General features: G+C 39.6%; 2 protein-coding genes across 5 annotated transcripts; both read left to right on the top strand.

The window, feature by feature from the left end:
- Positions 1-111,997: 111,997 nt before the first annotated feature.
- On the top strand, positions 111,998-288,037 carry LOC126457485 (mitochondrial ribosome-associated GTPase 2). Of its 3 annotated transcripts, none has more exons than XM_050093783.1 (8): positions 112,183-112,319; positions 223,939-224,095; positions 229,195-229,341; positions 231,822-231,938; positions 253,271-253,492; positions 268,718-268,856; positions 287,499-287,728; positions 287,841-288,036. In XM_050093783.1, the coding sequence occupies exons 2-8, from the start codon at positions 223,970-223,972 to the stop codon at positions 287,973-287,975; spliced, it is 1,116 nt and encodes a 371-aa protein (XP_049949740.1). In that variant the 5' UTR covers positions 112,183-112,319; positions 223,939-223,969; the 3' UTR covers positions 287,976-288,036. The 3 variants fall into 3 exon arrangements, with proteins under 3 accessions (XP_049949738.1, XP_049949740.1, XP_049949739.1); XM_050093782.1 differs by lacking the exon at positions 112,183-112,319 and adding an exon at positions 221,029-221,119 and having other exon boundaries at positions 287,841-288,037; XM_050093781.1 differs by lacking the exons at positions 223,939-224,095; positions 229,195-229,341; positions 231,822-231,938; ... (2 more) ...; positions 287,499-287,728; positions 287,841-288,036 and adding an exon at positions 141,933-146,988 and having other exon boundaries at positions 111,998-112,319.
- Positions 116,299-156,058, top strand: LOC126457484 (semaphorin-2A). Of its 2 annotated transcripts, none has more exons than XM_050093780.1 (2): positions 116,299-116,399; positions 152,832-156,058. In XM_050093780.1, exon 2 carries the CDS (start codon positions 152,869-152,871, stop codon positions 154,960-154,962), a length of 2,094 nt encoding a protein of 697 aa, XP_049949737.1. In that variant the 5' UTR covers positions 116,299-116,399; positions 152,832-152,868; the 3' UTR covers positions 154,963-156,058. The 2 variants fall into 2 exon arrangements, with proteins under 2 accessions (XP_049949737.1, XP_049949736.1); XM_050093779.1 differs by lacking the exon at positions 116,299-116,399 and adding an exon at positions 138,814-138,912.
- Positions 288,038-288,358: the final 321 nt, after the last annotated feature.

Raw genomic sequence — 288,358 nt, 5'->3', positions numbered from 1 at the left:
CCGGTCACCGGCCAGACGCCACACGCCGCCTTAAACCCGACGCCGCCCATGTGGAGGCGGTACCACGCTGGCAGTGCATGTATCAATGCCATTTTCGAATTTGAAGTTCTAGTTATCATCTTGCAGTTAAGCATTGGATTTTGCATACTTGAAAATCATGAACTACAGTTAAGCATTGTAAAATTGAGTCACAAGTGGAAAAAGGTGTAACATATGCAACACAACGTTTACTTTTGGTATAACACAGCGGTGAATGTAGAGGAGGCAGCTAGAAAGATTTGAACTGTGTTTGGAGCGAGTGCTTTTGGGAAAAATACGCCAGAAAAAGATATTCTTGTTTCAACAAAGATCGTTCTGGCATGAATGATTTTCCACATTAATAAAGTCTCGACCACTGATATATTTGACAGATTACCATTTTTCCATCATGCGACATTTGCACTCAACAGGCAAAGTTCAGAAGTCTGGTGTAGGAGTACTGCATGCTCTAATTCTAAACAACAAAAATCAACAGAGTGACTGTTATTGAACGTCATCAGGTCGCTCATTGAGCATTCCTATGCAGTACTGTTACTGGCGACGTGTTATGATGCCTTTATCGTTAACTTCCTAAGAAGAAATGAAAGACTGAACCCCACCAAAAGACGTGGACTAGAGCAAAGAGTAGTGTGAACATAATATTTTACATCTAATAGCTCCAAAAGTGTGTTTTGGACTACGAATTCTGCCCCAAGGGGTGTGTGCAACACAGCTGGAATTTGTTGTCAACAACTGAGACACCTTTCGGTCGCAGTGTAAGAAAGTCGAGCAACAAAACTACATCACCTGTGCTACTGCATGATAACTCACTCTGTTGATTTGAGAAAGAAAACTATCCAGGAGATTGATAGGAAAGTCGTCTCTCAGACACTTGTATTGATAGGGAAGTCCTCTCTAAACAACTTGTCCCTCTCGTCATATATTCGTAAAATATTACCTTTCCCGCTCTTGATCGATCAACCGTCAAGGCAATTCATTTCTAGACGAAAATACTCTTAAGACTACGACGGTTTAATGACATCGTTAAAACAAGTAGGTTTCTACGGGCGTAGAATTTGTAAACAACTGTAGCATTGTCAGATTATTCTAGATATCGTGAAAGAAAATTTAGCTGCTGATTAATTTCTCTTTGATGATTACTGTTGCGTTTAGTAAACTAATGGAAAATGCAAATAAAATATTCACTGTACTAATACAAATTACATTCAGCTTACTACAGAAACATCACGACGGCAGTCTATCTTAATAAAGCATTAAGTGTCTGTAAGACGATTGAGCCTATTTTAACACGAATTAGTAGGATATTACCGACTTTTGACTTCGAAAAGATCTGTATTTACTTCATTTCCTGTATCATTCTCAAGTATTATGAAAATGTGGCATTTCATAGATAAAATTATGTATTCACAACAACAAAAAATATGTCGGCAGAAAACAAAAGTGGCATTATGAAATTGGCAGTACCGTAAGGTTTTCGCTCTGACACTAAGGGTTACTGTAAGTAGCAAGATGAATTTTGCTCGAGCGTTGTCTTACGATTCCCTTATTTAGTTTGCGTGTGCCTGCTTGTAGCTCAGTTACAAAAGAATTACAAATCTGGCTTTCAGCAAGTCTCGAAAGGCGAACGAAAGCAGCTTGCACCTGGTAGTCAAGAATATTACCTGGGAACTGGTTTTTTCCTAAAGTGGGAAGCCGTCCTTTTGTGGTTGAATTGTTGGCAAAAGTCAGTCAGACGTGTGCCGTTGGTCTAAGCGTTTCGGTATGTTGAATTTGTACCAATGGTTTTTCTACAGGTTTTTTCTGTTCCAAATAGAGAGTTGAACTCTCCCATTAGTATTTTCACGTCATCTTGGTGAAGTTTGCGTATAGTATTTTCGAGTGTGTTCCAGAATTTTTCGACATTTGTGGTGTTTATCTTATTTTCGATGTTGGTGGGAGCATGTGCATTGATGCGTGTATATTTTTTACTGGGGCTCTGAATGAGCGTAGTCATAAGTCGATTGTTGAAGGGTGTGATTTCTTTGACAGAGTTGATGATAGATCTGTGTTCGAGAAAAGCAATGCCGAAGATAGGTACGCCTTTCGCTACCTTTTGTTGTATTTTGCTCTTGAAGATGCAATGGTTTCCGTAATGCAAGGTTTCACTGACAGTTAGTCGTGGTTCGTGAAGAGCAAGGATAAGAATTTTTTGTTGGTCGATTTCTTTTGTGACATTATTTAGTTTTCGTGCTTGGATCAATGTATCGATGTTTAGTTATAAAAAAAAAAAAAGGATCTTATGTGTGTGAAATCTTATGGTACTTAACTGCTAAGGTCATCAGTCCCTAAGCTTACACACTACTTAACCTAAATTATCCTAAGGACAAACACACACACACACACACCCATGCCCGAGGGAGGACACGAATCTCCGCCGAGACCAGCCGAACAGTCCATGACTGCTGCCCTTCAGACCGCTCGGCTAATCCCGCGCAGCGTGTAGTTTTCAAGTGCATGTTTTCTGCTTGTAGGGAAATTTACAAGAGATCTTCAATATTCCCTGCCGTGCTAACCTGGACTCTCCAGAATCCGATTTCCAACTGCCACCTGTCGACAGCCGGGTTGTGTACTCCCTGGGGTAAAGTTGACTTTGTTTGCACAGTTTAAGTTTGATTGTGTTTCATTGGTTTGGCTGGGTGGTTCCAGGACCGGACAGGACCAGCGGGTGTTGAAGCATTTGGAAGCAAATATTTTCAGCCGAGCTCATTGAGCTAACAGACGGTGACCAGAGTAGCGGTAGTTTTCTCTCAGACGTGTCTGGATTTTGAGTTCAACGGATTGAGTAGCCGTTCAGGATTGTGTTAGTATTTGGTCACCCCAAGTATTTGATTTCCTCGGTAACACCCATATGGGGGAGGGTTTCCCCTATCCGCCACACTGGATTATTATTATTATTATTGTCATTATGTCATCAGCAAATCCGATATGGTGCATCTTCCCACCACTGAAATAGATGTGCACTGTTCGATTCAGTATTTCCATCACATAAATATGGGTTATAATTACGTTACATTGCTGCTAGTAGACACATTTCTTACTTTTTCTTAGGCAGTTGCTACCTTTTACTCCATCATAGGAATTTATGTGCGCAGCATTGTTGCAATACAGACGTTCAAATTATCCGATTTCTGTAATTTCATTTCTATACCAGATCGTTCTAATCAGATTAAGTAAGTCATGCTTAATGTGGATATACGAATACGACTCTCATCATTTGATAGACTGGGTAAACCACATTCTTAATCGGACGGTTGAATCTAGATCACTTATTTATGACAGGGCCTGAATTCTTAAACACTGTGGAAAATAATAATACAATGTGCTTATTACTAATATGTTATTTAAATATAAATATATGAACGAACGAGATTACAGTTTATTTACAGGACCTACAAATGCAAGCGACCTTTGGACGAATATAGAAAATGTATGGTGGGAAGTAAACCATCACGCTACACTGTCGACGACTTAATGAAATCAATGCCCCTACGCCTTCGAGAAATCTTATGTAATGATCGTGGGTGGGTTGGTTACTAAAAGTATAGTCGTCCACAAAACCCATGTGGACAATTATCTGATAGTCGGTCAAGCTTTGCTTTGTCGCAGCTCTTTAGATAAAAGTCCATTTACTGTCAGTCTCCTCCTTACAATTCTTGCAATGCAAGGTAATTGAAAAATCTCATCCACTCAACGCCAAATGAGGAATTGACTGGTGCATGTGTTGTTCAACACACAGTAGTTGTCACCCTCACTGGAATCAATGACTGTTTGTGTGTGTGTGTGTTTGTTTGTGTTCACGCACAATCTGAATCAATACTATTAACATTAGAGAGACAACCGACAATAAATATTGCATCAAATATGACTGTAAAGTATTTTAATGCGATGGGAAGTTACAAACTGAATTTTTACCCAACCCACGTCCAGTATATCACGTTGAGTAAGTAAGATGTATTAACTCCATAGTATCGTTAGCAGAGACAGTGCGCTCTTGTTGTCGAGGCTCGCGACAAGTGCAGCGATTAACAGTGCCCAATGCCGCCGCGATTTGTTTATGTTGGCTGAGCGTGGACACTGCAGCAGACGCTTCGCCATAAACAGAAAGAAATCACCTTGGCTCTGACTGCAGTGAGCGGATATCACTGCCTGCGTGTTCTTACAGTAACTAACGTGAGACTCTACTCACAGGTGACATGGAGCAATTGCGACGGGTATCATGCCATTAGTCATCAGAATATTAACCAGTGATGAAATGTTCACTCTATTTAAATCCCAAGAAAATAGGAACCATCTGACAAAGGAATGTGAGGTGATATCTAAATTTATCCAACATACAAAAATTAACTACAGGGCTTTCATGTATGCGGTAGTAGCACACAAGCAAATATTATGTCTTGGAAGCGTATATTTCATTTCCTCTTCTCATATTAACGCCCTTGTTTTAGTATGAAGTGAGAAAATAAACACGAAAAACTAAAGTTCCTGAGAAGCATATCAGTCATTTCCTCTTCTCATATTGTGGTGTCACCCACTGTGTTGGACCTTCCATCGACCTACGGACCCCCTTGGAGATGTCTCCCGCAGTCGGAGACGAAACTTTGGGAATTGAGACAAAATTCATCAACCGACCACGGCATAACAGCCCGGATAATTATAATGGACATGATATTTTGTTTCCACACATACCAAGAGGCTACAGCTAATATTTTATGTGCAGTGACCTGCAGTATCAGTAAGACTGCTCCGACATGATATATTTTGCTAAGTATGTTTGTATTTATAAAGTGAACTTTCTGCAGTCGGTCTAACAATCGCATGTCATGGTCCTTCAACAAGGTTCCGATGACATTAAGTTTCCACTCCCAATTGTTCGTGGCCATACGCTTGGGTTTCGCCCTTAACCTCAAGCCGACTTGGAGTCTCTCTTCAGTTACATCTAACCAGTGCGCACCTGTTGCACTATTGTAAGAACCGAGATGCAGGTTCATTTGGCTACAAGAATGCGTAGGTTCCTACAGCATGAACGGGCTCCAGCACATTCTAGTCGTCAGGTGACACATTATCCAAACCTAACATTTCCCGGAAGGTGGATCATTAGATATGGGCACTTTTCTTGGCCTTCAAGGTCCTCGGAACTTATCTCTTTGGATTTTTGGCTGCGGGGATGGTTAAAGGCGAAGTCTACAAGTAAAAAGTAAACCCAAGAGCCGATTTGATCGTTCGGGTTATGAATAGTGCAGCCCTCATAAAAGAACGCAAAGACGGCCTCAGTAGAGCTAGACGTGGTGTTATCAAGAGAAGTCAAATGTGCATTGAAGATGGTTGGAGAATTTTTGAAAATCAACTTTGAATGTCCTCATTTGCCTTTGCTCTGAGTTTGTTAGCGTTACGTACTAACAGTTGTATCTCTGTACTCAATAAAAAGTGGACGCATTTATATGGAATTTTTTTCGTCTGTACTACCACCTGCTAAAATAGCTACTATTTCTCTTGAAACACCCTGTATATGGATAGGGGAAACCCTCCCCCATATGGATGTTACCGAGGAAATCAAATACTTGGGGTGACCAAATACTAACACAATCCTGAACGGCTACTCAATCCGTTGAACTCAAAATCCAGACACGTCTGAGAGAAAACTACCGCTACTCTGGTCACCGTCTGTTAGCTCAATGAGCTCGGCTGAAAATATTTGCTTCCAAATGCTTCAACACCCTCTGGTCCTGTCCGGTCCTGGAACCACCCAGCCAAACCAATGAAACACAATCAAACTTAAACTGTGCAAACAAAGTCAACTTTACCCCAGGGAGTACACAACCCGGCTGTCGACAGGTGGCAGTTGGAAATCGGATTCTGGGGAGTCAAGGTTAGCACGGCAGGGAATATTGAAGATCTCTTGTAAATTTCCCTACAAGCAGAAAACATGCACTTGAAAACTACACGCTGCGCGGGATTAGCCGAGCGGTCTGAAGGGCAGCAGTCATGGACTGTTCGGCTGGTCTCGGCGGAGATTCGTGTCCTCCCTCGGGCATGGGTGTGTGTGTGTGTGTGTTTGTCCTTAGGATAATTTAGGTTAAGTAGTGTGTAAGCTTAGGGACTGATGACCTTAGCAGTTAAGTACCATAAGATTTCACACACATAAGATCCTTTTTTTTTTTTATAACTAAACATCGATACATTGATCCAAGCACGAAAACTAAATAATGTCACAAAAGAAATCGACCAACAAAAAATTCTTATCCTTGCTCTTCACGAACCACGACTAACTGTCAGTGAAACCTTGCATTACGGAAACCATTGCATCTTCAAGAGCAAAATACAACAAAAGGTAGCGAAAGGCGTACCTATCTTCGGCATTGCTTTTCTCGAACACAGATCTATCATCAACTCTGTCAAAGAAATCACACCCTTCAACAATCGACTTATGACTACGCTCATTCAGAGCCCCAGTAAAAAATATACACGCATCAATGCACATGCTCCCACCAACATCGAAAATAAGATAAACACCACAAATGTCGAAAAATTCTGGAACACACTCGAAAATACTATACGCAAACTTCACCAAGATGACGTGAAAATACTAATGGGAGAGTTCAACTCTCTATTTGGAACAGAAAAAACCTGTAGAAAAACCATTGGTACAAATTCAACATACCGAAACGCTTAGACCAACGGCACACGTCTGACTGACTTTTGCCAACAATTCAACCACAAAAGGACGGCTTCCCACTTTAGGAAAAAACCAGTTCCCAGGTAATATTCTTGACTACCAGGTGCAAGCTGCTTTCGTTCGCCTTTCGAGACTTGCTGAAAGCCAGATTTGTAATTCTTTTGTAACTGAGCTACAAGCAGGCACACGCAAACTAAATAAGGGAATCGTAAGACAACGCTCGAGCAAAATTCATCTTGCTACTTACAGTAACCCTTAGTGTCAGAGCGAAAACCTTACGGTACTGCCAATTTCATAATGCCACTTTTGTTTTCTGCCGACATATTTTTTGTTGTTGTGAATACATAATTTTATCTATGAAATGCCACATTTTCATAATACTTGAGAATGATACAGGAAATGAAGTAAATACAGATCTTTTCGAAGTCAAAAGTCGGTAATATCCTACTAATTCGTGTTAAAATAGGCTCAATCGTCTTACAGACACTTAATGCTTTATTAAGATAGACTGCCGTCGTGATGTTTCTGTAGTAAGCTGAATGTAATTTGTATTAGTACAGTGAATATTTTATTTGCATTTTCCATTAGTTTACTAAACGCAACAGTAATCATCAAAGAGAAATTAATCAGCAGCTAAATTTTCTTTCACGATATCTAGAATAATCTGACAATGCTACAGTTGTTTACAAATTCTACGCCCGTAGAAACCTACTTGTTTTAACGATGTCATTAAACCGTCGTAGTCTTAAGAGTATTTTCGTCTAGAAATGAATTGCCTTGACGGTTGATCGATCAAGAGCGGGAAAGGTAATATTTTACGAATATATGACGAGAGGGACAAGTTGTTTAGAGAGGACTTCCCTATCAATACAAGTGTCTGAGAGACGACTTTCCTATCAATCTCCTGGATAGTTTTCTTTCTCAAATCAACAGAGTGAGTTATCATGCAGTAGCACAGGTGATGTAGTTTTGTTGCTCGACTTTCTTACACTGCGACCGAAAGGTGTCTCAGTTGTTGACAACAAATTCCAGCTGTGTTGCACACACCCCTTGGGGCAGAATTCGTAGTCCAAAACACACTTTTGGAGCTATTAGATGTAAAATATTATGTTCACACTACTCTTTGCTCTAGTCCACGTCTTTTGGTGGGGTTCAGTCTTTCATTTCTTCTTAGGAAGTTAACGATAAAGGCATCATAACACGTCGCCAGTAACAGTACTGCATAGGAATGCTCAATGAGCGACCTGATGACGTTCAATAACAGTCACTCTGTTGATTTTTGTTGTTTAGAATTAGAGCATGCAGTACTCCTACACCAGACTTCTGAACTTTGCCTGTTGAATGCAAATGTCGCATGATGGAAAAATGGTAATCTGTCAAATATATCAGTGGTCGAGACTTTATTAATGTGGAAAATCATTCATGCCAGAACGATCTTTGTTGAAACAAGAATATCTTTTTCTGGCGTATTTTTCCCAAAAGCACTCGCTCCAAACACAGTTCAAATCTTTCTAGCTGCCTCCTCTACATTCACCGCTGTGTTATACCAAAAGTAAACGTTGTGTTGCATATGTTACACCTTTTTCCACTTGTGACTCAATTTTACAATGCTTAACTGTAGTTCATGATTTTCAAGTATGCAAAATCCAATGCTTAACTGCAAGATGATAACTAGAACTTCAAATTCGAAAATGGCATTGATACATGCACTGCCAGCGTGGTACCGCCTCCACATGGGCGGCGTCGGGTTTAAGGCGGCGTGTGGCGTCTGGCCGGTGACCGGTAACCGCTGCAGCGCGTGGAAACGCCCGAGCGTAAGCTGTTATGATCGCGACGCAGCCACGAGCTTTCCTGCGGAATTGTTTCTTGAATACTTATTGCGGGTGGGTAGAATGTTAAGCGAATTGTCTTCGATGTTCAATCAGACTCATAACTTTAGACCGAAATGAGGTAAAAAAACAAAAAAAAGTTGTTGGACGCGAACATGCGACTCTAAGTTTAGACTGCACCACGATTACCGCAAGACCACGTGCTCATTTCATCCATATCATCTAGGAAGTGGGCAACACTTCCTCCTAACACTTCCGCATCTTACAGTGTTGCCAGATTGTGCAGATGGCCGGACTTGGAGTTGTCAGGGGCGGTCAGTTTTATTGGCCACCTTAAGTGAACGACTCGGACTTAGTCTCTGTGGCGGCCGGCCGGCGTTCAGTTTTTATGTCTAAGACTGTACTTCTCACTAAAAAGCGATTCTGGTAGTTTTTGTTAGTCATACCTATTGCGTTCGTGTGGTAATATTCCCATAGAAAGTTTCATCCCTTCACACATCACTTTATATCTAACCGAGAAGTGAAATACCAATTCTCATAGTTTTAAATTTTTTTTTTTAAATGTAACGAAATATTTTCTTAAAAATTTTCATCCCGAATTCAAGTCTCTTATAGCGGTGAATCCCCAATAACATTGAAACATGCATTTTTTGTGTCTAACCACGAAGTCAAATGCCAATTTTCATAGATGCAGCTGTAAAAATACTTTAGCAGTTCCTTTTCAAAACAACTTTCATTCGCTATTTTATCCCCTTAGCAAATAAATTTCCAAAAATGCTGAAATATGTATTTTTTATTTCTAACTGAAAAACCAAATACTAATTTTCGTAGTTCTAGCTTCAAAATTGCCTTACTGGCGACATATCCTTAAAAACCCTTTCATGATGAGTCAGTGAATCAGTCTGCCCTATTCCACCCCCCCTAAGCGTTGAATTTCCAAAAACAGTGAAACACAAACATTTTTTCGTTTATAACTGAGAAGCCAAACACCAATTTTCGATGATTTAACTTCAAAAATGTTTTCACTTTGAAATATTTTCATAAAATATTTCGCCCCCTATTTCAACCTCTTAGGGGAAGAATGTGAAAAAATAGTGAGATTCGTATTTCCCGTTTGTAACAAAGAAGACAAAGAGAAATTTCCATCGAATTTTCTTCAAAAAAGCGTGCGTAATAAAATATTTCCGTAGAAATTTTCATCCCCTAGTTCACACTCATAGGGGCTGAATTTCCAAAAATAGTGAAATACGAATTTTTTTATTTCCTGCCGAGAAACCATATCCAAATCTTCACAGATTTAGCTTTAAAATGCTTTCATAATGAAATATTTTCAGGAAACATTTTATCAACTTTTGCTCATCCATAGGGGTTCAATTTCTAAAAACACTAAAACACGTATTTTGTCCGAGAAGACAAATACTAAGTTTCATAGATGTAGTTTTAAAAATACTTCAGAAGTTCTTTTATAATGGTTTATATTTAAAAAATATTTCAGTCACTATTTCACTCCCTTAGAGATTAAATTTCCAAAAATTCTGAAACCCATACTTCTTTACTTACTTTAATTCTGATCGAGAAATCACATATTAGGCTCAAAATAGCCATAATAGCAACTAATTTTCAAGAAAACCCTTCTTAAACAACGACTACAGTATACGATCAACACCCTCCTCAAATTTCAAGTTTCTATCCCTAGAGGTTTGGGTTGGGAGATGATGAGCTAGTGAGTGAATGTAAGCTAGGACATTGTCTTTTACATATGGAGATGAACTTTTCTTTACCTTGTTTTGGAGGGTAAATCAAAACCCCCCTATGCCACTCCCCTCAACCCGCTCCCCTTCATTTCACGCCCTGATTGCACAGTCCTTAAAGAGGGAAATTTTTGCTAGTCTCGCTACACTTGAATCGGCAACCTGTATGCTTTGTATGTCAAGCGCAGAGGTTCGATTACATATCAAGTTGCAACAACTTATTTCTTTTTCTCGCTGCCTGTACGTGATGCATACTATATGAAAACATCCCTTTATTCCTATGTCGTGCAGTTAATTTCCACAGCAGATGTGACAGTTTGAAACTGTGTATCAACAAGGTTCGCTGCAAGGTCTACTTCATGCAACAAGCTCGCTGGCGAGTATGATAAAAGTGACGGCAACATTTGCTATCATCCCACCCATATGGGACGGCTCTAACTTCTCCAAACAACAACGACCGTAATAATTATAATAATAATAATAATAATAATAAATTAATTCCATCATTCTCCAGCAGAAGAAAGTAGAATATCAAAACCTGATTATTCAGTTTACACAACAGCAGTAGCACAAACACTGGTTCTCGTACGATTATTTTATGGAATTTTGCAAAGGGGAGGCCACAACTGATAATCCATTCATTGCGATGTGCTTCAAGATATTGACTGGTGACCATTGCAGTGACAATGTCATATAAGCACAAAACATATAAATCTTCTACAGTACACATATCGAATAAAGGAACTCTGGCTCATGCACGTCTCTTTTGCCCAATAGTCACTAGAAAATAATCTGGAATTACATCCAACATAATTCTTTTTAAAAAGGTTAAATGCTTTGTGAAATGATTTGTCTACAAGTAAGAAACAAAATAGACTAGGGAGGGGCGCTTTTCTTTAATAGAACAATGATGACGACGGCAATTGCGAGGGAGGCATTACTTCTTGTGCCACACGCATTTTATTTCCTGATATTTGAAGCACTCTCTGTTAGAACGTTTTCAAGGTTGAAAAATTGTTGCCTTTTCTACACCTTCGAGCATAGATGACAGAAATGTGTCAAGTCCACACAACAGCAGACTGCACGGTCTACTTAATGCACCAGACGAATACCGCCCAGTACTCTTTAAAAGTCTAAAATCACATGTTAAAAATGTCAAATCAAATGTGTGTGGAATCTTATGAGATATAACTGCTAAGGTCATCAGTCCCTAAGCTTACACACTATTTAATCTAAATTATCCTAAGGATAAACACACATACCCATGCCCGAGGGAGGACTCGAACCTCCGCCGGGACCAGCTGCACAATCCATGACTGCTAATCCCGCGCGGCTCAAATGTTAAATACTGAACTTTAAATTCTCAATCAGCGCGTCATTTGCTACATCCCGAGTACATGATTTTCAATATCATTCAGACATGTCAAATGTTTCTTTCAACTATTTTATTTCTTACTTTTAGACAAATGATCTCATGAAACATTTCACCAGTTTTTAATTTTTTTAGTTTGAAGTTTTGTTCAGAAACCATGGATTACAATATATTTAAAAATCTATCGGTTTTCTCACTGTTGTTTCAGGTAAATCCGCACTGCTGGACAATCTTTGCCATTCCCAGTCCTTCTCACACGCTTCTCTGCCTTCAGTGTTGTGGAAGATCTTCCCTCATTAACCAGGCGTCTTTGGTGGTCGGCCGCAATTGCACCCCTCAGATGATGGTTGAGACATTTAGTCGAGTCAGCGTAAGCAGATCCCTGACAGCTAGCAGCGCTGTTGCTAGCTTTCAACTGTGAAGCGCTGTACTCTGATTGAAATTACTTTTTGATTGACGTTTCAGCGAGTGGAGTGGCCGGGGTCAACCGCCATCCAACCGTCGTTACTTCTCGAGCGTCACCTTCACGCTGTGTTGCCTGTTTTGTACGTAGGCTGTGTGCCGTGTCATGTGAAGCGAGACAGGCTGCGCGCCGGCAACACTGTCCCCTGCATTGCAGGCTGTCAGTCACAAAGTAATTTTAATCAGAGTATAATGGCTGCAGGAGAAACAGTAGTCATCTACACAGCTGCGACTCCACGTAAGTGTTACTATACAGATGTTTTCAAAATTGCTTCTGTTCTCAAAACATCCTTAATTTAGTACTCGCTTCGAAGAAAGCCACTGAGACAGTTTAATATTAGACAAAAGCAACTTTTTGACGCCCGGAGCAACTAGGTCTTGAAGAGATGAGCTTCTTGATATTTCATTTGCCTTCCTAACGACGTCTGTTCTCGAAATGTCCTAAATTTAGTAACTGATTCGAAGGAAGCGTTTCTGGCTGTTAAATATCACACGAATGCAACGTTTCATGCGAAGAATGACTATGCCTTGAAGAGCAAAACTTCTTCACTCTTCATTTACATAGGTTCTTGAAATATTTCATTGTTTAATTTATAGGGAGTCGTGCTGCTGACTGCGTGACGGTTCTGTGTAACGTCCCAGCTTATTTCAAATCTGGGCAACCAGAACCACTGGAGGGGGGACCACTAGATGGCCCGACCTGCTCCGACAGTGACCACTCTCCATTCGACAGTAGTTATTCTCGCTGCAAGTATCGGTTGAGAAGTCAGGCTACACACAAAAACATGATCAGAAAATGCAGGAATAATGCAAGCTTATGTTAGGCTACACATAAAACATGATTAGAAAATGCAGGAATAATTCAAGCTTACGTTAGGCTACACACAAAAACATAATTAGGAAATGCAGGAATAATCCAAGCTTTCAATCTGCACGGTCTAAGACAGTTAGGTCTGCCTTTTGAGGTTTTGAGTGAGTGGGAATCACGTTTGCGTTACAGTTAAACGTTTGATCAAAATGCGTCTAGCATTAATTAATGCTAAGAGGCTGCCTGACTGGTAATATAAAACTATGGCTGTTACAATTATCTATAGCAGCATACTGTATCAGTCGTACGTATTATATTATTCTGTAATTACTGTAAAAAGTAAAATTAATGTTCATTTTTATTAAATATTTTTAATTACGTGAAAAATAAAAAAGTGCCTAGATGTGGGGATCTGAAACCTCAATGTCGTGGTTGTTAATGACTGTATTCCCTGCACCAACTATGCAGTTTAAAGCAGTAAACCGCTCAAGCGTGACGACTGTTGTCCTCTCAGATTTTTTCGAAAAGTATGGCCTAAGGACCTAAATCCAGTGTGGACACATTAAGAGAGATTAAACTGCATAAATTCCTTTTGGAACCGCCTTACCCAAAGGGGAACAACGTTCTGGAATAATTTATCGTGTTACACGCTATCCCGCATGGGGTGACAGTATCCTACTGTAGGCCTATTGACTAAACAGTCTACCGTAGCGTGTTATGTCTTCTATAGTATCATTCGTTCTACGAGTATAATAGCTAATCATAGCACATCGTTCAAGACTAGATACCTGAACAACCTCGTTTTGAGTCCTCCACTTGGGTTCAAATGGCTCTGAGCACTATGCGACTTATCTTCTGAGGTCATCAGTCCCCTAGAACTTAGAACTAATTAAACCTAACTAACCTAAGGACATGAACACATCCATGCCCGAGGCTGGATTCGAATCTGCGACGTAGCGGTCGCTCGGTTCCAGACTGTAGCGCCTAGAACCGCACGGCCACTCCGACCGGCTCCTCCACTTTGTGAGCCATGTCATTGCTCCTGTGGAGAAAGACAGTTGGCGGCGTCGGAGGCTTTGACACAGTAAGGCATTCCGTGCGCACTGCCCAATGGCGGATTAAAACATATCGTGATATTGGGGAATCCATTAGACGTATGGAAACTGGATTTCCAAGCCCTTTGTGAAATACAGACTACTTATTTCTCAATTAATTAATTAACGCATTTTCAGAAACTAATCATATTTGTTGTGGCAGCCTTCATTCCGATGACTGGTTTAATGCAGCGCTTCACCGCTAGTGTTTCTTGTGCAAGCCTCTTCATCTCCTTATAACCACTGCAACCTACATCCAATTGAAACTGCTTACTTTAGTCAAGCCTGTTTCCTTCCACAATTTTTAATGCCCACTTTCAATATCACACACACACACTCGCCTCTGTTACCAAAATGGGTATTCCTTGATACCTCAGGATATGTTCTATCAACTAATGTCTTCTTTAAGTCGTGTCACACATTTCTTTTTTCTTCAGATACATTTAGTACCTCTTCATTACTTATCCAATCTACCCATCTGATCTTTAGCACTGCTCTGTAACCCCACATTTCAAAACCTATTTGTTTCTTCTGGGCCATACTACTGTATTTAACATCCACAGTTTATTTTCATATAAAGCTGCCCTCTGCACAAATACTTTCATAAAAGACTTCCTAACACTTAATTTTATATTAGATGTCAAAATACTTTTTCCGAAAATGATTGTATTGCTATCACTGGTCTGCGTTTTATATCCTCTCTACTTCGCCGTAATTAGGTATTTTACTGCCCAAATAGGTGCCTCGTTTCCTAATTTAATTTCCTCTTCATCACCTGAGTTAATCTGACAATTCTCCATTAAACTGGTTTTCTTTCAGTTGATATTCACCTGAAAGCCTCTTTCGTAGACATCCATTCTGTCCAGCCGATCCTTCGTGTTTTTTGCCATCGCTTACAGAATTACAATGTTACTGACAAACCTCAAAGCATTTGTTTCCTGCAATATTTCCCATTAAAAACATGTAGTCAGAATAATGACGAAATGCTAGATTACGTTGTGCCTCAGAATACTAATTGTTCTGGGGTGGGAAAATCACAAAGGCTGCAGCGGGACTGACAATGACTTTGTTTAGTTTTCAGTTAAGATTTTGTTTTGAACAAAATTCCACTGTAGCTGATTCTGCTCGTTTTACTATTATTTTTCCCTTTGCCATGGAACCAGACGCAGAAGTCGCTGTAGGAGAGTGATCAGTTGTCAAAATGAAGCACAATGCGCAGTGCACAACAAAATTAATCGGACTTCGAATGACAAACAATTTAGACTTAAGGTTCTAATGGAAAAGACGTAGATATGCATGTGATAGCGCGCTGATTGTGCATAATCATCGCAACACCGGACTTTCGCTTCCCAGAGGAATTAAGCTGCTGAACCATACAACAAACTTGTACATATAAATGTCGAATTACTCTCGTATTTTTAGATTTTCAGAAAGCTTTCGACAGCGTTCCTCACAAGCGTCTTCTATTCAAATTGCGTGCCTATGGAGTATCGCCTCAGTGATGTGTCTGTATTTCTTATTTTCTGTCAGAAAGATCACAATTCGCAGTAACCGAGAAAAGTCATCGAGTAAAGCAGAAGTAAGATCCGGCATCCCCCAAGAAGTGTTACAGGCCCTCTGCTGCTCCTCTTAGCAGCTCTAGCAGACACTCTTAGCAGCGCTCCTAGATTGTTTGCAGATGATGCAGTCATTTATCATCTAGATGATCAAAATCAATTACAAAATGATTTACACAAGATATCTGTATGGTGCCAAAGTGACAATTGACTCCATATAATGGAAAGTGTGAAGTCATCCCATGTGTACTAAAAGAAATGAGATAAATTTCGGTTACACGACACATCACACAAATCTAAAGGCTGTGAATTCAAGTAAAAATATTACAAATAACTTAAATTGGAACGATCACATAGATAATATTGTGGGCAAAGAAAACAAAAGACTACGATTTATTGGCAGAACACTTACAAAGTACAATAGGTCTACTAAAGAGACTGCTTACACCATACTTGTCCGCCCTCTTCTGGAGTACTGCTGTGTGGTGTGGGATCCGCATCACATGAGACTGACGGAGGACATCGAAAAAGTTCAACGAAGGGCAGCTCGTTTTGTATTATTGCGAAATACGGAAGAAAGTGTACGGACATCTCAATCACTAAAACAAAGGCGTTTTTCGTTGCAAATGATCTCGTGAAATTTCAATCACCAACTTTCTTCTCCGATTGCAAAAATATTTTGTTGACGCCCACCTACAAGCGATAAACGATCATCATGATGAAATAAGAGAAATCAGAGCTCGCACAGAAAGATTTGAGTTCTCGTTTTTCCCACGCGCCCTTCGAGAGTGGGACGGTAGATAAACAGCTCAAAGATTTCTATATTTATTTACACGTCAAGTTCCGTAGGACTAAATTGAGGAGCAAATCTCCAAGATCATGGAACGTCTCAGTACATGTAATTACAACACAAAAGTAATAACAGATAAAAATAAAATGTTTATGAACCCAAAAAAGGTCAAGTCATAAGTTTAAGTAAACGCAATCAACAATACAACATAAGAATCAGCTTAATTTTCCAAGGAACTCCACAACAGAATAGGAGTGACCCATGAGGAAACTCTTCAGTTTCGATTTGAAAGCGCGTGGATTACTGCTAAGATTTTTGAATTGTTGTGGTAGCTTATTGAAAATGGATACGGCAGTATACTGCACACCTTTCTGCACAAGAGTGAAGGAAATCCGATCGAAACGCGGGTTGGATTTCTGCCGAGTATTAACTGAGTGAAAACTGCTTATTTTTGGGAACAAGCTGATATCGTTAACAAGAAACAAGAGAGACCAATGTCAAAATACCCAGACTAGTGAAGAGGGGTCGTCAAGAGGTTCGCGAATTTACATCATTTATTGCCCGAACAGCCCGTTTCTGAGCCAAAAATATCCTTTTCGAATGGGAAGAGTTACCCCAAAATATAATACCATACGACATAAGCGAATGAAAAAAGCAATGTAGACTAATTCTGCCAGACACCTAGTTATGAATTGCAGAATAATCATGTAGATGTGGTAATATTTAAGGTACATATTCGATAAATAGTAAGTCATTTTAACTCAATATCAAGATTATTTTTTGCAGTTAACTTAAAGACTTAAATATGGCGTTGTTACATGATCTAGAGAGAAGAAGCGGTTAGGAAGTAAGTAGGATTCTAAGGGACTTAGTTTGTTTCACATAAAAGAAGAATCAAATTAATCCATTTACCCTAATACATCGAGATCAAGGATATACATATATCTCTACTGAGTAATTAAACGACAAAAATTAATTTATTATCCTGCTCCCACGAGTGGCTGTAACAAGGGTTTAACAAGTTGGAACAGTCATTCAGATACTCTCTCAGGGGGTCATTTCATGAGACATCGAAAGATTACGTACAATCAGCTATGGTAGTCATATTGCTCAACAAATATTGGTTAATGGTTGGTTATTGCGGTTCCACTTCTGTATTACCAATTCAAATAATTGCGGCGCACAACGTTACTTTCTACTATAGTTAGTTAGATAAAACACTCATCACATTTTGCTTTAAACGTCTTTCAGACAAAGCTTTTGCAAACAGTGAATATGGAAAAAACAGTCTGAAAACATTTAATGATCAAAGACGTAGCATAACCCACTGCACTTTGTAGCTTAAAATGCAGTTTTTGTCGATTACAAATGCTTTAAATATTTGGTAATCACTTTTAATGTCCTTCTGTTTTAAAGTTGTAGTGACTTAATACAAAATGATTACTATCCATATCTAATTAATGCTCTCTTGTGGTACCGACAATAAGTGTTCCAGTGCGTAAGGCGTCGGACTGCAGGATCAGACATATGTTGCAGCAAACAATGACCGGAACTGTTGGAACGAAAGAAGAGGCACAGGCGATGTCACTCGACTGTGCTAGGACCAATTCTGGTACTCAGCCTCTTGACGAAAGTCATGGGCCAGAGTAATAGGCAGGAAACATCCGTTCACTTTGCCCAGCATCCCAAAGTAGCCTCAGTCAGGTCAGCGGTTTCTATGTGCATGAAACAACTGTATCGCATAATTACTAATGAGTAGTGCACGACCCAAGCAGGACATACTAAGACAGAGCCACTGCTGGTGCGCAAATCGCATTTTACATAGAAAAACAAATACATATTAACATTTATTATATCGAATGGGTGTGTGTTTTTGTGTGGGAAATATCTGGAACTTCTACTATTAGAGCATAACTTCTTTGTTTTGTGTTCTCACAACTGGTTCTAGACAATTTAGTGGGGACATTCGTCCTAGACCGACCAATCATCTTTGGCATGAGCAATGTGGAAGCTCCTTGGTACAGCGCAATGCCACTTCAGTGCGAGCTGGACATTGTGCTTTGTTTAATAAACTGTATTCCCATGATACTGGTGTGTCGTCCCTATCGCTGCAGTATCCCACTTCCTACATTGGAGACCCCGTGTCACCCGCGAATACGAGCAAATTCATTTCCGATCTCAATCGTGATTACCACGTAGTGACAAAATGGTCGTTGTACACCACATCACTGGGCACCGTACCTACAGCAACGGACGCCACTCACACGAAGGCAGAGCAGGGTCAGTGTGGACTGCGTGTGAATCCGACTGTGAAAACTGAGTGCGCTAATAATCTGTTTCTGTTAAAGCTAGCCAACAGTGGCACGACACTGCATTAACAGTGGCGGCATACGATGAACCCGTTAACTGACTTAAATCTGGTGAATTATACATACTGCTTCGAGTGCCTGCTCCATTCTAATTATCGCTGCAACACCACGTTCGCGCCACCTGCACTTCCCGCACTGCGCAATGTATTTCAACATTCGCTTTTCGCCATGCAACAACCAATTACTCGTGAACAATCTGCAGCCATCTTACCTTACACACTACACGGGCATAGTTCGACCACCGCTAATTGATATGTTTGGCCGGTGCCCATGTCAAACTATCACATTTCGACGTCAATAATCCGATCTTTCGGTTTACTATCATCGAGTGCACTTTCCAGACAACTGGCATTTTCGATGACCTGTCGAAGTACATGCATCTGTCAGCCACCTGGCAGACCACTTGAACTTCTTTCCGACATCATCAGTTGCCTCTGGCAGAGAACAGATACGAGATAGTCAAGACAATGCTGTTACAGAGGCAATCCCGCACGCTGGAACAGCAGCTTCAAGATATCATGTACGAGATCAAACTGGGTGATGGTACACGGTAACATTTCTGGCGCCACCTTTGCACCTCAGCCGATACAGCTCTTATATCAGAGGCCGTTCTGTGGGCTTTGTGGTTGATTAAGCTGCCGACAGACCTATAGCTCGCCATGATTGTGAATGAGACAAGTTGGATGGCACTTGGCTATGGTTGACAAAATGTTCAGTCATTCACCATAGTCAAAAAGTATCAGTGTCACAAAGTTCAGCTCAGTGACACACGAAGCAGACACCGCCCCTTGCCCAGCGCGAACACTGCCAAACGGTCATGAATGTCCACGATCATGAAAAACCCCAGCAGTCCTCGCCACGTTTGCGGCAATGCACAGCAGCGCCTGAGGCTACACATAGCGACAGTGTTACGCAATCCACAGAGATTCCAGGCCCTGCTCCCTGCTGGTATCACAGGCAATTCAGCAATGCTGCACACAGATGTCGAGACCCTTGCAGGTACCCATACTCTATGAGCAGGTCACAACAGTTGCTCTAGCAACAGCACAGGAAGCCACCTCCAACCTAGCAGAATATCTAACACACACACGCCCACCTCAGATGTTGCTCATGGATGTCTCTTTGTCTTGTACAAAGTATCAAATCAACATCTACTTATCGACACAGGCTCTGACATTAGTTTACTTACACACTTCTCTGCTCTGATTTTTGAGCCTTCAACTGCCCTGACGCTCCACGCTGCCAGTGACTCCAACATTAGTGTATATAGCACAGTCACATATTCTGTGCACCTGCTGGACACACTCCAGTGTCCATGGACCTTCCCTGTTACCGATTTTGTAGAACTAGTCATCAGAATCGACTTTTTACATCAACACCAGCTCTTGCCCGATATCTATGTCCATTCACCACATTTCAGGCAAACGAGTGCAAGCTATTTCTGCCTCTTCTGTGCCTCCACAACCAGCTCCATTTGCACTCCCCTGACTGAAATGTCCATGACGTTCTCTGCAAATCTGCCAAATTTTGAATGGACGTTCTGCACACACATCGACACTACACTGTTTGCAATGCACAGACGCAATCACTCCATACAGAAAACGAAAAGCTTCGATGTTGTATCACTGCTGCCATCATGGTCCTAGCAACAGCACATGAGCAACTCAACTAAGCAGACACCAAACAGCCGTACACAGCCCCAACTTCTTTTTATGTGCATGTCCACCTTCCAGCACTCACCACGCCTACACAGGTGCCAATGGCCGCCGACAGCCTCCCCAAGGTCAGTAAACCTCAGCGTGCAGTGTCTGTTAGTAGTGCTGCTAACCCTGCCAACTGATGCATATGTACATGTCCCTGTGCTGTTTGTGGCGGACACATTCATCACATAATCACCACAGACAGACTCCAAGTTTGGCATGAACCATGACAGTTAGCACCAGCAGATGTACAACTTGCCAAAGCCACAGTTAATGAAATCTTTCAAGCAGGAATTGTTCGCTCTTCACATAGTCCTTGGGCCCCCAGAATCAAGCTCACTCTTAAGAAAGACAGCTCTACCAGATTGTGCTGTGATTACAGAGTCCACAATCCTTGAACAGCACATGACAGCTACTCCACTACCAACATACAGGACTTTACTCACGCTTTCGCAGGCGCTACAATTTTGCAGTTGCAAGATTGCCTACCTACAAATATTGATGCACCCCAACGACGTCCAGAAGTCTGCCATTACACATCTGTCTACACTATCTGAGTATCTCTTTATGCAATATGGGCTTAAAATAGTTCACAGACTTGGTAGTGGTTCATTGATGGTCTCCTGTTCTGCTTCCACTTTTACCATATCTATATCTCGATGACATACTCATCTTCTCGCGTTCCGCAGACAAGGACTCTTGGCACCGAGAACATTAGTACATCCACAGTCAGATGCGCAATTAACACTTACAATGGATGTGAGCAACATCAAAATTGGAGCAGTTCTTCAATAGATTGTTGATGGTGTGCCCCAACCACTTCGATTTTTCTCCGAGGCGCTCTCAGCCACATAATCGAAAAGGTTAACATTCGACTGCAAGCTACTCGCAGTTTACTCCGCTGTGCTTTATTTCAATGAAGACATCGAGGAATGCCTTGCAACAATATTTACAAATCATAAGCCTTAGCCAACGCCATTCACAATTCATCCACAGACGCCACCCCCTGATATTTCCACCACATGGATCTTATCGGCCAATACACGATCAACGTTCGGCTTGTGCACAGAGCTGATAATACCATTGCCAAATATTTCTCTCACCTTTCTGCAATCTCGCAACAATACAACTATAAATGCAAGGTCCATGAACAAACAAATGATCCTGCCATCACTCAACTATTCACTAATGGAAATACGAGCCTTCTGATTAAACAATGCACTTTGCTTTCGGCAATCACCACATAACTCTGTGATGTCTCTCTGGGGAAACCATGGCCACTTTATCCCCGTAAAACGTGATGCAAAGTATTTTACAGACTTCACATCCTCAGCCACCCTGGCACCAAAGCAACGACATAGCTTATTACAGACTGTAATGGCACGATACATTCTACATTGCAAACTCCTAATTTGTGCCCCTAAAAAATGCTCAAATGTGGAACACATATCTTTGACATTTTGATTAATGAGACACCTACCACTGTCTCCCATAACTGTCTCAAACCAGCATTGATACTGCAAGACAGACCTCTTCCATCATCACTGAATGACGATGATGTCCACGTTGACAATCATAACACCGACACATGCATTGTAGCACTTCAGCCACCACAAGAGCTACACAACACTGCAACGTCTCCACACAAGCAAACTCACCTGAGCACACCTCCGATGTCATGGAGCAGTCACATCAGACGACTGCCGCACCACCTCGCGCCGTGCCACCTTTACAGCATCTGCACTACTTCTTCCTGTGTGAAAAATGTCCAAATCACACAAAAATATGACGCTCCATGAGAAATGGTCTAGTCATACCCTCTGCATACATTACATATGGCCTGGTTAGTTACATGTACCTGCACCACCGCATACAGCAATGCTGCCTGGCAGTCTCGCACCTGTTGATGCAAACTGGTAGTCATAACCCACAGTGCTACATACTCCCAGTGATGTTGGGGGTGAGGGGGAAAGGGCTCTTTGGAGACATACGTCTTAAAGCAACTGCCCGTCTTTGGCATAAGCAGTGTGGATGCTATTTGGTACAACACAACGCAATTTCAGTGCGAGATGGACACTGTGATTGAGTAGAAGGTCTGTACCAGTGCTCTGTTTAATACATAGTATTCTCGTGATCCAGATGTGTCGCCCTATCAGTGGCTTATCATTACCACAGTCTTCCACTTTCTACAAGTTCATTTAGTCAAGATATTTTTTATTAATGCCTTAGCATGCACATTGTGAGAGTTTTTCCCAAATAACCTAATAAGGTTTTATCTATAATTCAGGTCAATAATGACAGCGCACCAAGTTTAGAAACCAACAATCAGAAATGATGTCACACCATGCAGAGCAATTAGCTCTGGCCAGTATACTGTTGCCTCTTGGTCGACAGCTGTGTGGGATTCCTAAGTGAGTGCTTGTGATATACTTGAAAAGCAGCCACAACTCACACAGAGTCCAGCTTCCATTATTCTGAATGATACTAGACGTGGTTAGTGTGTTGCTAAGTCCATCAGTACCCAGAACAACCAACCACCTCTGGCTGTAATAACAGCCTTGATACGCCTGGGCACTGAGTCAAACAGAGCTTGGATGGCGTATACAGGTACAGCTGCCCATACAGCTTCAACACGGTACCACAGTTCATCCAGAAAGGCCCGTACAGGACCTGCAACAAACGGTCGTGCATTATCCTGCTGGAATGTAGGGTTTCACATCGATCAAATGGAGGGTAGAGCCACAGGTCGTAACACATCTCAAATGTAATGTCCACTGTTCAAAGTGCCGTCAATGCAAACAAGAGGTGACCGAGACGTGTAACCAATGTCACCCCATAAGTAGTAGAGCAACCTTCGTGTCAGCTCACTCTACATTTTGCCAAATTTATTCAATATGGCAGCGGTGACGTCATCCAAGATGGCGGCATGTAGACTTGGCAACAGCCTATGAAGTCATTCAAGATGGCCGATTTTGGCGGGAAGATAGGCCAGTTGTGCTATGACCGCTAACCTAACCCCAGAAAAAATGGCGGGAATTTTGAATTTTTGCACGAAAATAGGCCAATTGGGCTACGTCCATTAAGCTAACCCTCCAGAAGAAATTGGCGCCAATTTCAAATTGCAACAAGATAATGCTTGCAAAACCATACTTGTCTTTATTATTATTCATTATTATTGATTATCATTTATTAATATTCATTATCGTTCATTATTATTTATATCTTTCACGTGTGTCTGCAGTCCAACTGTGTTAGTTCATTGAATTTTCGTAGTCACTTACGCTTCCGCCGCTAAATTATTAAAATCTCTTCACTTGTACTACGCTAAGTCACAAGGTGGGAAAAGGACTCCCTATTTCAGGCATTATGGTCATGCAGGTGTGTCCCAACTCACTTAGTAAACATCCTCACACCAGGAACTGCAGAGCACAGCTGACGTACGCGCGGCCTTCTGAGGCGCTCCGCTTTCTTCTAGCCCCCCCCCCCCCACGGCACCAGGTAGGCGGCGACCAGCCCCCGGCTACCGGCCTCGCAGTGACCGCCACACCACTCACCTGAAGTATACATGTCTTTGGCGAGCACTTAATGTTGGACAGGATGGAACCTGTCCATGGCTACATCACAATGGTCGGCCCTTCGATCCAGCACGTGGTGGACAGAGAACGCATTCTCGCAGTTTTGGCGGCAAAGTTGTTTTTCTGGACAGGTTCGAACAGGTTTATATTCACGTCAGACAGCTGCCGATCTGTCCGCATTCCACCACGTGTCTGAGTACCGGACAAAAGAACACTTTTCACGCCAAAGTTGTTTTTCGGGACACTCCAATCTTCCCTCACGTCACACAACGGTCCAAGATGTTTGCACCAAAGTTCTATCACGTGACCCGCTAAAAGCCATTTTTGCCCTAAAGTTTGGAATTTCCCCACCGACACGAACCAACACGCTCGAAAGGAGTGTTTGCTATCTAGTTGTAAACTATCTTGACAACACAACAAGTGATCGACCACGTGGCTCTGTGGCACAAAGAATGCTCTCACTAAGTTAACTGATCACTCAAGTCTCATTATTCAACCCACATGGTCCGATTACGTAATCCAATATCTTCGCGAAAATACGCACGTACACGTGAACCGTCGCTCGCGCCAAGATACATACCTTCGCAAGTCAATCTAACACAAAGCTTGCAACTCAAATCAAAAATAACAACTCAATATTACGCGGACATGCGGTAGCTATCGCACACTCCTAGCAAACTTCTCAACTCACATACCTATCAACTCACTCAAATTCTATATTGTCCCACAAATACTTAACCTTCCCTTTATTCATTCAGAATAAATTCGCTCCCTTCCATAAGCTCCTTGCCAATAAAAATAGCTAACAATGTTCATCTCCAAAAACATTTGCTTCAGCGCCATTCTTAATACCATCAACCTCGAATTACGCCTATATAACATACTTTTAAATAATAATACTAATAATAATAATAATAATCATTCATCCTAACACACACACATAATGATCTCACTATCAACCTACCTCTAATCTAAATAAGACCTTCACTGAAACTATGAATTATTTGTGTATAGTTTTATAAATTATAAAATGCTCAGTCTCCACCATGCCCAGGAGCCATCTGACTAGTTCAGCTTTCAGCTACTAGGGGCGCTAGTGAACTCATTCACCACCCCCACAGAATTCTCAACACCCATCCGTTCATCCTAAGATCACGTGATACTACGTCATTACACTTATATAAGGAGTCATCTCCCTGGTCATCTGTCTCACTCTTCACTTGCCTGCCGTATTGTGCATCTGTGTGTATTAAAATGAAGAGATTCAACAGGAGTCTGCTATGCTGCTGCTGCTGCTGCTGCTGCTAAGAGACTTAGACTCCATGATTCACCATTACCGAGTAAGTAAATAATTTCTATTTTTCATTATCAATTTTCCTGTATATCTTATATATATATATATATATATATATATATATATATATATATATATATATATCATTGTTATAGTGGACCTCACGGACTTCATTTTAGAATCTGAGGAGTGGACTGGAGTCCAACAGGCTCCTTTGCTCGACTCACAGCTGGAATTGCCCTATGAGTATAATATTTACTGTGCTACTCATTTACACTCCTGGAAATGGAAAAAAGAACACATTGACACCGGTGTGTCAGACCCACCATACTTGCTCCGGACACTGCGAGAGGGCTGTACAAGCAATGATCACACGCACGGCACAGCGGACACACCAGGAACCGCGGTGTTGGCCGTCGAATGGCGCTAACTGCGCAGCATTTGTGCACCGCCGCCGTCAGTGTCAGCCAGTTTGCCGTGGCATACGGAGCTCCATCGCAGTCTTTAACACTGGTAGCATGCCGCGACAGCGTGGACGTGAACCGTATGTGCAGTTGACGGACTTTGAGCGAGGGCGTATAGTGGGCACGCGGGAGGCCGGGTGGTCGTACCGCCGAATTGCTCAACACGTGGGGCGTGAGATCTCCACAGTACATCGATGTTGTCGCCAGTGGTCGGCGGAAGGTGCACGTGCCCGTCGACCTGGGACCGGACCGCAGCGACGCACGGATGCACGCCAAGACCGTAGGATCCTACGCAGTGCCGTAGGGGACCGCACCGCCACTTCCCAGCAAATTAGGGTCACTGTTGCTCCTGGGGTATCGGCGAGGACCATTCGCAACCGTCTCCATGAAGCTGGGCTACGGTCCCGCACACCGTTAGGCCGTCTTCCGCTCACGCCCCAACATCGTGCAGCCCGCCTCCAGTGGTGTCGCGACAGGCGTGAATGGAGGGACGAAGGGACGAATGGAGACGTGTCGTCTTCAGCGATGAGAGTCGCTTCTGCCTTGGTGTCAATGATGGTCGTATGCGTGTTTGGCGCCGTGCAGGTGAGCGCCACAATCAGCACTGCATACGACCGAGGCACACAGGGCCAACACCCGGCATCATGGTGTGGGGAGCGATCTCCTACACTGGCCGTACACCACTGGTGATCGTCGAGGGGACACTGAATAGTGCACGGTACATCCAAACCGTCATCGAACCCATCCTTCTACCATTCCTAGACCGGCAAGGGAACTTGCTGTTCCAACAGGACAATGCACGTCCGCATGTATCCCGTGCCACCCAACGTGCTCTAGAAGGTGTAAGTCAACTACCCTGGCCAGCAAGATCTCCGGATCTGTCCCCCATTGAGCATGTTTGGGACTGGATGATGCGTCGTCTCACGCGGTCTGCACGTCCAGCACGAACGCTGGTCCAACTGAGGCGCCAGGTGGAAATGGCATGGCAAGCCGTTCCACAGGACTACATCCAGCATCTCTACGATCGTCTCCATGGGAGAATAGCAGCCTGCATTGCTGTGAAAGGTGGATATACACTGTACTAGTGCCGACATTGTGCATGCTCTGTTGCCTGTGTCTATGTGCCTGTGGTTCTGTCAGTGTGATCATGTGATGTATCTGACCCCAGGAATGTGTCAATAAAGTTTCCCCTTCCTGGGACAATGAATTCACGGTGTTCTTATTTCAATTTCCAGGAGTGTATATTAACCATTTAAAAAAATTATTTTCTTATTTTATATCTCTTTTTTTTCTAGATCACTTAAGGCAATTCCAGCTCGAGTTAGAAGCAGAGCTCGGGGCTGTCCCACGTAGCCCCCTAGATAATTGGATTCAGCCCCCAGCTCCAGAACATCGCAACTCACATGAATATACTGAAAAATAAATCTTCTTTCACTCTAGCTATCCTTTTTTTCAAAATAACTAAAATTTTTATCTCGTTCTGTTACAGGAAATGCGATTGATAATCTTATGGCCATTGATCGAGAGATTGAGGCTATTCAACGGCAATTAGAGCAACAACAACAACAGCCCACTCGTAAGTTTTTTTTAATACCTATCTCTAATAATATTAATATACTTATTTATTTTTCTCTAACAAATCTATTTATAAAATATCTTGTTTGTTCTAGATGATTATATGAACTTAATGGACGATGGCTTTGATAAGTTTTTTGAGGGGGCGGTAGACTGCCCCGATGAACTGTTCATGCTGTGGAGGCAGAGCCAGAAAGGTAATTAACCCCTCTCCTTATAACCCTGTTTGTGATCGTTAGAATTCACTTACGTTTACAATGTACATTTTTTTTTTAAATTCTTTATTCAACATTCATTAATATTTATACAATAGAACCCACTACCTTAGTGATTAGTGGGCCTTAACTGATCTACATACATGATGTTCAGCAGCTATTTCTATTTATTATTATTATTATATTATGCTATGGTAATTATTGTAAGCTACAGACAGACTACTAGAAGATAATAGGCAGACTACAGCTAAAATCTACTTACTAATTGTTAATATCTTCCTACTAGTTAATTCCTAACTGCCTGCAGCGTTACATTTGTGTCAGCATAGATATAAACCTACTGCTTTAGGCCCTGCTCATCGAGCTAATCCCGATGAGCGTGCCCCTGACACTGGGCTGGCCAAGACTGTTTGTCGCTGCAGGTTCCTAACTTAATATCTATATCTAGAGCTACAACTACTACTAACCTACGTCAATTCCGGTGCTTTTTAGTCTTCATTGGTGTACCCTGATCCTCCTAGTCCTGCACGTGGCGGATTGCAACTAGAAGTCGACCTGTCCACGCGCAGGCGGTATAGGATGAGGGTAATCGGACACATTCGGTAAATGTCACTAATCGTGAACGACCCTCATGTATCTCGTAATGGGACACATTTGGTATATGTCTTAATCATGAAAGTCAGTCAGGTATGCCGTCAATACTTTTCGTGACACCTCGTCTGCCAATTTGTTTAAAGTGTCGAAAGTTCCTTTGTGTCTTAATAAGTCATATGTGTTATTGTGTGGAAGTTGTTGTCTTAGTGTCATTGCTACATCATCGAAAAGGGGGCACTCATAAACCACATGGTCGGGAGTGTCCTCCGAAGCACCACAGTCACACTCGGGTGTAGCCTTTTTCCCAAACCGACACAAGTATGTCGGGTAGGGCCCATGACCAGTGAGAAAGTGTATTAGACCCCGCGTTGGCTCAAAGTACTTCATCCCTAGCCTTTCTTTCACGTCTGGCAAGAACTCAAAGGTTCTTCTGCCAGTTTCTTCCATTTCCCAAGACTGTTGCCACAGGTCCTCGCCCCTTCTACGTATTTCTCTCTTATCTATTACCAGTATTCCCATGATGTTCTCTGTTTTCGCGTTGTTCCCTTTCTTTACCCAGTACCAAGCTGCTTGTTCCCGAATTTTGATGTCTAAAGGACAAAGCCCCATTATTATTAAGAGTGCATTTCCTGGAGAAGTTCTATACGCCCCTATGGATCTTAGAAGCATGTTTCTTTGTACTCTTCTCACTGCCATGGCCGGCACCACCCTTGTGAGCCTATGTGCCCAGACTCCCGATCCGTAACCCACTACTGATGTTAATATGCTATTGTGATACAACTTGATTAGATGTGGTGGAAGATGAAATCGTTTGTGACCTATTGAGGTAAGATTGTTTAACAATTGCAATGCTTTTTGGGATACGTACTCAATGTGCTTTCCAAAGTTCCACCTTTCATCGATGATGACGCCCAGGTAGCGAGTCTCTTGTCGTCTTATTACTGGTGAGCCTCCGATTCTAACTGTAGGGTTCCTCGCCAGCTGTCCCTTCAGTAATAAGTACGTCGATTTGGTCGGTGAGATCGTCATCTTAGTATTTGTGCACCATAGTTGTAGTTTGGTCATCGCTCTGTTTATTTTTGGTTCGATGTCCTCGCGGCTTCGGCCGCCGACCAGCAAGAGGAGGTCATCCGCGTAGGCTATCACCTCTAGCACTCTTCACTCTGTTCCAAACTGTCTAAAAGCGGTTCCATGTGGATGTCCCAGAACAGGGGACCTAGTACGGAGCCCTGGGGACATCCCTTAGTTATGGATTTTCCTACTCTGCCGCTAGGGGATGATAGCCAGACCTCCCGCCCTTCACAATAGCTCGTCAGATAACCATATAGCGACCCTGGACACTCCTTCTCCCGCAAGCAGGAGAAGAGCGAAGGCCACCACAGGTTGTCAAAGGCGCCACTGATGTCAACCATGATGCCAACCACGTACTTGTATGGGGTAGAGTCGCAGACCTCAGCCGCCAGAGCGATCGCATCAGTTGCCGATCGCCCCGGCCTGAAGCCGAACTGCCTGCCACTCATCCCACACAGCACTCGGTGTGCAGTCAGTCTGTCAGCTAGCAGTTTTTCGAATAATTTCCCAAGGATATTCAATAGGCAAAACGGCCTATAAGACTTAACATCCGCTGGGTCCTTGTTGGGTCCCTTTTTGATTATGACAACGTTTGCCTCTTTCCAGTTTTTCGGGAATTTTTTGTGTCTTAGGCATTCATTATACAACTGGGTTAGTGGTGCCACCAGTTGAGGTGCCAGGAACTGCACCACCTCCGCCACAATGCCGTCTGGGCCGGGGGCTTTTCCTGTTTTCAGTGCTTTAATGTGGCCAGCCACCTCCTCTTCAGAGAAGGGGTAGACTGCCCTGTTGTTAGCAACTCTATCCAGATCTCGATTTCGTAACTGGGACTGTCCCTCCGTGTCGCTGGCCTCATCGTCGTCAGGGAGCAGGGACCGGAGAAGAACCTCGGCAGTCTCCTGCCAAGACTCTGTCATCCCATCCCCGCACCTGACCGTTGATAGCATCATTGTGGACCGGATCTTTTCCCTCACTAGTTTGTAGGGTATTCCCCATGGATCCAGGGCCAGCTGGTCCAGCACAAATCTTTCCCAACTACGTAGTCTGACTTCTTTTAGTTCTTTTTGGAATTTGTCTTTTGCCTCCCGGTATAGCTGTAACCATCGTTGTTTTTCCCACCAGACGACACTGCGCTGGTAGTGCCTCCTCAGCCTTCTGACAGACTGACGCATCTCCTGAAATTCAGCTGACCATGGTGACGGGGAGGCCGCCATGGCTCTCCTCCTGGTTGGAACAGCTGCCTTGACCGCTCTGGTTACTGCGCCTACCAGTTCTTCGGCTCGCTTGTCTATGTCCAAGTCCTGTTGTGCATCGCCTTCTGGCAATGGAGGAATGTCGCACTCTCTCGCTAGTCTCTCCCAGTCGGCTCTCTTGAAATTCAGTTGCAACTCCCACCCTGCGGTCCAGTGACAACCTCCATTTCCTAAGCTGAACATTATAAGATTATGGTCGCTTGTTGTCGCGTTTTCCTTGACTTCCCAATTCTGAATGATGTTGACAGAATTTGGTGTGACTAGCGTTACATCTATATTGGTGCCGCGCCCCCCTCCCGCTGCGTAAGTGGGAGGGTTACCAGGTCTATTTGCAACCACAAGTTGTAGAGCCATAATCATTTCCTCTACTTTTTCACCGTTTTCATCTCTTGTGCCACTGTACCACAGGGGGGATTTTGCATTTATATCTGCTGTTATAACCAGTTTGCGACCTCGCAACGCCGTGGCTACTCTGGTCAGGTGATCCAGATGTTGTTCGATGTGTTCCCCATATTGAAAGTACATGTTTATAAAGGTTATAATTCCCATGGGGGCCTGTACCTCCACGACGTTGCAGTGACTGGTAGAAAACTGTGCAAGTGTTGTTGCTCGTAGAGATTGGTTTGTGATGACAATTGCCGCTTTGGGGGCTTCCCCACTACTCGTTATCTGCCATGTAGCGGCTGCAAATGAGAGTTTTCCAGCTTGAGAGTACGGCTCCTGCAAGCAGAGTACATCAAGCCTCTTCTCCTCCACCTCTCTTCGGAGCTCCTGCATCACTAGTCTGCTGTTATGCGTGTTCAACTGTCCAACAGTTAATTTTGTCATTATGGGAAATAAGTGTGCATTCTATAGTCAGGCCAAGTCTTGCTCCAATCAAAAGCAATCCGACCATGAGCTAGGACTGATTGAGTGTAGATGTCATTTAAGTCAAACTTCTCCCCACGTCTGTCAAACACTTTCTTAAGTAAGTCTCACAGGGCCCCGAAGTCGGTGGGAAGATTCACTGACTTTAATTGTATTCTATCCACAGCCTCCATTACTGAGAAGGTGACCTTTCTTCCGTCCTCGTGTCCTACCCGGACCACATGTCTTAAGGCAGTGGTCAGGATAGCTGGCTGCTCCAATCTTGCCAGTTGCATTGTGAATGCTATATTGGGATACACCCTAATCGGATCTACAGGCGGTAGCCTGATTACTGTGGTATCTGCCTCAGTTGGGTTGGTGCTGGTGCCAGTGACTGTACTTTCTTGGAGAGGTTGTTTGGTTTGTACAGCTTCGTGTGTAGGGGCCAGGGAGGCCGCCACCACTACAGGATGCTTCTGCCGTTGTAGGTTGTTGTTCGGCCTTTCTCCCCGGTTTAGGGAAGGGGGAGCTGTGTTTTTGTCCGGAGAATCGGTTTGTATACATCTGTCCACCATAAAGGGATCTGTTTGAATTTCCCTCTCAACTGTCATGATGTTTGAGGTGCCCGAAAGCGAACTTAGAAATTCCTTAAATTTATTAGCCCTCACAGCATCCCTCCTTCTTTTACTCGGGGACTTGTGTTTGAGCATCCTGTTAGCTGCGCTCTGCTCAGCCATAGTCAATTCTTGAGATCAGGCGTTGTTCAAGCATCCGGTAAGTGGGGCAGTTCCGTCCCGTGGCACCACAGGATTTCTTTCCCCGATTTTTACATGGAATGCAGACCCCTGCTGTTTTACATTCCTTGCAGTTGTGACCACTCTCACCGCACCTGGAGCAAGCCGACCCCCTGGTGCAGTGCCTCAGAATGTGGTCCAGGTCGCCACAGTTATGGCAGCGAGGTACCACTATATAGTCCCTAGTGTTAATGGCATGAAAGCCTACATAAAGTCTGCCCATTGTTCTTATCCTTTTCCATAATTGCGCAGAGACCTCGGGCATGTGATGTACCACATCGCGATCTCGAGGTCCTGTTTTAAATTTCAGCTTAAAAGAGTTTTTGAATTCTTGCTCATTGATGTCATCGAAATTTTGTGATCTGACTGTCTCATGTAGCTCCTCATTGGTCATAACCGTGGGTACATCGTATAATATTATTAGAGGGTTTCTTTTTCTAGGTGGTTCACACTTAACGACTGCATTTAATTTTTGATTATTTAAAAGTTTCTATTTGTCCTCCTCACTAGCAACTTCCACAATAACCGAATTCCTACTGGGTTTGACCTTTTTGATTTTGATTTTATCCTTCACTGGGTCTATTGTTGTTGTTAGCAGCTCTTGGATTCTCTTAACGCTGGTATCTTGGCCAGGCAGAGTCCTCAAGAAGACTGCTGTGTCTGACCGTTTGGCAACTTTTTCTATGGTGTCCTTTGTTGAAGTCTGTTTAGTTGGCGCCTGTGCAGCAGTCTTACTAGGTTGCTTTCTTAGCCTTTCGTTTTCCTTTGTTAACTCCATTACGCGGCCTTCCAATCTTGCATGAGCTATGGCCCAGGCCAATAGCTCATTTTTAATTGTATTAAGAGCCGCTTGACGTATCTTACCGTTTTTAACATTTTGCTCTAAGAGCATGGTTATTCTTGTGTGTCTCTGTACTACGCTCTCATCGTCTGCCTGTCCCATCCCGTCCTGTGGTGAGGGAGCAGACATCATAGAAGCCCGTAAAGGCGCACTCGTATCACTCGCTTCGGTTTCAGCCATCATAGGTAACGAGTGATAAAAGATGTGGGAGCCCGTCTCTTGCCCCGGACCGGCTCCTCTGGCATGGGGGGGGGGGGGACTTCTGCAGCTCGCCCACCGACCTCGCCCCTAGGTCAAGGGCACTTCTGAGCTGCCGGGTTCAGCGCGCCGTCGCCAGCGCACTGGTCCCCATCGATGGCCTCGTCGTCGACGATTTCACACGATGCTCCTCGGCAACTGCACCCCGCACTCCGGAGAGGCGGATGCACCCCTCGCCCTTCGCCGCCTACTTGCCCGAGCTTCCACCTGAAGGCCAAGGACCCACTCCTACTCAGGTGGTGGGTCGGTCCCCCAGTCGTTCGGCGGTCTGGGCCCATCTAACCTAGCCCAGGCGATGTCACCACCTCCTGGGTTTGGCAGAACACGCCCCGGTTAACCAGGGGCGCGGCGAAGCACCCTTGCCGACTCGCGCCGTGATCCCACGCCGACAAACGAGGTCGCCGGCATGCAGAGCACCTGCTGGTCTGTGCCCTGCGAACAGAAAGGGACTGGTGTTCGGTCCCTTGACACAGCTCCCCCTGTGCCACGCACCCTTCGCTTTCGCATCGGGTTGGGTCGCAGCTCTCCCTTTTGTCACAAGGCAGAATGCCAAGCTTAACATCTGGCACCACGGGAAGGCGGAAAGAGCCACTTGGGAAGGCGAGGCTATGAGAGATGCTTCACTTCCCCTGTGAGGACTGCCGCGGCACACCCGACTGGAAAGCGATACGCCCCAGTGCGAGCTTCCGTGCCCTACGGCGCGCCGGCAACGGGCGGGCCCGCCCCGAAACGCGCCGTCAAACGACTGACCTCACGCCAGACGTACTTATTTACTTTATCTCTACAGAGATCCGCCGCTCGTGGTCTCGCGGTTGCGTTCTCGCTTCCCGAGCACGGGGTCCCGGGTTCGATTCCCGGCGGGGTCAGGAATTTTCACCTGCCTCGAGATGACTGGGTGTTTGTGTTGTCCTCATCATTTCATCATCATCCAGGAAAGTGGCGAAATTGGGCTGAGCAAAGGTTGGGAAATTGTACGGGCGCTGATAACCGCGCCGTTGAGCGCCCTACAAACCAAACATCAACATCTACAGAGATCTACTCTCAGCACTTGGTTGTGCACGTGCCTGTCGCGGCAGCTAAACCGGTCGGTCAGCAGCACCCGCGGAGACTTGCCTCGCCGGTGGAAGCGCCCTTGGTCGCTGTGCGTGAAGCTGCCGCCAAGGTCACGGAGCCAACCCCCGGCTGCTCGCACTGGGGGAAGCCCCGGCTGCCACGTGCGTCCCCTCCACCTCCACCCACTGCAGCTACCAAGACCACGGGCACCACCCCCGGCTACTCACACTGGGGGACGCCAGCTGGGCCCTCACAGTGGCCACTGCGTGCGTCACCTCCAGCATGCGAGGTACAGCACACCTCACCTAGTTATAGCAGTAGTATTAGTGATCGTGTGGCTAGTGGCAGTTCTCTCACCCACCCTTTTAGTCAAGTAGATCAGGTCAGTGACACTATACCTGAGTTGCAGTACTCGGCGATTGTGGACGCCTTTGAGGAGCGAATCTCGATCACTAGGATTGAAAACCCAGCTGGGGGGTGCCGCGATCCTGATGGATTGCTGAACGTGTGCCTCCCTGTCCTGGAAACCGAGCTCCTCAAGGTTGTCCATAATCCGCGTTATCACGCCGTTAAATGTGGTACAGTTCTCTGTATCGAATTATCGCATCCCCCCGAAGTTCAGTCTGGTGATGGAGAGACCAGCATCCATTATCTTTGGGGGGGGGGGGGGGGGCAGATAATGGCGTGATGACGCGGAGCACATCTATCGCCGAGTGGTTTCGTAAATCCACCTTGAGTGTCATATTGGGCCAGTTTTCCGAGATGGAAGTCAACGGCTCAGCTAAGGCACTCAGCCGAATTCTACACCTGGACATCCATATACATGTCCAAGATCCGTTAAATGGAGGGTCCAGCTATATTAATCTCCCTTAAGATATAGCTAACAAGAGGGCGTGCATTAATGTCCAAAATAGAAAACATAAGGCTTGTTTTGCATGGTCAAACCTGGCTTGAGAAAGAAACTATAATTATAGAGATCGCCCTTATCGTCCAGGTACATACAAAGTCAGTGGTATTAACACATATTATAACTTTGATGGTATTGAGTTCCCCGTCAAGATCCAGGACATACCTAAATTTGAGGCACAAAATACCATAATATCAGTCCACGTTTATGGCCTGGAGAAGAAAAGCAAGTCAGACGAGCAAGACAAGCATATCGTAGTCAGCCCTCTCCATTTGCCGGTGAGCGTGAGCTGCATGTAAATATGCTTCTCTTTTCTGAAGGTGACAATTATCACTATGTCTGGATCAAGGACATGTCCCGACTTCTTTCCTCCCAACTATCAGCTGATCATAATGTAAAACATATTTGTTTTAGGTGCCTCAATTATTCCTCATCTGAACTGTTATTAGCTATGCATCTAGTAGACTGTACCTCCAAGGATACGGTACGTGGTATCATACTAACCCAGGAAAACAAATTCATAAAGTTTAGCAATGCTCACCACCAGGTGCAGTGTCTGTTTGTAGCATACGCCGACTTGGAATGCCTCCTCGCTCCTGTGACCCGCTGTGAAGGCGATCCTACGACCTCACACACTACCTTTACAGAGAAACACGTACCATATGCGGCAGCGTACCAAATTGTATTGTCATATGATGCCAACCTTAACCGATACAAATCTTATGTCGGGGCTAATCCATCGATTTGGTTGCTCTCTGAGCTTGAAAAATTTTTACATGAAGTTGATACGCTGTACAGCGCCAATGTTCCCATGACCAAATCGAAGGAGAATGAAGATTTGTATAATAACGCCACCGAGTGTCATATTTGTGGGCGCTGCCGTTAGACAGAAAAGCGGAAACTCCTCGTAGGGATCACTGTCATCTTACAGGGAAATTCCGCGGCACAGCTCACAATGCATGCAATTTGAGGTACCAATTACCTAGGCACATACCAGTTTTCTTCCATAATTTAAGTGGGTATGACGCTCACTTTCTAGTTGAGCACTTGGCCGATTTCGGTTGGGAGAGAAATCAGTTGAGTGTCCTACCTGAGAGCGTTGAGAAGTATATTTAATTCTCCAAACGAATGACGCCAAGAATTACGCTGCGCTTCCTCGATACATTACGTTTTATGCGGACACCACTACAGAAACTTGTTGAGACTCTACCTCGTGGGGAAATGCATATCACTCGAGCTGCATTTCCCGACGAGGAAAAGTTTCAACTTGACTAGGAAAGGGGTTTTCCCATACGAGTATATGGATAGTATGGCCAAACTCGATGAAACCAGGCTACCCGACATAATTGCATTCTCCAGCAACCTCACAGGCGACACCATAACGAATGCAGAGTATGAGCATGCCATGAATGTCTGGCGGGCATTCAATATTTCTAATTTCGGAGAGTATGCACGTCTTTGCATGGACACAGACGTGTGCTTGCTTGCGGACGTTTTCGAGAAGTTCCAGAGTCTATGTATGACCACATATTCTCTGGACCTCGCCTTTTATTACACAGCACCTGGGTTGTCTTGGGACGTGATGCTCAAGAAAACGAAGTGCGGTATCGAATTATTGACCGATCCTGACATGCTTCTTTTCTTCGAGCGTGGGATTCGTGAGGGGCTTTGCCAATGTATTCATAGAGACGGGAAAGCAAATAACCCACGGATGGGTGACAGGTTCAAAGCATCCCTTGATTCAAGTTACATAATGTATCTAGACATCAATAATTTAAACGGGCACGGTATGATGTAATCGCTACCGATTGGCGAGTTTAAGTGGCTGTCCGAAGATGAATGCAAGGGATTAGGTGGAAAAATCAGCGGGGGTATGGCCGCCGATTCTGATGTACGGTATGTTGTGGAGGCAGAACTCACATACCCTATTAATTTGCGTGACACGCATACCGGTTTGCCGCTGTGTCCAGAGCAACTAGTTCCACGAGGAGGCTCCACACCGAAACTGATGACAACGCTGGGGGACAAGCAGAGGCATATTATTCATTATCGTAACCTCCAGCAATGCCTTAGCTTGGGTACGGAGCTGGTTAAAATCACCCAGGCCATCTCCTTCAAGCAGTCCCCCTGGTTGAAGGAATATATTAATCTGAATACGAGACAGAGAACTTCTGCGTCGTGTGACTTTGAGAAAGATTTTTATAAATTAATGAAAAATTCAATTTTCGGTAAAACTATGGAGAATTTGAGGGAACGACGTGAAATTTTTATTAGAACTCAATGGGATGGGCGTTATGGCGTAAGAAAATGCAATGCGAGACCAAATTTTAAATGCGTCACCATTGTCAATAAGAACTTTGTTGCTGTGGAGATGGCTAAAACTGCAGTAGAGTTTACTAAACCTATCTATGAGGGGATGCGCATACTAGACCTAACCAAACTCCACATGTACCGCTTTCATTATGAGTTTGCGAAAACTCATTTCGCAGATCCTAAATTACTTAATATGGGTACAGATAGTTTCATGTATTGGGTGGAGAACTGCGGTCCATATGACGTAATTAGGTACCATGCTACCGAATTCGACACGTCTTCTTAATGGGCCGATAATCCATATGGTAGTGTTCCACAAAACAAGAAGGTTATCGCTCTCATGAAAGGCGAGTCAAATGGATTGCCGACTGTGGAGTTTGAAGGTCTTTGGTCAAAAATGTATGCATATCGCACATTGGAAGGTCCCACTCAGGGATGGGCTAAGGGGGTACGGCGGATGGCCTTGAGAGCCCTATCTATCGAAAACTATTTGCAGTGCCTACGTGGTGATGTTCGCGGTGCTGAGCTGCAGCCGCCGCATATGGTACGGCAAACAAGCATTCGATCGATAGCTCATGAGGTCTACACTGTGCTGCAGTTTAAAATCAGTCTGTCGCCTCATGACGATTAAAGGGTTATCTGTGATGACGGCATTGAAACTCGCCCGTACTCACACTACTCACTTGTAGCGAGAGAAGGGGTGGGGGACTCTGATTGAGAGGGAGAGAGAGAGATAGTGAGTGAGAGAGAGAGAGAGAGAGAGAGAGAGAGGGGGGGGGGAGAGAGAGATAGCGGGAGTGTCTGCAGAGTAGTAAGCATGACCCTTTTATCATAGTGTAAGTATTGGATGAGAGTGTTTTGTACAGCTTGCGTGCTTCCGTGTATGTCTGAGTGTGTGAATGTGTGACAGCCTGTGTTAAGTGTTTCTGTGTTTAAACATAAATATTATTTATTCTACAAAAAGAATCATAAAAAACAAAGAAAAATTTTAAAAACCAGAAAACTAAAAATAAAATTGTTAAAAAAGTCTTTATATATACAGGGTGTTACAAAAAGCCGGCCGGAGTAGCCGAGCGGATCTAAGCACTTCAGTTTGGAACCGCGCAACCGCTACGGTCGCAGGTTCGAATCCTGCCTCGGGCATGGATGTGTGTGATGTCCTTAGGTTAGTTAGGTTTAAGTAGTTCTAAGTTCTAGGGGACTGCTGACCTCAGATGTTAAGTCCCATAGTGCTCGAGCCATTTGCACCATTTTTTTTTTTTTTTTTGTTACAAAAAGGTACGACCAAACTTTCAGGAAACATTCCTCACACACAAATAAAGAAAAGATGTTATGTGGACATGTGTCCGGAAACGCTTAATTTCCATGTTAGAGCTCATTTTAGTTTCGTCAGTATGTACTGTACTTCCTCGATTCACCGCCAGTTGGCCCAATTGAAGGAACGTAATGTTGACTTCGGTGCTTGTGTTGAAATGCGACTCATTGCTCTACAGTACTAGCATCAAGCACATCAGTACGTAGCATCAACAGGTTAGTGTTCATCACGAAAGTGGTTTTGCAGTCAGTGCAATGTTTACAAATGCGAAGTTGGCAGATGCCCATTTGATGTATGGATTAGCACGGGGCAATAGCCGTGGCGCGGTACGTTTGTATCGAGACAGATTTCCAGAACGAAGGTGTCCCGACAGGAAGACCTTCGAAGCAATTGATCGGAACATTCCAGCCTATGACTCGCGACTGGGGAAGACCTAGAACGACGAGGACACCTGCAATGGACGAGGCAATTCTTCGTGCAGTTGACGACAACCCTAATGTCAGCGTCAGAGAAGTTGCTGCTGTATAAGGTAACGTTGACCACGTCACTGTATGGAGAGTGCTACGGGAGAACCAGTTGTTTCCGTACCATGTAGAGCGTGTGTAGCCACTATCAGCAGCTGATTGGCCTCCACGGGTACATTTCTGCGAATGGTTCATCCAACAATGTGTCAATCCTCATTTCAGTGCAAATGTTCTCTTTACGGATGAGGCTTCATTCCAACGTGATCAAATTGTAAATTTTCGCAATCAACATGTGTGGGCTGACGAGAATCCGCACGCAGTTGTGCAATCACGTCATCAACACAGATTTTCTGTGAACGTTTGGGCAGGCATTGTTGGTGATGTCTTGATTGGGCCCCACGTTCTTCCACCTACACTCAATGGAGCACGTTATCATGATTTCATACGGCATACACTACCTGTGCTGCTAGAACATGTGCCTTTACAAGTACGACACAACATGTGGTTCATGCACGATGGAGCTTCTGCACATTTCAGTCGAAGTGTTCGTATGCTTCTCAACAACAGATTCGGTGACCGATGGATTGGTAGAGGCGAAACCATTCCATGGCCTCCACGCTCTCCTGAGCTCAACCCTCTTGACTTTCATGTATGGGGGCATTTGAAAGCTGTTGTCTACGTAACCCCGGTACCAAATGTAGAGACTCTTCGTGCTCTTATTGTGGACGGCTGTGATACAATACGCCATTCTCCAGGGCTGCATCAGCGCATCAGGGATTCCATGTGATGGAGAGTGGATGCATGTATCCTCTCTAACGGAGGACATTTTGAACATTTCCTGTAGCAAAGTGTTTGAAGTCACACTGGTACGTTCTGTTGCTGTGTGTTTCCATTCCATGATTAATGTGATTTGAAGAGAAGTAATAAAATGAGCGCTAACATGGAAAGTAAGCGTTTCCAGACACATGTCCACATAACATATTTTCTTTCTTTGTGTGTGAGGAATGTTTCCTGAAAGTTTGGTCGTACCTTTTTGTAACACCCTGTATATATTTGTATATATTTCTTGATGAGTATTACTAGTTAATATATATATGAGCAAAAAGATAAAATTTTAGACCTTCAATTCCTCCTTTTATGATGAAGAAGAAGAAAATACAATTTTGCGCAGTTCATATCTGTTTCGATTTGAGTAGTTGATATAGATTTTAGTTTGTAATTTTCACCTGCCACTAGCCACCCAGTAAGAACTAGTTTTAAGAATGTGAGTTCCACAAATTAAATTCATTATACACACACACAGATATATATATATATATATATATATATATATATATATATATATATATATATATATATATATATATATATATATATATGTGTGTGTGTGTGTGTGTGTGTGTGTGTGTGTGTGTGTGTGTGTGTGTGTGTGTGTGTGTGTAATGAATTTAATTTGTGGAACTCACACATATATATATATGTATATATATATATATATATATATGTATATGTGTGTGTGTGTGTGTGTGTGTGTGTGTGTGTGTGTGTGTGTGTGTGGATCAAATGTCTATAACAACACATATATCTTCACCTGGTTGTTGTAGTGAAAAAAAAAAGTTTAGACCAACTTACTTGAATGAAATGTATTTTCAATTGGTCTTTGTAGTCGAAAATTTTTAGAGTCACTAGCTTGAACTAAAAATACATTTGCCATTATTTAAAAAAAAGTCTTTCCCATGGAACTTCACTAGCGATACGACACATATATGTTCACCTGGTTGTTGTTATAGTGGAAAAAAAATGTTTAGACCAACTTGTAATGCCGGAAATGCATATCCTGCTATTTCCATCTATTGTACTATAATTTTTTTCCTTATTTTGTTACCTGAAGATATGACGTTTCTGTGTCTTTGTATATTGTAATTGTTTTACTATTTGTATATACATGCATTTATGTCGATGTATAATTGGTTTGTTTTGTAAATACTATTTGTATTTACGCTGGGTCTTGCCTAGGGAAAACTATGCTATCGAACGAATACATCGATAGGTCGTTTGAGAACCAAAGTGTTTAGGATCTTTGGTAGTGTTAACCCTTCCGTGCGGAGCGCGGGCAGAGCAGAGAGAGTCTGGTTGGAGTAGTGCAGTGGAGCAGGAGTGTTGTCTGACGCTCCTGTGAGTTGCCACGCTTCCGGGTTTTGGCAGCATGTAATTGCGCTCGAATTGCTATGATAGTTTCTGACACAGTGTCGCGGACGGGAAGCATTAGCTGGCGCACATCAATAGCCCGTTTCACCTGGTGACCATGACGAGAAGAAGGCGCGCCAACATCCAGCTTCTGCAACAGTGACAGCCGACAATGAGTGACTGTCGTCACCTGCTCGACCGACGACTGCAAACCTTCAATCAACCAACAAGGAAGACTGGAAGCACGTAAAGTTTTAGAACTGTAAGGCAGACCTCAGCTTTTAAAATTGTTGCATCACAAAATTACAGCAACTTAGCATGAACCTTTGTTGCTCATTGTCCCAATTGCATTACCAAGCAGGGTCCCTTCCTTTTCCGCAATGAACCCGAGTGTCATTGAAATTCAAACGCCAGCATTGAAGTAATATTATTCCATTTCACTGCTTTAATTTCAAAGTTCAGTTAAAGTATTCATAGCTGGCTACAATATTTAGACTACACAAGCACAAATTAAGAGTGCGAGTTTTGTTACCGTATTTTAACTTACCTGTGACTGCAGCTCAGCTTGGTACGTACTAAATTTTACTATTGTTAATTGTTCAGAATCATTTAATTCAAGTTCAAAGTTAAATCTCTTATTTCTAAATTGCGTAGATTCAAGTAGCTTTTGAAATTATTGTTGAGGTAGCCCAAGACTAACCATATTTTACTGAATTTCGATGTGCATCAGAAATAAAGCTCACTATTAATTTCAGTCACTAAATTAACTTTCAATTTTCCGGTTTTATTATTTCGTTTACTAAATTAAGTCAGAGTGTAGCGAAATTTATTACTTCTGACCAACTTTCAGTTTTTACACTACATGTGTCAACCTTCAGTTTCCACGCTTCTAGTGCTAATTATATGTGTAATAACCTTTCTTTTTCAGTTACTATAGTAATTGTCCATAGGACTGACGACCGTAATTTCCCCCAAATCACAAATAGCTAATTACCACTAGTTAATTGTTAACGTAACGGCCTCAAATTTACTTTCTTTATTAACTTTACCCCTTTTCAAAATTAATTTCCACCAGTTTCATTTGCATTTTTCCTTTCATTTAGATGTAACCCTTTCCTCCCTCTTTACCGACAGATTAACTTCGGTGACGATTGCTTTTCCCAAATTTCCATTAGGTACACGCGGTTTAATTTTTCACTATCATTAAGGTCGATAAGTGAGGGGGAGGTTCCACGTGGCGACCTGGTGACAGGACATTCTTCAGATCTGAGGTTGTTCTGGACACGAATTTTGTATTGTGCAAATTTCGTAACAAAGTACTGGTTACGAACAGGCCGTTACGTCAGCGAGAATAAGTAGTGGGAGTAATCCTAATTACATTTGAGATTTGGTATTTATATTGAAAATTATTAAAATGAGTGAAGGCAACAATTACTAAAATTTGGTGGACTTGGATACGGAACAATCGGTCGAACAGTGGTAAACGCGCACCGCAGTACCCATTGTTCAGGGGCAGGCGGCTAGCATGAAAGACGCGACCGCCGAAACGCAACAAAGAGCAGAAATGGAAGCCCAAACTTAAGAAAATGTTTCGGAATCGGAAGTGAAAATCAAATCTGCACCCCTTGATGACGAATACGGGGGGACAATTAAAGAGGAAGCCGCTACGGAAGTAAAACCGGTAGTTTCCGGGAATTTAACTGATTTATTGAATGTTTTGATTAACGAAATCAAGAGTCAATCGGCATAAATTAAAGCTCAGGCTGCCAAGCAAGAAGCTCAGTCTGCCAAGCAAGAAGCTCAGTCTGAAAAAATTGAACGGAAGCTAGTCAATCAGAACAAAGCTATTAACATTGTTAACACGAAAGTTGATAAAATCAAAGAAGATATTGTTGTGATTAATACCGAAATCGGTAAACTTAAACAGGAAATGATAGGCGTTCAGGCGGAAATTGCGAGCATAAATACTCGTTTTTATTCCGAAATTAGCAGAATCGAGAATAGTGTAGGAGAAGCAGTAGCTCCGATCATCGAGAATAAGGAGACGGAACAAATTCAATTAGTGAAAAAAGAGGATCAAAAGAAGGTGGAAATTTTAAAGGCTTTACTATCCGAAGTAGATACCAAAGTAAGGAAGCAGGCTAATACCTGCGAAGAGAAAAAGAGGGAAGTGGAAACGCTTGTGACAACCACTTGCCAAGTAATTACGAGAGTTCCGGAATTAGAAAAGAAACTTGACGAGAAACAGAGCTATGTGCCAATCTGTGCACACAGTTCGGAATTGTTGACGAAAGAGGAGCGGTTCGACTCCTTGAAAAAAGGCGGTTACACGCGACGGATTTCATTAAAAATTGTGAAAGAGTTTTACCCAGATCATGGACTAATGAGAGAAAAATTAATGCGGTTATTGACGTGTTGGCTGGTGATGCCAAGCGTTGGGGCTTAAACCTCAACATTACGAACCTGACTTTTGACAAGTTTAAAAATTTGTTTCCGGCTGAATACTGGTCAGAGCAAAAACAACAAAGTGTCTGGCGCGAATTTGTCGTATCGAGGCCTTTCGATGCGAATTCGCGCGGCTCGATGAAGGAGTTTTGTGAGGGCTGGATCCGCGAGTTGGAATATTTGCGTGATCGCCGCACGGAATCCGAAATAGTCTGGGAACTCTACCAGAAGCTTCCAAATGATACAAAACGCTACGTAGGAAGCAATTACAGGACAATCAATGATTTCCTGGAAAGAGTTGAGGACGAGGACAATTGGCGCAATAATTGCGAAAGTGGTAGAGGCCGTGGTAACAACAACGGGTACCACAGCAACCACAACAACGATAACTATGGGAATAATGCATACCGCAGTCTTGGCAGTAATAACAATAGTGGTTCGGGCCGTAATGACAATCGGTACAATGCAAATAATAACAGGAATGACGGAAACCAGTATCATACTAGTGTGATACGGGCTTCGCAGAATAGTAACAACGCCAGAGGGTGTCATCAGCCGCCTCAGCAGCATCCGGGGAGCGTATCTGCTGGGACGAGACAGGGAAACCATTAGCCGCGCCGGTGAGGGGCCGACCGGGCGTGGAGAAATTTTGGCGGCCCAATAACAGTAGAAAACCGAGGTGTCGTCGTTATGAAAATTCCGTATGGAATAATCAACGGCGGGAGAGTGTGCCAGTGTTTAGGAGAAAGGAATGCGCTCACGAGTAGTAGATTAGCTGTAGACACGGCAGTAGAAAATACATTCACTGTCAGTGAGAACAATTTAAGCAGTGTTCCGGAAATCGATTATAAAGTGGCAGCTGTAACACCCACAGCGGAACTGGAGATTGAGTTTAAGAATGATTCGCAATTGTTGAGAGAAGATCAGATGTCGGATAACACGTCCGTCATCGAGCGTGGGGATGCAGAGAGGGATGAGGTCTGGTTAAGGCAGTTCGGTCGCTTATACGACGAACTAAGAGATTATAGGGGCCTGTACGGGAGAAGTGTTTATGGGGAGCGCGGGCAGGATTTGCCGCGTCTCGTCCCACAGGAAGATAGTATTTGTGAAGTGATAGAAAGTTCTGGCCCTAACCGGCAGACTTTACCAGAAATAGTTGATGTTCATAGGTAGCACGAACAAGATTCGTCGTGTTTCGTCCCGCAGAAGTTGGATGTTGAAGTAGTAACGGAAAGTTCTGGCCCTAACCGGCAGACCTTACCGAAAGTTGTAGAAGTAGCCGACCCATCCGACGCAAACCTCCAGTTTAAACATTGCGAGAGTGTTAAGGAGAAAGATTACGAAAATTTTAGTGATAGCCGGACACGATTGGTAGAAAAGCACGTAGATTACAGCGTGTATGAGGTTAGAGCTGACGTTATTCGGTCAGAGGGTAGCAGTGTGGGTTGCGCAGATCGAGAGGAAGTAATTGCAGATACTACTGGGCACATTCCTCCAGGTAGATTGGCAAATGAGATCAATCTGACCAAAGAGGAATCAACGAAGGTGACAATTAGTGAATTGATAGCAAAGCAGCACTCACTAGTTGACGAGTTACAGGAAGGGGTTTCGGTATTGGAGGCGAAGCTACAGACTAAGCATCAGGACAAACGTGTTGAAATTAAAACTGTATGTGAACAGAGGCTGAAAAAGCCGCCAGATAAGCCGGATTTAGGATCAAAGCCGGATGGTTTTTTCTGGAATGACCTGGATATAGACGAGTATTTACTGTGGGAAAATAAAGAAATAGTCGAGGACAAGTGTGGACATATAGTAGTGTCTGTTAATATGCACGACCTACAACTAAACGTGTTGATTGACACCGGTGCAGAATTGAGTGCTGTATCTAGAAAAATATTTCAGTTACTGGAGGACAGACTTGGCATCGTAGTTATGCCAGTAACAGGAGTGAAAATTATCGGTGCTACTGGGAAGGCCGGTAAACCGGTCGCAAAACAGATTTTTGTCCACTTCGAGATATGTGGGGCACGATTTGAACAAGAGTTTGTCGTCGTGCCAGACTTAACTACGGAAGTCATTATCGGGTTAGATTGGCTATTAAAGTACCGTGCAGTGATTAATAGCGAAAGCATAACTTTGAAATGTACGTCACAAGATAATACAATAGTATTTAGTTTTGACGAGGCAGGAGATGGTGTGCATAGGCTATACCAGCCTATACACATTGTTAACAGGCCGGATGCTATTGACGTAGACATGAATTTGAACTACTGTAACGTGAGGAATCTCGGCATTGACAATATTGTAGAAAGTGAATTGGAAAGTATTGTAGACGGTGTGTCAAACGTAACACACGAACAAAGACGAGGCCTGTATGAAGTAATAATGAGGAATAAGGAGTGTGTTTTCAGACAAACCGGTACTTGTGGAAGGATATAAATGCAAGTTGCATGTAATCCCGCACGAACCATTCTTCGTGCGACCGTATGCTATACCGCTGTCCAAAAAGTAAGCAGTGTAACGGGAGATAGATAAGATGATCGAATGGGGAGTGATTGAAAGAAGTACAAGTCCATACAATAACGGTTTGGTCGTTGTAGCAAAACGGGATGGTAGTGTGCGTATTGTGATTGACGCACGCACGCTGAATGGGGTCGCTCAACGCAAAACAGACAGACCAGAGAGTATGGAGGAGATTTTGCAACGTTTTCATGACGTTAAGTTCATGACTAGCCTCGATCTGACAGCTAGTTACTGGCAAATAGAACTCGACGAAGAATCTAGGCCATACACCGCTTTCTTGTTTGCGGGCAGCTGTTATCACTATAGAGTACTGCCGTTTGGACTTAATATATCTGTGTCCGTATTCATCAGGGCCCTAGATGAAGTACTAGGGCCGGCTTTGAGTTCAAGATTAACTGTATATGTTGACGACCTATTGTTGGCCAATGCCACTTGGCATGACCATTGTGACCTGTTAGATGAAGTTTTTAGAGCATTGCGCCGTGGCGGAATGACTCTAAAGCTAAAGAAATGGGAATTTATGAAGCTGGAATTGAAATTTTTAGGGCATGTAATTACCACTGCTGGTATTACGAAAGACCCAGAGAAACTAGAGGCAATAAGGAATTGTCCTCCACCCAAGTCTAGGAAACAGTTAAAAAGTTTTCTAGGGCTCATAGGATTTTACCGTAAATTTGTAAAAGGACAAGTGTTTAATGATGAAAATTTGAATAACCTCTTACGCAAAAATGTTCCGTTTGTGTGGACTGACGGATGTCAGGCCGCTTTCGAGAAATTAAAAGACGAGTTGTTAAGATCTAACATACTATTTCATCCTGATTTATTGCTACACTTCTATCTGGCAACGGATTCGTCGAATTACGGGGTGGGGGTAGAACTGTTCCAAGAAGTTGGTAAAGGAGAGGATAAGGAACACCGGACGATAGCGTTCGCGAGTCGAACTTTATCAAAAAGTGAGCGAAACTACACGATTTATGAGAAAGAGTGTCTCGCTATCGTGTGGGGATTCAAGAAGTTCAAGGGTTACCTATGGGACCGTAAGGTGATTATTCATACGGACCATAAGGCGCTCACTTATCTGAAGGATTGTAAACTACTTCACGAAAGACTGACTAAGTGGTCGCTGCATTTACAGCAATTTAACTGTGACATCTGTTACGTAAAAGGGACCGACAATTGCGTAGCGGATGCGCTGTTGCGGTTGTCCGAGTCTAATCAAGATGTATTGAAAGATGAGTCAGATGGAGTGGTCAAATTATACTATTTTAAAGAAGTTGAGGGACGCAGATTAATAGTGAACATCTGTAAGAATCTACGTCGTCATCAGAACGAGGATGGTTGTTTAAATATGGTGAAAACCCGATATGACGAAGGGAGTCCAGAAGGAGAGAAATTAAGGAAGTATTACAAGATATACGATCATATCTTGTACATACGTAAGGGTGAAGATAGTAATATTTGGCGGGTATGCTGGCCCACCAAATACGTCACGGAAATAATAGACTACTACCATTTGGCGTATGGTCACTGTGGACCAAAGAAATGTACGGAAAAGCTGAGTGAAGTAGTGCATTTTAACAACATGTTAAAACGCGTAACTGACAGAGTGAAAACTTGCGATTTATGTCAGAAGGTGAAGGTTACCAACTGTACGAGTCGTGGTCCTATGCAAAGTATAAGGCCTAACGACACCTTTGAATTACTGTGCGTGGACTTGTACGGACCTTTGCCCAAGTCATCAGGGAACTTTTCCTACATTTTAGTAGTGCTAGAAGCTTTTTCCAAGTTCATCAAACTATACCCGATTAGGAAAGCTACAGCCAAAGCAGTCTATAGCAAGCTTGTGAACGATTATTTTGTTCATATTGGTAAGCCCAAGGCGATTCTATCAGACAATGGGCCACAATTTACTTCTAAGTTGTGGAATGAAGGCATGGAAAGTAATGGGGTCGAGGTGATTCATATTTCAGCTTATTGTCCGGCTGGGAATCCCGCTGAGAGGTATATGCGCGAGCTAGGCCGACTTTGCCGTACCTATTGCCATCACAACCATAGGGCATGGGGCAAATATGTAGCAGTATTTGAGAGAATTATGAACACCTTGAGACATGAATCTACGGGATTTTCTCCAGAGGAAATCCTGTTGGATGACAGAAGTAAAAGTTTAGTGGAAGAGATAATCAAATTCCCTCCACGGATTGACATTGGTATTGGTGTGAAAAAAGATCGTTTGAAGAAAGAATGAAGCTAAAAGCCGATGCTCGCATATGTCGTCATGACGCTAAAGCGCGTTTTGCTAAGTTTGCAATCGGAGACTTAGTACTTGTAAAAGCTCATGAGAAATCGAGCGAGATAGACAATGAAATCTCTAAATTTAAGTTTGTTTATAATGGACCATATAAAGTCATTCGTATACCTCACACAAATGCTTATTGCTTAGAGTATCCAAGCTCTGGGAAACTATTAGGTATACAGAACATTGTTGACTTGAAATTGTACCAACCTAGGATTGATTGATACCACAGAATGGGTAATTTGTACAGTATGTAAATATAGAGTGTAAGATTTAAACGATTTGCTGGATTGCCATGCTTTTGCCTGACCAAGAGGACATTAAAGAAGTTGTAATTAAAAAGTAATTAATTTTTACTAAATGATTTAAGAGAGAGTGATTATTTATCAATTGAAAAATCCAAGCTGCTAGTTTAAGTTTTCAGCTGAGTCACTGTAAGTTAAGGAATGTAAATATGATTTTGTAACTAGCTGTAATATTTCATAAATATGTGATTTACTAGTCATTGCCGATGTACTTAGACGCTGTTTTAAGTTTCAGGCTAGTACACGCGTATGATGATGGACAGTGTTGAGTTATCCACTGTGATAGAGTTAATGGACTCCTTGAGATTACTCGGGAGTGAGTTTGTCCGAAAGAATTCAGTGAAACGGACGTTCTGCAAATGCCAATACACAGGCGAGTGAGATCAAGCGTGCCGCACAGGCGGGCGCAACAATACTGGCGAGGCGGAGCCGCTGTCGGCTCTTGTGCCGCTCTCGGCAGCCTTTGTACTTGCGGGTACGGAAGGCGGAGTTTTTTTTCTTCCCGGACAGCTGATGTGAAAGAATTCTGCTGTCAATATTTATGTTTTTTTCGATCTGCTGTATATTATTTTCTTGTTTAGCGTTAAGTGGACTCTCATGACGAGAATATTAATTATGAGAAGGTTATATAAAAATGTGTTTTCTATGTCATTACTTATTAATTTGCGTATTTTGATATACCTGTTTTTTATGACCATGTGCTCTGGTTAATTTTGTAAATAGAATTCCATTTCTTGATACTGTTAGGAATGTTGATGATTTTAGAGTAGCTAAAACATTTTCTATGTCTTCTATGAATTTTAATATGTTGTCAACCTGTTTTCTTTTGTGTAAGATGACAGAGTGGAATAAGATTAGGAGTGTTTCCACTCAATTATTTTAGTCTAAAAATTCGTTTATGGTTAATCAGCCTAATGTTAAAATTTCTTGATGTTTTGAGCATATGCATTTCTGCTGTTTTTTTTTCTTTTGGGGACATTTTCTGGGTCTGTTTAGGTTACACAAACATCCTCAGACAATGTGGGGCACGTGTAACGCCGGAAATGCATATCCTCCTATTTCCATCTATTGTACTATTAATTTTTTTCCTTATTTTGTTACCTGAGGATATGACGTTTCTGTGTCTTTGTGTATTGTAATTGTTTTACTATTTGTATATACATGCATTTATGTCGATGTATAATTGGTTTGTTTTGTAAATACTATTTTTATTTTTACGCTGGGTCTTGCCTAGGGAAAACTATGCTATCGAACGAATACATCGATAGGTCGTTTGAGAACCAAAGTGTTTAGGTTCTTTGGTAGAGTTAACTCTGCCGCGTGGAGTGCAGGCAGAGCAGAGAGAGTCTGGCTGGAGTAGTGCAGTGGAGCAGGTGTGTTGTGTGACGCTCCCGCGAGTTACCACGCTTTCGGAGTTTGGCAGCATGTAATTGCGCTCGAATTGCTATGATAGTTTGTGACACGGTGTCACGGATGGGAAACATTAGCTGGCGCACATCAAGAGCCCGTTTCGCCTGGTGACCATGACGAGAAGAAGGCGCGCCAACATCCAGCTTCTGTATCAGCGACAGCCGACAATGAGTGACTGAACCCGAGTGTCGTTGAAATTCAAACGCCAGCATTAAAGTAATATTATTCCATTTCACTGCTTTAATTTCATAGTTCAGTTAAAGTATTCATAGCTGGCTACAATATTTAGATTACACAAGCACAAATTAAGAGTGCGAGTTTTGTTACCGTATTTTAGCTTACCTGTGACTGCAGCTCAGCTTGGTACGTACTAAATTTTACTATTGTTAATTGTTCAGAATCATTTAATTCAAGTTCAAAGTTAAATCTCTTATTTCTAAATTGCGTAGATTCAAGTAGCTTTTGAAATTATTGTTGAGGTAGCCCAAGACTAATCATATTTTACTGAATTTCGATGTGCATCAGAAACAAAGCTCACTATTAATTTCAGTCACTAAAATAACTTTCAATTTTCCGGTTTTATTAATTCTTTTGCTAAATTAAGTCAGAGTGTAGCGAAATTTATTACTTCTGACCAACTTTCAGTGTTCACGCTACACGTGTCAACCCTCAGTTGCCACGCTTCTAGTGCTAATTATATGTGTAATAACCTTTCTTTTTCAGTTACTATAGTAATTGTCCATAGGACTGGCGACCGTAATTTCCCCCAAATCTCAAATATCTAATTACCACTAGTTAACTGTTAACGTAACGGCCGCACATTTACTTTCTTTATTAACTTTACCCCATTTCAAAATTAATTTCTACCAGTTTCATTTGCATTTTTCCTTTCATTTAGATGTAACCCTTTCCTCCCTCGTTACTGAAAGATTAACTTTGGTGACAATTGCTTTTCCCAAATTTCCATTAGGTACACGCAGTTTAATTTTTCACTGTTATTAAGGCTGATAAGTGAGGGGGAGGTTACAAACTTACTTGAATGAAATGTATTTTCAGTTGGTCTTTGCTGTCGAAAATGTTTTAGAGTCACTAACTTGAAGTAAAAATACATTTGCCATTATTTAAAAAAAGTCTTTCCCATGGAACTTCACTAGCGATATGACACATATATGTTCACCTGGCTGTTGTAGTGGAAAAAAATGTTTAGACCAACTTACTTGACTGAAATGTATTTTCAATTGGACTTTGTAGTCGAAAATGTTTTAGAGTCACTAACTTGAATTAAAAATACATTTGGCATTATTTGAAAAAAGTCTTTCCCATGGAACTTCACTAGCGATACTATTATTGATTTTGTAAGATACTGTAATTAGCTTGTGATACCTGTGCTTTAGTTGTAATAAATACATATAGTTACCTCAGCACACTGTTTATGAATAATGTAAAACATGTATCTGCAAAAGAGCAGAAATTTCATATTTAACGTGAACAGAAATAATCTATCTGTAAACTCATATAACGTGAAAAAAAATCAATGATTATACTGATATTTCGCAAACACTGTAAAAAAAGCTCTGAATTCAATAATAAACTAACTTATTTATCGTAAAAAAATTTCTAATGTTCTTATTATTCCACCCTCAATCATGATCATTTTTTTTATTAAAAAAATGATAAATATATACAAAACGCAGATAGAGCCACAGTGCAATGCAGAGAGAGGTATAATGTTTTTACTGCTTTAAAGGCAGAAATGAATTCTGAATGACAAGTCCTGGACTTCGTCCGCCGGTCGCAAACAGACAACAGCACTATCTTTCAGGTTCTCTCACTTTAAACGGCAGACATCTGACGAAGTGGACCCTACCACTGTCCCTCTTTCAGGTCCTGTCACTTTCATCGCCGATCAGACGAGATGGAAGCAGGTACATTGGCTCTGACAGCTCCAGTGGAATGCGCTTCACACTCAGTATCACCAATAAACTTACTTCTATGCATGTAGGTGTCACTGAAAGAAAACAACAAGATTTCTTATGGAGGAAAAAAAATATGTATTTATTTGTGAGCCATTTTAAAAGTAATTTTACATTTTCACACTCAGAGACAACACTATTTTCTTTTTCTTCTTCACACATTAGCTGTCTAAGTTGATGAAGAGGTGGACAATCGTAGTATTCCATGTTCTGAATAGCTGCATACTTGAAGATTGGACGCAGCCAGGTGATCTCATCGCCTTTATCGTAGATGATTATCTCCTTGTGATCAAATACTCGCAGCAATTGCACGAAATCTTTATAAGAGATGCCAGGGTCATCCCAGTGAATTCCATGATACAATCTTGTTAACCACATCGCACTTCTAACCGTCTTATTGCACTTGACATCTCTGAATGGTTTCGGCGATTCAACTCTTGATTCAAATGTTCCTATTACTCCATCACTTTGCGAGAATGCTATTAACGCACAGTCTTTAATTATGAATCGCCTGTGCTCATGGTACAAAAATCCCTGAATATCAGCTATCATCCTCATACCTTGAGGTAACATCGTGATCTGTCTTAGAGCTAGCAGAGTGTCTATTAATTTATACAACTCGTTGCACTACTTCCGTGAGCGGGCAGTAGTTAACAAGACGATCATGCAGAACGAGAGCATACGCCGAGATCTGATCAGGTAAGTTTGCCGAAGATTCAAGTTCAATCTGTACATCTACAGGCCCTGATTTAATTATCTCATTCTGTTTTGAACAGTCAATCACAATTATTGGTGCTAGCTTCTTGAAACTCTGTGGACTGAGTAGGCATCCTTCATTTTCAACGCTTTCATAGTAAGATGCCCGGAATCTCACATACATATCAAATGCCAGACTGTATACATTGCTGTCCCACTGTAGATGTAGATTCTCGTATGGGTAGTATTCTGAATTCAAGCAGACTCTGGCGTTAGTTGCCTTGCAGTGGTCAAATTCAGTTGAGTCCTTCGATATATTACAACGCCTTTGAGTTTGAAATGCGAGTATGACGAATCGAGGTGCTTCCAACTGCACTGATATTTATGTTCCAAGTATGTTTCTATGCTGTAGGTAGGACTGGGTATTCAAAAAGCTCCCATGATCGGAAGGTTAGTGGTAGGTAGGTGCCAGCATTCAAAACTTTTAAGACCTTCAAGCAATCCTCGTCAGCAGCGGTGATATGAGGCATTTTCCATGCTATGTTATTAATCTTGATTTGAACATTCTCTGCAGCTGTTTGAGAGAATGAATTTGCGTCACTTGCACTCCAAACCAAAATAAGCTCCTGTTTAGCATTGATAATTATTCGCTGCATATCCTCAAAATAACCCATAAGCATTTTTAGTAGTATGCACGCGGTAAATCGGCTGTGTGAAGCTGAAACGTACGTCTTAAGGGTTGACATAATACCGACATTGCGTGTCTGGACGAGTTCAATTCCGTTAAGTTCATAACGTATCTCTTGAAACAGAAATCCTACAGCATTTCGACTGATCTTCGAGAGCTCTACCGCAGCCGCGTCAGCTTTCTTAAATGTGCAGTCCAGAAACAGGAAGCTCTTGCGGGGCAGTGTTACTGCATCCTGATGCTTGATAACAATCCTAATTTCATCATTTTTGTTAAATGTGCTTGAGGCATAGGGTTTGTGTGAGTGGTATTCATGACGTATAATTCGGTCATCATACTCTACTGACTGAGTTACGTTGAGCGACGTCATTCAGCGGTTTTAATCCTGCTGAAATGAGGAATTCGTAATTAAGGCGTGTTACCACCTTGCCCTTCCGCGATGCACTGACGGGTTGTGAGCTTGGTGTGCTAGCTTTATACTTTATCCCCATCTCGCTTTAGATGCAAGCGTACAATGATCTCTTCTCCTGGTGGTGATGGTTTGATAACGACAGCTCAGCAAAGACTGAATGTGCAGGAGAACGGTAATGGTAGTTCAGTGGAGGTAGCACAATTGGCTTTCTTCCTGCCAAAATCAACCATCTTGAATGACGTCATGACGGCGCTCTCTGGTGGCAGGGGTATGAACTAACACAGTTGGACTGAATACACATGTGCATGATATAAATAATAATAAATGATAATGAATGTTAATAAATGATAATCAATAATAATGACTAATAATAAAGACAAGTACGGTTTTGCATGCATTATCTTGTTGGAATTTGAATTTGGCGCCAATTTCTTCTGGGGGGGGGGGGGGGTTAGGTTAGTGGACATAGCCCAATTGACCTATTTTCGCACCATAATTCAAAAATCCCACCATTTTTTCTGGTGTTAGGTTAGTGATCATAGCACAATTGGCCTATCTTCCCGTCGAAATCGGCCATCTTGGATGACGTCATGCGCTGTTGCCAAGTCTATATGCCGCCATCTTGGATGACGTCATCGCCGCCATATTGAATAAATTTGGCAACAATGCAGAGTGAGCTGACATGAAGGTTTCTCTACTACTCTCATACCATCACGCCGGATGATACGCCAGTATAGCGATGATGAATACACACATCCAATTTGCGTTCACCGCGATGTCACCAAACATGGATGCGACCATCATGATGCTGTAAACAGAACCTGGATTCATCCGAAAAACTGACGTTTTGCCATTCATGTACCCAGGTTCGTCGTTGAGTACACCATCGCAGGTGCTCCTGACTGTGATGCAGCGTCAAAGGTAACCGCAGTCATGGTCTCTGAGCTGATAGTCCATGGTGCTGCAAACGTCGTCGAACTGTTCGTTCAGATGGTTGTTGTCTTGCAAACGTCCCCATCTGTTGACTCAGGGATCGAGACGTGGCTGCACGATCCGTCACAGCCATGTGGATAAGATGCCTGTCATTTCGATTGCTAGTGATCTGAGGCCATTGGGATCCAGCACGGCATTCCGTATTACTCTCCTGAACCCACCGATTCCATATTCTGCTAACAGTCATTGGATCTCGACCAACGCGAGCAAAAATGTCGCGATACGATAAACCGCAATCGCGATAGGCTACAATCCGACCTTTATCAAAGTCGGAAACGTGGTGGTACGCATTCCTCCTCCTTACAGGAGGCATCACAACAACGTTTCACCAGGCAACGCCGGTCAACTGCTGTTTGTGTATGAGAAATTGTTTGGAAACTTTCCTCATGTCAGCACGTTGTAGGTGTCGCCACCAGCGCCAACCTTGTGTGAATGTTCTGAAAAGCTAATCATTTGCACATCACGGCATCTTCTGCCTGTTGGTTAAATTTCGCGTCTGTAGCACGTCATCTTTGTGGTGTAACAATTATATATATATATAATACATACACACACACACACACACACACACACACACACACACACACACACACACACACACACACACACATATATATATATATATATATATATATATATATATATATATATATAATATTAAGGGAAACATAAGGAAAACTTACAGCAGATTAAATGCTTTTGTTGGTAATACTAAAACCAAAAACTAGGAAAAAGTAAGGCTTTAGACTGGAGCACAAGATTAAAGAACAAAAATCACAGCAACACAAACATACTGACACTATTCAATTTTTTACACAGTATTAAGTAAGACAATAAATTAGTACACTTACATGGATTATTAAAAGGAAATTGGACTGGTATACATTTGTGACAGAAAATAAGAAGCAAAGAAATGTACTTGTATAAGCCATGTGACGGTTCAGCTCATTTGATTTACCCACTAGATTATTCACTTGTTTTCGCCGTAGCGATAGGGGGAGTGATCGCTGAGCGCTGTTGGCGCTGTTGCGCGAAGCACAGTTTTGGAGGACAGTCGGTCGGGAGATGGCGAGAGGGTCAGTCAGTCAGTCTCGGCGAGTCTGTTCAATTGGTTAGTCGCTCAGTCTGGGAATCGGTGCAGTGAGGCGACAGAGTCAGTCAGAAGGCAGACACTCGCACGTTAGTTGGTCGGCTCTAAGTACCAGTTGCTGTTGGGTTGTGCACTGAGTCGGGTTCGTCGTTACTCCGCCGTTGGATGAGTTGGCAGTCAGCAGCAGGCAGGTCGGCACTGTGCAAGTACGGCCTGAGGCTGTCGTCGACGCAGACAGAAGGCCGTTGGTCGATCGGTCGGCTGGTCGTCGGATGGCGAGAAGATGGAAGCGGCTGGGAGTCAATTGGTGCCTGCCGTTTAAGGACTGCAATAAGATGGCTGTTTGCGAGCATCTTGGGAGGACGGAATGCTCGCTTGCTTAGCATGGTTCTCCATGACCAGCTTTTGTTTGTTGGGCCTAGCACTCAAGTGTAACAGGAAACTGCATTGGTGTGGATCTCATCACCTGGCTAAGGCCGAAATTTTCATATACTTTTATTATATTACATGATCATTACTTATTATGGGGTTGGTACTTGTAGCCAACATTTTGTGATTTGGAATGACTTAATGTGTTTAAATTTCAAATTTCCTAATTTTACTAATATTGCTTGGGATATAGATTTTGAGCTGTGTTGTGTATGCACCTAAAATGACTGTTGTGAGTGAGAAGCACACTTGAGTGTGTAATGCTTTTCAGTTCCATTGTTATTTATATTGCGTGATTTGGTGGATTTTGTAGTGAGTGGAACTTTAATTTGTGTGATTCTGTTTTGTAGAATGTTTTTCGTGGCAGCATTTGAGAATCAGTTGTTACAAGAAGTTGCTAGCTCTGAATTGCCACCTCGTTAATCAATAATTTATTGACAAATGTGTTTGTCTGTCTGTACCAAGTAAGAGGCAGCAACTGTAGCTTGTTAGTATAAAAAACTGTTATGCAGAAATTTGAATGGAAAAAAAGCAGTCATCTTTATTATAAAGTTGTTTTATAGTATGTTGGAAGATCATTCTTTTGAGCTGTGTTTATTCTGTAGCAATCAAATTTAGGCATCACACAGCTGGCAGAAATGACTGTTGAGCTCGTAATAGACTGTATGTGTGAAATAATTCGTATGGTTTTGTAAGTGATGTGTTAAATTATTTATTTGTAAGTTGTTTTGAAGATCTGCATTTTAATGTTTTCACCTTATGTTGAACCAAAACATTATTCTTGAGGTCTTGATGACTGCACATGATATATGATATACCTTTTACTAACAGTGCCTTTATGTAATGTTTCAGAGTGGGGCTGCATGTTCTTCTGGAGAATGTTTTAAAAAAAAGAAAAGAAATTTTTTTGGGCTCATATTTCCTTTCAACGGTTAATTGTATAAATTTGGATGTATTGTTAAATAATAAATTTGTGGCAACAAGGCTTGGACCAACTAAATGTGCCTACACCTTCCACATCCTGGCTCTGCTACCACCTGTACACCTCATTGTAATTATCAGGTAAAATAGTATATTAATCACTGTAGATTAGGTTAAGTAATAGAGGAGCCCAAAGTCTATGGGCACAGGCCTCGCAAAGTATTTTACCACAGCTTGATCAAGATGAGTGGACAAAGGATGGGACAAAAAATTTACCTCTGTAGAGGAATGGAATGGAGGAATGAATACAAGTAGATCTTTCTTTGTATTTGCATAAATAAACGTAATCCATGAGAGTTTCAATGCAAATATTACTCTTGATGCCAATAAGGACTAACTGTTCGGTACATATACAAAAGTATGGCTACTGTTAAGCACATTATTTTAATTTCACCTTTATTTTTAAGAGAAATATGTGAGGGCTCAAGTCTAATTTTGTAACTGGAAGGAAAAACCACTTCTACCTTTCAGAACAGTAGAAGTACAAACCACTTGAGAAAAACCAGCAAAGAACTTTGTTTTGTAGTGAGGGGGAGGACCCAAACGTTTATACATTTTTAACATTCATTGGTGCTCTGACAGAAGCACAGAAACGAATGAAGAAACATAAATATATGTAGCATGACAAGAGCTCAGCTTTAGCACACACTATTTTTATTTAATAGGTTGATCTACGCAGCAAACTGTGGGAGATGATTTATCATTAAGGTAAGTAAATGACACAATGAAATGGACATGAACCACAAACATAGCTGACACAACAAGATCGGTGGATGCAGTGAATAACAAACTGTACACACTTAAATGTAAAGCTCTCTATGTGAAGATGTCACTAACTGCAAAGGAAAAAGGAAAGAATAGCTAATTAATCTTCTCTATTCTAGATTTGTCTAGTGTATATTTTGTAATATTATTATTGTCTGTATTAAGGTATGAAACTATCAATTAGTAATTACCGCGAGATTACATTCTGGGTCTCGTGGAAATAAAATTGTCCCTCGCTGCCCCTCCCCCCCCCCCCCACCCCCTCAGTAGACTTGCAGTAAAAATTGCTCTCATTACGCGCCAGCATTTTTGCCGCCCATCGGACATAGGGACAATGTGAATTTTAAAATACGAAGGGAGCTTCACAAAGGCACTTATGCAAGTGCATATTCAAGGAATTTGTAGAGAAAGGAATAAATGTATCCTCACTAAAACCTCATATGTTAACACAAAGGTAGAAATCTCGAGACACCCCAGACCTAAGATTACCAAGAATAAAATGGTGATGTAATAAAGGAGAACATAGTATTTTTACGTATATGTATACAATATATTATTTAATTTGTGGTAAAATATGTGTTTCATTTGAACTATCATTTAAGAAAGAGGTGGACATTCCTCAAAAGCATCGTGTACCATGGTGAGTCCTGGGTACCAGAAAACTGAGCTTTGAAGGCCTTTTCACAGGTGAATCAAAGGGTAGCACAGGTACCCAACCTATTCCTGATCCAGCCTATGATTGTAACCGCCAATACGTCATCCGAAGAGAACATATATCTGTATAGTAATCTCATACTTTTTTCCTTGTTTCTGTTTCAGGCATGAGAACTATAACTGTTTTACTGAAACACGTTTGTTTGATTGTATTGTTGAAATATGAATATATAAAATATGTACAAAGGAAAAAATCAGTTTGTATGAAGTTAATGTCATAAGAGACAAGTTATGCAATATAATTAAATAAATCAAAATAATTTTTTGTGTGTGAAGACAATATTGTGTGTTACTACAGTTGAAAGACCATTTCATATTACTGTAAAAACTGGCACGTGAAAGAAGCACATACCAGGTCATCAAACATCGAAGCAACTTGGACAATAATAAACTGAAATACTAAGCAAACTGGTCTAGGCATGTGTATTCAAATATAGACGCGTGTAAGCAGGCAGAATATGGCGCTGCGGTCGGCATCGCCTATATAAAACAACAAGTGTCCGCCGCAGTTGTTAGATCCATTACTTCTGCTACAATGACAAGCTGTCAAGATTTAAGTGAGTTTTAACGTTGTGTTATAGTTGTCGCTCTAGGGGTGGGAAACAGCGTCTCCTAGGTAGCGATAAAGTGGGGATTTTCCCATATGACTATTTCACAGTGTATAAGTGAATATCAGGAATCTGGTAAAACATCAAATGTCCGACATCGTGCGGCCAGAAAAAGATCTTGCAAAAACGGGACCAACGACGGCTGAAGAGGCCTTTGCAGTCTGGTCCCTTCAACCCCCACAAAGCAACCAACCAACGACTGAAAAGAATCGTTCAACATGACGAAAGTGCAACCCTTCTTCAAATTGCTGCAGATTTCGATGCTGGGCCATCAACAAGTGTCGCATGCCAAACATTCAACGAAATATCATCGACATATGCTTTCAGAGTCGAAAGCTCACTTGTGTACCCTTGATGACTGCACGACACAAAGCTTTACGCCTTGCCTGGGCCCGTCAACACTGACATTGGACTGTTGATGACTGGAAACATGTTGCCTGATCGAGCTGATGGACGTCTACGATTATGGAAACAGCCTCATGAACCCATGGTCCCTTCATGTCAGCAGAGAACTGTTCAAGATATGGGTCCCCTAATACATCTAGATACATCTCTGACAGGTGACAAGTATGTAAGCATCCTGTCTGATCACCTGTGTCCATTCATGTCTATTGTGCATTTCGACAGACTTGAGAAATTCCAACAAGACAATGCGACACCCCACATGTCCAGAATTGCTACATAGTGGCTCCAGGAACGCTCGTCTGAGTTTGAACACTTCTGCTGGCCACCATACTCCCCATATATGAACATTATTGAGCATGTCTGGGATGTCTTGCAACGTGCTGTTCAGAAGAGATCTCCACCCCCTTGTACTCTTACGGATTTACGGACAGCCCTGCAGGATTCGTGGTGTCAGTTCCCTCCAGCACTACTTTGGACATTATTCAAGTCCATGCCATGTCATGTTGCGTCACTTTTGCGTGCTTGCGGGGGTCCTACACCATATTAGGCAGGTTTACTAGTTTCTTTGGTTCTTCAGTGCGTAACTACATGATCTGCCCATCAGCAATTTTTGTCAAATTAATAGATCATATCTTCATTACCCCACATTCGCCAATGGAATTTAGAAAGTATTCACTAAATAATTTATCTTGACTAGGAATAATGGGTACACCTATGACTTTTTAACAGTGTGAGTATATTTTAGATATTACCTTTATTAATTGTAATATAATAACAGAAAGCTGACAACTGTATATCACTCTTTATTATGTAGGCTGCACCTGATACGTGGCTTTAGGCCATGAAACCGGTTTTGTGTCAATAAAACAACAATTTCACCATCTGTTAGTGGAATTCTTCTGATCAAAGTTTAAGAGAATCTATTACCATAAATTATGATTTCTTGGTATATGTAACATTCTTGGCATTTTCTGCTCCATAAATGAGCACTGCCATGTCGTTTTTATGTGTTATAGAAAAAACACAATATTGATTCTTTTACTTTACCGATAAGCCATTTTTTATCCTTTTTTTACATGTTTACAAAATGTGCTGTTTGTAATACAAACTTTATGAACATAGCTGGACCAGCTATGCACACAGTACTGAAGTCAGAAAACAGTAGAAAAGTTATATTATTTCAGGATCATCAGCCTGTTTTGTTTCTTTTCACAAATTGCTAAATACAAGTATCTGGGGGCTGAGCATCTAAAACACTCACTGATTCAGAAGTGTATTTCAGACACAGCCCTATGAACTGCCTCACTCAGTCATAATGACTTGTAAGTTAATGTAGACTCCAAAGCATTGTGCAGATCATGAAACTAGATCCAGTCATGACTTATAGCTAAACATGAAAAACAAGTAAAAAACAAAGAGCAGTATGCTATGATGCTATGTAATGACCAAAAACTGTACAACAGGCTGCCACAGAAAATTAATGGTGTAAATGAACTTAACATCTTTATCCAAAAGTTAAAAACATCTTTAATATGTAAAAGCTGTTACATTGTAAATGAATGTTTAGAATGATTATATGTAGCCAGTTAATATTCATGAATACCCCACACCTTAAAAAATATTGCGTGAAAATATTATAAACATGGTAAGAAAGCTTATAATCATAGAACTTCAGGGAATCTATGTATGATTATTTAATAAGAAAAATTGTACCAAGAATTGACAACATTCATAGAATTTGTATTGTTCTAAGATGGATAAATATATCTATCAATTAATCAATCAGTTAATCAGCTTCTAATTTCGACTCATATTATTGTTTTCCTGAGGTAAAAATGAAGTTAGGTATGGATATATCATCAATCCACGCTAGTGAACATTTGTGGCAGTTCGCTCTTCTTCTGAGTGTCAAATTTATAAATGTTGGTTGTAGGGAATAAGATAAGCAAAAGGTAGAAAGAGTGATTATATTGATGATGGAAGCAATCAAAATTGGCAAAGTCTGTACTGGTGCCCAACTTTAACATATTGATGTGTGACTGTCAAAAGAGTATTAAGAATTTCTATGTTACAAGGACTTTGTGGAAGAATGACTCTTCAGAATAATATTGGACTTCATGGGGATAATATCTAAGTGATTGAAGGTTCTAACTTTGCTTCTGCAATTTGCACTTTAAGCTGCAACACTAATGCTCCATCACTTGCATCGTCATATTAAGACAAATGACACAGAACAATCAATTTTCTGAAACATATTTAAAAAGGACATATTACGACAAGAAATGAATCAGATCAAAAAATACTGAAGTAGACATTTGTAATATTGTAATTTAATTCAAATTTTACATCATAAAATTACACAACATTCCAGTCCATCTGTTCAGGAGGAATGTGACCAACCAAGAAAGAAAACATGATGCTGAGGCATCAGCAATTGTGATCAAAACAAGCCACTAATGAAAATATACTGAGAGAACATAAATAAGATTCATGCTAGCTTTTAAATCAGCAAACAGTGATGATGATAAAATGTGAGATTACACAGCCCCCTTGAATCCCTTTGGCACAGTTTTCCACCACTAACTTGACAACACCATTCAACAAGTCGCTATTTAACATGTGGCCATTACATCATATTCATAGTTTTTCAAAAATCATCTGACTTTTAACATTCTTTGTCTTTGAATTCACACAATGCATTACATCACATACATGAATTAAAAATGCACTAATTTCATTGACAGAAATAAAGTATGATTGTATAAAGAGGAAATGTTGTCTTTCTTTGATTTAAGTAAATAGCCTCATTTATCACTGTTCTTTGAAAGGTAAGGCAAATGCCCATGGATGTCAGTTGTTGTGATATGTCATTGGTCTTTGCATCGTTTACATTGAGCTTACGTTGGGTGTTCATTTTGTTCACATCATTTGAATTTTGGCACCATGTATGTAACAGCCTGTCCTGACAATTAAATCTGTATTGTATACCAGAGATTGTTGAGGAAATTACTGGTGTGCAGACACAACAAACAGTCAGTCAATGCAACTGCTGTGTAAACAATGTGTATGTGTGCTCACACCAATAGCGAATGCCTTGTAGTCCCTTCCAAGTACATCCCTCTTCCACACATTGAACTGCAGTCATCCAGGTGTTTATGGGATCAGTCCAGGTTAGCACAGTGTTAGCCCTCTTTTTATGTACCTGTTGTGGCAAAGTAAAGCACACAAAACACGCAACTTCACTAACACATATGTCTTTAAAAAATTTCTTATCTCAGTTATGTACATTTAAAAATGAAAAATCAAGGATGGAATCATAACAATATTACAAAAATGATAGATTGCTACTCAAAATATAGTGAAGATTGTAACATTCCCAAGGCCAATGTACCACTTTTTTAACATCTCCTCTGCATAATGACAAACCCTAACTCATAAGGTACTAAACCCCTTGGACTGTCTGGTATGGTAAGCAGTAGATTTACAGGGATGCATGGCAGGTCCTCTTTGTGACTTACCTGCACAGTGGCAGCATAGTCAGCCTCCGCACTTTCTCCACCTGCAATCTTACCTGCTCTTACCTGCAGTTCAGCCGCTCATACATTATTCGGCACCCTGTGGATTTTGGACTTAGCAAAATGTAGAACTAAGGTTTTGGAGAGAAATTCCGGTGCTACTAAATAATGCAACGCAGTTCTGACGAAAGCAATTACATTCTAGAGACAGATTGGCCTCAAAATCCTTTGATACAACTAATTACAAACAAGTTGCAAAATCATAGTTTGCACACCAAAATCCTACCAGATAGCGGTCAGACAGATATGCCTCACTAAGTGGGTTTAAGGCCACTGTCGGATGCCAACTGCATTTGGTTGTTGTCTCAATCAAGCTAATGTCAATTGTGATCGTATTAATATATTCACTCAGATGCCATGCGGGTTCTTTTAGAGCACAAGGCCAGGATGGGGGTGGTGGTTAGTGTTTAACGTCCCGTCGACAACGAGGTCATTAGAGACGGAGCGGAAGCTCGGGTTAGGGAAGGATTGGGAAGGAAATCGGTCGTGCCCTTTCAAAGGAACCATCCCGGCATTTGCCTGAAACGATTTAGGGAAATCACGGAAAACCTAAATCAGGATGGCTGGAGACGGGATTGAACCGTCGTCCTCCCGAATGCGAGTCCAGTGTGCTAACCACTGCGCCACCTCGCTCGGTACAAGGCCAGGATCTTGTATTATTGGATGCCATGGAACTCAGTTTTTACATACGCTTGATGCCTCAGATAAAAATAAGCATGATCATAACCAATTGGTCACAATGATCATTGGCAGAAAACAAAAACAGAATTGCAACAGCAGGAGCGAGCACAGCAGCTGACTTACCGTGTTCAATGACTGTCGTGTTGTTGCATGCACTAAGCTTTGCTCAATTAACTATTTGCATCCATACCTCAATAATTGTCACATATTAAGATAAACATTCAATCACAGTCAAAATAACTTCATGACCTATGCAAGTGTTACTTTGTCACGGTCTTATGCAGATTTAGCCAAAAAGCTAAGCTTAGTTGGTAAGCTTGCAGAGCACAATGGCCAGCCATCTATAATGCTCTCCAGGCTAACCTCTAGTCATCAACAATGGTGAGCTGTGCACCCCTTCTTCCCCACTAAACCGCTTGTGATGTCAGCCGCCATCTCTTCCCTTAAACCACACACATTTTACCTTATGCTTTCCCTGTTGCTTTCTGCGCAAATACACTTTTTATTTACACTCTTCTGCAAATTTTACTTTGGCCCTCAGCTCTAATTTAAAGTTTTTTCAAACGAACTACTTTTTTAGCCTTCGACAGCCCCCGGTTGGACCAGTCTACCCTCTCCATCCCCAAGGGGTGTCTGCCTGTGGATGCTGCATCGTATTTCTAAGCTACCCCTGGCTTTTCTGTGTGCTTCCGCCTTCACGTTCTTGCAAGTCACTGTGCTGGCCTACCGCGCCCGACTCGGCTTGTGCTCTGGCTGGCTATCTGTACGCCATCCCACTGCATTCTAATCAGCGCTCGCTTAATAAAACAATGGCTAGAACTTTAGTTTTATTGCCTGTACAACAACCGAGTTCCTTTCAGAAGCCATCTCATATTCTCAGGTATCACATGATGTTCTTAAAACTATTGCTTGCCTGAAGCGTGGTCATTTGTGCACAGCACATTGCCACGTTTCAAGATACTGAGTCGCAGACATGCATTACAGAAAACTACTAAATATGTAAGCATTTAGTTAGAAGGTTCTCTTCTGAAATAGCATACACACACAAACATTCACACAAACGCAGCTCACACACACGACCACTGTCTCTGGCTGCCAACGCCAGACTGCGAGCAATTGCACACGATAGGAGAAGCAACCTGGGAAGTGGGGGGAAGGAGAAGATTGGGAGGGGGAGAGATAAGAGAGTAGAGTTTGGAGGCAGTAAATTACTGCTTATGGGAGCATAGAGGGATGAGGTAGAGAGAGGGTAGCACAGCTAGCTGCAGTTGGAAGGTTGTACAGAGGGTGAGGGGAGGGGGGGGGGGATGAAAAGGAGAAAAGTAAAAAGACTGTGGGTTCGCTTCTGGAATGGAAGGCTGTGTAGTGCTGGACTGGGAAGAGGGAAGGGGATAGGTGGGTGAAGGACAATTGCTAAGTAAAGCTGAGGCCAGGAGGATTGTGGGAACATAGGATGTATTGCAGGGAGAGTTGCCATCTGCACAGTTCAGAAAAGCTGGTGTTGGTAGGAAAAGTCCAGAAGACACATGCTGTGAAGCAGTCGTTAAAACGATAAATTTATTGGAAAGCGCACTGAGCAGTTAGGTGATCCAGCTGTTTCTTGTCCACAGTTTGTTGGTGACCATTTATATGGTCAGGCAGCTTGTTGGTTGTCATGTCCACATACAATAAAACACAGTGGTTGCAGCTCACCTTGTAGCTCACATGATTGGTTTCAAATATAGCCTTACCTTTGATGGGATAGGCGATGCTTGTGATGGGACTAGAGTAGGTGGTGGTGGGAGAATTTATGGGACCAGTCTTACATCCAGATCTATGAAGGGATATGAGCCATGAGGCAATGAGTTGGGAGCAGGGGTTGTGTAGAGATGGACAGGGACATTGTGTAGGTTCAGTGGGCAGCAGAATACAAATGTGGGATGGGTGGGGAGGATAGTAGGTGGAACATTCCTCATTTCAGTCCATGACGAGTGTTAGTCGAAATCCTGGCAGAGAAAGTGATTCAGTTGCTCCAGTCCTGGATGATGAATGAAATGAGCGTATGGAGTCAGTGGCTGGGCGTTCCCAGGTGGGAAGTTCGGCCACCAAGTGCAAGTCTTATTGAGTGCGACGCCACGTTGGGTGAACTGTGCGTCAACAATGGGGATGAAACGATGATGAGGACAGCACAATACCCAGTACCTGAGGGGAGAAAATCTCCCACCCCAGCCAGGAATCCAACCCAGGCCCCTGTGTGTGGCATTCCAATGCGCTGACCATTCAGCTGGGGCAGACAGTCCTGGGTGGTACTGAGTCATGACGAGAATGCTCCTCTGTGCCTGTACGGTTGGACTTTGGGAGGTGGTGGGTGACTTGAAGATAAGACATTGGAGATCTGTTTCTGTACAAGGTTGGGGAGGTAACTATGGTCTGTAAAGGCCTCAGTGAGACCCATGGTATATTTCGAGAGGGACTGCTCCTCACTACAGATGCGACAGCCATGGGTGTATAGTATGTATCGAAGGGACTTCTTGGTATGGAATGGGTGGCAACTGTCGATGTAGAGCTATTGCTAGTGGTTGGTATGTCTGATATGGACAGGGGTAATGATATAGCCATCTTTGAGGTGGACATCAACATCGAGGAAGGTGACTTTTTGGGTTGAGTAAGACCAGGTGAAGTGAATGGGGCAGAAGGTGTTGAGATTCTGGAGGAATGTGGATAGGGTGTCCTCACCCTCAGTCCAGATCATGAAGACGTCATCCGTGACTGTGTGCTTAGGAAGGATTCCTGTAGAAGGCCCATGAACAGGTTAGAACGGGATGGTACCCATCGCCATACCAAGTATTTATTTGTAGGCGAAGCCTTCAAAGTAGAGTAACTGTGGGTGAGGATGTAGTTGGTCATGGGGACCAGGAAGGAGGTTGTATATTTTGAATCTGCCATGCATTGCGATAGGTAGTGTTCAATAGCAGCTAGATCATGTGCATTAGGAATATTAGTGTAAACTGAGGACTGGTAGAGGTGACGAGAGAGATAGACTCTGGGAGGAGGTTCTGGGATAGGTTTAAGGATCTGTGGAGAGATTGGAGATGCTGCTGGATTTCTGAAATGGGATCGCTGTGGCAGGGTCTGCAGGTGGATGAATCTGACAGATGGCAGAATCCTTCTGCCAGGCCATGCTTGTGGCTCAAAACAACAGTGGTGGAGCCTTGGTATTTTCACGTGAATTTCAGTTCGTTTTCGCCTTTCCCTATCGGCCTACTACTTGAGATTTCATCTTGTTTTCCCATACTTCATCCATTCCATCCTTTTTGTGATTTTCTCGCGTATTTTCGTGTATTTTTGCAATTTTTCTCGCATGTATTTCTACGTTATTTATGTATTTTACGCGTTTTCATCGTCCACCATGGATCATCAAGCCTTCCACCTGCGTCAACACAGAAAAGTTTCCTTATCCCTGGTCAGAACCCAGTCTCACATACTATTCCTGCATTGTCGCTTGGCTCAAGGAGTCCCCCTAAATGGCCTTACCATCAGATTACCCATCTCCAGCTGCAACCCCTCCTTCCACAACGACCTCCATCTGTTCAGATTCCGCCACTCCTTAACCGTCACCAACACAGTCTTGCAGAACCATGTCAGTCAGGCCCAAACATCCTTTCAGTATCTCCTCTCCATCTGTAAAGTTCTCCTGCTGTGCAATCCCAAATTCTAGGATCCCATTTCACACATTGAAACTCTTGCCCTCCAGGAACTAGAGCGGTATGCACAATGCCGCCTCAAAATCTCTTCAACCTGTTCACTTCCTACTCGCTCCTTGTTTTACATATCGTATAATAACTGACAGGACAACACATATCGTTCTTACAGCTTTATTTGCGTTGCTAGTCAGCGATATATGACACAAAAGTTAATACACCACTAACAGAATATTTATTTAACCCTCAACATTCTCCCCACTCTAGTCGGTCTCCAGTGGCATGACCAGATACACTGGCCGAGTAATATTTCTTCCATCCAGGGTTCGAAGAATTAAGGTCCACATTATTCCATCTCTCCTAGCTCTTGTTTCAATAATACAGGCTCTCTTCCGCGGCTACTTAGCCTCTTATAATAGCACAATGTCTACCACTCTACATTTAAGTGGTTTCTTGTTATGACGCTGCCCTTCGTGAAATTGTATTAATTCTAACAAATATTCTTTCTTCCATCTTTCCATAAAATCATTTTGCAATTTTTTCGTAGCTTTGCTTCTCTTCGCTGATCCCTGTGTATATTCGATTCAGGACCTGTGGGTATTGTAGTTAACTGCTCCCCCCTTAACTGTTCTCCCATTGAGAAATGGCTTGGTGTCAGTGCATCTGATTCCCCACATGCGACTAGTTGTGAGTTGATGGCGGCTTTTATTCTACTGCATAAAGTCCCACGTGTTTCTTCGCCTACCAGTGATTTTCTCAGAATCTTCGAGAGGCAGCGTTTGATAGTTCCTTCCATGCTTTCTCACCAGCCTCCCCACCAAACCACCCATGGCACGATAAACTTCCAAGAGACATCTTACTGAGAGAATTGCAGGCTGATCCTTGCGTCGTCGAAGAAATAAGCCATGTCTATCAATTATGCGTTTGCTGCTTGAAACACTTTAGCGTTATCCGAGTAACTAGTACTTGGTACTCTTCTTGCAGTAAATCTTCTGAATGTCATCAAGAACTTATCTGTGATCATAACTGATGCGAGTTCGAGGTGGAGAGCTCCTGTAGTATTACATGTAAATAGTGACGTGTAACATTTTCGTAACAAGTTGCCGAGTTCGACAAAGAGCAGTCCTCCGAAATCTAAGCCTGTTACTGCAAATGGCTTACAGAATTTAGTGTGGTCAGGTGGTACAGGAGGTCGTCCCTCTCATCTTAGAGCACTTTTCGCTGTCTTACAAGGGAGACACGTTTGTATGACTCCTTTTAGTGTTTGTCTTCCCCATTAAAATCCAATATTCATTCCGTAATTCAGCTAATACACAGCATTTCCTGGGGGTTGTAAGCGTATTTATGTTTGTCGAATAAGTAACTTTGTAAATGGATGAGAACCTTGTTAGAGTAGTGGATACTTTTCCAGTATATTCAACTCCGCAAAATGAAGTTGTCCTCCAAGTCGCATGAGTCCATCCTGAAGAAACGGGTTGTAACGTTCTATCATTGATTTTTCTGGAAACTCGGTCATGTTTTTAAGCGCATTGTAGTCCGCTGGAAAGCTTTCCTGCTGTGTCACCCGTATCCAGCTTAGTTTTGCTGATTTACTTCCTGGACTGTGAATTTACCCTTTATCTTTTCTGGGCATGTAACATAATGAATTAAACGAAGACTCCATACAATAATGTGCAACAATTTCTAATAACAACTGTATTTTGATGCTTCAGTGGGACACACCCATGCGTTAACTCTTTGATGCACAGATTTTATGTTTAATTAATTTTTTAATAAAACATGCATTTTCTATGTCTGGTGGGGTTGCTAATAAAGGAAAACATGAATTAAAATTTTTTATTGTATTGATTTTGGTTTTAGATGGTGGTATATATAATATACCACCATGCCACTTAGGGCCGTACCTAAAGTTTTTGAGATATCTTGGTTTGTGCTTGTAACTCACCTTTAAATTCTACTCTAAGCAGTAATAATTAGTATAATTAATGTAAAATAATTTTATTTCTGGCAATTGGTCATTTACAATACAAAATCAAATTACAAACCTTACAAATAAAATATGTTTCTTATTCCTTTTTGTGAAAATCTTGAAAGCACCTTTTTGTTTTGCTAAGGCACAAAGGCACTTTGCATTCAGCGCACATCCAGAAAGTGCGCACTTGCTTCTTTTTTGTACTGCATTTCGCACAACGTCTGGCGGTAGTACGCTCTGGCTGGTGGGATGAATTGTCGAGACGCTGGCGTGAGGAAACATATGGCTTGTTTTTCTTTACGTGGACTTGACTCTCATGAAGTCTAGATGGCCTCAATGGTGTTTTCTGGGTTACTAAGCTTTGCAGGATACTCATCCTGAAGACTTTGGCAGTCATTTTTTCTCTATCGCCTAGTTCCTTCCAAATTATATAGCTGTTGACGATACTGACATCAAGCAGGTGAAAGAATATTCGGTGCCACCACTTTTTACTTCTCCGGCTTATTTCATATGATTTTTTCAGTTGGTCGAACTTGTCGACATTGTTCATGTGTGCATTGTAATCCATCACTGCTTGAGGACAAGGTAGCTCTATGCGTGAACCATCTCTTTCACGGCGAGTCACTGTAGTAACTTCAGGACTGTGAAAATTTGAAAGGAGATGAACAGCTCTCTTATCTTTCCACTTCAAGTAGAGGATGCCACAGTTGCTGACCCTCCAGTCAAATTCACCTCTGCTTAATTCTTTGTCTGTTTTTAATTTGGGTAAATGTTTCCTTGTTGGTTGAACTGTCCCACAGGCATATATGTTTCTCTGCTGTAAACCAGCCAACAAGTTATAGCTATTGAAATAGTTGTCGAAATAAAGATAATGGCCTTTATTTACGAGTTCAGAGGACAAACTCAGCACTACATGCTCCCCAAGGCCTGTTTGCACTGTGTCACCTACTTTTCCGGTGTAAATATCAAATTTCAAGTTGTAAGAGGTCTTGTCACACAGCATCCACACTTTGTAACCACGCTTTATGGGTTTATCTCTCATGTATTGTTTCATACTGTTGCGGCCTTTGAATTTGATCATTGACTCATCAATTGCTAGGTGTTTGCTGGGTTGGTAACACTTGGAAAAAGATTCAGATAGTATCTTGATCACTGGTCGCAGCTTGTACAGTTTGTCATAACCTGGGTGTCCTTTTTCTGGATGCAATGTGTTATCATTCAGATGAATGTTCCTCAGTAACCATCCAAACCGATTTACTGCCATCAGAGATGCAATATAACGATCATGAAGTTCTGGGGCACTAGACCAGTAGTCTCTGTATGCTGGCATACGCTTTATACCCATCAAAATGTTGATTCCCAGGAAAGTTCGTATTTCATTGTCAGTTGTTGGAGTGAAAGACTTGCCAGATTGCGTCGCATATAAATTTGTTTGGAAAACGATTAGCTCAACTAGCTCTTTTGGAAATATTTTTTCGAATATATCGATAGGTTCTGGATCATCAATGTCCCTAATAAAAGCACTTGGTCCTGATTCACTGTCGAACTGCATTCCTGAGGTAGCATTGAATTGTTGTCCCCAAGTTGGCGCTGTGTCAGCAGCGCGTTTTGGCGGAGTGGACTCACTTTCTTCCTCGCTCTCTGAAACTTCGCCTTCAGACGACACAATAGCCTCCGCAACAATGCTTGCTTCATAATCAGATTCGTCATCTGTGGTGTCAACAGTGGAATCCTCGTCTGATGGAATTTCACACAATAATCGTTCGATTTCTTCATCTCGTAAGCCTCTTCTTGACATTTTCATTTTCAAACAACAGCCTGAATCCAAGTAAAGAATACGTAAGCAAAACAAAATGGAGAAAGAGCTAAAATAAGTCACAACACAATTAAAAACTAAACTTTGTAGCGGAGGATTTCGAATTTTATACTAGGAAACGAAATGCAATAGAATACTGCTACATGCACGGTGGTACAAATAATATACCACCAAAATAAATTGTATATAAATAACGGAAGATTGTGCATATGAATGTATACATGGGTTCATACCGTAGCTGTGACGTCCAAGATATGGAAAAAACACAGGCGCAACAAGAAATTCGTTATAAACCACTATTCACACGCAAAAACCATGCACAACTCAGCACGCAGCTTTCACAGTTGTAATCTATGCAATTCTTGGCGGGAACTGATTCCTTATAGGCAGTGAGTGCCATCTGTCTGATAAGTAGAGAACTAGGTGAGCATATTAGAGTGGTGGTCGTGCAGTTAAACCACTGTGCAAAGAGCCAAGAAAATTTTCAAAAGGTGGTATACTATGTATACCACCGTGCTCCAAAGAGTTAATAGCTGAAGTTTGTTTGTACATCTTTCGTGTCTCTGCTAATGGGTCACAAGAGTTGTTGAGGCCAAGTTTCAGGTTTCTGAATTAGCCATGAAGGCCTGTACCACCACAGAATGAAAAGTTGTAATCTCTCTAGAAACATTCCACGTTATATCAAATCTGCCAGGCTGCTTGTGGTAGGGCAGTGTCTCCACAGCGACGGCGTTAAAATTTCATTTCCATACAATAATGTGCAACAGTTTCCAATAACAACTGTATTTTGATGCTTCACTGGGACACACCCATGCGTTAATAGCTAAAGCTTGTTTGTATATGTTTCGTGTCTCTGGTAATGGGTCACAAGAGTTTTGTTGTTGAGGCCAAGTTTCAGATTTCTGAATTAGCCATGAAGGCCTATGCCACCACAGAATGAAAAATTATAATCTCTCTAGAAAAATTCCGTGTTACAGCAAATCTGCCAGGTTGTTTGTGGTAGGGCAGTGTCTCCACAGCGACAGTGTTAAAATTTCATAGACTTTAGTTACTCTGTCAGCAACGAAAATATTCCAGCTATGTGGATCGCTTCATATGCAGCCAAGTGCCACCGTGGAATAGCTCCACATTACTGTGTTTGCGATGTCAGATTAGATTAGATTAGATTAGATTAATACTAGTTCCATGGATCATGAATACGATATTTCGTAATGATGTGGAACGAGTCGAACTTTCCAATACATGACATAATTAGGTTAATTTAACAACATACTTAAGTTAATATAACAACTTCATTTTTTTGTGTTTCTTCGTTTTTCATTTATTTTTTTTATTTTTTTTTAATTTTTTTTTCTTTTTTTTTCTTAATTTATATCTAAAAATTCCTCTATGGAGTAGAAGGAGTTGTCATTCAGAAATTCTTTTAATTTCTTCTTAAATGCTTGTTGATTATCTGTCAGACTTTTGATACTATTTGGTAAGTGACCAAAGACTTTAGTGCCAGTATAATTCACCCCTTTCTGTGCCAAAGTTAGATTTAATCTTGAATAGTGAAGATCATCCTTTCTCCTAGTATTGTAGTTATGCACACTGCTATTACTTTTGAATTGGGTTTGGTTGTTAATAACAAATTCCATAAGAGAGTATATATACTGAGAAGCTACTGTGAATATCCCTAGATCCTTAAATAAATGTCTGCAGGATGATCTTGGGTGGACTCCAGCTATTATTCTGATTACACGCTTTTGTGCAATAAATACTTTATTCCTCAGTGATGAATTACCCCAAAATATGATGCCATATGAAAGCAATGAGTGAAAATAGGCGTAGTAAGCTAATTTACTAAGATGTTTATCACCAAAATTTGCAATGACCCTTATTGCATAAGTAGCTGAGCTCAACCGTTTCAGCAGATCATCAATGTGTTTCTTCCAATTTAATCTCTCATCAATGGACACACCTAAAAAGTTGGAATATTCTACCTTAGCTATATGCTTCTGATTAAGGTCTATATTTATTAATGGCGTCATACCATTCACTGTACGGAACTGTATGTACTGTGTCTTATCAAAATTCAGTGAGAGTTCATTTACAAGGAACCACTTAGTAATTTTCTGAAAGACAGTATTGACAATTTCATCAGTTAATTCTTGTTTGTCAGGTGTGATTACTATACTTGTATCATCAGCAAAGAGAACTAACTTTGCCTCTTCATGAATATAGAATGGCAAGTCATTAATATATAATAAGAACAACAAAGGACCCAAGATTGACCCTTTTGGAACCCCATTCTTGATAGTTCCCCAGTTTGAGGAATGTGCTGATCTTTGCATGTTATGAGAACTACTTATTTCAACTTTCTGCACTCTTCCAGTTAGGTACGAATTAAACCATTTGTGCACTGTCCCACTCATGCCACAATACTGGAGCTTGTCTAGTAGAATTTCATGATTTACACAATCAAAAGCCTTTGAGAGATCACAAAAAATCCCAATAGGTGGTGTTCGGTTATTCAGATCATTCAAAATTTGACTGGTGAAAGCATATATGGCATTTTCTGTTGAAAAACCTCTCTGGAAACCAAACTGACATTTTGTTAGTACTTCATTTTTACAGATATGTGAAGCTACTCTTGAATACATTACTTTCTCAAAAATTTAGGATAAAGCTGTTAGAAGGGAGATTGGACGGTAATTGTTGACATCAGATCTATCCCCCTTTTTATGCAAAGGTATAACAATAGCATATTTCAGTCTATCAGGAAAAATGCCCTGTTCCAGAGAGCTATTACACAGGTGGCTGAGAATCTTACTTATCTGTTGAGAACAAGCTTTTAGTATTTTGCTGGAAATGTCATCAATTCCATGTGAGTTTTTGCTTTGAAGCAAGTTTATTATTTTCCTAATTTCAGAGGGAGAAGTGGGTGAGATTTCAATTGTATCAAATTGCACAGGTATGGCCTCTTCCATTAACAGCCTAGCATCTTCTAATGAACACCTGGATCCTACTATATCCACAACATTTAGAAAATGATTATTAAAAATATTTTCAACTTCTGACTTTTTGTACGTAAAGTTTTCATTCAATTTGATGGTAATACTGTCTTCCTCTGCTCTTGGTTGACTTGTTTCTATTTTAATAATATTCCAAATTGTTTTAATTTTATTATCAGAGTTGCTGATTTCAGACATGATACACATACTCCTGGATTTTTTAATAAGTTTTCTTAATATAACACAGTAGTTTTTATAATGTTTGATAGTTTCTGGGTCACTACTCTTTCTTGCTGTCAGATACATTTCCCTTTTCCGGTTACAAGATATTTTTATACCCTTAGTAAGCCATGGTTTGTTACAAGGTTTCTTACGAGTATATTTAACTATTTTCTTGGGGAAGCAGTTTTCAAATGCATTTACAAAAATGTCATGAAATAAATTATATTTTAAATTGGCATCAGGTTCACGGTACACCTCATCCCAGTCTAACTGCTGTAGGCTTTCCCTGAAATTTGCAATTGTTAAATCGTTGACTGAACGTACTACTTTGGAGGACTGTTTAGTACTGCTGAATGGAGATGTGTCATATATTGTAACTAGCTGTGCACCATGATCAGAAAGACCATTCTCAACAGGCTGAGCATTTATGTGGTTATACTTATCTTGGTCTACAAAGAAGTTATCTATCAGTGAGCTGCTATCCTTTACCACCCGAGTAGGAAAATCAATAATGGGTGTCAAATTGAAGGAACCGAGTAATACTTCAAGGTCATTTTTCCTATTACCCTCTTTCAGAGAATCTACATTGAAGTCCCCACAAATAATAATTTGCTTTCCTCTGTCTGACAGATAGCACAACAAGGAGTCCAAATTTTTCAGAAATAGATGAAAATTTCCTGATGGGGACCTATATACAGTTACAATTATAAATGTGCCTTTATTTAATTTAAGCTCACAGGCACATGCTTCTATATGTTTCTCTACACAAAACTTTTTTGTTTCTATACTTTTTGCACAATGATAACTTTTGACATATATGGCAACTCCTCCTTTCTCCATATTTTCTCTCATTACATGTGCAGAGAGCTTATATCCACTTACATTTACCTTACCCATATCAGTAACAATGTGATGCTCAGACAGGCATAGTATATCTATTTCATTCTCAGCTTCTAAATCTTCTAAACAAACCAGAAGCTCATTTACTTTATTCTTTAAACTCCCAATATTTTGATGAAATATACTTACATTATTTTTAATTTTGCTTTTATGAGAACCTTCCCTTATTCTAACATTTGCAGTACTCTCCTGTCTGAGTTTCTCATTGTGCTTAGGCCTAGTTCCTATACCAGTGGTCACATGGTGTTCAGAGAGGCAGATTATGTCAACTGGGTTGGGTGACTTTAATTCATCAATGCAATTACCTAGGACTGAGATACAACTTGGTGGAGATAAAATTTCTGGTGATTGGTGAAAATTTATAATTGACAGCTGTGATTGGTGATCCAATGTGCTAGAATTGTGCTGTTTAATTTCTTTCCTAAACTGAAGATTTGTTTCAATCCTGATCTCTCGTAGAACTTGACATCTTTCTGTCTTACCTATCCTAAAAAAGGTGCTGCTCCAACACCTATAACCACTGGTATTTTACCATTCATGGCAGTGCCTCTCCCCCTTAAATTTCCTGCTGTTACCCCAGCCAGTTTCCCCTTCCCTTTCCTGTTGAGATGTAGGCCGTGCCTGGTATAGTCCCACCTACTGAGATAATCAACAGGAACCACACCAATATGAGCCCCCGCACCCAACCCAAGCAGCCGTTCCAACTCCAAATTAACTCTCCCAACAGAAGAGTTCCAATGAGGCCGGTCATGGCGACTCAGTACAGATACAAATTCAACATTGGTGTGTCTTGATGCCGACGCAATCTTTACCAGGTCACACTCTATACTGTACCCAGGATCTCTGTCGATGCTGTTCCCTGGCCCTCCCACAATAACCACGGTGTCTTCCCTGGTAAATCCTTTACAGAGTGAACCTAAATCCTCTGTCACCTGATCCAGACTAGCACTTGGTTTGAAAAAATTTGTGACCTGGTATTCTGGTCCTAATTCCTCCTGCAGAAGTTGGCCTACACCTCTGGCATGAGAACTGCCTAACAACGAAACTTTCTTCCTTTTCGATGACTTTCCTACATTCTTTTTCAATTTCCTATTGAAAGTTTGTTGTGTCCTGTCTACACCTACCTCTGCTTGAGGCTCATCAGTTTCTAACTGAAGCAACAGGTCAAACTTATTTTTGACATTCACCACAAAACTGTCAGACTTAGTTCTAGGCATGTTCCTTCTAATACCTGTTGCCACTTCCCACCTCTCTTTGCCCTTCTCCCTCCTTAACCTGTCCAGATCTTCCCTAGCCTGATCTAGCTCAGCCTGAAGGGCAGCAATTTTCCCTTCCTTTTCCACTATCATCTTATCTCTGCTGCAAATCCTACATAACCACTGATGAGCCTGATCCACTTTCCCGACACCCACGCCACTGCAGTCCCTCCAGTGAAAACAACTACTGCATCCATCACACCAAACCCCGGAACTAACAATTCTACGGCAAGTCAGGCACTTCTCACTCATGGCAAAAATAATACTTTAGCTAGAATAAATCTATTAAATTACCGAAAATCAAAAAAGACGTTACAAGAATTAAGCCTATTCACAAATGTATATAAGCAAGTTTCTGATTTAAAATTCCGCTGTTTTTCTGAGATCTGTATTAAAACAATGAAGGTATACGCTATTTGTTATATATTTGTTATATATGTCAAATCCGGAAGCCTGGCAGGAATTATCAGAGGGCGTGAACCCAGTAGGGCGACTAGTAATTCAAGCCGCGGAAGCGTTTCACTTTTGATAGGAGAAACTTTGTTTTTACTCACAGTCAAATGAACAAATGTATTTTTGGTGTCGGACGTTCAAGCTTACAGCACTGCTCCGTAGGCCCTTTTTGAAGCATCACAGAAAACATGAATTTGAGAAATTAGTGGTTTTTGACTGTGCAATCCTGTCCATCTGGATAGTCTGAATGATTGCTGACGAATGAGGTATGATGTCCAAAACTTCCACTGCGGGGGTTAAGTCCAGAGGCAAGATCTCGTCCCATTGTATGGCTTTACACCATGTACCTTGAAAGAGGAGTTTTTCTGTTGTGGACATCGGCGAAAATATGCCAAGAGGATCAACATTTCGCTGTCGTGTGCCGTAGCTGGCGCTCAGTTGTGGATCCATCCTGTAAGTTATTGGTAATGTGACAGTGATCGAATAGGACTGAATCTGATTCCACAACCCAGTCGGTACCTAAGATTGATCGCCCTTCCGTTTTCCATATGCCATTTAGTATATTCAAATTTGTAGCCCATTTTTCCATTGGAAGTTTTATTTGTCGCAACAGACGGAAAAAGAAAGAATATTTGTAAGAATTAAGAAATTTTCATGGAGCCCAGCGTCCTAACAAGAAACTGGTTGAATGTAAATTAGGAGACATTGTGCTCTTACAAGAGAATAACTAGCTGAGAAATGTGTGGAAGGGAGCCCACATTATGGAAACAAGAGCAAGGAGAAATGGAATGGTGCGGACCTTAATTCTTCGAACCCCGGATGGAAGAAATGTTACTCAGTTGATGCAACTGGTCATCCCACTGGAGATCGACCAGGGTGGAAAGGATGTTGGGGGTTAAATAGATACTCTGTTCGTAGCATATTAATCTTTGTTAATGAATATTAGTTAATATGCATCTGCCAATAAAAACATACTAGTCAAAATAGTATGATGAAGTAACATGATTACAGGCTGCCCTGCTATAGGCTGTCTCCGCTCTTACCTCGTTTTGAGGATGTTAAACAAGCGGACGTCGTTTCCTTCTTCTCTTTCTCTTCTAGCAACTGGTTCCTTCACCACCAGGTTCAACATCCCAGGTTTTGGCACCATTTTACATGTCATATAATAACTGACAAGACAACATATATCGCTCTTACAACTTTATTTACATTACTAATCAGCAATACATAATGCAAAATACACTACAAACAGAGTTATTTAATCCTCAACTCCTTTAAAGGCATGACTGTTTGCCCCACTCCCAAATTCAGTCAGGGTGGACTTGTTAAATAACTTCTCTTCTTCTCCCAGTCCCAACAGTGGAAACACTTTTTCGCCACCAACCCTACTAATCAGACCCAACCTAAGACCAATGTTGAATCATGCCTCACTCAGTTCACTCCTCCTTCCAATAGTGATCCATGCAACCCACCTCCTGAAAACTTTCCAGAATTTCTTAACCTCTAACCTTGCCTCACCATCATTCCTCAAATACCTCAATATTCAAGTTAGACTGACATCTGTAGAAAGAAATGCAATCTACAACTTCAAATCTGATCCTGCCCTTATTATCCTACCTGCTGACAAAGACACCACCACTGTTGTCTTCAGCTGCAAGGATTACCTGACAGAAGGACTCTGCCAACCGTCAGAGTCGTCCAGCTACAAACTCTGCCACCGTCACCTCATTCTAGAAATCCAGCAGGATCTCCAGTCTCTCCTCAAATTCTTAGGCCCATCCCAGAACTTCCCCAAGCGGCTACCTATCTCATCACCCTTACCACTCCCTGCAATCCTACCTTTTACATATTCCCTACAGTCCATAAACCCAACCACGCAGGATACTCATTGCAGCTTGTTACTGTCCCCCACTGAGAATATAGTTCTAATGCACTTTTGATTCAAATTGATATGCAAATCAATTAAATTGTGACAGCTCATTGCTTTATGATCTTAACCTACTGTTCTGTTAAGTGGTTTTTCATGTAACTCTTCCCCCTCCCCTTAATCTATTGTTCTGTTAAATGGTTTATGACCCCCTGGGGACAATCCGTCCTTCTGAGAAACCCCCTACCGCTCCCCTTCCTCTTCCACCTCTGAAAACCCTCCCCTCCCCCATCGCCAATACAAGCACACTTTCAGGTCTGAGTTATTTGAATAGCCCCGTCCCACTCTAGGAGTTGAATTGACTAATTACTTAACTCGATAAATTAATTAACTCCTCCCCCTCTAGGGAATTCCTCAAAGCTCCTCTCCTCCCCACCTGGAAATTGGAAGAAAAAAGACTCAGTCTGTGCTGGAGAAGAAGGATCTCATGACAGAAAATTCAAATCAATGTCAGCTACCTTGTAAAGGATATAATGTTTATTTATAAAATTCAATTCGTGGAGGTTAGATCTCTCTTTTATTTGGCAGGAAAAGCTCATCATTCTCTGCTGTTTTGGAATATGCAGATCTTGTAAAATACACTGAAAAGAAGTAATTAAATAGATCGCTTTTTTTTTACTCATGTAAGCACCACCATCACGAAAACGGTGTCAATATAACTCACTGTATGTAATTAGTATGTTGAAAATCTCCTGATCACGTCTGTTCACGGACCGCAGGACAGACGTGCTGGCCACTTCGTGTATTGCCATGTGTGCAGGTCAGGAGGCCTGCACACAGGTCTGACTCATGCGGTGCACAGTCTGGAAGTCGCGCTAATCCCCAAACAAAGTGTCAGGTGACAGTAGTAACCCTTTGCGCAGTTGCGCTGACGGGTAAGAGGTGGTAGGAAGTAGTGATGCGACGGAAGTGTGGTAACAGAATCATAAAACATATGTTAAAAGCCAATTTTAGCGGAAGAGGACATGGAAGCGGATGCAGAAGCAGAAATGTACTGTAAATATTAGGAAAGAAAGTAACAGTTCTCTGTCAAACACAATTTTTTGTTATATTAATACTTGAAATTTGTCAATGGCATACGAGGGCTGTTCAATAAAGAATGATCATATTTTTTTTGACATGCCTTTACTCATCCTCATAATTTTGATGGTCCTTCTCAAAGTAGTCTCCCATGAATGCGATACACTTGATCCAGCGTTTCTGCAGTCTTCAAATACATGCTGGAAACTATTTTTTGAGAGGTCCTTCCAAATCGCCTCCGCAGCCTTCACCATTGCATGATTGTTAATACCTCCCACGAAGGCATTTCTTCATGTTAGGAAATAGAAAAAAGTCACATGCGGCTAAATCCGAACTATAGGAAGGGTGCGGGATGCACTTCACGTTGATTTTTGCAAGATATTCAGCAACAACATTGTCAATTTGCGGTCGCGTATTATTATGGTGCAGCATCCAGCCTGCTTCACGGAAATGTGGTCTTTTGCGCCTGATATGGACTTGCAAAGTTTTCAGGACATCCCTGTAGTATTATTCAGTGTGTGCAGGTACAACATGCTGATAAACCATTCCATGAATATCAAAGAACGAGATGACCATAACTTTCCCAGCAGAAGCAACCACTTTTACTTTTTGGGGGTTTGATGATGACGCAGATTTCCACACTGAGCTTTGTTATTTGCTCTCAGGATCAAAATGATGTGGCTAAGTTTCATTAGCACTGATTACATTTGAAAGAAACTCCAGATCTTCCTCTAACATCAACTTTAACTGCATGCAGACCTGCATGCGAATGTCCTTTTGTTCAAGAATCATCAGTCTTGGAACCCATCGCGTACAAATACGTCATGTGTAATTTTTCTGTCGCCAACGTCTGGGTAGCACCGAATGAAATGTTCAATATTTCAGAAAGTGATAAGGTAATTCGCCGATCCTCTCCCTCAATGACAGCAGCTGCATTGATGTTTTCTTCCATAAGAGCAGTAACTAGAGCACCGGATCCATCTTCGTTCTTTAAACATTTTAAACCACCTTCGAGCTGTGCTGTAGGGAAGAACAGACTCTCCATAGGCCTCCTGTAACATTGCATAGGCCTCAGCAGAAGATTTATTGAGGCAAAAGCAGAATTACAAAGTTGCATATTGTTCCTCGCGTGTTACCTCCATTGCAGCAGTAGGCGATACTGAATATGTCTGACTTTGTAAGCCTCTCACAGGCGGGAACCAGGAGTCCCAACAATGAAACTACTACGGCATGTATATTGCACATTAAGCTAACAGTCTATCAGAAGATTAAATTTTAGCGCGAGAAATAAATGATGATAAAAAATTATGATCATTCTTTTTTGAACAGCCCTCAGATTATATTTAACAGAAGTCATTTTACCGCTTTTTCACCCTGCAATCTATTTCGATGTTCTTCATATGAGCGGCCAACTCCACTCAATAATTGTTCACTGGCTACAGTACTGGGAGGAACTGACAAGTACTGGTGAGCTATTGGCAATAGATAGTGCTACTTGTTCCCCTTTAATTTCCACCACATTAGCCGATTCTTTTTAGAGGAAGTCTTCTTATCCTTTTTGTACTCCAGGAGGTTTGATTGTCGGGTCTTGCTGATCTTCGTTCATTTTTAACATGAATTCTAAAGTTTGTAATGATGATTCTAATTGAGATTCTATGATTAAACCACAACTTGTTGAAGACTGATTTTCAATTTCAAATCGGCACCTTTTAGAGCTAGTAGGTATGCAGTCAGCTTGAGATGAGTTTGGATCTCTGGCTTTCACCATCATCAGATTACGTATTTGGGACACATCTTACTCTGTGATGATGGCATTGAAAAATTTTGACTTGTATGACAGATCTAAATACGTCGCAGTTGTGTACTTATCGTTTATAGCCAGTTCCACAAACCTTGTACTTGAATTCAGTTCATTACATAATTTTCTTGTAAAATTTTGGAATTATTCTGAAGTATGAGTTTTTGTTTCTTCTTGCTGTAAGGTGGTAATAAGAACCTGAATTACCGATATGAGTGATGAAATGCTCACTTGAGAACTGTTTAAGTACCTAGTAATTTCTCCAAATGGTTTCATTACTTTTGCAAACTTTTCAACATTTTTACAGGCTTCAGTGGATATCATGGTAATTGTACTTGAACATAAGTACAAAATTAGCGAATCCTTGAGCTTTGAAAATCGTTCCATCATACAGAATGTGCTATTCTATCTGGAACAGAGAGGATTTTCATAAAAACAAAACACTCAATACATACACTAGAGATGTACCATAAAATCAAAATTCATTTATGTAAATCTTACAATAGTTACCATGTTGGGCAATCCTGAATGACAGATAATGCAAGTTGATTAAGACGTTCCTTCTGAATTTCTGCCACCTCGGTTTGTGCGACCAAGAAATGACTGAAATGGGTGGCAAATTTTTTCAGTTTAGCAGTAAGTTGCACAGCAGGTGGAATACAAGGTTTTATCTAATATATTGCAAAATTCACATAACCAAAGCCAGACAATTGCAATGCTTACCTTGCGAACAATACAGAGCACTGCTTGGTGATTTATACCCTATTCTTGAGGTATTGCTTCAAATTTTGTCGATATTACGTCACCTGTAGGACATCCAGTCATGATTTCACATTTCAGAATTATAGCCATCTTGTGAAAATCCTTTGAAATACTATGAGAAGTGAAACTAAGTAGTGAAGTACCAGAATGTAGATCAGACCACAATTATGTCAGTTGTGAAAGATATTTTTTCAAATTCTTCAAGTAAATTTTTGATTTTTCTTGCCAGCTTACTGTACAAGTTGTCATACAAAAACGAAGTTAAAAATATTATGACCTTTCAACTTATAATTTGGAAGAGCAGTAGTCATTACTCTGCGAAAGCTGGTAGCCTCCACAAAATTAAACGATAAGTTCTGTAGGGCAATCATTTCAGCAATAACACAATCCATTTGTTGAGACTTTAGGTGTGAGGAATCCCAATAATCATTTGCTTGCAGACTCTGTTGCAATGTAAGTTGTTGTTTAACGTCTTTGGCCAGAACAAAAGAAACCTATGACAATGACACAATAAAAATAGTAAGATACCCCAAGAAATTAAACATGTAAAAGTAATACAAAAATAAAATTCCAAGTTGTTAAGTAGATCACGTCAATAATTCGCAGTGTGCCCAGCAAAAGGCGAAAGCGATAATTGTAAAAAAAAAAAAAAGTTTCTGAACCAGTTTATAAACCACTCCACAGTGTCTCAGTAGGGTATTAATTTACAGATATTAGATTCTATTCTTCATTTTACATATAGGTTTCGGCAACTTATTTACCATCATTAGTGTTTTATTTTAGAACTCATGATGGTAAAGCAGTTGCCAACACCTGGCACACAAAATGGAAAAATGAAATGTGATAAATAAATTAACAATCCACAGACTAAATGCAACCTGATTTGTATTGGTTAAAATTTTTCAAACGATTACTTGAGTACCATTACTCTTCTATAGATCAGTGGAAGATAAAATTCTTAGAAATGTTTTTACATAGATTGCGATAACTTTTCCAAGTGCTCATCTCAGTCTGGATGAGGGGCAGGAACATAAAAGCAGTTTAAATTTCGTACAGTGCTGCCAACGTAAACTCATGTGTAACTCACATACTACTGTGGTGTATTTATTCCAATCCACTGACTTTTACTTGCTTATGTCGTTAAATGCTGGCAGCAATGAGAAAAATGTTTGTCTGTTATTTTGCTTTAGCAATAAACTTTCTTCTAACAGTATTTACAGCTCCTATACTTAGTTCTACTTTTCTTAACATATCATAAGTTGTTCCATAGTACAGAATCATGAACATTAAGTTATTATCTGTAGTTATGTTAAATATTCATTTACTGTGTAATAGCTATTATTAAGTAAATATTTTTTTAGCTTTTGGCTAAGGGTGTGAGACTCATTTGCATCTTTTATTTCTTGTGGCAGTCTGTTTTACAACTTAATTCAAAGGTATAATACATATTTTGAGTTTTTGACTTGTTTCTTCGGATTAGATGTAAACACTGTCTGGATTTGGTTCTATGGTCATGTATTGTGCTCTTTGTGGCGTACAGACTAAGATTTATCTTTTATATAAAACATTACTCCATAACTGAGGCTTGAATGCATACATCCAAAGTAGGCTACTTTGAGGCATGAAATTTTGCACACCAGTGCTAGAGTTCACAGGGTATAACATGCTAGGGATAGCATCTTTGCCAAAATTCTCTCATTTTCTGTCCATGCCACTTGACAGTCTACCTTCATTGCCAAGAATCTGGTATCAGTTACATTATATAGTACATCATTGTTTAATCTCAGTGTAGTATCATTGGGTTTTTTATTTAATTGAAAGTTTATACAGATTGCCTTTTTCACAGTTAAAGTTACTCTATTCCTTAATGACCAATTGTGGATATCTACGAGAGCTTCATTGGCTTTTTCTGTTAACTGCATTGAATTTTTGTCTGTTAACACTTCAGGGCTGTCATCAGTAAATAATATTTTTTCTCCAAAGCTGAAACTTTGTGGGGAAACATATATATATATATATATATATATATATATATATATATATATATATATATATATATATATATATATATAGACAAGAGGATTGGGCTCAGTACACTTCCCTGGGAGACCCCTGTATTAACATATTTTGGATCTGGTAAATGTTTTACTATCAGTGTTTTAGAAATATGTTTGATTTCAACTCTTCACACAAAGTTTTTCAAGTATGATTTAAAACAAATCTGTGCCATACTCCATATTTCCAATAGTTCTAATTTTTTATGTATAATTCTGTGGTCAGCTGTGTTGAATGACTTTGATAGATCCAAAAAAAAGCCTGTTGCAGTCTTGCCCTTGTCTAGCACTTTGAATGCGACTTTAGTAAACCATGCTATGACTGATCATGTACTTATTGTGGGCCTGAAACCGAACTGTTCTTTGAAGAAAAAATTGTATTTATTTAAGTACTTCATTAGTGTATTTTTCATTATGGTTTCTATTGTTTTAGAACTGCAAGATGACAAAGATATTGGTCTGAGAGTTTCTACATTTTTCTGGATCACCATTTTTTTTGTATTGCTATTACTTTGGGTACTCAGAAAAGTAGACAGATCTGAAATATTAATTAATTATTATTGTTAATTGGGTCTGTATGTTTATACATTTCTTAAGGACACTACTGGGATTTTCTCTAAGCCTATGGATTTTTATTGTCTAATCAGTGTACTAACAGGGCCACATACTTCTCTGTTGTTGGAAGGAGCACCACTCTGTTTGGTGACTGGTCCTGATGGTGTAGAACATATGGACCTGTAAATTTCTCTTGCAGTTTCTTAGCAATGGTACCAAAGTATCCACAAAATTTGCTATTTCCTTTTGGTTGCTGATTTGAACATCTTTGCTTTTAATTTGTGTTTCCAGATGTTTTTGTTCAACATTTGCATCTTATTTGATTATCTTCCAAATTCCTTTGCTTTTTTTACCTGTCTTCAGTAATGTTTTACTGTTTGTAAGCTTTTTGCAGCTATCAATATTTTTCTATAGTTATGCTGTAACTTTCTGCAAAATTCTTAGAAAGGGATGTTGAGTCTGGTTATTTTTGATGAATGTGGGATAACTTAGGGTTTCAAAGGTCTTTTTGATTCCTCTGAAGCACCAACAGAATGCAATGTTTTGGGAAATGCTTCCTCAAAATTTAGTTTAAATGTTGTCATAAACTTATTAAACTTTTTGTTTACAATTGTTTCTACATATACTTAATTCCCACCATACATGTTGTAATTGCGTGAGAACTAACATAGATTTGATTCTGAAAAGACAATGTTATATGCATTCAATTCATCAGACTTTTCTACGTAAATATTTGCTTTTAATATCTGATAGGCCTAGATTTTTTACAAGTAACTGACAGTGTCTTCTTTCTATGTCTGTTGCCAGATGGTCCATTATTGAAGAAAATTGTTTGGTCAATCTAACTGAACAGTTAATGAGTGATGTTATGCCAAGGCTGTAGAGGATTAACATCATATGATTTCATTGTGTTGGTATTTAAATCCCCACAGATGAGAACGTTCATTTTTGGACTAGATACCTTGTCTAAGCTCTGACTAAGTTTTCAAAAAAAGTGCGTTTTAGTGCAGGGAGATCTATGTAAACAAAATACAATAAATTTTTTTGGCGTACTGTTTTCTGTTACTTAAACCACTGACAGTTCAAAATGCTTGTCTTGACTTAATGCTATAAGGTCTTTTCTGATTTTAAATGTAAGACCTTTTCTCACATAAGCATGTGAAACCTCACTTTCTATGGATATTCTACTACAGGAACAGGCCAGGTCATATGATAAAGATGCAAAATACACAGTTTCGTTTTCCTTACACCAATGTTCAATGATACATACAATGATACTGTCTAGTGTTTGCAGTTCTAATTCCACCTGCTAACTTTATTCTTTGTGGATTGTATATTTTGATGGAATACTGTTAAATATTTAGTTCCACCTCTCGTGGTATTTTTCTTCTCTTTGTACCTGATGTTAGAACATCCTTCAGATTGGATGGATGCACTATTTTTCGCCCGCTTGTTACACTAAAATCTTAACTTGCAGTTGTCTCCTCTTCTCCTCTTGATGGCATTACCATTTCTTCTAGTGCTACTGTTGTAGTTAGTGTGATTGCCGATGGGCTTGCAGCTGTTACCTCTTCTTCTGTTGGTGGTGTTCCAATATCTTCTACTGCTGTTGTTGTTGTTGTTGTTGCTGCGGTCGTGGGTGCAGCTGAGCATGCAGTGACAGCTTCTTTGTCCTCTGGATTAGCTCGCAAAGAAGGATTTTGTGGGCCTGTGATAGACTTGCCTGTGTACGATGCTTTGCATGCTTTTTTTCTGATGGCAGTGCAACGGTGTCACAGTTTTCTTTACTATGATGAACGCTTTCCAGAAACAGTTTAATTTCTGGGTGTGTAATGGTTTGGTCTTTTTTATTCAGATGCATGCCTTGTGCTGTAAAAAATTTTCTTTCCAGATCAGCTATGCTGAGGAAAGGAGCATTTGGATCAGACTGAAATTTCTGTCTGTAGATCGTGTTGGCTTTTGGATCTCTTTGTTTATAATAAAAGATCTATATCGTCACGCCAATGTGCTACGCGTATCACAATTGCTTCTGATCGCATATTTTTTCATATCTCTTAGAACTGTGATTGCAATACTGAGCTCGTTTTTGTACACATCATTTGCGCCACCTGGGATCATGAGACACTGATTTTATAACATGATTTTTGTTTTTGTAGTCCTTCAAGATTTCCTGCAATCTAGCTCCAGGTTTCACAACGCCAGTAATATTCACATCTTGCTGGTAGCTAAGCATTCTTGCAATCCCTCTGCCATAGCTGTCAGACAACGGAACTGTCTTAAGATTATTTTTCATCATTTTTATGTCGTTATTAAACGGTTTGCTTACCTTTCTTTTACAACAGTCGGGTTCTACTAATGTGCTGTGATCTACATGGTGGTTCACACGTTTTGTTATTTGCGATCTAGATTGGTGTACTTTATCTGATTCACAAGCCTCAACAGTTTTAATTCATCCATTAAATGTAAATTTCGAACTCTGTTTCCTGAAGGAAGGTAGAGAGCTTCTGAAACAGGGTTAGATCTTGTAGGTTTTAGCTCACCATACGGCTGGATATGTCTTCGATGTTGATCTGATGGTTTGCATTAATATTTTACCATATTTTCCAGGAGCACGACGTGTTCTTTTGGTTCTTTTGATGTTTTCAAGTCTTCTTGCAATTATTCTAGCACTTTAAGTTCACAGTTGGCATTGCTCATTTCAGTCGCTACTAAACGACCGTTGCATTTCGTTCCACAGACACACACAAGATATAGTGTTGGTCACTTACTCGAAGCAAAGCAAATGATACCATTTATGTATAACTAAATCGTTCAAATGGCTTTGAGCACTATGGGACTTAACTTCTAAGGTCATCAGTCCCCTAGAACTTAAAACTACTTAAACCTAACTAACCTAAGGACATCACACACTTCCATGCCTGAGGCGGGATTCTAACCTGCGACAGTAGCGGTAGCGCGGTTCCAGACTGAAGCGCCTAGAACCGCTCGGCCACTGCGGCCGGCTATGTATAACTGAGCATATTCTGATAAGCTGGAAGATTATGTCACATATTTGCAACTACATCCTGTTTTGAGAAAGAAGAAACAACTACACTGTAACCAGAAAAAATTGACTACAAAGTGCATTAAACCTACTGTACCACTTCATGTTTCTTGTTTAGTACTGTTCCCTACAAAATAGTAAGACAGTGTTGATTTGACGGTTAAATAGTGTCATTCTCTTAAGTACATGTATATACAACTGAAGTACTTCCAGAAGGATGATATATTTTCAAAACTACGCAAATAAAAGATGTAAAAGTACTATAACATGTAAAATTAAAGTTGTCATCAAAATGCAAATAGAAATAATTCAGCCTTATCTGGGTCAATAAAGATAATAGATACACACAGCAGACAGTTCAGTCATCAGTAATATATTCTCCTTCTCTGTTTTCAACAGACTGCCAACGCTGGGGTAACTTTTCGTTTCAGTGATTGTAAAAATCACGTCGTTTTGAGGCGAATAACTCGTTGAACCATGTTAGGAGCTCATTTTTATCTGGAAAGGAAATTCCTTTAAGGTTGTTTGATAGAGAGCAAAAAAAGTGAAAATCTGAGGGCTCAAGATCAGGTGAAAAAGTTGGGTGTAAAATGACTTCCCAACCCAGCTCTTGATAGTATTTTCGTTTGTCTAGCAGAATGCAGGTGCGTGTTATTGTGGAGTAGCATAACTTCACAGGCTCCCTGGTCATTGTTCTTTGATTTCGTCTGCAAGACATCTCAGATGTTGACAATAAAAGTCAGTAGTGATGGTTTACCCCTCTGGGAAGCAATTTGTAATACACCACACCGTCGCTGTTCCACCAGATACATAAGAATATCTTTGCACATGCACACAAGTCTTTGTACAGGGAGTTTCTGTGGTGTGTTGGGCCTGAACCATTCCTTTCTTTTCCTTATGTTAGGATAAAAACATAATTTCTTGTCACCAGAAACGATACAGGATAATGGCCAGTGTTGTTCACGAACTAACGGATGACCAGCAAGCAGAGATGCACATATGGCCTCCCACTCATTTTGTGATTTTGGCTTAGAGCATGTGGCATCCACCACCAGATTATTGAACCTTCCTCAGACCACACGTATGTCACACATTGGTATAATGATCACAGTTCATCACATTTACCAGTTCTGGAGTACACCGATGCACATCATTGTGGATTAATGCGTTAACAATTTTCATCAAACCTCGAAGGTCTTGCTGAATGATGAGGATCACTACAGTCGAAATGATCCTCCTTAAAACGAGAGAATCATTTGCTTGCCGTGCTCTGTTCAATGCCGTTATCCCCATACATGGCGCAAATGTTTTTGGCTTCCTCCACGGCTTTCCGAATATGTCGGAAATGTTCCGATTTCTCCACTTGGCACTTCCATTTTCTAGCCTCCACAGCTCCACTCACTATATCTAAATGACAGTATGGAAGTAAAATAGCAACAGTGAGATACAAATAAAAACGACAATTTATAAATAAACCCATAGCAGCTGGTATACTAGCATATGCACTAATTTAATAGTTAACTTCATGGGACACATATGTCTCACTTCACCAATTTTCAAAATTTGTCAGCTGAAATGTTTTTGGCAGTGAAAGTGTATCATTTATCAGAAAGGAAGACAGGTTCTGACCTTTTATTTTTCGAATACATACTAAATAGATTTTAACCATGAAATGGTTAAATGACAAAGTTGTTAAATAAATTGTATTACAAGGGCAGCCAGTAGACCAGCTATTTTTCTAAATACAATGAGTATCTTTAGACTTGATCATCTCACAAGGAGTATTATAAGGGCAGCCAGCAGCCCAGCTATTTTTCTCAATACAATGACTATCTTTATTTAAACTTGATCATCTCACAAGGAGAAGAACGATGCACAAAATTCCTGATTCTAATTTGGTTCTGACCTTTGATATTTTCCCTGACCATCCTCATGGACCTAGAACAGATATTTATGAAATGTTGCTTATCACTAAGCTGGCGCTCCAATGTGAATCTGGTTAAACCAGCTAGGTGCAGACCTTCTTTGTTACTTGTAAAACAGAATTATTCTTAAAACTAATTGGTATTTACTCTAACATATCAATTTGTGCTAAGCCAAAATTATCATTCGGATATATGATTTCATCACTCACATATATATTCTCTAAGTTTATTCAGATGGAGGCCATGACTGGCATGAAATCTTTTACCATGTCAGCTATATTTATGAAAGAGACATTTTAAAGTGTTTGCAAAGTTTTGTCATTTCTTCATTTAGTCATGCCCCTTCTAGATTTCCACATGACCAGAGTGGAAAATCATGCTGAATAGATACTGAGAAGAGTATGATTTTTGTTTTCTTTGTGTTCATGCAACATTTTATTAATGACAGTAAGAAGCCTTTTTCTCTCATTTTCCACTACATCGTTTGTAGAAGCAAGAAAAACTGCCATTTCACCAGCATCTGTAGGTGAATAACTTTGCACAACTCTTTAAATTTTGCACCATGTTTATTGTGGCTGAGATAAGATTGCTTTTCGACAATATCCCTCATTTTCCTTTCTTGAGTATATTAACAGACATGTATTTTCACAGGACTAGGTTTGTTGTTTACTGGTTGGCGTCTTTGGCTTCCACTGACATTTGGGCTAAGCATTTTACTACACACAAAATCTATCTTTCAAGGGGGAAAAATTTGCATGACCTTTTTTCGCCAGGGAGTACAACTTTTTGTGATGGGAACAATGTTCCAGTGTCTTTGTAAACTGTCCTTTGGCCTACATTTTTTTTGGTTCTATGCAAATCTTTATTAAACTAACCTCATGCTGGGAAAGTTTTGCTGAGTTCCAAACCAATGACTGCATATTCCGATATATATCGACTACGCGACACTTGCAGTGGCAAATATGGATAATGTCACATCTAACAAATGGAATGAAGAAAGTTGTACTTAGTCAGTAATTCAAGGTAAACACTACTGGCCATTAAAATTGCTACACCACGAAGATGACGGTGCTATAGACGAGAAATTTAACCGACAGGAAGAAGATGCTGTGATATGCAAATGACTAGCTTTTTAGAGCATTCACACAAGGTTGACGCCGGTGGCGACACCTACAACGTGCTGACATGAGGAAAGTTTCCAACCAATTTTTCATACACTAACAGCAGTTGACCGGCGTTGCCTGGTGAAACGTTGTTGTGATGCCTCCTGTAAGGAGAAGAAATGTGTACCATCATGTTTCCGACTTTGATAAAGGTCAGATTGTAGCCTATCACGATTGCTGTTTATCGTATCGCAACGTTGCTGCTCACGTTAGTTGAGATCCAATGACTGTTAGCAGAATATGGAATCAGTGGGTTCAGGAGGGTAATGCGGAACGCCATGCTGGATCCCAACAGCCTCGTATCACTAGCAGTCAAGATGACACGCATCTTATCCGCATGGCTGTAACGGAATGTGCAGCCACGTCTCGATCCCTGAGCCAACAGATGGGGAAGTTTGCAAGACAACAACCATCTGCACAAACAGTTCGGCGACGTTTGCAGCAGCATGGACTATCAGCTCGGAGACCATGGCTGCAGTTACCCTTGACGCTGCATCACAGACAGGAGCACCTGCGATGATGTACTCAACGACGAACCTGGGTGCACGAATGACAAAACGTTATTTTTTCGGATGAAGCCAGGTTCTGCTTACAGCATCATGATGGTCGCATCCGTGTTTAGCGACATCGCGGTGAACGCACATTGGAAGTGAGTATTCGTCATCGCCACACTGGCGTATCACCCAGCGTGATGGTATGGGGTGCCATTGGTTACACGTCTCGGTCACCTCTTGTTCGCATGACGGCACTTTGAACAGTGGACGTCACATTTCAGATGTGTTACGACCCGTGGCTCTACCCTTCATTCGATCACTGCGAAACCCTACATTTCAGCAGGATAATGCACGACCGCATGTTGCACGTCCTGTATGGGCCTTTCTGGATACAGACAATGTTCGGCTGCTGCCCTGGCCAGCACATTCTCCAGATCTCTCACCAATTGAAAACGTCTGGTCAGTGGTGGCCGAGCAACTGGCTCGTCATAATAAGCCAGTCACTACTCTTGATGAACTTTGGTATCGTGTTGAGCTGCATGGTCAGCTGTACCTTTACATGCCATACAAGCTCTGTTTGACTCAATGCCTAGGCGTATCAAGGCCGTTATTACGGCCAGAGGTGGCTGTTCTGGGTATTAATTTCTCAGGATCTATGCACCCAAATTGCGTGAAACTGTAATCACATGTCAGGTCTAGTATAATATATTTGTCCAAGGAAGACCCGTTTATCATCTGCATTTCTTCTTGGTACAGCAACTTTAATGGCCGTAGTGTATATTCCAGAGACGTTATTCTGAATGGGGAGAAATTATGCATAGAGCTTGTAACAGGACATCCTCCTCTAGCATTACTTTCCCTCAACAGTACTTGTCAGCACCAGTATTACTTTTCCAATTTTGGACAGGTCAATATTATCTCAGTTGCTTTTCTGAGAACTTACATATAATTTTATACAAAGTATGTTATACTAATTTTATACACGTACATTATATTTCAAGCCAAAATTTATGAAAAGGAATTACTTCATAACATATTTTAATTTTGGTGTTATAATCGATAAGTACTAGTTCTGAATATGCACCGAAAATAATTTTTTTAGAAACATTTGAAATTGCAAATTATTCGCACACATGAAGATTCTATTATTAATTGCACAACCCTGTACTGTTTAGTATGTTTATTTCTGGATTCATTTATGAAATAGTAATCTAAACTAATAATGTAATGAAAACTATAATCCGTTTATCATAAGAACCCAATGAGGTTCCAACAACTGCGGATGAATACGTAGTGCAAAGTTTACATCAGGTTTATTCTTATGATGAACGGATAATAGTAGGAAGTCATTTACTGCGTAATTTTGGCTTTGTCAATATGAAAAATGAAAATACTTTATGATATACTACAATGTGAGAAAATCAGTGGAAAATATATTCATGTAAAAAATTATGCACAAAAATTTTTCAATTCATTTAGTTCAAACAAACCATGAGGAGCTGATGTTGCGAGCAGCTTAATTTTGGCTTTGTTAATATGAAATATGAAAATATTGTATGATATACTAAAATGTGAGAAAATCAGTGGAAAATATATGTAAAAAATTCTGCAACAACTATCTTCCAGTTCATTTAGTTCAAACAAACCATTGGGACATGATGTTAGATTTTCAGCTTCAAGAATCAGACCCCTAGACAAGAAGAACTGGAGCCATCTCAGCATGACAACTAAATAAACTTGAAAGTTTATTGTCATCTTTGCTCCCCTCAAATCTTCATAAAAGACTTTGCTGATCAATTATTTGGACTGAGAACTGCTTTCAATGATTATATAAACTACAATCACCCACAATGCGACAATCTTCCAAAGAAGAAGGACCACTAGCCTTCACCCATAAGTGAATACTACAATCGGAATTTACCTTACAACGTCTACGACAAGACAAAGACAAACTCCCATGCTGTAAAAGGTAGGAACCCTCACTAGCTATAATAATCTCAGAAACAGGTATAGTACGGTAAGCCAAGATTTCACGAGTTTCAAAGGATTCCAAACCGGCTCTCCCTGCATTGTTACAAGCAACGAAAGCACCTGTTATCCATCCATTACCAAAACTGGAAGAAGAAGAAACTTTCATTAAAGAAAAATTTAACTTCGCACCACAAAATAAAGTAGGTCCATGAATAAGAACAAATTGAGTAGTTTTACCTACTCCCCTTACTTCGTTCTTTTTACCCTTAGCAGAAGATGTCGAAGCACCGAGAGTGCCGTCCACATTGACAAGTGATTTGCAAGAAGCAGTGCCTCAGTGGCTATTCACTCAAACCGAGTGAATGCGCTAGACAGAACAGTGTGCTATTTATAGCATCAGTCCTGGCGCACGCAGCGGATGTAGACTCTTATCAGCTTATGCAATCGCACCGGAAAACTACTCAATTTGTTCTTATTCATGGACCTACTTTATTTTGTGGTGGGAAGTTAAATTTTTCTTTAATGAAAGTTTCTTCTTCTTCCAGTTTGGGTAACGGATGGATAACAGTTGCTTTCGTTGCTTGTAACAATGCAGGGAGAGCCGGTTTGGAATCCTTTGAAACTCGTGATATCTTGGCTTACCATACTCTACCTGTTTCTGAGATTATTATTGCTAGTGAGGGTTCCTACCTTCTCTCCCTGCATTGTTACAAGCAACGAAAGCAACTGTTATCTATCCGTTATGGATGGAAGGAGGGAGGAGATTACAAGTTCCCCAAGGCTCAGTCTCAAGTTCACTATTGTTCTTCATATAATAAACGATCTTCTGCCTAATATACAGTAAGGAAATGAGTTCATTTTGCAGATGACACTAGTATTGTAATCAGTCGAAGTGTGCATATAGGAACAGAAGAAATGATAAACAGTGTTCTTGAAAGTATCATTGACTGGTTTTCTGTGAATGGCCTCACCATCAATTTTAAAAAGGTTACAACATATTCAGTCGTGTGCACCTATGGGTACTACACCAGTGATAAGTGTAACATATATTCAGGATATAATAAATTGAATGGAAATTTCAAAATTTTTAGATGTTCATAGTCATGAAAATTTAATCTAGAAAAAGCAGATATTTGAACTCTTAAAACAACTTAGTTCAACCTTATTTTCACCTAGAATCATTGCAGATCTTGGGAAGAAACAAATTAGTAAGTTGACATATTGTGCATATTTTCATTGAGAAATGTCATATGGAATAATGTTCTGAGGTAACTCATCTTTAAGAAAGAAAGTCTTCATTGCTCAGAAACTTGCTGTACGGACGATTTGTGGTACTCACCCACAATCATCTTGTAGACAACTGATTGGGCATTCTGACTACTGCTTCACAGTGTGTTTATTCCCTCACACTAAACTTGGACCAACGCAATGATGAGCGTATCTCTGAGGCAGTGGGCCGGTTGTAGATCGACCCGCCCATCACCTCACATGTTGCCAGGAAGCAACACATCATGCGAGATGCGCCGCATAGAAATGAGCAATACGGCAACTTTCCAGTTAATATACGCCGTGACGAGAAATTTTTCTGCGAGAGTCAGCCAAGCCAGACTCCACCGACTTTTACGGGCATTGTTGCTGCTGTAGATTCAGGTGTATTACCAACCGTTGCCCAAGTAAAAGTTGAGGAATCGTTGATAAAGCATAAACAGTTTCAGATATACAATGATGAGAAAAAGGTTGTGCATCCTGTAATCTTTATAAAAAGTTTTAAGAACGTTTTGCCACTCTCATGGACAGAGAGGTAAAATATTCAGTTTGTCACATCCCTTATAATAGAAGGTGCAGCGCCGTGAGCACTAGAAACAGCTGAACAGTGCGCGCTGTTTTCTGATTTTGAAAACAAAAATCTTGCAAGGTTCTGGACCCAATCTGTACACAAACGTTTAAGAACACAGGTCTACAACCCTAAACTGTTAAACCCCCACCAGGGGAATTTAAAAAAGTATTTTCAGAAATATCTTAATAAGGCGCGTTATTGGGATGAACCAATGTTGGCAAGAGATGCATTGAGAATTCTTAAAGGAAAACTACCCACTGCCATTCGAGAAAAACTCGTACATGTCCCAGACACGGACACAGAACAATTTATTTCAACACTAGATTCTTTGGATTTAATCCAAGAACATGCACGTCAAAACGAATATGATAATGTGGGGAGTAATCAAAACAACAGTAAACCACGACAGTCGAATAGTAGCAGCCCCAGAAAGAACGGGTTCAAGAAAAATTATGACTCTTCAAATGGTGAAGCGTATAATAAAAGGAGGAGGGACATACCCAGCCACCGAGTAACAGAAATAGGCATCCTAACCATGTGGAAGGAAACCAATATTCACGATCTACTTACTCACCAAGTACAAAGGGCAATGAACAATAAACCGTAAATGGAGAGGTGAAGGAGGGGGTAACCCCAACTTCTCACAGAAAAACATGCCCACAGCCAACGACCACTGGCAACGCCCAGAGCTGGCGAACTGCCAGGCACAAAGTCAAATGTCAAATAATAATGTACCGATTTATCACATAAACGTTATACCCATGCCACCGCCACCGCCGCATCCACCTAACCCTAATGCCCAAGTGTATGGTCCACAGAGTCAATCTTGCGCTCAAACGAGAGTGAGAAATTTGTGGATGTCACAGATGAGACACCTGCAGCTGGAGACAGGCCGTCAAACACCGGCTGACTGCTGTAGGCCCCTTCCAGTTGGTCGGTGCAGTGGAGGAGTAGGGGGTGCATGGCATGTAAACGTATGTATGCTGAGGTACAATGATGATCAGCATTTGCAGGCCGCGGTGGCCGAGCAGTTCTAAGCGCTTCAGTCCTCTACAGTCGCAGGTTCGAATCCTGCCTCGGGCACGGATGTGTGTGATTCCTTAGGTTAGTTAGGTTTAAGTAGTTCTAAGTTCTAGGGGACTGATGACCTCAGCTGTTTAGTCGCATAGTGCTCAAAGTCATTTGAACCATTTGAACCATGACCAGCATTTAAAGGACCAGCTAATAAATGAATCACAACAGCCAAGTACAGATGAAATGGAATGGACACAGGCTGCTTCTCAGTCTAAACTTAACAATATTTTAATGACACTGATTCTGGACACCGGTGCCAGCACATCTGTGATAGATGAACAATTGTTCCATTGGGTGCACAAGATCAGGAAGCTGCCGATTTTACCAGTAGAAAACTGTAGAGTGGTAGGAACCCGACGATGGAAGGGGCAGTTAATAAAAAACCAGGTGCAGGTAGAGCTAACACTGGAAAAAGAAGCATTTACAAGCTTATTCCTAGTGGTTAGAAATCTCGGCCTACTCTGTATCCTGCGTTTAGATGCTCTCCGTGAAATGAACGCGAGAATTGACCTGGCATGGGGCATCAGCACCTGATACCATGATAAGCAGATCGAATTGGTATTAATCAGGACGCCTGATGCATGCACGAACTACTGTCGGGCGTTAGCATAGTACTCCCTGACAGTCCCACCCTAATGCAGGTGAACAATCTCTTGGTAGAGAGTGAAAATGATACGGAAGATAGCTGGGTGCACGAGTCATCGAACATGAAGCAAAATATTGTCGAGAAGGTAGCTGAATCCACATATTTGAATGACCAGCAGCAAAGTGAACTGCCACAGTTGCTTAACCAACCTGCAGATGTGTTTACCGAAAGACCCGGTATAATCACAGAGTATGAGCACAATATGCAAGTCTGAGCACACTATACATTCTGCCACGCGACCTGTTCTCTCCTTTGTTCGAAAAAACGAAACGGTCGGTAGGAAGGGAAATACAGAATCATTCAGTGAAAATAGTAAATAGATTCGTATTTAATATACAAGCACACTTTGAACAAATTTAGGTTAGTTTGAATATGTGTTTTTGTTATTTATGTGTGCTTTGTTCATTTTTGTGGGTAAATTTACTTGTCCTGTTTAGTGTGTAAGTATATGTATTCTTGAGTGAGTTGAATTGAACGTGTGCATCATGTATGTACATAAATTAACTTATTAGCAAATGAATCGGGCGTACGTGTCTATAAATGACATACTAATACTGAGCACAGTGCATGTGCCCGAAAATTTGTCCCATTGAATCGTCTGTATTTCTCATTTCAGCTACAGTACAGCTTGACAGATTTAGCACGAATAACAGCTGGAACTACTTGTGTCTGCACTCTCACATGCAAGGCAGCTGCAAGCGCCGAATCTACATTAAGCGAATGATTCTTTGTTAAATGATAATATTATGTACAAAATTTACTGATCTCACAATTTCAAAGTGGGCAAAGAGGATTTGGCATAGAACATGATAATTTTGTAATAGAAAAAGCATTTTACTGAATAAATTATTGTCAGTAAAGCCGACGAAAAATGTAATATCGATTGTATATGTATTTATGTATATACTTTTAATGAAAAGGATCAAAATGTGCTCAGTGTGCCTTTCACGTGAAGTACTTTTCCAGACACTCAGATAGTGACATGAGGAAAGAAGTTACTCACACAGTACGAATTTTAAATGAAGTAAGAATGAAACAGACTGTAGCTATACAAAACATTGATAAACTGTACCAAAGTGCAGCAATAATAATGTAAACGTAAATTCCTGTCACATATGGCTGATGAAAGTGTCACAACGATAAACCTTGTACGGACACCCACCAGAGTGACGTACAGGAAAACCATAAAGAGCACGTGTGTTACAAATCAATACTTATGTTAAAGTAAAAGAGTGATCTGAAAAAGCCAAAATCCCAAGTGAAGTACTGTTATTGTCTGTTATCGACCAACATACTACAGACACTTACAAATACACGTGTGACTGTGGAGCGTATGGCCTAATAACATTTCCGTTACAGCCAGCATATATTGTAGCACTATTGGTGAGAAATCTAATGCGCGATGGGTTACTTTTCATGTCGCGCGAGTGGCGAGCGGGCGCGTAGCAGTTCTGGACCGCTCATCTGATCGGCGCCGGGCGACGCTGACTTGTTCGCTGATGTCATACACCGTTCACCAAATCTGCTTTCCGCGCGCCTTATTCCTGCTTATGCCGCTGCCCTACTCCGAATACTCGCCAACACCGTCGTCAACTGCCGTAGCGACGATTTGACATGAACACTTCAGACGACATGGAACATTTTGCTCATGAGTGTAAAGTCAAATGAACTTGATGTACTGAAACAACATAAAGGTCAAACCTTCGCTCATATTGCTAAACTGACAAAGACTTTTGCCTTATATGTGAAACTATTATAACTTGTTACAGATTTGAACCTTAAGTGACAAGATATGTCATGGACATTCTTAACCAGCGGAAATGAAAAACTTCCTAAATAATTTGCTTTTTAACAAACTTCTACATGAACTATGTTTCTTTCTTGTTGATATAATACTGTTTTATCATAATTGTTGTATACACATATGTTTAAATGTGTATCATTCGAAAAAATCATTAAATATCACAAGAAAGTAAACAGTTCGAAGACTTCGGGTGGGTTTTTTTTCCCATGCGCCGTTACCCGAATGGGGGAGTATAAGCCTTTTGTTATCGGGTCATAGGTAACTCCGAACTGTTCGCCTTCATGTGCAGATGCAGGGCAAAGAGTTAGTTAAGCACAATCCCTCACAAAATAATTGTAAAGCTGAAAACACATTGTAAAGAAATACTGTAGGTGTAAGTTAAAGCGTAATGATTAGTGTGACTGAAGACTTTAAAAATCATGTGAAGCGGTCGGGTCTGGTAGTGAGTGAGAGCCAACATTGGAAATATTTGCGTACACCCTCACTAGGAGGCCCATGTGGCGGTCCGCCAAATAACGCAAAAAAATAATATTGAAGATCTTTGCAAATATAACAAAACTGATGTCATAACGAAATAAATATTATCGCAGAAAAATCTCATAGAGTAAAAATCTCTGGAGTGAGCATTGCGTTCTGCACATGTTATCAACATTAAACCAGGATTGTCACGTCTTTTCGGGACTTCGCTGTGTGTGTGTGCTTTCTGCAGCGTTTGAAGTTTATAATATCAAGAGTTTTTGTTGTGTTTCACCGTTTGTTGATAGTCTAATAGCGATGGTGAATTACTATTGTTGCTACAGATGCAAAAAAAATATGTGAAAGGAGGGACAGTAACTTTTCATGGGTACATACCATGTAGCTCTAATTATAGTTATCATGTTAGTAAGAGACACTGTATATGTTCAAAAATTTCAAGACGCATTATAATTAAGGCTTGATTCTGTAGACCTATTTTTCTACGATTTTATGACTATATAATAGATATTACGGCTCGTACAAAAGCTTACAAACAATCGCTTCCTCTCGTAAATTTGCTAGTGGAACAGGAAAGGGAATGCTTAGTTGTTTCAGCAAATACTATCCTCCATTCATTTATCAGTGACTTGTCGATTATGTATATAGATTACTCGATCTACTATTTATTTAATAAACTGGGAGCAAGTACGTAAAATGCGTTAAATAAAAAAGTGTCACCAGTAAGAAAAATTGTGCTTTAGGTCGCAAAAACGAGAAAGTAAATACGAAGAAAGAGCAAAAAAAAAAAAAAGGACGAATTAGCAGGGATATAATCGCTAATGTGTGGCAAATTTAGTGTTTTTCAGACACTTGCAAAAGTACTGTCAAGTCGTTTTGCAAGACTTTCACGGCAAAAATGTACGTCAGGTTCTGTAATACTATAAAGTGTCGAATCATACCGTAAACTACCAAAAATTAAGTGCATCTGAACTGTGACACCTATCGCAAAAAAGCAGGATGTAATATCACTTGCCCTTAAAAGTTACGTAGCTTGTTTATTCCCGGTATCAAACGGATACTGTTAAAATCTCTGCGCAACATATATAAACAATCCACGACACGTTCGAAAAGAATCCGTCTGTACTAGAGATGTAGTGACATTCTAAATATACTGGGCGCTATATGGACAAACACACAACGTCCCGAGAACACGTGACCAGGCCGGCAATGTATGTTGACAACATAAAATCTGTTCTGCGCAGGTCAACGCTCACTCCAGAGATATTTACTCTATGGAAAATCTCAGAGACTATGTAATCAACTAACATGATCTGCGAATGTTATTGTAATCTCTGTTCCTTTTGAAAAAGGATCGCACTCACTTCCCTTTTATTTCTTGATAGTGTAAGAAGCTATTTTGTGATGAGGCACGAAAATGTTTAAGTTTTATGTAATATTTGGTCTAAATATAATTAAATATTGCTTTAAAGTGTCGCTAATGTTCTACTGTAACAGATCCTATATTCATGAAGTGAATGACTTAAATACTTTATGCAAAATTTATAGGGGAACATTGTTGCAGAGGTAAATGTCATTGTTCTAAGTGATAATGGCCCAGAGTGGTAACAAATATTTTAATATTTCCTAATTTTGACAAATAAAAGTAAATGTGAATGTTGGAGGCTTCTCTTGATTCCTTTGAAACAGTAAAAGTAATCAGTTTTTCCAATACTGAATCATGTTTCAGAAAAGTGGCTTCAGTAAATTTTTTTCATCCCTACTTAACGGAAATTAACATTGCAATTTCACTAAAGTAAAACAAATAATTAACAAAAGTCAACTGCAATAATAAATGCAGCTGTATATCTGGAATTTTGTATGTTGGTTGTGTCTTTTAATATAAAAACATCGTGTCAGTTATTGCCTGTGAGAAGCATCACGACTGAGTCACTAACCTAAATAATTTTCCAGTTGTGAAGCAGGCAGGATAATACTAACTCCAACTATTCGTAACATATAACTACCAATAAAAATTAAATAGGAACCACCACAGTGTCTCGTATAGTTTCTCACAGTGCTTCCTTTTGGTTGAAAATATGTTGTATATAGCTTAGTATTTAATTAAATCTCTGTGTACTTATATCAATAGGTTCCTTAGTTCTTAAACAGTAGATGTATTTGCGTAGTTTTTCTGTTTACTTCGTATTTACGTTAGGTACATATCGGATTCCTGTTTTGTTGCACCTTCTTCCAGTCTGTCATACATGCACACAGGTCAATGCCTCCTCTCCTGCCACTGACGTATTGTTGAGCACGTGACAGCTGAGCCATAAGCTAATTTCGTTAATAATTTCGCTTCACATGAAGTGGTGTGTTACTTCTCATTGCAGTTAATTTTATGCTTACATGTACAAATCAACAGAATTTCAAATGCCTAGACACATTACTTTATCTTAAAATACACTCCAGAACAAAAATTACACTCAGAATTATGTACACTATGTACCAATCTTGCGATAAAAAAAAAGGTACCATGCTTTGTCATTCTACAAAGGCTTTTATATCTTTGTGAGGGTGGAGGCCCTTGTCTCTCCGTTTTCTGATAGGCTAATCTGTATGTCCCAGTATTCTGGAAATTACATATCATCCTGAATAGAGTAATTGCCACTTCTTATTCAGTTTGCCAGATTTTATTGATTTAGGGTGCGTCCATAAGAGGACTTGTTGCCCTTCAAAAAATTATGTAACACGTTTTAGTTTCTTGTTATAAATTTTCCTTCTATACTCGGCCCTATTTTCTATTGTAACCATGTCTTGTCTGATTTGGTCTTGTAGTGTCATTTCTGTAGTGTGTACCTTTGGTATGGGCGACTCCCACTCATTTGTTTCTTTTGTCCAGAACATCAATTCATGAGGTGTGACACCTATTGAAGAACGTGGAAGGTTATTGACAACTTGCATGAAGGGAGTTACGTACTCTACCCATTGGGTGCGTTTGTGAGGGATATACATCCTAATAAATTGATTAAATTCCGTTAAGACTCGTTCTATTGTGTTTGCTTCTGGGTGAAAAAGGCTTACTAATATATGCTTTATACCCTGTAAGACTATAAAATGTTTCCACTTTTGTCCAATGAAATATGAAGCATTATCAGTTAGTATTACCTGTGGTTTACCTACTCTTCTCAAATAGTCTCCCTCAATTCTTTGTCTGATATTTGTGGCTGCTGTATTCTTAATGTCGTAAAATTTGATATGTTTCGAGAAAATATTGTATAGTGCTACTACATAACTTATTCCTCCTTTACTTCTTGAATGTGAACCAGCTATGTCCAGGGATAATATATCTAGAGGGTCTTTTGTGAGTATTGGACGTAGCTCGGTATATTTTGACACACTGGACTGTTTTGATTTTTGATATATTGCACACTTTCTTAATGCCTGTAGCACTCACCTTCTCAAATTTGGAAAATAAAAAAGTGCTGCATTTTTTCTGTACATTAGCCTACTCCATAATGTTCCAATACTTCATGTGTGTGTCTCACAAATTCATCTATATAATCTTCAGGAATACACACACTTCCCAATGATCAGATTTTTCATGTTTCCTATTAAACAAAACGCCCTTGTACTCCTGATGCCATTTACTTACCTCTTGCTTCAGGTTTTGCAAGACTTTACTCCATCTGCTCTCTTTCTGTAGTGTACTTTTCATTTGCTTACAAAACTTATGTTAATCAGTCTGTTGTACATTTCCATTGTATTAATAACGTTCTGAGTTCTGCATCCTGCTCTGTTAATTCACCAAATTCCTCTATACTTTGCGGTAACATGTTAAAGGAAATGACAATGACTGATGGTCACAGTGAACTTTGATATTCTTGCTCCACAAAAAATATTCAAACTTTTTAAATGCCCATATTACAGCTAAACTTTCCAGTTCTGACATGGAGTAAGATCTTTCTGCTTCTGATAATGTGTGACTAGCAAAACTAATGACCTTGGGTACTTCCTTACCTTCTTCCTCTCACATCTGGAACAAGCATGCCCCCAGCTCTTGAGATGAGGATCTGTGTATAGACAAAAATCCTTGGACATATTAGGGTGGCTAAGAATGTTTGCATTGACTAATGCTTGCTTAATGTTATTAAATTGCTCCTGACACTTAACATCCCAGAACCAAGGCCTATTTCTTCATAACAAGTTGAGCAATGCATCACTGTTCATCAGTTGTTGGGCTACAAACTTACGAAAAAACGAAGCTAGTCCTAAAGAGGCTTTTAGTGGTTTTTTATACATTAGAGCTGGACAATTGCATATGGCATCAAGTTTTTTTCAGATCAGGTAATATACCTTGTTCTGGCACAACATGTCTTTAAAACTTGACTTCCTCCTTTCCAAAATCTGACTTTTTGAAACTGGTTGTTACTCCATAGTCTGCAAATCGTTGAAGCAGCTGTTCAATGAGCCTGATATGTTCTAACCAAACAGGTATAGCTATTAGCATGTCATCTACATAAACAGTGACTTTGCTAAGCAGTTCTGGTCCTAAAACCTTATCTAGTGCAGATATAAACACTCCTGCACTATTGTTCAGTCCAAAAGGTAGAAAACAGAATTCATACTTCTGGATCCACAAATAAATGCTGTATATTTTTGACTTTCTGCGTGGAGCTTTATTTGCCAGTAGGACATCTTGAGATCGAGTATACTGAAATATTTTGTATTGTAAAACTTTAGAAGCTGTTTGTCCAAGTTGTGTAGTCTTATGTGTACTGGTACTATAATTTTATTGATACCTCTAGCATCGAGAACTAATTTTACAGAACCATCTGGTTTGCTTACTGGCAATATTGGACAACAATAGTGTGAAAATGAAGGTTATATAATTTCCCATTTGGTCAAAATGATTTATCTCTTCCCTTACAGCCTCTCGTTTTGCCCGTGGAATAGGATATCACATTACACAAAATGTCTCATTTGGATAGACTTCAAATTTATATTCATAGTCTTTGATTACTCGTGCCTCCTTACTGAAAACATCGACATACTTAAATAACGAGTTAGAAAGTTCTTGTCTTTGCATCTCATTTAGTACCTGTGATTCACTCTCCCATTTCGTAACTAACCTCATTGTTTGCTTCTTGTTCAGTATCTAATTTATTTGTGAAATATACAGCTGGAAAGGAATATTGCACTACTACATTTGACTCTGGTTTGTTTTTGTTACTTTCATCAGGTGTTTTGACTAAATCAATAGAAAAAATATGATCCTTTACAAAAAAAAAGATAATCAACTATAAGTTCGTCAATTATAAGAAAGTTGCACTTCACTGTGAAATGTTCAGTTTGTAATGAATTTAGTGCCTGATGTTTAACCAATTCGGTCTTGCTGTAGCAGTTTGCACCTTACAAATTTGGACAGGAAATGTTGGGAATTTTCCTCTGTTCTTCAATTCACAAAAAAATGCATTTGTCATTAGGTTAGTAGTTGAACCTGTATCTAAAAATAACAGTGTCTCAATGTTAAATATTTTCATCTTATAGGTTGCATGTACTTGTTCTTCCTTGACTTTAACTACTATATCTAATTCATGCTGAAACAAATCATCCTTGATGTCACCTCGTTCGTCAAATCTTATGAAACATGTTTGTAGTTCTGCCTCACCCCCACTCCCTGAGAGGTTAGTAACCTGGGGTTTAACTATGACTGGTTGGTGTTTTCCAATGGTGTAGTGTGACTTAGTTCATTACTTGGGGAAATTTCAGTGAGTTGCACCGTGTGTGTACTTCACTAATTTGTGTCGTTAGCTGCCGTACAGTTACTCTGCTGCCCAAAGGTCGGCTGCAGTACAGTGTAAGGCATGGCATTGTTAACGTGCGTCAGCCACTGCTGCTGCTGGCTGTTTCTGTTTATGTTCGGCATAGGGTCTTGTGGTGGTGAATTGTAATTCGATCTTGCATTGAAATTACCCCTGTTGCTTTGAAAGTTTCTTTTAAATCGTTTGTATTTTCCATTCCCATTACTGTACTTGGTACCTCTGGGTAGATAACTTTTCTGTTGTGTGTACCATACTTGCTGTGTGTTTAGATCGTGTTTTACTGGTTCAGGTATTTTTCAAAGTATCCACGTAGACTACCGTATTTGCCATTGAATGGTGCAGGGTTGAAAACCTCGAGTCTGAGTCTTTCTTGCACTGCCTCAGACCAGTATTTGTGGAGGAAGCTCGTTCAAATGGGATATAAGTGCTGCAACATTTGGCCACTTCAGTTGCCCATAAAAGCAGATCTCATTGTGTATATCCCACGATAAATCTCATTTTCTGTGCTTCCGTCCAGTTGCGTGCAAATACATGACGAAAGGCACTGATATAATCTATGGGATTCATTCTTTTACCTTCAGTTGAGACTGTAGTAAACTGTCCATATCTCAGCAAACCTTCATCTGTAAAAATAGTTGATAGACACATGGCATTTTCGGTCGTATTTATGTTGTTACTGTAGTTAACTGTAATTCCAGCTGGTAATTTTTCAGGTATTTGAGTTGTCGGTATGTTTACATTTTTCACTCTACAACTGTCACTGGTACCTGCTGTGGGACTCATGACACTATAGCCAATGTATTATTTACATGCATATTTCGAGATCTGGTAATCTTTTCTTCTAAAAGATTTCAGATCCTATCTTCTGCGGGTTGTATGTTAATGTTTACCTCGTTCACTGTTTCATTTTCTTTTTTTATGAATGGCCTTTTCTATTAAATCTATGTATAACTTACAATCGGTTCCTAATTTCTCTGCAATAGTATTACCCTTATCTAACATACCTGCTTCAGCTTGATTAATGATATCCCTCAGATTTTCATTGATCTTGTCTCTCTCATTCGTAGCACATGTTGAGCCAACTTCTAATGTTGCCAGCCTTAAAGCAAGCTCTTTTACAGCTAGAGGTACACTTTTATAGTCTTCATTTAGTTTGTTAATGACAGTGGTTACCTTTTTTGCTCTCAGAACCAGATGGTTTTGTGTGGCTTCAGAGTTTGTGTTTGTGTCTGTGATTTTCTTTATCTGTTGCTCTACTAGATCGTGATGGTCATGAAAAGAGTCTACCTTCTGTTTTAACTTCGTAATGCTACTGTTAACTACAGAAAGTGCTTCATGCCTTACCCGTGTTTTAATATCATTCAATTTTTTGTCGATTTCAGTGCAAAAATTTTTGGCTAAGTCATCGAATTTCTGTGAGATCATATCCTGCAAATCCTTGAATACTTGTTTTTCTTCTTGCTTCATTGCTTTTAGATCTTGTGCAACTGTATTTTGTTGCTGTTTTACTGTGTTCATATCTTGTGTAACAGTGCTTTGCTGCTGTTTTATCATGTTCATATCTTGTGACAAATTACTGAAATTGGTGTTCATGTTGTGTTTCGTATCATCAAATTTCGCATTTATGTTAGATAGTAACAGTTATAGCAGTACTTCAGTTGTACTACTGTGGTTGCTGTCAGCTGTACTTCCCAAGTTAATGATTGTGTTGTGTCTAAGAGATGTTTGTAAGATGTTGTCAAAATCCATATTGCAATCACTCCCCAATGAGTGGTACGTCAATCTAGGAGATGCATGACATTGTCTCATCAGTTGCAAAAATCGTGTCGTCAATGTCGTTCTGCTGTGGAGTGTCGCTATCATTTGTCACACCTGCAACACCCATCTCTGATCTACTTAAACTTTCTGCAGTAGGCATGCATCGCACCTGAACTTCCAATTGTCCGATCATGCAACTCTATACCATCTCGGCTGATTGCGTTTTCGCTATCGCTGTCAAGAACGGGAATATATTTTTCTGCCATTTGTATGAATACGCAAACAATAGAAATTTCACAAAAATGTTAAAATTTCATATGATAATTATTATACTTGACAATTGTGATTTAGGAACTGTCAAACCTTGATATACGTCAATTATTATGTGCAAACTATTGTGTCACAATTCTTTATATTTTACTGACATGCATATCACACTGAAAATTTTTTGTAAATTTTTCTCAAAATTCAACAAAAGGGAGTAATGAGGAAAAGATTTCTATCTATCTCAAAAGCAGTGCTGCCAAGAGTAACCATGCAAGCAACTTGTGTAGCCATCCTACCTTTGCTGTGCCAAACAAAACAGCTTACTATTGAAAATTTTTATGTAATCTGCATCCAATTCTTATTCCTTTCCAAAATTTCTCCTCAATTTTTGCCTTTTTGAATACTTGCTCCCCATTGTGTTTCTTTCAAACAGAAACCCTAGACAATTAGTTTTTATGATTCATAACAATGTCATAGAAATTTTTTACTATAACAACAGTTAACAACTACTCACAACCAGTGCCCTGATGTCCTGGCACATACATTGCCAGTTGTGTTGCAATAACAAAAATATAAATAAAAAATAAAATATTATTACTAACTATTGTTAGTTAGTCATATGAAAACACATTTGTTTAGGATATAATACGATTACGTTATTAGTAATGTTCTGTGCTTATTTGAATTTTTTTGTGCTACCAGACTTCACTTACATTTCAGTTGTAGTTGCAGGCAGTGGACTCCAATCATAATCAAGAAAACGCTCCTTATATGGTCTTTACTTCACTTCAACAAATAGAAAATACTTCATACTGTTGTTCAATATACTATTATTCATGTGCACATATGATACATAAAACTCATAATGCTTCATATTTAAAATAGCATGTCTTCATCGCCCTTCTACATATGAGAGAGATGTGTAAAAACAAAAAACTGTACAAATAATTGAATTATTGTTTTTTCGTTTGTCTGCGCCTTACCATGCACTAATAATTAACATCTTTGCCAACTCTTCTGGTCGATCAGTGTTTCATTTTTTGTTTTTCAATAAATATTAACTTTACAATATCCTGTAGGTCTTTCATCATATACCTACACAACTTCTTGACAGAATCCATACTAATCATCAAAACTGAGTGTCGATAACTCAGTTTCGAAAAAGGTCATATGTAGGATATCATCTGTTACTCAATACAAGACAATTTACAATTGTCAAACCATATGTTTTTCTCTATCAGTGTCATTTTCTGACAATGAGTGTGGTGCAATTGAGATGGAAAATCGGCATCAGCACCATCCGTACAATGTTTAACTCAGCTGTTTTCGTGACAATATACACAATTTCTGAACTCATAATTTGGCAGCAACCCATATACCCAACAGAAATCCACTACACAATCGAGTATTAAATTTTGCCAGTTAAGAGTATCGGGACTCGAGACAACAACAACTTCACCTATTCCTACTCAACACTAATCGTTACATAATATTCCCTTGGCAACACGCTAAACACTTTCTGTATCTCCCGTCACAACCGCCGCGCTTTCGATGTATTTCGTGGTTCGATACGGAAAGCTTCTTGGAAATAACTGTAAAGCAAACAATAACTATGTTTACATGGGGTCCCAAAACCTGTTTATAGACCGATTTCCCAATACCACCTTTGGTTGGGCATATAAACACTCTAAAATCGATTCTGGAATTCCGCTTCTTGCAGCCGGTTTTCCACTTCCACAATCAATTTTCGCTACCATGTAAAAGCACAATAATTTTTGAAACATGCTTGTGCTGTCAGATTACGATTAGTTTAAAAAATTTCATGTAATATAGACAGATTGACTTTTTGTATTGTGAAGTAAAAGTTTTTTTTTTTTACGTCCTGAAATCTTGGAGGTTCATATGTAATACCCTAGGTTTTGGGCAAAGTTTCATTAATTTAAGGATAATACAATGCAATAAAATACACTTAATGCAATTCGGCGCTTTTTCACTGTCATTTTTAATACTTGTGTGTACATAATTTCCAGGAGAGAGGTTCTTGGCTTCAGATGTGCAGTATATTTAGAAATTCAGTTTTCAAGATACAGTAATATTGAGTAAAAACAGTTTTGCAGAAGATATAAAGCTACAGATTTTTTAAAGTTATGTATTTTGTTAATGGCCTTTAAGAGACTTTGCAGGTTATTAAACATTTGTGATCTTGAGTGATATACACCTTTCTTGCACAGGATGATATAGCAATTATTTCTGTGTATGTCAATATTTGACCTTGTAAGTATTCAGATACATTTTTTAGAATATATACAGTTTCCTTTTAGCATGTTTTTTTTACACACATGATAACCTCAATTGTGTAGATAAATGGTAGCTATAGAAACCGAAGATTTTTAAAGAATAGTTTATATGATTTTCGGCTGTTTGCATTTTTCATTATCCTCCAAGTCTTTCTTTGGGTTTGCAGAAGGTTGTTATGCTACGAGGGGAATTTCCCGAGAATATGGCCATATCTCAAAATGGAATGTATGCAAGCATAATAGACCACTCCAACTGTTTCGGAATTTGTGTTGTTCCGTTTAATTCTGATGAAAAATATTATTTTAAAGGTAAGAAAACATTTTAATTAACTTTATAATTACACCCTGGATACGAAAAAAAACACATTTACTGAAAAAAACACAGAAGTTACATACAAGCCAAGAATAAAGATTTGACAGCAGAGTCATGGAGCAGCACATAAATATAGACGTCAAGGAATTTTTTCTTTTCTTTTAACAAATTCTCATTCCGTAGGTCATTTTAGATAGTTTAGAATTTCAGAATGTGATGTGGGAATTTCATTTACGGTTGTCTTTAAGTAAGTGCCAAGAAATGTTGTTTCATTGACAATGTTAATTTTTTGGTTTCCATAGACATGTTTGGGTTTAATGGATTTTTATTTTACTGTGTGTGAAAGTGTATGGCGACTGTTTTTTGAGGGTTCATCGGTAGCTTATTCCTCACAAATCACTCCGAAATCTTTTCATTTGCGACTTTAGTATATAGACTAAGGGCCTTTCCCTTTTCACCTTCAATCAATAGACTGGTGTCGCATGCATATAGGACTGGTTCAGAGTATCGAACACATAGAGGGAAGTCCTTTATGAAAACTAAGAAGAGAAAGCGACCAAAAATTGAGCCGTCTGGTACACCACGGGTTACTTTGAAACGTTTCGAGTGATAAGCTTGGAGTTCGTTTTATTCCATATGTTTGATCTCTGGTATAGAAATATTACACTGAACATGAAGCTGTCTACTTCTAATTTTTCATTAAAGATAAATAGTGATTGTGATGACTACATCAGAAACTGCAACAGCTGGTTTCCAGGTGCCATAGTTGATTGGGTTGGCAAATTTGCTTTAGCCCTTGTAAACACGACAGCGAAAAACACGTTTCCGAAATTCGGTTTTCGTCTTCCGGAAGATATGCTGCATGTAAGCGTAGCGATTGTCGACTTTATTTTAAGTTCCTATATTATTTACGACGCTTCACTTTACGAAATACAGACCTTTAAATGTGATTAAAATGGTAAGCCTACCTCGTTTATCGATTTCTGTTGTATCGCACGGTTTCATTTTTTAGAAAAATGGAATGTGTGGGTAAAGCATACAGGGAAATAAAATAGAATGAATTTTCTGATAACATTATTAATACCAAAATCACACTATTCTTTGGATTGGTGGGCAATAGAACTGTCACCGTGGTTTTCAATAGTTTTGAAATAGTTAATTTGTTCTTCTTTACAAATTTTTCTTATCACGTAATCAGAGGTTTTATTCTTTTGCGTTCTCGTGACCCTTCTTGACTATCTTATAGATAGGCAAGAAGCGAAATATGACGATATTTTGCCGACAGCTGCTGTTCGACATCCAGTTTAGCTGGTGTAATCTTTCACCGACCCTGTCCAGAGAAGTTAATAACACAAGCGTTCCGCCATAATGTTATAATGCGACTGGATTTGTTTACAGTAGATGATACTGTTTTACTTGTTGGGGAAGGGAATTTTTCCTTCTGTGTTGATCTTGTATCAACAAAGAAATTTGTCAACATCACGGCGTCATGCCTAGATACTGAAGTGAAAACAAAGAAGGCTGAAGAGAATGTGCTTTACCTGAAACAGAAAGGTTTGGCTTGTTTTCATATGTATTACTGTATGCATGTGTGTCTCGGTTTGCTTTATTACGTGTATGTAGATGAAGTTATTGCATATTACCTTACGAAACTCTTGTTGTATATTTACATGAATGAAGGCATATTTCATACGTAGCATTATCCAACCGGATGTCGTTTTGGGAAGTTAAACCGGAGGGAATAAAAGATGATTGTGGATTAATTGCGAGTAAATGTACAGAAGGCAAAACATTATAGTGGAGAATGGCGTGTGCATTGTATCATTCCTATTGCGCGTTCTTGGAATCTACTTGATCTCAGTGAACGTGTTCTGTGCGAGATGTTGGCAACATAGCGTTTATGCATGCATCGTGATGTGGAAGACTAATTTCATTTGAGGACTGCTGTTGGTTCATACGTGTTATTATTTTCATTCGTTACTTGCGTTGTAATTTTCTGTAGTTAAATACTTACTTTCCAAATTTCTTTAAGGTAGTTGTTAAAAATGCAGTTTATCTGACTTCTTCAAGAGACAAATTTATGAGGAACTACGTAATATTTCTACTGAATTTCAGAAATTTTTATTCTCCAGATGTCACCAATTTACAAATTTGATTTCTTCCCACTTGATTAAGTGCGACAGTTTGTTTTTCTACTGTAGGCCTATTAGTTTTTGGCATGCAGGTTGTTGTGACAGATTGACCTGTAGTGACCACCACTTCATCCTTTCTTTGAACCAGTGAGGCTACACATTTGTAAGCCAGCTAGTCATTATATTCCTTCTTGCACATCAAAAGTTTTGATTCTAGAAATGCCTCTCTATTAGGAGTGATACGTTGCATTTTTCTTCTCAAGGAATGTCCATTTCATATACTCACCTATTTCGTGTGAATGTCATTTCCTCATTAGCAAGTATTACATAGAGGGAGAGATGATGAGAGCGCTGTGATTAATAGTTCCCTGGTGAATACATGATACCGCACTTCCAAGAATATGTAGACATCTGTTATAATTCAATAGACAAGGCAGTACGATGCCGACTCAGGCTCTGTACCTGTTGACTGGTGTGTAGGCAGGCAACATACTCCATTCTCTCTCAAAAGATAGAGAGAGATAGATCTGCAGATGATGCAAACAATCGAAGGTTTCAGCGTTCTGCGCAACTGTTATACTTCCTTAACTGTCGAGATCCTTTGTAACATGCAGGTTATAGACCATATGTTCACCTTGAGTCAGTTTCTTAAAGAACTGAGAAAATCAAAATGGCCCAGGATGTCTTCCATTATTTTGAAGAGAGATGGACGAGTTTTCCACACTGCAGCATTCGCTCATGATAAATAGGCTACCCTTGGTGTGAAAATGAAGTTAAGTTACGTAATACTGGGCACAATAACAGAGTCAGCGGGAGTAAATTTAGAACTTCCAATTAAAGTCTGCCTGCACAACCACAGATATGCTGCTGATCTGTAATGAAACCTGCTGATGCCACCCACCTACTTTGACTCATGATGTGTTCAAAGTAGCAGGCATAAAACTATCATCTGACTTCTGTATGCATAAAATATGCTCCATAACAAGAATAGAAGGTGCTTGGAAGAAAATGCTGACCCGTAATTTAGTAAAGGTTAATTGCATCACACAATCTGTTGAGTTTTTTGAATCCACCATGTACTGGTAACAAGAAGTTTCCTATGTACTGTTAGAAAACAAGGTCTACTCAATAAACTTCTTTGTGTTATTGTATTTATGCCCTTGTCTTTGAATGTAATCAAACTTAAACAATGCAGTAACTCAAAATACACTCATATGGGTTACCACTTTCTGTCCACAAACAGTTCTGTTGTAGCTATTGGGTTGTATTATGAATGAAGCAAGACATCCAAATATATTTTCGAAGTGTGTCATCACATACCAAATAGATGGCAGTTGCGATATTTACTTGATCAAATAGATGGCAGTTGTGATATTTACTTTTGTTTCAGTGAGATTATTATGTGCCATTTTGTTAACACTGTGTCTAAACCTTGTGGAAATACAGAAGCGTCCGATTCCACCCGTCTGCTTTGACCCATGATGTCGCAAGTATGGCAGAAACGACCATACACTACGACTCCAATATGGTGCCTATGACGTCATTACGTAAACATGACCACAAACATGAAAATAAACCCACACACACACATTCCACAAAAAACCTAATGAAACTATCGAGGCAAGTGTGGGAAATTTGGGGTTTTTGGGTGAGGACAAAGTAAATATAAACAAATTTAGACACACACAACCATACCAAACCACACAAAATGACGAAAAAAACTGACAACACAAAACTCCCCAAATTCCACTAAACACAATATCCTCTGGAATCGAACACTTCCCTTGACCTATATTGCTCAACAGCAGCTCCTGAGCCCACAAATTGGAATTGAACACTTCCCTTGACCTATATAGCTCAACAGCAACCGGAACACCCACAACCACACATTGGAATTGAACACTTCCCTTGACCTATATAGGTCAACAGAAACTACCGATACCAAATCATAAAATCCAAAACCACATCCACAACCATCACTACCTCAAAAAGCACAACAAACCAACAAAATTGGAATTGAACACTTCCCTTGACCTGTTATCCTTATGACATCTCCCTGGTCTGAGACGCCAAATTTTAGTAAGCCTCATTTCTTCACGAAACAATGAACACTTCACGACTTCATCCAAAAAACCGAATAGTTCAAGAAATTTTATTAGAGAGAACACACTGTCCCCCATCATCGCCGACAACCGAAAACTGTTGACCTTGCCAGTCATATCTATACCTACCAAGGCATAAAAAAAGCAATTTACCAAAATTCACACACGACGAACAGAAAAAAAAACTACAATAACATTGATATAACGAAACCAAAATCGAATAACTCACTGAAAAATATTCCGCTGAAAGCAGTTACTACTGATACCACACACGTGCAATGCTACCACGCAAATGAACCCCATACCCCTAAACACACCACCAGAGAGAACCACCAACTGCAACAATACGCCACCTATAAACACGTCACACACGCAAACTAAACCAAAAACGTTACCTAACACATAAACACACCACCAGAGACCACCAGCGAACACATCAAAACGACACCTACAAACACACCACTCTAACAAACTAAATTCCGTGCCGTTGTGACGTCACACACCACAACAGCCTTACGTCACGGGTCAAAGTAGACGGGTGGGATCGGACGCTTCGGTCGACCTGACCTTGTGTGTGTCGTGGTGCCTTTAAAATTGTGGTTGGTTCACATTTGATTTGCCAGTATGTGTGTTCTGTATATTTATGGTACATAGAATTTGCTTGGAGTTGTTGTTATTATGGAGGATGTTGCCAATTGTATTGGAGTTTGTCACACCAGCTCCCCTTCTTCTGGAACAGATTCAGAGATAGGGAGAAATGTCACTTTATTTTATTTATTCATTCATCCAGGGGATTATTTATCAATACAATGAAAATAAGTTGCTTCAGTTGGGTTTCTCCTGTTTGTTGTTGTTGGTTAGTTTGTTCATGAGCTATAGCTTCAGGATGTTAATTCGCTCACTTGTTACTTCTCCATGATTGGCAATCTCGTAAAGCTCAGACTTTGATTTCCAAATTATGCAGTTTCCAGTCGAAGTCAAGAGTATAGCAAAATAGCCAATCTTGAAAATAAATAAAACATTTCTGAAATTAACGTAGGCTAATGTAAATTCATGCTCTCAAATACAGTGACTGTCTGTTCATATCACCATCTCTTTATAAAAGACACCACAATAATCTCAGTGCGAAATTTCAAGCTGACAGTTTGAGATGCAACCGCAATATGCATATCATACGTATTTGATAGTTATTGAGATTCTTCTGTTGTCTTTGAGGACATGATCATTATGATCATGGCATGTTCTTTCCCATGGTGCATCCTTTATCTCCAGTCCAGAGGCGGGGGAGTGTGGCTGACAGCTCGGAGGGAAGCAGGAGGTGTGGAGATAGGAATGTGGGACAGAGAGGCGGCAGCAGAGATAGAGAGACTAGTTAGGCGACTCAACACTTCTACTACTCAGTGAGTTTTCTTCTTTGTCCTAAATTATTGATAGTGTTTATTTTGCATGCAATGAAGTGTACTTTAGTAGGAAGTACCTGATTGATTGGATTCCTTTATGTGGGAGGTTTGTAGTGTTGTAGTATGTAGGAGGGGGAAAAATGTGGCATGGTGTAGGAGTTCGTGGTAGGAATTGATGAGTTTTGTTTTGAAAAGGATAAATATAATAATGGTAAGCTGATAGTTGTGATTAGGGTTTTTGGCCCTTTTGTGTTTGGTAAGGGTCGATGAGACTTGCTATTAAGATAATGTAAAAGGAGACACTGCCATGCTAATAGATGTTATTAAAGGACATATAGAGGATAGAAATGTAATTTATTCTGATGTGTGGACTGCTAACGAAGTGGGGGGGTTAGGGTTTTTAGTTGTGAGTGTTTTATTTTTAATCATTGTGTGGGGTTTCTAAATTTTGAAACCAGTTTGCACCATTACTGTAGAGGAATATTGGTCTGCTATTATTGGAGCTGTTGGAAGGGGTCTCAGATCTACTCAGCAAGTGTGTTTGAAGGAAGGAAGATTAGGGTTTAATGTCCCTTCAACATCGAGGTCATAGAGATGGAGCACAGACTTGGATTGTTTCAAGGATTGGGGAAAAAATTGACCATGGTCTTTCAAAGGAGCTGTCCCATCAGTTGCCTGGAACAATTTATGGAAATTGTGAAAAACCGAAATCAGTGTGACCTTAACATGGGTGTGAACTGTTATCCTTCCGAATGAGAGTCCATTGTGCTAACCATAAATTTGTTTGGGCAAGTGTATGTGGAGGAGGAATACCTGTAGGTGAATGTGTTTTGTATTACATTTCGAAAGCTGTGTCTTCTGCATATGTGGCTTTATTCAATTTAATTTTTGAGGTTTATTTTAATGAATGGAAAGAGCACAGGTGGAAGTTAGACTGTGTGTGTGTTAATCATTTAGTATGAATATAAGATATGTTTCTTTAATTTTTCCTTTACTGTTATTTTTGCTATTTTGGATGCCCCTCTGTGTAATCTTCCTTAGGAAGAGCTGACTGATTTGATTGTGAGCAGAATAAATTTTATATTATTGTACTAGTGGAGATGCTGAGGTATCAAATGGAGGGTTGCTTAGAATATGTTGTTTACTATAACTGTGTGTAATTCTTGTGGAGATGGCGATAAATTGGGGTAGGTTGTATTGATTGTGAATCTGTGTACAGTTACGGGAGATGATCCATTTGTGGATAAGGGAGGGGAAGAGTTTCTTGGTTAGTTGATCGTTCTGTGTTGCAGATCTCTACAGATATTAGAGGTGGTGATTATTAGTAAGTTATTTATTGATTTGTGCAAAAATTGCATTTAAATTTGGCATTTATTTCATTCGAGATTTTAACAGCAGTGGATAGGCTTATATATGTGTATTTTTAATTCTTGTTATTTTATAACCTACTGAATTTGAATGAAAGGTTTTCCCCACCAGAAACCCTCTGTTCCAGTGGAAGTCCTGTAGTTTGTCGACATTTGTTTTTTTAATAATGTTTTTATTTTATTGTTAGTGATGTCTTTCAGCAAGAGATTTTCGAAGCTAGTGTGGCTGTCATGTTGATGACCTCATCGGTCTATTGCTGTGATGATGCGTCACTAATTAATCATTTATTCTTGTGACATCACATTCATTGGCTTCACCATCTGTCAACCAAACTGCCACTCTTCAAACCTAGACCTCAGACTGTGATACAGATTCTAGTGCTGCAATCTACATTCCAAAAAAATAATATATAACTAAAATGAAAATTACCTCTGTTCTATTCTATCTCTGTCTATGCATGCATTATATCACATACCACATCATCACTACATCATTAGCCAAAGACAGAAGTTCTGATAAACTAACTACTCTTATTGGAAAAGCCTCAGAAGGTTTCTCAGCTATATCTGTAAACTTAAGAACACAATTAAGTACTGATATTTATATTTTGTTAGTGTGTAACCTAGCTCGTTCTGTATCCCTGAAGATACTCTCTCATAATGTGATCTGGAACATAATGAATGAATGAACTGGAAGTTTTAGCATGTTCTTTCCTTTGATGTGCCAGCTGAGTACTTAAGAAGCTACTTAGCTTTTAGGATGACTGTTAAAATAATATTTGTTGATGCATACAGAGCAGTACCAAGAAGGTGAAGGTTGAGTATTCTCAGAGGTTGCTCTCCACCACTAAAGAAGAAATCTGAGGAAGCAAAACATTTTTTGTAAAGGAAGAAAGAAAGCTAGTAAGTTCCCATTAGCCAAAAGAAAGTGAATTTCTTCAAGATAGTGTGAAATCTGAAAGTGGAACACAGAGATCAAGTTACTAATGCCAAACTGTAAAAGAGTGGCTTGTCATGGAACATTAGCAATAAAAGTGTGGATAGTATTTTGACAACCAAAACCTGCATGCGTATATTAAATGTCATCTAGCTAATGTGGTGGAGTTTAAGACTGAGTTAAAGATGTTAACGTTGTACGGTTACTTCTACTCTTATTGAAAAGCATCTTCTCAGAAACCTTCCAATTTATTTTTTTACAACTATTTTATTATTATAATTAGCATTATAACACAGTTCTCTCTCGTAATGTTAAGTAATTTCATTATGACTGAAACACACATGTGTAGTATTCTACATTATGTGTTATTTAACGTAATAGTTTTCAGCTATCAGGTCATCTTCATGTATAAAAATAAATCTTACTATTGTGCCCAGTTACAAACCAAAAGCAAAAAACTGTTAGTTTAAAAACAAAAATTGTAGAATATTACCCAGGAGTGTTCATTCATGAACCACAGAATCTTCTGAGTGGATGTGACAGAAAATGAGTAGTGTAATGAAATAATGACCATGAACAGATGTAAATTGTATGATGGGAAGAGTAAGCCAGAAAGCAAAAGAATTACAGCTCATCAAAAAGCACTGGAATGTAGAAAGAGAGAATGACAGAAATACAGATGTGCCACAAATTCAAACAAGTAGTTTTTCTGCAGGATAACATGTGGAAGCAGTTGTATATGAAGTCATACTGCCTAACAGCTAGGTAATAATTATTACACTTTATATATCGCCAGTGGGAAATTTTCAGTAGTTATTAGAAAAATTTGAAACCATATTATGTCATCTGTCTAAAAAAATTTCAGTGTCAATCTTTTTGAAGGAGTCAAACCGAAAACAAGATATAAAAATTTTACTCCATACAGTCTAACCTCAGCTGTAAACTTTTCCGCCAGAAGTGTCCAGGACAGTAGCAACGCAATAGAAAATATTTTAATATGGCAGGACGATATAGTTTTCATCCATTTTTGAATGAGTTGTCACATCATGACGGTGAATCAGCCATACATTATGTCATAACTAGGAAAACCTTTAGAACAATTAATGAACTCATGACACATCTCTTTAGAAGAAACCTGCAAACCAGGAGCTGGAATTATGTATATGAGACAATGAACATATAAGTAAATTTCTCTAAGCATATAACAGCTGTTTCACTATGTAGACTGTGAAATATGGCTCTAGTGGTGTATCAAAGGAACCTTTGATAACAACAGATATTAAAGTATTGCGTAGCAGAAAGAGAGAACCGTAGAAATTAGTCAGGGTAAGCATAGGTATGCAACTGGTTTCATATTATAGAAAGTACTTTATTCAGAAGTGTTGCAACAAAATCAAAAAGCTTTAATGACATGTCTGGATTTGTAAGTCTGAAAATAAAATGAAAACATTGTTGAGTGTAGTTAGAAGGAAGCAAAGTTATCTAGTTATTAAAGATAAAGATCAAATGGTCCACGACACCAAACATATAGTAAACCTCTTTATCAGCCACTTTCTAAATGTGACTGAGAAACTTGATACAATTATCTCAGATGAAAAAGAATTTCAGTATATGGGACATTCCATACAACAAGCATTCAGTCAAATCAAGATAACACCAATTTCTTCCAGGACATCAGAAAATAATTAACACTGCTAAGAACAAAAATACTTACATGATTCAAAACATCTCAAACAAAATGTTTAGAGCATTTTCTTCTTATACAGCTACCATACTCAACCATATGTTTAATACATCACTTTCAGAGAGTATCTTTCCCGACAAGCTGAAGTATCTATTCACTTCTTTTGCAGAAGTTTTGGAGTAGATAATGTATTTAAGAATGGTTGAGCTTGTGTGCAAATATAAGCTTCTGAATTATCACAATTTGGATTCCATAATGGCCTCTCTACGGAAGCCATCTGCCATTTTGCTGCCCACGTGTTAAATTATCTGAATGACAAAATTTCACCTACCAGAATTTTTTGTGACCTATCTAATGTATTTTACTGTGCAAATAACAACAGCCTTTTTGCTTTCGACCTGCAGTGAATAAGTAGTTCACTTCGTGCTTACAGTTAAAACAGGAAGAAAAGATAATGTTTGATAATTGTCATAGTGACTCTTCTTCTGAGTGGGTTGAAATTACCACTGGCACTTCACAGTGTTCAATACAGAGACCAGTCTCGTGCTTGTTGTTTATAAATGACCTTCCACGTAACACTGATGAAGCAGAAGTGCTCTTTACCTGTGATAAAAGCGTCTAATCAAGGCCAACAGAGGTGCAGCAGTAGAAGGGACAGTAAAGAAATATTCAGAGTTATTCATTATTGATTCTTGGTTATTGTTCTGTCACTTAATTTAGATAAAGCACAGTTTACTCAGTTCTGTTCAAGGCAACATAGGCTGACAAACTGAAACATTATGACCACTTCTCACTGTGAGATCGAATGCTGCCTGGATGTGACATGCAAAGGAAGTATAAAAGGTGGGCAGAGACAAATGGGGATTCTTTCTAGTGACAATATGGGCTGCAAATGATGAAATCCACTGACATAAGTAACTTTGACAAAGAGCAGACTGTTACGACGCAGCACATGGAAATGAGCACCTCGTAAATAGCAGAGCTGTTCTGCTAGAATGTGGAGAATGGAAGTTTGCCACCCTGTAAGCAGACCCACCTCACAATGGGGCTCCACAGCAGATGACCTTGCCATGTTGACCCAATGGCACCTCCAGGGGGCTCACAATCTTTTGTCACTGTTTGTGTGGTGAGCATGGACCCCCAAGTGACTGCAGTACTTTTACTTTCTATCTTTTTTCAGACGTATTCATGTGGACAGATTTTCTCATGACAACCAAGCTCACTCATAGGATGTCAGTTACAGCTTTTCACAGTTTGTTCTTCTTACACCATATATTTTGTTGAACTTGCATTTGGTCCCTACATCTGGGTTTGACCTCCTCATTTTCAAAATTATTTTTATAGAATGTGCAGGCCATGCAGGGAAGGTTTCCTAAAACCAAGGATGGTAGCTTGTCCATGTGGGTGGACATCAGGTACCTGTTTGTGGTAGCCCCCTGATCACATAGCAATCTTACTATCAATGCTCAAGATGTCACCTTCCTGTGCATTGGGGCTCCACACACTGGCTGTTATGTCAGATAGCCTTTGTTTTACATATGTAGCACCATTGGGGAGAACATTTGTTCAGAGTGGCATTATGTCGGATATATGACAAAAATTATCAGCCCATGGTTGCGAGGCTCCAGCAGCCTCTTCAGGCAGATCACAATTCATTGCTGATCTTTGTGACTGTAAGAAATATCCCTCCTTGGTCATGCTGTCGGGGAGGAAAACAAAACCAACCTGCATGCAGACAATTACTTGCCTCAATTCTTGGTACAACAAGGTTGACACGGCCACTTCATCCTTGCTTTTGAGGGCAATTCGCTTCCCTCTGGAAAAATCATGGTTTACTGTTGCAGTGTGAAGTTGTATATATCACCCCGGATGTGGTGCTTTAAATACCTGTACTTTAGGCATGTCTTCCTTGTATACACATGACCTGTTTTAGGGCTGTGGCCAGCCGCTTCACGGAAATTAACCATGAGTGCTGCCACCGGTCTATGTGAATTGCAGGAGCAACCACACTCCCTGATCCCCCAAGTGTGCCACACCAATCAAGAAATGCAAAATCCAGAAACTGATGGTCACAGATTCTCTCTTATATTTGGAAGCTCAGAAAAGACGCTATTATTTATATCCAGTCCAACTGATATCAGCCTTCTCCACTGCTTTGATCAGATCATCAATAGTTCCTAGTGTATTTATTCACTCGACATTGACCTCCATAAACTTGACCGTTGGAGGCGATAGTTCTCTGCTCTAATAATTCCTGCAGCACCATTTTTGAGGGCCATCCTCAACACCTAGCCAGATGAGCAGCATCTTTCTCCGTCATTTACTTGTGATAGGGTTCCCTTTCAAGAACCCTGTGCCCTGAAATCCTCAGATTAGTAACAGACACAAGCAAGTGGCTGAAGGAGTCAGGGACTATTGGTTCCATTGGTTCCAGGGCTGCTCACTCATTTTGTGTTCCTTACGTATTGTGGGTAAGGTCCCCCCCCCCCCTCCCCCCCCCAAGAATCTCAACCATCAAAATTCGTGGAAGATGAGATGGAAGAAATCTCAGTAGAAGGCTGCTCCAATGGCCCTGGAGAGAGCAGTTTCCCCTCATGCCATCAGACTCTGAACAAGTGTTCATTGGCGTTGATCCACCCCCACCGGTGACAGGCAGTGATCGAGGGGTGTGACCTGTCCTGACTGCTGGATGCCTAACCAGGACATTCTCAACAGATGATCCAGTGTAACTCCAATGAGCATTTTGTCACCAGCCAGAACCACAGAAAGTATATTCCTCTTTTTCTGTGATCTTTGTTGTTCTCCAACAAAGACACTTCACTGAATGAGCATTCTCTCGAAGCATTCGAGGTTACCACCATTCTGTCACTTTTAAACAGCTCCTTGCTAAAGCTTGATATCTCATTCAGTGCATCGTGAAGGAATGCAGGGATCAATACACTGGTCACCCCTGCACTGTATGTTGACAACTTTTGCATTTAGTATAGGTCCCAAGCTGTAGCCTTGGCTGAACATATGTAGGTGTTTGTACAGTGGTTTGTACAGATGTCATTAGTGAACGGATTTCCCTCTGAAATACATTGAAAGCAATAACAGTGTGAATGCAAACAATCCCAGTGATAGCCATTTATAGCCTCTTATTTACCTCTGAGCAGAGCGCTTACTTATCTTGAGATGACCACCATAATCCAACAACTTTGCCTCCCCCCCCCCCCCCCCCATGCACACACACCACCCTTTTCTGATACTTGTGGATTTCAGTAGACCCCACCCTCTCTGGGGAAGTTCCACTTCATGGTAGGGGCCTTCTGATTAGCCAGCTCCTTTGCAAAATCGATCTTTCTGCCCTCTGTGAAGCTACTCCTACTACACACTGTAGAGCCACCCATGGCATCTTTTCAGCTACTGATCGTATTATCTCTCTCTCCAATCTTGTGGCTTTGCTCCAATGGTTACTGTGCAGTGATCTTCGTGACAGTGACCATTTTATCGTTATCCTGTCACTTCCTTGTCACCACTGAAGGGCCACTTACCATGCTGGGCTCTCAAAAGAGCCAACTGACAACTTTGTTCCTCTGCTGTCACTTTCGCCCCCCCCCCCCCCCCCCCTATAAGATTGCATTGACAAGAGTGTGGGAGATGTCTCCAACATGATCACCCATGCCGCTGGAACTACCATCCTCATTCTGTAAGCCTATTGTGCTGTTGGCTGGTGCCGTGGTGAACCAAAAACATTGCAGCAGCGATTCAGGATTGTCAAAGGGCCCTGCAGTGTCTCAAGCAGCATTCTTCACAGACCATCGTTGTCATTTTTAATCGGATCCTTGCTAAAGCTTGGTATCTCATTCAGTGCAGTATGAAAGAATGCAGGGATCAATACACTGGTCACCCCTGCGCTGTATGTTGACAACTTTTGCCTTTAGTATAGCTCTCAAGCTGTAGCCTTGGCTGAACGCCTTATTCAAGGTGCCATCCAAAGGGCCTTCATTTGGACTCTTTCACGTGCCATCCAGTTCTCTCTCTCGCGAAAAGGTGAATCATCCCCTGACCCAGAACTCTACTCGGGTACCGAGTGCTTGGATGTTGTTGCTCATTTTCACTCCACTCTCCTCCTCGTTTACCAGGCCCTGATCTCATTCTGATTGCCAGTCTTATGGCTCAGTAGCACCTTCAGATTTGATAGTTTTGCACCCAGTTTATCATCCTGGAGTAAGATTTGACACAGTCACCTTCTGGACTAGTCCCATAGACAGCCTTCTTGTCGAAGTGGGGATCTTTCCTCTTTAGCTCCAACAATACAAACTATTGCTCACTTATGCACCATCCAATAATTTCCTGACCATCCAACTTATCAAATTATTTTTCCATAGAAGCGGCATCAACCTCATGACCTGCCTCCAATGGGATTACTGTTTGAAATGCATCTCAGTGCCCTCTGCCAAGACCTTTGTTCTTTTAGAATGTACTCTCTGTGTTTCCTCATGCTCTCTCCCTCCATCCTCCTTGGTTAGTGCTCAGGTAACAAATTAGGATGAATCTCTTTCAAGAACCTAAATTATCAGTTGTTACCATGACCATTCAGCATATGCTCCCTTCAGCTCTTCAGGAGTATCACTGTGCTACTGTGATTTACAGTGACAACACTAAAACTGTGGATAGAAAAGGATATGCTCTTACATTTCCTGCCTGTCAGGAATGACATTTGTTGCAGGGAACATGCAGTGTCTCTTATGGTGGAGCTGATGGTCATTAACAGCGTCCCACATTGTATTAACCTCCCTCGACTGCATTTCAATTTGTAATGACTCAATAAGCAGTCTCCAGACTGTTGATCGATGTTATTCATGTCACCCTTTACTGTGAGCTTAGTCATACTGCCTGCTCTGTTGTCTGAGGGTGCTAAGTCATATGGGTATTGCAGAGAATTAACTCACTGATGGTTTTGTTACAGAAGCTATTACTTACCCAAAAATCTCAGGCGCATATTTGTAGATGCAAATAAGTCCTCTGCTCAGCATCTAGTGGTTTACTGCCCACCCTAATAATTTGCACACTATCAAGGAGAGTACTGCTGCATGACATTCATCTTTCCGTTGCTCCCAGAAGGAATCCACCTCTTACGTTGCCTTTACATCAGTCATACCACATTAACCCAAAGTTTTATTTTACATAATGAGCCACCCCCGCATAGTGATTGTGGAGTTGTCAAGATCTGTGTGTAAACATCTAGTGCCACATACTTCTGGAAACTTAACACGGGCTTATCACTCCGTATCATGTAGAACTACTGCTGCATTACATTCCAAATGTGGACCAACATGCTATTACACGATGATCATAATGTGTGGCTCATCAGTGTATATCATCATCATAAGGCACAGGGGAATGGAAATATGTAAAACTAATTGTTCAAAATTCCCTGATGTGAATACTGATCAGAACTTAAATTGAAAACCACCTACACTGTTGGCCATTAAAATTGCTATCCCAGTAAGGGTACCATTAGCCTACCCGGTTAGCCATGCGGTCTAACGCACTGCTTTCCAGGCGGGAAGGCGTTCTGGTCCCTGGCACGAATCTGCCCGGTAGATTAGTGTCAAGGTCCAGTGTGCTGGCCAGTCTGTGGATGGTTTTTAAGGCGGTTTTCCATCTGCCTCGGCAAACAGGATGGTTCCCCTTATTCCGCCTCAGTTACACTGTGTCGGTGATTGCTGCACAAACACTATCTCCACATATGCGTACGTCACATGTACTCTACCATGCAAATATTGGGGCTACACTCACGTGGTGTGAGATGTTTCCGAGGGGTCCACTGGGGGCTGAACCGCACAATAACCTTGGGTTCAGTGTGGGGCAGCGGTTTGGGGAGTGGACTGCTGTAGCCTGTTGTGGGGTTGTGAACCACTGATGGCTGCAGTGGGGACGAAGCCTCTCCATCCTTTCTAGGTCCCCAGTTTCCATTCAATTCAATACAAGGGTACCACAAAAAGGATGAAGAATAGATGATTAAATTCTTAGGTGATTTGCAGGTGTATAGCATGTGAAATTTAGCAAACAGAACTGCCACTTCCGGTGACAACAGTGGTTTGAAACCAGTTCGATATAGAGTAAAAATGAGAATGGTCGACACATACAAATATTTCATCCATGCTGCTTCGGTTCTGTGCCACAGTTCAACAATAGTAACTACTGGCAAATGGTGGTGTGCTATTCTCTTGGTGACCCATAACTTAGTAGTGTCATTCGGACACTACTCTTGTGAGGCTACTGAGATAATGCTTGGCGTTGGGTTTGACTCTCCTGAACTCTTTAATTTCAAATTTGCATGGTAGTTGTGGGATCCTGACCAACATTCGCAGCAGTATTGAGAACAATAAACTTCTAGCACGATAGACCATGTTCATGCTGCTGGCGGGTTCTGATACATGCCAGTAGACATTTCTCATTCTCACAAACAGCTAACATTCAAATGTGGCATCTGAATGAAAACGTGATGCGTAATATTTTTAGTTAGTTTTGTGTTCTATAGATCATTTGCATGATTAATCGTAATGATGTAGAACTTGTCATTTTACATTCACATGTAAATATGGCTACATGCTGAGCATTTACAAGGTGGTTTGTGTTTCTTTTAAATACAGGTATTAGTTTTTCTTCCCCACCATCTTATTCACAATACAGTCATAGAAATTCTCCTACTGAATATGAGGAGTTGCCAAGAACAAACTTCCTCGGTTTGTTTTCAAATTTAACTTCACTGTCTATTAAGACATTTTATATCATGGAGGAGAACAGTAGTTTTAACTCGGGGCTGCTTTGTGCAATTCTTTTTGTGCTAAATCAATCTTAATGCAGAATAATGAACACCATTTTTTCTTGTGGTGTTGTAGTTATGTACATAATTGCCCCTTGTGAACTGGAGCAGATTATTTACAACAAACTTCATGAGGGAATAAAGATACATTGAAGCAGAAGTCAAAATGTCTCACTCTTTAAACAGACACCTGCAAGATGATTGTGGATGAGCACCACATGTTATTCTTATGTTATGTTTTTGTTTTTGAGCAGTGAAGACTTTCTTTCTGGTGTCTCTTGCCAAAATTTGCAATGATTCGAAGTGCAAATTACGCTGAACTATGTTGTTTTAGGCATTTCAAAATGTTCCACCCCATCCCCAGTCTAAATTCTCATCAATATGTACACCAAAAAATTATGTCGTTCACACCATAGTTATTATTTTCTCACCGTATATTACACTTTTCATTGTTATAGTACCACTTACATGTGCAGAATTCAATATGTTGTGTATTTTGAAATAATGAAAGTGTGTCCATTCACAGAAAACCATTCAATAATATTTTTAAGAACATTAGCTACTTTCTTCTAGTGCTGTGTGTATGTGTGAATTGTTTACAAGTGTAATCTGCAAAAGGCACTAATTCTGCTCATTGTACATTAGAGTGAAGGCCTTTTATGTATATGAAAAATGAAAGTGGACCTATACAGAATTTATATGGCATTATTCCAAAGTACTCCTATCCACTCTGTTAGGTTTCTCTCAAATGTTAAAGTCATTTGTATGTCCAAGCTTGTACCACAGTTTGATGTGCTAAAATCTATGATGCAGTTTTACTGACACTGTTGTATTATAGATCTTTTCAAAAGCTTAGTTCACATTTATGTGTAATTTGTGGAGTCAGTGGTGAAAACATTAGAAAATTAGCTTACTTTGCATACTTCCATTCAATTAGTGAAGAAATAGCCATAGTTTTTAAAATAATATTGCATTTATAAATGCAACACTAGGAACAAAATGGCCCCCATTATGCACAACTCAAACTATGTCTTGCACAGAAAGGAGCATAGTATGCAGCAGTAAAACTATCTGGCATCTCCCTATCAGTTAAAGGTGCCAACAGACAGTGAAATTTTTAAAAAGAATTTGAAGTCATTTCTGCTTGACAATTACCCCTATTCCATACATATGAGTAGATAGTACGTATGTGGTATGTTACATTTTATCAAATTTTTGTTTGTTAAAACATGAGATCCAGTTTTGTAAATGATCATATAACAATATTTTAAATTAGAGAATGTACCTATTTATAAACCTACTGATGTATTGCACATCACAAAGTTCTCACAAATATGATCTGTAGAACATGCAAGAAAACTAAACTAAACCTGCGAAGGGGAGAAGAAATATTTCTGGAGTAGTTTTGTTGCCAGTGAGTGACACCGATAGATGCAGGGCTGAAAGAGTGCTAGCACAAGTTCACATGAATGAAAGATTTTAGTTGCTGTCTTGGGGACGTGAACCACTTGCTAGGTAAGTGAAAGAAAATAAGATTTTACACCTTATAAAGAAATTATAATTAATCAGGGGCTTAGTCATTACAGTGCAGGAGTTGAGTAAATATTTCACTGGCATCTCTTCATTCCAGAACTTTAGTAGACCATTGCAGTTAAATGATCAATACGGAGCTTTGACTAATATGCTTGCATGAGATCATAACGCATGAACCAATCAGCCAGTCTTACTGTAGTATGGATGGTTTAAAGTTCTCCAATTAATGCATACGATTCCAGGAGGAGATGTTGACTCTGATGATAATTTGTTGCTACTGAATTGTGGCTTGAAACTGAAGAAATTGCAAAAAGGTAGGAGTTTAATGAGATAATACTCAAGTAAATTGATAGAACCAGGAACTGGTGTTTGATTGGAACAGGAAAGGAATGCAGTAGAAGACAATAGGGTAGCTGTGAGAGAGACAAAATTGTGAAGGTGCCAGAGGATCACATGAATAAAAAGAAAGTGCCTTGGAAAAATCCCTGAATAACACAGGAGATATTAAATTTAATTGTTGAAAGGAGAAACTGCAAAAATTCAGAAAATGAAGCAAGCAGAAAGGGCAGCAGGTATCTAAAAAATGAGATTAACAGAAAATGCAAAATAGATAATCAGAAATGGCTAGGGGAAAAATACAAGGCTATGGAAACATCTATGACAAGGGGAAAGATACATGCTGCCTATAAGAAAATGAGAGACCTTTGCAGAAGCAGCCACATGAATATCAAGAATTCAGGTGGCAAGCCATTGCTAAGCAAAGAAGGGAAAAGTGAAAGGTAGAGGGAATATGTAGATGGTCTATATAAGGGGGAAAAAAAACTTGAGGATGGTGTCATAGAAAGAGAAGAGAGAGAAGGTAAAGGTGAGATGTGAGCTGTGATACTGCAAGAAGAATTTGACAGAGTACTGAAAGATTTAAGTGGAAACAAGGCCACTGGAGTAGACGAAATTACCTCAGAATTACTGAGTTCCGTGGGAGAGCCACATGTGACAAAATCATTCCATCTGTTGCACAGGATACATGAAACAGGCGACGTATCCTCTACGTATGAGGATTATGTGATAATTCAAATTCCTAAGAAGGCTTGTGTGAATTTTACCGAACCATCAGTTTAATAAGTAGTGGTGCAAAGTATTGACACAAATTATTTAAAGAAGAAAGGAAAACTTGTAGAAGCCAAATTGGGTGTAGATCAGTTTGGCTCCTGGAGACAATACTGATCTTACATCTTATCTTAAAAGACAAGATGAAGAAATACAAACCCAGATTTTTCAATTACTGATAAAATTATCTAATTGGATAGATAAAAAATCTACTTACCAAGTGGCGTCAGATCACACACATAAGAGACTGTTGTGATTCGCAACAGTATTTTGTGTGTGTGTTCCGCCGCTGCTTGGTGAGTAGATTTTTTATCTATCCATTTAAATAAACCCATATTTTTATAGCATTTGTAGATATAGAGAAAACCTTTGACAATGTTGATTTGACTACACTCTTTGAAATTTTGAAGCTGGAATGGATAAATTGCAGGGAGCTAAAGGTTAATTACTAAGTAGTAAGTATTTGTAATTATCAACTGATTCTACTGGGTACCAGTAGTTGAGAAGGGAGCGAGATAGGGTTGTAGCTTATCCCTGATGTTATTCAGTCTATGCATTGAGGAAGCAGTAAATGAAACCAAGGACAAATTATGAAAGGAAGTAAAGTTCAGGAACAAGATATAAAAAATTTTAGGTTTGATCCCTCAGGTTTTCTTGGTTCGATTGCTGTGGGTATGCTGTTGGATGTTCTGCTGAGCTGTTTCCATTTGTTGCACAATATTTCAGTGTCGTCGTAACTGCCGTCTGCTTCACGTCTGCTGTGCAGCGAGCTACCTTAATTTAAGTATTAACTGTATTTTTCTTACTTGTCACTTCTTCTTCCATGTGTATTTGCTTTTAGGAAGCTTTAATTGTCGGGTGCTATTAATAGTGTTCCATAGATTTCGTGTTTGTTTTGAATACAGTCAGAGAGAGTCCCTTTAGTCAGCCATAGTGCCAGTAGTGCTAGTGTTTGTTTTCAATACAGTCCAGAGACAGGTAGTGCTATTTTCATTGTTTTCTACAAGAAGTGCCTAGCAACCACAGTTTAGTTAATAAACAGCCGCCTTTAGTGAATTAGCAGTCTAGTTAAAGGTTGATTAACTCTCTTCAGTAAATTGATTCCTTAGGATGGATAGGATGTGCGACTGCTGTGTGCGGACGCAGGAGGAGCTGGCCACTGTTCGCGAACAGCTGAGCGTGTTGATGGCCGCGGTCAGCCGTCTTCAGGCTGCTGCCTCGGAGTGTAGCGGCAGTGGAGAGTCTGGTGCGTCGCAAGGTACACCCCAGGTGTTACATGCTTCACCCACTGTCCCTGCTGTCGAGACATCTTCGCGTGTACTGGGCGCGGTTGGGCCACCCTCTCCCCAAGGGGAGTGGCGGGTTCAGCGGCGTTCGCGGCGCACGAGGCGGAGGGTCAATGAGTAGGCTGGCCGTGTGGCATCGCCCGCTCTGCCTGTGAGTGGACATGTGGCTGCTCCTTCAGCAAGGTCCGAGCAGGCACACGGGGGGAGGGGTTTATTAGTTATTGGGAGCTTCAACGTTAGGCGGGTGATGGAGCCCCTTAGGGAAATAGCGGGAAGGTCGGGGAAGGAGGCCAGTGTTCACTCTGTCTGCTTGCCAGGGGGTCTCATCCGAGATGTGGAGGAGGCTCTGCCGGCGGCGATAGAGAGCACTGGGTGCACCCGACTGCAAATTGTTGCTCATGTCGGCACCAATGACTCCTGCCGTCTGGGTTCAGAGGTCATCCTCAGTTCGTACAGGCGGTTGGCGGTATTGGTGAAGGCGGAAAGCCTCGCTCGCGGGGTGAAATCGGAGCTAACTATTTGTAGTATCGTTCCCAGAACCGATCGCGGTCCTCTGGTTTGGAGCCGAGTGGAAGGCTTAAACCAGAGGCTCAGACGATTCTGCGGAGATCTGGGGTGCAAATTTCTCGACCTCCGCTATTGGGTGGAGAAATGTAGGGTCCCCCTGAATAGGTCAGGCGTGCACTACATGCCGGAAGCGGCTACAAGGGTAGCGGAGTACGTGTGGAGTGCACATGGGGGTTTTTTTAGGTTAGAGAATCCCCTCCCTAGGCCCGACAAGACGCCTCCTGAGACGCAGCAAGGTAGGAGTAGGCAAAATGCAACAGGGAATAACAATATTAATGTGCTAATAGTAAACTGCAGGAGCGTCTACAGAAAGGTCCCAGAACTGCTCTCATTAATAAACGGTCACAACGCCCATATAGTACTAGGGACAGAAAGTTGGCTGAAACCAGATGTAAATAGTAATGAAATCCTAAACTCAGATTGGAATGTATACCGCAGAGACAGGCTGGACAGTGAAGGGGGAGGCGTGTTTATAGCGATAAGAAGTGCAATAGTATCGAAGGAAATTGACGGAGATCCGAAATGTGAAATGATTTGGGTGAAGGTCACGGTTAAAGCAGGCTCAGACATGGTAATTGGATGTCTCTATAGGCCCCCTGGCTCAGCAGCTGTTGTGACTGAGCACCTGAAGGATAATTTGGAAAATATTTCGAGTAGATTTCCCCACCATGCTATAGTTCTGGGTGGAGATTTTAATTTGCCGGATATAGACTGGGAGACTCAGACGTTCCTAACGGGTGGCAGGGACAAAGAATCCAGTGAAATTTTTTTAAGTGCTTTATCTGTAAACTACCTTGAGCAGTTAAACAGAAAACCGACTCGTGGCGATAACATATTAGACCTTCTGGTGACAAACAGACCCGAACTATTTGAAAAAGTTAACGCAGAACAGGGAATCAGCGATCATAAAGCGGTTATGGCATCGATGATTTCAGTCGTAAATAGGAATATTAAAAAGGGTAGGAAGATTTTTCTGTTTAGAAAAAGTGACAAAAAGCAGATTTCAGAGTACCTGTTGGCTCAACACAAAAGTTTTGTCTCAAGTACAGATAGTGTTGAGGATCAGTGGACAAAGTTCAAAACCGTCGTACATAATGCGTTAGATGAGTATGTGCCAAGCAAGATCATAAGAGATGGAAAAGAGCCACCATGGTACAACAATAGAGTTAGAAAACTGCTGCGGAAGCAAAGGGAACTTCACAGCAAACATAAACATAGCCAAAGCCTTGCAGACAAACAAAAATTACGCGAAGCGAAATGTAGTGTGAGGAGGGCTATGCGAGAGGCGTTCAATGAATTCAAAAGTAAAGTTCTATGTATTGACTTGGCAGAAAATCCTAAGAAATTTTGGTCTTATGTCAAAGTGGTAGGTGGATCAAAACAAAATGTCCAGACACTCTGTGACCAAAATGGTACTGAAACAGAGGATGATAGACTAAAGGCCGAAATACTAAATGTCTTTTTCCAAAGTTGTTTCACAGAGGAATATTGCACTGTAGTTCCTTCTCTAGATTGTCGCACAGATGACAAAATGGTAGATATCGAAATAGACGACAGAGGGATAGAGAAACAATTAAAATCGCTCAAAAGAGGAAAGGCCTCTGGACCTGATGGGATACCAGTTCAATTTTACACAGAGTACGCAAAGGAACTTGCCCCCCTTCTTGCAGCGGTGTACCGTAGGTCTCTAGAAGAGCGTAGCGTTCCAAAGGATTGGAAAAGGGCACAGGTCATCCCCGTTTTCAAGAAGGGACGTCGAGCAGATGTGCAGAACTATAGACCTATATCTCTAATGTCGATCAGTTGTAGAATTTTGGAACACGTATTGTGTTAGAGTATAATGACTTTTCTGGAGACTAGAAATCTACTCTGTAGGAATCAGCATGGGTTTCGAAAAAGACGGTCATGTGAAACCCAGCTCGCGCTATTCGTCCACGAGACTTAGAGGGCCATAGATACGGGTTCACAGGTAGATGCCGTGTTTCTTGACTTCCGCAAGGCGTTCGATACAGTTCCCCACAGTCGTTTAATGAACAAAGTAAGAGCATATGGACTATCAGACCAATTGTGTGATTGGATTGAGGAGTTCCTAGATAACAGGACGCAGCATGTCATTCTCAATGGAGAGAAGTCTTCCGAAGTAAGAGTGATTTCAGGTGTGCCGCAGGGGAGTGTCATAGGACCGTTGCTATTCACAATATACATAAATGACCTTGTGGATGACATCGGAAGTTCACTGAGGCTTTTTGCGGATGATGCTGTGGTGTATCGAGAGGTTGTAACAATGGAAAATTGTACTGAAATGCAGGAGGATCTGCAGCGAATTGACGCATGGTGCAGGGAATGGCAATTGAATCTCAATGTAGACAAGTGTAATGTGCTGCGAATACACAGAAAGATAGATCCTTTATCATTTAGCTACAAAATAGCAGGTCAGCAACTGGAAGCAGTTAATACCATAAATTATCTGGGAGTACGCATTAGGAGTGATTTAAAATGGAATGATCATATAATGTTGATCGTTGGTAAAGCAGATGCCAGACTGAGATTCATTGGAAGAATCCTAAGGAAATGCAATCCGAAAACAAAGGAAGTAGGTTACAGTACGCTTGTTCGCCCACTGCTTGAATACTGCTCAGCAGTGTGGGATCCGTACCAGATAGGGTTGATAGAAGATATAGAGAAGATCCAACGGAGAGCAGCTCGCTTCGTTACAGGATCATTTAGTAATCGCGAAAGCGTTACGGAGATGATAGATAAACTCCAGTGGAAGACTCTGCAGGAGAGACGCTCAGTAGCTCGGTACAGGCTTTTGTCAAAGTTTCGAGAACATACCTTCACCGAAGAGTCAAGCAGTATATTGCTCCCTCCTACGTATATCTCGCGAAGAGACCATGAGGATAAAATCAGAGAGATTAGAGCCCACACTGAGGCATACCGACAATCCTTCTTTCCACGAACAATACGAGAATGGAATAGAAGGGAGAACCGATAGAGGTACTCAAGGTACCCTCCGCCACACACCGTCAGGTGGCTTGCGGAGTATGGATGTAGATGTAGATGTAGATTGACCCAGCTGTCCTCTTCAGGTGCTGCAAGTTTGGTTCTTAAGTGTACTCGCTGGCTGGTCTCCAACCAGACTGGATTGGTAGTCAAAATATAGTGAAAACAGTGCAGACACCACCACCTGGAAGCCCACTGTCAATTTTGAGGCTTGTTGATGAAATCATATTTCTGTTAAAGATGACAAATGGCTTGAAAGAGCAGTTGAATGGAATTGTCTTGAAAAGAGATTATGAGAGGGACGTCAACAAAAGTCAAACAAGGGTAATGGAATGAAGTCATATTAAATCAGCTAATGCTGAATGAATTAGGTTATGAAATGAGACACTAAAGGTGGTAGATGAGTTTTGCTGTTTGTGCAGCAGAATAACTGATGATGATCAGAGTAGAGAGAATGTGAAATGCAGGCTTGTAATAGCAAGAAAAGAAATTGTGAAAAGAGGAATTTGTTAACATGTAATATACATGTAAATGAGGGGTTCAGAGCACAAGTGGCATAACTCCACTTTTCGTTGAAAGTGAGTTACAGAGATACTCATTAACAGAGGGACATCTACAATTCAGAGTTGTAAGTACATATCTCTGAGGTTTCATCATCTGTGCATAGAGTGCAGCACTGTGTTGGTGCTTTAACTGTTTCCCGCCTTTATTCATACAACATACATATGTCCATGTGCATTAGTAGCAGATGGAATGTGAAGGTTCTTGTTGTGACCATATTTTGGAGTGTTGTTCAGAATATTCACCAGACAGCGAGGAAAATGTTCCTATGAATGATACTGTGACAAGTAAGCCACACCAATAATAATTAGTAATATTCTACACATAGCCAAAATGAATAAGACACTATTTCTAACCTAATCTGTTGAAGGGTGTGCTGAACATACAATAACTGTATTGTAGCATAGAACCACAGTATTTGACATAACTTTATTTACCATACTTTTAGTTTCCGAGGAAGTGCACAGGGGATGTAAAAAGATGCGAACTCCCAACGCATGGAAATGGAACATCCGTAAGAATAACAAGAACAGCAGACAATCGTATATATATCGTAGTGGAAATAACGTACCAGAAAAGTACAAAGAAAACACTTGAAGGATGGATCTCGTTCACCAAAAGCAGTCTCATGCAAATACTTTCTTAGGGTGGAAAATAATAGTATACAGGTGTGCAAAAAGTACTTCTTAGAGACATATCAAATAAATGAAGGGAGATTATACAGGTGTATAGGAAAGGAGGAAATGTTTGCTGTGACGGATTCATGAGGAAGAAAAACACCTGTAAATAAAATAGACGACAGTAGTGTTCAAGAACATATCTTATCGGAGCCAATATACCAGAAAGGATAATCCCAATCGACAATATCTCAGCCAAGGCCTCACAGTGAGAAAAAATCTATGAACTCTATATTCAATGGTGTAGGAATACTGGCAAGGAACCAGTGAAAGCAAAATATTACTATCATGTTTTCAGTTCAAACTTTAATCTATACTTCAAGCCTCCATCCAAAGATACTTGTAAAACATGCGATGAACCGCAGTTGAAGATTGCAACTGAGCACAATGTACAAAAGAGAAAGGCTGCAAAATGAGAAGGACAAACATCTAACACAGGCTGAAGAAGCAAGAAAGTCGATGAACCACTATGTGTTTACGTTCGATTTACAAAAGGCACTGCCTTTCCCAAAACTGCAGATGTCTGTTGCCTACTATAAGAGAAATTAAAATATGTATAATCTGGGATGCCATTCTTTTAATGATGGAAACAGATACATGTACATGTGAGATGAAACAGGAGGAGGTCGAGGTTCCCAAGATGTTGTGTCCTGGGTTGTGAAACACCTTAAAGAATACACAAAGACGTACAAAGTAATAACTGCATATTCTGATTCATATACAGGGCAGAAATGTAATTGTAATACGTGAATTTCCTTGATGAAGACCCAGACATGAAAGTGGAAGTAATAAACCACAAATTTATGATACCTGGTCATAGCTACCTGCCCAGTGATGCAGAGTTTGGTCTGATTGAATTAGCCAACTGATGGGTATGATGGGTATCCATTAAATTAGCTACAAGTCAGCTGGATGCAATTGGAATGGGCAGTGCCATTTTCCATGAGGTTTAAATCAAGTTTCCGTCAAAGTGAAGAACTTCACGAAGTGGATTTTCATAAACACACATTAGGCAGACCTCTTCAAAGCCTTGCATCAGTGACACAAGGGATACTTTATAAGCCCAGGCGGACTGTGACAACCAACAACAAGAAGGATATGCTTGATCTTCTAAAATTTATTCCTCCTGTGTATCATGCATTCTTCAAGAACTCCTTTGGGAGTAGGGTTTGAGACATGTCCTCAGCAACATTCTTCATGAGATGTACGACCTTATCTTCCTCCTTCATTCTAGGATCCACTATTTTACACAACTCCAAAACGTCTTGAGTGTAGGATGCTGTAGTTTCTCCTGGACACTTGCACACTGCACTTTAATTTATCTTCAGCCTTGCACTTCTGTCATCGTGTGTCACCAAAACACTTGAGCAGTTCGGCCTGGAATACTTCCCAGCTTGTGAACTTCTCCTCATTGTTCTCATGCCATTGCTTGGCAGTGCCCTCCGAGTAGAAAAATACGTTAGCCAAACACGTGGTGTCATCTCATTTGTTAAATTTGGCTCTACGCTCATATACCTTCAGCCACTTGTTTGGATCTTGGCCATCGTCACCAGAGAACCCTGAAGGATGTCTCATGTGGTGGCACACAGTTGCTGTCATCGTAACGTCCTCTTCTTCTTCTGTATCCGATAGACTGCGATCTGTTGAATATGGCTTGAACTCAGGTTTCTCGCCACGTAAATGATGGCTCCGTTGTGGCCTGATGGGAGCCAATGTTTCATCGATAATGTGCACTATCACAAGTTCTGATACCCAGCGCCTCCACCAGAATAATGTCACATTGAAGAAGGTGTAATTAGATGACTGACAAACACTTCCTTCACTTAACGAAGGTTTTTCAGCACTTGCACATACAATGGCGCGGTGCGAACAACCTCCGGCCAGAACACATACAGTATATATACAGCTACAGAACATTCCAGTACAATGATTCTAGAATGTACTCAAACCAAATATAGAAATTAAAATTGTGCAGTCCAGATGAGTTTTGAACTCACGACCGACCATGCAACAGTTTAGTATCATAACCACTACACCACAGTGCTACTCAGCTTCTCCTGCGACAATATGGTTTAAAAATGGCCGGAGAGAAGTTAAAGATGACACTTGTTCAGGGTGCCCTTCAGTGTCTATCAGTGACACTCATGTCGGGAACATCAACGAACTTCTGCATGACAATCGCAGACTGACTGTCTGAGAGATTGCAGAAGAGTGTAACAACATTTCAGATGGGTCATGTCATGAAATCCTGACACAGCATCTTGGATGGATGCATTGCTGCCACCAAGTTCGTCCCAAGGGTCATGAGTCAAGACCAAGTAGACCTTCGCCTCGCAATGAGCTTCTGGATTCCACAAATGAGAACAAGATGTTCCATAAGAGAATCATAACTTACAATGTGATGTGGGTCTATGGTTATGATGCTGAGACCAAGATTCAATCTTCACAGTATGTTGGAAAGATTCTCCAAGACCAAAAATAATTCGTCAGGTCAGGTCACATGTCAAAGCCATGCCAATAGTTATCTTTGACTTTGAAGGATTAATTCCTTATGAGTTCATGCCACTGGAACAACTGTTAATCAATGGTACTATCATGATGTGTCGTGATGCCTGCAAGAAAATATGAGAAGGAAACGGCCTGAAATGTGATGAGACAATTCATGGCTCTTGCATCATGATAATGCACCCACACATCCATCCTTGTTAGTGTACGACTACTGCACAAAAAATGAAATAACTGTGCTGCCTTGTCCTCCATAGTCTCTGGACCTGGCCCCTGCGGATTTTTTTCTATTTCCAAAGTTGAAAATCCTGTTGAAATGATGAAATTTGCAAGAATAGATGAGATTTTTAAAAAATTCACAGATGGCACATCACATGATCCAGCAAGAGGCGTTCCAAGACTGCTTCCGGAAGTGAAAATGGCATTTAGATTGGTGTATCAGTTGTGGAGGAGAATGCACAACAATTAAAAGGTAAGCGTAGAAAAATTTTGTGGACAATGTTCCGGAAAAAAAATTTTTGTGGACAGTGTTCTGGAATTTTTGGAACAAACCTCGTATAGTGATGGGACATCTCACAAACTTAAATTAAATGTTTTCTCAGGGAGAGTGCGGGATTCCCATCAGAATTTAAGCAAAAACCTCCATCTCTATTTTCAAGACCACTTGCTTGCATGTTACCTGTTCTGCATTCCTAGTAATAAGTAAAACATATGGTGAGAAAATAATAAGTAGGGTGGAAACTTCAAAATTCTTACGTGTCTGTATTGATGGAAATTTAAACTGGAAGAAGCACATTTTGGAACCCTTAGAATCAATGCAAAGCTTGGGGAGAGAGAAATCAGTAAGTGTACATATTTTGCCTATTTTCTTTCAATAGTGTCTTATGGAATAACGTTCTGGGGTAATTCGTCTCTAAGAAAGAATATCTTCATGCTGCAAAAATGTGCAGTAAGAATGATATCTAGTGGTCGCCCATGATCATCTTGTAGACAACTGTTTAAGGAGTTGGGCATTTGACCACTGCTTCATGGTATATTTATTCCCTCATGAAGTTTGTTGTAAATAGTCCACTACAGTTCAAAAGGAACAATGATGTACATAATTTAATATCGGAAGGAAAAACGACATTCATTACTCCTCATTAAGGTTGAAATTAGCACATAATGGGTGCTCAATACTGCAACAAAAAATTTTGATCACTGATCCAATGATATAAAAGTCTGACAGACATCAAAGTATAATTTGAAAACAAACTGAGAAAGTTTCTCCTTGATAGCTTCTTCTATTCCATAGAAGAATTTCTGTTACTATAATGTGTAAAATCTATGCATCTTTTGTTCACTTTGGACAATACTTAAAAATGTTCAGAATGTACTAATTAATTTGCGATGTGAATGTAAAATGACTCATTCCACATTACTATGATCTATCATGCAAAGTGATCCACAGAACATGAAACTAAGTTATTTGAACATTGTATATGCCAGAAGTAGCTCAGGTTTACTAGTAACGATCCAAGAATGGCAACTGGCGAGATGTTTCTAGTATGTCACCACCTGTCAAAATCTTACATATGTACAATGAGTGACACTTAAGTTGAATAAGGGAGTCAGGAAAGAAGTTGAATCCTTCATATAGAGATGAAGAAATACTGTTTATCTGAAACATGTTGAGAAATATTACATTACTGCATTATAGCTGTGGAGGGCATTTAAGGGAGATTATCACTTCTAGTTCCACAATTTTCTTGTTACAGTTGTTATAGTTTAAAATAACCATCATTTGGAGCAGCTGGGTTCATATTCAATAACCAGTGCAATAACCATAATTTTATTTCTTACGATGATACTTGGTTTTTTGAGTGCAAAAAACTGTTCTGTCAGAAGAAGCGAACATTGATGTTGAGAGACAGTTGAATATTTAAAGTTAGAGCAGATATATATGTTTGAATCAAAATAATAAAATGAATTACAATAGCTCAGTTTTAGTGGAAGTGGAAGTCATTGCTATGTATTATCAACTAAAAATGTTGCATTTGTGTATGACATAATTGTATAAGAGTGAATATTGTTTTTTTGTAATAAAGTAAATAATTTAATGTATATTTAATGTTATCTCATTGTTTTTGTGAGATTTGTCCCAATAAATGTAAAACAAAGTGGCTAACCTTCACAGTACTTGTGACCATAGAAATAACTCCGTTATTAGTAATTACTTTCATTTTATTGGTTTCCCCACTACACACAACACAGGAGATGAACACATTATCCTACTTTTAGAAAATTTCAACAAAATAATTATAAATTGAGACTAGCAGTGACATACTGCATTTAACTCTTTATGTCCTTGTCTTATGTGTCTGGTTTCTTTTCCAGTATCTAAGTCATTGTATATTGCCAACATTAAAATCAGTAGCATAATAAAATGTAAAACTTTCTCCCCAACATTTCTTATACTGTGAAGTGGGCAGTGTTTTCATCTCACTTATGTTGCCACTGGTGTTGACATATCCGGTTTCCAGCTAAGGTAACTGCATTAATGGTCCTTCTTTACAGAGATAAATTTGTTTGTGAGGTTTTGTCTCTTAAGTATACTGTTGTTGCCATTGAAGCAACAGTAACAATGAATCGTAGCTGAGGTACAGAATGCTATGGGTTGGTTTACAACATTGACTTGCTGTCAGCTTTAAATAGCTCTAGGATTCATATCTCATCCCCTCTCCCATTCCAGCCTTTCTTATTTTCATCTCGTTTCAAAGTGTTGTATATTTTTTATTTTCATCTCTCTTCAGTTTTTTGCCCCTCTCTTCATGTATCTTCATAGCTTTCGTGCTGTCAATGCAAGTCTTAAATATTTCTCTTTCTGGTCTGTGGACTTGTCACATTTACCCAGCAATGTAAGAAGCATATAAGTTATTGTTTGATTTTCAGTGAACTTTGCTTTGTTTTAATAGTACTGTGATTGGTTCATTGATCTCAAAAGACACTTTTTATATCTAATTACTTTTACAGTTTTTAGCTTCAGTTTTACTTCTTGATTTCTCATCCCTTGTCATCGTAATGCTTGATTATTTTATTTATTTATATATTTTGCTACTCTCATATGGTATTCCTAGCCAACTTTCCCACCTTTTGAACATGCCTTTTTCATGGCTTACATGAAATGCAAAATGTATTCAAGGATTGGAATTGTAGACAGATTTCTTAAGACATACTGAAAAAAGTGATATTCTTGTCGCATGTCTGATAATTTGATAATTGTAGAGGACTGCATAAAAGGCATCTGAAGCACCTACATCTTCCATATTTTTGTAGGCTTTGTGCAGCCCTGAATAAATTTGCTGTATTTTTGTTCTGCTCTTGCAGTTTTGTGCATCTGTTCTTCTGAAATATTATTTTTAGGTACTTTTAAATGTTCCTGTATTGGATATTAACAAAACTTCTTGCAAACAATTTTGAAATTTGAATTAGCAAGCAACATTTTCTTTGCAGGTGTGCGAGTTTTATTTGGTGTAGATGCTACAAAATTAACTGAGCACCCAGTATTAAAAAATGAAAGCTTTTCTAAGATCGTATTTAATTTTCCACATGTTGGAGGTAAAATGAAGATAAATTTAAACAGGGAACTGCTGCGTCAGTTTGCTGTGAGTGCCTGTCACTTACTAGATACAAATGGTCAACTGCTGATATCACTCTGCAAAGGTCAAGGTGGAACCAGTGCTGAAAAAGAAATTCGACGTTGGGATGATACATGGAAAGTTGTTGAAATGGTTGCTGATGGAAATTTGGTTTTGACAGCAGTTGAACCATTTTATGGAGACAGTTACCCTAACTACAAGAGTGCAGGCTATCGGGGTACAGATAAGAGTTTTCATACTGATGGAGCACTTGTTCACATATTTTGTAAAAGACAACCTCTATTTCCTTCAGTGGAAGTTTCAGTTCTGCAAGAAAGTTTAGAGCAGTGTAGTATTAAAATTCCATCTGGAGAAATATTGTGCCCAAAATATTACTTTCAGAAATATATTCAAACACCTGTAAACAATGTTGCATTGTTTTTCCAAAATAGTTTGAAAACCTTTATTGAACATAGTGAAAAGAGTGTAAGAAGTGTCCAGGAAAGTGAAGTGCCCTTGTTTGATCCAAGATGTTTATCAGATAGTAGTGCAGACAAAGTATTGATATGTCCCTTGCGCCATTCATTGTTGGACATTATTAGTGTTCCGTTGCATCTCTGGTGGATGTGTCATGAAAATTACCTTCTGTACAGTGGGATGGTATTCCATGATTTGGGATCTGACTTCTCACAAGCTCCTGTTTCAAATCAAATAATGCTTTTTGGTTACAATTCACATGATATTTTAAGAGCCTATCTTGAAAATTTACTGCAAAGTAATATTGGTGACCATTTTTATTTAAAAGCTTCATCGATTGTGAACAGCAGCCCAGTGTTGCAGTACAAAAGTATGGACTGCCCTACTTTTATTGAAAATACAAATTTTGAAGTAAAATTAACAAACATTTTGTTACTGTCTGAAGATTGTGAAATTATGAGAGATTCAACGAATACTGTGTTGCAGCACTACACTGTAGATGGATCAATCAAAAATGAAGAAATACACACTGAATTCTGTTTAATGTATCCTGATACACTATCAGAAATATTGTTTCATACATCTTGGAGACATTTATATGCCAGTGAAACTTGTTTAAAGGTTGGGTACAAAAACAGTCATGTAAAATTTAGCAGTCTATATGGCTTAAAATATTCTTTTGATATTTGCTTTTCACAGAGTCCTTTGTATAGCCATAAAAAGCTTTACAGTATTCTTTGGCAACTAGTTGGTGATATTGTAACTGATGTCCAGTTATTAAACACATATGAATCTCCAAAAGGCTGGACTTCACACTGTTTCAGAATAGAATATCAGTCATTCGATAAAGCCTTAAGCAGGAAGAAAGCCATTGATATCCATCAGAATGTAGTTGGTAAAATGTTGTCACATTGTTTACAAGTTACAATACATTAGCATTGTGTTGCTATCTGTAGGTTCTCTTACACTGAGACCCTCTAATGCGTAGATTCCCACAGTAGTTTAGAAAAAGGACGGCAGATTCTAAACGAAAATAACTTAATGTGTGGGTGAGCAACATTAAATAACATGAGAATCCACAGAATTTATACGTGAAAAATTCAAGAACAGGGCAAGAGATATCCTTCAGTGAGGACAGAAGAAATAAATGAAAGAAAAAAGGAAAAATATGAAATAAATGATTTGAAAGGAGGACAGAGCAAATATTGTCAAGAAGATATGAGAAGATTGGTCATTTACAGTGAGGGAGCATCAGATAAAGTCCTTGTCCTCCAGACCCAACAGGTTAGAGAGGTAAGGAGCTGGGTGATTGATATGACAGTATGCAGTGACTAATATGAAAGCACATGACAAGAACAGAGAAAGTTGTTGTACGCCAAGATTATAGAGATGTAATTTCAAAGCCTTGGTATCGGTGCCAAGGTCAGCAACAGAGTTCCTGAAATGCCATTGAATTTGGGGATTTTGTGTTAATGATGTAGGAGATTTATCTTTACTCATTGAGATACTGCAGAAGAGTGGAAGCTGCATGTGTAAGTTATAAGTCAGAAATATCCGTCACAGATGCGTACCTTTCGGCATTATATTTTAGCACTGATTAGGATGTTTAGTGAAAAATTGAAACCTCACAATTGAAAAAATGTTCACAGTGAGTACTATGGCTAATGACCAGTCACAGCTCTTTTAAGTTGAAATGTCAAAGTTGATGCGAATTGTGGGAAATTAATCCTTAGACATACTTTGCAAAGGAGGCTTAATAGGGGTTTCAAAGCAGAGTGCAAGATAGACTATGCTAGATCAAAGCAAGATCTGAGTTTTGGAAGCTAGATTAAGAATAAGCTGTGAAAATTTTCAGATGAGTGTTAAAGAAATGGTTCTTAGGATGAGAGTTTACATAAGTTCTCTGCATGAAGCTTTCTTGTTCACCATTTATAAGATTGCAAGGAGGCAGAATGGCTGACAGTTATTTACCTTTGGGAGATAAAATTCTATGTACTGCTGATAGACAATCATAAGTACAAAAAAACTATTGTAGGTACCCTTCCTCAGATAGGAAAGGGAACAGATTGGGGGAAGCTAGAGAGAAGGGAACGTCACTCAAAATCCAGCATGAGTGTCACTCAACTGCTGTGAGAATGAAGGGAGTGCAAACACTGCCTTAGTAACTGCCGAAGAGTGAGCACAGTGACAGTCATGTAGAACTTTATTTTAACTTTCTAAATCATTGTTAAAAAGCTATTGCAGTAGAGATGTCGAAGCTCCCACAGCTCTTAAGACAGCAGAAGAAACATTTTTCTATCCTGCTTTATTATTGTCATTTAACAGAAATGTTTGGTACACTTTGACTATCGTATTCTGACAGTTTTTAGTGCCTTTCTGTGCAGTAGTTACATATGAGTTATCTTTCTTAGTAATCTGCCTTACAGCACCTCCTCCCACTTTTTAAAGGCATATTTTATGAGCTTTTCTGTCACTCCAACAACTCTGTCATTACAGACATTTCCTAATAGCTAAATTAAAACTGTATATGGACCACATTCAGCCTAGGTTCTTCACCTTTCGTTAACAACTTACCTCCATACCAACCAACCAAATTAAGCGTATCTCAATATCAATACTTAAAAGTTTCATTTATTATATCTATCTTCATTTTCAAACTCCATGGGTGCTACCCTGCATGTCTTCTTGTTGTTTAATAGTGACTTTTATTAAAACTCAGTGAGCTGTATCTATCTCTGATATATATCATTCTGACCTTGTACTGTGACTGAACATAAAAGCACACCACACCTTCTCAGCACTGAGAATACTTGTAACAACGAAAATGACTCCTTTTAAATAGTTACTTTTGTTGTATTGATTGATCTGTTACATAAGAAAAGAGATAACAATATTATCCCACTTTAAGAAATGTTCAACTAAACCATTTTAAATTGATCCTAAGAGAGATACATTGTATTCAACTTTTTTCTAAATTAATAACCCATTTTGTTTGTTTCTTTATCTTCTGGATGTAAAGTTTCATTTGTATATTGTAAAAGTTATTATGTGTGTTGCCTACTAACAAAATCAGTATCACAATAAACAGTTGATTTTTTTCCCCACATAATTTTTTATATATGTAGAGTTGATGCTGGTTGCCATGTCAACTCTCTGAAATGACCTTGCCCTTTGTGTTTGACATGCTCAATGTCCGGCTGTGATGGTCTTTCCACTCAAAGGTAAAGCATGATTGTTGGATTCCCTCTCTAGCTTAGGCAAGCAATTATCCTCCCTGAAACCTCCATAAAATGACAAACCTTTTAATTATTAACATAACCACAAAGAAAACTGTGTGTCAAACATCTCCCCCTAAGACTTATCTCTCTATTATTTCTGATCAGTTGATTCATCTACCTTATTGAAGAAGAAAAGAAATTTCTTTGTCTTGATGAGTTTTGTTGACATGGAACATTTAATCCTGATGTCAATGACTTGTACTTTTCATGGTTTTTTTCCAACGTGGACTTTCCATTGTTTGATTAATCCTGATGTTAGACATATGCTTTACGTGCCAATGATGAATGCTATGCACAGAAAGTAGATCAAGAAATAATTTTAAAAAAGTATTCCTACTACTATACGGTATTTAAATGGAAGAAAATTTCTGTAAATCTAATACATTTTATAAATGGGAAAAATGATTGTGCCAATAAATATGTATGCTGCAGTTTGGAGGAATTTACAACTGTTAAAATGTGTGCTACATTTGCTGAAGAGGGTACAATAGTGGCATATAAATAGCATCTGCAAATAAGACTGTCGATTGTGCTAAGTGCTAATGACGTCTCATAGCCCTTGTTTTACCTTTTATGCCTCGTTATTTTATGGTAATGTGTGCTTTCCTCATGGTAGTCTAGAATTTTTTTTATGAAAACTGTAATATTTTGGGATGAAAACCAAATTAATAAATTTATATTTGTTATAGTGCTAAATATTTCTGAATATACTTTCCCATGTATGAACAATAGAGTAATCTTTTAGTTTGGTAATTAACTGAATTTGTACTCTGCAATTAGTATACCACATTATTAAATAGGAAAATTTACTTTCTGTTTACTGTAGTTTATTTTAATTGTTTTATGTATGCTGCAGATTTCTTAATTTTTTGGTGTTGTTTACCCCCATAAAGTTTCCCCTGTAGCTGAACACGGAGAAAGCATACAACTAAAGAACTGTTGAGGCATGGGCACTTCCTTGTAATGCTGTTTTTTTACTCTAAGCACTGTTTGCTTTACTGGTTTTTTTATTTATTTTTTGCATTGAAGTGTGTTACATGTGTCTATACATAAATAGGATGAAAAAGAAATAAAGAATTCACTGCTTTAAAATGCATGTACAGTTATGTATACTTAATTGTTAATTTTGATTTACTGTTTAGTCATGGCATTTATTTTTAATCATGTTTGAAATGTATCAAATAAATAAATCAAACTTTTTTTTCCCATATAACCTCATATTGTATACCTACTACTGATTTTAATATGCTAAATTCCTCTGTTTACATGCAGTTCAACATTTGCATTAATGATGTATTCATTTTGTAGCTTTTGAAGTATGTGAATATTATGTACTTTACAGCACAAAAAATGGCTACATGTGAGTCCTAAACTATCCACTATTTGACTTAAAAGTGTAATATTTCAAGATATTTGCAGTATTGCCCATAAAAAGGAATGCCATTTTTGTAATTGTTTGTATAATTATGTCAATATACTTTCTTCAGCTAACTTGCGCAAATTTCCACTTTAAAAACCATGCAAAAAGCTAGACATTTGATCTATAGAATTATAAGTGCATTTTTGAGGTGAAGTCAACAGGCTGAAATTTAAACTCTTGATATTACAATTTTAGTTTCTTTCTCCCCTAACACAGCAAAGATGTAATTCTTGTTCATGTATTGTGGGCCATCAGAATAGCATAGTATTTGGTTTCCTGCCCAACTGTGTGTAATATCTCTGGCTTCTACCCCATACAAGGAAAGAAATCAATACGAGAGGGGAGGGGGGGGGGGGGAGGCAGTATATTAGTTTCATTTTACTACCTCCTTACAGGTGTGGAGTGCGATGTCTCAAAGTCTAGTCCTTACTGTAGAGCTAGGCTAATTTTCTCACATGTCAATTTTTCCTTTGGCCATAATTTTCATCATCATCATCATCATCATCATCTAAGACTGATTATGCATTTCAGTGTTCAGTCTGGTGCATAGTCCCCCTTATAAAATTCCTCCATGATCCCCTATTCAGTGCTAACATTGGTGCCTCTTCTGATGTTAAGCCTATTACTTCAAAATCATTCTTAACCGAATCCAGGTACCTTCTCCTTGGTCTGCCCCGACTCTTCCTACCCTCTACTGCTGAACCCATGAGTCTCTTGGGTAACCTTGCTTCTCCCATGCGTGTAACATGACCCCACCATCTAAGCCTGTTCGCCCTGACTGCGACATCTATAGAGTTCATTCCCAGTTTTTCTTTGATTTCCTCATTGTGGACACCCTCCTGCCATTGTTCCCATCTTCTAGTACCTGCAATCGTCCTAGCTACTTTCATATCCGTAACCTCAACCTTATTGATAAGGTAACCTGAATCCACCCAGCTTTCACCCCCATACAACAAAGTTGGTCGAAAGATTGAACAGTGCGCAGATAACTTAGTCTTGGTACTGACTTCCTTCTTGCAGAAGAGAGTAGATCGTAGCTGAGCGCTCACTGCATTAGCTTTCCTACATCTCGCTTCCAGTTCTTTCACTATGTTGCCATCCTGTGAGAATATGCATCCTAAGTACTTGAAACCGTCCACCTGTTCTAACTTTGTTTGTCCTATTTGGCACTCAATCCGTTTTTATCTCTTTCCCACTGACATTACTTTCGTTTTGGAGATGCTAATCTTCATACCATAGTCCTTACATTTCTGATCTAGCTCTGAAATACTACTTTGCAAACTTTCAATCAAATCTGCCATCACAACTAAGTCATCCGCATATGCGAGACTGCTTATTTTGTGTTCACATATCTTAATCTCACCCAGCCAGTCTATTGTTTTCAACATATGATCCATAAATAATATGAACAACAGTGTAGACAGGTTGCAGCCTTGTCTTACCCCTGAAATTACTCTGAACCATGAACTCAATTTACTGTCAACTCTAACTTCTGCCTGACTATCCATGTAAAGACCTTTAATTGCTTGCAAAAGTTTGCCTCCTATTCCATAATCTTGTAGAACAGACAATAACTTCCTCCTAGGAACCTGGTCATATGCCTTTTTCTAGATCTATAAAGCTTAGATACAATTCCCTGTTCCACTCGTAACACTTCTCCATTATTTGCCGTAAGCTAAAGATCTGGTCCTGACAACCTCTAAGAGGCCTAAACCCACACTGATTTTAATCCAATTTGTCCTCAACTAATACTCACACTTTCCTTTCAACAATACCAGAGAAGATTTTTCCCACAATGTGCTGATTAAAGAGATAGCTCTGTAGTTGTTACAATCTTTTCTGTTTCCATGTTTAAAGATTGGTGTGATTACTGCTTTCGTCCAGTCTGATGGAACCTGTCCCGATTCCCACACCATTTCAGACCTGACATTCCACTGTATTTGATGAGTTCCGACTTAATTTCATCCGCTTTATTGCACTGCAACCTATTGACCATTTTCTCCACTTCCTCAAATGTGATCCTATTTCCATCATCATTCCTATCCCATTGTACATGGAAATCTGAAACATTACTGATTGTATTTTCACCTACATTGAGCAACTCTTCAAAATATTCCCTCCGTCTGCCCAAGGCATCAACAGGATTCACCAACAGTTTTCCTGTCCTGTCCAAAATACTTGTCATTTCCTTCTTACCTCCCTTTTGAAGACTGCTAATTACACTCCAAAATGGTTTTCCAGCAGCTTGACCCAAAGTCTCCAACCTGTTTCCAAAGTCTTCCCAAGATTTCTTCTTGGATGCTGCAATTATCTGTTTGGCTTTGTTTCTTTCTTCAACATAACTTTCTCTGTCTACCTGAGTTCTAGTATGTAGCCATTTTTGATACGCCTTCTTTTTCCTTTTACAGGCTGCCTTGACTGTGTCATTCCACCAAGCTGTTTGCTTCATCCTACCTTGACACACTACTGTTCGAAGACATTCTTTAGCCACTTCTAGTACTGTGTCCCTGTACCTTGTCCATTCCTTTTCCAATGACTGTAATTGACTACATTCAACTAACTGGTACCTTTCTGAGATCACTGTTATGTACTTGTGCCTGATTTCCTTATCCTGAAGTTTCTCCACTCTTATCCTCCTACATATGGACCTGACCTCCTGCACTTTTGGCCTTACAATACCAATTTCACTGCAGATTAAGATAGTGATCAGTGTCATCAAAGAATCCCCTGAATACACGTGTGTCCCTCACAGCCTTCCTGAATTCCTGATGTGTTATTATATAGTCAGTGACAGATCTGGTTTCCCTGCCTTCCCAAGTATATCGGTGAATGCTCTTATGTTTAAAAAAGGAGTTTGTGTTTACTAAGCCCATACTGGCACAGAAATCCAAGAGTTGTTTCCCTTTCCTGTTGACCTCCATATCCTCTCCAAATTTACCCATAACCTTTTCATACCCTTCTGTTCGATTTCCAATCCTGGCATTAAAATCACCCATGAGCAGAACACTGTCCTTGTCCTTTAGTCTAACAGCTACATCACTGAGTGCATCATTCTTGAACTGCCCCTTCACAATGCGAATATACTGACACAATCCTAATTTTCTTGCTAGACACTGTCAAATCTATCCACATCAGTCGTTCATTTACATACCTTAATTGCAACTACGCTGAGTTCCATTTCTTTCCTGATGTAAAGCCCTACACCCCATTGTGCTATTCCTGCTTTGACTCCTGACAGGTAGACCTTGTATTCTCCCACTTCCTCTTCTTTCTCACCCCTTACCCGAATGTCACTAACAGGTAAAACGTCCAACCCCATCTTACTTGCAGCCTCTGCCAGCTCTACCTTCTTCCCATAGTAGCCCCCATTGATATTAATAGCTCCCCACCTCGTTACCATTCATTTGCCGAGTTGTATCTTAGGAGTCCCTGGTTTGTCAATTAGAGGTGGGACTCCGTCACCTCCAAAGGTCCGAGGTATTTTGCTCTGATTGTTGCCAGCGTCATATTTCAAGTACCAGGGAAGCAGGTTGCTAGCCTTACTTGCCACGGGTCCCATTGAGTTTTACCCCTAATGGTTTAGGGACTAACCGGTGGATTTGGTAGTCTTTGCCTTTGGAGCATAAAGGTGGCGATAATTTTATGGAGGAAAATTCAGAACAGCAACTTCCTTCTTTTATGTGAAATTCTGATGCACAACTGTTATTTTTTATACTGGAAATTCGCTTTGTTGGAAACAGATCATCCCCTTCAAATATAGTGTTTAAACTCATTGAAGGATGATATTACTTAGAATATGAGTAACGGGCAACATATACCCAGCTGTGTTTACTTTGAACTGCTCTCACAACAGAAGAAGATCTCCAGCCACATAAATCAAGCTCATTGCCAGTGCATCATAAGGCCTAGTCTTGTTTCTCAAACTCCAAAGATCACCTGAAGGCCTCTATATTCAGATAGCAATGTCATTCTCTGTGAAATACCATTCCAACAAAATGCCTTACATTTATATTTACAATTTATATGGTCTTAGCACACAACAGTTGGTGGTGTCATTATTTGCTATGGAACCATTTCCTGATGCCCCAGTATCCCAAACTGATGCTGAACCATATATGTAGATTTGAAATTTGCAGTAGTGTGATTAACTCCACATATATAAGGTTGGATATTGTCTTGGTGTTTGTTCAGTGTCCTGCGTCATTGCTGTTCCTATGGAAGTCTCAGTTTCCTCAATGCTATCCAGTCCTCTGCCACCTCCAGCACAGTTTTACCCATTTCTTCCAAAGAGCAGTAATGTACTGATAATGAATAGAGTGACTGGCACTGAAGAGAAAAAATGCAACTGTCTGACTTTGAATCATAGATTGTCACCAATTAATGTTGAGTGAATGTGGCACTTACAGCTGTAAATAATCATTTTTGTTATTGCTATTGAGTGCAGAACAACGCTGCCACTGCATGTCATAAAAGGATAAAAGTTCCAAAGGAAAATGTGACATGCTATCTATCTCCTATATTACAATACATCATGTCAAGTTATCTTGTGTGGCCAAACAGTGAAAAGCAGCAGTTAATTTTATTCACAGTACAAAGATTTTTTATTTGAACCCCCATATAATATATTTTTGTGTTAATCTTTCCAATGTATATTTTTTCATGGTATTTTGAATTGGCATAAGGGTGTATTATATCCATCTAATGTAACTGCAGTAGAAAGTATATCACAAGTGACTACTTGTTTCATGTCAGGACAGTTAATGGTGATAGATCATTATGCTAACAATAACAGTCTCCCTTGCTAGTTTATTCTGAATTCATTGCTGCTTTTATTAACAGCATGCAAAGAAGACTGAAGCAAGTCGACCTACCAATAATTGTGTGTCATAGCTTGCAAGCTACATATATACTCCCACCCTTTCCTTATGGTAAAATTAATAGTAAATGTTGCTGCCACAAAGTTTTCAGCTGCAGTCAGTTCTAGTTTGCTCTCATTGTGTGCAGTCTTTGGACCCTGGCCAAAACATTGTCGCATTTACTGATGTGGGGGGGGGGGGGGGGGCACACATCTGTGTATTGACATAAAACTCACAAAATTACTGGATGAGTTGGGGATGTCTTCATTGTCTCTTGCAGTCAAAACCTCCATACACTCTTGCATGGGTGACCTGGGGTGTAGACAATAGACATTGAACATTTAATTAGAATGATTACCTCCAACCCCTCACTACGTGCCCACCTCGTAAGTTACTGCTGTTGTGTGCTTGTAGCTAAGAAGACACACTGCATTGGCATAAAGATGTATAAAATATCAGTATTGTTTTTCCATAGTATTTAAATAATATTATTTCTTCGAACTGTCCATAGCATTAATTATTGATGGTGATTTCCACCTGCCAATTTTTGTGCTGTTAAAAGTACAATGTATAATAGGCCAAAATTTTTTAAGCAGCACCAGCCAAACTTATGCATGAAGCACTTTGTAAATGTTGTAGTACAAGTAATTTTGCTTCTAACAAACATATTAGTATTGATAATATGCATCCCACACCTAAAAGATTTTGAGAGGACACTGTTTATTCTTTTCATGATGGAGCAGCTGAACGGGGCAGATAAAGAAACAGTTGATGTAGAACATGGCTGCCAAATTGTGGAACCTATTGCTGGTCGCTGCATCAGTCCATCTGGTTGGCTCTGTTGAACAGCTGCATCAAGATCTGATCCACGAGTTCTCTTGTGGACACAAATATTACCGCACATTTCATTTGGATGAAAAACGAGAGTCACTTTATGTGGGTGCACTTGACAAAGTTTACAAACTGAACTTGACCAATATAAGTTTGTCAGATTGTGAAAGAGATTCATTGACTCTTGAACCAACAAATATTGCAAATTGTGTTTCCAAAGGGAAGTCAGCAGACTTTGATTGCAAGAACCATATTCGTGTAATTCAGCCAATGGGTGATGGAAGTCGTTTGTATATTTGTGGGACAAATGCTCATAGCCCAAAGGATTGGGTTGTGTATTCAAATTTGACACATCTACAGAGACATGAGTATGTTCCAGGTATTGGTGTAGGTATTGCGAAATGTCCTTTCGATCCTGAAGACAGCTCAACTGCAGTTTGGGTAGAGAATGGGAATCCAGGTGATTTGCCTGGTTTGTACAGTGGTACAAATGCAGAGTTTACTAAGGCAGATACAGTTATTTTTCGCACTGACCTCTATAATCTCACAACAGGTCGACGGGAATATTCTTTCAAGCGTACTCTGAAATATGACTCAAAGTGGCTTGATAATCCAAATTTTGTGGGTTCATTTGATGTAGGTGAATATGTGCTTTTCTTTTTTAGAGAGACTGCAGTGGAGTACATAAACTGTGGTAAAAGTGTTTACTCACGTGTTGCCCGTGTATGCAAGAAGGATGTTGGTGGAAAGAATATTCTCAGCCAAAATTGGGCAACATTTCTTAAAGCACGTCTAAACTGTTCTATTCCAGGGGAATTTCCATTCTATTTTAATGAGATACAAGGTGTTTACAAGATGCCTAACACAGATAAGTTTTTTGGAGTGTTCAGTACTTCGGTAACAGGACTTACTGGCTCAGCTATTTGTTCTTTCACTTTGAAAGACATACAAGAAGTGTTCAGTGGAAAGTTCAAGGAGCAAGCTACTAGCAGCTCAGCCTGGTTGCCTGTTCTACCTAGTAGAGTCCCAGATCCACGTCCAGGAGAATGTGTCAATGATACTGAATTGCTCCCAGATACGGTTCTTAATTTTATACGTTCCCATCCATTAATGGATGGAGCAGTATCTCATGAAGGTGGAAAACCAGTATTTTATAAGAGAGATGTCTTGTTTACGCAGCTAGTAGTGGATAAATTGAAAGTTAACTTGGTGGGTAAGAACATGGAATATATTGTGTACTATGCCGGGACAAGTACTGGTCAGGTATATAAAGTTGTCCAATGGTATGACAGTGGTGGGCTGCCTCAGTCACTACTAGTTGATATTTTTGATGTCACACCACCTGAACCAGTCCAAGCACTACACTTATCTAAGGAATACAAATCTTTGTATGCTGCATCAGATAATATAGTGCGTCAGATAGAACTGGTTATGTGTCATCACCGTTACAGCAATTGCTTGCAGTGTGCTCGGGATCCTTACTGCGGATGGGATAGAGACTCGAACTCATGTAAGTCATACACCCCAGGACTTCTTCAGGATGTTACTAATACAAGTGCAAACTTATGTGAACACAGTGTAATGAAAAAGAAACTGATTGTTACTTGGGGGCAAAGCATACATCTTGGATGTTTCTTAAAAGTACCAGAAGTATTAAGCAGTCAGACAATATCCTGGGTCCATTACACTAAAGACAAAGGCCGTTACCCTATAGTTTATAGGCCAGACAAATACATTGAAACATCAGAGCATGGCTTAGTATTAATATCAGTTACAGATTCAGATTCTGGTCGTTACGATTGCTGGTTAGGTGGTTCTTTGCTTTGTAGCTATAATATAACAGTAGATGCCCACAGATGTTCAGCACCTGGGAGATCTAATGATTACCAGAAAATATATTCTGATTGGTGTCATGAATTTGAACGTTCTAAGATAGCAATGAAAACATGGGAAAGAAAGCAGGCACAGTGTAGCACAAAACAAAACAACAGTAACCAGAAAACACATCCAAATGATATATTTCACAGTAATCCTGTAGCATGATTTGCAAAAGGAAAAATGATCTTGTTTTCCTCTTTGTGTTGCCTTCTGGTTAACATTGTTGAGATTGTTGAGAACTTAGTGTTCTTACAGTGTGAAATGCATCGAATCAGATCATCTTTCTGAATGTGTGCTTGCATCAACAACAACTTGTAAAAAGCAAACAAAGTTTTCTTTTATTTAATAAGAGAATGGAACTTTTGAATGTGTTATAAGTAACTTGAATGTGTACTTATCAACATACTGACTGTTGGAGGATTATTATACTCAATTTGAACACAAGAAGTGTGCTACTAAATAATGTTTCCAGTTTCCCTGATGAGAAAGCATTTATCACTTTATGCTGTGTTAATTTGAATGTGAGAGATTTAAATTCTAACTGTATTAAATCCAGTGACCAATGTCTGTAGTGTTCCAAAAATTAGGTCTCATCAATGTCATTAAGATTTATTAAAGGTTTTGTGTTGCTGATCAAGACCAGAAATGAATTATTAACTCAAAGAGTAGATGCATTGTAGTATTTTATGTGGAGTGCAGATTCTCTCTCTCTCTCTCTCTCTCTCTCTCTCTCTCTCTCTGTGTGTGTGTGTGTGTGTGTGTGTGTGTGTGTGTGTGTTTTTACTAATCATGTATTTTATTTCATTCATATCTGAAATAATAAAAAAAGACTGCAATTAATATGCACACATTATTTAAGAAGGAAATTGTGTTAATGCACACACTCACACACACAAAATATTATTCTAATTTTTTACGTAAGTTTTCTTTTATAAACGTAGGCTTCCACAGCCATTGTCACAGTCAGTAAAATTTATCTGGGTTTGAGACTGCACTGTCATTGTATAAAACCACTGACATTTCAGTCACTGTTAGAAGTGACCTTCAGGGTGTAGTTTTACATATTGATAATGTGCTCACAGACCCACAAAAATTTTATTGACTGTTTTCTTACTTTTTTTTTAGTGCACTTTCATAGAAATAATTTCTCCCAATGCATAATGGAGTCTTCAAGTGGCAACATTGATGTGCACACAAAATCTAAGAAAAGTGCAAAAACGTGAGGTACAAATTGTAATAAAGATAGGTTAAAAAAAAAAAACTGTATTCATTGAATACAGAACCTGTGAGTGAACTGTATCAGATGTCATTTTTTAGGTCGTGTCATACGAAAGTGGAGGCTTCATTTTCTCTAATTGAAATGGCAAAACAAGAAAAGGAAAGGGGAAAAGATTACCGTTAAGTCTATTCAAAGTATGAAATTAATGGTACTGGAAGGAAAATGATATGTAAAATTATTTAGTATTATTTATTGTCTTTACTGTGGATTTCGAATAAAATGCACTTATGACTGTGCAATTATGCAAAGACACTGAACTTAGAATTCATTATCAGTAGTTATTCCTAGATATTTCTGCATATACACAGCAAAGACGGGAGTGGGGACTCTAAATTTGCTTCGGGGATGACAATGTATGTTTTTATCATCTGTGCCAGATAATTATTCTTGTTTAGTCTGGAAACCGCACTCAATACATTCTTTTGTAGACTTGTTCATGTTGACATTGTGTGTTGTGCTTACTGATACTGCATCAGTTTGTTAAATGGGAATTCCATGATTACTGATTTCACAACTGAAGGCGGTCTGAAGAGAGAAGTTTTGGAAAGGTTACACCCATGAGTCTCCATGATAAGTGTCATTACTTAATTCTGTATACTGTTACATTAATTTTGTGTGTGTCTAAGGAATTCTTCTGTTGTCTTATAATTTCATTTGAAAATGTGAAGTAGTATTTAAGTTGTATATTGAAGTTTTTATACTAAAAACTTTGATTTGTTTATAACTTTGTGACTGAATTCACAACAGCTCTGTGAAAGTGGTACATTCATAGTGTGTCTTACTCAGTGTTGTTCGTCATATTGTGAACAGAAACGTGTATGTTAAAAGAATGTGGTTCAGTTTAATGAACAAAAGTAACATGTTTGTACTGATTTTTAAAGTATTATGATCATTTTACGTTTAAACTTGTGTGTTTTATACAAAATAAATATCTTTATCAGATGCAAATCTGTCCCCCCTTTTTCATTGTATTGATTAATATTTCCATCTGGATAAATTTTGTATCTATTAATAGCTGTAGGTTTAAGCTCAGTTGTTTCCTAAATTTATGATCCACAGGAAATTTTACTCCCCCCCCCCTTTCCCTTTCCCCCCCTCCTGCACATAAAATAGTACATGAGGTTTTGAATTATACCTGCGTACTGATGGGTAGATTGCAGCACAACCCCTGTAATATGTCAGTTCCCATAAAAGGCAGCATCAGTTCTCTATGGATCCTGCTTTCACTGCATGAGAGAGATGTTTATATTTCAATTAGTTACATTGTTAGTCATCATAAGCAGAACTGCTATATTGTTGCCCATATTTTCTGCTGTTTTGGGGGGGATAAAATTATGCCACAGGGTTCATCTTTGGTATGTTAGTGTAGAAGCTGTCTCTAAATCATCTAAGTACTGACTTCTTGTTTTTACTTTGTGTACATGTGCTGTCATGTATGGCAGATAAATTCACTTGGAAATTTTAGATTCTCATATATTCATGTCATTTCCCTATTAGCTTTCATTTATTGCATTGAAATTTATGCAGGCCATGATGAATTGCATCTTTTTCTAACGTTCATGAATTCCACATAAAATTTGTACTGTAGTGCAAGTTGCAGATGACATACGTGTTTTCCCCAAATTTTTCCCTTTATGTTGTGCTTCTGAATATTGTTCACATTGAGTTCAGTGTATAGTTATGTGATGAAGGTTTATTTTTCTGAAATTTCGATAGCTTACAATCTTGCATAATTTATATACAAATAAATCCGCAGTTGTGAGCTACAGTTGTGTATTCTGTAAACTGGCAACAATATCTTGTCTAGAAAATTATTTTCCCACTCATAGATCAGTATGAACTTAGGAATTGTTCTCGATTGTGACTTAAAATGGAACACATACAAAGTCAACCATTGTGTTGTAATATTGTGTTAGCACATATTGTAACTATTTTATCATGTGGCAGTTAGTTTCCTATTTGAACAGTATACTGCCTGTGTTTGTTTTGAAATACTGGTATTTATTAGTTTGTTTAACAAGTCTGTTAGCTCAACAAAACAAAAGCTACAGACACACATTAAAGCCGGCCGGTGCAGCCGAGCGCTTCTAGGCGCTTCAGTCTGGAACCGCACGACTGCTGCGGTCGTAGGTTCGAATCCTGCCTTGGGCATGGATGTGTGTGATGGCCTTAGGTTTAAGTAGTTTTAAGTTCTACGGGAGTGATGATCTCAGATGTTAAGTCCCATAGCGCTCAGAGCCATTTGAACATGCACTAAAGTACTGATTTACAGAATGAGTGAATTTTATCCCAGGTTTTCCTCACATTTATAAAACAAACTACTATCAGGGGCATTGTAGATTTAACTCTAATGGGTACTTGTAACTCTTGCAGTACAACAGATATTTAAATTTAAAAAAACTAAACAGTGAGTTTAATTTTATGTTAGGTCCTAGTTGTGTACTGCTGTAAAATCTTTGTAGTAGTCAGTATGCAGCCCCTCTGAGAATGCTGTTCTAGGGCTACAGGGTGAGATAGCTGTTATTTGTAAGCAGCTGGAAATCCCTCTGACTGTTGTTTAGGGATCGGAAGCTTCTGCGAGTGGGTGTGCTTGATGAACTACCCAGAGTTGCTTATGACAGGTACCAAAAATATCTGTTCTCATATGTGGATAGTGTCTCCTCTCCAGAAAGTACAGAACACATCAGACAACAAGACTGTGAGTGGTGAGTTAGTGGGAGTTCTAGGGGTCCTGCTCCGGAGCAGGGGAACCAGAAAGAACTCAATGTATTATTCTCATCCCCTTACCAACAGGTTTGAGGTACTGTCTCTAATTGAAACTGAAACAGCCATACACTGCCTGCTGAGTTCGATGTCAGGAAGAAGCAAAATGTGAAAGGCTAGAGGTTTGTTAATCTTCGGCAATTCTGATGAATGGTAAATAACGGTACTGCTTAGGGAAATGGCAACAAGGAATAAGAAGCATCACCTTGTGCATTTGAATTTATGCCTGAGGGACTCATTAGCATGTTGAAGAGACTGTTCTGTCATTCATTGAGAGAGCAGCCAGCTGCAGATTATGGCGCACATTGAAAGAAACAAAGAACCGTTTTAGGTTGAGATGTGTGTACGAAATTTCACCAATGTTCACAAGCTGTAGCTTTGCCTGCAGAACTGATTGTGGCCACCCTGGTTCTGAATCAGAATGAAGGCTTGAACCAGAGACTTCTAAGGTTCTGTGACAAGTAAGATGTCACTCTCTTGACATGCATCATATTGTTGAGAACTGTTGGATCCCTCTAAATGAGTCGTGTGCAGCACACATCAGAGGTAGCTGATTATGATTTTATGTAAGCATGAAAAAAAATATGTATATACAAAACTCGTCCATCTAATTTTCACCGTTGTTCTATAGCACCCTATCTCTAATGCTTTGATTCTCTTCTGTTCTGTTTTCTCACATTGCATCTTTCACTACCATACAATGCTGTGCTCCAAACAACATTCTCAGAATTTCTTCATGAAATTAAGGCCTGTGTTTGGTGCTAGTAGACTTAACTGAGGAATACCCTTTTTGTGAGTGGTTGTCTGCTTTTTATGTCTTTCTTGCTCGGTGCATCAGGGCTATTTTGCTGCCTTTGTAGCAGACAGATTTCCTTAACTTGGTCTATTTCAAGATCACCGGTTCTGATGTTAAGTTTCTTGATATTCTTACTTCTGCCACTTCTCATTACTTTCACCTTTCTTCGTAATACCTTCAGGCCATATTCTCTACTCTTAGATTGTTCATCTGTTTAACAGATCCTGTAATTCTTCTTCAATTTCGCTTTGGATAGCAATGTCATCAGCAAATGTTATCATAGATAACCCTTCACCTTGAAACAATCTTGTGGGGTGAACATCCACAACTGAGTATTATACCAAAGGTTGAAAACACCATTACACTTGTAAGGCTCTTTTATGTAGAACACGACTAGTTTTGGTCGATTATGCAACCATCATCAGGTGTTATACTGAAAATAGCAAGAGTCCGGCTATAATAATAGTTTTTACACACAGTAATACACATGAAAAAGCAAATAAGTTCCATATAACATTTTAGAAACCACTGGTCGGGCTAGGTGCTGTAAAACCTAAGTCAATGGAAAAGTGACACCCAACAGTACTACGGACAACTGCCTATGTAAAAAAATATGCAATGAATACCAGGACACTGACACTTCATGCTGTGACCTTGAGCGCCGCCGTGGATGAGTACAGGATGCGGTGTATTACCAGTGAGCGCAGAGCGTGGAGTAATGTACACGAAGGGGGGAGCAAACTGATAAACCAGAGTGGCAAAAGTACTGACATCTGTTGACGGGAAGAAGAATGCAAGCCCACTAGCCTGGCCATTCACAATTTGAATTAGTGATTTACATTTAAAATAAAAAAACTTTTTTATGTAAATCACTAATTCAAGTTGTGAACGGCTAGGTCAGTGGCCTTGCACTTTTCTTCCCGTCAACAGATGTACCAGTTTGCTTCCCCCTTCGCGTTAGCTACTCCATGCTCTGTGCTCGCTGGTAATAAACTGTGTCCTGTACTTGTCCACCGCAGCACTTGGCCAGGCAATCGTCCGCAGTACTGCCTGGTGTCACTTTTCCATTGACTCAGGTTTTATGGCACCCAGCCCAACCAGTGATTTCTAAAATGGAATGTGGTACTTTATTTAGTTTTTTTATGTGTATTACTGCATGCAGAAACTATTATAATCTGTGCTGGTCTCTCGGTATTTTCAGATAACACCTGATGATGGGTGTATAAGAGCCCAAAACCGGTCATATTCTAAATAAAAGAACCTTACAACTGTAGCAGTATTTTCAACCTATGGCTTTCACCTTGAATTTTAATCCCAGTTTTGATCCTTTGTTATTTCTGTCATTGCTTCTTCGAAACACAGACTGAACAGTAGAGGTGAAAGACTACATCCCTGTTTTACACCTTTTTTAATTTGAGTGCTTCATTGTTATTCTTCCACTCACAATATTGTTCCCTCTTTGTTCTTGTATTCATTATATATAACCTGTCTTTCCCTGTACAGGTTCCTCTATTTTTCTCAGAATCCTGAACATCTTGCATCATTTGAAAATTTTTAATGCTTTTCCCTTGTCAATTAATCCTATGAACATGTCTTGCTTTTTCTTGTCTTGTTTCCCGTATCAGCTGCAGCTTCGGCACTGCCTCTCTGGTGCCTTTACTTTCCTAACGCTGGATTGATCTTCATTAACAGATCTGCAATTTCCTTTTCCATTATTCTGTATATTGTTGTCAGCAACTTGGATGCATGAGCTGTTTAGCTGATTGTGCAATAATTCTCATACTTTTCACCAATGTCATATATTCTACACACCACATTTTGTTGGCACTTCCCCCAGTCATTTTAGGAATTCCGATGGAATGTTATCTATCCCTTCTGTCTTATTTGTTCTCAAGTCATCTGAAGCACTTTTATTTTGATTCTAATCACTTACCTCTTCTCTGTTGACTCCTGTTTCTTCTTCTATCCCATCATCAGACAAGTCTTACCCCCCCTGCCCGCTCTCTCCTCTGCATTTAAGAATGGAATTCCCTTTGCACCCTTATGTTATTGCCCTTGCTTGCAATTCCACTTAAGGTTGTTTTGACTTTTCACTATGTGGAGCCACTCCTTCTGATAATCATTTCTTTTTTGATTTCTTCACATTTTTTGTGCAGCCATTTTGCCTTAGCTCCCTGCACTTCCTGTTTGTTTCATTCGTAAGTGACTTGTATGTCTGTTTTCCCAAATATCCCAGAACATTTTTGTACTTTCTTTTTTTGTTGGTCATCAGAACTATTTCTTCTGTTACCCATACTTTCCTTGCAGTTACCGTCCATGTACTTATGTTTTTCTTTCCAGCTTATGTGTTTGCTCTTTTTTTAGAGATGTCCATCCCTCTACTGAGCTGTTCATTGTCCCAGAATCTATAGCCTCAGAGAACTTCATGCATATCTCTTCATGCCTTAGTGTCCCACTTCTTTGTGCACTGATCCTTTCTGACTAGTCTCTTCACATTGATTCTTCTTGACTAGTCTGTTAAACTTCACCTTACTCTTCATCATTACTGAATTGTGATCTGAGTTTGTATGTGCTCCTGGGTTCAACATACAATCCAGTATCTGATTTTGGAATCTCTGCATGACCATGTAATCAAACTGGAGTCTTTCCATATCTCCCAGCCTTTTCCAAGTACACTTCCTCTTCATGTGATACTTGAACAGAGTATTCACTATTACCTAGCTGAATTTTATTGCAGAACTCTATTAGTTGCTTTCTTCTCATTCTCACTACCTAGCCCACATTCCCCATAGCCCTTTCTTCTACTCCTACCCTTACAACCACATTCCAATCCCCATTAGACTTTCATCCTCTTTTACATACTGAATTACTTGTTCAGTGTTGTCATATACTTTCTCTACCTCTTTTTTTTCTGCTTGTGACATCAGTATGCATACATGAACTATTGTTGTTGGTGTTGCTTTGCTGTCAATTCGGATGATGAAAACAATCCAGTCACATAATTACTCACAGTAACTTCCACACTGTCCTACATTCCCATTCATAATGAGCCCTACTCCTTCAATGCCGTTTCTGTTGCTGTTGATATTATCGTATATTTGTGTGAACAGAAATCTGTATCATCTTTCCATTTCAGTTCACTGACCCCTACTGTATCTAGATTGAGCCTTAGCATTTCGCTTTTAAGATTATCTCACTTCCCTAGTGCATTGAAGCTTCTGACATTCCATGCCACAACTTGTAGAACATTATCCTTTCGTTGGTTATTCCAACTTTTTCTCACGGTCACCTGCCCCTTGGCAGTTCCCTCCTAGAATCCAAGTGGGGGACTAGTCCAGAATCTTTTGCCGATGGGAGGAGCATTATGACACTTTTTCAGTTACAGACCACATGTCCTGCAATCAAGGATCATGCGTCTGTAATGCAGTGTTTTCCATTTCCTTCTGCACTCTTATGCAGTTGATCATAGTCGTTCTTGTGACTTTTAGTATAAGTTTCCTGTCCCAAGGACAAAAACGTGCCCTCCACTTCGTTCTACTGCTCCCCCTCTTTGACAAGGCTGTTGGCAGAATGAGGATCACTTCTTATGATGGAATTATCTGGCTGCCATTGCTGATGATTTTTATTCAAATTTTATGCAGCAGCAACATTCAGACCCAGGACCGAGGTCGTTTCAGTTACTAGGCAAAGATGCTACTCCTAGACCAAGGGTGAACTCTTTTATGGTAGCTGTACAAGACTCCAAAGTATTAGTGTCAGACTCAAAGATGTGCCCTTCACAGATGAGATTATTAAAATTCCAGTGATCAGCTTCCAATGTACTCAGAACGAAGTCCCATACTTTGAAGCACCTCTGAAAAGCAGTGGAGTTTGTGTAATGTAAGAAATGATCAGAAAGTTTCCATTCAAAGGCTGCACAGGTCAGAATTGATATACCAGTCTGTCAAAATCACTGTGGGTATTGAGGTACTCATCGTACCAATACATCTGTTTAGTAAAACACCATGTTGTGCTGGATGAAGTAGTCTGTAACTGCTTGCTGAATGTCCTCATCTGACAGGATTAGTTGACCCTTCAGGGACCGGAGATGAGATAGTCATTTGGGGAGAGATTGGGGCTATAAGGTCAGGTGTTCAAGTGTCTCCTTCTAGAGTTGGTGTAACTTGTCCATTAAGGCATTTGGGGTATGGGGACATGCGTTATGAAGCACCAGCACTGCTTGTTCACAATGGTGGTTTTCAACAGACATGTTGCCCTATACACATTCTACATTCTCTGGTGGTGTTTGTGCTTCAGCAGCCAAGAAAGAAATAACAGCACATTGGTCCTGTTTGGTCACATTTGATAATAATAGTGCCGTAGTTCACGTTTCTACATTTACCACATGCATGCTTGAAAGACACAAATACCACTTGCCTACATGTTCGTGCTTATATACCTGCATTGGAGTCATGATACATTGCATGTACACTACAAAAATGCCCTCAAATAGAGACTTTTTAATCACCTCGTATACTAAGTACAGAATACTGCTAAAAACTGAAAATGACAGCAGTGAGACTAAGTAGTGTTTATTGAAAGGATTTGTTAGTGAGAAATGGAAGTAGTATACTTGTTTCAGTTGATAAGAAACTGGGGTAGAAATTGAAACTGCATTCCCAACTTCTTTGGGCAAAACTCGGTATCAAGGGTTGACGTAAACTCATAATTGGATCCTTCTGTCAACCACAAGATACACATCCAGATTGAAACAACCCTCTTTCCTAAACTATGTGAAATATCTTCCCGTTTTCATCAATATTCTCTACTTTTTCATTCACTGAATCTGCTGATTTAGTGGAGTAGAAATCAAGGAAAGGGAAAGTCTTCTGTAATTAAATTTTGTGAATATTGATATTGAAAGATAAATACTTTTCTTTGTTGAGAATACAGCACTCGTCATCTAATTAGGGGATGAATGGGTCCACAGATTGTTCACTCGACAGTGAAGATACTTTGTCATCATATTTCTTCATATTTTATCTCACATTTGGCTTGTTATAAAATGTAAAACACAACATAAATTTTTTTAACACAGTGGAGAACTTTTTATGCACAGCTTTCAGTAAAAAAAAGACATACTTCGCATGATGTTTCATGTACGTACTTCCAGAGAACTGAGACAAATACAAATCCTGTGGCATGCAGTTGGCAGTATATATAAATTAACATTGTTTTCCAGAATGGCTTTAGAAATTAGTGTCAGTTTGAATGTTATAATAACATCTGGTCTTTGTAATATCAAAAAATCTAAGGAGAATCGTATCTTTTAATAGTTGCAAAAATCTGAATGTAAAAATAGGAACAAAAAAATTTTGTATAGTCTTTGAATAAAATTTTCAAAATATGCCACTTGTAAAGGTTTGTGTTTATGTTGCAGTAATAACATATTATATCAATATATATTGTTTGTGAGAAAGTTAACTGTCTTTTTGAAACAAAGTGATGATTCTTTAGTGGGCATTGAATTCTCATTCGGCATAACATAAATTTCATTTAGAAAATAATCAAGTCAACATGGTATCTGTTATAAATGATAAAAAAATGAAATTTGTTAATGCGTCAGGATTGGCCAGGAGGGGAAAGTGGTAGGCACCTGTTGAGGTGAAGAATAAAACATAGTTTAACCTGTGAAGTTTTAATGCCATAAAGAAAGGCAGGCCTGGAGAAGCCGCCGAGACTGAATGGGCAACCGCCCAAGAGAGCAGGAGAGGAGGGTGTCTGATCGGTTCGGAAGCTGCCAGCAGAGGAGAGCGAACGGCGTGTCCACTCCTGGCAGCTGGCCTTGGTTCCACCGCCACTTGACCACCTCCAAGCCTCCTTGTTGGTCAGTCAGATCGTAAGACGCATAGTTCGATAGTGTTACCTCATCAGCAACACGTGAGTTTAGCTGCTGATGGTTCAACACGTGAGTTTCAAGGTGGTTCTATCCAGTTCTGGGCAACGTGACTGAGACGCTGCAGCTTACCGCCAGGCAGAAGGCACTGACGAACATAGAGTGAAAAAAATAAAAATCAAATTTTTATATTAATAAACCCATTCAGTTACGGCCCCCTACTGTACAAATTAAATTACATTTCCCATAGATTCAAACTTTTTTTAAAAATATAGACTTATGTAGAGTGAAGTGTATAGGATGACTAATTTGCACAATATTAGTTTTTCACATGTTCTTGTTGTTGTGGTCTTCAGTCCTGAGACTGGTTTGATGCGCTCTCCATGCTACTCTATCCTGTGCAAGCTTCTTCATCTCCCAGTACCTACTGCAACCTACATCCTTCTGAATCTGCTTAGTGTATTCATCTCTTGGTCTCCCTCTACGATTTTTACCCTCCACGCTGCCCTCCAATACTAAATTGGTGATCCCTTGATGCCTCAGAACATGTCCTACCAACCGATCCCTTCTTCTGGTCAAGTTGTGCCACAAACTTCTCTTCTCCCCAATCCTATTCAATACTTCCTCATTAGTTATGTGATCTACCCATCTAATCTTCAGCATTCTTCTGTGGCACCACATTTCGAAAGCTTCTATTCTCTTCTTGTCCAAACTATTTATCGTCCATGTTTCAATTCCATACATGGCTACACTCCATACAAATACTTTCAGAAATGACTTCCTGACACTTAAATCTATACTCGATGTTAACAAATTTCTCTTCTTCATAAACGCTTTACTTGCCATTGCCTGTCTAAGGTGGTTTTTTTTTCACATAGTAGTACATAAAAAATGTGATAATATAGACAAATTTGGAAAATACGTCAGAGTATCATGTATTTGTAATTTTTCAGTGCTATCCATGTAACTCTCTCTCTCTGAACTCCTTTCTGAGCCACTAACAGCTTTAATAATGGGTCATAAAGGTGATTTTTTTTCCCTCTAGTGTTGTAGGTGTGGGCATCACTGTTCTTCTCAAATTGTGATGGATTATTTATGATGAATTTTGGTAGCAAATATATGTGTTTTGATGGTGCAGTGATAATGCATAACTCTTTGTAGAGGTATCTACATGACAACTGCAGGTGAATACCATATACACTCTCACTGCTCGCTTTTGTGCAATCAGTACATTCCAAGTGATGAGTTACCACAGAAAGTTATTCTGTAAGACTTGTTACTAAGTGAAAATATGTCAGCATGTTGATTCATTTGCTTCCAAGACCAGCAGTTATACAAAGAGCTGAACTTAATTGTTTGGAAAGTTCAAGAATACATGTCTTCAGTTCAAGCTTCCATTAACATGTACACTTAAAAACCTGTTTACTGACTTCTGTTGGTACAGCTATTTGTTGTAACAGAATTGAATATAGTCTGTTTCTTAAAATTTAGGAGAGTCCGTTTTCAGAGAACCACTTAATAGTTTTTTAAAAAACGTAATTAACAATCTCTTCTGTAGCTTTTTCTTTAATGGGATATATTATAACACTAGTATTGTCTGTCTGCTACCGTAGCATGTGGTAGCGTTACCACCTACCACGCAGGGGGCTCGGGTTCGATTCCCAGCAGGGGACTGGGTGTTGTGTGTCCATCATCATTTTCATTGACTTGCAAGTCGCTGATGTGGCGTCGCCTAAAAAGGACTTCCAATATGACGGCTGAACAACCTCGAATGGGTTCTCCCGGCCAACAAAGCCATACGATCATTTCATACTAGTGTTGTCTGCAGAAAGAACCAGTTCTGCTTGTTGAATGTTAAGTGGAAGGTCATATAAGGAATAGGAGGGGACCCAAAATTGAACCCTGTGGGATTCATTTTGTGATGGCTCCCCATCCATTAAAACTTTCTATCTTTCCAACAGTGTTTGAATTATTCAGGACAACCTTCTGCATTCCATTTGTTAAGCAGGGTTCAAAACAGCTCTGTGTAAAGCCATCAATTCCATAAATGTTGAGTTTTTCTAAGAGTGTGACAGTGTTCTATACAAACGCCTTGGAAAGATCACAAAAAATTATTTAAGGATTTTAGTATTTGGTGGGTGAATGTGAATTAGCATTTTCAGTCAAGCAATCATTCTGAAGTCCAAACAGTAATATGCTAAGTGAATTGTTTCTACAGTAGAACCCTTCTAACCCGTCACCTTCGGGACGGGGACCATGGTCGGAACGAAAAAAGGTCGGATTATCCGAAAAATCTAATTTTTATTGCAAAAAAATATAAAAAGACATTTAGTACAACAAATTAAATTATTTAAGAACTAAAAGATGTCTACAGTAATATAAAAAGATGTTTTTTACACAGTGTTAAACAATATATTAGCTAAAAAACGTCTACACACACTATAATATGTATTGGTTTTAAAAGGAAAAATGATAAATAAATTACAGTACTGTACTGTACTTAATACCATATAAACGATATATACTGTAAACTAAAAAATGTTTATAGCACTGTATATAAAAAAGAAATTTTTTACAAAGAAATAAACTACTGTATGTATAAACTAAGAAATGATTATACTGTATGCATTGTTTTTACAGTAAAAACGAAAACAAATTACTTGGAAAAAAAGTCAGTGATACATTTTTGTTTAGCAGATGTTATTCTAGATTTAGCTGCAGTGTCCCTCCTCTTTTTTATCCACAAAACGCCCATTGGAGTTGAAGTTGGATCCTGCTCGATGTATTGAAGGGCGATGTCAAAGCATTTTTTGCATCATTGTGTGAAATCCGGGTGGGGGGTTTGTCTTCGCCGTCAGAGCCCTCATTCACAGTTTCCTGGCTAACAGTGGTAACAATCTGGTCGTCATTGAGCTCTTCAGAATGTGTCACAGTCTTTGTCACATTCGTTGATCCACTCTTCAACTTCATTGGCAGGGACATTCGGCTCCAGAGTTTGTAGATCTTTAACGATTTCCAGTGCGTCATTGTTTTGCTCATCTTTGGTATGCTCATTTTCCGTCATAACTTACACCACAATTTCCACAGTGTGTCAGGTTTCAGTTCATCCCATGCTGCAGCAATTGTGTAGATAGCATCTTTGATGTTCAGGGATTTCATTGCCTCAAATAAGTTATGACCTCGTTCAGATTTTTCCAAAATTGAGCTGATATACTTTCTGCGATATCGCCTTTTTAACCATTCGATAACGCCTTGATCCATTGGTTGGAAGAGTGAGGTCACATTAGGAGGCAGAAAGAGAGCTTTTATGTCCCCTTTCACCAAATCTTCCTCAGATGGATGTGATGGTGTATTATCCAACAGCAGTAGAGCACGAACAGGCAGATTTTTTTGCTTCAAGTCTTTTTTTACCGATGGCACAAACTCGTTGGAAAACCATGATTTAAAAAGGTTGAAGTCCATCCAAGCAGATTTTTGATTGTGGTAATAAACCGGCAAGGAAGATAAGTTTATATTTTTGAATGCCCTTGGCTTCTTAGCTTTGCCAATGAAGAACAAGAGGAACTTGTGGGTTCCATCTGTGTTGCTACAAGGGATGACTGTTATACGTCTTTTATAAGTTTCGTTCCTTCCACGGATTCATTTGAAGCTGCGAGTGTTTTTGTTGCCAACATTTTAAAGTTCAGCCCTGTCTCGTCGATGTTATACACTTGACAGGATAACAGTTCATTTTCTTCTACACTTTCTTGAAACTTAACAGAAAACTCCTTAGCAGCTGTGGCATCGGCAGATAGGTTTTCACCGGAAATAGAATCAAATTGGACACCATGACAAGTTTTCCAACGATCAATCCAGCCTTTACTGGCAGCAAATTTACTTTCGGCTTCCAGTTTTTTGTGCAAAACTATTTCTTTGAGAATTGGCTCGGATATTGGAGTTCCTTTCCTTCTTTCTTGACAAAACCACATCCACAATGCGTTATCAAGCAGTTCGATTGTAGGCTTTTTTAATGTTTTGCGATTCTTCAGAGTGTTTTCACCATCAATCGTAACTGTACAGTTACGATTCTTCCTCCAATCCTTAACTGTCGTAACACCTACATGCAGTTCCTTTGCAATTTTTTGGAGCGATTCTCCTTTGTCCAGTCTTTGTAGCACTGCCAATTTTTCATTTAGTGAAAGAGTTATGTGTTTACGTTTGAATCCAGACATGTTGATAAACAGACAACTTTACACAAATGAATCTACAGTAATAAGTACTGTAGAGAACACGGAATGAAGCAAATGACGATGTCTTTTAATCCCAACAAAGGATAAAACTGCACAATAACGTACAGTATAACAATATGCACAGCAATAGACACCGCAACAATGGCCCGACAGGCATCCAGTCAGTGACAAGTCGGCACAGGCACGCGAGCCTGAGCTTGGTCGGACTAACCGGAGTGACTGACCATCCAAGGTCGGATTAGAAGGATTCTACTGTACTTCAATGTGAGACTACCCTTATGGCAGAAAGGAAACTGGATGATAATTGTTGAAGTCTGTCTTCTTGTTACCTTTCTTATAAACAGGTTTGACAATAACATATTTTAATGTCAGCTTTTGTTTTTTGAAATTTTTGGAACTCTATTAACTATAATGAAGGATGTCGGTGCTACAGAAGTAGCTTCACATTTCAGGAATTGACATTTTTAATTTACTCCTTCGATTCTTCAATGGAACCATTAAATCATATTTTTACTGCTACATTTAGAAAGTGATTGTCGAAAGTAATCACCACATGTGAATTATCAGCAACAACATTGTCATTTTGTATAATTTTTGTGTTGTCTTGTACCCATTGCCTGTCCTGTCTTCTGTTTGAATTTATAACCTTTAGCTTTTTGTTTGACTGTTATTATTGACAAAATTAAAATCTCTTAATGCTAAGATCACTTTTATCCCATCACAATACAAAATGTGCAATTCTACTTCTTAGTCCAGTCTTTTCAATTTATGATCACTAGTTTTAACAATGATTGGTTTTCCTTTTTGGTTATTTCTTTTGCACATATTTGTGCGTGCCTAGTTAAATTGCCCTTTTAACAATCTTGTTTCTTCCTCGGCATAATGTGTTCAGATTGCTAGTGAATCTCTATGTAACAGTTTCTCTTTATCTTACACTATTACTTTGTAGATATTGTCAGATTTTCTTAGGTAAAGAAAATCAGTGAGAGATATTTTTCCTATTTGATCAGGCTCAGTCCATTACTTTCACTGTTTTTAAATTGTTGTTCGTAACAGCAAAAGGTTCTCAAATTTATTGAGGTAGATTTACTTCTTTGTTTACCATAAGGAATTATATGAACACATTACACTCTATACTACTTCCCACTATTCCAAATCTCAGCTTTGTGGTAAGTGAAAGTTTACAGAAACAAAATTTCAAGGACTCAATCATTGTCCAGGTAAGTCTATTTGCTTTTGACTCTACTGCAGTAGTGTGACTCATAGTCACATTTCAGCTTCTTACCCTTCTAATAGCTGTGATTACACTTTCTTCAGTCAGCTGACACTGCGTACAAATTTTGTCATCAGTGCGATGTGAGTGTATTTTTATCCTTCCATATAAAAATGGTTCAGGCCATTCCTTCCATGGATTCACCTGACCATGGATTAGACCATCCCATCTCTGGGTTTGTCAGTCCTTCCTCTCTCCTATACCTAAATAAAACTGTGTCCACCCCATCTTAACATTTTTAACCATATATCCAGCTTATGACCCTTACTTTTGTAACTTCCAATGACAAAATTTCTACATAGTTTATTAACTCTACCTTGTCACATCAAACATGTGTTCCATTACTATCCTGTTGTGTAATGCCATAAGTCACATTCTCTCATGTTACATATTCTAAACACATTTTCCTTTTTATTTTCATATCATTCCAGCATTAATTGCATTTACAGTGAATGGTAGTGGCAAAACAGTTTGCTTGCCACACTATTTCATTTTCATTTATATGTTAGCACATCACAATCTTTTTAGGGACAAGTATTAGCCTCCTTCCTTGAAACACCCCCCCCCCCCCCCCCCCCACACACACACACACACCCCAACCCACCCACCCACCCCCCATCCTCTTTGTTTATTTGAAGTTGCTAACATAAACCTGAGATCACAAAAACCAATTATCCTTTAGCTTACCATATATCAAAAAAATTGTCAGTGTCAGTATGTCATATGTTTGTTACCCTGGATTACATGAATCCTCTTTTGGTTTTTTTCTATAGAAACAGGTTGTAATCACCTCACTGTGGCATGAATAAAAAGAAGGGTTTCAATAATAAAAACATTATGAATCTGGACTGAGGGTAGATAGAATCGATACTTCTGTTGGAGAAGAATGAAGTGAACGGGAAGAATATGTGTTTTAGGGACAAAGAAATAAGTGAGATGGATCCCCAAACCCACATTCCTGTACCACTCCCCACCGCAGGATTCCCTTCGTGAAGGGTACTTCACTGAGACATCAGAGGATGGAGTGTGGTCAACAGACCCTAAAGAATAGAATTGTCTCATCTTCGCCAGTACAGGCTCCAATAATTGATGCTAATTGCACCCATGTGAGTATCCAGTAGACATTGGGTAACAAAATGTCAGTCGTCAGTAGTAATTGATCTTTTAATATACAGTCTGTAAGTCAGTGGTCACTCACAGTGTTTCACCATGTGCATTTGATTATAAGTGCCTCTGTAATTGACAGCTTCCAGTACATACTTAACATCATATATTACCTAACTGTACACTATAAAACAATATTAGAGAAGGAAAGTTGCCGCTCACCGTATAGCGGAGATGCTGAGTCATGATAGGCACAACAAAAAGATTCACACAATTATAGCTTTCGGCCAATAAGGCCTTTGTCAGCAATAGGCACAAATACACACACGCACATTCACGCAAATGCAACTTGCATGTCCATCCTGGATTTTCCATTGTTTGATTTTTGTACACTATAAAAGATGTATAAAGCTCGACCATTATTCATAAGAGGAAAAGGAAAAGTAGAAAATAATACATACAAAACATTAAAAATTCATTTCTTTTACTCAAGTAACATATGTAAATGTTATTCACTAATGTATGCTCTTTATACTCGCATAAAAAGCTTTCCCCATTACATTTGTGCTTTTGGATAGGAGAGTAAGAAATGGGTTCCAGACAATAGGATACTTGAAGAGGAAGGAACTGCTTTGTGCAAAAGTAAATATGAGCTAATGAAGCAGTAACTTGGATTGCTGATGGATGTCGCTCCACAGAATGTGTAAAAAGGGTGAAAATTTTTCTGGAGATTTAAATTTCATTATAGTATCAATATTATACAATCCATTTCCTCGCCCTGTTGTGGGCTCCACCTAAAGCGTTGCTTTTGGATTTTTACACACAATTTTAAATGGGCCACAGTGGTTTGAGAAAAAATGCTAGTTTCTTTCTTTATACTTTAAATATGACAAAAGTCCATAAGCAGTACTACGTCGTATATATTAAATATGGGTGTAGTAGCAAATTCATTTTATTTGTTTACTGTAATTTCTGCTTATTTGTATAGACTGTTATCTAGCATCTTATGTAATTCATCTGCTTCTCCCTCCTTTATAGACGGCCATTTAAATAATTTTAATAGTGGTTCTCCAACAACATTTTTATTCATAACTTGAACAGGGGTAACTCTGTACACATGTGATAGTTTCTGAGTTTCAAACGATAGTCAGTGAACTATCTGAGCACAATTAGTTTGCTTGTCAGAACAATACATTTGTACACAATCACCTTATCTCTTTCATTATGCATTCACAAGGGTTTGATTGAGGGTAGTATTTTGAAATAGTCACATGTTCAACACTCCCCACGCTACAAATTCTGTACAATTAGTACTCGTGAACTGTGATCCAATATCTGTTTGCAGCTGTTGAGATTTTTGTATATCTGTAAAATACTCCTTCAAACAGTTTATTATGGTAGTCATATTTGCTTTTTTAATGGGGTATAATTTTACATATTTCGACCCAACAATCATTAAGCTCAAAAACATAAGTAACTCCTCCTCTGTCTTTAGGCAGTTGAGCAATAAAATCTGCTGTGGTTAAATCATGTAAAGCCTTTGGTATTATAGAGCATACTTTTCATAGTACATTCAAGCTATACTCTTTCACTGTTTGACACACTTCAGGTGTTCTCAACACACTTCTCACTTTTCTACTTAGATTTTTTTAAATAATAAAATTTATTCCTATGTTGAATACACATAACACAGTCTGAAATCTCTATATCCCTTATGGATAAACCATATAAGGTGGAATCCAAAATTTTTGGGAGTGGTGCTGCCATCTGGAAAGTAGGAGTAGTAGAGCTTTTCACTGCCAGGTGGCGAGTGCTGCATATCTGATGAGTCAATGCGCAGAGTGGCATTCAGCTGGGAAGACGTGTTTTGTGTCCACTGTGATTTCCGCAATACTCTGTGTTTGGTGTGTGGCGATTTTACGATGGATCCATGAACAGAACAGCGTGTGTGTATCAAATTCTGTGCGAATCTTGGGAAAAGTGCTATGGAGACGTATGGTTATGACTCAGAGACAAAGCAACAGTCCCAGCGGAAGAGCCCGGGCTTTCCAAGACCCAAAAACGCGAGGCAGGTGAAGAGCAAAATGAAGAGCCTGATATCATTTTCTTTGATACCAAGCAAATTGTGCACAAAGAATTCGTCCTACCCAACCACACAGTGAATTCCGTGTACTACTGTGACATTTTGCAACGACTCCGTTAAAACATGCGGTGACAATGGCCTGGACTTTGGCGTCAAGGGAAGTGGCTGCTGCATCACGACAATGCGCCCTGTCACACGTCCTTGCTCACCAGGACCTTTTTGGCAAAAAAACAACATGGCAGTTGTGCCCCACCCACCGTAGTCGCCAGATTTGGCACCTTGCGACTTTGCACTGTTCCCAAAACTGAAAATCATGTTGAAAGGCTGTTGATTCGACACTCTAGAGAGGATTCAAGAAGCATCGCTGGCGGTGATAAACACCCTCAAAGAACAGGACTTCTAGAAAACATTTGACCAGTTGCAGAAGCGCTGGGACCGGTGTGTATGTGCGGATGGGAACTACTTCGCGGGTGATGGTGACCATTAGTCCAAAGGTAAGGTTTTCAACAGATGGCAGCACCGGTCCCAAAAATTTTGGATAGCATGTCATATTAAATCTTTTTCCACAATTTGTGGAATACACTATTTCCATTCAAATTTACTTCCTATCAACCTCCAGAATACTGCTGCTTCTCCTTTTGTCCATAGAGATTTTTATTCTGACAGTAACCCTAATCACTCAAATTGTGGCAGCTTATTTTTAAAATCTTCATCTACCTTCATATCTTGTCCTATACTTAAGACTAATAATGTATTTACTTCATTACTGGTGTAACTTTAAGCTAGAAAATTTATTGAGAAAATAACCCCTTGTCCTCCTTTTTTCATCATGTTGTTCACACACAATCACAGTCATGACAAAGCATCTGGAACTTTATTGTGTGAACCTTTTATGTAGTGAATTTCTGTCTGATATTCCTCAAGGAACAACACCCATCGCATTACACTGTGGTGGGAAAAGTCTTGGGATACCTCTTGATATTATGTCTGACCCCCTTCTGCCCAGCGTGGTGCAGCAGCTTGATGTGGCATGGACCCAGCAAGTTGCTAGAAGTCCCACACAGAACTATTGAGCTCTGCTGAATCTATACCAGTGTAGGACTTTGTGTGGAATCTGACCTCCTGATTATGTCCAATAAATATTTGATTGGATTCGTATTAGGCAATCTGAGTGGCCAGATCATTTACTGAAATTGCCCAGAATCTCAAACAGTTGTGACCCAGTGACATGGCGCATTGTCATCTGTAAAAGTCACATCATTGTTTGGGAATGTGAAGTTCATAAACGGCTGCAAATGATCTCCAGGTAGCTGAACATTATCATTTCCAGTCAATGATTGGTTTACTTGGACCAGAGAACCCAGTTTATTACATGTAAACACATCCCACGCCATTATGGAGCCTCCATCAGCTTGCACAGTGCCTTGTTGACAACTTGTGTCCATGGCTTCGTGGGGTCTGTGCCACACTCAAACCCTACCATCAGCTCTTACCAATTGAAATTGGGACTCATCTCACCAGGCCATGGTTTTCCAGTTATCTGGGGTCCAACTGATACGGGCAAAAGCCCAGGATAGGCACTGCAACGATGTGCTTTTAGCAAAGGCAGTTGCGTCTGATGTTTGCTGCCATATCCCATTAACACCAGATTTCACCACTGTCGTAATGGATATGTTTGTTGTAAGCCCCACATTGATTTCTGTGGTAATTTCATGAAGTGTTGCTTGTCTGTTAGCACTGACAAACCTACACAAACGCCACTGCTCTCGGTCATTAAGTGAAGGTTGTCTGCCACTGCATTGCACATAGTGAGTTGTAAAGTCTGAAATCTGGTATTCTTGGCACACTCTTAAAACTGTGAATCTTGAAATATTGAATTCCCTACCAATTTCTGGAGTGGAATGTTCCACGTGTCTCGCTCCAACTACTATTCCATGTTCATAGTCCGTTAATTCCCCTTATGTGGTCATAATCACATCGGAAACCTTTTCACATGGATCAGCTGAGTAAAAATGACAGCTTGACCAATTCACTGCCCCCTTATACCACGTGTGCATGATACTATCACCATCTGTATATGTGCATATCACTATCCCATGACTTTTGTCACCTCAGTGTAATTGGCTGATTTAACAACCTGCTTTCCATAAGGAATGCTAATGCTTGATGATGATTATATATTACTATTTTAGAGCCCCAGAATAAGGTTTGAAATTTGTGTATGCTCCACACAAAAGCTAATAGTTCCTTTTAGGTTACTGTACAGTTGAAGCTTTCCTTGCTACTAATAAATGATTGTTATACATGCTTAAACTTCATTGTATCATTTTATTCTCTACCATTTTCTATCTTTTCATTTAGCTTAACTGGATATGGTTTACAAAAGAATAGTTTATGATCTTATATTTTGAATTGAGTGTCCAGTATATCTGTCATACCGGGTTTATCAGAGAATACACTGCTATGTTTTAACAAGATGATATATGAGTTCTTCAGTGAAAAATTTATGTTTGTAAGCTTTAATATGCATTTGTTCATTTAACTCCTCATAATCCATGCTTGTTTCCTCTTTGCTCACTACCTGAGCAGTAGCAACTAAATGCATTTCATCTGGTAATACATTTGTGTAATTTGTCATAAATTGTACCACATAACTAGAATCTCCCCCGTTATAGTACAGTTCGCTGGTAGCAGAGTCTAATTTCACTTAATATGTTAGTAACTGATTGATAACTAACAGTAATTGGAAATTTACATTAGGAACTACTAATAAATGTTGCACGAACTTAAAGTTATTTATATCAATGACTAACCTTGTTTCTTCTTTGATTACTTTTCTTTTACTTTCTGTTAGTCCAACAATATAGAATCTTGTCACTGGTAATTTGGGGCAAATACTCTTATTTCTGATTGTTGTTGTTGTTGTTGTTGTTGTGGTCTTCAGTCCTGAGACTGCTTTGATGCAGCTCTCCATGCTACTCTATCCTGCGCAAGCTTCTTCATCTCCCAGTACCTACTGCAACCTACATCCTTCTGAATCTGCTTAGTGTATTGATCTCTTGGTCTCCCTCTACGATTTTTACCCTCCACGCTGCCCTCCAATGCTAAATTTGTGATCCCTTGATGCCTCAAAACATGTCCTACCAACCGATCCCTTCTTCTAGTCAAGTTGTGCCACAAACTTCTCTTCTCCCCAATCCTATTCAATACCTCCTCATTAGTTACGTGATCTACCCACCTTATCTTCAGCATTCTTCTGTAGCACCATATTTCGAAAGCTTCTATTCTCTTCTTGTCCAAACTGGTTATCGTCCATGTTTCACTTCCATACATGGCTACACTCCATACAAATACTTTCAGAAACGACTTCCTGACACTTAAATCTATACTCGATGTTAACAAATTTCTCTTCTTCATAAACGATTTCCTTGCCATTGCCAGTCTACATTTTATATCCTCTCTACTTCGACCATCATCAGTTATTTTACTCCCTAAATAGCAAAACTCCTTTACTACTTTAAGAGTCTCATTTCCTAATCTAATCCCCTCAGCATCACCCGATTTAATTTGACTACATTCCATTATCCTCGTTTTGCTTTTGTTGATGTTCATCTTATATCCTCCTTTCAAGACACTGTCCATTCCGTTCAACTGCTCTTCCAAGTCATTTGCTGTCTCTGACAGAATTACAATGTCATCGGCGAACCTCAAAGTTTTTACTTCTTCTCCATGAATTTTAATACCTACTCCGAATTTTTCTTTTGTTTCCTTTACTGCTTGCTCAATATACAGATTGAATAACATCGGGGAGAGGCTACAACCCTGTCTCACTCCTTTCACTGCTTCCCTTTCATGGCCCTCAACTCTTATAACTGCCATCTGGTTTCTGTACAAATTGTAAATAGCCTTTCGCTCCTTGTATTTTACCCCCGCCACCTTCAGAATTTGAAAGAGAGTATTCCAGTTAACGTTGTCAAAAGCTTTCTCTAAGTCTACAAATGCTAGAAATGTAGGTTTGCCTTTTCTTAATCTTTCTTCTAAGATAAGTCGTAAGGTTAGTATTGCCTCACGAGTTCCAACATTTCTACGGAATCCAAACTGATCTTCTCCGAGGTCCGCTTCTACCAGTTTTTCCATTCGTCTGTAAAGAATTCGCGTTAGTATTTTGCAGCTGTGACTTATTAAACTGATAATTCGGTAATTTTCACATCTGTCAACACCTGCTTTCTTTGGGATTGGAATTATTATATTCTTCTTGAAGTCTGTGGGTATTTCGCCTGTCTCATACATCTTGCTCACCAGATGGTAGAGTTTTGTCATGACTGGCTCTCCCAAGGCTGTCAGGCTTCTGATTACCTCCAAAAAAATCTTGATACCAAAGAAGTCTCACTTCCTGAGTCTATGTAAACATCTACATGTTTTCCCCACACACTTCCTCCTAGTATAGGTTTTATCTGTTCTTCTTCTGACACCTTATTGTTTCTCAACAACAATTCCCTTGTAGGAATAGTTTGTGTGAAGATAACTAATTTTTTGGCATATGGGCCTATGATTTCGCTGTTACATCCTGAGTCTTTTCCAGTTGTTCTCACAACTTTTGATATTATTTTCGATTTTCTATGGTATCGCAAACAGAATTTGTTGTAGCCCTGGCAGACCCTATCTTCTCTTCTAATTTTAACTCCACAAATTCTTGTAGCTGTCCTTCCAAACTAGCCAAAGCATTTGTGTCACTATGTACATCATCCTATTCCCTATTATGTTCTAATGCATCTACTCGATTTCACTTGTTTTAGATTTGACTGTTTATGCTTCCAAACTCCCACATGTACAGTTCGTCTGTATGTTTTATTTTATCTTGTGCCTCTTCAAACTTCCTGACTAAATCACATTGTTTATCTACTTTAGGCTGTAACTCCTTAAATAATTTTACTAATGTAGTATTCATATTGGAAATCTTACAATTTGAAGAATGTAGTTTCATAGCTAATGCCTACCCTTGTGTTTTTAAATTTGTAATACCAGTTGCCAACTCATATTTCTTGGCTTCCATACCATCAGATAACTCTTGTTTGTCAGCTTTCATACTATCAGATGACTCTTGTTTAGTGGCTTGTAACACTATTTGATAGTTCTTCCAATTTCTTTTTCTGACAAACTGCTATCCATTTTGTGTATGGTGATGCGCATACAATAACAACAATAATAAATGTACTCTCAATAATGGTGGATTCTTGTGATTTTGTGTTGATGCTGATACAAAGAATCAATAGAAAGTGTACCTGCAACACTTCTTAAACACGTCACTAAAAGAAAAAGTTAGCTTGCAGCTGTTTCCAGCTCGCTTTATCACATGCATAGCAAGCTGTACTGCCCAGCCATGGTCGGCTGGCCACAGAGACGCTCTCAGAGATCACTGCTGCACCCGTAATCTCGAAATCAGTACAATCATCAGGATAACTATTTACCAGTCAGGGTATCTTTGTACCACCTACTATTTTTGTTCCAAATTGTTGGTGTACCACCTAGTGAAATTATTCTGTTCTGAAAATAACACATGTAACAAAACTGGTACTTTTAGAGCAAAATAATGGCAGTTGGTGCAATGTCAGCCTTTTAAAACAAAAATAGTAAGTGGTACAAAAGTACCTTCACCGCACTTGGACTTCTTCCATATCATCAGCATACTACCACTTGACTCAAGTGCCGACAGTTTTCACTTAAGCTTGTGAATCTACCTTTTCATGCAACAGCTCTCAAATTACTTTGGGTGACACTAAAGTGTATCCTTCACTGTTCACCTCATTTGCTCTAGGCAATGTCATATTTTCTTCTGTTACTTTTTTAGAATTCTTCTTATTTTTGATAAAATACTCTACTCTTCACTCTTGTTACCATGTTGTACACTTAGGGAGCCAAAATGGAGTGTGACTTCACTGTTGTGTGGCTGGACTAAGCCCAGGAGGCGTGTTACCTTCCAAACAATCTGTCACCCTGATACTATCCTGGATACTTTTTACCTTAATTATTTTCTTGTATGGTCACCTTTCTTGAATTTCCTTAACATGGTGGACCCGCTAAGCAGTGCCACCAACTCTTGCTGTGTGACGTATTCTCCGTGTGCATAAGGTCGCGGATTGGAAGAGAGCTTCAGAGTATTCAAGCTACTAAATGATGCAAATGGCTTTCAGTAACTATGTTTTGTTGCTTTGATATAACAATTATTCTTATTAAGCAGTAGCTCAGAACACCATCTCCAAACAGACTCTTAGAACAGAACAGAATCGAATGATATTTCTCTTCAGATGCTTTCAACTGTTTTTCTATGTGTTGTCATTGGCAACACCATTTCTTGTTCTCTGCCTTCCAAAACACCACCAAACCACAACACCAAAGCACAAGAAAACCCCTTCACAACAGGAGGAGACTCTCAACTCCATCGTGCCTTGGTGACATTTTGTGCTCATGTGTCTTGCTCCGATTCTGTACATCCATCAAAGCAACAACGGCACAGTGGAAAGTTTTCTTCTTACTAACTACTTAAACAAGGTTTTTGTGTGAATATCTTTCATCTGATTGTGAGGAAGAGGTGGAACATTGTGTTTCTGAATGAGCAACTTAGTTCACCACAAGAGGTACAGTACATCACTCCAGAATTTTCCATATCATCTAGATATACAGCAGCTCACCTGTCTTGTTCTTCAGCCCCCTAATGTTCTGATGAAATAAATTAATGTTACTTTTCTGGAAACTATCACATATCTTACATTTCTATTATGTTCTTTTCTCTCTCTCTCTCTCTCTCTCTCTCTCTCTCTCTAAGAATGTCTGTCTGTAACATGACTCTAACCTGAAAACTATGCTCCTCCGACTCCAGAAATCAGATAGATTTAGTTTTGTGTGCTTGTGCCACCGATTACACTTCCTGCAATATGTTCAGCTAATCTGTTCTTCATTCTCAAATGTTATTTGTGTGTCCCCTTCTCCCAACTGCAGCAAATGGTACTGCACAGATACGAGACCTTATTTAAGCCAAAAGCAATCCACCCAGCTCTTTGTTTACACAGCTAACAGCTTTGTTAAACCAGGGCCTGCCATGATACTGTGAAACCTCTAGAAACCACAAGAGCATGTGCTCTATTGCTCTTATTTCCTTCATGTCACCTTTAATGTTATACTCTAAGTTGCTAGCCAGACTGTTTCCTGCATAGGGGATACTTCTTTCTCCTCCTCCTATAAGTACCTGAGCATCTTCATCAAAATCTCTGCATGAAGTTGCTATGTTCTCTGTGACCTTTCTAAGCTTGGCACTTGGTTTCACAATGCTTGTGGCCAGGTGTTCTATCCCTAGCTTTTCCTGGTGCATTTAGCCTACATCCTTCCCGTGACTGCTACCTAGCAGCAGACACTTTTCTTTCTATTTGACTTTTCAAGTGATCTAGTTTTAAACTTGTTCCTGTGTGTTTGCTACATTCTACTTTGCTTAAAACCTGGTTGAGACTCTTTTCCTATCTTCCCACCTTTTCATTCTCTTTATTCTTCTTCATTTCTTGGTTTTAATGCTCTGTCTTGACATCTTTTAATGACTCATGTGTGCTTTCTTTTTTCTAGACTTTCATTTCTGTTTTTTATTGCGTTAGTTACACAGGATTTGCCTTTTGCCTCCTTCCTTTACAAGTACTCCTGGTTTGACAATTAAAAGATGAATGGACTGTGACCTTGCAATTTAGTCCCTTTCACTCCATACCAACCAACCAACCAATTCTTCTCTCATTCCATGTAACAAATCAAACTAATTTGCTTACCAGAATTTGAAATGTGATGTGCTTATCATCTTTTCCCAGCTCTCATTCTCTGTTTCCCCCTTCAAACCACTTAATTCAAAATACACCCTTTCTAACTCTGTGTGAAGGGCACACACTTTCTTCCCTGTTCCTTGGTTATCATGTCGCAAGTACAGAATCTACAAACTCCACCAACTGCTTACAACTTAGTATTTCCACTCGCTAAGTCGCTGTTACTATTGTCCCATGCTAAAAACGTGCTTCATCCCCCAATAAAGCTCATTATATGCACAATAAAATGAAACCAACATACAATACCTGAATATTTATATTAGATATGTTATTTTACTTGTTATTTTATTACCATATAAGCTACTTTTGTTGTAAGTATCATTTGTTGGTAAAAGACATAGGGATAGGCTTCTTTGCCTTGAAATGGTACGTATAAATACATGTTTCTCCAGTTACATGAGTGATCTAACGGTGTGTGTGTGTGTGTGTGTGTGTGTGTGTGTGTGTGTGTGTGTGTGTGTGTGTGTGTGTGTGTGTGTGTGCGCGCGCGCGCGCGCTTGACTATAAAAAACATTGAATGAATGCAGACAATTATGTCTTACACCACAGCCTAATGGTTATAAAACAAAAATCACAGTATAATATATTTATAGTTACCTAACAATGGAAAATCCAGCATGGAATCACAATAACATAAAAGGATAGATGCTATTCACTGCATAGAGGAGGCACTGAGTGTCAGCCAGACAAAATATTATAGATTATTCAGCTAACAGACGACTTGTTGTCAGACATAGTCAACAACAACACACACACACACACATTCCATAAAACGTCATTCATGCAAAAACAACTTTGTGATTTCCTCACACAATGTCCTAAAACTGAACAATGGAAACTCCAGGTTGCAGTAACAACAATATAAGGAATAGGATAGATTACTACTAACCATAAAGATGACCTGTTGAGTTGCAGACAGGCACAATGAGAAGACTGTTACATATGCAGCTGTCGGCCAAAGCCTTTGTCAGCAAAGAAACTATACAAACATTCACACAAGCAAGCACACTTGGCCACTGCCACTGGGAGCTCCAACTGGCAGACAATGTTAATAGTAAAATCAACTTTTTTGTGGTGAGGCAGTTACCTACTATGAAGTACTATAGGTAAAAAATCTGTACAAGTATTTTTTTGGATCATGGTAAGATTTCAGTTTGGCACAAAGGTTGGTAAATGTTCAGAAATATAAAATTGTCCACTTCAAAAAACATAAAAACCATAATATTGTATAATGACAATACCAATCAATCACAGTTGGAATCAGTCAACACATACAAATGAATGGGTCTAATGATTTATAGTAAGAAAATGGAATCATCGTGAAGGGTCAGTCATAAGTAGATCAAGTCATAGGCTTCAGAACTAGTTGGAGGAGATGGCTTACAAAACATTGTGAGGGCCATCCCATAGTATTGCTCAATTGTGTAATACACATACCAAACAGGCTTAAAAGGGGTTTTTGCGTGCGTGCAAAGAACAGCAGCACCAATGCTGTCAGATCTGATTAACCTACGAGGGAGTGGCATGGAAATGCCAAAAAACCTGGACAGGGAGACTTGAAGATGGACACCAACTATTCTGCAAAAACCTGCTCAAAAAGTTTATAGAACCAGTATTAAGTGATGAATCCTGGAATGTACTGCTGTTTCCATTGTTTTTCTGTGCCCAGTGGACAAGTGGTCCACATTTGACAAGTTCCAATCTGCATGAATATTGTACAGGTGTTCATTGTGGAATAGACCTGAATGGCGCAAAATCTGAGCCCTAGGTAAACATGATCTGAGGAGGCTTCCAGTAGGGAGTTGCAAAATGTGTGAGGTCTACAACAGTTTTAGCCAATTGTGAGACAATTTATAATTAAACAATGGAAAATTCAGGATGGAATGTAACAATACCAGAGAAGGAAAGTTGCTTCTCCATATAGCGGAGATGCTGAGTCGCAATAGGCACAATAAAAAGATTCACACAATTAAAGCTTTTGGCCATTAAGGCCTTTGTCAGCAGTAGACACACACACGCTCCCCCCCGCACCCCCTACACCCACACACACACCTGCAGTCTCCGAGACCTGAGACCACACAGCAATTTATAATTAAAACTAGTTTTAATCCAAAGGAGATATCTTAGTCAAATGCACAAACAATAGTTTGTGCTCAACACTGTTGAAAGTCAATGATGTATCATTCTTTTTTGTTCTGCTACATGGGTTCAAAGTTGGGAAAAATTAATTGCGACAGTTATTGTACTATTTTGTGAATGCAATAATTTTTGGACAAAGTTAGTTAATTTATTGAGTACTCTTAAAAATTTCAGGGCATGTTTCATTTGAAAACATCCAGAATACTGACAAGTAAAATGCTGCAGTTTGTTAGAGCCAATAACAAGTAACTTTTTTACAGAACTAGGAAATGTCATACAGAATACTTTTATTTGTTCAAAAGTGATTGCAGTCATGAAATGGTTGAAAAATTGTCTGTTGATTTTTCCAGAACTTTGACAACCTGCAGCTTGAAAGTTGTGAATGACTCGGGCTTAAAATTTTAGCAGTGGGAACAGGATGGGAAATTGTGCATGTGATCCACATATCTTGCGTACATTACTACTAGTTTCAGTTTCCAGCTGTCTCAAATTTGGCCAAAACTGTCATACAGGTCCACAACATTTTGCACTTGGCTGCTGTAGCTTCCTAAAACAGTGAATTTTTTTGTATCTTGAGCTCAAATTTTCTACAGTTTACTTTTGTTCTGTAGGGAACATCTGCACAAAATTTCATTCATATTAAAGTGGTCAGGTGGGTATACTTGCTAAAATTTGTCCACTTGATGTAGAAAGAACCTCCTACATATTGCTCCCTTACCAAATGTGAAGACTAAATTACACTAATTATCTTCGCTCCATATGGAAATGGAATGGAAAGAAACCCTAATATGTGATACAGTGGGAAGTTGTCTCTGTTGTGCACATCTCAGTGGTTTGCAGAGTATGGATATAGATGTCAGTTCACTTACTGTCTCATTTAACCAAGAGTCTTATTTAGCAATCAGTTTGGGCTTTGATTCTCTATACTGGTACTTCATATAACCTCAACCATTGGGAAAACATGTACATGAGAAATAACATTGAAGTTACAGCCATTTGGGTTTCTTATTTATAAGCAGTATTGCTTGGATTCAACATTGATATTTGTGTTACTATTGTCACCAAGTGAGTGTACCACCCGGATAAGCAAGTGAATTAACACACTTCCAAGATTTGGGAAGGTGTGCCTGCACTAGTTTGAATCTGCCTCACGGATTAATGACAAGGGATGGTGAGCTGGCCAGACTGGATGTGGTTTCTAGGAGGTTTCTCACATCCAGCTAAGTAAATATTGGTCTGGTACTCACATTCCACCTCAGATATAAGTTATGCAAACAGTAGAAATGTTCTCACACTGGAACATGAAATTTACTGTAGAGACAGACAGATGGGGTACAAAGGGTCCATCCTAGGGGGAGTCGTGTAGTCAGGTATGGCATACAACCACCAACTGCCACTAACATTGCCACAACCCTTGTAACAATGCCAACCCTGTAGAGAAACAGGACAAGGCAAAAAAGAAGAAGAAGAAGAAGAAGAATGTCACTGAATGAAAATTACAGTTTTGTTTTGGTGAGCATGATAAGACATCCTGTGTAACCTTACTAAATGCCTTCTCTGAAAAATAATGGCAACATATAGACCTGACCTCTGAGGATGTCCTCATTGAAACTGGTATCAGTGACCATGATGTGGTCGTGGTAACAATGATTAACAGAGTACAAAGGACAACTAAAAACAACATGAAAAATATATATGCTCAGTTACAATATTATGAAAAGGGTAGTTGCTACCCACCAAATAGCAGAGATGCTGCATTGCAGATAGGCACAACAAAAAGGCCTTCATCAGAAGTAGACAATAAAACATACATAAACTCACACAAATGCAGCTCACATGCACACGTCACCACAGTCTCTGACTACTGAAGCCAGATTGCGAGCAGCAGTGCATGATAGGGGAAATGAGGAGGCTGGGACAGGGAGGGGAAGGGATAGCAGATTAGGGATGGGGGACGGTAAAGTGCTGCTTATGGGAGTGTACAGGAATGAGGTGGAGTGAAGGTAGGACAGGTAGGTGCAGTTGGGTGGTTACACAGAGGGGAGGGGGGGGAGGAGGAGATATGTTCAGTAAACTAGGTAAAAAATCAGTAGTGTTATATCTCAATGAGAAAATTGAAACTTTCAGCACAGGGCAGGGGCATATAGAGGAACTATGGCTCAGGTTTAAAAGAATAGTTGACCATTCACTGGATTGATCAATATGCAGAAGAACAGTTCAAAATGGGAGGGAACCTCCATGATATACAGTCACTGTAAATAAACTTACAGAGGAACAGAGACTACTGCAAATAGGTGTAAAACAAAGCCCAGGGCTATTGGTAGGAATAAAATGCATTTGGCTGTCAAGAGACAGATGCGTGAGTCCTTCAGTGATTATCATAGTGGAATATTGTCAAATGATCTATCACAAAACCCAAAGAAAATTTGGTAGTATGCAATGGCTGTTAGTGACACCAAAATTAATGTCCTAATTAATGACACAAGAACTGAAATTAAGGATAGCAAACAAAAGCTGAAATGCTTTACTCTGTGTTCAAATATTTTTTTACAAAGGAAACCAGGACAGTTGCCCCATTTTATTTCTTGTACTGCTGAAAAGACAAATGAAATTATTATTAGTGCCAGTGGCGCTGAGAAACAGCTGAAATCATTAAAATTTAACACAGCTTGAGGGCCCGATGGAATCCCTATCAGATTCTATACTGAATTTGTGGCTGAGTTAGCACCGCTTCTTAGTATAATCTTTCATAGATCTGTGGAACAAAAATCTTACCAGTAATTGGAAGAAAGCACAAGTGGCATCCGTCTAAAAGAAGGATAGTATAATGATCCACAAAACTACCATTCTTTATCCTTGACATAGATTTGTTGTAGGGTCTTAAAACATATTTTGAGCTCAAACATAATGGGGTATCTTGAACAGAATGATCTCCTCTGTGCAAACCAGCACGGATTCCGAAAACATTGATCATATGAAACCCAAGTTACACTTTTTTCCACATGGTATGCTGAAAGCTGTGGATGAAGGCAGTCACGTATGTGTAGTATTTCTTGATTTCCAAAAATCATTAAACTCAGTACAACACCTACATTTCCTGTCAAAAGTACAGTAATATGGGGTATCAAGTGAAATTTGTGACTGGACTGAGGACTTTTTGGTAGGGAGGACAGCTCTTGTAATCTTGGATGGAGGATCATTGTCAGATGCAGAAGTAACTTCAGATGTGGTCCAGGGAAATGTGCTGGGACCCTTGCTGTTCATATTGTAAAGTGATGACCTTGCAGATAATATTAATTGTAACTTCCTAATTTGGCAGATGAGGCAGTAATCTATAATGAAGTATTGTCTGAAAGAAGCTATATAAATATTCAGTCAGGTCTTGATAAGATTTCAAAGTGGTGCGAAGATTGGCAACTTCCTTTAAAAGTTCAGAAATGTAAAATTGTCCACTTCACAAATAAAAAGAAGGGTAATATCTTATGAATATAATATCAGTGGGTCATAGCTGGAATTGGCCAACTCATACAAATACCTGGGTGTAGCACTTTGTAGGGCTATGAAGAGAAATGATGACATAGGCTGAGCCTGGGTAGAGAAGATGGTAGACTTTGCCCTTCCCCAGTATTCTACCAATAAAACAATCAGTCTACAAAGGAGATTGCTTACAAGTCACTCATTTGACCCCATCTAGAATACTGCTCAAGTGTGTGGGACCCATACCAAATAGGACTAACAGAGGATATCAAAAATATTCAGAAAATTCTGCAAGAATGGTCACAGGTTTGTTTGACCCATGTGGGAGTGTCACATAGATGCTGAAGAAACTGAACTTGCAGACTCTTGAAAGTAGACATAAATTATCCCAAGGAAGTCTACTAACAAAGTTTCCAGGATTGGTTTAAGTGATGATGACTCTAGAAATATACTTCAGATGTCTAGTATTGCTCACAAAGGGATTGTGAGGATAAGATCAGAATAATTACAGCATGCACAGAGGCATTCAAAAAGCCGTTCTTCCTGCACTTAATATGTAAATGGAATGGGAAGAAACCCTAATAACTGGTACAATGGGACATACTATCTGCTATACACTTCACAGTGGTTTTCAGAGTATAAATGTAGATGTAGAATGAGTGAGTAAGCAACCTTTCAGGTCAAATGAATGGAAGAGAATTCAGTTTGTGATATTGTTGAGAAAGCACATTCCTCAGTATTTTGTCTTGGTGCTACAATGTCTTTCAACTTCTTTTGGAATAGTCTTAAAATATTCCTTAAAACTACATGAACATGCTGTTTTGAAGTATTCTGAACATTGGTAGTGCTTTTACATTTTTTAAAGTGCCTGGTAATCTTATATAATAAACAACCAGTTTTATGAGGGTCTTCACCATCCAGTCGTGGTGTGGTGCCGTTGATAGCTGTATCATATTGTAAGGCACAAGCAACAGCATGGCCATAATGAACCAAAGTTTATTCTTCTTTCACATAGAAGCAAACAACAGTTGAGAACATAGACACAAACATTTAAACAATGAGGCTACTGACACAGGCAGCTGCTGGTAGTAGGTATAAACAGAATAAGAGAGCTAGTGTTCACTGTCCTGTGCTTGTAAAGACAAGGACTCTGGTAGACAGCACACAGGTGCCATACCATGTGCATGAGCCGTGGCACACCATCGATGCATACCCAAGTATTAGGTACAGGGTTATAGGACCCCTCTCTCCTTTGGGAAAGGGCACTCCACCGATGTTGACATTAGGGTGACTACTAAAATATCTACGGCTTCTGCTACAGATGATGATGGCTGCACCGGAAGGAGATTCTAACATAAACCTGTAAGAACACTAGAAGCACATCAAGGCATTGTCTGTGGAGGAGTCCACAATATACTACTTCATTAGAACCACAAACATGTGGACAAGACGTTCTGCCTTGCTATTAGATTGAGGGTGAAAAGTTCAAGCATCATGTAGCGAATGTCTTGATGGGCACAAGAATCATGGAATGCCTGAGACACAAACTGCAGGCTGTTATCTGTCACAAACGTAAAACGCAATGTTTCAATAGAAAAAAATTTGGAAATGGCCTAAACAATAGTTGCGACTGACATCAAAGGACAGCGGAAAACATATGGAAATGTAGAAAAAGCTTTGACAACCAACAACCAAGAATAATTCAGGAAGGATCCCATGAAATCAGCATGGACTCACTCCCATGGGTGCTGTGGTGTGGGCCATGGAGAGAGCGTCGCCCTCAGCACTGCCTGTCGGATGGCAAACTAAGAGCAGGGTGCAACAAGACTTATAATGCCACCATCAATGCTGAGCCAAAGCACTTGCTGCAGGGCCAAAAGCATGGCACACGAAACCCCCCAATGTCTCTGATGTAGGAGACAAAGCACATCCCACCATATGGTGGTAGGTGTCGTAACCCTAGGCAACAGCTCATCTGTGACTAAGAGAACACCACCATCAAATACTGAAACACAGTGACACAGGGCAAAATAGTTACACAAAGGATCAGAATCCCTGCCCTGAGGCCTGTCCAGCTGTCCGTTCTGAATGATGTGAACAACTTGATGCATGATCAGGATCCACGCAAGAGCACGTAAAACTTTTTGAGGGCACAGACAGTTGCAAGTACTTCCTTTTCAGGTTGGGAGTAGCAGTAATGAGTGAAGTTGAGCATTTCTGATGCATAAGCTATCAGGCATTCAGAACCATCCTCATATTAGGGTGCAAGAACAGCTCTGAGTCCTTACTGAGAGGCATCCGTAGCCAAAACCAGGTAGTGGCCAGGATGGAAAGTAGCCAAACAAGGAGTGGAATGTAATTTAGATTTCAAAAACGTGAACACTACTCACAGGCTGGCATCCACTGGAAAGGAACTTTCTTGTAAAGCAACTCATGGAGAGGATGGCCAACAGGGCCACATCTGGAATTAATTTGTGATAGTAAGCAATTGTACCTAAAAGCACTTTGAGTTCTTTGACTTTTGAAGGGTGAGGCAGGGCGAGATTTTGGTGACATGACAATGTAAAGGCCTGAGAAATCTCAAACTCCAAGTACACAATGGATGGCTGAAAAAAAAGTGACTTTACCAAGTTGCATTCAGCCCAGCAGTACTTAAGACTGTGAACAAGGTGTATAACTTACATAAATGCTCTTCTGTATACGAACTCGTCACAGTGATGTCACTGAGATAGTTGATGCACTCTGGAACAGACATTCTCAGTTGTTTCAAAAAATGATGAAAAACCGCTAGGGGACTAGCCACACTGAAGGGGCAAGCCACACTGAACGAGAGGTGCTGGTATTGGACCAGCCCGAAGGTCATATTAACCACAAGGAACCATTTAGAATCCTCATCTGATGGAACCTGTAAAAAGGTTCGGATAATCAGTTTTTGAGAAAAACTGGTCTGCAGCAAGTTTAGCCAATAACTTGTCTGGATTGGGCAAAGCGTAGATGCCAATGGTAGATTAACATTAACTAAACATTAGATTAACATTAACTAAAACTTTCAAGCCAGTGCAGAGGCTAAGCTGACCAGTCAGTTTTTACCAGTGTAGGTGTAGACCACTCTTTTGATGAAATAGGCTGTATGACCCACAACAATGTCAACTTGTCCAATTCTGATTTCACTTGATCACAAAAAGCTGCTAGAATAAGTTACACGCACAGAAAAAATGTGGGCGCAGCATAGGTTTCAAGGTAATGTGGGCCATGATATTAGTTTCCCAACCTAACCCATCCAAGAAAAGAGACAAGAACTCAGAACACAGAGACTCTTAACTACCGGTAAGGAATCTGGACAGAAACAAGGTGCATCATATTCAAAATGGAAAAACCAAAAGCATTGAAGGCATCCAGACCCAACAAAGTTTTGGTACCAGCATCATCCATTGCTAAAAAGACAAGGAATGAACCACAGATGTATACAGAGTGGGGATCCAGCTCTTGGCGGATACATAGCTACAGAGTGACAAGTTGAGTTTATCTTTTCCTGTCTCTTCCTCGTAGTATATTTCTAAAATTTTGTGTGTGCTTCCATTTCAGATGTATAAGCTCACATTTTGTAAGTTCAGTTTCAGGCAGTCTATAGCACAGTTTTCATTTCTTCTCAACAACCAGCTACATAGTTCAATTGAGGCATTAGAGTCCATTATTGACACATCAGGAGCATAGGAAGTTGCATATATTTGTCTCCTTTTATAGTGTAGTTTTTCAGTTAGTCTTAGTTTACTTTTCCAGTCTTACTAAGATTGATAGGATGTGTACATGCTGTGTGCAGATGCAGAACGAGCCAGCTGCCGTTCGCAAACACCTGAATGCTCTTTCGGGTATGATCAGTTACTTCAGGTTGCTGCCTCAGGGTGTTTCGGTGACGGAGGATCTGGCACATCACTTGGGACACCTCATGTGTCGCTTTTTTCATCCACAGGCTCCGCTACAGAGGCACCTCTTAGTGTACCTGATGCTGTGGATCTGCCCTGACAGCAGAGTGAGTGGCGGGTGGTAACACTTTTGTGTCACTCAAATCAGAAAGCAAATGTGGACACTGACTGACTGGCTTTGCTCCTTCAACCTATGAGTGTACAGGTGGCTGTTCCTTCAGCAGGGTCCGAGTAGGCACATGCAGGGGGAGGGGAGCGGGTGTTTATTAGGTATTGGGAGCTACAACATGAGGCGTGCCATGCAGCCCCTTAGGCAGATAGGATTCGAGGCTGGAAAGAAAGACAATGTGCACTCGTTACGTCTGCCAGTGAGCCTCATCTGAGATCTGGAGGCGGCCTTGCCTAAGGCTATCAAGTTTGCAGGGTGCAGTCATCCACAAGTTCTGAAGCCATGCGCAGTTCATACAGGCAACTGGCAGAGGTGGTGAAGACTGCTGACCTCAGACGTGGAATGTAAGCAGAGCTTTCGATTTGCAGTATTGTTCCTCGAGTTGATTGGGATCATCTGTTTTGGATCCGAACAGAGGGTCTCTACCAAAGGAGTCATCAACTCTGTGATGGTCTTGGCTGCAGATTTCTAGACCTGTGTTATCGATTGGGTATTTGTAGGCCTCCCCTTGACAGATCAGGGATGCTGCTACTAGGCTAACAGAGTACTTGTAGAGTGGACATGAAAGCTTTTTAGGCTAGATGGTAGTTTGAGGTTCTCTGATGAACACTTGGCAGTTGGAATGCAGCAATGGAAGTCAGAACACGTTCAGAGTAAAGACACTTTCATTGTCAAAATTTTATCAGTAAATTGTCAAAGTATTCATAACATTTTTCGAATTTACTACCCTCCACACAAGTTCTTGTGCTCAAATTATTCTTGGGACCAAGAGATGGCTGACACTCGAAGTAAAAGCATTGAGATATTTAGTGAGTCATGGAATGTATATTGGAGAGGCGATAGGAGGAGGAATGTTCATTGCAGTTGACAAAAATATTGTCTCTATTGAGGTCAAAGTTGAGTGTGAAGTTATCTGTTTGTGTATAACACTTCTAGGTGAGACCAAGTTAATTGTCGGATGGGCTGTGACAGTTATAGAGCCATTCAAACAGTCAGTAGTGCGTAAATTTCCAGATCATGCAATGCTAGTTGGAGGCGACTCTTAACCTAGCGAGTATAGACTGGGATGTCTATAGATTCATTGCAGTGCTTACAGACAGACAGTCACGCGAAGTACTTTTGATCATGTTTTCTGAAAACTGTCTTGAGCAGCTAGTTTGGCAGCCCACACACAATGGAAATATCTTAGATCTTGTAGCTAAAAACAGGACAGACCTTACTTACGTCTGTATAGACACAGAGATTAGTGATCATGCCATTAAAGCAACTAGGTTTTACAAAAGTTAATAAATTGGTCAAGAAGGCTAGGAGAGTATTTCTGCAAGAAAGAGCAGATAAGCAATGGTTAGCAATCACTTAGGCAGTGAACTGACATCACTTAGTTCCAGTAAGAGGGACGTAGAGGAATTATACGCACAGTTTAAGCAGATTGTAAATCATAGTCTGGAGAATTATGAGCCTAGTAAATGATTAAGGATGGAAAAGACTCGCCATGGTTTGATAAAGAGATTCAAAAACTGCTGAGGAAACAGAGGCTGTTGCACTCTCAATTCAAAAGAGAATGTGCAAATGACAACCAGCAAAGATTAGTAGACATTTGTGCATCTGTGAAAAGATCTAAGCCTGAAGCATACAACTAGTACCACTGTCATATGTTGACTGGATCTAAGGCTTCCATCCAGTTAGTTGTTGACCAGACTGGTATGACTGAGGATAGCGAAACGAAAGCTGAAGTTTTAAATTTCATGTTCAAGAAATCATTTACACTATAGAATTGTACGATCATACTGTCGGACCATTTGGTTTGTGGAACAAGTCAACTAATACATTAAAAACGAGAAAAAACTAATATTTACACTATATTAACAATAAATTATCACTAAATAGAAAATTCAGTATCAAATAATGACAGTATTATGAAAAGAATAGATTGCTACACACCATACATTGGAGATATCGAGTCGCAGACAGGCACTACAAAATGACTTCTGAACAAGTAAACTTTCAGCCAAAAGGCCTTCTACACACACACACACAGAATCTGTGGCTGTTGAGGGCAGCCTAGTAAATGATTAAGGATGGAAAAGACTCACCATGGTTTGATAAAGAGATGTGTGTGTGTTTTCAGTAGAAGGCCTTTGGGCCAAAGCTTAAAGCTTACTTGTTTAGCAGTCTCTTTGTTGTGCCTGCCTGAGACTCAACATCTCCAATGTATGCGAGTAGGCTTTGTGCGAACTAAACGTAACCTAGTAAATTAGATGGGAAGTTGTTGCTTTGCAAGAAAAGATGCTGCTTCCTCGGTTATAATAATTATTTCCTCTTTATGACACAATATTTTCTTGATTACATAGGGATTTGTCAAAGAAAGTAGTTGCCTACATTTAAAATAGCAGACTCCTGTTTACAATATGGTACTATTTGCCAAGCAGCTTGCAGTGGAAACTTACTTGTCACATACCTAATATGAATTTTCAGTATGCAAACCTGGGTAAACAGATAATTATAGGAGTGGTTGATGAGGTATGCTTTTAATTTCCACTTGAATTTGTAAAATTTACCAATTTATTTAATTTATGCTATATGAGAGCTTGTTGAATAACTTTCCACCAAAATACATACCTCTACTCTGAACCTTAGGCAATGAGATAAAGTCTTCTTGTAAATTATTTTTATGTTTTATATTGTGCCTTTGCAAATCATAGTTCAGCTAAATCTTATTTTTTAAAGTCTAACAAAAACCATTAAGGAGTAAATGTATTCGGAAGTGAGCATACGAAAAGCAAACTGCTAAATTAAGTTTCTTGACCAATTTATTTACTGTCCTTACAATCACATGGGCTTGCAAAGTTAACTTCTAGCGACACTTAAAATACCCATCATGAATATTTGAGACCATCACTGCCTCTAGTTGAAGCTAATAGCTTCTAAAATTGTAATGCCTCAGTCAGAAAGCAATGCCAAATGAAAAAGCTGAGTGTTGTTTCCAACCTCTCAACATTCCAAGTTCAGTAATGCCAAATACAGATAAATGAAAAGCATAGCAGAAACATAATAAGAGAACCATGGTTGCTTCATAGCAGAATTACGGAAGTGAAACCTGATAATATTATCCTAGAATGTTAAGTATCTTCTCAAAACAAGAGGATGTGCTGAAAAATAATGCTTGCAAATTTTTTTATATGAAAACTCAAAGCTTTTTATATAGAATAAACATTTTTAACATTCTACATCCTTATTTTTCATGTCTGCATATATATTTCTCAACATTGTCGCCCTGGTGATGAACACATTTCTCCCACAGAGAGGCCAGTTTGTTTATACCGTCACCGTAGAATGTTTGACTTTGTTGACGAAGCTACAACCTCACGTCTGCTTGCACAGTTTCACCATTATCAAAGTGAAGGCCTCTCGAAATTATTCTTGAAGTTTTAGAAACGTTAAACTTGGATGGGGCCAAGTCAGAACAGCACAGAAAATGATTGATAACAGTGAACCCTGCTGAATTGTTGCAGCGCTCATGTGTGGTATGGCATTATCATGCTGAAGGAGAGGGTGCTCCATGTGTGAATGAACTTTTGTGTGCTCAGAACCTTGATCGCAGCACATAAAGATGTAGAATGTTAATAACATTTTTTTCAAAAAAGGGAGGAGGAAGAGGAAGAAGAGTTTTTCACATAAAACTTTGGAGTCATCACTTTTCAGCATCCTCTTGTAAATGACCGCTCAAAAACTGAAAAGACAATCCACAGAGAGAAAAGTTTTCTTGTATGTGCTGCTACACTATCACAGTGTATTGAACTCTGCTTCAAAATATGGCTGAGAGCTACATTTCAAACTGTGGCCATGTAAAAACAGCCAGTCACTGAGATGTACATGGATGTTTGTCCGGTGATGAACGTGTTTGGCTGCATCTATCAGTGTAGCTTTCTCTTACTATGCTAATGCTGTGCAGTGGTTTTTGTGCTTCATTACTCTTGTTGCCATATGTGGTGCCATGCTGGAGCTGCCACGAACAGGTATACAAGCAACTAGCTAGCTGACATTCACATTGTTTACGGATCAACATGATGCAGTGCTGTGGGTGTGAGACGATGTTATGCTGAACATTTCCCAAATGGAAAGCTATTATCAGTCAACACTGTTAGGGCTGTATACCATCGTTTGAGAGAAATGGGCATGCAAATGACAATGAGGACTATGGAATTTCATAAAGATATGTGTATGTGGTGTCTGTTCTTTCAGACATGTCTGAAAGAAAATACGCCATTTTGATCCTACAGCCATTATGAATTAAGACATAAAGGAATTACAGACATTGGTTGCAAGGGGACATTGATTGAAATCCATGGGGCAAGTTGAAAATTTGAGAGATGCTCTGACCACGTTTTTAAAAAAGAACATGCCAAGTTGGTTTATTCTCATCACAGAGTACAAAATAATGCCATGTATTACAAGACACGCGTATAAATTGTATCATGGCCATAATATGACTGATTACAGTGTTAATATTCAATCATTCACGCGTTACTCACTTTGTCTCTATGAATAATTGTAATTGTCTCAAGGCACGTCAAGGCTTCGGGTTCCTCCTTGTGATAATGACCATCACCCAGATCATTCCAACTGCACAGAGCATGGAAGATTACCCAAGGTGGGCAAATATTTGTGCTTGGGTGTTACAGCAGTTCCAGCATACCAACAATGTGAATTTCCCTATTTCATCCTATTTACAGATAAGAGCTATTATATCAGCAAAAAAGTCAATTCTGGGAAGTGGAAAGAGTCAATTTTTTTTTTTTACTCAGATACATGGATATTGTACAATTCTAATGCAGGCAGTGTTATGAGCTATAATCCTTGTGAAGACAGTCATTGATGGAGTAGGAGTTGGCCAACAGGAAGTTCTTTAATTCGCTCTGAAACCAATCTTTATGACTTACAAGACCTTTGATTTGCTCTGGTAAGTTACTGAATATATGAGTAGCCATGTATTTGACTCCTTTTTGGACTAATGTTAAGCTTTTATAGTCCTTATACAGATTGTTTTTGGTTCTGGTATTATAATCATGTTTTGCACTTTTTGTGTAAAAAGAGACATGTTGGAAATGAACAGAACATCAATGAGTATATGTACTGAGAAGTAGTAGTTAGAATACCTAGTTTCTTAAAGAGTCACTGCATGATGATCTAGGACTGACACCAGATATAATTCTAATGACTCATTTCTGAATTTTGAAAATGTTCTCTTTGTGAGAGGAGTTCCCCTAAAAGATGATTCCAGAACTCATTAGTGAACAGAAACAGGCCGAATAAACTAAGTTCTTCATTTTTAAATCACCTGTTTCTGCTATCATGCGTACTGCAAATGTATCAGAACTAAGGCGTTTCGTGAAGTCTAGAGTGCGAGTTTTCCAATTTAGGTTGTGGTCAATTTGTAGCCCTAAAAATTTGACAGTGTCTACAGCTCTAATTTCATTGTTTGAGTACATTATACTTATAGAGTCAGGTCTTCTTTGTGAGGTACTAAACTGTATCTACTGGGTCTTGTCAAAATTAAGTGACAATCCATTTGCTGTGAACCACCCATTGATACTTACAAATATTTCATTAGCTGATTGCTCAGTGAGATCACGGGTACTGTTTTTATACCAGTACTTGTATCATCTGCAAATAAGAGAAAATTTACATTTTGTGACACTGCATATGGAATGTCATTAATATATAATAGGAACAACAACGGACCTAAAATAGACCCCTGGGGCACCCCTTGTCTGATGGTTTCATATTTTGAATGACTATTGTTATGTGGTAATCCTTATACAGGCACACACTGTTTTCTATTAAAAAGATAGGATGAGAATCATGAGCCTGCTACTCCTGTTATCCCGTAATATTTTAACTTTTGTGTAAGGATATCACACTTAACATAATCAAAAGCTTTAGCCAGATCACAGAATATTCCAAGTGGTAATAACTTTTGATTTATTGATTCTAATATATCATTTGTAAAAGTGAATATAGCTTGATCATTTGACAATCCTTTCCGACATCCAAACTGATTGCAAATGAGAATATTTTTCTGTACTGTGTGTTTATAAAGTCTATTGTACAAAACCCTTTCAAACACTTTTGAAAATATTGCCAATAATGAAATGGGACGGAAGTTTTCCACTGATTTGTCTCCTTTTTTGTGTAATGGTTTGACAATAGCATATTTAAGCCTGTCTGGAAAAGTACCACTGTGGAGTGATTCATTAGATAAGTAATGCAGTATGTCACAAAGTTCTGAGGAGCAACATTTAATTATGGTTGTGCTGATTTCATCATAACCACTGGAACATTTGCTTTTAAGAGAGCAAGTAATATTAAAAATCTTTTTCGGTGAGGTAGGATGTAGTTGAATTTTGTCAAACTTCTGCGGAAATGCATTTTTAAAGTATTTTAAGCTGTCTTCTGAGGAACTATGCAAACCTCAGTTACCTGCTACTGAAAGAAAAAAGTTGTTGAAAGTGTGTGCAATTTTGAAGGTATCTCTAATCAACTCATTATTTATATCTAAAAACAAAGATGATGTGACTTACCAAATGAAAGTGCTGGCAGGTCGACAGACACACAAACAAACACAAACATACACACAAAATTCAATCTTTCACAACAAACTGTTGCCTCATCAGGAAAGAGGGAAGAAGAGGGAAAGACGAAAGGATGTGGGTTTTAAGGGAGAGGGTAAGGAGTCATTCCAATCCCGGGAGCGGAAAGACTTACCTTAGGGGGGAAAAAGGACGGGTATACACTCGCGCGCACACACACACACATATCCATCCACACATATACAGACACAAGCAGACATATTTAAAGACAAAGAGTTTGATATGTCTGCTTGTGTCTGTATATGTGTGGATGGATATGTGTGTGTGTGTGCGCGAGTGTATACCCGTCCTTTTTCCCCCCTAAGGTAAGTCTTTCCGCTCCCGGGATTGGAATGACTCCTTACCCTCTCCCTTAAAACCCACATCCTTTCGTCTTTCCCTCTCCTTCCCTCTTTCCTGATGAGGCAACAGTTTGTTGCGAAAGCTTGAATTTTGTGTGTATGTTTGTGTTTGTTTGTGTGTCTGTCGACCTGCCAGCACTTTCATTTGGTAAGTCACATCATCTTTGTTTTTAGATATATATTTCCTACGTGGAATGTTTCCCTCTATTATAACCAACTCATTATTTACATTTAACATAATTTCCTCATTTGCCTGATTAGTTTTTCTGTTTCACTTTTTACTTTGTTCCATATAGTTTTTATCTTGTTATTAGAGGCATTTATTTTTTCTTGAAAATAAATAAATTTTGAGGTTTTGATTACTTTGTTTAGAATTTTACAATATAATCTGTAATGTGATTTAGATCTGTAGTCATCATTTTCCCTTGACATTAAGTACAGTCTTCTTTTTGTTTTGCAAGATACTTTTATTCCATTTGTAATCTAAGGTTTTGAAACATTTAATCTATTTGCTTTGATTACTTTCTTAGGGCAGCAGTTTTCAATGTGACCTATGACCATTTGAGAGAAACAGTTATATTTTTCATTTATCCCAGGTGAATTGTATACACCTTTCCTGTCTGTATTCTTCAGTTTTTTTATACCTTCAATTCCTGTTTCATTTATTATTCGTATAGTTTCCCACTTCCTGTTATTATTTGAATCAGACCCCACAATATTAAATGTAAGCAACTGGGCATCATGATGTGCAAGGCCATTAAATATTGGGTTTATACTATGATTTGCTAGCGTGGTAATATCTGTAAAAATGTTATCAATAGTAATGTTGCTGGTACCCATAACCCAGGTTGGGAACTGTACTTAGGGAATGAGATTATAAGAAGTGGTAAGAGACTCTAGTATGGATCTTGACTAACTATCCTCCAGAAAACTGAAATTAAAATCTCCACTTAGTATGAGTTCATTATTTTTAGAATGTAAGAAATTTAATACTGTATCAAGCTGTTTAGTGAATAGTTGGAGCCCTGTATATTGTGACTATAATTATTTTTCTTTCGTGTGTTTTGACTTGGGTGGCACATGCTTCAAAATGCTGATCACTGCAGTATTTAAGAATGTCAAAGTTTTTATAATTGTGACCCTTTCTAGTGTAAGTGGCAACTCCTCCTTACTCCATCTCTTTTCTACAATACTTTGAAGCTAAGATATAGCCCTCCATATCAAGCATTTCAATTTCACTAATGATGTTCAGAAATACAAATAATATCAACAGGATTTGTAGACTGTAGCTCATCTAAACAGATCTGAAATTCATTGATTTTGTTTTTTAAACTTCTGATATTTTGATGTAGTAAATTTACTGTTACTTTCTTTTGTCTTCACAAGTACTATGCTTAACATTTTCAGATACATCTTGTTTCAATATTGAATGTTTAGATAATGAGCTTAACCTAAAATAGGATTAATTCCATGAGTTGCAGTGTCCTCGTTTAAAAAATTTGCTATAAACCTAGTCAATATATCCTTCCCTATTCTATTGAGATGCAGGCCATGAGAAGTAAAGCCCCACCTACCAATAGTGTCAACAGGAACCAAACCAATCCCTGACCAAGCACCAGCCCAAAGCCGTCGATGCAACTCCATATTGACCCTCTTCGCAAAGCTGTTCCTCTGGGGTCGATCGTACCACTTGAAAACAGGCACAAACTCAACATTGGTACGGTTTGTTGCTGATGCTATTTTTACCAGATCACTCTCAATACTGTATCCCTGGTCCTATGGATACTGTTCCCTGCTCCGCCCACTATTCCACCATGATCCTCCTTGGTGAAACCTTTACACAAAGATCCTATACCCTTTCACTTGGCTGAGAGATGAACTAGCCTTGAAACAGTTTGTGAGCTGGCAGCTGTCGCCTAATTTTCCTTGCAGAAGTTGGCCCACACCTCTTCCATGACATATCTAAAGGAAACCAATAGAACTTATTGTGGTCATTTCTGCTAGTATTTGAGTGGCTTGGAGCTGCACACCCAACTATTTGATGCATTGGAACAATAAAATTAAGCAAAATTCACTGATTCACTTTTCTATGCCACACGAAGCATACAACACTGTCCTCAGATTGGGATTTAAAATGGCGGATTGTCCAGCTTGGTATATACTGTGCTTTAGGCAGAGACATCACATACACTACGCACACATTAAAAAATCAATTTATGATTCATTGAGAAAACAACTCAGAATGTGTTCAAAAATGCTCAAAACCCGACAGTGGTATATTTTAAAATCATATGAATAATTGAGAGACCAATGTGTGCTGGATGCTAGGCACTTTGTGAAACAAGGTTTTTTTTTTTACCCCTCCCCCAAGACTAAGAATTTGGCACCCACCTGAAATTGCTTCCCGGGGCAGATACCCCTATTTGTCCCTCCCCCCCTCCCCCCCCCCCCCCCCTTTGCCCCACCACCACCACCACCACCCTCCCTCCATCTCGATCCGGGCCTGACTCTGCTGAATGCAGCTTGTGTAATGAAATTTGCAATAGATCAACAAAAGCTCAATTTCTGACTGTGGAGCCAAAAAGTTGGTCAATAAAGGAAACAGAAATGATGTTTTGTATTTCTGAATGCATAGTCAAAACAGCCCAGACGGTTAAGGCAGAAAAAGGTATTGGTGCATTACCTGATGCAGAGATTGGCAAACCATTGTCAAAGAAAGTCACTGATAATCAACAATTTCTATGAAGATGACGAATACAGCAAGAAGTGTTCTGGCAAAAAGAAAAAAAATGTGTTTCGGTTTGGCTTGGTGGTATTAAATTACAAAAACAGAAGCAGTTGCTGCTGTGCAATCTTAAGAGCTTTATGTGGTGTATTGCAATAAACATGGAGCTGAAATTAGTTTCTCCAACTTCTGCAATCTCAGGCAAAGAGGTGTTTAACCGCTGGTACTTCTGGCATGCATCTGGTCTGTGTGTGCACCGTAAATCAGACAGTTAAGCTCCTGCTGCAAAGTGCCAATATTAAGGATGCGTACAAAATGCTAATAGAAAAGGCAGTGTGTAATCCGAGTGTCAAGGACTGTATGCTGCATCATTGTCATGGTTGTCTTGGTGAAGATGCAGTTAAGCTTTACTTAGAAGAAATATTCCAGGACTGAGATGCAGAGGAATCAATTGAATTCAAACAGTGGGTTCACACTGGCCATGAAACACTAGAAATTAATGTCTTAAGAGTGAAGAACTTAATTGAAAACCTCTCAGGCAAGATATGGAAGCTGACTATGCCTGTCTGAGCATCACATTGTGGCTGATATGGAAAAGGTAAATATCAGTGGTTATAAACTTGCTGCACATATGAGTAGAGAGAATAAGGTGGGAGGAGGAGTTGCCACATATGTCAAAAGTTATCACTGTGTAGAAAGCTTAGATACAAAAAAGTTTTGTCTAGAGCAACATATAGAAGCATGTGCCTGTCAACTTAAACTGAAGGAGGGCTCTTTTATAATTGTAACAGTGTATAGGTCCCCTTCAGGAAACTTTCATTTATTCCTGGAAAACTTGGATGCCTTGTTGTGCTATCTGTCAGATAGGGGAAAGCAAATTATTATTTGTGGGGACTTCATTGTTGATTCATTGAAAGAGTGTAATAGGAAGAATGACCTGGAAGTCTTGCGCGGTTCTTTCAATTTGACATCTGTCATTAATTTTCCTGCTCGGGTAGTAAAGGACAACAGCACATTGATAGATAACACTTTTATAGACCAAGATAGGTTTAAAAACATAAATTCTTGTCCTGTTGAGAATGGGCTTTCTGATCATGATGCTTAGCTAGTTACAGCATATGACATAACTCCCTTCAGTAATTCAAAACCACCCTCCAAAGTTGTGCATTCAATTAATGACTCAACAATTAGAAACTTCAGAGAAAATCTTCAGCAGTTAGACTGGGATGAGGTGTATAAGGAATCCGATGCTAATTTAAAATATAACTTATTTCATGATATAGTTGTAAGAGAATTTGAAAACTGTTTCCCCAAGAAAGTAGTTAAATCTAATTATAAGAAACTATGCAAAAAACCTTGGCTTACTAAAGGAATAAAAATAACTTGTAACCACAAAAGGGAACTGTATCTAACAACAAGAAAGATATATACCCAGAAACAGCCAAATATTATAAAAACTACTGTGCTACATTAAGAAAGGTTATTAAAAAGTCCAGAAGCATGTGCATCGTGTCTGAGATTAATACCTCTGATAACAAAATCAAAACAATTTGGAATATTATTACAAGGGAGACACGACAACCAAGAGTATAAGATGACGGCATCACCATCAAAGCGAATGGAAACTTGATAAACAACAAGCTGGAAGTCGAAAACATTTTGAATAATCATTTTTTAAATGTTGTAGAGAAAATAGGATCTAAATGTTCATTAGAAGAAGCAAGGCAGTTAATGGAAGAGGCCTTATCCACATCATTTGTTACAATTGAAATTCCACCCACCTCTCCATCTGAAATTAGGAAGATAATAAACTCTCTCAAGAATAAAAGCTAACATGGCATTGATGGCATTTCCAGTAGGATAATAAACGGTTGTTCCCAAGAAATAAGTGGGATTCTTACCCACAAATGTAATAGCTCTCTGAAGCAGGGTATTTTCCCAGATAGACTGAAGTAAGCCATTGTTAAACCACTGCATAAAAAAGGGGATACAACTGATGTCAACAACTACCGCCCAATCTTGCTTCTGACTGCCTTATCCAAAATTCTTGAAAAAGTAATGTATTGTAGAGTAGCTTCACACCTTTGTAAAAATAAAGTTTTAACAAAATGTCAGTTAGGTTTCCAGAAGGGTTTTTCAATGGAAAATGCTATATATACTTTCACTAATGAAATATTAAATGCTCTGAGTAACCGGAAGTCACCCGTTGGGATTTTTTGTGATCTATCAAAGGCTTTTGACTGTGTAAATCATGGAATACTTCTAGATAAGCTCAAGTACTGTGGTATGAATGAGACAGTGCTCAAATGGTTTTTAATCATACCTAACTGGAAGAGTGCAGAAAGTTGAAATAAACAGTTCACATAATATGCAAAAAAAACTGGTGATTTCTCAAACTGGGGAACAATCAAGAATGGGGTGCCGCAAGGTTTGGTCTTGGGTCCTCCGCTGTTCTTAATATATATTAATGACTTGCCATTCTATATTCACGAAGATGCAAAGCTGGTACTTTTTGCCGATGATACAAGTATAGCTATCACAACGGACAGACAAGAATTAACTGGTGAAATTGTAAATGATGTTTTTCGGAAAATCATTAAGTGGTTCTCTGCAAATGGGCTCTCATTAAACTTCGACAAAACACAGTATATACAGTTCCACACAGTAAATGGAATGACCCCATTAATAAATATAGACTTCGATCAGAAATCGGTAGCTAAGGCAGAATATTCAAATTTTCTAGGTGTATGCATTGATGAGGGGTTGAACTGGAAAAAACACTCTGAGGATCTGCTGAAACGTTTGAGTTCAGCTACTTATGCTATTAGGGTCATTGCAAATTTTGGCGATATACATCTGAGTAAATTAGCTTACCACGCCTATTTTCATTCTCTGCTTTTGTATGGCATCATATTCTGGGGTAACTCATCATTGAGTAAAAGAGTGTTCATTGCTCAAAAGTGTGTAATCAGAATAATTGCTGGAGCTCATCCAAGATCATCCTGCAGACACTTATTTAAAGAGCAATAAATATTCACTGTAGCCTCACAATATATATATTCATTTATGAAATTTATTATTAACAATCCGAACGAATTCAAAAGTAATAGCAGTGTACATGGCTACAACACTAGGAGAAAGGATGATCTTCACTACTCAAGGTTAAATCTAACTTTGGCTCAGAAGGGGGTAAATTATGCTGCCACTAATAGCATCAAAAGTCTGACAGATAGACATATAGCATTTAAAAGGAAATTAAAAGAATTTCTTAATGGCAACTCCTTCTACTCATTAGATGAATTTTTGGATATAGTAAGTAGGTAATTTCCCAACCTCAAAAAAAAAAAAAATTATTGAGTGTCATGTAATATTTTGTCTAATGTAACATCTTGTATAGACACCTTTTATCAACCTGACACATTCCACATCATTACGAACATTTCGAAGTGTTGTATTTATGATCTATGGAACAAGTACTAATCTAATCTAATCTAATCATTTTGTTGCAAAACATCAAAATTAGTACTTGAAGTCATTGAAGACAGACTTAAAAGAAAGAGAATTGCTAGTTCTGATGCACTTGCCAAAAACTACTCATTTGTAGTCCAAGATGCTGCACAGGACTTTCATTGGGATGATTCACAAGCCAAAGTACATCTTATTGCTTATTGTGTCATTAACATGGGCACCTGGGAAGTTGTCAACTGTTGCATGATTTCCAATAAACTGCAACGTGAGACAGTGTCTGCACACATGTTCATTCAAAAGTTGATCGAATTTTTGGTGTCTCGGAACAGATGTTACCAAAATATACCACTTCACTGATGGCTCAGCAGCTCAATATAAAAACTACAATAAATTTGTGAACTTATGCAACCATAAACATGATTTAAGTATTGAGACTGAATGGAACTTCTTTGCTACAAGCCATGGGAAATCTCCCAGTGATGGAGTTGGTGACACGACTAAATGGTGGCTACATTGGCAAGCCTCCAAAGACCTTCCTCTGACTAAATATTGACACCAAACGATCTCTTCAACTTTGGTGATTAAAATATATATGGAATTAAATATATTTTTGTCACAAAATCTGAAATTGAAGAAAGCAGAAAGTTTCAAAAGAAAAATGCTGAGAAAGTAGCACAATAGCTGATATTAGAGAGCATCACCAATTTGTACCAGTTGACTCAAATTCAATTGTGTCTGCAAAGTTTCCAGTGACATATATTATGTTGCCAGAATTTCTGACACCACTATTCTATATTTGAAATTACTTGAGTTGTCCCCGGTTGTATCATTGCCTATATCTATGACAACAAATGGTGGATTGGCATTGTTGCTGAAGTTTCAGTTGAAGAAAATGATGTGTTTAAAAAATTTATACATCTGCCAGGTCCTGCTCATTCATTTTATTGGCTAGAAAGGCAAGATATATGTTGGATTCTGGAGTAATACCTCATTTGCATGCTTCCTGCACCTTCAGTGACTTTGGCTGACAATATCAATTTCCAGAAACCACACTGAAGGAAGTGGCTTGTAAATGTAACAGAATGAGAATAAAGAATACTATAAATTAAAATCAAGCTGTCAACATCAGCTTGGGAACAGCATAAAATACCTAGTTTAGGCTTGAGAACCTAGGATAAGTTGCTCAATCATTGGCTTGGGAACCAGGCAGACACCCACTTAAGGCTTTGGAACCTCAAATAAGAAGTCAAATTACCTTCTTGGAAACCTGAACTAAGAAATGCACCTGTTGCTGGTACTGCACGGCTATTAGGCATGACCCCTATGGCGATGGGGTTGCCAGTTCAAGTATTAAATGCACAAACAAAGTTGACATTTGGCACGGTGGCTGATAGGAGTGACTGTAAAGGCATTTCCCGTTTACAGCCACTCCCATCAGCCAGTGCACCAAGTGTCAACTTTGTTTGCGCATTTAATACTTGGCCTGTTAGTGACAATGTCACTGTGGACCAATGCAATAGGATACTAATAATTTCTCACTAAAAAGAGTATTAAAAGAAGTCTGAACCAAACAAAGATAGAATTTGAGTATTAAAATAAAAGGTGTTGTAAGGAATGGATCCTTACTTTGGCCCTTCTCTTAGGGCACTCTATGCCAGCACAATGCTCTTTCTAATGAGAGTGATTTTGAAACATTTCTAGAAGATACTTTTGTGTTATGTAGGATTGAAAGTATCCATTTTTAGCCTCTTTGCAAAAATCATCAACTTTACACTAAATTTGTAAAGTAACAGAGAGAGCTAGCAATGTCAAACTATAAATTTTAAAAGAACATCTTGTACACATGCTATGCATCAAATATGACATCTATTACTTAATTATTTAAAGAGCTGTGTAACCCTGAACTTTTAATTTTTTTAGAGCACCAATTTTTTAGGCCTTTAACACAATTTAATAATTATTATTACCATTAAACAGAATGCAAAAAGTTGGACAAGCTAGCTAAGTTTTATGTTTTTTAAAAAATAATAACAAGAGGGATATTAGGTCTCAGTGTCGTACTGTACGTGGTCAGGGTATGGGGTGAAACAAACGGCTGTATCTCAACAAGTATTCCACTACAGAATCTAAAACATAGCCATAGTTTATTTCATACATGTGATACTCTACATATAAAGTTTCAGCGAAATTCAAGGTGGTCAAGTGGGGAGGCCGAGACCACTTGACATGAAATGACCCATATAGAAAAGTAAGAGGTGGGGGGGGGGGGGGGGGGGGCAAAGGGATATTTACTGAGAAAGATGCTGAAGTAAAAGACGTTAATGCAAATTAGGGCCAGGTGCATGGCACAATCAAGACGTGTAATGCCAGTTCCCACCTGCCGAGTATTGCCTGACATTTTGCCTATCATGTCTAGAACAGCTTTCCATTCACCCCCCACCTTCCACCCCCTCTGGTCCTCCCGTACCCTTTCATTTCCGCAATATCCTGGTCAGACCCTATGATCCTTCTGCACTCATTTCCCTACCCTATGGCTCCTGCCTCTGTGACCATCCCCGCAGTAAGACTTACCCTATGCATCCTCCAACCACCACCTATACCAGCCCTGTTCCTGGCAAAACACCCATGATCAAAAGGAGGATCACCTGTGAAATGAAACATGTTGGTTACTTGCTGTTGTGTAAACACTGTTTGGTCTTTTACATTTCTTTTACATTGGTATGTCTACCACCAAGTTATCACTCAGGATGAATGGAGATACACTGGCAACGTACAACCTTACTTTATGTGGCCTCATCATTTCTTCCCAGTAACTATTCCTTTTTTCACTTCCTTTTAGTTTTCTATATCTTTTAATTTTTGACATGTGTATTCCCTCCTCCCCACCTTTGCCACATAAAATACAGATAGTTTTCTGCTCTTATTAACTCATGCATGATAATTTGTCTGTAGTCTCTGTCTTGGTTATTATCCTATCTTCCACTTTGAAGCTCTCAAGTTTTCATATCCCATCTGGTGCAGTCCTCAACCATCAGTCTTTCCTTCTCACCTAACTGGGAAGTCTTGCCTGACCCAGGGCTCTGATCAACTTCTGAAACCTCTCTTCACTTTCTTAACCTCTCCAGTCATTTTTCTTCATTGCCACTCATTCCTCATCAACTCTTCTGCCAGAAGGAGGAGCCACTGCCTGGAAAAGCTTGCAAATTTATTCAACCTTTACATGTGTGTGTTCTCATGCCGCTGCTTGGTAAATAGATTTTTTATCTGTCCAGTTACATTATGTTTATATATGAAAAGCTATTTTTTCTAGAGAAGGAGTATTTAATGCCCATAGCTGCCACTAATGGACATATGGAAATCCACATTACATTCAAGTACATCATCACCAGGAAAAGTTTTTGGTGAATGCCTGGGCAAGAACAAAATTATTTACATTTTTTTGCAAGTGGAATTTCCCATACTGTTGGAAGACATTCTTCTCCATATATGCTAGAGGATGTTGTTCCAATAGGATGGTGCTCTGATGCATTCCAATCTGGCAGTCGGATGATATTTGAATGAAGTGTTCAGGTGCAAGTAGGTTGGGCATAGGACCCTTGAGAGTGTTCTCTAGGTCATCCGATTTGACACCACTCAATTCTGTCACGTGTGATTTTGCTACCATATGCCAACCAACACCTGTGAAAGTTGGTGTGAAAGTTGGCCGTAAAAATTTCTTAGGCTGCAACAGTCATTTGCAACTTGTTTGAAAACTCTAAACGAGGCAATATCTCTTTGTTCCAGCAAAAATTTCCATCTATATTTGCATTTCTTGAACTTAAACCTGGTTACTTTGAGAAATCATGGAGTGATCTTTTCAAGTCCCTCACACTCAAATTTGTGGTGTAAACCTGCTCAGGTTTTATTGACCATTGAGTATTTTATTTCAGTGTTGTGGACAACTTTCTTGTTGAAACTATCAATATTCTTGCTGCTACTTTTTTGTTTATATCAATTTAATAGAAAATTGTATATACAATTTCAGCCTTTGAAGAACTAACATTGCTGCTCATGTATAGCGATGATCTCTGAGATATTCCATTTGTTGTCATAAATTTTTGTGCTTGGGCAGTGCTAATGTTTTGCCTAACTTGTTCATCATGAGCAAGTTTGGTAAAAATATGCTAAGTATTTAATATACATATTTATTTTATTTTCTAGTGTCCATTTTGTCATGACAAACCATTAGGACCGTGTGATCAACTATACTAAGCACAGCCATTGTTCTTCAGTACCACTCATGTTATACGATAAAGCAGCACAAATCATACAGGCACTGAACTGTGACAAATGATAGGTCATTGCCAAAAACGTTACTGTCACAGCATCAGGTGTGAGACATGGTGATACATCAGAAACAGAGGCAAGAGCCCTCACATGCCCCATTTCATAGCAGAATCTGTAATGACTTCGTTCTTGCAGGTATGGCACATTATCTTACTAGCAGAAAGCTGAGGACCAACAGTCACATACAGCATGAGAGGAATGCAACTAAACTCAAAATAGGGAATATAAGTGTGGAGCCTATAACATTCAGTATTGGGTCCATTCATGTGGCCAACACATAATCATATAGCGATCTTAAGAGACTGTTCAAAAATTGTAATATTTGCTGCTGATGATTCTAATTTACAGGACCCAAACTGAAGCATACCAGGCATAGCCTACATTACAGCTTAATGTGGCTACAACTAGTTAACAGTGAAGAATTAAAGTTTCAGTCATATGAAGGCTCACGTGATGCAGCTTCAAACAATTAAAAATGAGCTGCTCATATCACAAATAGACATGCTAAATGAAACATTACATGTGGAATTCCTTAGTTCCCAGCTTAATAACTTGCTGAAATCTAATCAATACAGTAATAAATTAATTATGTACTTTCCAGTCTACCAATGAGTTGTTGATTCTATATTATGCACATATTTAGAGGACCAGTCCTGTTGTCTCATTCAGGTGCTGAAAGTTGTATTTTTATGTGTACTCACTGCCTGGTCTCCAACCAGACTGTGAAATATTGTTGGTGTTGCACTGTTGTTTATAGTTGAGTGCAATTCCAGGCACCTGCCATGCTCTTTGATGCTAGTGAGGGTACATCATGTTACATTGGATGGAGAATCATTGACAGGTAAACCAGCAACACCTAGAAAGAGTTATGCAACATAAAGAAAAATTGGTAGTTGTGTTTCTACATCTGAAAGATGTCTGTTCAAATTTTGTGCCAGTCGCGTAAGAGTGGCACTAGTAGTGCCACTATGAGGATGCAAATCGAGTTTGCTTTAAATACACACTGTAACAGTTGTAAGAGTTTGTTACATCTGAGATTGGAGTTTGTGAGTTTATATTAGTCAAAAATGCCTTTAAGGCGAGAAAGATGCCATTATCAACACCTCACTGAGTTTGAATGAGGACATGTAATAGGACCACAAGAAGCTGGATGTACCTTCTGCAATATTGCAGAAAGGTTTGGCAGGAATGTAACCACTGCACATGATCGCTGGCAGTGGTGATCATGGGAATGCATTGCCACAAGAAGACAGCGCTCTGGACAGCCACATGGCACTACAGAGAAGGAAGACCATCATGTTCAGCATATGGCTCCAGTGCATTGTACTGCATTTGCAGTAGCAGTTTGAGCCGCAGTTGGCACTGTAGTGACACAACAAACTGTTACAAATCATTTACTTTTGAAGAGACCTCTGAGCCAGATACCCAGTAGCTTACATTCCACTGACCCCCAAACCAACACCATTTGTGATTTCAGGGCTGTCAAGTGAGAGTTCATTGAGAGCAGAGTGAGGGTCTATAGTGTTTTCTGGTGAAAGCTGGTTCTGCCTGGGTGCCGTTGACGACTGTGTGTGAATTGCAGTTGAAGGTCTGCAACTAACGTGTCTGCGTGCCAGACACACAGGACCTACACATGCCGCTATGATCTGTGTTGTGATTTTGTATGACAGCAGGAGCACTCTCGTGTTTATCCCACATACCCTGACTGCAAAATTGTGCATCAGTCTGATGCATCAACCTCTTGAGCTGCCATTTATGAACAGCATTCCAGGGGCTATTTTCCAACAGGATAATGCTCGTCCACATATCACTATTGTAAACCAATATGCACTACAGAGTTGTACTTTTTGCCTTGACCTGCTCGATCACCATGTCTGCCTCCAATTGAGCACATAATGGGAAACCACCAGATGACAACTTCAGCATCATCCACAAGCAGCATTTACCATCCCTGTACTGACTGACCAAATGCAATAGACATGGACCATCCCACAAACTGACATCTGACAGCTGGCACCTGTACAACACACTGCATACACATTTGCACTCTTGCATTCAACATTCTGGTTGTTACACCGCTTATGACTGTACCAGCATTTCGCGTTTACAATGACTTATCTCGCACTTACATTGACCTCCGATCTTGCAGTGTTAATCAGGTAAATATGTTACATACACAAATGGATTCCCAAAATTTCATTACTATACATTAATTAATTTTTGGTATTTTTTCCATCACTTTAGAATTAACTTCAGGTTCACCTCAGGGCACTATCTTGACCCATGCTGTTCATTTCCAACAAACAGCAATCATGGATCTATCACAAGACTACCACACGGAAACTTGATAGTACAACAATAGATCTGCCAGACCATGTCTGCTTGTAGAGAATCCCATTGTTGCAATTTGAACTGCTGACAGTCAGGATCATTTTCCTGTGCTGTGCACCATTCATCAGCTGAAATGCTCGCATCTCTTGACTCGGTCTGCCAGCAATTCCACACTTGTTCTCTCAACCATTTAAAACTTTGTAATCAAATTCACTGAACTGTAATGTGTATCTTAAGAAATGACTGATGATGTCTTTCAAATTTAGATGCTAACTCAATGCTACAGGGCCAGTTACCACTTTGAAATTGTTCTCATGTAGGTAACAGTGAAAGTAGATTTTTTTCATTACTTACAAGTGGGAACACATTTTCCAACCTGATAGTTTTTCTTTGCTTTTCTCTGCTGTGTGGAGATATAAACCACTATGTGCTCCTGACTTAATACTTCTTGTGATAGAATGCACGCAAAACCATAATTCTAGCCTTACATGACAGGATGAATGACTTTTTATAAGCTGGATATGCATTGACAACACCAGATATCAAGGAATGTCATATCTTTCTTTAACAGATATGTTTGTGGCTTCAGAATTTTCACAAAATTGAACACAAACCTTTGTTTATAATTGGTCAGACAAAGGAAGTGTCATAATTCCTTCCTTGTTGCAGATATATATAATTCCTGCATGACTTTCTTGATCTGGGGATCTGTTTGGGCCCCATCCTGTTTAGTAATGCAGCCAAGATAAGGAACTTCCTACAGTGCAAAACGACTTTTTCCTGACTCACTGTAACGCATGACACTCATTACTCCAGCACACTCCATAACCATTCAATGTGCTCTTTAATGTGTCTAAAGAAAACCAATACTATCATTTAAATAAATCTTGTGCTGCTTGGGTTTTAATCTTCACAGCAGTCACCAGCAAATACTGAAATTTTACTTGTGCATTCTTGAACCCAAAGGCCATACAAAGTTACAGATAATGTCCAGACAGAAGAAAAAAATGTCTTTTTGATGAGTCTCAGGTGCTACTTCTAACTGGTGGTAGTGAATCTACAGACCCATCATCATAAAATATGACATTGCCCTAGACTGTGTTTGGTCGTCAGGATATTTGGGTTAATTTAGACATTTTTTATATACATTGGTTCAAGAGCCTGTAATCACATCAGAACTGATGCACTTTGCTTCTATCAGTACTTTTCTTGGGAATGATCACAATTGGGGTGACTAATGTCCTCCTGCTTTCTTCTGTGATGCATTGACAGAGCTACTGATTAATGCATTCCTCCACTACAAGTTGTAGACTGTGAGAAATTCAGTACAGCTGATGCCAAACTGCCGCCATAATGCTGGCAACAAGGAAACACTCAGACATCCACTTTACAGTCAGTGTCACGATCAAACCCAAGCAGCACATGATTTATTTAAATGACAGTTTTGGTTTTCCTTAGAGACATTAAAGACAACATGGAATGGTTATGGAGTTAGCTGGAACAATAATGAGTGCCATGCCTTACAGTGAGTCAGGAAAAAGTCATTTTGCACTGTTAGAAGTTCCTTCTTTTGGCTGCATTATTAAAGAAGATGGGGTCCAAGCAGATCAGCTCAAGAAAATAAGACCATCTGATTGTAGCTTTATGACCACAATGTTGCACACAACGTGATTCTGCCACCCGTGAGAAGGTACTGAAGGTAGTAGCCCCTGGATCCAGTTAGTAAGGCACTCCCAGGGAGGAGAATGAGTGTATCATGAAGCCCATGCGAAACCTATCTTGTGGGCTCAAGACTTCTCTAGTTTGTCATCATTATCTGCAGCTAGGTGAGGCAAACTGTCAGAGAGCTACATTGAGTGACACCCAACATACAAAGACAGCTTACTTCAGCCTATAAATTTTGTTCAATTCTCCGGTTGCGCTAGATTGTCTCTCTGCATCTTGTATAGGGATTGCTTAGTAAGAGTTGGTTCCAACATTTGTAATATAAGGTGCAGTAGCACCTGGTGTAAAATATGTAATTGGTGATGTAGGCACCACACAGTGAGAAAGACTGGACTGCATCTGTTCCATCACTGTTAGGGCCCTGCTTAAATGAGGTCTTATTGCTGCCTGTCTACTTTGGACTGTCGGTGGGTGTTGTTCCCAGAGTTAGCAGTGTCCAACGCTCTGCAGCATCAACTGTGAGGTAAGCAACCAGGTATCAGCAACTGCTATGGGGTGGATGACAAGTATGTGGAAATACAATAGGTAGCATACTGCTAGTCCATACAACCAGTTTTGTGAAATTCAGGCAATATAGTTCAGCTTCAGTGAGCACATGTGGCTTCTAGCAGTCTCACAAAGTTAAAGTACAGGGTGATTATAATTAAACTTTTGCTACTTGAGCCTGTTTAGATGGAAAACTACCATATAGGTACCCAATTTTGTAGGAATTATGTTCAGACTGTGCACTGCAGAATTTCCATTGTCAGTAGTGCTAGTGTCATGATCTGCCATTAGATGTCAGTTCTGGTATGGTTGGAACACAAGCATCAGTGTGCATTACAGTTGCATACAGTCGACATGGATCAGGGCAAGGAGAACAGGGCTTTATTTATAAAGCTGTTTCATCAAAACAACAGTAATAATGCGGCTGCTGTACATGAGTATTGATGCAGCAGAGGAATACGGAGAGATCTTCTTTCTGCACCAGAGTTGAAGAACATGACTCAGAAGTTTGAATTAACTGGCAATTGGTAATTGCTCCTCGGAGAGGCTATGGCCAATTGCCCCTCAAATTGTTGAAGTTACTGTTGTCATGGCTGAGAATGCTGGATGCAATGTGCACAGTGGATGAGCTGTATCATGGCAGCTGAACATTCCCAGGTCCACTGTTTGAAAAGTGCTGTGAACAATTATGAAATGGTTAGTGTGGATCCAGACTCTCATGGATGTGGATGGTCATCATTGAGCAATGTTTTTAACTTGGAACATAAACATGGTACAGAGTTAACAAATGTAGAACTCTCATGCGGAAATTAAAATGTGTTTCTTTCAATGATTTATTCATTATTTTTCCTCTACATATCCATACAAATTTTTACACAAGTTTCATTGCCATAGGGTCACTCGTTTTTCACAGGCACCTTCTCAAATAGTGGAAGTTCAGTTATAAGCACCGTATAATCTTTGACGTGTTCTACACCCATGATATTTCCTTCCTCACAGTAGTATAGACAGAACATGACAAATGAATGAATTTCTCTATTTCTTTCTTTATAATTTAATCTAAATGGACTGAAAAAAAATCTACTCATCAAGCTGTCCAAGGCTTCCTTACACCCAGCATTACTTCACAACCTTTCCTCAGGTCCCTATGACATGACCCTAACGTATCCTCTGCCGAACTCCAGGCAATATGTTCCCTAAAAGCTGATGATTCCGTTATTATCACCTAGCAGACATAGGGTCTACCACTGTGGCACTCGACCGAGCGAAGTGGTGCAGTGGGTAGACACTGGACTCGCATTCGGGAGGACGACGGTTCAATCACTTTCCCTAAATCGCTCCAGGTAAATGCCGGGATGGTTCCTTTCAAAGGGCACGGCCGACTTACTTCCCCGTCCTTCCCTAGTCCGATGAGACCGATGACCTCGCTGTCTGGTCTCCTTCCCCCCCCCCCCCCCCCCCCCCAAAAAAAAAAAAAAAAAATGTGGCACTTGACCCACAGGAGTATGTTAGTGAAGGTCTATGCCAGATGTCTGACACATCTACATACAGCATCTGCCATTAAGATCCCATCCCTGTGATTCAAACTGACTTCCATTTCCTCCTAAAAAACTCAGGCCCCTCACAATGACTTACACCTCAATCCATTGAACTTCTTACCCCACTCAAACTATGTACTCCCACCTTTTACCTTCTTCCTAATATCCACATGCTCAATCATCCTGGTCATCCTATAGCTTCAACGCGCGCACCGAACATATATCTGCCTTAGCTGATCAACACCTGCAACCCATAGTACAAAGACTTCCTCCTATGTTAAAGATACCAACAATTTCCTAGATCGTCTGAAATGCATGTCCATCCCACTCTCTTGTTGCTTGTCACCATTGATGCCATCTCCCTCTGTACCAACATATCCCGCCCCATCTGTATATGGTATATGTTCTGTCTGCTGCTGAATATTTCCTCAGTCAACATCCACCTGAATCCAGTCCCATGGCATCCTTCTTGTTGACCTTAATCAACTTTACGCTTACTAACAATTAACAATTACTTCACTGTTGGGGGCAGACATACAAACAGAGCAAGGGTATGGCGATGGGAACCAGGATGGCTCCTTCCTATGTCAACATTTTCATGGGTCACTTGGAGGGTGTTTTCCTGGGATCCTTAAGTCTTCAGCCCCTGGTTTGGTTTAGATATGTTGATGACATCTTTGCCATATGGACCCATGGTGAGGCTGACCTGTTAAATTTCCCGGAATCTCTAAAGACCTTCTCCTAATCAAATTCCGCATGTTCCTATTCTGAATCCCATGCTACTTTAATTGATGTTGATCTCTTCCTCACTGAAGGCCAGCTACATATTTCCGTCCACATCAAACCTACTAACCAACAACAGTACCTACATTTTGAAAGTTGCCATCCTTTCCATGTCAAATGTTCTCTCCCATACAGCCTTGGAATTCGCGGCAAATGTATTTGTTTGGATGCAGACTCTTTAAATACACCACCATTCTCAGCTCAGCCTTCACTGGACATAATTACCCCACCAGCCTAGTTCAAAAGCAGATTTTCTGGGATATCACATCCAATCTTGGCACTGCTGATCCCTCCAAAAAGCAGCTTTGGAGCACATCACTGGTCACTCAGTATTACCCTGGTCTGGAATGTATTAATCAGCTACTTCCGATAAGGCCATGACTTCCTAAAATCATGCCCTAAAATGAGAACCATTCTGTCTGTGATTTTGCGCACCACACCTGGAATAGTTTTTCTTCGCCCTCCCAATCTCTGCAATATCCTTGTCAGACCCTATGCTCCTTCTACACCCATTCCCTACCCTATGGCTCCTAACCTTGTGACTGCTCCCATTGCAAGAGTTGCCCTATGCACCTTCCTGGCACCACCTATTCCAGCCATGTAACTGGCAAAACATATACTATCAAGAGGAGAGCCACCTGTGAAATGACACGTCATATACCAACTGTTATGTAAACACTGTTCGGCCTTTTACATTGGCATGACTACCACCTAGTTATCAGTCGGGATGAATGGGCAGAGGCTTAGGGTGTATATAGGCAACACACAATATTCTGTTGCAGAACATGCTGTACAACACGACAGCCATGACCTCGGTGCCTATTTCACCACATGCGCCATCTGGTTTCTTCCTCCAGACATCAGTTTCTCAAAACCCCGCAGGTGGGAACTAGCAGTGCAACATGTCCTTGGTTCTTGCCACCAACTTGCCCTTAATTTACATTAATTCCTTCTATCTCAGTGTTTATTCACAGTTACCACTTCTTTCTTTACTCCATTTTAGTTTTCTACATCTTTCATTTTCTGACGTGTCTATTTTTCCTCATCCTCCTCCTATCTCTGTTACATTAAATACACTTAGCTTTTCACTCATATTAACTGATGCATGATGTTTTAGAAGTAATCTCTATCTTGCATATTACCATGTCTTCCACCTTTTAGCTCTCAGGTTTTCAAAACTTTTTTGGTGCAGTCCCCAACAATCAGTCTTTCCTTCTCATCCTATCCAGTAAGTCTCCCCTGACCTGCAGTTCTGGGTGACTTTTCTAAACTGTCTCCCTTACCCTAAACCTCTCCAGTCCTTTTCCTTTGCCGCTCTTCCTTCCCTTTCAATTCTTCTGCCAGAAGAAGGAGCCACTTGCTCCGAAAGCTTGTAAAAGTAAAATTCTTTTGTGTGTGTGTTTCCCTGCTGCCACTTGCCGAGTAGATTTTTTATCTATTCACTTACATTATATTATCAATAATTGATTATTTTTGTTCTTATACATTTCTTTATAATTTGTGTTTTGGTTACAAATATGATGAACAATGTCATTAGTGCTTGCAACTCTTTCATTGGTCAATTATTGTTGACTCATCTTTGTATCAATTAATTACACTGACCAACAGTTGTTTTGGCGCTGGGATATTTGCACCTGATTTCACATAGTTTGCTGCCCTGAATTCAAATATGGCATTAGTTTTTTCCCTGGAGCTCAAATTTCTAAGATTAATATTTTAGTGAAGTACATTATTTTAAGTAAAATCCTTGGTTCAAGTAAAAAATTACATAGAACTGTTATTGTTATATGCAAAAATAATGGAAAAATCATAAATGAAACCATTTAGTCATTGAACACAATGGGAGTTTTTCTTCCATAATATATTTTATTGTATTTTGGAAAAATCCCTTTTCAAAAACTCAGCAGTCATCTGCCATAATGTGCATATCCTATCTTCCTTGGTAGTGGTATTTCATAGTTTTAACATCTCGTTAAAACTTGACATTATAACAATGGATTTGCCAGTGCTTTTCTTGTGAGTGATCATAATTGAAGTGGCCAGTGTGCTTCTATTTTCGTCCATGATGCACTCATAGAGCTACTGATTGGTGCATTCCTCCAAAATGGCTCTGAGCACTATGGGACTCAACTTCCGAGGTCATCAGTCCCCTAGAACTTAGAACTACTTAAACCTAACTAACCTAAGGACACCACACACATCCATGCCCGAGGCAGGATTCGAACCTGCGACCGTAGTGTGATTGGTGCATTCCTCCACTACAGGTTGTAGGCTGTGTGACTATGAAGACTTCTCCTCATAATACTTGTGTTACAACCAAAGGATATGAAAATATGAACCATCTTGTTTACCAGTTCAACATGGCTTTCAGCTTTGTATTTGTTCAGAAAATTTCCAATAATTGAAACAAATGAAGTCCAGACTTTTCACTGTGTCATTCAATTTGTGAAGGCAGGATCCTTAATGAATTGTCATATTTGTGGACCATAAAATATTCTTGCTTTAACTATTTCTGCACTCTGCTGAGACATTTGTTTCCCTATACAAGTTGCATGAGAAAAGTAATGAGACTGACAACACTGTGAGTGATCTAGCACTGCTGTGTTGTTCTACTTGTGTAGACTGGTGTGTTCATCTCCAGATGCTTAGTCTGAGTTTCAGCTCTGTACAGCCATTACATGATATCTGAGAGTAATGTCAGTGAAGTTGTGTTTTTGCTGTGTGTTATGAAAATAGAAGAGTGGAATTTAGAGCAATGTTATGCAATCAAGTTTAACACAAAACTTGGGGAATCCAAGAAAGTGATCTTTGAAAAGTTGAAACAGGTGGATGAGGAACATCTCTTATATAGAGCACAAGTTTTTTTGCTGGCATAAATCATTTTTGGAAGACCAAAAAGACAAATATGAAACTTGCTGAGGGACAGCTTCAACTTCAAAAACCGATGAAAGCATCGAACATGTGCATGCTCTTGTGAGATCAGACTAGGGTTTAATAATATGAATGATGAGTGACCCGTTAAACTTAAACACTTTCATCATACATCAAATTTTGACCAAAGATTTGGACATGTGGAAGGGTTGTGCCAAAATGGTGCCAAAAAACTTCACACCTGAGTTGAAGGACAATCAAAGAAACGTGCATTGATGTTCTTGAGAGGACGGCCAATGACCATGAATGGTTCAGCCGTGTCATCACAGATGGTAGATCCTGGATTTTTTAGTACAATGCTGAGACAAAGCAGCACTGTGAGGAATGGCACACTGAGACATCTCCTTGATCTAAAAAATTTTGAATGAGCAAATCAAAGGTAAGAAAATACTGATGTATCATGCATCAAGAATTTGTTCCTCCAGAACAAACCGTCAACCAAGTGTTTTACAAAGATGCCCTTGATAGGCTCAGGAAAGGGGTGAATCAAGTGAGACTGGACATTGCAGAAAAGTAGATACTCTTTCATGACAATGCCCTATGTCACTTGGCCACCTCCATCACGGAATTTTTGATTTCAAAAGGTATTCCTGTTGTTCCACAGTCACCTTATTCATCTGATCTGATCTGAGTCCTTGTGACTCTCTTGTTTTCCCAAAATTGAAAAATGTCTTAAAAAGATGTCATTTTGGGACTCTGAAAAACATTTAAAAGAATGTGACCAACATGTTAGAGGCCCTACCAGTTGAAGCCTTTCAGCACTGCTACCAAGACTGGGAACAACAACAACTCCACCAGTGTATAGCTGCCTAAGGGAACTACCTTGAAGGGAATTGTATTATTGTTTGAAAAAAATTAAAATTTAGTGGATTAAAAATCAGTCTCATCAATTTTCTTACATAACTCTTACATGCAGAGCTGCATATCTTGATATGCATTGGAAGAAAGATGATTTTCTCTCATTCAGCTAAAGAGTCATTGATATTATTTTCCCCATTATCAGTGTTTTCTCTCCTAGGCCACTCTTTATTTAATACAGTGGTGTGCTTTCTTTTTGCTATCCCAGAGGCACAAGAAGCAACAGTATTTGATGTAACCACATTGCTATGCAAGGAGAAAGTTTATGACTTATAACTAGACACAAATCACCCATTGATGTTCACAATATTTTATCTTCAAGAGCAAAACTATGGTTTTATACTCACTCATTTTCATTGTGTGAGCAGTTGATGTTGAACCATATTTGTTCCCATTGTGTAGAAGGACTAATTTCAAACTTCACTTTGAGCTGTCAATAAATGGACACCAATCATCTAGAAAATACTCAGAAAGATCCCTCTTTTCCCTGAGTCCTCTATTTTGTGACAGAATGCATTATTGTCTTCTTGAGAGAAGATGGGTAACAGACGCTTTTCTGACAAACTGCCTATTGGCTCCTGTCTCGGGTTCTTCGTTGAAGAACCCGAGACAGGAGCCAATAGGCAGTTTGTCAACAAGTGGTCACGAAAGCCTTAACAATTTCGTAAGATACTTTTCTGTTGTACTTTGAACATTAATTATTTCCTTGTTCCAGTAAACTTTTGTTGCTCAACCTGGAAGCCAGTAATTCAGAAGGTTCCTTTGACATGTTGAGATCTCTGGTGAAATCATGCAACTCATTGTGGTTGAAATGTTGAGGGGTTAATGACAACCTCTCATAATCACTATCATCTCGATTATTGTTAGAGAGGAACAACACTCGTCCTAGCAGAGCTCTGGTAACTGGTGAAACTTTGGTATCAACACTTTCTATGAGTGAGAAACTGGGCATTATGCAGAGATTAAATCAGAATAAGTTAACATGTTATGGTTGTTTTGACTGACTCCAGTAATATTTACCATGCATAAATTATACTCATCAAAGTTGTTTTTAGGTTCTCTCCAAACTGTCAGTACATCTAATTGCGTACTTTTTCTTTTCCCAGTAGACCACTGTCATAAATATGCTGTACAAGTTTTTCAGACATGATGCAGTGCCTGGGTTTTATCCTGATCACCAATACTAACAGCAAGGTATCCATGATGAATTCTCTTTAAAAGTCAACAGTGTTTCTGTTATCATTCAACACGTATTCTCCACATATGCAGCAAAACACATCAGGATGATGTACACAACTACTTCTACTTGAACTCATTTTATTTCTGTTCAGTAACACAGATGCAACAATCTACAACACAGAATGTGTTTAGGTTATCTTTACAACAACTCTTTCATAAACACAAATATTGTGAGAGACCAACTTCTCTCTACCCTGTATGGCAGGACTCACAAATTAACTTTAACTCTAGAATTGCAGCTCACTGAGGTTACAAGATGCCCACTCCATCTGGTGGATTTTCCTGGAACTAACTGGATGGCAGGCTAACAACAGGACAAATATACAGGATTCAGTCTTTGTATATGTGATTTAGAACTCCACAAAGTGAGCTTAGAACTGCACATTCAATGTAGAACTGCTGTCTAAAAAAGTAGTGTAAATAGAGAAAAACAGAATTCATATTTAGATTCAGCCTGCCAAATAGAACTAAAATCTGTTCTAAAATCCTAAGCAAAAAAAAAAAAAAAAAAAAAAAAAAAAATTCTTTTAGGCCAATGTCATTTTGCAGATTGGTCAACTAGTGGATAAGTTATAGACAGGAAATCCAAAGATTACTGGTCAATCCTCCCTCAGAACTAGAATTTTTTACCCCTTATCACTACTTTCATAACTGTCAATGATTTGGGTACTTGAAACACGCAAAGTTGTGACATTGTTGTGAACTCACATTAAACTGTGCATTCCCTTGTAACTGTCTGGGTTAGTTCAAAGGTGACAGGAGCATGCCAGTTGAATGATGCCTGTGGGGCACTGCAACATTCAAAGCAATCTTAGGGTCAAGGACAGCCCTACCGTTTTGCTATCTTTGTGTCAGTTAATTATTTTGTGTTGTTTCAAGTACATTTGTTAGTTATCTCAGTTTTGTTTTTTGGTGTATTTACATACTTGGTGAAAGAAACTCTGATATGTGGTCTTACAACTTAACAATTCTATTCACCCCTTACATTTTTTACAGGGAGATATTATATCTACACTCCTGGAAATGGAAAAAAGAACACATTGACACCGGTGTGTCAGACCCACCATACTTGCTCCGGACACTGCGAGAGGGCTGAACAAGCAATGATCACACGCACGGCACAGCGGACACACCAGGAACCGCGGTGTTGGCCGTCGAATGGCGCTAGCTGCGCAGCATTTGTGCACCGCCGCCGTCAGTGTCAGCCAGTTTGCCGTGGCATACGGAGCTCCATCGCAGTCTTTAACACTGGTAGCATGCCGCGACAGCGTGGACGTGAACCGTATGTGCAGTTGACGGACTTTGAGCGAGGGCGTATAGTGGGCATGCGGGAGGCCGGGTGGACGTACCGCCGAATTGCTCAACACGTGGGGCGTGAGGTCTCCACAGTACATCGATGTTGTCGCCAGTGGTCGGCGGAAGGTGCACGTGCCCGTCGACCTGGGACCGGACCGCAGCGACGCACGGATGCACGCCAAGACCGTAGGATCCTACGCAGTGCCGTAGGGGACCGCATCGCCACTTCCCAGCAAATTAGGGACACTGTTGCTCCTGGGGTATCGGCGAGGACCATTCGCAACCGTCTCCATGAAGCTGGGCTACGGTCCCGCACACCGTTAAGCCGTCTTCCGCTCACGCCCCAACATCGTGCAGCCCGCCTCCAGTGGTGTCGCGACAGGCGTGAATGGAGGGACGAATGGAGACGTGTCGTCTTCAGCGATGAGAGTCGCTTCTGCCTTGGTGCCAATGATGGTCGTATGCGTGTTTGGCGCCGTGCAGGTGAGCGCCACAATCAGGACTGCATACGACCGAGGCACACAGGGCCAACACCCGGCATCATGGTGTGGGGAGCGATCTCCTACACTGGCCGTACACCACTGGTGATCGTCGAGGGGACACTGAATAGTGCACGGTACATCCAAACCGTCATCGAACCCATCGTTCTACCATTCCTAGACCGGCAAGGGAACTTGCTGTTCCAACAGGACAATGCACGTCCGCATGTATCCCGTGCCACCCAACGTGCTCTAGAAGGTGTAAGTCAACTACCCTGGCCAGCAAGATCTCCGGATCTGTCCCCCATTGAGCATGTTTGGGACTGGATGAAGCGTCGTCTCACACGGTCTGCACGTCCAGCACGAACGCTGGTCCAACTGAGGCGCCAGGTGGAAATGGCATGGCAAGCCGTTCCACAGGACTACATCCAGCATCTCTACGATCGTCTCCATGGGAGAATAGCAGCCTGCATTGCTGCGAAAGGTGGATATACACTGTACTAGTGCTGACATTGTGCATGCTCTGTTGCCTGTGTCTATGTGCCTGTGGTTCTGTCAGTGTGATCATGTGATGTATATGACCCCAGGAATGTGTCAATAAAGTTTCCCCTTCCTGGGACAATGAATTCACGGTGTTCTTATTTCAATTTCCAGGAGTGTACATAATCTGCAAAATAACTGCTTACATATAATTGTATGTCTTTTTTATTTACAATTTATACCTTTGAATGATTCTGTATTTTTACATATCTCAATTACCATTCAATTCTTGATGGAATAATAGCAGTCCTCTATGTGGTGAGGAGCAATCTATCCTTTTTTATAATATTGTCGCCATTCAGTTCTTTCAGTTTTAAAACTTATCAGTGGTGTTACAGAAAAATCTAACACAATTACAGAAGTGTTATTGAGCTTCTATAGATTGCTTTTACATTTGAAATTTGAACGATAATTCTCAGTTGTAACAATACTGATAATTGACTCTTTGTTATTTTGCAGATATGATGATATTGGCTTACAAAAACTGATTATGTCTTTCAAAAAGTTTGCAGTGACAGCTATTTCTGCTGCATTACGTGGTCATAGGGCAACTGGAAGAAGTGATTTGGCACCAGCACTCAGAAATAAGAAAAAGAAATCTGAAAATTCTTACACGGTAATGCATAATACTTCAAATGACATTGAAGAATACTTGAGTTTTATATTGTACACATATATTTGGCTTTGTTCTTAATTTCATATTCAGCTATTTTAAGCTGAGTTTTCTGTTAAATGTATTATGACCTTAAGCATTGTAAATGCAACAGAGCGTTGAAAACTGAGATGCTATAAAAGACTATTATTTGTTGTGACTTCGTATCCTTTCCCGGTGTAATAAGTCTTGAAAGTCTCTTTGGGTTTGTGCTGGTTCCTAAAATCAACTCAATTCAATATTTTGGCAATCCAACTGTTCGTCATCTTCAGGAGAATGCTGCTCCTAACAATAAGTACCACTGCGAACTGATGCCAGGCTGCAAATCAATGCCATATATAGGCTGCTGTACTGTACATGGTGCATGCACCGCCAATCACAGTTGCTGCTCTCCAAGATGGAGCAGGTGGCGCCGCCCTTAGTAGAACACTGCCAGCAGTGATATATTGCACTCAGAGACAATTTTTGAACACTCAGACTGCCCACAGTGATGCGGGATAGTATGGGATTCCATATCTTGCTAAGAGGAAACCCGTTGTCCCTATTAATAAAATTATCCATCAACCTGTTTTCAGTTGCCTCTTTCTAGAGACTGTTCCAAAAACTGGAAGTTTCACAGCTATCACAGATTCATCAAATTTCAAACCATGTCCCACGTTTAAGCAATGTTTTGCTACTGCTGATTTTTCTGGTTGTTGTAGCCTCGTATGACGGCAATGTTCCACGCACCTGTCATAAACTGTGTGAATTGAACGGCCGATGTAAGCCTTCCCACATTTCATGGAATTTGTATATTTCAGGCTTCTGAAGCCCCAAATCATCATTCACTGAGCCGACTAGTGCCCTGATCTTGGAAGGTGGATGGAACACACTCTTAATGTTAAAACTTCTTAAAATTCTTCCAGTCTTAAATGATACACCCTTGCATAAAGAATATTTCTTAGATGGGGATCACGGTTGGATGGTGGTATGAAGAACCAGGCTTCAGTGTTGGAATTAGAGTGGTTTTGTTTGGAGTTCCACAGAAGTTCCAGTTGTGCCTCTTCCAGTTTATATCACTATCCAACCATGATCCTCTCCCCCTCCTTCTAGCCACCCACTGGTCATCTTTCAGGAATTCCTTACCTCCAACTTAGTCTCACCATCCTTCCCCAGGTCCCTTGCTCAGAACATCAACCTTTCAGTAGAAGAAAGAATACCCATACACAACCTCAACATAAATCCTGATCTAATCATCCTACGTGCAGACAACAGTTCCACCACTTTTGTTATGAACTGCAGAACTGGCAGAAGACCACCACCAGTTATCTGACTCCTCCACCTACAAACTCTGCCAGAGTGATCCCATCCCAGAAGTCCACCACAACATTCAATCCCTGCTTAAATCTTTAGGTCCTTCCCAGAACCTCTCCTCTGCATCTATTTCCCTTATCACCCCTGTGACACCCTGCACACCCATCTTCTACACTACTGGCCATTAAAATGGCTACACCAAGAAGAAATGCAGATGATAAACGGGTATTCATTGGACAAATATATTATACTAGAACTGACATGTGATTACATTTCCACACAATTTGGGTGCATAGATCCTGAGAAATCAGTACCCAGAACAACCACCTCTGGCCGTAAAAACGGCCTTGATATGCCTGGGCATTGAGTCAAACAGAGCTTGGATGGCATGAACAGGTACAGCTGCCCATGCAGCTTCAACACAATACCACAGTTCATCAAGAGTAGTGACTGGCGTATTGTGACGAGCCAGTTGCTCGGCCACCATTGGCCAGACGTTTTCAGTTGGTGAGAGATCTGGAGAACGTGCTGACCAGGGCAGCAGTCGAACATTTTCTGTATCCAGAAAGGCCCGTACAGGACCTGCAACATGTGGTCTAGCGTTATCCTGCTGAAATGTAGGGTTTCATAGGGATCGAATGAAGGGTAGAGCCACGGTTCGTAACACATCTGAAGTGTAACGTCCACTGTTCAAAGTGCCATCAGTGCGAACAAGAGGTGACCGAGACGTGTAACCAATGGCACCCCATACCATCGCGCCGGGTGATATGCCAGTATGGCGATGACAAATACACGCTTCCAATGTGCGTTCACCGCGATGTCGCCAAACACAGATGCGACAATCATGAGGCTGTAAACAGAACCTGGATTCATCCGAAAAAATGACTTTTTGTCATTCGTGCACCCAGGTCTGTCATTGAGTACACCATTGCAGGTGCTCCTGTCTGTGCTGCAGCGTCAAGGGTAACTGCGGCCATGGTCTCCGAACTGATAGTCCATGCTGCTGCAACTCAGATGGTTGTTGTCTTGCAAACGTCCCCATCTGTTGACTCAGGGATCGAGACGTGGCTGCACGATCCGTTGCAGCCATGTGGATAAGATGCCTGTCATCTCGACTGCTAGTGATACGAGGCCGTTGGGATCCAGCACGGCATTCTGTATTACCCTCCTGAACCCACCGATTCCATATACTGCTAGCAGTCATTGAATCTCGACCAACGCGAGCAGCAATGTCGCGATACGATAAACCGCAATCGCAATAGGCTACAATCTGGCCTTTATCGAAGTCGGAAACATGATGGTACTCATTTCTCCTCCTTCCACAAGGCATCACAACAGCATTTCACCAGACAACCCTGGTCAACTGCTGTTTGTGTATGAGAAATCGGTTGGAAACTTTCCTCATGTCAGCACATTGTAGGTGTCACCACTGGCGCCAACCTTGTGTGAATGCTCTGAAAAGCTAATCATTTGCATATCACAGCATCTTCTTCCTGTCGGTTAAATTTTGCGTCTGTAGCACATCATCTTCATGGTGAAGCAATTTTGATGGCCATTAGTGTACATGCTCCCCAAAATCCACAAACCCAAAAATCCTGGATGACCCATTGTGGCTGGTTATTGCATCCAACTGAAAGAATTCTTGATCAACACCTCCAGCCAACTGCCTGTAATATAGCATCCCACATCAGACACCAACCACTTCATTCACTGACTCTCCATCATCCTCACCCCTTTATCTCCTCAATCCTTACTCGTCACTGATGATGCCACCTCCCTATACACCAACATCCCTCATGCCCATGGTCTTACCACTATTGAATACTACCTTTCCCAATGTCCTTCAGATTCCAAACCCACCACTTCATTCCTCATACAACTTACCAACTATATCCTAACCCACTACTACTACTTCTCCTTTGAAGGGAAGGTAAAAAAAAAAGTTCATGGCACAGCCGTGGGCACCTACATTGCACCCTTCTATGCCGACCTGTTTATGTGCCATCTAGAGGAGACCTTGATAGTCTCCCTGAATGCCAAACCCTAGTCTGATTCAGGTTCATTGATGATATCTTCATGATCTGGGCTCAGGACCACGACACCCTATCTTCATTCCTTCACAAACTCAGCACCTTCTCTCCCATCTGCTTCACATGGTCCTCCTCAACCCAGAGTGCCACCTTCCTAGATGTTGACCTCCTCCACTGTGATAGCTCCAGCCACACATCTGTTCACATTAAACCCACTAACCACCAACAGTACCTGCATTTCGACAACTGTCATCCCTTTCACACCAAAAAGTCCCTCCCATACAGCCTGGCCACCCAGCGACGTATATCTGCAGGGACTAGAACTCCCTTGCTCAGTGTGCTGAGGGTCTCACCAATGTCTTCAGACAGGCACCACCCCAGACCTAGTCCACAAACAGATCTCCCATGCAATTTCCCCTCACACCCTCCAACCTCCCACCAGCCACAAGGAACAGCCACAAAGGAGTGTCCCCTTTGTCAGCCAGTACCACCCCAACAACTGCACCACATCCTTAACCACTGCTTTGATTACCTATCATCTTGACCTGAAATGAAGAACATCCTACCCAATATACTTCTCACCCTTCCTAAAGTGGTATTCCTGTGCCCCACAAACCTGCATAACATCCTAGTCCATCCCTATGCCACTCCCAATCCCAACCCCTTGCCACAAGGATCATATCCCTGTGGAAGACCTAGGTGAGACCTGCCCAACTCATCCACCCAGCACTTCCTACTCCAGTTCTATCAATAGTTTATCCTACCCCGTCAGGGGTCAGGCCAACTGTGGAAGTAGCCTTGTCATTTACCAGCTCTGCTGCAGTCATTGCACAGGATTTTATATTGGTACGAGTACCAACCAGCTGTCCACCAGGATGAATGGCAACCACCAAACTGTGCCCAAGAGCAAAGTAAACCATCCTGTGACACAACATGTAGCTGAACATAAAATGCTTGATTTCAATGGCTACTTCACTACCTGCACCATCTGTATCCCCCCCTCCACCCCCAGCTTTTCTGAACTGCGGAGATCTGAGTTATCCTTACAACACGTTCTCCACTTCTGTAATTATCCGGGCTGCAACCTATAGTAACATACTGTCCCTACACCTTCCACCCAACAGTTTCCAGCCCCTCTGTCCTATCATCTCCTCCCCATTTAAGTATTCCACCCTGTTTGTTAGCTGCCCTCTGCAACATGCCTGCCCATCTTTCTCCACTCCTCTCCTTTTTTGCTAATTTTTTCTCCACTTCTCTGGCTCACTACCTGCTGCCGCTCCCTGTGTTGGGATTGCAGTCCTGCACACTCCGCCAGATAGTGTTCGTCTCTCTCCCCATCCTGCAGATTGCTCATTGCATCCCACATGATAGTTGCATTCTGGCCCAAGCTGCTGGAGTTGGTGGTAATGTGTGCATGAGATGTGCTTGCTCGTGTTTGAATTGCATGTGTTTCTCTTTTTCCAATGAAGGCCATGGCTGAAAACTTTCTGTGTGTGTCTTTTAATTGTGCCTATCTTCAGCTTAACATCTTTTTTTATGGTAAGTAGCAATCTATCTTTTCCTACATTGTTGATATTCCTACCTGCAGTTTCCATTGTTTGACTTTTTTTAACCTATCCTTTTTTTACCTTTTACCATAAATATTGTACAACTGTATATATTTTTATGTACTACTCCTGTAAATGCTGAAGACTGTCACTAATTGCTTCAATAAACAATAATTGTTAATATTGTTCATAGTTGCAGCAATTTGTAGATGCCAAAGTTGTGAGAACTGTTGGAGGCAAAGGTGGAGACGGGGCAATATCCTTTCTTCGCCTTTGGAGTAATGCAGAAGCGGGTCCAGATGGAGGAGACGGGGGAAATGGCGGTCACGTTATTTTTCAGGTAAGGTGGTGGTAGTCAGACAGGCTTAAAACCTTTATACAGGAATGTATGTACAGATGTCTAGAAACTTAATCTGAGTCAGTTTATCTCTCTCTCTCTCTCTCTCTCTCTCTCTCTCTCTCTCTGTATAAATGTGTGGGGCTACATTACATGTATTTTAAGGCATTTGGATCTATATTTTCACTAATATTGCAGTTAATAAGATAGATAAAGGGTTTAGTAATTTCATTGGCACATTTCTTTACCACCATACTTGAGAGACCATCCCATCCAATTGAGTATTTGGCTTAAGTTCTTATCTCTTGTTGATTCACCTCCACTAATTTTAGCCCTACACATATTATTTGGTGTCTCAGTCTATAGACCTGTAATTGGGGGGTTGATGAAAAGGAGAGAAAAAGTGCATATTGAATAAATTATATATTACAGTTAGATCTTTCTCTAAGTGGCCATCCCTAATGCTGATTGGTTCACTTCACACCTTGCTGTTTGTTTTATGATGTTTATTGATTGGTCTCTAGCCTGTTCTACCCATGTTGGCTGAATACTCTATTGCATCATTCTTGATCTGTTTCTTGAAGTGCAGGAGGTCTGATTTAAAGGTTCTTCTTGCTTGATCATACTTTTCTTGAATAAATGTAGTTTCATTTCTGTATATGTATGGTCAAGATCATATGTATTCTGCCTTAACCTAATTAGACTAGGTGTAAGTTTCAGTCTGGCATTACCGGGTGATCAAAAAGTCAGTATAAATTTGAAAACTTAATAAACCACGGAATAATGTAGATAGAGATGTAACAATTGACACAAATGCTTGGAATGACATGGTTTTCCATATTTAAAAAAAAAAAAAAAAAAAAAAAAAAAGTGAAGCTGTATTATCAGAATGGGGAATGTGCTAGTTCAGCATTACGATCCTATCGCCATAGGAAGGGGATTCGAATGGGCAAAGGTCTGTTGACAAATGCAGCTGTAGCGAGAATGATTTCGAAGTTTGAAGCCACAGTTTGTTTAGACGATAGACCCCGTAGTGGCCAACCGAGCACAAGGCGTAATGCTGCTGAGACAGTTCAGGAAGAAATGGAGACTGTAGCGGGTTCGTCTATGCACGGGGAAGTCAGTGCTCGTGCAATCACACATCGCACCGGCATTCCATCCACTATTGTTTCGTTGGCACTTAGGCGTACCCTCCGATGCTGTACGTACAAAATCTATCGGCATCATGAACTGTTACCTGGCAATTTAGTGAAACACGGGGCATTTGCGGTGTGGGAATTTCAAAAGATGGCAGAAGATGACAATTGATCGAGTAATGTGTTGTGGACCGACAAAGCTCATTTCAGGCTCCGAGGGTCTGTCCACACCCACAACTGCAGAATTTGGGCTACCAAAAATCCTAGAACTGTCGTGGAAACTCCATTGCATGACAAGAAAGTCACGGTACGGGTTGGATTTACCACATCTACCATTACCATGCCTTTTTTCTTCGAGGAAATGCGTGTTTCTGGTTTTGTAACTGGTACCGTGATGGGTGAGAGATACGCCGATATGTTACAGAATCGCATCATCCCCAGCCAGGCTGATAAACACCTGCTGGAATGTACGATGTTTATGCAGGATGGCACTCCACCCTATATTGCTAGATGCATGAAAGATCTGTTGCGTGCGTCGTTTGGTGATGATCGTGTGCTCAGCCGCCACTTTCGTCATGCTTGGCCTCCCAGGTCCCCAGACCTCAGTCCATGTGATTATTGGCTTTGGGGTTACCTGAAGTCGCAAGTGTATCGTGATCGACCGACATCTCTAGGGATGCTGAGACAACATCCGATGCCAATGCCCCACCATAACTCCGGACATGCTTTACAGTACTGTCCACAACATTATTCCTCGACTACAGCTATTGTTGAGGAATGATGGTGGACATATTGAGCATTTCCTGTAAAGAACATCATCTTTGCTTTGTCGTACTTTGTTATGCTAATTATTGCTATTATGATCTGATGAAGTGCCATCTGTTGGACATTTTTTGAACTTTTGTATTTTTTTGGTTCTAATAAAACCCCATGTCATTCCAAGCATGTGTGTCAATTTGTACTTCTCTATCTACATTATTCTGTGATTTACTCAGTTTCCAAATTTATATTGACTTTTTGATCACTCGCTACTTCCAGTATGGTAGTTTTTTTAATAGCAGTACCCTGATTATGTTTTTGAAAAGGTGGCAGTAGTCAAATGCCTCAACACAATGTGTGTGTGTGTGTGTGTGTGCGTGTGTGTGTGTGTGTGTGTGTGTCATAGATAGATAGAGAGAGAGAGAGAGAGAGAGAGAGAGAGAGAGAGAGAGAGAGAGCTTGTTACTTCACTCCTTTGTTGTCCATCAATGCATTATTTTTCTGTCTGTGCAAAGGTGCATTAGTGACAATTCAGTATAGTGAATTGCTCTTTTAGATGAATTCAGATCTGAACTTTCTCCTTGGCAGGCTTCATCAAGTGTAAACAACTTAGGCCATATTCAATCAGTTCTCAAAGCAGAGGATGGTGAGAAAGGATATAACAAAGATTGCAATGGAAAAAATGCTGACCATTTAGTAATTCAGGTACGTATGTATTGCAATTTTTATAAATAATAAATGTTAATCAATTTAGCCTTGAAAAAATTCATCCTCTAATGAAGTTTGTTCTGTAGAACTTCATAGTTTTTGCAATAAAGAATATTTTTGTAAATTGTAATAACATACAAGTTATAAATTTTTTAAAGTTTTAGTGTAATAATGTTATGCAGGACCAAGACATTCATAATAACAAAAAGAAGCAGAAGAACAAGCTCTGTGCCCTTGTAAATTGAGGATTTGCTAAGTGGTGTACAACGTGTGGCAAAGGATATTTTGTAATACCCTTAATATTTCATTCTTGAACAGAGCTATGAAAAAACAAATGTTTCTGGCATCCATTCATAGTGTAAACTTCCTGATCTAGTTCTTATGGTCATTACATTAAATATACAGACTTTGTTGGATACAGATTCACACAATCTACCCAACAGCTTCTCATAACTAGAATGTTACTTTTCTTTCAGTGATTACTGTTTAATATCCATGAGCATCTCAGTAACTCTTCCATGCCAACTAACCCATCCATTATTACTGGTGAACTAGAAATGTGAAGTTCTTATTTACAATTTATACATCTAAATTAATACTCTATAAACAACAGCAAAGTGCATTGCAGAGGGTATGTCTTCTTGTACCAGTTATTAAGACTTTTTCTTGTTTCTCTCACAAATGGAGTGGTGGAAGAATGATTGCTGATACACCTCTATGCATTCTATAATTAGTCTGACATTCTGCTGTTGTCTTCATGAACCCTAAGGAGAAATACGTAAGGGGGCTGTAGCAAATTCCTAGATTCAACTGTTGAAGCCAGTTCTAGAAACTTTCAAAGTAAACTTTCACAACATAGTTTGTCTCTGTCTTCACATATCTGCCAGTTTAGTTCTTTCAGCATCTTTGTGACACTCTCCTATGGGTCAAACAAACATATTCAGGCGGACAAACTTTCGAAATTACAGTAGTTACAATTTTCAACAACAGATGGCGCTGCGGTCTGGGAAACTCTATAGTACGATATTTTCCACATATCCACCATGCGTAGCAATAATATGGCGTAGTCTCTGAATGAAATTACCCGAAACCTTTGACAACGTGTCTGGCGGAATGGCTTCACATGCAGATGAGATGTACTGCTTCAGCTGTTCAATTGTTTCTGGATTCTGGCGGTACACCTGGTCTTTCAAGTGTCCCCACAGAAAGAAGTCACAGGGGTTCATGGCTGGCGAATAGGGAGGCCAATCCACGCTGCCTCCTGTATGTTTCGGATAGCCCAAAGCAATCACACGATCATCGAAATATTCATTCAGGAAATTAAAGACGTCGGCCGTGCGATGTGACCGGGCACCATCTTGCATAAACCACGAGGTGTTCGCAGTGTCGTCTAAGGCAGTTTGTACTGCCACAAATTCACGAAGAAGTTCAGATAGCGTGATGCAGTAATAGTTTCGGATCTGAAAAATGGGCCAATGATTCCTTTGGAAGAAATGGCGGCCCAGACCAGTACTTTTTGAGGATGCAGGGACGATGGGACTGCAACATGGGGCTTTTTGGTTCCCCATATGCGCCAGTTCTGTTTATTGACGAAGCCGTCTAGGTAAAAATAAGCTTCGTCAGTAAACCAAATGCTGCCCACATGCATATCGCCGTCATCAATCCTGTGCACTATATCGTTAGCGAATGTCTCTCGTGCAGCAATGGTAGCGGCGCTGAGGGGTTGCCGCGTTTGAATTTTGTATGGATAGAGGTGTAAACTCTGGCGCATGAGACGATACGTGGACATTGGCGTCATTTGGACCGCAGCTGCAACACGGCGAACGGAAACCCGAGGCCGCTGTTGGATCACCTGCTGCACTAGCTGCGCGTTGCCCTCTGTGGTTGCCGTACGCGGTCGCCCTAACTTTCCAGCACGTTCACTATGGGACTTAACATCTGTGGTCATCAGTCCCCTAGAACTTAGAACTACTTAAACCTTAATCGTAGAGAGAGATTTTCTCGACAGCGGCTGAGAAGTGCATCTTGGTGCTTTGCCACATTACACCTCTGGCCATGAGCTTTTATTATGTGCAGTTGAATCGAATCTGAATTTCACAATTGGCGGCCTCCCCTTGTAAGAGTCACACCAGTGTTTTGTATGCAGTCTCCTTTGTAGTCTGATTGCATTTCCCTAGCACTCTACCAATGAAGTGCAGTCTGTAGCCTGCTTTACCTACAAGTGAGATTATGTAATTGTTCCATTTTGTATCCCTACAAATTGTTATACCCAGTCATTTATATTAGTTGAGTTCCATCTGTAACTCATTGTGTATACACGAGACATTTTCCAGAAGGTTGACAAGAAATCATAGTCTTCCATTCAGTCCTCCAACAGCCGATGTTGTGTGTTCATCTAACATCAAATTTCTTTGTAAAACGACCCCAAACATTTAATTGGTGTAACTGAACATAAATGCTTGATGTAACTGAACCCATGTGCTTATTAGCATTGGTTTAATCAAATACTGTAGATTTTCCCCCTTTGCTGTAATTCACATTTGAGACAAACTGCCATTTACTGCACTAATACATGATTTTGTCCGAGTTATTCTGATTTACTTATAAATCCTTAGTAATGATTGTTTTGCTGTAGACAAGAGTGTAATGTAGAGTTAAATCAAAAGAAATTTCTGAGACTTTAGAAGAAAAATTTTTTTTTTATTCATTCGAAGCTTTGGGGAATTATACCATAAACAAAATCAAGAATTCCCTTAGTGGGAACAACACTAAAAATCTGCAATTAATTACAACAGAGAGACTGAAATATACAATTGTTAAACACATTCACAAGAAAATTAGTAGGAGTAATGGCAATAATTACCAATCCACTTTACTCCTGACATCATTTTCTAAAATTTTTGAGCAAGAAATATATTCCAGGACAGATCTTATCATGGTAGTAATAATTACTTAGTAAAGCATTATTTAGATTTCAGTTGAACTGATCATCTGATAATGGTATTTGTACATTTACTCACAAAGCTTCACAAAGATTAACACAATAATCAGTAAATGATAATTAATTGAAACCCTCAGCTGCCGACAGGTGTTGTTGATATACCTTGATGGGGACAGCTGAAAATGTTTGTCCCAACCGGGACTCGAACCCGGGATCTCCTGCTTACATGGCAGTTTCAATTAATTATCATTTATTCTAGAAAAGCTGCATGGTCATCAATGGTATCTGTTCTTTCGAGAACAGTTGCTATCTTCATTTATAGTTAAAGGCTACCTGGCCATTAACCTTCATCTACGCGAATGCGCACAGATTGCTCAAACTCTTAGGGGAATTGTCACCTTAGTGGGCATGAGTAATGAGTGGATGGGCAAATATCTATTAGGTACATTACGTAGTTTCAGTTAATTATCATTTATTCTAGAGAAGCTGCATCATCATCAATGGTATCTGTTCTTTCAAGAGCAGTTACTCTCTTCATATACAGTAATCAGTATTTTTTATTATCTTTCCAAGAAATTTTACTGAATAAATTTTCATATTGTAACAGGTAACAAGATAAAACAGAATTGTGCTGTAGGCTTGACATCCACATCCGCACTGACAATCTTTCAGGTTCCTGTCACTTGTGGTCCATTGGTAAACGAAAATTTGTGTCCTACAGAAAGTCAAGAAACTTCTGGATGCCTTATGTTATTGCAAGTGCCTCATTTGAGCTGCAGTTGAAGTTTTTGATGGTAATGTGATTGGGTGTTCCTTACCATTGGTATCTTTATCAACAACAATACAATGCCCAAGCCTTGTTGAGATGCATCAGTTGTTATTGGTCAGGTACTTAATTGGCATGAAAGTAACTAGGCAGGGGAAAGAATGAAGGCATCATTTCAATTTAAGGAAGACCTGTTGGCAAGAATCAGAACATTGAAAAATTTGACCCCTTTTTTTCCTAAGTCTATTGAGCAAGTAGTGAATTTGGACCACTTTAGTGATGTATTGAATTTACTATAATAAACTGAACTCCTTATTATTCAAGTGTGGAATATTCATGTAAAGATCAGTGATTTTTAGAAAATAAAAAAACAAGTCCTGACATACAAGGCTACTATAAATGATTCATTCATTTACAAAATTCTTTATTTTGCAAATTTTTCCATGTACAGATATGACTGGTGCATGAAAAGAGCCATAAACTCACTGAGTTTGCATTTTGCCCACCAGTTGGCATATTGAGTCAGTTCCTTGACAAAATGGTAACAAAGTAAGATAAGGGTTGTTGTGTTTTGGAATATGTGAGATTTTTACCTGTAGCATGCATTCACAAGGAACTGTGGGCAAGAACCACCATGTAATTGAGAGTTTGTGAACACTGGTTGTCTCTGCCAAACAGAAAAGAGTCATTCGACCAAGTGATAGAGTTGCAGCCATAGAGAAGGTGAGGGAAAATTTTGTACGGAGTCTAGAAATATCAACAATCTACACAAACCAAACTCTTGGAATACCAGAGCAAACTATGTGGAAAATTTTGCAATGGCATATTTCAAACTGTACTGCCTGCACATCAAGCAAGAATTAACACTGGAGGATTATCTCTGCAACCTTCAATTTTTACATTACAATGTAGGAAACACTTGAGGATGATCATTTTGCCTTGAAGCTGATATTCAACAGTGAAGTAACCTTCCATTTATGTGGGAATGTTATTCACCACAATATGAGGCTGTGGGGTACTGGAAATCCTCGTGAAATTGTGGTGCATGAACAAGATTCACTGAAGGTTAATGTTTTCCATGGAATGTCACACACGAAGCTATAAGGGCCATTTTTCTTCTGTGAGAAGACTGTGACGGGCACCTCTTGCAGTTATGGTTGTTTTCACAACTGACTGCTGATTCCAAGGATTTCCTCTTCCAACAAGATTGGTCACCCCCTTCATTGGAGTATAAACAACAAACTTCTGCATCCCTGGATTGGGCGTAGTGGTTATAATCTTACCCTCCCACCCTTCACCAGTACATTTTTAGTCTCTTCAAAATAATTGCTTTGTTTCAAATGATTCAAGAGGAGTAAGATGTACAAATAACTTTTTTTTTTTTTTTTTTTTTTTTTTTTTTTTTTTTTTTTTTTTTTTTTTTTTTTTTACGTATCTTCATTTTCTCATCGTTGGCTGCAGTCTGTCGCGTCTAGAGGTAGATTCTTGAGGCTGAAATTTTGACCAAGGGGTTCCAGGTGACTAGATAACTGTTATTATATCACTATTTTGTAAATGAATCCAGAAATAAATTGAATAATCAGATTGCATAATTAATAATAGGAATTTTAAGTATGCCTGATATTTTGTAATTTCAAATATTTCTAATGGAAGAGTTATTTTAACTGTACATAAGGAGTGAGTATACATTGATTGTAACATGTTAATTTCTTATTATACATTTTAGCTTGAGGTATAACACATCACACATAAAATCAAATGAAATTTATTTAGTTAAACAGCTGAGATAATGTTCACTTACACAAGATTCAAAAATATTCCTTGTATCAGCTATTTCTAGAGAAGGAAGGTAATGTTGAGGGAGGATGTCCCATTACACTATCCCCCTCTCACAAAATTTGGAAACAATGTGTTTACAATATTTTGTGACAGACCATAAGGTTTGCCAAACGGTGTACAAAATGATGCAAAAAGTTAGAATACAGATGTGTAGAAATATCTGATACATAACATATACAGAAAACATAACAAAAATATCTGCTAAACAAGTCATAATGTATACATATATCAGGATATCATATTCAGGTTTTCAGATCTGTTTAACATACTGTCACAAGACAAATAGTAAAAAATCAAAACTACAACATTGCAACACTAAACTATGATATAATTACAGAGACCAGGTAAATTACTAGAGCTACAAATTGTAAGTTTACATCCATAACATAAAACTCTTCAAAAGAGAAGAGAAAAATTTCAGGGCCTAAGTGTACAACGAGTGAGCCAAATTGAGAAACCCAATGACGGGTACAGACCAGAAGAATATACTCAACAGTGAGTCGACATATAGTGCAAAATCTCTCAGCCACATAAACCAGAGTACTTAAGGATATGTTGATTCATGACAGAACAAAATAATGGAAAAATATTAGGGCCTAAGTTTATGATGTGGGGACCGACCCATGAATCCAAACCATACCAGATACAACCAGCAAAAAATGTTTCGACGCAACAAAATGAATAAAGTTCACAATTATATCTATAAGTTCAATCATATGCAAAGAGCAATTTAAGAAGCACCTAGCATCAATCAATGGTTCTACGCTCTCATTGACAGCGTGCACTCACACACACGCACACGCACAGAGTCGCGATGACCATGGCTCTCCAAAATGGAGTTAAGCATGAGTCTGTTCACAACTCAAGTTCTAATCAGATACAATATTGCAATACTTAGGGTAAATACAGGTAAACAGAGCCACAAATAGCTTTGATTGATGACGTAATCAAGTAGCTTGAGGACTAAAATCAGTGTATGAAAGCAGACACGTTTACGTCTTGTTACATATATTGTCTGAACTAGTAAATGTCTTCCACACTATTTGCTAACTGTCCATACAAACTAACCTAAATATGTAGAGATCTAGAAGATTTATTTACAATTTAAAAGAAATACATACTGATTTAAAGTTACACACACACACACACACACACACACACACACACAGAGAGAGAGAGAGAGAGAGAGAGAGAGAGAGAGAGAGTGTCGCGATGGCCATGTCTGCTCACAACTCAAGTTCCAATCAGTTACAATACTGCAATACTCACCATGTCTGCTCACAACTCAAGTTCCAATCAGATACAATATTGCAATACTCAGGGTAAATACAGGTAAACAGAGCCATGTAATAGAAAGTCAATCACCTTACTTGAAAAAACATACATGAATTGTGAAATACCACTGTCTTTAGCAGTCTTGGCTAAGATTACAAATCTCAGACACAACACTGATGTAGTTGATAGATGCTCGAGTACATTACCCAACACCTATGATCTCTTCTAAGTCAACTGGTCCAGCAGGTTACAGCCATAAAGCAGTGAAGGGAGTGGATCCATCCACATCTTTCAGTTTCCTTCTAAGAGTTCTCATCACACACTTCAATGCATAGGTAACTTCCTGTCTAGCATTCACATCAAATACTGAAACATTGTTTTGTGTAATAAATATGCTGTTCAGTACCTTCTTCACATCACATAAGATACGCTGTCTCTGATCATTTTCCGAAATCAGTTATTTAGGATTTACATCAGGTGAAATTAGAAAGCACTCACGTATGAAACATTAATGAACAGAGTTAAATGCAATTAAAAAAAATGGAATAACAGGGTGATACACACAGATACACTAAGATACTATTCCTAATTTTTGCAGTAAAAATTATGAATATTGCCCCATTTCAAAATTGCAAAAGGTTCTACTCATTTAGTCTTGTGGCGTATATGTATCAAATTCTAAAGCACAAATCTATTACAGAACATAACTGTATAGTGTATCATAGATTTTAACTCACTCAATGGACAAGATTGAACTTTAGAAATCACATCATCTTACATACAAAAAAACACAATTATATAGTTTTATGAATCTACAAATAGATTTAAACTCAGTCAGTGGATAAAATAGAACTTTAAAAATTACATCATCTTACACACTACATTCGTGATAAATAAAACTCAGTTCTATAGTTTTATAAATCTACATACATAGTGTATATTTTCTTCTAGATTAGGTATCATTATGCATCTATGCTAAAAGTTAACAGTACTTGACATCTTACATATTTGCTTTGCTTACCAGTAGCTCTTCATATCTTTACACATGAAATGGGCATTTTCACAAAATTCTTACTATATTGGATCTCGTTTCTAAATTGTTCAGATGCACCACAAATCGGGCAACCTGTATCAGTCAAACAGTTCCCTTCCCACTGATCAGTCTTGATCTTAGTGTAAGGAGATTCAGTATCTGACTCACCGTCTCTGTTATTAGGCAGTTCATGTAAAAGATTACTTACTATTTCATCAGTCCATACTGTTTTTGCAGGGCTTTATCAACTTGACTGGTATTGCAGCATTATTTAGGTTACTCATGTTGTCAGGTAAAGTTTGAACTCACTGAATGGATTCCATAGAACAACTAACATCACTTATTACAGAAGGAACACAAAACATATTACTGTCAAAAGTACAATTCCTGCTTAGATCTTCTTTCACTTCATTCCACCAATTTGTATAAAAACTTTGGCTAACCACAGCTAACTTATTCCAGAACGCATTTATCTATGTTCTCATCAATCTGGTCCCAAACAAATTTCATACAGTTTTCAGTTTTATTCTCTGGGCTTACAGATACCTCGCCTTTAGTGTTTGGATCATTACTCTGCATGACGTTAATGAAAAACTGCTCTGACTGGACCGGTATTCCATGACTCTCACTTACATCATCACATAAATCAGTTACCTTACCTGTATTCACAAATAACACTGAAACATCATTATTTTTAAACTCCACAAGTACCAGATACTCATCATCATCATCATAATATTCTTCCAAAATTACTTCAACAACAACATCAGTAACAAGTCACACACCTTACTTACATTCATCTGCAATAAGCTACCAGTCTCAGACTTACCAATCTCAGTTATTTCATGGCTCTCATTCACATCTATATGAAAAATACCACCTAATTCAGATCCAATACAGTCATCCTCTGATTTACATACATCATTAACACTGTTTTCTGATCAAGAGAAGAAATCATTAGTACATACTACATCAAAATGCTCATTACTCTCACATTCTGGTTTGTGATTAGCACCTACATCACTATAATTAAACATAGTATCCCAAAACTTTTGTCAAAACATAAATGAGAAATCAGATGTTCCTTCTGTTCAACTTCAGATACATGTGCCATGTTGTTAACACTGTTACTATTGTCCAATTGTAAGTGTAAATTGGGGGTCCTGTACTTGTTGTGTTTCCTCGTGCCAAAACTGAGGACCTTCACTGAGGCGGAATGCCGTTTCCTGAATAGTTACCACTATGATTGTTTCTCCTATTCAATTGCCCTTGGCTATCCCCATTATTCGAATTCTGCTGATGTTCAAAATTTCTGTTTCTTTTACCATTTTGATTCTGATAGAAGTTACCATTATTTCTGTAGTTATTACTATTGTGATCTCTATGCAGCCTGTCAACAGATCATAAAAATTGTTTAAGACAATCGTCCGTGTACTAAATCCCACTGCAGCCTTTCTGGTAATCTCCTTTTGAGTGCTTCAATGAATGTCATTTCGTCAAATGGTTTGTCAAGGTGCGTTAATTTCTTAAGTTGATTCTTATGAAACTCTTTCAGAGTACTGTTCCTATTCCTATAATTAGGACCATTCAGAAATTCACTTTTAATTTTCCCCAAGTGGTTCTAGGTGCTACAGTCTGGAACCGCGCGACCGCTACAGTCGCAGGTTCGAATCCTGCCTTGGGCATGGATGTGTGTTATGTCCTTAGGTTAGTTAGCTTTAAGTAGTTCTAAGTTCTAGGTGACTGATGACCTCAGAAGTTAAGTCCCATAGTGCACAAGAGCCATTTTTTTTAATTCTCCCCTGTTCAGCTTCTGACCAAAATTTATTTAAAAAACTTTTTTCAAAACTTTGTTATGTTTGCCACTGACTTAAATTTAGTATTACCCAAGACAGATCTTCACTTCAAGACATCTTCTAACAAATTCAATTTTTTGATTGCCACTCATGCATGAAACAAAACTATCTCTACAGTGATACAGAAAATCCACTGCATGTGAATTGTCTGATGGAAAAATTTTTATAGCAATGTTGGACCACACAATACCATTGCTTGAATACAGATTTTTTGGAATACAGTTTTCCTGAGCTACTGAATTTTTTTGATCTAAAACATTTACATTAGCTTGCATACTGTTTTCAACATTAAAAAATTTTTGATCTAAACTAGTAAAGTTCTGTTCCATTTTTTTTTTCACAAAGGCCTTCTGTTCAACTCTGATATCATTAACATTCTTTGTCTGTCGTGCAGATTGGGCAACTAACTCATTTTCCAAAACAATAAATTTATTTTCTAAGACATCAACTTTTTCATTCACACGTTTTAATCCCCCTGACAATCCATTTTTTAGCTCTGAAGCCTGATTACAAAGATGGTCTATTTTGTATTGTACCCTGTCCATTTTACTATTGTTTTGAGACTTCTGTTTACATTTAATTTTGACAAAATGAACAGCAAAATATCAGTTTTTAGTGTTTCTTTGCTGACTACACTTTTACTTGGTTCAAATATGTCCTAGCTGGGTCCTACAGCTTTCACTTCATCACTACTACCTTCATCTCTATTCATTTTCCTAGCAATAACACGAGTCCACAAAAAAAAAAAAAAAAAAAAAATTATTTCACAAATTATTTGTACTTATCTTTTCTTTTTGATGTCCCTTCTCGTAGTCATAAAGTCCTCCTTCAGTTCATCCATTCCATCACTGTTGATAGTATCTCGTCACTGTTGATACGACCTTGTTAGGCAGCTTTTGGTCTTCTTCCTTTGAATGATTTGGATTTCACATAAACTGCAATTGACACAAATAACTGTCCTTCCTTCTTCTGCAACAGACAAAACTTAATTATCAGTCAACTGATCCTGGATGGTGTCCACAATTAAATCTTACACTCCCGTACATCACCAGTAAATTTTTAATCTCTTCAAAATCACTGCTTTGTTTCAAACGCTTCGAGTGGAGTAAGATGTACAAGTAATTTATTTATTTATTATTATTTTTTCTCCTACTACTTCACTTTCTCGTCGTTGGCTGCAGTTCATCACATCTAGGAGTAGATTCTTGAGGCTGAAATTTTGACTTTGTGGTTTCCAGTTGACTAGATAACTGATGAAGTAATCTCTGTTTCTACGAGTTTTTTTTTATTTTATCCCATTCTTCTATGTCACACTGACTTTACAATCCCCACTTCCATAAAACAGAAATTTACATTGTTATTGCCAAACATAAAAACATGTCTGATTCCATCAGAGGCATGCCCGCCACACCCTACATTCTGTGCTACTAACAATATACCAAAGAGTTTACAAAACAAAAGAGTTTACAAACTTTCTTGACAAAAGAAGAATCTTCACCAAGTTATATCACTATTTTGTAAATGAATCCAGAAATAAATTGAATAATTAGTGTCAGATTGCATAATTGGAGTGTGTAAAGGCCAGTATACTAATTTTAAAAGCAAGACTATAAAGATATTGCATCAATAATAATAATAATAATAATAATAATAATAATAATAATAATACCACCCGTGGAGGCCCAGGAAAAGAATAGGCCTCCGGTATGTTCTGCCAGTCGTAAAAGGCGACGAAAAGAACAAACCACTAATAGGGCTAACCCCCCTTTTAGTGTGTTTAGTTGGTTCAGGACAGAACTAAAGAAGCCTTGGACAAGCGCCGTCATGGTTGGGGACGACGCTTGAACCCTATGCCCGCCCACAATGGTAACGACACTGCTAGCGTGCTAGCCAACTGGAAAATGATTTAAATCCAAATAGAGGTGTTTTGCAGGATATGCTTCCTGCAACCACCCTAGAAGGAAAACAAAGACAGAGGATGAGATGGTCAGATGAAGTTAATCGACACCTCATGTTCTGTTATTACCAAGCAACAAACCTAGGAACCAACACAACTGGATACAGATCACAAGTATACACAACATTTATTACCAGATACCCAGAATTAAAATTTTTAACAGAACAACGACTAGCTGATCAGATCCGTGTAATAATCAAAAATAACAGGATACCCCAGTCAGAATTAGAAAACATCAAACAACAAGTACAACAAATACTGGAACAAAATAATGTGCAATCAGAAGAAGAAGAAAATACAGTAATGGACTAAAACATCCCAGAGCAAACAAACAAAGAACAATACGCATCAATTAAACAATCAGAGGAAAACGACATCTTAAGACAGCCACCAGAACAAGCACAAATAGAACACGAAGTGACACACATGTTAGATATAGAAGAAAAATTTCAACTGACATATATAGAATACAAAGACACAAATACAGACATTAGACCATTCTTGCATAGACCGCCAAATAACCCACAAGTCGAAACAACAATAAAAACTATCAACACAATCATACACAACAAAATAAATGAAAACACAACTATGGAAGAGTTACAACTACTGGTTTATATAGGAGCACTCACTACACTAAATATACACACTAGGCAGAGATCAGAACCAACCAACACACAGAAGAAACCCACAAAACCAGTGTGGCAACACAGGCTACAGATCAGAATAGAAAAACTGTGAAAAGACATCGGACAGCTAACACAATTTCTAAGAAATGAAATATCAGACAAAAAATGAAAAAAGTTAGGTAAAATGTCACAACAAGAAGCAATAGAGCAATTAGATGAAAAGAAGCAGAAATTACAAGCATTGGCCAAACGATTTAGAAGATACAAAAAAAGTGAAAATAGAAGGAAACAAAACCAAACATTCAACACAAACCAAAAGAAATTTTACCAGACAATAGGTAACACACACATTAAAATAGACACTCCTCCAAACATAACAGACATGGAACACTTCTGGAGCAACATATGGTCAAACCCGGTACAACATAACAGGCATGCATGGTGGATACAAGCAGAAACAGGCACATACAAGATGATACCACAAATGCCTGAAGTGATAATTTTGCAACATGAAGTCACCCAAGCAATTAATTCTACTCACAATTGGAAAGCCCCTGGAAAAGATAAAATAGCAAATTTCTGGCTAAAGAAGTTCATCTCAACAGATTCACATCTAACAAAATTATTTAACAGTTACATTGCAGACCCATACACATTCCCTGATACACTTACACATGGAATAACTTATCTGAAACCTAAAGATCAAGCAGACACAGCAAACCCAGCTAAATATCGCCCCATAACATGCCTACCAACAATATACAAAATATTAACTTCAGTCATTACACAGAAATTAATGACACATACAACACAGAACAAAATTATAAATGAAGAACAAAAAGGCTGCTGCAAAGGAGCACGAGGATGTAAAATGCAACTGATAATAGATGCAGAGGTGACATATCAAGCTAAAACTAAACAAAGGTCGCTACACTATGCATACATTGATTACCAAAAAGTTTTTGATAGTGTACCCCACTCATGGTTCCTACAAATATTGGAAATATACAAAGTAGATCCTAAATTGATACAGTTCCTAAACATAGTAATGAAAAATTGGAAAACCACACTTAATATCCAAACACATTCAAATAATATCACATCACAGACAATACAGATTAAGCATGGAATATACCAAGGAGACCCATTAAGTCCTTTCTGCTTCTGCCTTGCCCTGAACCCACTATCCAACATGCTAAATAATACAAATTATGGATACAATATTACTGGAACATACCCACACAAAATCACACATTTGCTATACATGGATGATCTAAAACTACTGGCAGCAACAAATCAACAACTCAACCAATTACTAAAGATAACAGAAGTATTCAGCAATGATATAAATACAAATGTAAGAAAAATAGCATAGTCAAGGGAAAACACACTAAACAAGAAGATTACATATTGGATAACCACAGCGACTGCATAGAAGCGATGGAAAAAACAGATGCCTATAAATATCTAGGATACAAACAAAAAATAGGAATAGATAATACAAATATTAAAGAAGAACTAAAAGAAAAATATAGACAAAGACTAACAAAAATACTGAAAACAGAATTGACAGCAAGAAACAAGACAAAAGCTATAAATACTTATGCTATACCAATATTGACCAACTCATTTGGAGTAGTGAAATGGAGTAACACAGACCTAGAAGCACTCAACACACTTACACGATCACAATGCCACAAATATAGAATACATCACATACATTCAGCAACAGAAAGATTCACATTAAGCAGAGAGGAAGGAGGAAGGGGATTTATCGACATAAAAAACCTACATTATGGACAGGTAGACAATTTTAAGAAAATTCTTTATAGAACGAGCAGAAACTAGCAAAATACACAAAGCAATCACTCATATAAATACATCGGCTACACCACTACAATTTCATAACCACCTCTACAACCCTTTAGATCACATAACATCAACAGATACGAAGAAAGTAAATTGGAAAAAGAAAACACTACATGGCAAGCACCCGTATCATCTAACACAGCCACACATCGATCAAGACGCATCCAACACATGGCTAAGAAAAGGCAATATATACAGTGAGATGGAAGGATTCATGATTGCAATACAGGATCAAACAACAAACACCAGATATTACAGCAAGCATATTATTAAAGATCCCAATACCACAACAGATAAATGCAGACTTTGCAAACAACAAATAGAAACAGTAGATCACATCACAAGCGGATGTACAATACTAGCAAATACGGAATACCCCAGAAGACATGACAATGTAGCAAAAATAATACATCAACAGCTTGCCTTACAACATAAACTTATAAAACAACATGTTCCCACATACAAGTATGCACCACAAGATGTACTGGAGAATGATGAATACAAATTATACTGGAACAGAACCATTATAACAGATAAAACAACACCACATAACAAACCTGTCATCATACTCACCAATAAAAAGAAGAAATTAACACAACTAATCGAAATATCCATACCCAATACAACAAATATGCAAAAGAAAACAGGAGAAAAAATTAAAAAATACATCCAACTGGCTGAGGAAGTCAAGGACTTGTGGCATCAGGATAAAGTTGACATTATACCAATTATACTATCAACTACAGGGGTCATACCACACAATATCCACCAGTACATCAATGCAATACAGCTACATCCAAACTTATATATACAACTACAGAAATCCGTAATTATTGATACATGTTCAATTACCCGAAAGTTCCTAAATGCAATATAACATATACCGTACAGTTAAAAGGAAGTCACGCTTGATCAAGATCCGTGTCACTTTCCATTTTTGACCAGACATAACGTCTGAGAAAAGAAAGAAATAATAATAATATTTGATAGAGATAATGTGCTAATATTGTGCTGCCTTGTGTATAACACCAGTTATGGCATTTTGTCTGTGCCAGCAAACATTCAGCTTGATAGTGCATAGCCACTGCATTGGGCTTGTGCTGGCAGTGCCACTTGGACTGTACTGGAGGGGAGAGGGGGGGGGGGTCTCTTCTACCTCCTCAGCCACTCATGTTAGTTTCTTCATCTGCCATAGCACCTGATTGTCTTCTTCATCTCTGTTCCTAGACAGGAGGTACACATAGTATTTTCATCCGTAACATGATAGATACTTATCTTTTAGCAAAATGTTGCTCCTCCTGTTAATTCATCTGCACATAAAATCAACCATAGTGGAATGTATTCCACAACTTTAGGATGGTTAAGTGAAACAATGCAGTATTGCAACCCACATGAAAAAAATAAAGATTGTATGTACTGTGTGAATAAGATGTGGCAAAAGCCAGCCAAAAGCCTTTTTTAAAGTCCTTGCACTTAACATAAGTGAGAATTTTATAATAGTGACACTCCAGCACATAAATAAGTCCTACCTATCAAAATTTCATTTGGATTTTAACTTTACTGGAAATGTACTTAGTGTTATTTTGTGTCCAACAATTCTTTGTAATTATCATAAAAAGTAAAAGTAACAACTCCATGAATAGTAGAGGCCCTAAGTCGCCAAAAGGCACATAAAAAAGATCAAGGACTTTGCAGCTTTCAGATAAAGCCTCTTTCAAAGCTATAGAGTACAAATACAAGCACAAACATACACCTGATGTGTGGCAGCTCTGCAGATGCATGGGGGGAGGAACGAGACACTGGCACCAGTGAGATAATTCAGGCTGCAGGCAATGGAAGCTGTGCTCAGCAAACTGTGGTGTTGAGAAATGCATTGGGACCTGGAACAGGACTAGAGTAGGATGTACCGGATGGATGTATTGGACAGATCTTGCAACTGCATCTTCTGTGGGGTATGACACATGTGGGAAAGCTACCAAACACAGATGATGTGACTTACCGAACGAAAGTGCTGGCAGGTCGATAGACACACAAACAAACACAAACATACACATGAAATTCAAGCTTTCGCAACAAACTGTTGCCTCATCAGGAAAGAGGGAAGGAGAGGGAAAGACGGAAGGATGTGGGTTTTAAGGGAGAGGGTAAGGAGTCATTCCAATCCCGGGAGCGGAAAGACTTACCTTAGGGGGAAAAAAGGGGTATACACTCGCAGACACACACATATCCATCTGCACATACACAGACACAAGCAGACATTTGTAAAGGCAAAGAGTTTGGGCAGAGATGTCAGTCGAGGCGGAAGTACAGAGGCAAAGATGTTGTTGAAAGACAGGAGAGGTATGATCGGCGGCAAATTGAAATTAGCGGAGATTGAGGCCTGGCGGGTAACGAGAAGAGAGGATATACTGAAGGGCAAGTTCCCATCTCCGGGGTTCTGACAGGTTGGTGTTAGTGGGAAGGATCCAGATAACCCGGACAGTGTAACACTGTGCCAAGATGTGCTGGCCATGCACCAAGGCATGTTTAGCAACAGGGTGATCCTCATTACCAACAAACACTGTCTGCCTGTGTCCATTCATGCGAATGGACAGTTTGTTGCTGGTCATTCCCACATAGAAAGCTTCACAGTGTAGGCAGGTCAGTTGGTAAATCACGTTGGTGCTTTCACACGTGGCTCTGCCTTTGATCGTGTACACCTTCCGGGTTACAGGACTGGAGTAGGTGGTGGTGGGAGGGTGCATGGGACAGGTTTTACGCCGGGGGTGGTTACAAGGGTAGGAGCCAGAGGGTAGGGAAGGTGGTTTGGGGATTTCATAGGGATGAACTAAGAGGTTACAAAGGTTAGGTGGACGGCGGAAAGACACTCTTGGTGGAGTGGTAAGGATTTCATGAAGGATGGATCTCATTTCAGAGCAGGATTTGAGGAAGTCGTATCCCTGCTGGAGAGCCACATTCAGAGTCTGATCCAGTCCCGGAAAGTATCCTGTCACAAGTGGGGCACTTTTGGGGTTCTTCTGTGGGAGGTTCTGGGTTTGAGGAGATGAGGAAGTGGCTCTGGTTATTTGCTTCTGTACCAGGTCGGGAGGGTAGTTGCGGGATACGAAAGCTGTTTTCGGGTTGTTGGTGTAATTGGTCAGGGATTCCGGACTGGAACAGATTCATTTGCCACGAAGACCTAGGCTGTAGGGAAGGGACCGTTTGATGTGGAATGGGTGGCAGCTGTCATAATGGAGGTACTGTTGCTTGTTGGTGGGTTTGATGTGGACGGACGTGTGAAGCTGGCCATTGGACAGGTGGAGGTCAATGTCAAGGAAAGTGGCATGGGATTTGGAGTAGGACCAGGTGAATCTGATGGAACCAAAGGAGTTGAGGTTGGAGAGGAAATTCTGGAGTTCTTCTTCACTGTGAGTCCAGATCATGAAGATGTCATCAATAAATCTGTACCAAACTTTGATTGGCAGGCCTGGGTAACCAAGAAGGCTTACTCTAAGCGACCCATGATTAGGTTGGCATACGAGGGGGCCATCCTGGTGCCCATGGCTGTTCCCTTTAATTGTTGGTATGTCTGGCCTTCGAAAGTGAAGAAATTGTGGATCAGGATGAAGCTGGCTAAGGTAATGAGGAAAGAGGTTTTTGGTAGGGTGGCAGGTGATCAGCGTGAAAGGAAGTTTGCCAAGGTAATCCCATTCCTGATGTCCAGGCAGAGCTTCAAGGAATCCTCAGAACCTTAGGCCCCCTACAAAACCTTTCACCTGACTCCATCAACCTCCTGACCCCACCAACACCCCGCACCCCTACCTTCTACCTTCTTCCTAAAATTCACAAACCCAATCATCCCGGCCGTCCCATTGTCGCTGGCTACCAAGCCCCCACAGAACGTATCTCTGCCTACATAGATCAACACCTTCAACCCATTACATGCAGTCTCCCATCCTTCATCAAAGACACCAACCACTTTCTCGAACGCCTGGAATCCCTACCCAGTCTGTTACCCCCGGAAACCATCCTTGTAACCATTGATGCCACTTCCTTATACACAAATATTCCGCACCTCCAGGGCCTCGCTGTGATGGAGCACTTCCTTTCACGCTGATCACCTGCCACCCTACCAACAACCTCTTTCCTCATTATCTTAGCCAGCTTCATCCTGATCCACAACTTCTTCACTTTCGAAGGCCAGACAGACCAACAATTAAAGGGAACAGCCATGGGCACCAGGATGGCCCCCTCGTACGCCAACCTAATCATGGGTCGCTTAGAGTAAGCCTTCTTGGTTACCCAGGCCTGCCAATCAAAGTTTGGTACAGATTTATTGATGACATCTTCATGATCTGGACTCACAGTGAAGAAGAACTCCAGAATTTCCTCTCCAACCTCAACTCCTTTGGTTCCATCAGATTCACCTGGTCCTACTCCAAATCCCATGCCACTTTCCTTGACGTTGACCTCCACCTGTCCAATGGCCAGCTTCACACGTCCGTCCACATCAAACCCACCAACAAGCAACAGTACCTCCATTATGACAGCTGCCACCCATTCCACATCAAACGGTCCCTTCCCTACAGCCTAATATGTGTATGGAAACTAAAAGAAAGGGAGTTGAAGGGACAAAGCACAGGAAAATAAGAAATAAAATCCTTCTGGGTGAGCTGTAAACTGTGGAAGAAGAATAAATGACTTTTAAGAGCACAGTAGAAATAACCGTTCCAGAGAATACCCTTACAAGTATCATAGTCTTTCTGGATTTTGTTAAATCATACAAAACGCTATTCAGAAGTAATGTCTGGGAGAAGCTAAGAAGGAAAGATATAGAGAGGCAGACTGTATTGATGATTAAAGAAAAAGTCGTACCAATGTGTGAGTGAGTAAAGAGAGAGGAAAATGAGTGATATGGAGAAATGGTCTTAAATGAGAAAGTACACTGTTTTTGTTACTTTCTATAGTGGTGATGGTTGAGGTTCAGACACAAGGGGCAAGAGAGATGGGATACATGATGACAACAATCTTGTTTGCTGATGATGTGCTTGTGTAGGGGAACAATAAGAAGGAAGTGCAGAAGCAGTTGGATGTTTGTAAACATGTTGTGCAAGAGTATGGCCTAATTTACTGCAAGGAAATGTGAGCTGGTGGTCACAACAAGATGCAAGAATAGGCAAATCACAAATATGATGCTTCATGGGGAGCAGCTGAAAATGGTTGAGCAGAATGTTTCAAGTTCCTGGGAAGTATAATACAGGAAAAAGTAAGAAATAACAAAGAGACAAGTAAGTGTGCAAGCCAAGTTGGGAAGTGTGAGAAGACGGATTTGGAACAAAGAAGTTCCCCAGAAAAATAAGAATGTGATGTAAAAAATGTATTACATACACCAGTTATGTTCCATGTTGCTGAAACCTGCACCTTGAAGGAAAGGGAAGAAAAGTAAGATGCAAGCAAGTGAAATAAAGTTTTTGAAAAGTAAGACAGGTGTAACAAAAATGAAAAAGATTAGAAATGAAAGTGAAACTTCCTGGCAGATTAAAACCTTTGCAAAGGTCCCGAGTTCGAGTCTCGGTCAGGCACACAGTTTTAATCTGCCAGGAAGTTTCATATCAGCGCACACTCCGCTGCAGAGTAAAAATCTCATTCTGGACACCTCCCCCAGGCTGTGGCTAAGCCATGTCTCCGCAATATCCTTTCTTTCAGGAGTGCTAGTCCTGCAAGGTTCGCAGGAGAGCTTCTGTAAAGTTTGGAAGGTAGGAGACGAGATACTGGCAGAAGTCAAGCTGTGAGTACCGGGCGTGAGTCATGCTTCGGTAGCTCAGATGGTAGAGCACTTGCCCGCGAAAGGCAAAGGTCCTGAGTTCGAGTCTTGGTCGGGCACACAGTTTTAATCTGCCAGGAAGTTTCATATCAGCGCACACTCCACTGCAGAGTGAAAATCTCATTCTGGAAACCTCCCCCAGGCTGTGGCTAAGCCATGTCTCCACAATATACTTTCTTTCAGGAGTGCTAGTCCTGCAAGGTTCGCAGGAGAGCTTCTGTAAAGTTTGGAAGGTAGGAGACGAGATACTGGCAGAAGTAAAGCTGTGAGTACAGGGCGTGAGTCGTGCTTCGGTAGCTCAGATGGTAGAGCACTTGCCCGCAAAGGGCTAAGGTCCCGAGTTCGAGTCTCGGTCAGGCACACAGTTTTAATCTGCCAGGAAGTTTCATATCAGCGCACACTCCGCTGCAGAGTGAAAATCTCATTCTGGAGAAATGAAAGTGTTTGGGAGATAACGCATTAGGAACTCCTACAGAAGAAGGTTGAGGAAAAAGATTAAAATGGTATGGGCATGTGAAGAGAATGAATGAAGAAGATGCACGAGATGAAAATGGAGGGCAAGAATAAGGGGAAAGCCAAGGGACAAGTGACTTAAAGGAGTGGGAAAAAGCATTAAAAAGACAGAGAAGACTGGGTCAGATTAGTGACAGAGACCAGAGACTAGAAAAGATGTAGAAACTTGTGTTGGAAGCAGACATACCAGTGGCAGGAAACTACAAGTTGATGATGATGACATAATATAAAATAAAGTGCCCTTAAGTAAAGTATTAGCAGACTTGATAGATCCTTCACCGTGAAGTTTCTTACAGTTTCTTTGTGCAGATTGTTCTTAAATATTACTTGAAAATGTAAGTTCTTTAGTGACAGTAGGATTATGAGTGGTTGTTAACTAGAACTTTAATCATGTATCTTCATAAATGCTATAATTAAATGATAAGAAGATACATGGTGGGGTAACATAAAATGAGGGAGATAGAGAGTGAGTTTACAGAGAAAAGATGGGAAAGAAGGTGGCAGCTAACACTGAAATGCTGAGTACTTGTCTTGATTATAACTCCAAAATTATTTTGCAGACCTTAAAGTTGTAATGGATAATTGTATTTGTATAATTACATCAGTTTATTTATGGTCCCTGTGGCAGCAGGATATATAAGAAAAGTGACTATTAGGTATTACAAATCAAAAACTACATAATTAGTTAGAAAGAGTTGATATGTTCTCATATTTGCATTTATGTTTGCTTGTATTATTATTGTCATTATTATTATTATTATTATTATTATTGTTGTTGTTGTTGTTGTTGTTATTATTATTGTTGTTATTATTGTCATGATCATCATCATTATCAATTTTGGTTATAGGTTCCTGTAGGTACAGTTGTAAAGGATCAAAATGGGTGTGTTGTAGCTGATCTAAACAAAGAGAGATCTATGTTCGTGGCAGCACGAGGTGGAGCTGGAGGCCATGGAAATCATTTTTTCATATCAGATACAATGCAGGCACCACAAGTAGCAGAATATGGAGCTGATGGAGAAGCACTGAAGTATATACTAGAATTACAGAGTATGGCTAATTTTGGATTGGTATGTAACAAATCTTGCCACTTTCTACTTTTCATCCTTACTGTACCTCCTTCATAAGTGCTAATCTGGAAGCAAGAGACAGACCTTTTTCATTATATAGCGTATTTCATAATTACTACTTTAGCCTTCTACAGTTTGCAGAGGGCACTTATTAGATAAAGTCTTTTTGAAGGAACCACATTCAGAAATGCACTATCTAGATAAAAAATAGGTTTGAAGCTCAAACCATTTTCAAATCTCCCACTTCACAGTATGCACACATACTGAGAACAGAGTCCCCTGCCATAGTCTGCCCTATGTTTACAGTCGCTGCTTCAGTGTTCTGCTCAACTGTTAGTCCATCTGTGAACAGTAAGAACAACTGAAGCGGTATAGGATGTTGGAATACACATTTGGAGAATACACGGAGATGTTAATATTCTATGCTGAAGCTAGAGGTATGTAGGGAGAAACATTTTCTGGATCAACTCAGCATGTTACATACCATTTTCATCTGATTGCAACAACAGTTCCAGGAAACTGACTCATTCACAACTAGGAGGGATGACTGTGGTGCTCCACAGATGTGCCACACTCTGCGCTTTGAAGAGGCCATCCTTCATCATGTAGAAGAAAACCTGGCTATGAACACTAAAAACATTGTGTGTCTCATGGACATGCCCAACACAAGTGTCACCCATGTTCTGCATATCCAGCAACTCCACACTTACCACTGACAGAATGTGCTTGTATTGACTCCAGCGGATCTTCCACTAAGTGTCAATTTATGTATATGATTTCTACATCACCGTGTCAACATGCCCAAATTTCTGCGCCACATCCTTTTTTGAACTGTTGAAACAGCCACATTTGGGATAACAAAAATCATCATGCCACACATTCACATGGATTTCAGCAGTGTATAAATGTATGTGCTGGAATCACTGGTGTTCATCTTATTAAGCTATACATTCTTTCACATGGATTTCAGCAGTGTATAAATGTATGTGCTGGAATCACTGGTGTTCATCTTATTAAGCTATACATTCTTTCATATTACCTAATGGGTACCATGTACTTGACATTCTTGCAAGAGGTTCTGGTGGAGTTACTGGAAGATTTGGCACTGTCACTTCATCAGAAAACGAATGTGGTTCCAAGATGATGGCATGTCCACACATTTTGCCCATCACATCCACAATTATCTCAACCATACATTTGGTGTAGGGGAGATAGGTTGAAATGGACCAACTCCTTCGTAGTCACAGTCACCAGATTTAATTCCTCTTGACAACACTATGAAAAGGATAGATGGCTACTCACCATAAATGTGACATGTTGAGTTGCAGATTATGTGAGGTTACAAGATTTTGTAATGTTATGCCATTTCAGAATCTGTTGAAGTGTAAAAGATTTGTTTCTGTTCATGACAACAGCTAACATTGTGGATAGTTCATGAGACAGAGGTGCAAATTCAGCAAAGTACAAATACTTACATTCTTCTTTCCTTCTTTGCAGCAACAGCTGATTCTCATAGATAATCTGGAATTCTATTGGCCTACAGACTTCACAAGTGATATGTATAATAATCAAGTTTATATATGCACCATTTTAAATAATACTGTTTATTATCACATTATTAGGACTGACAATAAACACAGATTCCACTTCAAAATCTGGCGAAAGGCTGAGCTGCTGACAACAAAAATCTACCAGTATTTATAATAAACAGAACAGTGGGTTAATAGTTATAAGCAGACTTTAAGTGAGTTACAATTAAAAGTTTTACAGTTAGCTGACAATGTGGATTGCAAAATGTTTCTAACTTATAGGTAATTGTTTTTAAATACAAACGTCACATTAATTTTTATTTTTTTTATAGTGAAATACGAGATGTTCAATTTAACAAAAATTCAATTACTTTTTTCAACAAGAGCCTGGATTTTACATTGTGTGACAATTACTTTTTTCTTTACTTATAGCCAAACTAGTTAATAAAAAGAATTCCCACCATATATAGAGCTTTGTGATATAGACCAAACTTATGTATCTGGCTTGGTTATCAGAAAGTGAAATTTGTTTATATTTCCTAATAATGTTCTCACTATGAATTGTACTGTTTTAATATATTAACTTGTTTTTGTAGCCTTGAACACATGAAAAGCTTATGAACGTGTAAAAGAAATACATTTGGGTTAATATTACATTCAAATATGACCACAGTACTGTTTGATAAATTACATTGCATCACTCATTGTTTGTGATTACATATTTGCGAATGCTAGAAGAGCCAGATAATTTTATTCATGCCTACCAATGTCAGCAGCACATTTCAATACATAGTTATTATTTCCATAAGGTGATTTTTACTCATGTTTGACTGTTTTGTATTATTGTCTTTTGGTATTGTTTGCATCTACAGTTACATGTATTTGCTAGAAAATTCAATATACTTATCAGATCTGGACGTCAGTATTTAGTAAATGAATATTGTATATGTGACTTAAGATACGGTTGAAATCAACTGCTATGCTACAAAACCTCCTAAAATATTTGCACAATATGATGATTGGGCAAATGAGCCTTAAAAGATTGAACAACTGATTAACATGAATGAGCTGACTTGTTTAAAAAAAAATGGTTGATACTAAAAACTTTTTTTTTACTTGCAAAAAAACCTAAACAGAGTAATAAATTTCAAAAGGTACAACGTGTAGTAAAGTGTAGAATTATCATCAAAATATTATACAGCATGGAAGAAATTACTGAAAAATCAACTAATACAATTTATAAAGATAAACAGTGAAATACAGAGTTACTAGATTGGTTCCCTTTTTGTAAAGAAATACAGTGTTTGTTCATGGGTTCTTTTTCAAAATTGACTTTTCAAAGTTGCTTAGGATGAGAGAGTTGACATTCAGGGGTTATCTTAAGATTTGTCTCTTTGTTTGATCACAGAGTTTGCACCTTTCAAAGATTTAAAAATCGTTAATGTGTAATCCTATCACAGACTCAACAAATCAGTCTTTTTCCTTAATAAACCATGTGGCTTATCACAGACTCAGAGAATCAGTCCTTTTTGTAATAAATTACCTATTCTAACACAGACACAGAGAATCAGTCCATTTGTTTAGAGAACACACATATATTTTTAAAAAAAAAAAAAAGGTTAAAATATGCAAGCTTTTGGAGCCACAAGGTTTCAGAGCCAGTGGCTCCTTCTTCTAGCGGAAGAGTTGAACGGAAAGAAGAGGGATGAAAGAAAAGGACTGGAGAGGTTTAGAAAAAGAGGTAGAGTTTAGAAAAGTTACCCCAGAACCACAAGTCAGGGGAAACTTATTGGATGGGATGAGAAGCAAAGAAAATGTCTTTCCTTCTCATCCCATCCGGTAAGATTACTCTCACCTGGGGTTCTGTGTGAATTTTCTGAAATCCACCCCTTTTCCTAAATCTCTACAGTCCTTTTCCTTCATCCTTCAACCCTTCAGCCAGAAGAAGGAGTCACTGGCTCCAAAAGTTGGCATACATAAAACTTTTTTTAAAAAATATATGTGTGTTGATCTGCCGCTACTTGGTGAGTAGATTTTTTATCTATCCAATTACATTAAATTTAATAGTTTGCACTTTATGAAGCTGAAAGGCAAAGTCTTTTCTCTTTCACACGTAAGTAGTGTTGATCCATATTTTTCATGTAAAACAGTAGAGTATCAAAGTTAGAAATAAAATCTTACTCCACATCAATTCTCAACAAAATTCATCTGATAATGTTTCATTTCTTACAAAAACAGGTAAAATGTCAATAACTTTGGCAGAGAGTTTTCAGGGTAAATAATGGTAATGTCTTCATGTGTATCCGTGTGGATGTGTAGTCAGTCTAGTAATGTTAACAGCGTTTTTCAAAAATCTGATCCACTTACAAGCATAATATAAGTAAACATTTTAAAATTAGGCATGTCAGCTGTTACAACTTTACTTCCAGAGTCATTTCTAACTCTCTCTTCATCTCATCACTTGCTAACACAAAAAGCATAAGTTTCAGCATTTCTTTCTACCCAGCACAATTCTCTCTTAATTTACTGTAAGCAGTGTGTACAGGTAAGTGACAAAATATCTTCAAATGTGTCATTGCATTTCTCAGTAATATCAAATCTGTACATCCTCAAAATATCTTCAAAACCTTCATAGTTCCTAATAGTGTGTTAATATGTGTGATTGTAAAAGTATAACTGCTCATCAAAGTATTCATTTCAAGTCACAAGTCACAAGATTTTTCATCAGCACTGAATCATCTCTTTTTCTGTCACTCATTAGACATCAGTAACTTCAAGTGGGAAAGTTTGTATCAAATTCTCATAAAATATCTTAAGTATTTTAAAATAATTCTCAATAGTGTAATAGTGTTTTAGTATAAATCGTAGACAATCATAGTTATCAAAGCATAGCATTGACACATTGTTGGATGAACCATTCGCAGAACTGTACCCGTGGAGGCCAATCAGCTGCTGATAGTGCCTGCACACGCTGTACATGGCACGGAAACAACTGGTTCCCCCGTAGCACTCTCCATACAGTGATGTGGTCAACGTTACCTTGTACAGCAGCAACTTCTCTGACGCTGACATTAGGGTTATCGTCAACTGCACGAACAATTGACTCGTCTATTGCAGGTGTCCTCGTCGTTCTAGGTCTTCCCCAGTCGCGAGTCATAGGCTGGAATGTTCCGTGCTCCCTAAGACACCGATCAATTGCTTCGAACGTCTTCCTGTCGGGACACCTTCATTCTGGAAATCTGTCTCGATACAAACGTACCGCACCATGGCTATTGCCCCATGCTAATCCATACATCAAATGGGCATCTGCCAACTCCGCATTTGTAAACATTGCACTGACTGCAAAACCACGTTTGTGATGGACACTAACCTGTTGATGCTATGTATGGATGTGCTTGATGCTAGTACTGTAGAGCAACGAGTCGCATGTCAACACAAGCACCGAAGTGTGTCAGTACATACTGACGAAACTAAAATGAGCTATAACATGGAAATTAAGCGTTTCTGGACACATGTCCACATAACATCTTTTCTTTATTTGTGAGTGAGGAATGTTTCCTGAAAGTTTGGCCATACCTTTTTGTAACACCCTGTATGTAACTACACATAGATTAAGTGCAGTACAGGTGTCTTAGTAATGTGACATATGAAACATGTAAACGAGCCTCATAGGCGTACAGTAAATAATTGATAAAGAAGTTCATTAATGTGTTTATGAAGTTTCAAGATAGGTTAAGTGTAGTAAATGTGTTTGTGCATATCTGGATAAGAAAATGTCACATGCATGATCCATAAGGATTATGCATCCCCCTGATAGTGAATGAAACTCCTCTTAAAAATTTCTTCTATTGATGCAACACAAATGAATAAAGTAAAAACAATGCAGATATCAGTGTTCACATTAATTAGTAAATTTGTACAGTTTCAGTTGAGTTACATTTCTGAGCCCAAACAGTTTTCTTGGTTTTATATTTATGAGCCTGTATGCATTAGGATGAGGATTTCCCCACAACCTCAAATGGCCATTGTACATGTTGAAGAATTTTTTGATTTCACTGTTTATGAATTTTGATTTTGCATAACATTTTGTTAAGATGAAGTCACCAGCATTGAACTGAGTGTGTTTTACCCTACCATCAAGTCTTTGTTTTCTTTTGTTGCAATGTTGCTTCACAGTCTACCTAGTAACATCCTCCCTCTCTGCTGCTGATATGTGTTTACACAGTGGGAATTCAATTTACCCTTTGATCAAATATGGAGGTTGTTTGTCATACATTACTTCATAGGATGAGAATCCTGTGGTGGTATGTTGCAGACTGTTAAGGACATCCGAAAAGTTTTTACAATGTTCTAACCAGTTGGTATGGTCCTTACTACAGTAGGTCCTGCACAGGTGACCTATTTCCCATATGTATTGTTCTGCTGGATTATAAGATGGGGAGTAGACTTAGGTGAGAATATGTTTAATGTTGTGTTCACTTGTAAACTCCTTCCAGGTTTTGGATATGAACTGGCTTCCATGATATGATTGTAAAGCTTTTGTGTACCGAATGTATGAAATCATTCTTGGGTTATTTTTTGAATTATTTTCTTGCTGGGTGCTTTCCTTGGGGGATAAATTTTAATGAACTTCAAGAATAGGTCTACCATTACAAAAATGTAGCAATACCCACCTTTTGCCCATGCAGGTCAGTGCCCACAAGGTCCCTCCACTTATTAGGCATTAAACTCTGTAAATGACCCCTATTGGTGTGACTGACATATCACTCTGTGGACAATATTATGAAAATAGATGCTCTCCTATATTTTTTGAGTACACCTTAAGGATCCCACAATGACCGATATTGGTATGAGTGTAAAGTATAAGGTGTCTGTATACTCTTCAGGCCAGCAAATCTTCTGCCTATGACTATCAGTGCTGTACCTATAAAAAAGAATCCCCCCAAAAACTATGTAGTATTGTTGTACTTTTTTATGGCCCTTTTTTCCCCAGATAACTTTTTACCAATTTCCAATTGTCGTCATGGTTCTGATTATGTATGAGTTGTTTGCAAATTCTTCTGATATCCCTTTCTCTTTCACCATTATGTACATCATGGTGAAGTTTTTCTCTTGATTCCCATGAACAGTGTCATTTACATTTCCCACTGGTAGTCTGCACAAGATATCAGCCATAATGTCATCACTTGCCTTAATGTTTTCCACAGAAAAGTTAAACTGCTGAAAAAACATAGCCCATTGAGTCAGTTTAGTCTGGTAGAGTTTGCCGTCTTGAATATAGCTTAAGACTTTATGATCTGTGTATACCTTTACATAGTGACCTGATAAGTAATTCCTAAATTTTTGAAATCCCTGTACTGTAGCTAAAACTTCGTTTTCTGAAGTGGAGTATTTTTTCTCATGTTTTTTTAAGTATTCTACTTACGAAGGCAACTGAATGGTGCACTTGAACCCCATCTATTTCTATTCCTTGGAATACATGGACCCCCAATCCAAACTCACTGCTGTCAGTTGTAAGGCAAAAAGGAGTGGATAAGTCAGGTCTATGTAATATCTCACTGCTAACCAACTGTGCTTTGGTGTCATGAAATGCAGACTGGAATTCATTGTTCCATTCCTGGATACTATTCTTTTTAAGCACTTTATTGAGACATAGTGCATTTAGTGCTTGTGTTTTCACATATTTGCAAAAGAACCCCACCAAACCAAAAAATGACTTAAGCTATTTAAAGTCTTAGGAGGAGGGAAATGAGAAACTGCTTGCACTTTATCTTTGTCAGGGAGAATCCCATCTTCAGTGATACTGTGTCCTAGAAACTTAAGCTGATTGAAAGCAAATTTACATTTAGATAGCTTCGGTATTTTGCTCCCTCTCTCATTTTGTCAGCAATTTCCCTCAAAGTTTCCATATGTTCTTTCCAAGCCTTGGTTGAGAATAAAATGTCACCTACTTTGTAGTCCGCTTTTCTAGTAGTTCTTAACAGAGTACGAGGTGCATTCAAGTTCTAAGGCCTCCAGTTTTTTTTCTCCGGACTGGAAAGAGATAGAAACATGCGCATTGTTTTAAAATGAGGCCGCGTTCATTGTCAATAAGTCCCAGAGATGGCAGCACCGTATGGCAGATGGAATTTTACCGCCAGCGGTGAGAATGAGAACTGTTTTAAATACTTAAAGTGGCAATGTTTTCCTTACTTGAACAGCGTGCAATCATTCGTTTTCTGAATTTGCGTGGTGTGAAACCAATTGAAATTCATTGACAGTTGAAGGAGACATGTGGTGATGGAGTTATGGATGTGTCGAAAGTGCGTTCGTGGGTGCGACAGTTTAATGAAGGCAGAACATCGTGTGACAACAAACCGAAACAACCTCGGGCTCGCACAAACCGGTCTGACGACATGATCAAGAAAGTGGAGAGAATTGTTTTGGGGGATCGCCAAATGACTGTTGAACAGATCACCTACAGAGTTGGCATTTCTGTGGGTTCTGTGCCCACAATCCTGCATGACGACCTGAAAATGCGAAAAGTGTCATCCAGGTGGGTGCCACGAATGCTGACGGACGACCACGTGGCTGCCCGTGTGGCACGTTGCCAAGCAATGTTGACGCGCAATGACAGCATGAATGGGACTTTCTTTTCATTGGTTGTGACAATGGATGAGACGTGGATGCCATTTTTCAATCCAGAAACAAAGCGCCAGTCAGCTCAATGGAAGCACACAGATTCAACGCCATCAAAAAAATTTCGGGTAACCGCCAGTGCTGAAAAAATGATGGTGTCCATGTTCTGGGACAGCGAGGGTATAATCCTTACCCATTGCGTTCCAAAGGGCACTACGGTAACAGGTGCATCCTACGAAAATGTTTTGAAGAACAAATTCCTTCCTGCACTGCAACAAAAACGTCCGGGAAGGGCTGCGCGTGTGCTGTTTCACCAAGACAACGCACCCGCACATCGAGCTAACGTTACGCAACAGTTTCTTTGTGATAACAACTTTGAAGTGATTCCTCATGCTCCCTACTCACCTGACCTGGATCCTAGTGCCTTTTGGCTTTTTCCAACAATGAAAGACACTCTCCATGGCCGCACATTCACCAGCCATGCTGCTATTGCCTCAGCGATTTTCCAGTGGTCAAAACAGACTCCTAAAGAAGCCTTCACCGCTGCCATGGAATCATGGTGTCAGCATTGTGAAAAATGTGTACGTCTGCAGGGCGATTACATCGAGAAGTAACGCCAGTTTCATCGATTTCGGGTGAGTAGTTAATTAGAAAAAAAATCGAAGGCCTTAGAACTTGAATGCACCTCGTACATAATCCAACCCTGTGATGAACACTGCTGCTGGCACATTTAAGCCAAAGATACTAACAGTATTGGTAACTCTTTCCATTGAAGAGAAAGGCAGGCTATTTTCTGGATTCATCTTCCAATTCGGTATGATGGAATCCAGATGTCAATTGAAGGCTATTCATATTTTTTACACTGTCAAACTTGTCAAGTAATTTTTCTATATTTTCAGGCTGGTCAGTCTCACATTCTAAAAGTTTTCTCAAATGTATTGAGTCAAGAACTAATCTAATTCCTCAATCAGCCTTTGATACTACAACTACATTCTATTATTTTCCTTTTTTTGTTTTTAGGAGTCCTCTATCTACATCTTTTTTAAAAAAATGAATGCTATAGGGCTTTATAATGAAAGGGTCAGGGGGTTTTAATCTCAAGGTGCATTTATAGTCTTTCACCCTTCCAGGTCATTCCCTGAAAATAACACAGTATTCCCATAAAAATGCCTCAAGTTCTGTCTTCTCTTCTATACTTAGTTCTTTAGCCTCCTGTGCTTTTCTCTTTACTAGTTCACTATAAGATTCTGTATCAAAAGAATGAGCATAGCACTCTCTGTCTTCCTCATATACCCTGAAGCACAAACTTCTTCCAGCCCCAAGATCTGGTTACTTGTACCATTAATTGACATTAGCATTTCGGTTTCCCCTGAAATTGCCGTGTTTGGGTCAGTAAACATAACCCTTTTATCAAACAATAGAAAAACCAGTATGGAATGTAACAATATTATGAAAAGGATAATTGCTGCTCACCATATAGTGGAGATGCTGACTCGCAGATAGGCACAACAAAAAGACTGTCGGAAAGTGAGCTTTCAGCCAACCAGGTCTTTCTCAAAAATAGACAATATACACGTCACACTCATGCAAACAGAACTCGTGCACACATGATCACGATCTCTGGCTGCTGAGGCCAGACTGCAAGCAGCAGTGCATGATGAGAGAGGCAACCGGGTGGTGAGGTAAAAAAGAGACTGTGGCAGGGAGGGGGAGGATAGCAGGGTAGGGATGGGGGACAGTAAATGCTGCTTGCAGAAGTGTACAGGGACAAGGTGGAGAGAGGGTAGGGCAGCTAGTTGCAGTTGGGAGGTTAGAAAGAGGGTGAGGGTGGGGGGAGCAGAAAAAGAGAGGAGTAAAAGACTGAGGTGCAATAGAGGTTTGTGCAGCACCAAAATGGGAACAGGGAAGAAAGGCAAACCTACATTTATAATATTTGTAGATTTTGAGAAAGTTTGTGACAGTGATGTCTGGCATAACTCTTGGAAATTCTACAGGTAGCACGGAAAAGTTATCTGTAACTTGTACAGAAACCAGACTGCAGCTGTAACAGCCGGCCGGAGTAGCCGTGCGGTTATAGGCGCTACTGTCTGGAACCGCGTGACCGCTACGGTCGTAGGTTCGAATCCTGCCTCGGGCATGGATGTGTGTGATGTCCTTAGGTTAGTTAGGTTTAAGTAGTTCTAAGTTCTAGGGGACTGATGACCACAGTAGTTAAGTCCCATAGTGCTCAGAGCCATTTTGAGCAGCTGCAACAGTCAAATAACACAAAATGGAGACGGTAGTTGAAAAGGGAGTGAGACAGATATGTAGCCACTCCGTAATGTCATTCAATCTGAACAGTGTATTTTCTGTGGAGTGTAGCATTGTAAGTAAGTGAAACATGGAAAATAAACAGAACAGATCAGAATAGGACAGAAGCTTTTGCAATGTGGTGGTGCAGAATAAAAATCTTAAGGTCTGCCTATGACACATCTCTGTCAGATATGGCAAATGATTTAGAACAATGGAACAGAATGAAAAGCATTTTGCAAACAGGTTATAAGATGAATATTAGTAAAAGTGAAACAATGGTAATGGAATTAGATTATGAAATGAGACACTAAAAGTAGTCAATGGGTTTTGCAATTTGGGTCACAGTGATCAAAATAGAGAGGATATAAAATGCACACTGGCAACAGCAAGAAAAGCATTTCTGCAACAGAGGAATTTAGTAGCTCTGAATATCATTTTAAATATTAGGAAGTCATTTATGTATTTTCTGTGGATTGTAGCCTTGTAAGTGAAACATGGACATTAAACAGTGCAGACCGGAATAGAACAGAAGCTTTTACAATGTGATGGTGCAGAATAATAACAAAGATTATATGAGAAGATCTGATAACTAATAAAGTGTCGCTGAATCAAAAATGGGGGAGAAAAAAAATTATGGCATGAATTGACTAAAAGAAAGGATCAGTTGAAAGGACATATCCTGAGACATCAGGGAATCATCTCTTTGGTAATAGGGTGAAATGCAATGTGGAGAGAGCAAAATTTTAGATGGAGACCAAGACTTGACTACAGAAAGGAAGTTTCAGTAGTTATGCAGAAGTGAATAGGTTTTCACGGTTTACACTAGTGTAAAGAGCTGCACAAAATCAATCTTTGGACTGAAGAGGACGACAACAACAACAACAACAACAACAACAACAACGAAAGAAACAACCACAAAAAACACATATCTATCTAGTGTTTGCTCAACTATTGTTCTAAAATTCAGTCAATTCCTCTACATGCTCTTGTCCAGAGCTATGAGTCCCTCCCGAAGATATAACACCACTGGCTCTTGATCTAGTTTACTGAACATGTAAATCTTCTTATTGTAGTGGCCCTTTGTACTGTGGTAATCATTGTTGCTAAAACAGCATTGTGATCACTGATACAAATTTGATTGTGGTCATACTCATAGAGATCAGGTCTTTTTGTGGCCATTATATCTAATATATTTCTATCATGGGTACTACAATTTCTATGTTGTTTTTAGAGAAAGGTTTAGTTTCATAGGTTGTATTGTCAAGCCCACTACTTCCCAAAATGTAATTAATTATGTCAATTGAGTGTTGGATGATTTAAGTCTCCTCCTGTGGTGACAGTATGATGGGAGAACTTACTAGTGAGCTGAAGTTTCCTCTACGGTTTTGAGCTACATCTGGGGATTAATATGTTTGCACATAAAAAGAGCATATTTTTAATTTATGTCCACCCTTGATAATGAGTCTTGCACAAATGGTTTTGTATGCAGTTTCCATTTCTAGCCCATTGAATTTATAGTTTCCAGTCTACTGTGACAAATACATCATCTCAATGTCCCATTGGTATCATTTCAATATTTACTTAATTTTACCCCAAAATCTCAGCATTGGCATCTTTGGGTTTTAGCCAACTTTCTGTACCTAGTAATATGTGACCTTCATAGCTTTTTAGGAGAGTTCCACACCCTGGACAATTGATCAGCAGGAGTTTAATGTCAACCCATAAAGGGCATTTCTTTGATTCTTACATCAATACATATGTGTTTCAAACAACTGTGATAATCTGGACTGGATGAAAAGTTACATAGTTTAAAAAGCCTTGCATGCTCCCAACACACAGTTAATTACCTTGTTAGCAGCCTTTGATATAATTCATCAGCCACTGAGCCATAATGTGGAACACTACAGTTCTTTACCCTATGGTAATAAGTCTAGGAAGTCACAGTATAACTTTTTGCAAAAGCTTCATTTCAGGCTACTATCAGTTTTGAGGACAGTCCTATGTAGTGTGAGAAACAGGATGACAGGTATCGTTCATTCCAATATGTACCACAATATGCAGCTGCTTATTGCGTACTGAATAATGACTACTGGAACAGCATCTTCAACATTTTAAATAAGGCCCTCAGGCATACAGATTGAGTGCACAAGGTGAACCTTCTAACACCTTGTTTTCATTTTCATAATTGGTACCACATTATTTAAGTCTTAATCTCATAAATTCAAATATTCTGATATTTCAGACACATTAAATTGACCTGATGATACCAAAAATACACATTAATGACAACATGTGGGCATGCTATAAAGAAATGCCTCTGAATTTTTTACGTAAAACTTCTTAAAGATTTTTAAATGAAAGAAACATTATTGATATTGCACATATTTGTTCTTCATGTCTATGTATTTGTCTCTGAAACAAATACTAACAAAGAGATAAAGGGGCTGGCCAGTACTTACCTCAGCTCAGTACAGCCGGTAGATACACAAAACAGAACAGAAAATTTACATTCCTAGCTTTTGGAACTTTGTTCCTTCATCATGGAGGAGAGAGGGGAAAAAAGGGAAGAAGGGAAAGTGGATTCAGTTAATCACAACCCAGGTTATGAAGGAACAGGGAAAGGTAAACAGGGAGGGTAGTAAGGATGGAGGCATGGTTGTCAGAGGGAAGTTTCTGAACATAGCCACCTGGGCAGTGAAAACATTTCTCACAATGAAGGACCAATTTTTTGATACTGTCATTGTAGAATGTTTGACTTTGTTGACAGAACTACAACCCCATCTCTGTTTGCACTGCCTCATCACTGTCAAAGTGAAGTCCTGGAAGGTGTTCCTTAAGTTTTTGAAATGGATGAAAATTGGGTGGGGCCAATGTGGGACACTAAGGAGGGTGACTGATGACAGTAAATCCAAGGCGTTCAGTTGTTGTAGATCTCATGTGTGGTTTGGCATTTTCATGCTGAAGGAGAGGGTGTTCCATGTGGGGACGAATTCTTCGAATTTGAAACTAAATTACAGCATGCTGTTTCTCATGCACTGACACAGTTATGTTACACACTGCCATCTTACACTGCAATTCAAAGCCTTCTCACCAACAGAGGACTACAAATATGTAGATGTGAATAATAAGGGTGTAGAATGGTAGGTAACATTTGTTTTATTTAAAAATCTTTAAGGGCTCTTACACAAAATCTTTGGAGGCATTACTTTTCAGCACACCTTCATACACTAAACAAGTCTAAATAACTAGTAAAAGTGGTTACTAAACAATGGAAACTTTAGGTAGGAACATCAACAATGTAGGGAAAGATAGAGTGCTATTTACTGTAAAGAAGACACATGAAGTTGCAGACAGGCACAATTAAAAGACATTCATATGTAGCTTTTGGCCACAACCATCATCAGTTAACAAAACACACACACACACGACCCCAACTCCAGCATCTTCGGGCCAGAGATGCTGGAGTTGACGGTGCTGGTGCATGAGGTGTGCTTGTTTTTTTATGTGTGTGTGTGTGTGTGTGTGTGTGTGTGTGTGTGTGTGTGTGTGTGTGTGTGTGTGTGTGTGTGCGCGTGCGTGTGTGTGCATGCATGCATGGGTGTGTGTCTACTGATGAAGGCTGTGGCTGAAAGCTACATGTGAGTCTTTTAAATGTGCCTGTCTGCAACTTTATGTGTCTTCTTTATGGTAAGTAGCAGCCTATCTTTTCCTAAGTGTGGTATGTTTCACACTTAGAAGGACATCACATTATGTTCACTTGACAATAAGAATGTTAGCTTACTTTCCTTACTCTCACTCTGCTTTATCGAATTACGAGTCACACATCACCCAGAGATATGTTTTGAAGAAAATTGGAACTTGTACATTCACTTTCCAGTACATCTATTCATGAATGTTGCCATGAATAATAATAATAAGAGTTTAACCTATCATACAACACACAGAAATAATCTTGCCATAGATTTGCTTTTTCATTCGCGATCTAGAGAGGTATTTGTTTGAAAAAAGATATTTAACTAGCTACTTTGAACTGCACCATATACTTGTCACTTGTCTCAGTATGGTATCTAAAATTAAAAATAAATAATAATTGCTTACGTAAGTATAGAACTAATATGCACACAGGAAAATGTGGTATGCCTTGAGTACAAGTGAACAGGTGAAGCTCAGTTAACAAGGTAACACGAAGTAAATCACATTTTCTCTACTGTCCCTGCTATCCCTATATTGCAACTGCATATTCATAAACATATTTTCTGAGAGTCATGTCCTTCCTGTTGAGAGAGAGGGGGAGGGGGGGGGGGTGACTGTTAGATGGTACAGAATTTCCCACCCCCAACACCCATCAATACCAACTGTCAAATAAAAATATTTGAGGATACTTGGAGAGGTTCCTTATGTTAAGAAACTGCTACACTTTGCATTTAATATTCACAACTGGACGCTGCTTTGCTGCAGTCTTAACCTATGGATGTGATTTTTGTGTTATTAAGAATGGTGTCTTATATGGCAAGACCCGTTTGGCTTTATTCAGTGTACCTTGTCAACATCATATGTAACAAGGTCATTACACTTCCTGAAGTGTCAAAACTTAGATCAAGAATTCCAATAAGCCTTTATTTGTAATTGGTTTTTTTTCAACCTCTCCTAGTTTACTATCATGCAGGTGCTGAATTTACAGCCACATTTGAGATTTTACAGCATTTGAGGATGGTTACTGATATTAATAGAATAACTGGAATATGAAAAGATCTTGATAAAAACAACATACAATTTTGTTTCTCAGGTCGGGTTTCCAAATGCTGGAAAAAGCACACTACTAAGAGCTATTTCCCGAGCTAGGCCAAAGGTAGCCTCATATCCTTTTACAACTCTTCAGCCACATTTAGGAGTTGTTCAATATATAGATTATGAACGTGTAACAGGTAAGTCTATTATTGAGTAAATGTAATGCAATGTTTACAGTATAGTATTATCATTCTCTCTCTAGTGATAAATAGTTTTCAAAAAATATGTAAGTGGGTTGGGAGAAAATGAATGATCAGGGAAGATCCGAATGTCTTTGACAAAAAATGAAGTTTTATTGCTGACAATGCCTCTCTTGCACACTTGCTACATTTATCCCACCCTCCAAACTCCCTACCACCACCACACAGAATGTTGAACCTAAACAGGCCCAAAATCCTTCGCCCCGCAGAAATATCAGTTCTTTCCAAAGATCTCATCTTTTGTCCCATTTCCCAATTCAATCATGCAGGACTTGTTAAAGACCTTGTCTTTTCTCCCGGTTTCTACAGTGGAAATACTTTTTCACCACCAACCCTACCAATCGGATTTAACCAAAGATCAATGTTCAACCCTGCCTGATTTAGTTCACTCCTCCATCCAACTGTGATCCACCCTCGCTGTCCCCAAGTCACACCCTGTTAACTTTCCAGAATTTCTTAACCTCGAACCTTTCTTCATCATTATTCCCCAAATCTCTCAACATTACAAACTAACCTTACATCTGCAGAAAGAACTACAACTCACCACCTAAAAACTGATCCTGGCCTTGTAATCTTACCTGGGTACAAAGGCTCCACTACTGTTGTTTTGAACTGCAAAGATTACATGGCAGAAGTGACCCCACCCAGTCTCTCCTCAAATCCTTAGGCCCATCCCAGAACCTTGCCCCAGAGTTCACCTCCCTCCTCACCCCTACCACTCCTTGCACTCCTAAAGTCCATAAACGCAACCATCCAGGATGCCCCATTGTGGCCAGTTACAGTGCCCCCACTGAGAGAATCTCAGCTCTAGTTGACCACAGCCTTCAGCCTATTATCTGCAACCTAACCTCCTATATGAAAGATACCAACCATTTCCTCCACAAACTCTCCAGGGTTCCTATTACTTACCACACAGGCCCCTGTTTATTATTATTCATGCCACCTCCCTTTACACTAACGTTCCTAATGCCAATGGCCTTACCTTTCCCAATGCCCGACAGATTCCAAATCAACAACTGCCTTCCTAGTCACCATGGTCAACCTCATCCTCACCCACAATTATTTCTCCTTTGAAGGAATCACCTACAAACAAATCCGGGGTATGGCTATGGGCAAGAAACAGCTGGACCACTCTGTTGGTGAACTTGCCATCCTACATGACATTCTTTTTCTTCTTGATGACTGCTTCACAGCCTGTGTCATCTGGATCCTTCCCACCAACATCAGCTTATATGAATTGCGCAGATGGGAACTTTCCCTGGTATATATCCTACATTCCCATAACCCTCCTAGCCTCAACATTCGTTAGTCATTGTCCTTACCCATCTGGCCTCTTGCCTGTTCCCATTCTAGCACTACACAGTCCTCTATTCCACCAATGCACCCAGTCTTTTTACTTTCTCCTTTTCTGCTATCCTAGCTGCCCTACCTCTCTCCACCTCCTGCTTCCAGCAGCACTTTACTGTTTCCCACCCCTAACCTGCTATCATACCCCCTCCCCACCCCAGCCTCCTCCGTACTCTCACCTAGTTGCCATCCCCATCATGATATGCTGCTTGTAATCTGGCTTCAACTGCCAGACACACTCTCTCCCTCTCTCTCTCTCTCTCTCTCTCTCTCTCTCTCTCTCTCTGCGTGTGTGTGTGTGTGTGTGTGTGTGTGTGTGTGTGTGTGTGTGTGTTTTGTTTGGTGTTTCTTCTTTTTTCAGAGGCTTTGTTGGCCAAAAGTTTATTTTGTGATAGTCTTTTTGTTGTGCCTGTCTGCAGCTCAGCATCTCTGCTACATGATGAGTGGCAACTATCCTATTCATAATACTTTTACGTTCCATCCTGGATTTTCGATTGTTTGAAATTTTATTATGAGTGACAAGGACTTCGTTTACAAAAAAATTGCATTTTGGTTGGTATATTTTCTAAAAGCCATTTTCTTTTGTAATTCAAATTTGGAAGTAAATTCATTGGCTATTTTACAAAAAGGAATTAATTTCTGAGAAAAGTTAGTTTCGTCTGGTGTATTTTTTTTCCTATGACTCTAGCACTAAATTGTCTGTCCTACATATAAATCAAATACTGACTACAGTCAAGGAATAAAAACGAAAAGAAGTTCTACTAATGCAGAAATAGTAGAAATGCAAATGTTAATTTTGTAGCCTTTGCCTTTCTTCTCCAAAGTAGAAGAGAAGATGACTATCACAGACGGACTAGAAAAGTCACTCAGAACCCTAGATTGTAGGTGATACAGCAGAACAGAATGAGATTGAACTCATTTATGAAATGTTGGTAACACAAAAAATACAAGGCATGTTCAGAAAGTGAGTGTACTTTGACCACAGTGGGCTATGGTTTTTAGTTGTTTGAGTGTTGGTAACAATGATTGGAAGAGGGGGGACAAACCCCGACCACAGCAAGCAGCATATGAACATGGTAGTACGTGAACCCACACTGTAGTTTCCAGCTGTGTGAGAGATGTCAGTAAGAAATAAAGTGTGAGCCATGTGATGTGATCTGCTTCCTACTCGCAGAAGGGATAACACCGACAAAACATTTTTTCACATAGCAGAATGGTTTACAGCAAAAGTGTTATGAACAGGTGTGTTTAATTGATGTAAGGAGTTTAATGGAAGCAAAAGAAATGTTTGTGACAAAAAGAGGAGTGGAAGAATTCCATTTTGAGTGACGAGTTGGTGCAAAAAGTCAAGGAAACTGTTCTTGAAGACTACCAATTGATGGTGGACGATATTTCTGCAATGTTTTCACCACTCTCCAGAACTCTCTTATATGATACACTCACAGAAGTCCTGGGATACCAGAAACTGCACTAATTGGGTCCCAAAACAGCTAACAGAGTGGCACAAAGGACAATCATCACATTTGTGACCCACCAATTCCCCATCCCCCAAAAAATTCAAAACCACAATTTCAGGCAAAAAAATCATGACCTCAGTATTTTGGGACCAAAAAAGCATAATTTTGGTTGAATTTCTGCCTCAGGGGGAGACCATCAATAGACAACCCTAAAAAAATTCAAAAGGTGCATTCAAAACAAAAGGAGGGGAATGCCGATGAGAGGAGTGTGCTTGTTGCACAGCAGCACACGTCATCATAGAGCCTTAGCCAACAAAGCACTCAAGTATTCATTTGGTTTGGATGCTTTGAACCCCTCCTCTTCCCCCATATTCCCCTGACTTGGCACCTTCAAGTTACCATCTTTTGACCATCTCTGAAGTCACAGATGAGAGTAATGAATTTTTTACTTGACGAGCCAGTACAGAAAGAGGTTGAGAAGAGAGGGAAGGAGCTGGTGGGAGAGTTCTTCGAGGATGCCATAAAGAAGCTTGTGGCATGGCTCATATGTGCATTTAATGGGATGGTAATTATGTGGAATAATACTCCACAAGTGGATCAACAATATACTATAATTTTTTTTCAGATACACTTATTCTAAAAAATTTAAAAATCTAATACACTTACATTCTCAACATGCCTCATATGAAAAGCTAAGAAGATAGAAAAGAGAGGAAAAACAAATAGCAAGTCAGCAAGATGGATAGATGAGAAAAATAACCAGCAACACAGAAAAAAGGGAACCGTAACTAATCATTATCATTTTCACACATCCCTCATTTCTGCCATGTGTAGTCAGTGCATGACATTAATTTCTTTTTTCTGATGTTTTTACTTAATAATTTTTATTATTTTATTCTCATTCCACTGGTCAAGCCTCCCAATGTTTCCTGTATATCTGAGTTCAAACTTGATTCTGTTGACTTGCAGTTCTTGACTTCTGCATATGAAATATATTTATGTCATGACTGTGTCAGTGCAGGACGATAGGACATTGTTGTCTCTGCAGTCAGGAATACACTGGAGTTTGAACTGCTTCAAGATTTATGGAACTTCATAAATCAATATGAAGAGTTTCTTCTGTAACAATCTCTGTGTTTTAACTGCAAAATACAACCACTTCTTTTACTCAAAACTTTACAATATGGTAAGATTGTATTTGTCAGTTTGGCATCTACTTACATCAATCAATCTATGAATGTTCTGTATGCTTCCTTTGCTTGCCTCAGCTGCCTTCCACATTGCCATCAATGGCTCTCACCCCAGAGCCAATACACTTTGACGTGGGGCAATGATCCATAGAGTGTACACTAACACTCCCAAACGTGCTTTCACTTGCAGAGTTAATGCGATCATTGTCCCACCTCAAAGACATGCATCATCCCTCGAGATGCCTCAACACGTGAAACATGCATACCAAAAGATTAACAACAGTTGCACCACTAAATATTAAATTATTACGTCATTTTATAATTTGTGAGCATAATTCATCAGCAAGGTGAGCATAGGGTTACACACCGCTCTTCCAGAATACTATTTAACACCACAGCCTTTTTCACCAGTTATTACACTTTCCTCCTTGGGTATTGCTGCACAATTTTAACTCAAGTAAGTTTTAGTTTCACTCTGTGCTTCATGCATGTGTGATTACTTGTCAACAGTCATCTCTGCTTACTCTGAGTTTCCTAATTTTCAGATGATTCCATTGCTAGTGTTTCATTGTTCTTCTATTATCCTATCCTTCTATGAAGCAAGTTCAGAAAGTAAGTGTAATATGAACATAAAATAGTTGTGTTTTGTTATGAGGGCTGGCAACATTGAGTGTTACAGGGGGATTCCCTGACCAGAGCGAGCATCACAGGAATATGGTAGAATGTAAACTCATGTTTTAGAGTCTAGTTGCATGAAAGATGTCAGTAAGAAATCCTATCAAATGCAAGTCATATGCTATGATCTTGTTTGTACTCATGAAAGGAATAACACCTACTAAAATCTTTTTGTGAATCAAAATGGTTTACAGCATAGGTGTTATGAATAGAATGAATGTGTTTAAGGGAAGTAGGAAGTTTAGTGGAGGCAGAAATAATGTTTATGGTGAACAGAGGAGCAGTAGTTCTTCCATTTTGACTGACGAGTAGATGCAAAAAATTAAAGAAACTGTTCGTGAAGACCGCCGACTGACAGTGGGTGAAATTCCTGCAAACTCTCCACAACTCTCAAGAACTATCTTATATGAGACACTCACAGAAATGCTCGGAGACTGGAGATGAAACATGTGTGGCTCATTACAAGCCTGAGACAAAAAGACAGTCATCGCAGTGGTGTCACACCAGTTCCCCATCTACCAAAAAATTCCAAACAACAATTTCAGGCAAAAACATCATGGCCTCTATGTTTTGGGACCATGGTCATACTTCTGCCTCGGGGAGAGACCATCAGTGCACAACAACATTGTGGGGACTTAAAAATCTCAAAAGGAGCATTCAAAACAAAAGGAGGGGAATGCTGATGAGAGAAGTGTGCTTGCTGCATGACAATGCCCAACCTCGCACAGCCTTAGCCTCCAAATTGCTCTGGGGGACTCATCTGGTTTGGATGTTTTGAACCACCCCCCCAAATTCCGCATATGACTTGGCACCTTCAGATTATCACCTTTTCACCTCCCTAAAGGCACACATCAGAGGAACTAAATTTTCAACTGGTACCAGTTGCAGAAACAGGTTGTGGAGTGGGGGATGGAGCTGGACAGAGTTATTTGAGAAGGGCATAAAGAAGCTTGTGCCACAAGTCATCACATTCATTGAGCAGATTGGCAATTACATGGGAAAATAGTCAACAAGTGTATCTACAATATCCTGTTTTTTTTCAGATACACTTGTCCTAAAAAGAATATAAAAATCTAATACACTTACTTTCTGAACATGCCTTGTATCTCCCTCATAACCTGGAGCCCTACCAATTTCCCTGTCTAGCATCTGACCATTTCCTTAAAACTTTGCCTCTCTTTTTGGCAAATGAAGAAAGATCTGGTTATCAAAGTTTGCATTATGTGAATCTGTGTCCACTGTTGCCTGTAATCATAATTTTGTTTGTCCATTTGTGATTTAATGTAGAAAGAACAAACATAATGCTGGATCCGACACAGAGACAAGCAGGGCTGGAAACTAATGAACTATTTCACAGATTTAGTTAAGAAGAAGCTATTTGACAATGCAAGAACCATAAGGTACCTGGCATGGATTATACAGGGTGTTACAAAAAGGTACGGCCAAACTTTCAGGAAACATTCCTCACACACAAAGAAAGAAAATATGTTATGTGGACATGTGTCCGAAACGCTTACTTTCCATGTTAGAGCTCATTTTATTACTTCTCTTCAAATCACATTAATCACGGAATGGAAACACACAGCAACAGAATGTACCAGCATGACTTCAAACACTTTGTTACAGGAAATGTTCAAAATGTCCTCCATTAGCGAGGATACATGCATCCACCCTCCGTCGCATGGAATCCCTGATGCGCTGATGCAGCCCTGGAGAATGGCGTATTGTATCACAGCCGTCCACAATACGAGCACGAAGAGTCTCTACATTTGGTACCGGGGTTGTGTAGACAAGAGCTTTCAAATGCCCCCATAAATGAAAGTCAACAGGGTTGAGTTCAGGAGAGCGCAGAGGCCATGGAATTGGTCCGTCTCTACCAATCCATCGGTTACCGAATCTGTTTTTGAGAAGCGTATGAACACTTCGAGGGAAATGTGCAGGAGCTCCATCGTGCATGAACCACATGTTGTGTCGTACTTGTAAAGGCACATGTTCTAACAGCACAGGTAGAGTATCCTGCATGAAATCATGATAACGTACTCCATTGAGCGTAGGTGGAAGAACATGGGGCCCAGTCAAGACATCACCAACAATGCCTGCCCAAACGTTCACAGAAAATCTGTGTTGATGACATGATTGCACAATTGCGTGCGGATTCTCATCAGCCCACACATGTTGATTGTGAAAATTTACAATTTGATCACGTTGGAAGGAAGCCTCATCCGTAAAGAGAACATTTGCACTGAAATGAGGATTGACACATTGTTGGATGAACCATTCGCAGAACTGTACCCGTGGAGGCCAATCAGCTGCTGATAGTGCCTGCACAAGCTGTACATGGTACGGAAACAACTGGTTCTCCCATAGCACTCTCCATACAGTGATGTGGTCAACGTTATCTTGTACAGCAGCAACTTCTCTGACGCTGACATTAGGGTTATCGTCAACTGCACGAACAATTGACTCGTCCATTGCAGGTGTCCTCGTCGTTCTAGGTCTTCCCCAGTCGCGAGTCATAGGCTGGAATGTTCCATGCTCCCTAAGACGCCGATCAATTGCTTCGAACGTCTTCCTGTCGTGACACCTTCGTTCTGGAAATCTGTCTTGATACAAACGTACCGCGCCACGGCTATTGCCCCGTGCTAATCCATACATCAAATGGGCATCTGCCAACTTCGCAATTGTAAATATTGCACTGACTGCAAAACCACATTTGTGATGAACACTAACCTGTTGATGCTATATACAGATGTGCTTGATGCTAGTACTGTAGAGCAATGAGTCGCATGTCAACACAAGCACCGAAGTCAACATTACCTTCCTTCAATTGGGCCAACTGGCAGTGAATCGACGAAGTACAGTACATACTGACGAAACTAAAATGAGCTATAACATGGAAATTAAGCGTTTCTGGACACATGTCCACATAACATCTTTTCTTTATTTGTGAGTGAGGAATGTTTCCTGAAAGTTTGGCCGTACCTTTTTGTAACACCCTGTATACGGGGGTAAAATAAAACAATTTGGACAAGTAACCATGAAATAGCTTGAGAACCTGATCCCTAAAATATGGGGGAAAAAACAAAGTAATTGTCTTCTTAAAATATGGGAAAAACCACCCAGCTCCAAAAGTTATTGCCCAACTCCAAAAGTTACTGACCTGCTTCATTCTTATGCTAACTTTGTAAGGTATTAGAAAAGTGTCTTTAGAACCATTTCAACCCTATGATCAGCAGTCCATTAATACCTGGACAGGCAGGCTTTAGACCTCAAAGGAATTCCATAACACAAGTAGCAAACATAACCCTTTACATAGAGGACAGGTTTGAAAGCAGTGACATCACTGGAGCTGTTTTCATTGATCTGTCTTCAGCCTATGACACTGTTCTGCATCACATAATGTGCCAGAAGATCTACTGTGTGGCACACGATTATGGCGTCGTGGAAATAATTGGCACCTTATTGCACAGTTAAAGATTCTTTGTTGAGTTTCAAAGAAGATGAATTCTCTGGAGAAACCAGATGAACTTGCTTTAGCAAACACAAGCAAAGATGTTTAAGGAATTTCAACAAGCTTTTACAGCCGTGCTGAGAACTTTCACTGAGTATTGTGGTAAGAACCACCTGAAACCTAATCCTCAGAAAATGCAAGTCTGTGCCTTCTGTTTTTGAAACAGATACGCAATTAGAAAACTAAAAGTTAATTTGAAGAGCACAGAGTTGGAACACGGCTTTGCACCTAAATATCTTAGGCAGGTCTTTAACATACTACTAACAGTGTCTCAACACCAAAATAAAATCGCTAAGAAACTCACTTGGAGTAACTGGCCCACCCTCAAATCTTCAGAACCTTCACCAAGGCACTCTGTTTCTCTGTAGGGGAGTATGAGTCCCCTGTATGGTACAGCTCCGTCCACGAAAAGCAAGTGGACATCACACTGAATTAAACTGTATGACTGATTACTGAATGTCTGAAACCGACACATGAAGGCCAGATTTATTGCTTAGCAAGTATTGCACTGCCTGATGCATGTCATAAAGTAATTGCAGACATTGATAGGAAGAAGGCTGACCTGGATCAACATCCACTTTATGGCCACCAATCACTGAGACCTAGGTTGTAACCCAAAAGAAGTTTCCTCTATTCATTAGCAAATACTATGTCTCCATACTGCCAGATGACAACTATGAAGAGATGTGGATGAAGCCTGCTGAGGTACTTTAGAGTGGTGCACCTCCAGGTTATAGAACAGACCGAGGTCCTGTATAGGTAAATCCAGGGACAACCTTATCAAATGGGGATATTCTAAAGCTCTAGACGACAAAAACCGATGTGAAGTTGGATTGCAAAACTCACACCTCTCTCACATCAGTTGACTTACTTGGTAAGCACTGCCAAGCTTCTTCTCTGGATTGCCGGCTACGTCAATCTCCAAAAACTTCTTCTCCGAAGAATACTGCTGGTTAACGGAATTTATCAGACTCTCTCTCTCTCTCTCTCTCTCTCTCTCTCTCTCTCTCTCTCTCTCCTTCCTCATGAAATAAGTGGATATTTGCAGAATACTTTTAGTTTAGTCTTGGTATATTTCAACTTCCACAAAGAACAAATTCACCATTTCTTACATAAATATTCGCATGTTTGCAAGTCAACTGATTCATCTCACATTAGACTTGATTAAACACATTTACAATAGCATTGGTTTAACAACCACATAATTTATGAACATGTCTTGCTTCTAGATCCAACACATGAATTACTTGAAAGTCTAACCTCATTTCTTCATTTGTCATTAACAATGATCACACTCACTAAAAGCACAGAATAATACAAAAACACTCCTTGTTCTTTTCTGCATATACACTTAAACTCTGTGGATAATACAGCAGGTACTTGTCAGCTGGCGGTTCGGCCGCTGCGTCCACAATTTGCTCGTGACTGTTTTTAGACCTGCACACACAAACGTGCAATGTGCAGTAGGTCAGATTTGCCTCTCTCAAACTTCTATTTTAAATATTGTGTGTTCGAGATGGAGGACGGCCACATGGTTCTAGAATTTATGCAGAAACTCTCGAAGTACTACATATTCCCCCCCTCAGACTGAACATGAGATGTTTTATATACAATCATTATGCACATATATATCACATGTAATAACAATTTATATTTCAACAGTACACCTTGTTTTTTTTTTAATAATAGTGAATACACTTTCTCTTATTATTTAGCTATTTCTATTTTATTTTATTTTATTTTATTTTTATTTCACTTTAATTATAAAATGGGAATATTTCAATCAATGTGGAAGTTCGTTTTCTTATATCAAGGAATCATGAGGACTAAACCTTTAGTTTCCAATCATAAGCTCCTGGTGTTCATGACAGTTGAGTTCTTTATTCTAATTTCCTGCTCTATTTTTTCCTTAGTACGTACTAGTATCATTATTGATAGTAGTCTGTAGTCTGGAGGAACCCTGGGCCAATGAAAGTGTTCTTTTCGACACTTGTAAATTCACATAAAACAAAATAATGCTAGTGATATGTAGAATTTAAACTTACCAAAATAATTCCTATTAAATGTGTGACTTCTGTCATGATACTGTCCTTTTCCCCTAGCATGAGTACCTCTACCTTACATGTGGGTTGACCCTATGAATTCACTTCCTCCTCCTGTTCTGGTAGGTACGCCCCTTTATAAAACATCGTTATTCATCAGGCCACAGATTATCGTATCTCTATGTAGGTACGCCTTCCCTATATCCTTAGCAACTGTCAGGTACACCCCCCTATCCTTTATGAGTAGGCCTCATGGTTCATTGCCCTAGTATACATCTTTATGTACACTATAATTAAATATTTCCTGGTAAAATAAAAATCTATTTTACACTTCACTCTCACTTCTTAGTACCTCATTTAATATCCTTGAGTCCTCTTCTACTTTTGAACTCCTATAATCTTAGTAGATACTATGTCTACACGTATTATTCAACTCATGGTAGATATTATATCTACCTATTTTGTTCAAGCCCCACTATCCTACTATTCATCAATTTATCCGAGTATTCGCTACACTGACTTTTCTTAAATAAGCTTCACAATTAAGCTTCACAATTTACTCCAATCTGGCTTGCGTTCTCCTTCATTACTCATTCCTGCTTATGTATACTCGTTGTAAGATCATAATAGTTTTTCTATACTTATGTACATATGCAATTTTTATATAATGGCTTTTCATGTAAATAGGCGATGTAGAACAGTCATAATAAAAAGAAAAACAATGTGTGCATCTTTCTAGATGTACGTATATCTTCTACCCTACAACCCTTGGCAGTTATTACATCCTTCTAAACTGTGACTTCATTATTTGTGAATTCGAATTTCTTTGTGTGTATGCATAAGTGTGTTTGTGTGTTCTGATTCTTCGGCCTTCTTATGTGAAAATAAGTTGTAGGTTATTGGAAACCACGGAGACTAGGAAGGACTTCTGCGATCGAAGTATATGAATATGGAAAGAGGGAAAAAATAGTTAGGTCCTCAAAAGTGAAGTAAGAAAGGAAAAACTAGAAATGGCTGCTAAGATCGAAGAAGAGAAAGAAGACAGCCCCAAAGACAGGAAACCTTGAGTAAGAAGCCAGAGGAGGTATGGTGTTAAATCGTCTCCTACAAAATGGACATTCCCACCTTCATTCTTGAGGTCCCAGAAGAAAATCTTAGCAACCCTATGGAAACGGCAAATGGTGAAGAACCAGTCATACTTGTTTGCGAGGGTTGTTTGAAAGGTGTGATGTGTGTTCTGTGTTAGCCATGATTTATCTGTTGGTGTAAATCATATTCTTATTTACATTAACTACCCCTTTCAAAATCAATACAAACCCTCCCGTCTACTTCACATCTCATAAAAGGTATAAAATATACTATACAAAATAGAACATTATATGCTATAGTATCATCATTATTTAATTATTCATCCACTAGTATATGTTCTGCTAACGTAATATTCACTTCTGTTCATTAAGACAAACATGTGTTAGGAAACATAAATTTGAACTCTGGACCAACTATGGGGTACATCTGTCAAAGAATAATGCTGTTGTCCTAAGGCCAGCTCAGTGAGGATGGAAATCTTGCATAGAGCAAAAATGCAGAAGCTGACTTGACTATATTACATTCTGCTTGAGAATAGTATTTGGAGACAACATGTGTGCAATTCTCCACCTCATGCTGCAGCTGAGCAAAGTCGGGACATCTAACTGACTGGAACAAGAAAATCTCTTACCGGGAGCAATTTTGGATTATGTAAAAACAAATGCTCACTGGTATGTTTCTCTCTCAGCCGAGGATGACGCAATCAAAAATTCATAGGGAGTTAGAGGTTGTTAGTAGTCTAAATGACTGGAACAAGTAAATCTCTTACCAGGAACAATTTTGAATGATGTAATAACAAATTCTCACTGGTACGGTATTTACCATTACCACTAAGTGTGGGTGGATAGAATAGTTTAAGAGTTTGGGGGAATTTGATGCAGGAAAATTATTACAGAAGAAACGCCAAAACCAACTCAGAACCCAATGGTCTTCACTCCTCCCATTAACTAAGAATGTTAACATCCCTGGGGGATATTTGACTCTGTCCGAATCCCATGGATCTGATATTAACTTCACTTGAGCAAGTGCTGACCAGTACTTCTCATTAAATTTTGTCTCCCCACTTCAAAACAATCACCACTTCACTAGGTAACACAACATTACATGACGATACACTTTTTTCTGCTTTGACGTCGTCTATAACCTTGCTAGTATCATTAAGTTTGGCCGAAGCAATAGTTGGAACATTTCCGGAGGTTATACTCTCGGTAATTTTTCAGTCCATTATTTCCTCTACCTGTTTCTCCAGACTACTTACATTTATTAAGTCTGAGTTCACTAGTTTCTATTTGAAGTTTCTTTCTACATTATCTACTCGTGTATTAACGCCTGTAATTTGCGATTGGATTATTGGCGTTAACTTATCTTGCTTGTCGACGGACTCTTTTAAAGTATGCAACCTGTGCTTTACAGCATCAAACTTAACATTACGTACATTTTCAAATGATCCTAACTTTTCATTAATTTCGGTTTCAAACATATTACATTTTTCCTCAATATCAAATTCTAATTTCTTTGTTAAACCCTGGATTTGATCATTCTGTTTCTGACTAAAGCCAGTGAACAGTCGAATTACATGGAGGTTTAAAGAGTTAGTTACTTCATTCTTTAATTCTAATTTCAGATCCTCTACTTTATTGTTTAAGTCATCAAATTTAGTCTTTAAAACCTCCATGCTTTTGCATAGACTACCAAATTCTTTGCTTTGCAATTTTACTTTGGCATTTAACAAATTTAATTGAGAATTTACTGAGACTAGTTCTTTACTTAAGGTTTCATTTTGAGCAGTTGAAGCTGCACTCTGGGCATCTAATTTAGACTTTTGAACTTTGATTAGGTTTACTAATTCAGACCAGTCTGGTCCTTGTTTACTAATTTTCATTGCCTTGCCTGGTTCTGACATTTCTCCAATTTGCTGTTCCTGATCCATATTCTTATGATCTTTAGACCTAGTAACCATTTTTTTTTTTAAACTCAACTCTGACCATAATAACTACACCAATAAAAGTCAATCTACTGTTTGTATCACTTCGTGCTAAGGTACTTAAGTTCTATCTTGCACTCACCCATTGTAGAATTCTCGCAACGTAGATGTGACAGCAGATGTGACAACAAGTCGGCACCAGTGGACAGCAAGCCAGTGGCGTCAGACATTGGTATCAACGTCGGCATTGGTAGGCAGCTGTGGAAGCAGGTAAGCACCGGTGAACCGCAACTGGTGTTGGTGGCGTCGGATGTTGTTTCCGTGTAGGCGTCACCGCAATGTGTGTGAGAGCTGTATACTCCCTTCACTGGATCTTCTTAGTTGAATTATTCTCGTCGTATCTCTTCTTAGTCAAATACGTCAAGGTCTTCTTTCCGTTCCTTTACTGTTGTTACTTCCTTACTCTTCTTTTTTGTTTCAAACACAAATTTTTCCATTTGATTTTTGGACATAATCCAATTACACGAAACAGTTCTCTTGTCTTGTTATCATATCTTCTTCTTCAATTTCTTCTCAAAATTTTCATTTCATTTCTTTTCTTCTTCTTCTTTTTTTTTTAGAAACGCATTAAATTAACATTCATAAGCAAGTTGGTTTAAGAACCACTCGTAATTTATGAACATGTCTTGCTTCTAGCAAGTCCAACACATGAATTACTTGAAAGTCTAACCTCATTTCTTCATTTGTCCTTACCTATCATCAAAGTCACTTAAAGCACAGAATAATACATAAACACTCCTTGTTATTTACTACACATATACTGAAACTCTGTGGATCATACAGCAGATACTTGTCGGCCGCCGTGTCCACAATTTGTTCGTGACTGTTTTTAGACCTGCATACACAAACATGCAATGTGCAGTAGGTTGTATTCATCTCTCTCAAACTTCTATTTAAAATATCATGTGTTAAAGATGGAGGAAGGCCAAGTGGTTCTAGAATTTACACAGAAATTCTCGAAGCACTACAATATTTCAAAGGTGCAGAACAAAATGACTGTGGAAAAACAGACATGGATTACCTGTGCCACTGTCCATGCCAAGTCATGCAGTGCTGATGAGGGCTTAGGGTGGTGAAGTTGCTGTTGCCCAATTCTGGGTGAATATCATTTAGTTTTTTTCTCTTGTGCACTTATCTAAGCTATGTGAATTGTTGATTTAGAAGTACCCCATGATATTGCACAGTTTTGTAATGTAAAGTTTTGTATGACATGTAACTCAAGTAAATAAATAAAGTTCGTTTTGGACATATGTCTGTTTACAATATATTAATACAACTTTGTGAAGAACTGTAACATATTAATTTTTAATTTGGTGGCTCAGTTGGTGAAGTACAGAGACAGTAATTGATAGGACTTGGCACAAAATGCAGTATTTTTGGTGCCATATAGAATGACATTCACATCCCATAAAAATATGTGCCTTTGAAAAAGACCAATCAAGACATTCTTTCAGGTCCCACATTTAAAAAAAAAAAAAAAATCTGCTGCGCCTTTAAGCTCATTCATTTAGTTGCTCCAATGATTTGTCTAAATGAAAAACCATACACAAATGAAAGGAAGAAGACACGGTTTAAGGGAAAAAAATTAAAAGCGCAAATACATAATAAAACACATTTCACAGCCCTTATAATTTGCAGGGAACAGATAGGGAATAAGGAAAGGAAGCTGAAAGAGAGAGAGAGAGAGAGAGAGAGAGAGAGAGAGAGAGAGAGAGAGAGAGAAGAAGGCAGATGTAAGGACATGCCAGTCTTTCCTTATCTGGTCTTTTCCCCTGACAGTGTATTTGGACTTCAAATAAAACATAAAATAATGACTTAAATGACTACTAGTTACAACAAATATCACTTTTGCACTTACAAATTGTTATCTGTATTAATCTTTCCTGCATCTTATGGATTCTTAAAACAGTTTTCTGTACTGTACTGGTCAAAAACCTTTTCAGTTCATTAAAAAGTACAATAATTGGTACAGTAAGTCTATATTGTGTGAATGCTTAGTCCTTTGAATGGTACAGCACATTGAACTTTGTCACTTGGAGATGCGTCACAATTTAGCCACACTCATCACTTACGAGCTGTCATGTCAGAGTAAGTTTTCCTATGCAAGATGAACCTTCAATAACAGCAACAGTGGTTGTGCCTTCAGTATTATTTATCTCTTATTTTTGACTGTAACAGTCTCAAAACCATTTCCTTTCTTTCCACTTCTGCTTGCCTAATGTGTACTTCTAATATGTGTTCAGTTTTGTAGTGTCACTTTATTTCTGTCAAGTGTGTCTCAGTCTGCATGATTTTAGAGATTTCAGTCTTTTTAAGTTTCTCTTTTTAATGGAGCAGTATATGGCTTCAAAAACTGAAGCATAGATCAGATTGCTGTCTTTGCAATAGAGGCAATGAGGAATGGACTGAACTTAAAAACAGAGCTAATAATCATAGAGAAACAAAAATTATGAAAATAAGGACAGTGTAATATTCAGTCTGTTTCTTATGAGTTTGTTGAAAACTGGGTAGACTTTGCTGGAAGGAGCAAGATAATATGCCAGTTAACTGGTTGTCCTAACAGTATGAGATTTTCAGCAGTATTTTGTGCTATATCAGAGCTCTTAAAGCAACTGTAATATTTTAATTGACATTGTAAAAGGAAATAGTAATTTGTTTCAGAATCAAATATTTTGTACCCATTTATGAAATAATGAACCTGAGATGCAATTCAGAATAAAATCTTTCAATTTGCAGCAGCTTTTGTTGAAATTAATCATCATGGTAGATTAAAACTGTGTGCTAAACTGGAATCTGAATATGTGGAGTGTGATTTTGTGAGACGTAAACTTTGAGTTACTTTTGATGAATGAATGTTCGAATGTGCCTGTGGGAAGCGCATCGTCAACAAAAGCCAAATATTGAAGTTAAAGTCTGAATCCAGATTACAATTATAATATTCATTTAAAAAAGAAGCAGTATTGTAACTTTACGTAAATCTGTGACAACATTTCTTGAAGAATGAGGTTTTCACTCTGCAGTGGAGTATGCAACGATATGAAACTTCCTGGCAGATTAAAACTGTGAGCCAGATCAGGACTTGAACTTTTACATTTCTTGAACTTTGTAATTGTAGCCATTATACATTGTATCCCAGATCTCTGTGGTAATGCCAAGGCTAATTATAGAGGAGATCAAACTCAGTATTTTGAGACAGGAAATCAAAGACAGATGGCACATAGTTTACTGTAGCACAGTCTGGCAGCCACTGCTGTTTCTTGCATAAATAACAAAACAATAACTTGATTTTACATCACATAAAAGAATCATTGAATGTAGAGAATGTGTAAGTACATATATAAATAAAATTACTGCTGCATTTCTTGAAACTCATTGGTGTAGTACAGATTAGAATACAGTGCCTGGTAAAAAACAGTGAAGCACCCAGAAGGGACAAGGAAACTAAATGAATCTTTGTGGGTTGAAATGGTCTGTGATGTTATTTCAGTGATTACGAAATTGAGTCAACGTTACAAAGGATTTGTCAGTATGAGCCCACTTATCAGTGCTCTGGCCTGGATGCATGCACTGATTCCACTGGAAATGGTGTCGTAAGCCATTGTTTCCTCTCCTGAGGCAACCTGGTCCACAACTGTGGTAGCTGCTCTCACACATGTTCTGTTGGGGAAAAAATCTGTGGATCTTGTTGACCATGGGAGTACCTAAACATCATTCAGACAGTTGATAAAGGCACATATTGTGTGTGGACAGCATTGTCCTGTTGAAAAATGGTGCCACAATACTGTAGCACAAGAGGTAACACATGAAGACACAGGATGTGTGTGACACAGCATTGTAACATCAGAGTTCCTTCAGATATTACCAGCTGTGACCTGAAGTCAGACCCAATGGCTCCCCAAACTTCGACACCAGGAGTAACGTCGCTGTGCTTCTCCAAAACATTGAAAGAACAGGAACCCTCCCTATGTCACCACCATACTAGCTGGTGATGGTCATCTAGGGTAGTCCAGAAACGTGATTCATCGTTGAACATAATGTGATGCCACTCATCGGCAGTCCTTGCTTCCCAGTCATGGCAACACTTGAAATGCAGCTCTCAGTGTTGGAGTGTTAAAGGCAGCCTCTTATGGAGCAGTAATTCCCAAGACTGTCTGTTGCTAATCTCCAACCAATAGTGTGGGGTGACACAGAATGTTGCAGGGAGTCCATTTGTTGTTCTCAGATAGCAGACACAGATGTGTAGAGGTTGAAGTGTGCTTGGTGCACAGTACATTATATTCCCTTGTGATGATCAGATGTGGTCAACTGAAAATTTGATGACGGGTACGAGTGCTCTCACATTCCCGTGCAGTTCAGCACTGGGCCATTGCCACATCTGAATGCTGCACGTATCTGGATATTGCATGATTTAGCTATCTAGCTAAATGGAGACCTACATTGAGGCCCTTTTCAGTCTCTGTTTGGAGCTAATAATGCTCCCACATGAGCACATAGAATATCTGTGTCCTCCACAGTGAGCAGTCAGCATTTGATGTTGTTCTCACTCCATATATATAGCCTACCTGGCCTGGTAACAGCACAAAACATGAATAAGACTAATGTAGTCTGGTGATGGTTCTACCTGTCATAGAGAATTGTGATGCTAATGATTTATATATCCACCGGTGATGCATGAGTGCATGAATTTATGTTGACATTTGACCATATCTTCTGAGTGCTTCACTTTTTTTCCCGACAGTGTAGTTGTTATTCACTAACATGCAGCAGTCCTTCAAATACTTCCTCATAAACATTAGGCAACATTAATATTAAGTTACCTGATTCTAGAAAGGAGGATTTTAGTTTGTAGTCTCTCATTGTGAGTAGTGCTACTGCAAAATGAGATGTGCATGTAGTGCTGTATCAGTATGCTGCAGCAAAATACTCATGTTGCACCAGGATGGAAAGGAAATATATGTCTGGGAAACTATCCAATGGAATAATCTGCTAAAATTTGGATGCAAAGTCTGCTTGAAAAAAAGAACAAATATGAAACAAGAATGTAGCCAAGGAAATGGAAAGTAAATGTTGGATTGAGATGACAAAAGAACATGAAAAATCTTGAAAGAGGGCATATTTGCAAACTTGTTTATCTGAAATGAATTGAAGCCTTTAATGTCTCAACTGCTAAAAGCTACAGTACAAAATCTCTCATAACATTTAAGGTTTCTGTTTATGTTCATTGTGTTCTTATTCTGAATAGTAACTAAGAAATTACTGCTACTGTTATTAATACTTTTTACAGTTGCAGACTTACCTGGTCTTATACCAGGATCTCATAAGAATCGTGGTTTAGGCATCACATTTTTAAAACATGCAGAACGATGTTCAGCACTTTTAATGGTGATTGACCTGTCAAGTGGACCTTGGGATCAACTGGAAGTTTTGAAATATGAACTGAGCCAGTTTAGCCCTGATCTTGCTCAGAGGCCTCAAATTATTATTGGCAACAAAATAGACCTACCAGAATCAAAGGTAATGCTAGTAATATGTGTTCCACCTACAGCATTTTGTAGAAGACCTTAAATCCTTTTTTTGTGCTAAATATCACAGTGTGCAATTTGATTGGATGCAATTCTTTTTGCAGAGTAATCTTCAGGAGTTTCAGCAGAAAACTGGTGAAAAAATAATTCCCATATCTGCAAAACTGGGAATAAATTTGTCACTGGTTCTGGAGATAATGCGAGAAATATATCAGCAAAATGTGAAGGAAAATGAGTAGTAACCTTTACTTGTTAATAGCTGTCTGTTTATAAACAAAATGAATAAAGTGTTTGTATTAAATTTCATTCTAAAATAATAAATTGAACAGTTAATCTGTTACATCTCTATCCTATATGAAATTTTTTGTTGGTAATAGTCCTGTTATGTCCAACTACTTGCTTTCATAATTGGGTGCTGAACAAAAGTCAGTGATCCAAGTATCCAAAAACATGAAGATTAGCTTGAGAAAGATCTGGATTACATAGAACATTGAAGCTTGAATCAGACTGCAGCAAGTGGTCATTTGCCAGCATTATCTGTGGATGGGAATGATTTATAGTCATATCATATTCTAGAACATAATATTAACTTGTCAAGAAGATTAGCACATTGTCATTTATT

The sequence above is a fragment of the Schistocerca serialis genome, chromosome 2 (assembly GCF_023864345.2).
Source record: "Schistocerca serialis cubense isolate TAMUIC-IGC-003099 chromosome 2, iqSchSeri2.2, whole genome shotgun sequence".
Lineage (NCBI taxonomy): Eukaryota > Metazoa > Arthropoda > Insecta > Orthoptera > Acrididae > Schistocerca > Schistocerca serialis.
This window is presented reverse-complemented; position numbering and strand designations above follow the sequence as displayed.

Bases quoted from the DNA above. Each gene is read 5' to 3' on its own strand.
- LOC126457485 (XM_050093781.1), top strand. From the start codon at position 112,142: ATGCGACTGGATTTGTTTACAGTAGATGATACTGTTTTACTTGTTGGG. The intron at 112,320-141,932 runs GTTTGGCTTGTT...TTTTCTTTGCAG, and splicing joins GCTTTACCTGAAACAGAAAG to GTGTGCGAGTTTTATTTGGT.
- LOC126457484 (XM_050093780.1), top strand. From the start codon at position 152,869: ATGGCTGCCAAATTGTGGAACCTATTGCTGGTCGCTGCATCAGTCCAT.